This window comes from Lissotriton vulgaris, chromosome 1_1 (genome assembly GCF_964263255.1).
Source record: "Lissotriton vulgaris chromosome 1_1, aLisVul1.2, whole genome shotgun sequence".
Classification (NCBI taxonomy): domain Eukaryota; kingdom Metazoa; phylum Chordata; class Amphibia; order Caudata; family Salamandridae; genus Lissotriton; species Lissotriton vulgaris.
Window position 1 is genome coordinate 1122982186 of NC_141685.1, and position 288358 is coordinate 1123270543.

Here is a 288358-nt window from a genome sequence, read left to right on the forward strand (position 1 = left end):
TCTATACGCCCCTCTTCTGCCCATTGCCTCTCATTCGGGGATCTCGGCTGCTCGGGAGCCCGCTGTATTAAAGGAACTTGCGGCGGCGGGTATTGTCAGGATGGGGGATCTGTACAAGGAGGGCTGTTTCAAAACCCTTGGAGAAGTCCAAAGCGGAGTGAATAGCAATTTTATGTTCCACTTCACGTATGTCAGGGTCCGGCAGGCCGTTCGGGATGCATATTCAGACTTCCCTGAGGAGCCTACAGCTCTTCAGGCGCTGCAGGCGCTGCTGGCAGGGGAGACCCGCAAGGGGCTTATCACTAGGCTTTATTACGCTTCCCAACGAGAGCGTGAGTTTGAGGATCACCCGTCGTGCCAGCGCTGGCAGGTCGCAATAGGCAGTCAAATCTCGATGGAGGTATGGACGGCATGCTATCAACTCACGGGCCGACTTACAGCCAACTGCAACCTTAGGATCATTCACTTCAAATTTGTACACCAAGTATATTATTCACCTTTTTAACTTCATAAGTATGGCCTGAGAGACACGGCGAGCTGTGTGCGGTGTGGTGCTGGCGATGCAGATTTTTATCATGTTGCATGGCTGTGTGGGATGGTGTTTGCTTTCTGGACTGAAGTGACTCGTATATTGTCGGAAGTGGTGTTGGAGCCTGTGGCCTGCATGTCTGAGTTATGCCTTCTGGGGTATGTGAAACACCTGAAGTCAGCTAATAGAAGCCTTGTGGCAGTCTCCACTTTGCTTGCAAAACGTGCGGTGGCCCAGAGATGGGGATCGAGGTCTGCGCCTACAATAAAATTGTGGCTCAAGGAGCTGGTCTATTGTAGGGACCAGCTACAAGTGTATGAGGAAGAGTTGCCGGAATCCTCCAGCCCTAAAGATTTTTGGAGCCCCATTACAGCGTATCTGATGGCTCATCCTGATTTATTCTGAAGTGTTATGTTCCATGAGTTGTACTACTGTGTAAATTCCTAATACACTTTACATGGTCGGGGAATACTCAATTATTGGACTTAGAGTTGGGATACCCTATTTTTTGTTGTGCTGATGCTTTCTGACTGTAGCGGACCATTAAGCAGTGCATGCTCATATTGAGTCGCCTCGGTGAGGTGTTAAGAAGTACTCTTGTCGCCTGGTTGAGGGTTGGGGTGAGGTGGGTAGGGTTGGGGGGAAGTTCTTGGAGGATCTTTCGTTTTTTCTTTTGCTTCACTATGCACAGAGATGCTTTCCAACTGTAATTGTACTTATTGGCTTCAACGTATGTACACTGTGACTGTTGCATATGGTAGCAGTGGAAGTAAGTTGTCTTTTGGTTCTATCAAAAATCTAATAAAACGTTTTTTTTTTAAAGGTTAAAAAAAAAAGATGTACCTTTATTTAAAAAGGCAGCATATTTTACAATTCCATTTTTAACCTTATTTAGCATTTGTGTAGAATGAAAAGCTTAACAAAATTTTGACAATATTAAAAAAGAGCCAGTATAAAAAGCCACTTTAATTCTTCTTCTAAGTTGTTAAGCAACATGAAATGTCAACTTGCTCATTCCAATTACAGGGCCTGAAAAGAGCCCTGTGTTGTTATTTTTCGTAACTACCTCCCCGAGTCGGGAGTGGGTAATTTGCGTGTCTGCTGCCTTCCTTGGATGTGGTAGACGTTTCTCAGGCTCCCTCTCCGGACTCGAACCCTGATTCCCCGTTACCCGTGGTCACCATGGTAGGCACAGAAAGTAGCATCGAAATTTGATAGTGGAGACAACTGAACGTATCGTCGTCTTCAGGGGGACGTACGATCATCCCGTGGTTATCTAGAGTATGTATTTTGTATGTATTTTGTATGTATTTTGTACTTATGCCTTCAACGTCGAACGTCGAGCTGACGACGGCGGGGGACTTCTACTCCTCAATGCAGGTCGACCACTACGTCCCATGTTTGACACATCTGTGTAATGGCCTGAAAATCCAAACATCCTACAGGAAACAGACTTTATTTCTTGTTCCAAGTTGTCAACTTGCTCAAATCTTCTTTCATATTTCCATTTTAACACGCACACACACACACATACATTTAAATAAATGTAACTTTATTTAAAAAGGCAGCATACTTTACAATTCCTTTTTACCTTATTTAGCTTTTGTGTAGAATGAAAAGCTTAACAAAATGTTAACAATATTAAAAAAGAGCCAGTATAAAAAGCCACTTTAATTCTTCTTTCAAGTTGTTAAGCGACATGAAATGTCAACTTGCTCATTCCAATTACAGGCCCTCGAAAGAGCCCTGTATTGTTATTTTTCATCACTACCTCCCCGAGTCGGGAGTGGGTAATTTGCGTGCCTGCTGCCTTCCTTGGGTTGGTAGTTGTTTCTCAGGCTCCCTCTCGGGAATCCAACCCTGATTCCCCGTTACCCGTGGTCACCATGGTAGGCACAGAAAGTAGCATCGCAAGTTGATTTTGGGACATCTGAACGTATATTCATCTTCAGGGGGACGGGCTATCGTCCCGAGGTTATCTAGAGTATGTATTTTGTATGTATGCCTTCAACGCCAAACGTCGAGCTGACGACGGCGGGGGACTTCTACTCCTCAACGCCGATCGACCAGTACGTCCCATGTTTGACACAGCTGTGTAATGGCCTGGAAATCCAAACATCCTACAGGAAACAGAGAAGGCTCTTCCTCCTTGACGCTGATCGTTGTCGCCGCGACGACGGCGGAGGGCTACTGATCCTCAACGCCGATCGCCGCCGAGTTGATGACGGCAGAGGACTTCTGCTCCTCGACGCCAATCGTCGCCATCAAAAGCGCATTCCCCCTTGTCCCTGGACGGTGGAAGCTGGATGCGAAGGCGTGGCATTTTTTGTTTTTGTCGTCTGTGAAGAAGTCTATTGACGGACGACCCCACTGCAGGAAAATATCTGCCACCACCTCGTCGAGTAGCACCCAGTCTGGCTGATCATCGAAGTGTCGACTGAGAGCTTCTGCTCTTACGTTCTGCTCTCCCGGACGGTGCACCACCACTATGGAGAGGTTCCGAGCCAGAAGCCAGTGCCCGATCGTTTGAGCCTCTAGGGAGAGAGGTCGAGAGCGCGTACCACCCTGTATGTTTACATAATACATGGTGGTTGTATTGTATGTTTGGATTAGGATTGAGTCGGATGTGATCGACTTCCAAAAAGCTTTCAGAGCAAGATGGACTGCACGCAACTCCAACATGTTTATGTGGTAGGACTGCTTTTTCTAGCAGGAGAGGATACTTATTTCCATTCTAACACAGACACAGAGACACACACATATATAACACAGAGACACACACACATATATACCTCATCATAGTCTATGTCATCCTGATGCCAGCTACGTTTGTTATTCAGTGAATCATAAACAATTTTTGTCTTTTATATGTTGTTTTCAGATATTAAAACCTTTTGCAAAGGAATTAGATTTGTGGGATTGAGAGTTAAAATGTGATTCTACAGATGTCTGCTCTTGATACATTCCAAAACCAAATCATATAAAAAATGAGATTTAAAAAAACATTTAGGCACTTCAAAGTCTTACACCCAGTCATATTTTTTTTAAATAACTTTCAAAACTGACTGATTAATATTGAAAAATCTTTAACATTCCAAAAGTATCCAATGGACGCCAGTATTTGTTGGACAAAGAACAGTTTCCATTTTCTAAAAATGTGCCTGTAGAGTATAAAATGTGATCATGTAAAGAAGAATCATCACTTAAAAAATAGGTACCTTTGAAAAGATTACCTTTCACGCTCGACTTATAAGGCCTCAACATGTCGAACTTATAAGTTCTACGCAATGGGAGGTTGCTAGCATGCTTCCCTTGCATATGCTCCAAAATGACTCATTTTCTCGTTGTTCGCATGCAATTTGTCTGCTTCTACAACTCTTCTTTTCAAATTTTCTTGTCTGCGATAATGACATATTTGGCCAATAAAATCGGGAGATATAATTATTTACCCGAAAAGCAGATGAACGATAATTTCCCAGGAATATACAGGATGACACTGTTGCAGAAACTGCTAAACACTAAGTTTAAAATAAAAGGGTTTTATTACACACATTGATAAAGATTTATTATTTATGGTTAGGTCTGTATATGTTATTGATGAAAATGTACGTACATTTGGTCTTGACATACATATTTTTGAAAGGTACGCATTGATTACATATAAAATATCAAAACACAGTATAGTATGTCTAATGGCGTAGGATGTACATGTTGGTTCATCTAGTAAAGCTCATGAGTTTACATGTTATAGAAACCAACCTGATCAACTATGCATTGGTGCATTTCGAGTGAACAAAAAGAAGAATCATATAATTTTATGCTCGACACTATTGCTTCCAAATGTCCTTTCACTGGTTGCTTCCTCACAGCCATAAGTTTTTTCATGGGTTTCAATGCATAATCGTTCAGGTCTGTAGATCCATAAGTGAAACACATTTTAAAACAAGCAAACTTTCACTGGTTTTATTTTCTCTCTGACTCATATGGCAGGCCGTAACAAAACTCTGATGCTGTTCGGTGATGCAGCCACACCAAATACTCTGAAGTGCATTATAACCTTGCAGTTCATGCTAAGTGAAGTTTGGCTGCATGTAGTGTTTACTGTCAAACACTTTATAATGCTACCCCCCCCCCCCCACCAGTCCTAGCGGCAGAGGTAGAATTCCACCCTTGTACAGAAAATATAAATGGATACCACTAAGTACCAAGAGCTTCTGGATTATGTACGCCTTAATGTGTATCCTGAAGGTTCCAGTAAAGTCCAGAAGCATGGATTGCGTAGACTGTCTGAATAATTTTCCAAACTATTGTTAGTGTATGCTGTCCCTGTGCATACCCCACTTCAAACCGGTTGCAGGTGCACTCAGCCCCTGCTCTTGCACAAAACTGTTTTCAAAATCTTGCTTCTCGACCGTACATAAGTTGGAAAGGGAAATCTTTTGTTGTGGTATGTGGCTTTGATCATAGCAAACAATGCATGGATAATAATAATTGAACATTATTAAAATACAAATCCAATTTTGTCCCATTACTTAAAAAAGGTACCCTTCAATAGATTACCTTTGACGCTCAACTTATAAGGCCTCAACATATCGAGACATGTCGAGCACTAACTCTCCTTCTCTGAGGGTGGCCCGGCTTAAATTTATTTAAAAGTCTATTTTTTACTTTCTGTTTTTCCTGGGCAACCTCAATATTCTGCTTTGTCTGCTTCTGCAACTCTGCTTCGATCTTAAAGCGAAAAATGCATGGTCCAAATATAAATCCCAGTTGTTCCGATGCTCATTCACGTACTTGGACAACGTGCTCAAGTTGAACAGGCTTCACTTTTAAATCTATTTGCACAATAGTGCAGTTGTTCTCTGTTCTTCAATCGCTGGTGAGTTGTTTTAGGCATGGGCTTCTAAGAATGGATTAAACCTTTTAGGAAAAGTAAAATTATCAAGTTATTGTTAGTTTTGGTGCATCTCAAATAGGCAATCTTCCTGCCAGAAAGCAAGTCACCATGTTGGCAACACATCACTGGCCTCTTCATACCTTAAAATACTTTGTAAAACCACCACCAGCTTTTTGTCTTGGGCTTGTACTGAAATACCCATTTCTTGATCTACTCTGCAACAGATTATTTTTCTAAATGGGTTGTGGCATTTCCTCTGAAATCAAAAACTGCAGCCGATGTTGCTTCCAGACTGTTGCAAATGTACATACGCCATCAAAGACCAAAAAAGTGTTCTTTCAGGTCAAGGCCGGGAGTTTGTGAATGTGACCAATGTCGGCCTAACATTTTGATAATGCAAGGATGATATTTTCTATTTTCCTTGCCAAATATATAGATATTCATGTTTAAAAAAAAATTATGGAAGTATCATTACCAGCATGCAAAAAACACCACAATTGTAGCTGTCCTGTTGCTTTTGGTTATGTGGTGTTTGTTGAGGGGTCAAGAGGGTCATTATGGTGTGACAGCAGAAGATGGGAGGACGGCAGGAAGTTGATGGGGTGGTAACAATTAGGCTGAGGTACATTAAGGGATGATTACTAAGTCTATAAGGGAACCCCATTGAGAACAAGTGGGATGGGTGAGATGCTGTTTGTATGACATTAAGTCAGGCAGCTCCCTGCTGCGCCCCTCGCAATATTGTTGTCCTTGGCTTGTCCCAACTCGCCCATGCACAAGGCATGGGCTGTATAGTAAGCAAGTTTCCCTGTTGCATTTACTAGTATATATATATATATATATATATATATATATATATATATATATAATATAAACATAGGTAGAAGTATATTCTACTCTTAATAACTTCATTCTGTTGATCTGTCTCCAAAAATACTAACAATAGAGTTGATTCCCAAGCACAATATCATCGAAACGCGGAGACAACCTTACCACGTGACTAAATGGACTTCTTCAAAGAAAAACAACTTGCAAACATCCCAACACAATACGAGATGGCAGGACTATGGAAACCATGTGATTCTACAGCACTACATGCCAAAAAGAAATGCTTACTGTGTAAGTGACATTTTCCATCTGTAAAATGTAAGATCTGTCAGTAGTAAAGAAACATGTTCTCAGTGAAGTGAAATGAGTTATTCTGATACATTGAAACTATTTTCACAACTTGTTTACTGTTCTATCAGTGTTTGTGGTCCTCACGTTTCATATTTTGAGCTACACTGCAACTATTTCTACAATGTCTTTACTGTAATATCGACGTGTGTGATGCTCACATAAAATATTTTGTGATACATTGAAACTATTTTAAAAACTTCTTTACTGTAATATAAGTGTTTGAGGTGCTCACATAAAATATTTTGTGATACATTGTAACTATTTTAAAAACTTCTTTACTGTAATATCAGTGTTGAGGTGCTCACAGAAAATAATTGTGATACATTGAAAATATTTTAACAACTTTGTTACTGTAATATCGGCGTATGTGGTGCTTCCTATCAAATGTATTTAATATTTATTTTGGAAATGAAGGAACAAAGTTTGAACTTGAGTGTAAATTATTTTGAAAACATTCAATAAATAAATACAATAAATAAATACAGTGTCACTATACATTGTGTCAAGTGCTTTATTTAAGATATACAAGAATATGGTCCCTTTCATTGTCATGACACACAAAGCCAGACAGGAATGAACAGTGCACTCAAGCGCATTACAGAATGGTACGAAGCATGTAATTTGATGATTGGATATTAGGATGGCAGACAGAGCTCACATGTAAAGTGATTTCCGAACCTCCTTACTTTTTCTCTGGAAGGGTTGGTAAGGTCTTTCCAAGAGGATTTGAACATTTAAAAGGGGAAAGTAGGAGGTGAAGAGCAGAGGTTGGAGGTTACATCTCAGGATGCAAGAATAGATGAAAAGGGTGGTGCAAGGTCTGCATGTACAATGACCAGTGGAGGCGTTTTGAGGGCGGGTACGCTCAAGGTGTTGTATAATGTGCAATATCTGGTGGCAGTACCAAAACACACAGAGTGGGCAAGGGCAGATGAAATGATAGATTGTATGTGCTTGGACTATGATGAGAATACACTGGAGGAGGACCAAGTCAAGTGCAGAGATTTAATAGATAAGGCATAGCAAAGGAGGTGGCAACAAGGGGCAGGAGGGTCCATGAGTGGTGGAGGCTGGGTTTCTTAATCTCTGTCCTACCTACTGTGATGCAAGCTTAGGACAGTGATGGCCAGAGCCCCTTACTTTGTCTCCCCCCATTATGTTGTCAATTAGGGTGGAGGGAGGGAATGAAAAGGAGTAAACTACATGTCTACAGATATACTGGTATGTTCAGGACACTGGATCAAGCACTGAAGAACCAAGGTCAGATATAAAAGAAGATACACAAAAGAAGGCTGCACAAAAGAAGATACACAAAAGAAGGCTGCACAAATAGGACGGCGGATCGTGTACACAAACTGGTAAGTCAGCAAAAGAACAACAAGGCTAAGAACAATGGAACGAACAGACGCTATGCTGTGGAACTGATTGCGATTAGAGGTAGAAAGATACTGTAAAAAAGCGGAGTTCAAATAAAGAAAAGGTGAAAAAGATATCATACATGATGACAAAGACACTGGGGTAACACTCTGTTGTCCAACACAGAAAAGATCGTGCAGAAATGATATGTTAGAATGTTTAAGGAGCTGCAAAGGGGGTACACAAACACCATCACCTTAGACAATGCACACTGCCAACCTAGAATAGGCCTGTATAAGCTCCCTTCTGACTTAGGGGGTACAAAAAACTATGGGGAGCAAAAATACTATCTGCTCCCCATCAACGCCAGCCAAACCCTAGTCCACGCACACTGCCAACCTAGAATAGCCCTGTATAAGCTCCCTTCTGACATAGGGGGTACACAAAACTACGGGGAGCAGAAATACTATCTGCTCCCCATCACCGCCAGCCGAACCCTAGTCCACGCACACTGCCAACCTAGAATAGGCCTGTATAAGCTACCTTCTGACTTATGGGGTACACAAAACTACGGGGAGCAGAAATGCTATCTGCTCCCCATCACCGCCAGCCGAACCCTAGTCAACGCACACTGGCAACCTAGAATAGGCCTGTATAAGCTCCCTTCTGACTTAGGAGGTACAAAAAACTACGGGGAGCAGAAATACTATCTGCTCCCCATCACAGCCAGCCGAACCCTAGTCAACGAACATTGCCAACCTAGAATAGGCCTGTATAAGCTCCCTTCTGACTTTGGGGGTACACAAAACAACGGGGAGCAGAAATACTATCTGCTCCCCATCAACGCCAGCCAAACCTAGTCAACGCACACTGCCAACCTAGAATAAGCCTGTATAAGCTCCCTTCTGACTTAGGGGGTACACAAAACTACGGGGAGTAGAAATACTATCTGCTCCCCATCACAGCCAGCCGAACCCTAGTCAACGAACATTGCCAACCTAGAATAAGCCTGTATAAGCTCCCTTCTGACTTTGGGGGTACACAAAACAACGGGGAGCAGAAATACTATCTGCTCCCCATCAACGCCAGCCGACCCCTAGTCAACGCACACTGGCAACCTAGAATAGGCCTGTATAAGCGCCCTTTTTTTTTTTTTTTTTTTTTTTTTTGAAAGTTTTATATAGCGCGAACAAGATCTTTGCAGATATCAGAGCGCTTTACAGTAATAGCATGTAGCAGTTGAGGTAGTTAGGTACAATATGCATAATTACATAGGTAGGTCAAAGAACAACTGGAGGTAGATCATAGGTGAGGTAGTGTCAGTACACGGTACATAGTCAAACCGTTGCGCCAATAATATAAAAGTACAAAAGTATGCATATACTTATTTAAACGTGCTGCAAGTGTTTTTGGAGATAACATAAAGGTGGGCATAGTTGAGGTAGGTGCGTGCAGGATGTACAGTCACACAGGTGCATCAGTAGTACAAAAGTAGGGATGGTTGAGGTGGTGTAGGTACAGTGTGCAAGTCAGACAGGTGCGTCAATAGTACATCAAAATACAAAGAGGGAACAAATACAATCAAATAAGTCATAATACCAGTGGTACAAGTAGTACAGAGAGGGAACATATACACTCAAGTAAGTCATAATACAAATAGTACTAGTAGACCAAGGGGTCAGGCCGGTATTATGGAGCGGATTCATGAGAGATACAGGTTAATAGATCATGTGTATTTAGCCATGAGGATCGCTTTTACTTCTTTCTTAAACAGTTTGTTGGAGGAGATGAGCCTGGTTTCAGGAGGAAGTGAGTTCCAGATCCTGGGCGCCATACCTGAAAAGGAGCGTTTATAGGTTTTTTCCTTTCTGAATCTTCGAGGTTTCAGCAGAAGATTGTTTGTGCTTCTAGTAGTTCTAGAGCCACCCGAGATTGTCAGCTTTTGAGTGAGGTAGCTGGGCGAGTTATGGTGTACAGCCCTGTGAGTCATGCAGGTGATTTTCAGATGTATTCTGGCTTCAAAAGGCAGCCAGTTCAGGGATTTAAAGTCAGGGGAAATATGTGAGTGTTTTTTTGAGCCAGTGATGAGTCTCGCTGCAGCGTTAAGGGACGCTCTAAGGGGTGCCGTAGTTGTTAGTGGGAGCCCGCAGAGGGCGGTGCTTCCGTATTCTATGTGCGGGATGACTATAGATTGTACTGCAGTTTGGAAGTCTTTGGCTGGAAGGAAGGCTTTAAGTTTCCTCAAGGTATTGATTTGGAAGTTCGCTCCTTTGGTTGCCTTGCTGATGTGCTGCTGCATGTTGAGATTGGCATCAAGTGTTATGCCTAAGGATTTTGCTGAGTCTACGACGGTAGGTTGTACATTTAAAGCTGTTAACTGCTTAAGCCATGATTGAGCCGTGGAGATTTTTGCGGGAGGAGAGATCAGGAGGAATTCAGTCTTCAGGGCATTGAGTTTGAGGTGATTCTCTGCAAGCCAGGACTGGGTGTTTCTGATCGTGGTGTTCAGGAGCATGATGTCCTTGGGGGATTGTATTTTGAGATAGAGTTGGGTGTCATCGGCATACATGTGGAAGTGAACATTGGATGTCTGTAGCAAAGTAGTGAGAGGTTCCATAACTAGGTTGAACAGAGTAGGGGAGAGGGAGGATCCTTGTGGGACGCCTAGTGATACAGGTACCGGAGAGGACATCAGGTTGTTGCTTTTGAATCTTTGTGAGCGGTTGTGTAGAAAGGAGGTGAACCACTTGAGAACAGTCCCTGAGATGCCCATTCTTGTGTTTAACAGTTCGAGTAAATTCTCATGTTTAACTGTGTCGAATGCTGAGGAGAGATCCAGAAGGATGAGGAGGCAGGTATCGTTTTGGTCTAGGATTTGGAGGGCGTCGTCCACTATGTGCGTCATGGCTGTTTCGGTACTGTGCCCTGCACGGAAGCCTGACTGATGAGCGTTGAGGAGATCAAACTTGTCTATGTGTTTAGTCAGTTGTAGCTGTACGCATTTTTCCAACAGTTTGGCGAGGGTGGGAATATTTGTAATAGGGCGGTAGTTGTTTAGATCAGTGGGGTCTGCTGTTGTTTTTTTTAATAGAGGTGTGACTTGTCCGACTTTAAGGGCATCAGGGATGGATCCTTGTTGAAGAGAGCTATTGATGATTTTAGTCCAGAGTGGGAGGAGCAAAGGGGTAAAGTCTTTTACAGCGTTGGCAGGAAGAGGGTCAGCAAGGTGATTGGATGGTTTCAGCGTGCTGAGCAGTCTGCCAATTTCTTCTTCGGAGTAGGTGCTAAAGGATGACCATGTAGCGTTGTTCTTTGGTGCAGGCGCTGCTGTGAGTTGGGGGTTGGAGTAAAGGATTGCGTCATTGAGGAGATCGCTTCTTATGTTGTCGCTTTTTTGGTTAAAGAAAGCAGAGAATTCTTCGCAGGAAGGTGTAATGCCCATGGTGCTGATTGTCTGGGGTTGTTCTTTGGATTGTGTTCTGATTAACTCAAACAATTTCCTTGGGCGGTTTTTCGCTTGGGCGAGCTGGAGGCTGAAGAAGTCTCTTTTTGAGCGTTTTATTTTCCTGAAGTAAGCATTTCTCTGCTTCTTCAGGCTTTCTAGGTGCAGTGTAGAGGGGTCTGACCTCCAAGTGCGCTCTGCCATTCGCATGGCCCGTCTATCCTCATTGAGGCTCCCGTCATACCAAGGGTTGGAGATCTTGGACGAGACTCTTTTCAGTTGCATGGGTGCAGCATCATTGATTATTGTGGACATAGCATTTAGATAGTGGTCAGTCAGGAGTTGGACGTCCGTAGCGCCGGACGGGGGTAGTAGTAGATTGCAGCTGTTAGGCGGTAATGAGTTTGGGTTGAGTTTTTTCATGTCCCTTTTCCAGACTTTGGGCTTAGAGGGTTGCAGTGGGTTAAATTTAATTTTTTCATTGATAAGGAAGGAGACAATATGATGATCTGACCAGTCACAAGGTTGAATTGACTCCAGTTGAATAGCGTTCTCTTTGGCGATGATAAGGTCGAGGATAGCACCTTTCACATGAGTCGGGCTATTGCAAATTTGGGTGAAATCAAGGGCGTTGAGGAATCTTTTGAGGCTATTAACCACTGTGTCACTGCTGTCGTTCCAATGTAGATTGTAGTCGCCAAGGAAAACTTGGGTATTTTGTCGTCCTGAATTGGTTGTTATTGTGTCCATGAGTTGTTGGCAGAAGGAGAGCTTGTCTCCAGGTGGGTGGTATATGATGTGAAGTGAGCAGACCGGTTTGCTTTCGCTTATGACATCAAGGCAGAGGTATTCACAGGAAGTAAGAGAAGGGGCGGACGCTTTAGTAACAGAGAGATTGCTTCTGTATATACAGGCAATTCCACCGCCTGTCTTTATGGGCCTGTCAAGTCTAATTATACAGTAGTTGGGGGGGACTAGTATATCCAAGATAGGTGTAGAGGTATCTGACAACCATGTTTCAGTCAGAATGGCCAGATCTGGTTCCTGAGACATGATGAGCTCGGCGACCCCCGCTGAGTGTTTTTGGGCCGATCTGCAGTTGAGAAGTATGCATTTGAGGCTAGGGGCGCAGAGGGTGGAGGCAGGTTCTGTAGTGATGGGCACATTAGTGAGGTTGTTAGGGACGGCGCCTCTGTTATCCTTTTGGTGCCTGAGGGGGTTAGAGATGATCGTTGGGATTGGCAGGTGGTTGGTGGCTAAGCGAATTTGGGGAGCCGGGACGTAAGATTGGAGAAGGACGTGTGTCTCATGGTCTGTTAACGTATTGGCAGCGCGTCTAGGGCGGTTGGTGGTATTGCGAGAGGGGATAGAGGTCCAGTGTGGGGGGAGTTGTGTGATAGGGCGAGTAGGCGGTGAGGAGGAAGTGTTGTTAGGTGTAAAGGGAGTATTGCGATTGGTGGTAATGCGATTGTGATTGGTATTGTGATTGTTGGAGTTGCGAGAGGGGATAGAAGTCCGGTGTGGGGCGTGTTGTGTGGTAAGGCGTGTAGGAGGCGCGGGGAGAGTGTTATTAGGTGTAGAGGTGGTGGTGGTAGAAGGGTGTCTGAAGTGTGTGATGTTGTGTACCCCTTCTGACTTAGGGGGTACACAAACCTACGGGGAGCAGAAATACTATCTGCTCCCCATCACCGCCAGCCGAACCCTAGTCCAAGCACACTGCCAACTTAGAATAGGCCTGTATAAGCTCCCTTCTGACTTAGGGGGTACACAAAACTACGGGGAGCAGTAATACTATCTGCTCCCCATCAATGCCAGCTGAACCCTACTCAACGCACACTGCCAACCTAGAATAGGCCTGTATAAGCTCCCTTCTGACTTAGGTGGTACACAAAACTACGGGAGCAGAAATACTATCTGCTCCCCATCTCAGCCAGCCGAACCCTAGTCCACGCACACTGCCAACCTAGAATAGGCCAGTATAAGCTCCCTTCTGACTTAGGGGGTACACAAAACTACGGGGAGCAGAAATACTATCTGCTCCCCATCACAGCCAGCCGAATGCTAGTCAATGCACACTGCCAACCTAGAATAGGCCTGTATAAGTTTCCTTCTGACTTAGGGGGTGCACAAAACTACGGGGAGCAGAAATACTATCTGCTCCCCATCACTGCCAGCCGAACCCTAGTCAACACACACTGTCAACCTAGAATAGACCTGTATAAGCTCCCTTCTGACTTAGGGGGTACACAAAACTACGGGGCGCAGAAATACTATCTGCTCCCCATCACAGCCAGCCGAAATCTAGTCAACACACACTGGCAACCTAGAATAGGCCTGTATAAGCTCCCTTCTGACTTAGGGGGTACACAAAACTACGGGGAGCAGAAATACTATCTGCTCCCTATCACCGCCAGCCGAACCTTAGTCCACGCACACTGCCAACCTAGAATAGGCCTGTATAAGCTCCCTTCTGATTTAGGGGGTACACAAAACTACGGGGAGCAGTAATACTATCTGCTCCCCATCAACGCCAGCTGAACCCTAGTCAACGCACACTGCCAACCTAGAATAGGCCTGTATAAGCTCCCTTCTGACTTAGGGGGTACACAAAACTACGGGGAGCAGAAATACTATCTGCTCCCCAGCTCAGCCAGCCGAACCCTAGTCCACGCACACTGCCAACCTAGAATAGGCCTGTATAAGCTTCCTTCTGACTTAGGGGCTACACAAAACTAAGGGGAGCAGAAACACTATCTGCTCCCCATCACAGCCAGCCGAACGCTAGTCAATGCACACTGCCAACCTAGAATAGGCCTGTGTAAGCACCCTTCTGACTTAGGGTGTACACAAAACTACGGGGAGCAGAAATACTATCTTCTCCCCATCACAGCCAGCCGAACCCTAGTCAACGCAGACTGCCAACTTAGAATAGACATGTATAAGCTCCCTTCTGACTTAGGGGGTACACAAAACAACGGGGAGCAGAAATACTATCTGCTCCCCATCACAGCCAGCCAAAATCTAGTCAACGCACACTGGCAACCTAGAATAGACCTGTATAAGCTCCTTTCTGACTTAGGGGGTACACAAAACTACGGGGAGCAGAAATACTATCTGCTCCCCATCACAGCCAGCCGAAATCTAGTCAACGCACACTGGCAACCTAGAATAGGCCTGTATAAGCTCCCTTCTGACTTAGGGGGTACACAAAACTACGGGGAGCAGAAATACTATCTGCTCCTCATCAACGCCAGCCGAACCCTAGTCAACGCACACTGGCAACCTAGAATAGGCCTGTACAAGCTCCCTTCTGACTTAGGGAGTACACAAAACTATGGGGGGCAGAAATACTATCTGCTCCCCATTACAACCAGCCGAACCCTAGTCAACGCACACTGCCAACCTAGAATAGGCCTGTACAAGCAGCCTTCTGACTTAGGGTGTACACAAAACAACAGGGAGCAGAAATACTATCTGCTCCCCATCACAGCCAGCCGAAATCTAGTCAACGCACACTGACAACCTAGAATAGACCTGTATAAGCTCCTTTCTGACTTAGGGGGTACACAAAACTACAGGGAGCAGAAATACTATCTGCTCCCCATCACAGCCGGCCGAAATCTAGTCAACGCACACTGGCAACCTAGAATAGGCCTGTATAAGCTCCTTTCTGACTTAGGGGGTACACAAAACTACGGGGAGCAGCAATACTATCTGCTCCCCATCACAGCCAGCCGAAATCTAGTCAACGCACACTGGCAACCTAGAATAGGCCTGTATAAGCTCCCTTCTGACTTAGGGGGTACACAAAACAACGGGGAGCAGACAAACTATCTGCTCCCCATCAACGCCAGCCGAACCCTAGTCCAAGCACACTGCCAACCTAGAATAGGCCTGTACAAGCTCCCTTCTGACTTAGGGGGTATACTAAACTATGGGGAGCAGAAATACTATCTGCTCCCCATTACAACCAGCCGAACCCTAGTCATCGCACACTGCCAACCTAGAATAGGCCTGTACAAGCAGCCTTCTGACTTAGGGGGTACACAAAACTACGGGGAGCAGAATAGTATCTGCTCCCCATCACAGCCAGCCGAACCATAGTCAACGCACACTGCCAACCTAGAATAGGCCTGTATAAGCTCCCTTTTGACTTAGGGGGTACACAAAACTACGGGAAGCAGAAATACTATCTGCTATCCATCGCCACCAGCCAATCCCTAGTCCACGCACACTGCCAACCTAGAATAGGCCTTTATAAGCTCCCGTCTGACATAGCCTGTATTAACTCCTCTCTGACGAAATAGGAACACAGACCAACACGGGACAGGAAAAAGCTAGAACACCTGTATTTTAATATCATTTTATATCATATTAGATATATATTTATATATATATATATGAACGCTCCTTGAAGCACCAAATGACGAGTCACTCAAGCAGCGGGTGCCGTTTTTCGCGGTGGTGCTCCGCGATGTTCAATGTTTGCTCAGCTTTCCCAAGAATAATCCCAGCCGGGTTTGGAAAAAGATACAGCACTCTCGGGGTTCCTGTTACTCAGCAGCAAGGACTTATTATTCCAAACAGACGCGTTTCGGGAGAAACTCCCTTCGTCAGTGTTTACATGAAAACGCGCGAAGCGGCAACATTATATCACATTTTTTCATTGGTGACAGACATAAACATAAACATAGGACTGACGTAAGTATTTTTGTCAGCGCCATCTTGTAATGTGTAATGTCCTATATACCGGTGTGGATGTTAAATTACATCAGCCTGCATTTACCTTGATGGAAAATGTTCGCAATTGTTTTGTGAACATGGATATGGTGCATCTGGTACTCCACAATTTTATATGCGAAATTCCTTTATTTTAAATCACAAGAGATTGTGCATATCAACTTGAAGACCAAGCGGTCTACTCGTCGTGATCTTGCAGTGGATCGGCGATTGCAGCCAGTAAGGCTGCTAGTTACCAGGAAATACATCATATCCATGAACCTTCACATAATCACATTGTTAAGGCTAGCTCCAAACACCCATCCAGAGAATTTCAAATCCCCTCATCCAATACATTACTTCTCCAGATTCAGTTAAATAAAATTCAAATTAGCCAGAATAGCCAAAACCAAAAATACAAGGGTCATGCAAGTACCAATGAAAAAATGTGATATAATGTTGCCGCTTTGCGCGTTTTCATGTAAACCTCCCGAAACGCTTCTGTTTGGACTAATAAATCCTTGCTGCTGAGTAACAGGAACCCCGAGAGTGCTGTATCTTTTTCCAAACCCGGCTGGGATTATTCTTGGGAAAGCTGAGCAAACATATGTATATATATATATATATATATATATATATATATATATATAGATATATATACCTCGACACGCGTAGGGGTTGGTTTTCTGCCAAATAAATCTTTAAGCACTTTGAAATCTATTTGGGCTTTGACTCTGGTTTTTTCCAAAAGGATTGCGGTACCAGGAATCTGACATATGTATATATATATATATATATATATATATATATATATATATATATATATATATATATATATATATATATATATATATATATATATTTATATATATATATATATATATATATATATATATATATATATATTTATATATTTTCATATAAATCTATTTATTAACACATATGTGTGTATATTTATAAAACAATGATATATTATAAATTAAAAACAAAAAAACTTGTTTTGACAACATTTAAATATTTAAACACAAAGAGTTTTTGTAAATATGTAACAAAAAAAACAATAATTTCCTTTCAAATATGCATATGCCATGTTACCAAAATTAATTCAATTTATTGAAAATAATCACTTCTTATACATGTTGACCAATACACTATTGTGTCAAGTTCTTTAACAACACTTTTGTATTCATTAGTCCTTGCATTTCTTATATAATTGCTGGATATACAATTTATGACTATACGCATGCGATGGGAAACACCTAAAAATTCCCCCTCTGCGTATTTCAATGGCTCCCTCACCATCTCAATCTATAACAACGGTACTGTCATAATCCAAGGCAAAGACACCTGTCTCTCTTTCTTTGACCACCTCTTCCCCTCCCTACTCCCCTCCTCTGCGACCGGGTTTTCCCCTGACTCTCCATCTAGCTCTACCCATTACTCCCTTTCTCCTCCCCTGACCCCCCTACACTCCAATAGGCTGCACCCTCGGGAGGCACAGGTCGGCCATCTTCCCTCCCCCTCCCCTGTGCACTCCTCTCCCTTTCCTCCCACTTCACAGTATGCCCCCCCTTCATCACTTCAGCCTTGCCACTAGCTAATACGCTCCTCGTCCAATCTGCCCCGTCCCGGTACTCCAATCTCATCTCCTCCCCCCTATTCCTACCTGCTTCTCCCTTTCTTAGTCCACCTCTCTTCCAACCTTCTCCCCCAGTTAACTTTCCTTATGCTCCCCTCGTTCCTCCCTCTCCCCTCTTCTCTACCCCCTCCTCCCCTCGCTTCTTACCCCGATTTCTCCACAATCCCATTGCATCTCTCTCCTTCCCCCCCACTCCTCCAGCAATGCTGTGCTACCCCCTTTCCCTCCTTGGCAACCCTTTCCATCTCCCTCCATCGGGCCCAGCAGAAACATTTCCTTTCTTCAACTTCCCCTTCTCCCAACCCCCTCACTCTGCCAGATGCCCGTTCCCTCACAGCCACCTCTTCTAGTCAACAGGATCTCTCCGACCACCTCCCATCTTTTCGTCCCAAACCTCCTACATTCCTGTGACACCTCACAGTCCTCCCCTCTCCTTCTACCCCACCGCCTTGATCCACACCCATCTCCCCCTAAGTATGTCCTTGATTCCTTTCCTTCGTGCAACGCCAACAAAGACCACTCTCCCTTCACCTCTGATACACCAACCCCCGCTCTCAACCTCCACCTTTCCCCACCTATGAACCTTATACCCCAACTCTCCTCCTGTCCACCCACCTCTCCCTGCCTTCCACCACCAATTTCACCCCCTCCTGTTGCCATCGAGACACCCAACCTTCCGTGCTCTGCTCTACTCTCTCTTGAAAATAAGTTAGGCTCTCTTATCACCTTCATCTCCCAGCTTGTAGCTACCTTTTCACTTTTAAGCTCCAAGATTTCCACTTTCCTATTCACCTCAACTCTTTTAGAAAACTCTCACCTTCCCTCGAGATGCACCTCGCCCCCTCACCCCATCATAGCCAAGCATAACATGTTGTCTGCAAACATTGTTTACTCACACAAGCCCTTGAATGCCACCCTTCTTCAACTTGCATCTCCGAGTAACCCAACTATCTACACTATTCCGACAATCTCTTCTGTCAGAACCAAGCATCCACCTAAACCCTCCCGTGCACCCCCGTATAAGTACAATATCCCTATCACCCTTCTTAGCCTAAGTGCCCCCGTCACCAAAACAGTCTCAACAGAGCTGCGCTGTCTGCTCCACAACTGCAGATCTGCAATAAAACACAAACTCGAAATCTCCGATACCATCACCCTTCACAATATTGACATGCTCTTCCTAACGGAGACCTGGTTCAACGATACCTCTCACTCTATGTTTGATCTCCTATTACCCACAGGCTATTCTATTTTTAGGAATGACAGAACTGTCAAAGTTGGGGGAGGTGTTGCAGTCATCTTTAGAAACTCCCTTCAACTTAAGGCTTCTCCTATCAGCGCCTTCCGCACTTTTGAATGCCTATCTCTTGAGCTTCAACTACACCACCGCTCACCCCTCAGATTCCATGCCATCAATCGCCCACCTGGCAGTGGCCCTTCGTTTATGGAGGAACTCACTGACTTCATCAGCGACCAATACTCGCAAAGTGACAATCAGACCTTCGTGGGTGACTTCAATCTCCACTGGGGCTCTCTGCAAGACTCCTCCGCAAATTTGCTGGCCACCTTTCTCTCTACAAACGATCTTATCCAACACTGCACAGAATCAACACACTCTAAGGGCTCAATCCTGGACCTTGTTATTTCTAAAGCAGCATGCTTTCTATCGCTACCCCTATTCACGTAGACTGGTCTGACCACCTCCTCATCCCATTCTCTCTTCACCTAGCACACTCTATAACTCTTGGCCAAACTAAGTGGGCTACCTCCTGGTTCCGTGACACTAAAAATATTGACCCCGTTTCCCTCTGTGAATCAGCTTTGCTGTCACTTCCAAGGCTAGACCCTAACCTAGATGTTGACGATCTCACCTCCCAATGCCTCTCAGTCCTTGCAGTCGAAATCAATAACGTCGCTCCTCTCCAAAGAAAAAACAAAAGGCCCATTCCCTCAGCACCTTGGTTCAACAAATCCCTCTATGAAGAAAGGAAGCACCTAAGACTCCTGGAGAAACAATGGAGGCAAGCGCCCTCCACTGATAATTTGGCCACGCTTCGTTCAGCAAGATCCAAGTACCACAAGCACATCTTCCTTGGGAAAGCATCACACTTCAGAACCCTCCTTGACTCTGCCAAAAATAGACCCAAAAAACTATTTGATCTCATCAAGAATACTAACTGCTCTCCCCCAACCTCCAAGTTGGAAGATTCTACAAAGAAAGCAGCGGATTTTGCTGTATTCTTTGATGAAAAAGTGAAATCACTTGTGGAACAGGTCGCTCATCCTACCCCTCCAGAGGAGCGCAAATCACTAGCCATTTGGCAGAACTTCGACCCATCTCTGAAGATGTCCTCCTCAAGTGCATCCTCGAAACAAAGCCCTCCAACCATTCTCTTGACCCCCATCCCTAGTGCCATTGCCATTGACTTCTATACCCATTGTCTTCCCTATTGGACCACTGTGGTCAACCTCTCCCTCTGTCAAGGCTCCCTTCCTGTCCCTTCAAAACTGGGCAGGTCACCCCTCTGCTTAAAAAAACCCATTGCTGATGCGAATGACCTCAACAACTTCCGCCCCATCACTAACCTACCCTTTCTTGCGAAGATCACAGAAAGATGTGTTGCGAAACAACTCTCTCGTCATATCAAGGACAATGATCTTCTTGACAATTTTCAGTCCGCTTCATCCAAAACTGCAGCACTGAAACAGCCCTGCTGCAAGTGATTGATGACGCGCTGCGGATACTCGATTCGGGGGGGTCTAGTCTTCTAATTCTCCTTGACCTTTCTGCAGCCTTTGACACTGTCAATCACAACACCCTCCTCAACAATCTTCAACGGAAAATGGGCATGGAGGGCACTGTGCTTAAATGGTTTGCTTCCTTTCTCTCTGATAGATCCCAAATGATCAAAATAGCGGACAGTCTTTCAACTCCTTTGGCGGTGGGTCAAGGTGTTCCTCAAGGCTCTATACTTGCACGCACAATGTTCAATCTCTATTTTGAACCACTGGGAAATCTCCTAAGTAAATCCGGGGTCCACTATCATCTCTACGTAGACGACACTCAAATCAACCTCAAGGTTGCCTCCACTCACGATCTCTCCGTCCTAAACTCTACTCTGGATTCCATTCAAAACTGGATGTCAACACATCAACTAATTCTGAATCCCTCCAAAACTGAATTCCTCCTCCTCTCCTCCTCACTTTCTCCTCCCCCGGTTCAAACATGGATGGACCAGATGAATCAACTGAACAATAAACCTTGTCGACAGAGCAAAATCCCTTGGTGTCATACTCGACACAAAACTCAATCTACTCTCCCACATTAATTCAATTGCAAAGTCTGCTCCATACCAACTGCGCCTTCTTTGGGGGATTCGTCGCTTCTTCCCGGAGCATGACCTTAAAACCCTGGTCCAATCGCTGGTCCTCTCCAGACTGGACTACTGCAATTCTCTTCTTACTGGCCTCCCCAAATCCCACCTGTCCCCCCTTAAGTCTGTTCTCCATTCAGCAGCTCGTTTCATTTATGGGGCCAAAAGAAAGACCACATCACACCCATGTTATCCACTCTCCGCTGGCTTCCCATCGAGACAAGATCTATCTACAAGACTGCCTGCATCACCCACAAAGCCTTGCACTCCTCCTCTCCTCGCTACCTGGTGAATAAACTGAAACTCTCTGGAGGCTCTAGACCATCATGAAATGCGGAAAATCTACTGCTTGAACCTTCCACTTTCATGAAGGAAAGATCGATGGCCCAATCCTTTTCAGGCAACTCGGTGAGAATCTGGAACTCACTTCCGCCTCAGCTCCGGACCACCTCCTCCTCCCAGGCCTTCAAAACTGACCTCAAAGTTCTCCTCCTTCAAAGACATTTCCAAATGTAATTCATGCCCTCTCTATTATCTGAAGGAAGACCTTTTATTGTAGAAAATTTCTATTCGCCATGACTATGGAAGTGCCTTCCCAGTGTGTTTTTGTGGTTTGAGAGTCTGCCATTTATTGCAGTATTACCCTTTTACCTGTGTTTGGTACTCTTTTGTAACATGCACTCGTCACTTTTCTCTTGAAACACACTATTTGCTACCTCTTACATTTTGTTTTGCTTTCGAAACTTGCACAAGTACCTCCATTGCCTACGTAACGTTTGTTCTTATGTTTGAGTGTCTGCCATGTATTGCAGTATTGTAATGATGGGAAGTCCACACGTAGAGTAGTATTTAATGATGCTTTATTCCAAGATGTAAAGGGAGACCCCACCAGGAGAATCCAACATGATGCTCAGCCCAGCTAACTGTAATCTGTCAGGCAGATCACCAACATTCTGTTAGATGCATCACATTAACATTCTAATGGAGGTAGAGAGGGAAAACAAAGGGAGACCCCACCAGGAGCATCCAACATGGTGCTCAGCCCAGCCAACTGTAATCTGTCAGGCAGATCACCAACATTCTGTTAGATGCATCACATTAACATTCTAATGGAAGTAGAGAGGGAAAACATAGGGAATGACAAGATACTACAAGTATTTTACCTCTACTTGTACTTTGTACGCTTTTGTAACCTGCACACGTCACTTTTTCTCATGTAATGCACCGTTTGCTACCTCTTGTATTTGTTTGCTCACGATTGTCACTTTTGCCTCATGTAACTTGTTTGCTTTTGTAATTTGTTCACTTGTAATGTTCTCATGTATCTGTTCGGTTCCTATTGTGAAGCGCTCTGACACCTTTGGGTAAAGTCCGCGCTATATAAAAATGCATAAAATAAATAAATAATAAATAAATAAACATCATTTCACTGTGAGGTGCAGTGAGACAGCGCTGACGTGTGTATGGGGAGCACAGACAGATAGGGGAGCAGCAGCAGACAGACCGAACCTGTCTATATCTGCTCCCCCGTGACGTAGGGGGTACACAGATCGACGGGGGTCCGCACATGGATAGAACACGGCTCCCGTGCAGTCTGTTTACGTTGTGTTGAAACGTCACCATTCTGTAGTGTGCTTTTGATCGGTGTTTACAAAGAGGAGGGAGGGGGCTGTTTGGGCACTGCTGGCGTGTCCCTAGCGGGGGGCGGAGGGTGTTGGCGTGACAGTAACAGTACCTGCGGCCGGGGGCTGTGGGCGTGCTCAGGCTGTGGGCGGGCCCCTGTGTCTCGGTGGGCCCTGCCTCTGGGCGGGCCCTAGCGGTGGGCGTGTCCCTTACACCGTGGCATGGCCGCGGTTGGAGGAGTATTCCTTCCCCTCCCACTCCCAGACAGACCTTCCCTCTTGTACCTCCTCCCCGGTGGGCAGTTTACTCCTCGCCGGCCTCGGTGTCTCTCTCTTTCTGCCCTCACGCGCCACCATGGCTCACCTCCTGCCTCTCGCCCCTCGGGGGCTCCTCCTGCTGCTGCTCCTGTGCGCGCCGCAGGCCCGAGCACAGAGCGAGGGGGACACTCAGGCCCAACTTCTCATCGAGACCCAGGTGAGTGAGGGGGAACAGAAAGACCCTTCTCCACACATGGAGCGCTGCACCTGCCCCCTCCGACTCACAGCAGGGGCGCTGGGACAGCGCCAGATACGCGGCCCTACTACTGCCCCATCTACAAATGCAGCACTGTCCCACCCACACTTGCAAAAGTTCATCCTTCCTGCTGACAGCTGTTTCCCGCCTGGGATCCTCGAGCCACAACAGCTTGATGCACGCCTGTTGTACTTCCCCATCCAAGCCTGTAGCATTGTCACACATTTACACCTATAACACTGACCACCCTAACTGTAGCAATTACTACTACTAAGCTTGTGCCCCCGACCTAACCTACAAACGTGGCACTGCACCCCCCTTGATTGCCAGCTGTTTTCCTCTATGGCTGGGGTAATTAGCTGTACAACTGCAGCCCCAAACCTATGCCAGCAGCACTTCCATGCATCTTCACCTGCAGCCTTGCCCACCATGTTCACCCGGAGCACTGACCTGCACTTGTAGCACTGCCAGCCATACACACCTGTGGATCTGCCCTCTGATCTGCACCCTCAGCACTGCTCCCTCCACCCATGTGGTACAGCCCACCACAAATACTGCCCAAATATACACTTTAGGCTCTGCCCACCAAGCACACTTCGAAAAATGTCTACTGATCTGCACATTTACTACAGGACTACATGTGTAGGACGAAACAAGCAACTCACGTGGCATGGCCCACATCCATACACACCTGTGGCACCACCACTCTATCTGCACGTGCAGGACTGACACACGGACCCACACATCTAGCACTGATTCTCTAGCCTATATCCGTGGTACGGGTCCCTCCAATCCTGCAGCATGGGACCCATCTACACGTGTATCAAAAACCCCGCCTTACCAGTGGCAGTGACTTCCCTTTCACATCTGCAGCACGGCCCTCACTTACACTTGTAGCACTGCCCATCATATACACCTGTAACACTGCTCACCATGGTCTCCTGTGGCTCTGGCATTGAAGAGCCTCCCTGTCCCAACCACACACACATCGTGCCCGCTCACCCTCAGTCCCCCCAAATCCAGCTGCCACTTTCTGAACTAATAGCACCTCCCTTACCCACGCCTACAGCACTGCACCCGCTCACTGAGGCACCAAAAATTCAAACCTGTACCCCTGCTCCCAACCCACACTTGTCCCATTGCCTCGTCTACCCTATTACCATTGGCCCTACATCCACACACGAGCACTTCAACCTGTTCACATGCCCTGAAACACACCTGCAGCACTACCTTCCCCGTGCCTGGTCCAGTCCCCCCGCTGTCACTGCTCCCCTCTAATGTCTCACCTCTTTCCCTCACAGGTGAAACCAGACTCCTGCTCTGAGACCGCAACCTGGGGGGACACGCTGCACATACATTATACGGTGAGATGTTTTGTGATGTGTGAAATTGCACCTGCTTGGCTGCTCCTGCCAAGGAGAAGCTCTCTGTTGATTTAAGGTGGAGAGGCAGCTCCAAGTCTGGCAAGCGGTTGCAGTTTTGTCTTGTGTGCTCAAGCGCCTGGATCCTGCAAGCTTACGTGCAAAAGCCCCACGGCCTTGTAAGCTCTGGCATGGGCTGTCCGGCCTTTGAGAGCTATGATGAGGTGACATGTCTGCTCTGTGAGCTTAGCTGTAGAGGTCCCTGACTAACCTGGGGTGAGTAACACCTCCCCTCCGCGGTATGTGCGCTTTTGAGGTGAGACTACCTCTGTGGATTTGGTGGAGGCCTTTGAAGGCACCAGTGTTTGCGTCTAGGAAGCAGCTGCTTGGATAACTGGAGTACGAATGTGCCACATATGTCAGTGTGTTTGGTATAACACAGTGGTACAGACCAACTATCACTTGTAATTACTACAGATTAAACACTACCACAGTCCTTGTTATTAGGTTCTGCTTCTCATCAAAAAGCTCGATAAGTAGCTTTGCCTCTCTAGATCTCAGACAGCTGAGTTTGAGTGCAAAATCTGATGCGTATCGCATTTCTGACGTCAACATCAGCTCAGACGCAAACACTGCAGTTTTCATGGGCTTCCAACAACCATGATCAGTACAGATGAAGTTCCACATTATAGCTCATAGATAATGGGGCACACCTCCCCAGTCAGCAGCCTGAGCCAAACTCACTCAGACCTGAGCCCTTACCTTACACCGACTTTAACAGTAATCCGTAACTATAGTCTAGTCATTAGCTTTACCCAAAGACTAACCTTAGCTCAAACCCTACTGTAACCCTTACCTGACACCTCAACCATATTCCATAAACCAGATCATTGACATAATATTGGAACCAACAACATTGTGACCAGAAATATTGTGTCAAAAATATCAGTTTCCTATACTTCTAATGGTAAGTACAGAAATATCCCCCAAAATATTGTTTTTCACTAACATCGGTAAGAGCTATACAAAGATATCATTTTTGAAATATATATGTTATTTAAAACAGTAGGATAGGGAAAGCGTTGGCCTGTGGAGGGAATACATTTACTATTCCCACTCCAGCCTGTGCATCAGTAGGGAAAGCGTTCGACTTCGGAGGGCTACAATTTGCTATTCATCCACCAGTCTGTGCAACAGTAGGGAAAGTGTTAGACTTTGGAGAGATTAAACTTACTATTCCCACTCCTGTCTGTGCAACAATAGGGAAAGCGTTGGACTTCAGAGGGATTACATTTACTGTTCCCACTCGAATCTGTACAACAGTACCCAAAGCGTTGGACATTGGAGGGGTTACATTTACTATTCAGACTCCAGTCTATGTAACAGTATGGAAAGTACTTCACTTTAAACACAAAACATATCTAAATTACTCTATTAATTTACAACAAATATAACATTCTTAATGGAAAAATTATTAATACCCCAAAAATAACATATAAAAATAAAAACAATGAAACATTTCACATGATTATTAAACAATTTAATAACAATAAAAAAGATGTATTACTTAATTAGCTTCTCACACTATACGCCCACAATCTTAGCACCCACACTTAAAATATGACTGAACTACATAAGTATAAGACAATTAACAATCAATTAAAAATAATTATTAATACATTAATATATATTATTAAATATTACTTTAATACCTTCCCACCCTCTGCGATATAGAACCGAACCGCCCACATCTAATGTATACCTTCGGAAATATATTTATGCATAATTCACCTAATTAATCAATTACATAATTATTATGAATTACTAATTATTAATTCATTATTACTTCATTGACTTCCCATCTTATACCTCTACAAAGCCAACAAACAGCACCTAATATATAACAAAAACTATAATTATTACACAATTTGCATACTTAACAATCAATTAAATAATTACAAATCATTAATTAATGGTGAATTAATTATTACTTAATTAACTCCCCACCCGATACCCCCACAAACTCAGCAACCCACACCTAGTGTATAAGTTGAAAATATAAATATTACACAATTTACATAATTATTAATCAATTAGATAATAATAAATTAAAAATTAATTGTTGAGTAACTATACTTATTTAACTTCCCACCCTATGCCCCTGTAAACCTAGCAACCCGCTACAACACTATAAATTACTATTAGCAATTAAATAAAAAAATTATAAATCACTTAAAATTACAAACTATATTTAAAAATATTAACAATTATACAAACAATAACAAAATTAATATGTGAACTAAAACACATAAAGATAATTGAAAAACAATTGTTTGACAAATATATGAACAAAGATATTCTTGATAGCAATATTACTTACCTAAAAAAATCAATATTCTTGATAACCATATTTCTGCAACACAATTTATTTTGCAGATATTTCAAAACCTCGATAATTCAAACTCAATATTGTTTCAAATACTTTCGAAACCTGATCCAAACTCTAACTCTGAACATCACTCTTCAACTTTCCTTATTCATAACTCTCACGTAACCCTAAACCTAACCATAACTAAACTCTTTACCATACCTTAACAACAGCAACAATATCCAATTCTCTCCTATGCAGACAAAAATAATATGTTGTAATGACTTGCATGTACTTTTCTTTTTGGTGAATTGTCATTGTGGCAGGAGTTCCTGTTTGTAGTTGTTGTTCTAACAGAATTTGCTAGATTCATAACTTGATATCAACAAGATATGCTCTCTAGTAAATTAGGCTGCATATCACAGCAAGCTTAAAACGTGGCGAGCACCCCTTTTACAGAGTGTTGACTTGGCCAGAGCTGCATCTAATAGCAGAGACCATGGATATGCGGGCGGTACTTGTAGGAGGGCCAGTCAATTACTTTCTATACTACCCACCAGCACAGCCCTTCTTCCTGATTTAAGATGGAGATCAAAAGGCGGAAGTGTGTGTTCTCCATGGTGGCTGCAACAAACTGCTGATGTTTTCTTGGTTTGATCAATAAGGATCAAAGAGTGACTGACATCAGGGCAGATTCTCAGTAAGTAATCCCCCTGAAAAAGATGAAATCTTAACTGGGTGGCTAAAATTGCATTCCCAGGATCATTCAAATCTTCTCAAACATCAAATTTGTATTTCCAAACTGATTAACAGGTGCATGGTCACAAACCTGTGCAAGGCTCTCACATATAGTTGAGAGGATGATCTGATTGACAAGCTTACAGACAGAGAACGGGTGGTCTCTCTTACAAACGTCTGGAGTTTTGGTGGTTCCAGCTTCAAACTTTGTTTGATCCATGTTCAAAGGTACCGGTCTGATTCTTTCAATATTCAAGTTACACTGAAGTTGGTAAAGCATGTTTGGTTGATGCTTCACACAAGATTGTTGCGCAGCAGTCACAATGTCATATCCCATAGCAGCTGGGACCAAGAGCTTTGGAAAGACTATCCTATTAAAACATAGCAAGAATTAGTTGGTCCCCTTTTTGAGCCTGACCCGTCATTGCGCAAGGCAAAAGTTGTCCACAGTATTACATGAGTGATGCGGAGGTCACTTGGAGCATGCTCATCTTCTGAACAATAGACTTTGGGCTTGGTTTTTTCAAGTATAAGCAATTTTGTCAACTTGTAAAACCTCTCAGAGAGGCTCTTCAGTACTCCAAAAACCAGCCTCAGCAAAAAAAGCCTTCAAGGTGTTATCAGTATTTATTTATTATTTATTAATTGAATTTATTAAGCGCGACAGCTACCCCTGAGGGTTTCCCGGCGCTAAGAGACAGATCGACAACATAAGGCAGAAGATTTAGAGATCGAAGAGCCAGGTCTTCACCGCTCTGCGAAATCGCATGTGACAGTTTTCCATCCGTAGGGCCAGCGGAAGTGAATTCCACAGTCTGGGTCCTAAGTTCGCAAAGGAACTACCGCCCATTCTGGTAAGTTTGAACTTAGGTACATTAAAGAGATGATGGGATGAAGAATGGAGAGCACGAGTAGGAAGGTAGGGGCTGACAAGGGCCTGAAGGTAGAGGGGTGCTGATCCGATTTTGATCTTATGCATAAAGCTCAAAGCTTTAAATTTTATCCGGTTTTCAACACAAAGCCAATGCAGCTCTCTCAGGCGTTCTGTAATGTGGTCACGTTTATGACAGCCACAGAGAAGCCGAGCTGCAGCATTTTGTACCAGCTGAAGGCGCCGTGTGACGGCCTTTGAGGACCCCAGATAGAGGACGTTGCCGTAATCCAATCTGGAGGTCACCAAGGCATTCACAACAGATCTCTGGGTGTTTTTGGGGAGCATCCAGAATATTTTACGCAGCCATCGTAGAATGGTGAAACAGGTGTCGGTATATAAGTTGGGATTCAGCAAAAACTGCATACCACTCTAGAGTGTGACCATAGCAGGCACAGTAACTGCAGCAGGTGAGGAGGAATCTCACTGCATGGTGATGTGTCCTTGGAGAGCCCAGCCACATGTACCCCGTAACCTAGAAATAAATTCAACGATGAGCTTTCAAATATCAGAGCATGCCTCAAGACTCTGAGTATCACTCTGCCTTCTTTGCCGTCAAGGTTCTACCTTGGAAGTACTGTACAGAGAAGCTGAAACAACATTACGGTCCATTTGAGTCCACAAGCCCTCCCCATCTCAACCACCATGACGTATTCACACATGCTTTTACAACGCATGCCTTTACAACGCGGGCAATACAACAAACGTGTCTTTACCACGCATTGCATTTCAACTCCAGTTGTTACAACGACTTGCATTGGGGAAGCGCTGGACTTTGGAATAGTATATTTTACTATTCCAACTCCAGTCATTGCAACATTAGGGAAGGTGCTGGATTTAAAATCCAACAATACGTTCCCCGAAGCAAGTCGTTGTAACAACCTGCATTGTAATGGAACGCGTGGTAACGATGCATTCATTGTAGTGTCTGTATTGTATTGGCACTGCGTAGTTCTATCTGCGTTGTAAACGCTGTTTCCTTGACCACCATTTGCGAAGCTCAAGCCAAGACATTGCTCTAGTTCTAAAGGACAACAGACACCACTGTTAGGGTGCACCACCAACTTGGGCACGCACAGTGCATGGGTCTTCGCACCCTTCAATCACTCTCAAGTGTATAAGCGTATTTATAAAGCACAGACCTAATTACAAACTAAAAGAGTCATGTACAAGAGTGTGGGATATAAAGAAAGAATTGGGGTAGGGTCTGGTCAGTTTCAGAGCACTGTCTGGTTAGATAGCCGCTCCTAATGAATGTAGTGTCATTTGTACACCTGACTGTGTCCTAATGCTGTGGCTGGTGACACTTGGACAACAAGAATATGGCAGTTGTGAAGGTACTTGCCCGTCTGGGACTCAGTGCCTGCCCATTTCAAGCGCTGCGCGGAACAGGCCCAGGTGCTCCAAAGCGCTTTACCTCTCATGGCTGGGTTGTGGCACATCTTGTACCTGAAGGGCTGCTTCTCTGATACTTTCCAGTGAACCCTGCCCCATTGACCAGTATTAACAGTATAGTACCAGGGGAACTTTGTATGCATACATGGGTCCCTGGTCTGTTATGCAAAATTTTACCAGATGAGACATGCTGAAGTGTTTTCTAAACCGTACAAAACCCATGCCCTGGTTTTCTGAACACTTCAAAAACCCAGGCCCAGGGGAGAATGTTCTGGTTGTTCATAACTGGTAAACTGGTAGGTGAAATTTCATGGAGAGTCTCAAAGAACTGCCATCAGGATTCCTGCTTGCAACCAAGCACCCCTGCCCTCTTGGGCTTCTAGAAAGCTGCTGGAGAAGTGGGGACTGTCTCAAATGAATGTTAACAGATTCACAATGAACCCTGCCCCGCACCTCATTAAATGTTTGTCAGAACGTAGATTTCGATTTATTTTCCGATCTGTCTGTTTTTGTTGTTACACATTTTTTGTACAGTACAAACATCACCAGTTCCTTATCCATTTGGTGCTTTGTGTTCTCTTGGGCAGACACATGTCTGTGATTGTGGAATTACCCAAAGGAGGGTCTCCGGTGCCTGGCGCCCTTTGAGCAATCTATGGGGATGAAATTACGAGGCCCCTTTCCTTATTTACAAATTGATGGTGTGCCCATGGGGTAAGGCGACCAAGGAAAATAATTACTGTGTGACAGTGTATTTTGTGTTTTGATATTGATATGAGGCATGATGGTGACCTTTTGTTTGTGTTCTGTGCATGAAGTAATAAATGCTTAAAACATTTTCCCACTGTTTCTGCGCACTTCAAATGTGTTGTCCTCACACACTTTACTGTCGCAGTGCGTTGAATTTGATTATTTCTGTCTCTAAGCTAACCCGCCCTTCTCTTCCTGCCACCCAGTCATGCATTTCCTGTTACCTGCTATCCGTGGTCATATCCTTCTGGGCTGGGATTCCTCTACTCCAAAGCTCACTTTGAGCCAATAGGCCTATGGCTGGGAAATTGGTTGACTTGACCCTCCCTCTGAGACTACTCTCCTCCCAGAGCGGCTACCGCAAGCCGCTAACTAAAGGGTGAAGGGGTTAAGGGTGTCTTCCTGTGGCATCATCCCTGTTAGGGACAGATAGGGCCTAGGTCCAGAACCCTGCTTCTTGACCTTATCTTCCCATAAGCCCTTTCTCTCATTCCATTCATTAACCTTTTAGTTATATCCCTTCCACAGTATTACCTGACTACCATCACTATTAGATCTGGGAGCGCCAGTTGAGCGCTATGTTGGTTCCAACAGGTCACTTGTGGGTGGAGGGGAAACATCATTTACAACGAAGGCAATACTACGCGTGACGTTTACTACGAGGCACTTACCACGTAAACGTCTTTTCCACGCGTATGCCTTCCACGACCGTCTTTACCACGCAAGTGGTGTTCCTTCCAGTCGTCCAGCGTGTACGATCTGCTTGGGCTTGGGGGGCTGGAGGGGGGGGTCTCCCCCCCCCCCCCAAAAAAAAATCATTCCAGTCGACCAACGTGTGTGGGTATGGGGGGGGGCTGGGGGGGGTCTCCCCCCCCCCAAAAAAAAACGAGCGGGTTAATAACATTAAAAAAAAAGGAATTCAGTGCCTCTGACGTTAAAGGAAAGAGCCTCCCAAAAGACGTCTTAATAGAAGTCCTTCTTTAATTTTGGTAGACGTGTTTTGAGGCTTGTTTCAGTGGTGGATAGAAGTAAGGGCTGCTGGTGAAAGGCGTGCAGGTAAGAACATAATCTATATTAAAAAGTATATATATTTAAGCGCACATTAAAGAAACTGAATTTAAAAAGCACAGGTAATTTGTTGTTTTAAAAATCGATGTATTGGGTTATGCAGTTAGACATATTTTATTTAGCCTATCACTATCATTATGTAGATTTCAATGACGGGACGTTAGATGTTTCATAACGTTTTTTTTCTCGAAGTAAAATCCTACGTTCTAAAAAGCAGCGTGGTAAAGCCACTTGCGAAGTAAAATTCGCGTGGTATTGTCATGCGTGGTACTTGTTTTCGTGGAATAATCATATATTCGCATTTATACCCTGACTGCCTGTAGCGAGGGCATTTCTGGAGGCTCCCCTCTCACTCCTGGATTGACTCTGTAGAGCATTTACCATGGTGGCCTGTAACCAATGGATCTCTGTGCGCTGCTCTGCTGTCACAGCTGATGGACTACAGAGAGCATATATCCTGTATACCCTGACCGCCTGCATCAGCGCATATTTGAGGGTTGTTGCTATGACGCTTCCGGGTGAACTCTATAAAGCATTAAACCTGGTGAGCAAATCATGAATTCTACCTGGCACTGCTAATTGTAGGGGGTATAAGGCTGAATGTGCCTCATAGTAGCTGGATGTTAGGCCCCAGTTTCCTCCATTTGTGATTTGATGCATGTGCGGGTAGTCTGGGTGTCCTTTGTTTGTGGGCCTGCACAGCTGTTCTTGATGCATGCTTGTGGGTGGCTTCTGTGGCACTCCGGGTGGGCTCTGCAGATAACCAGTGCTCCCTTGGTTTGCTTCTCTCCTTCTCCCGCGTGACCTCTGTGCAACGTTTTACCCTTCTTGCCTGCAACCAATGCTTGCTTTTGTGGATTGCTCCTGCCACCCGCCCCTCAGCGGACCCCTTTACACCATCCATCTTTACCTCCCTTAACAAGTGCACTCCAGTAGGTTGTTGCTCTGCCCCTTGGAACCACTCAAGAAGGGGATCCCTTTACCTGTCCAGACCTCATGCAGCTCTTTCTCTCAGCCTGCTCCATTTCACTTCAGGCATAAACACAGTCCATGAACACGAGGAGCCTATTTCAGTATTCTGGCATGAAACCAAAGACACTTCCCATGTAGGCGAAACTCATAGTTTGTGCCGTTAACAGAACACGACAGTAACATAATGTAACGCTCAAGGGTTCTGACCTTCACTTCTATTCCTTAATTATAAGATTAGGTCCAGGCACCACTGTCAGGACAAGAGCACCACTCTTGTCATCATGCTCAACGCAGAAACACACACATAGCCGCAGAGCAAGTCAGATCTTACAGCTAAGCTAATCCCTGTCCTGAGTTCTGGTGCTGCTGCACTCCAGCACGTGACATTGGGGGGCTATATAAATGTAAATGTAATACAAACAACGAGGGTCTGTAAAGTGAGGGCTTTCCTAACAGTCGTGTAGTATTGTAATTGATATATGCTTACCACCACTATGTAGGGTGCTGAAGTGTTTGCCCACATGGGTTCCATGCTACACCATGTTAGTTGTATGGTTGGAAGGGTGTGTTCTTTGTTTTGATTCTTGTGACGGGCTAATCTTGCCCCTTCAGACCTCCCTTAGTGTGAGATGTATGCCTCGGGTTTTCACCGGGTAGTGAGCACTCTGTAGGGGAGGTCTTGGCACTTTGGTCATATGTCGCTCCACGTAACCCGTGTCAGCTAGGGCAGTTTAACCAGAGGCCTTAGGAAAGCTTAACATAGTGCTTAGCACTTTTTTTGCGCCTGAGAGTCAAACCACCCCACAAACCGATATTTTTTAAGCTGATTTTCCTGATGGTATTATGTGCTGTATTCAGTAATTCAGGTAATTACAAAGTCCTGTGTATTTGGGACGAGGTTGCCTCTTTAATGTCCATATTTACTTAAGCGCTGTGCAGGTGCAAAGCGGAGTAAAGCCTTGCATGGTATTTACTATCCAGTGCAAAAAGGTTCCCTTTTCCCAGCCCCAAAACTGCTTTGTGCAGATTTGCATCAAGGGGTCGTTACTGGGGCATATCAGTGAAACCAGCCATAGGATTCAGGAGGGCGACTCGCGATTTATGAAGCCCAAAATTGCTTTATTTTAGCTGTCTCTACCTGACATTGCCTCTGCTTCAATTTGTGAATGGTTAAAATACATCACCCCGATTTTTTTTCTCCAAAATCCTACAGTTTTAAAATGTTGGCAAGTTAGGGCCTTCCTGTGGGAAGCGGGATTGGCTCTGAAATCTGGGCGAGAGGTCTGTGAACTGGAGAGAGGTCTGTGGGAGCTGGTGAGTGAGCGGGGATATTTTGAGATGGGAGTATATGTAAACTAAAGTGGATTATTGAGAGTAGAGTGCTAGTGTTTTTTGGGCTCTGTATACTTGCATTGCGTGGCGCTACGCTGGGCACTCTGAGCCCAAGAGGCACGTAGCTGCGGTTTCTGAGCGCTAGATTGAGAGGTTTTGTGAATGGTGAATTCTTCGAGCACGGGTCTGAGTGGGGAGTTCTGCTGTTTCTGTTATATAGAGCGAGCGACGGAGCTCTGCAATCTAGAGACGGAATCTGGAGGGGCTGCGGGTGGCTGTGGGGGTGATACCGGAAATGTATAAGAAAAAGCGGGGGTTTGCCCGGGTGCTGCTGAAGGGGCCCCAGGGAACCGGTCAGATGGTGATGCCTTGAAGAGATTGTTCAGGGTTAAAACTACAGTTTGGGAATAACACGTCAGCACTGAACAGAAGAAGGAGGGAGAGACGCACACTAGGAAAGAGAGTGGGAGGGATAAACTAATGGGATACCAGCAGAGGGTGAGGGAGTTGTGGTAGTTAATATATGCTCTCCTTTATTTTTTGTTTTTAAAGTTTGGCAATACTTGTCTGAAGTACGTGCCCACAAAGTGCTCTGGATTATTATAACGTACAGAGCAGTGGGAGAGAAAGAGAAGAGACTAGGTGCCGGTGGCAAAGAGGACGCTAGGGGGCGGTGAAGGGGCGGAGAGAATGGCGGAAGAGGAAAGAGTGTGGGCGGGAAGATGAGAGAGGGCGTTTACAAGGCAGAAAGAGGTGGGAAGAAGTGGGGCCTGAGGTTAGAGCAGCGGTCGAAGTTCATTTACTACAGCATCTCAACTGTGATACTGTGCGCAAAGGGGGCGGGGTGAGTGAGCGTGGAGGCGGGGTCAAAGACTTGGCTAAAAACAAAAACACCTTTTTTTTTTTTTAGGTTTTTCACCATAAAAGATAACGCACAGCTTAAATAAATATAAATGCAAGTTAAGTTAATCTGTGGGATATGCACTATTGTACTTTATGAAATGTCTGTTAGTTAATGTATTGCAGAGGTCTGTGTCTGTTATCAGAGCCAAAGCATTGAACCCTGATTGGTGCAGTGGAGAATATTGACTTGTGTATTTTTAGTTCTAAGAGGTCTAGCTCTGTGACAGAAAGCACAGCGAATATTTAAGTCATTATTTTAAACTTGCATTACACACAGTATAAGATAGGATCGTACAAAATGCGCAAAAAGGTTTAAGATAAAAAAGTGCTTCCAAAATGTAGATTTTAATAATACCAAGACTGTACATATTGCAGATTTTTTTTATAACTCAATTCACAGCTCAGCTGGTAACTCATTTGCAGTACTACTGTAAAAGAATAAATCTATGTCATCAGGGCGCTTCAAGTGATTCCATCAACTAAAGCCAATACCGACATCTGGGCAGCCTTTACATTTGCAGATTAACCAGTTGTGCACATTTAAATTTTTTTTCAGGCAACTGGCCTCCACTTGCAGGAAGGTTTATTTAGCTGTCTGCCCCTCCCTCCATTCCACAGCACACCTCCTGCCTTACTCTGCAGCTGAAGGATTTCAGCTGTCATAATTAACCGCCCCACAATGGTTATCTTTTCACAACAAATAGGGAAACTATATTTCTTAAATTTAAAAAGTATGGGCACAACGATCCTGCCCACTTTGACTACTGGGTTAGAGAAAGAGGAGGGGGATCAGACAGCAGGGAGAAGACAACTTGAGAAGCTAGTGCCTTAAAGCAGCTCCTTTGTGATTCAGAAGCCTGTGAGAACTAAACATCTGGTGCCGCAAGCAGCCTGACATCATAATATCTTCTGTTGAACGCAGTACAAAGTACTTTATTGGTATTACAGGTCCTACAGTAACTAATATTCTAATCCCAGTGTTGGCCGTTTCAGTTGCCAGGACTTTTTTAGGTCTATATTTTATTCTTAGTGTTTTTATAGCCACATGAATAGACCCGTCTGCTGTGCTGCTTTTGGTAGGCTCCTTAGGTGGATGCAGTTTTTCTGATTATTTATTTAGCAATTGCATATGATGCATAACCAATGCTTTAAATGGAAACATAAAAGTGCAGGTACTCACTATTTAGAGTACCTGATTGCTCATGAGAAGTGCTGATACTCTTCAAAGTCATAGAAATGCAGCCTCCAAATCATAGGAGTTCTACTGGAAATGTAAACATGTACAGTCTGTCAAGCATAGGGCAGTTGAGTGAGGACCAACACGCTTCAGTATCGGCTGCTAGGCTCCAGACTACCGCGGGCATTAAATTAGAGAATTAAGGAGCTTTGACTATCAGAACAACATAGGAAAAGACTTTTGAACCATGTCTCCAGACCTTACATATTCTTCCTCGGTGACATGTGGAGGGGGTGAACAAAGTGTAGACATCTGCGGAACCAGTGGCGTAACGCAAAGTGATGGGGCCCACTGCAGAATGTAAGGATAGGGGCCCTGACTCCCATATTTCACAGAAATTCATAGACCTTGGGCTGAATGAGGTATCCTTATAGGGTTGTCCCTCACCCCGTTCCGTAAAGGCCGCAAGAGCCGGTGTTAATGACCTCTTTGGAACATAACACCAGAAATTATTCAGAAACAAAGTGAGGGGTTAAAGAGGGAGCAAGACGGTGCCCATAAAATAGGATTTGTGTTAGCTAATTTTTTTAGGTATGGCTTTAGGCAAGACCTTTTGATTTAAAAAAAAATATTTATAAAGGGCTTCCAGCCCTCTTCATCCACTGATCTGTTGCTGTGTCATTCACGTGTTTCTCCCATGCACTAAGGCATACAGCATGGGGAACTGGATCAGCTTACTTCAGCCATTGAATATGCTGACTGTGAGTGACAGCACTCTGCTCTTTCACAAGGAGCACATCCACACACAAAGTAGTCCCCTTTAGTGTTAGGGACTACTGTGGCAATATGCGCCCTTTGAAACCGAAATATCTTTTGCTGTCCCCATCATGTTTTTTATTTATTAGTGAGGTCCAGCTGCTTCCACAGCCATGTTTTACAAAATCAAGGGTAAAACAGACAAGCATTGTTAAAGCCAAAAGGCAGGCAGCCAACGCTGGACCTGTTGGCTTTGTCCATCCTTGAGTTGACAGTGGGACCAGTATGGACAGTGGGAGGAATGGAGTTCCACACGTGAGGTGCCCAGCTGGAGAATGTCAGATTCATTTTGGATTTTTCATTGAAGACAGGGATCTCAGGGAGAAGTGTGTCAGAACTACGTAGAAGGCGAGATCCTCTTGATCCCTTCTGTTTCTTAGCCAAGCAAGGTAGAGTGAAATGAATGGTCTGAATGAGCACATTTATGGACTATACAAGCTGGTTTGTAGATGCATCTGCCCTCTAAAAGCAGGTGTTAGTAAATCATCGTAGAGCTGCGCCGTGCTGTGAATGCCCAAGAGTGCTCTAGAGCTATGCCAGATTTTCAGGATATATAAGCGCAGGATAAACTTCCATACAGTGAGTTCAAATGGACATTGGTTATGAAGACAGCGCTGATCCTGCGACATGGATCCTGTCATCATGTACCTAGGTTGGACACCTCTGATACAGTAATAGTTTGTGTTTTCATATAGTGCTTTATACCGAACGTATACCATTTTAAAGTGCTGTAAATAGCAGGTGTTAGCAACACTCAATTTAATGCTACTCAATGTACCTACCCCGGAAGGATGGACGACTGAGTCTGCTTTGCTTGGACTCAAACTCTTGATCTGCAGCAGCACTTCACTATATTTGTCCTGCAGCAATCTATGACTTCAATATGCCTTAGATGTTCCTTTGTATTGTATATATTCTGTTCTGTAACATGCCAAGATATATTATAGGACTCTTTTCTAGTTGAGCGGAGTATTATGTTTTGTCGTTATTAGAGTATGTTATGTTTTGTTGCATGTTGTTAGGATACATTTTCTGCCTCTCCGTAAGGAAGTGGGGCATGGAAGGGACGTCTGCTATAGCCCCGGCCTAATCTAAAATTCTGGGTCGGATTAGTCCAGCGTGAGGAATACTAGCTGATGAAAGTCACCAAGCCCCTCTATATCTTGTAGCAGGACGGTGCTAAGAATTCTAAGAGAGCACAGGTCCATGCAGTAGAGTTTGTTAGTCAAATATACACAATGTAGAACCAGACTTCGTTATTAAAAGCAAAAAGTAAGAAATAAATAGGCTGCATGTCCCTGTTAAATGGAGTTAATGGAAGAAACAAGGAATGGATAGATTACAATGCAGGGATGAAAGGAAATGTCTACGAGCCGAGGAAAAACCTGGTTTGGAGGCATAAATGGAAAGGTCCTTTCCTTGGAAGCCAAAGAAACTCTTGGGCTGAAGAGTGCCACCAAGGCCTGGTACGGCCTGCCATGCAGTAATATCCTTGCTTTGGAAAACCCAGGCTGAGCCCTTGCCCTTCGTAAAAATATCCCTTATTGGTGGATTTCCTGTTGTGAAGGACCATAGTTGATCCTGCACATATCACACACCAGGGCAGACGCGTTGCAATGTCATATGCAAATACCACAACACCCTGATCACATGACAGGTGCTTTCAGGCTCCAGCCTGCAATGAAAATTTGGCCTGGCATGGACAGCACCCCATGCAACCGACTGCAGTGCAAGTCTAGCCCAGTGAAAGACTGAAGGCCATAAAAATGGCAATAACGTTATTTATCCAGCAGTTAGTGTGCTTGGTGTAGGTACATAGCCCGCAGTGAACTTCCACGATGGCAGCCAACGTTTACCTGTACCCGAATCAGAGCATTGGTAGTTGGGGGTGGCAGAGCATAACTTAATATGTAGGTTTTCCAAAACTGGGTCCAAATCAAATTTTAATTGAAGCAAGAAATATTGCATCTTTGTCCTGCTTCCAGTGCAAAATGTGTGTCATTTTATAGAGTAAAAGACTGCCAGAACTGGTGCATTCCGTAGGACAAATTCACTGTCCTTTTTGTGCCTGAATTTATATGATTTCTCCCATATCTACGGAGCGGCAAGACTTCTGGTTTGTGCTCTGGCAAATGGTTGGATGCATCCTGGACTATCAGAAGTCTATACTACAAAAGTCGACCAAGCCTACAGTGAGAGAGGGACAGCACTCGCAGATCCAGCCACTTGATAGTTTGGCGACATTGGCAACACAACTTGAAACAACAGACACCACCGAGCAGCTTCCACGAGAATCCGCATTTTTAAAATAACCCACTAATTTTGCTTAGCTAGTTTGCTTTTTATTACTTCTGCCCACGATCATTCTCTTGTGTTATCTGCCCCTTTTGTGCATAACTTGTTTCTTTCTCAAATACTTTCAATTTGGTTTAGGATGTTATTTGGAAAGATGCAGGTTCGCTTTATTGGACACAGGGTACGAATTTAGCTCTTGAAGCACAACTGTGTTTGAAACATTTCTTTCGTGTAAAACTGGAGACCGGAAGTAATAACTTCTGTGACTGAGTTGGGACTGGGAAACCTGAGCTGAAATCCCAGCTTCCTTATTTGAGCAAATTATGGGGCCCTGGGCATATCACTTTACCTCCCTGTGCTTCATTTTCTTTAAAAGACACATTTGGAAGAATTTAGGAGTGATTCAGTGTGTGCCATAACCTAAAAACCTCAATCATATTTATATGGTTTAATAGATTATACTCTTGCCATAACTATAAACTGTAGACTATAAATAAGAAAAAAGCCTTTTCTGTTTAAGCACCAGGCTTTGGTGCTTGATCCGGCGCATGTCAGGCTCGCACCTTCACTCCCCTATTTCAGGAAAGAACATAAAACTCACGTCTTCAAGGAACATATCATCCGCGAACACCACACCAGAAAGCTAGGTTTGTATTACATAGATAACCGCACCAAAGGTTAAAAAAAAGTCTGCATGAGAGTGACTGATAAGGCTCTTGGAGGGAATACATTCATCTAGTGGCCTCCATTTTGTTTTTGAACATCAGGTAATGGGGACACCTGGTTTTGAGAAAGGTCATGGGATGCATGTGTGATTTAAAGCAACACCATATGTGGTAAGGGAGCTCCTTCCTATTGCAATCTCACTCAAACAGGGCTAAAGACTTGACATGTTCTCTTGCTTGCAGGGTAAGCTAGAAGATGGACGGGTCATCGACAGTTCGCTCTCCCGGGACCCTCTTGTTGTGGAGCTCGGCAAGAAGCAGGTTATCCCAGGTAGGTGTGGTGAGGGGGGCAGAGAGAGGCCCTGAATGAGAATGCTCATTGGCAACTAAGACTTGAATCACAGACTGCAGATCGTCCATAGTATATGTGCAGGTGCTTCCCCAGACCTGTGTGCAGGAGCCCCCCAGGACTGTGGTAAAGGTTTCCCAGGTCTCTTATGTGCTGGGAGCACTTGGGTGTCTGTTTGAAGAGAATGTCCAGGTGTCTTTGTGCAGGATACACTCAGGCAGATGTAAACCTGGAAGCAAGGATGTTCAGCTTGGTGGAGACCCACTGCACGCTTGCGTAAAGAACAATACTACGTTCTTGAGCCTTCATGCAGAGCATCAAAAAGGTAGCACATTTAGCGTAAAACAATTGGGAAACCCCTCTCCCCCTGATTAGAGATTTGGGCACAGGACAGTCTTCTCTCACATTAGTGGTGTGTAGTGAAAAGGTGCACTCAAGGGAAAGAAAACCTGTGCCTTTTCAAAGCTGTGGAAACTGAAGGAGGCAGTGAGCACTTCCCAGTAGTTATTATTTGCTGGTGCTTAGGAGTTTACTGGTTTTGGCTGATGTGCTCGCCTGAAACATGCTGGACACCCTGATTCTCTGTTCAGCCATCCCAGGCAAGTAACAAAGGAATTGGCGGGACACAGCAGTCTTTTTACCTTTAAGTAGTTGCCACCACTTGTTTCCTGTAGGCCACCCTCTCTTCACTGGCAATGGCAGTCTGCACACTAAGTATTGTATTGTATATTGGATTTATATAGCGCTTATCACCCAGGGGTCTCTTAGCGCTTGCCTTGGGAACCCGTCCTGGCTTTTCCCTGTGAGATAGCCCCTACAGGGCATCCCCAAGGTGAAAGCCAGGCATCCCGCCGCGGGGGGCCGTTGTGGAGATTAAGCAAGCTTAATGCCCAGAGTTGCAGAGTGTGAACCCATGATTAGGTCAGGCACCGAAGCGAGAATTATCGAGTCCGTGGACATTTGAGCTCAAGACCCTGCCGCGTCGGGAATTGAACCCTGGTCCCGGGTCTGACCTCTGCTTCAGGGTCTGCCTGCTCTAACCAGTGAGCCACACTTCTCCACAATACAATACAATACAATACAATACACTAAGTGTTCCAATAGTGCAGACACGGCTGGACATCAGAGTCCCTTTCATAAATGTACCTTTTGGTTGATGAGCTCCAGGTCTGTGGCCTTCAGCGGGTGGCTCTTGATAACTGTCAGTTCACACTCTATGACATACTAACATCTCTGAAGCATCTTTACTTAAGCTGAGGGACACACACAGCACCGAGGAAGGCCCCACTGAAGACTCTTCTTCAAATAGGGTTTACTAATCAGTAGGCTGGTTGCAAACACATAGGCAGTTGCTAATGTGGAAGACACCCATTCATGAGCTATGATGTTACCAGCTTAGTCCCTAGGGCTTCAGTGAGCGGACCCACTCACTACAGCAGAATACTCGGACTTCAAGACTGCCCCCGTACCTAGCGCTCACCTACCCACTGCGAAAGGATCCATGATTTATGAACAAGCACTGATCCCGCTCTGTGTGTCTCTCTCTTTTTCAGGCATGGAGCAGGGTTTGCTGGACGCATGTGTTGGGTGAGTTACAGAGATATAACCCTGACCCACAAGTAGTATCCGTCCTACCTCAACTATGGCATAAGGGCCCTATTACAAGCGAAGCGTTGATTATCTTGGGGTCAGTAACAGGATTATTGATCTGATTGGAATTGAGTCATGGAGCAACAACAAAGTTGGGGCTATTTCACTCGGAGTTTTCACCTCCTGCAAACAGGCAAATCCCCTAGCCAAACACCAGGAAACACATGTAAGAATGAGCAAAGTAGGTCTGATTCCGTCTTGTTATTTCCTAAAACCTCATAATACCCAATACTCTGCCACTGCCTCCGCTCCCCCTTGAAATACTGCCCCCACCCCGTGACAAATTTTTAAGGGGGGCCAAAGAAGGAAGTATTACCTGGTGTTTCACCAGCCATTCGTAATAAGGGCCAACATGTTGTATCCCCGCATGCCTGTAACAATGCCCTGTATTCAATTGTGTTTGTAAGAGACCATATCCTGTCCCTCCCCATATCTGTAAAAGTGCCCCGAATTCTTCAAACCTGTAACAAACCGTCTATCTCCACATACTTGTACAGTGGCCTGTACTCCTCATGCATGTAGCTATGCTTTACATCTATTGAGCCTTGTAAGGATGCCCCTGTCCCCCCAGTCAGTGTCCTGCAGCTTCCCATGTTTGTAACAATGTCCTTGATCTGGTCAGATGGGTAACAGAGGCTTGCATGGCCTCTTGATGGGGACAGTGGCCTCCATCGCCTCATGCGTGTAATAGTCCTCTTTCTTTTCAAGACCTCCATTGTGGGGCTCCTCATGCTTATAAAAAGGCCCTTTATGCTGTTACATCCATGACGCAGCCCTGCGTCTCTTATGTAGACAGTACCCTGTACATTATGAAGAGCGCAACCAGTTACTTATCTGTATTAACAGTTTCGCAGCTTGAAAGTCGTCTGTAATCACATGATGCTCTTTATTCCAGCATCCAATGTTTGGGTCTGGTAGTGGTCTGCAAGAGTTCCGAAACTGTAAATTCGTTGGATGTACCTATCTGCTGAGGAAAGTGGCTTGAATGTTTTCTTGTCTTTATACATAATGTATATATTTGGAGGTATTCGGCTCTAACCAGTGACCTTTCGCTTTCAAGGGTGTGCTCCTCGCTTGTAATGCAACTTTCATAATGACAGCACTTGTGTAGAAAAGTGCCCCTTTTTGCATGGTTACCCCTCACTTTTTGCCTGACATGTGATGCACTTTGTGTGCCCTGGGTCCCTGCCAATCAGGTTCCTAGGGCCTGTGTTCTTCCCCAAAACTGTCCCTTTGTACCCACAGTACACATCTCTGGCCACAGGTAAGCCTCTTGTAAAAGGTACCATGGGTACCAAGGGCACTGCGACCAGGGAAGGCATCCAAGGACTGCAGCACCTATTCTGCTTCCCTTAGAGGCCATGTACCATAAAACCCACACACTGACATTGCAGGCTGCGTGTTTTGGTGCAGAGAAAAGTGAAGAGCTGACATGGCACACCTCCCTGTGTGTCAAGCCTGCAACCCACTGCTTGGGGCCTAGGTTAGTCACCACTCTAGCACTGTGCACTAGCCCTCAGTGAGGGTACAGTGGTATGAGCCCTGTACCCCTACTCTGTATAAGTCATTCTTAGACATTGCAGGTGTAGTAAAGCCATAAAGAGTATATGGTCTAGGAGTTGGTCATTACAAACTCCACAGCTCCCTAGTGGCTTTACATAAACCTGGGAAGAAAACTTCTCAGCACTTTAAACCCACACTGCCAGTGTGGAATTTAATGTAAAATGCACTCAGAGGGCATCGTAGAGATGCCCCCTGAAAAACAACGAGCCCTGGTGTGGTTCCTGAATGACTGCCCGCCATGTGCCACCACCTGCCATGGTTCTGGACCCCCTGGGTAGAGGGCCTCCGCTCTCTGGGTCCAGAAACTAAGCCCACCCTGGGCAGAGTTGTCATGCCTCCTCCCCAGGATGGGCTGGGTCCACGAAGGGGAAGCTTCAAAGGCCTGCCCCCTTTGCAAGCGGTGCCCCCCTTTTGCTGCTCCCACCAACTGGCTTCCACCGGTTCTGACCCCAACTTTTGGTGGGAGAATCTGCGGGGAAACCAAGTTAGGAGAAGAGGCGTGTCCACCTTTGCCAACCCCACCCTTCAAGTGGGGAGGTGAGGTGAAGCACATATCTCAGTCCCCTCCATCTTGAAGATGAGGGGACCCAGCGAATTAGGAAGAGGCTCATGCCCCCTCCCACTGGAGGGTGGCATAATAGGGGGTGTACTCACCTCAAGGAAGTTACCCATCGGTCCTGACCTGCACACCCCCTGTAAAGGTCCCTAAATTTAGTATTTAGGGGCGACCCTGATCCTTGCCTCCTCACCTCTTCAAATTCGAGGGAGAAGGACCGAAGTGCTATGCTGACCCAGGAAGAAGAGAACAACAACTACTTTGGCCCCAGCCCTACCAACCTGTCCAGACTCCGACCTGACTACAGCGGAAACTCCAGCATGTCCAGCAGCCGCCCGGAGTACCTGTCTTGCACTCAACTTAGACTCTGTTTCCCGTGAGCAGCGGATTTTCTCAACAAAGACACCAAGACCAGAACCCGGATTCAGGTGGCTCTGCGGTTCTGCACCAGACGCCCACAGTCCAAATTTGAGTGGCCCAACAACACAAGGAGGTCTTCCCAGCGATCTTCACCTGGGATCTGGTGATTCTCAACTTCCCTCAAGCTTCAATCCAACGCCTGTAGCCTAACCTGAAGGAGCCCCCGACTGTGACGGGAGCTGGTAAGAAGAACCAGACGCCAAAAGACACCACTGCATCAGATGCCCCACAGCTTTGGGTTGTACAGCCGACAGTCCAGGCATCCTCGAAGAACCCAAGAACCCAACTTACCTCTCCAGCCTGGGGTCGCCTTCCTGAAGCCTCACTGACCGAGCCTGCAACATCTTTTCTGAACCGGAGATCTTCACTGAAACCCACAGGGTCCCGATGTCTCCTTGGCACTCTGCACCTGGCCGTCCCAGTGCCACTGATGGTGCAACTCCTGTGCTGATTGTTGGCCCCTGCAGTGCTGATCCTAACCCCAGGAGCGTTGCTCTCACAACCGAGTGGCCTGCTTGTAAACAGCCTCTGACCGAAGGCCCCCTTAGCCCCATTGGCTAACATTGGGCCCCTGCACTCTACACCAGTCCGCCCAGTGCTGCTAGTGTTGCAACTTGAGTGCCCAACTGGACCTTGGGGAACCTTGGTCCTAACCTCCAAAACTCCCTCTTGTAATTCCTTTACTTACCTGAGAACGGTGAATCCTTTTTCCCCCATAGGAACCAATGGTTAGAGTTTTGTTCCTAAAAATGTTGAGCTGAACTTGTGTTGGAAAGAAAAGTAACTATATTGCAATCTGACTAAATCTTTCTTACATTGTATTGTAGGATCACCGGTGTGGTATCTAAGCATACCACCCGAGCAGTCGATGTTATCCAAAAGTAACGCAAAAGTAATCAAAAGTAATTTCTATGTAATTTAAACTATTTTTAAAGCATAGGCAAGCCTGTAATGATTATAAATCCATTCCCAATTGCATTACCTTGTAAAGTTTTACAATTGCAAATACATTTTACCTAACTGTACCAAGTCCTGCTTGGTTCTAGAAATAAAACATAATTATACCTTTTTATACTTCCCTATTTGGTCTGGCTTCTGTCTCTGAGTGTATGTAATCAGTCCTTGAATGAGTGATGGCAATAAATGCTTAACACACCTTCTGGATAGGCCAAACTGCTTGCCCACACTACCACAAAGAGGGCTGTTAATACTTATCTAATTTAGCCTCTACCAGGGGTGTGGAATTTAATCAAATATCTACTTGTCCATGTGGAAGGTTGCTTCATAAATTTACTTGTCCTGTAACAAAATGTACTTGTCCCTTTTGTGCCTTGTAATGCAGCAACACATTATGGCAGCAATCTCATTATATATAAGAGCTCTGAAATATCCTCTCTGATTATGTCAGGGCTCCTTCCATAGTAGGGTTTAAATACTAGCAATTCCCTTATGTTGCCACGTTTCCACAGATCTACATACTGGTGCTGAAGGTAGTGGTAAGCAACAGTTCCAGGGTTGAATACCCTTTTGAGTCTGTGCAAACCTACTAACTTGCATGTTTTAAGGGTTTTCACTAACTCTTCTCTAATCTTTTCCCATACTGAGAAAGATTGGACATTTACTTTTGACAATAGCAGACATAAAACTTCTTCCAGGGATGGGAAAAAATGTAGTCAGAGGGAAAGTGAACTTGCAAACACTCAACTTTTTGCGTGAGCAAATATACACCTATTTGCTCTTGCTGAAATGTAGTTCACAAATATTTTCTAGGAGTACTATTTCTTGGCCTACTTGTGCAAAGTCTTGTAAATTCACAAACGTAGTACCTCTGCACTTAATGCAAGGCAATGGGTGCACTTTTGAGACTTTATTTAATAATTGAGCCCCTAATTAGGTCTGGCGTTTTGTGTTTATTAAAATTCTCTCTCTTGTCTATCTCTCTCTCTCTATCAGCTCGCTTCACTGTGAGTGACAGCATTCTGTTCTGTTATTTCACAAGGAGCATATCAACACACAGTCATTTTGTTCAGTGCTAGAAACTACTGTGGCAATGTGTGCTTTTCGATACCAAAACAATTTTTGCTTTTGCCAATCTTTGTTATAATGGTAAGGGGCCCGGCAGCTCCCACACCAATAATATTTTACAAAAACCATGCCAAAACAAGTCAGGCATTGACAAAACCAAAAGGATGACCAACTATTTCAGACCTACTGGCTTTATCAATGCTTGTTTGTTTTTATGTTTCCCATAATCTTATTAAAAATGTTTACACTGATTTTCCATGACAAAGTTTTGGGGGAAATACTAGCATACATCAACACATTTTACTAAATGATGTTGCAAAGAAATGGTGCCTAACATTTTACAGTAGTTTAGCGAAATGTTTTTGCATTTTTTTGTGAACATTATATTTTGTAAGCAAAGAATCATTAATTTTGCGTATAAGCTTCTGCAAATATTAGCATCTAATCAGAGAGCATTCTGGGAGCAGTATAAATAGCCTCATATTGAAAACTGAAAACGTGGGTACACACTTTTATCCTGGAGCAACTGTTGGTAGTGCTATCTGAGCTTACAACATTTACTTGGAGCGCTCACCCTAATACGGCTTTGCATTAATAACCATAAATACAAGTTTGAACAGCATTAACACATGGACACAAATATTACCTTAACTGCAGTCAATGCCTGTCCCTGATCTATAATGTGGTATTGTAAACTGTAGCCAAAGGGTTTGTGCTGTAGGGGGTTGGGCCTACTTGTCCTAAGTACAAAATACACATAAAAACATATTGCCCTTGACTCCAAACAATATGTCCCGGGCGTCGGGCTATAGGAATTCCACATCTCTGCTGTACTATCCAGGGGACTCCCTGTACTTTGTGCCCACTATACCTTACTTTGGTATAGTATTGAAAGAGCCAGCTTCCTACTACTTGTGATTGGTGTATTTTACAGTTTGCCCTTTAACATGTTTCTATTGTTCTACCACTGTGAGTCCTTTCATACATTTCCTTTTACAACCACTACATCTTTCTATTCACCTTCACTTGAGACCACTGACTGTTCGACCATTCTTGATTTGGTCTTGTGAAGTCTTTCATTTGGAATCGGATGAATTCATGATGCCATTATTCCCAGAAATGTAATTGCAGTTCCTACTGTCAGAGCCTTCTACAGTCCTGCAGTGCCAATGCTCTTCTTTTTGGGGCATACCACTATCAATTCTAGTTTTAGAGGTGTCCCATGACATTCTTTGCAGCGTTCCGAAGGATTCCTTCATGTTGTCTGTGAAATACAGTTGTTAAAGTAGGTTTACAGTGATTTCTACATTGTTTATATTGTTGTAGAAAACTCACCATATCCAGTTGTCCAAGCATGATTAGTCATGAATACCTGCCCTCCAGAGTTGTGCTGCCACTACCCCTAGTGTCTTTGGTAAGACTCCTGGAAGGCATTATCCCCACAAATAAAATCTTGCATTTGTAGGTAGTCCCTATCCATGTGTCTGTGATGGACTGCCACATTTGTAGATAGTCAATATCCATATGTCTGTGATGGACTGCCACATTTGTAGGTAGTCCATATCCATGTGTATGTGATGGACTGCCACATTTGTAAGTAGTCCTTGATTCTGTCACCTGCTGGTGTTAAATGTGTTGAGGGTGGCACTAAAAAGTCAATTGTTCAAAGGCGTATCTCCTGTATTGGTGGGTCTTCTTTCCTTGCCTTTGATGAGAAAAGGATTTTTGCCCTGGTTCTGATACCATTGGCTCTGACCTTAGAAGGTAGATAGACTAGACTGGTTCGAAGGCATTGTACTGTAGGGTAATCTACCCTGTCATCTTCTTGTCTATTAATTACCTCTGCAAAAACAGCCCCTTATTTGTAAAGCATCCCCCCCCCCATTGCACTGCAGTTTCCATCGCTTCTTTAATCTGTATAGACTTTGATCTACCATGGACCAAATAAATGCCATCCTGTAACTGGTTTCAAGTTTATTTAAGAATACAGAACTCCGAAGAGGTCCACTGAAACACGAAACCCTCAAAACAATAAAAAAGATTTTGTTTTGAAGATAAAATTGACACAGAAAAATATTAATCCCCAACAAGAGATCAGAGACTCCTAAAAGAAATCCAGCAATAGAAGAGTTTTCAAATTAAAAACATACAACATATTGTACAGTACAAAGTATTAAAGTGTCCTTCACGCCATTAGTGTTAGAAGATAAATAACATATGATAGTATATATAGCATGAAATACCATCACAAGATAACTAAAATCGCCCCTACAAAATAAATGTTAGCAGCTACTCCCTACATATCTAATGTATCTTAATATATATTAAAAAAACACCTACAAAAGTTAAACATTCTATGACAGAACATTTAGTTAGTGGGGGGGTCATAAAGAGATTCCATTACTTTTGAGGCCGAAAGAATAGATAGCTGTTGACATATTGGTCTTGTCGATTTTCGTCTGCACAATAACAAAGGTGAGCAAATAACTAATACATGAGTAACATCTTGGAGGCGGTTATTGCACAGATTACAGATCTGTGATGAACCATACCATTTCGCCAGTAAAGGATTTAAAGGGAGCATACCCTGCCTCAATAGTAACCAAAGCGACGCACTTCGTGCAGCAAGTTCCAAGAAATATAAGCCTTTATTTATCAAGCTGGAGTCAATAGTCTTTGGGTTACCCATCTTTAAAATACAAGCTTTTCTATCCCTTGAGAAACTTGAATCCCAAGTGGCCTGTTTCAGGATGGCCTTTAATTGATAAGGCGATAAATTAGAGATCAAGCACTGGTCTAATTGCAGCGAACCAATCGCAGACATTACATTTCTAAAAATTAATGACTGTTCTTTTAAACCTTCTAAAAAAGAATCGAAGCCAAAACCTAAGTGTACCATAATCACTCTTTGCCAAACCTAAGGCCCAGCGCACTACCCCAGCGAGACCCTGTGTCCAGATACTTCTCTATTCAAATTCTATCCTGAGTGCAGCCGCGGAACATGCTGAATTAACTGAGGCTAGACTTCTTAGAATTCGGCCTTCCGTTGCATTTAAAAAGCCCCATTTCCCTACATCGATCAATTCTGTACCATACTGCAATGAGGCAGGGATTTTTGCACGAAAGACTACCAATAAACGTGTAAAATGTATTTTTCTGGTATACCTATAAAGGGAGCCTAAACTTTTACCCTGAGAGTTAGCTTTAGAGATATTATGTTCTATATGGGCTTTATAGTTTAGGTTGCCACACACTATTTTTCCTAAGAAGGTATAGGATTTTACAAGTTCCAATTTTTGGCCGCCTTCAGACCATACAACATTTCCATACTTTGGCATCTTTCTCCCATGCATGCACATAATTTTACTTTTTGATATATTGATCTTTAGGTGGTGAGCTTCTGAGAATCTTTGGAGAGCCTGTAGACGACTATTTAAACCCTTAGGGGTTCAATCAAAGATTATTATGTTGTCTGCATTGAGTAGACACACAATCTATTTTCTCCCAATTGCCGGGGCGATGCCCTCACTTTGGGCCAGATAATCAGGGAGATTTAAAATAGAGAAAAAAGCAGGGGGCAGTAGCATCCTTGTTTTAATCCATTTGCGGTAGGGATAGCTTGAGAAGTACCTCTATTCCCTCCAATTAAAACCCAACACCAGGTATCCGTGTGGAGGGCATATACTAGCTCCAAAAGGGTGCCCGGCATACCCAAGTTTAAACGCTTACTCCACAGCAAATGACGATCTACTTTGTCAAAGCTGTGGAGAAGTCAATAAAAGTCATATTTTCCATTCCTCCTCAAATTTAACATATTTTTCATTTATTACCTGGAGGGCGGTCAAATTATCAATCGTTCCTTGTTTCGCCCTAAACCCAGTTTGCTCCATAGGTAAAATGTTATTGGCATCTGCCCAATCGCTAATTTGGGACATTTAGCGAAGATTTTACCCACTGTGTCAAGAAGCGTAATCTGACGATAGTTTTGAGGAAGGTTACGGTCTCCTTTCTTGAATAGTGGAACTATGATACTTCCCTTCCAGGTAGGTGGAACCAATTTTCTTTCATAACAATGCTCAAAAACCGGGCACAGGATTTTACTCCATGGTGTACTATTTTTGTTTTATGACAGTGGTTGGTATTTCATCTGGGCCCTTTGCTCCTGAAGTACGTATTCCCCTAATCATAAGTTTGATTTCTTTTTCCTGTAACTAGTGTGTCAATCATGTTTTCCTGAACCTCCATCTTGAAGACTTATAAATGCAACCAGGAATGTCTACAGAATACTCTTCTTGTTGCCTGCTTGCTGTAGCTGCTATGTTTAATACAGGCTCTAAGGACATATTTGCTAAGATTCAAATGTTTCCTTTCGCTTTTTCAGTAATTGGTTTGGCAGGTGTTGGAATATGACCTCTATCTCTTCTTGCTGCTCACATGCATATCTTTTGCGCAAGACATTTGAGTTGTCTGTGCGCCATTATGCAGCCATCGCTGTTTCCACTTTCCTGGCTGCTGCTGCCAAACACTTACTACTAGATGCCGGTGGGACCTGTGTGGCTGGAGCTTGTGTTATTTTCTGCGCTGTACTGATAATGAGCCATTCGAGTTCATACATGCCTTAATATATTGTGGATTTTGAAAAGATGGCTTATATTTCTTCTCTGTTGAGGGAGACTCTGGTCCATAAGTAGCTGTGTTTTGGCAAACTTCCCAACCTTGTTATAAAACTCCTGGGATTATGAGTAGATAATGGCTCTTTGTAGACACTGGGCTTAGTCTTGCCAATAGGAAGCATGATTCTACCTGTTTGACTTCCATCGGCACCCCAGAAGCACTTGATGATCTTTTGCCTATACTCTGCTACATTCACCTTTCTCCTTTGGTGAATTTTCCTCAGTATTCAACTATTTATATTACTTTTCTTTTAAAATTGTACATCAGATTTTCCTTCTCTGCATCAGGGGTTTGGGGATAACTTTCTTCTAGATGCTGAGTTTGTGTAGCATTCTGTTGATCCTCATCTTCCTCTGCACAAGGAGGTGTCATCCTTTCCCTTTGATTTAATCTTTCTGAATCGTCTCTCGGTCTTTTTATGTCTAATGGTTTGGGTATTATACAATATGCAATTGCTTCTTCAAAATAAGGTTTTTTTAATGAAGAAGAAAAGTTTTGGTCTTGATGTCTAGAGCTTTTCTCTTCTTTTTAACTTCCTGTGTCCTTAAGTGTGTCTCTCTCGTCTTCTTTATCATTAAAAGTCAGCATCTTCAAATTACCCATATCTTGTTGAGCGTTTGATGACTGCGTTTTTTTTTCTTAAATGGGTGATTCACATGGTGTATCTGGTCTGTCTTTTGATGTGCTAAAGTATAGAAAAACAAGTGACGGATGGAATTCTTGAATCAATCTCAGCCACTGGTAATAACTCGGGCAGCATCCCAATCCACCGTTATTTTTCTCACCATGCCACCTCAATTTGGACCCAGCTATATGCAAATCATTCTTGGTCCTGTTCCACCTGGAACAGTCCATTTGGAACTGCCAAGCCAGGTCCTCCCTGAACACAAATATAAGTAACATAGGACGGGTTTCGCCCTACTTATGGGCTCGTCAGCTGGGTACAGTTTGGTTCCAGTGACACAGTGTGCACTAGACCCAAGTCTTGGCACACCCGTCCCACTTAGGGGAACAAACTAAAGTATACAAAACAGCGATGGATGGAATGCTTGAATTAGGATTACATCCAGACTCAACCATTAGATGGCTGAATATTTCACAGTATGTTAATCTATGAGGATTCACACTGCAAACCCTTTATCCCATCTTTAATGCTTTATCTACTGCTTACTTTATTTAGGGACTGTAGGAAAGTGCCCCTTTTTGCATGGTTACCCCCCAACGTTTCGCAGATAACTGATGCTAACTTGAATGAGAGTGCCCTGGGTCCCTGCCAATCAGGTTCCCAGGGCCTTTGTTTTTTTCCCAGAACTGTACCTTTGTTTCCACAATTGACACATCTCTGGGCCATATGAAAGTCCCTTTTAAAATGTACCCCTGGAACCGAAGGGCCCTGTGACCAGAGAAGGCGTCTGATGGATGCAGCATGTATTATGCCACCATCAGAGACCTCTCACCTTAACACCCACACACTGCCATAGCAGGCTGCATATTTTGCTGCAGACCAAGTGGAAGAGTCGACATGGCACACATCCCTGTTTGCCATGCCCACCAGCACTGCCTGTGGCTTGGGTAAGTCACCCCTCTAGCAGGCCTCACTGCCCTAAGGCAGGGTGCACCATACCACAGGTGAGGGCATAGTTGCATGAGCAGTATGCCGATACAGTGTCTGCCATTCACAGACATTGTAAGTGCAGTGAAGCCATCTTGAGTACATGGGCTCGGAGTATGTCAACACAAACTCCACAGCTCCATGATGGCTTTACTGAAGACAGAGAAGTCAGACCCTGGCCCAGTGTTGACCCAAACCCCCGGAGACTGAACTCGAGAACCGCTTACTTAGCTGTAATACTCACCTTTATTTTTCCCATAGGATTGCAGTGGTCTCTCCCTGTATTGCTTGAAGTGTGATCCAAAATACAAAGTATCTCTTTTTGTACTGAAAAGCATTTCTTGCACATGTAAAGTATTGTTGAATGCTATACAAACCTATTGCCAGTAATTTGAAAATATTGCAATTTAAAAGTACTTACTTTTAACTGAGTACAACTTGGTTCCTCGAAATAAAAATCACTAAAGTCGTATGTTCTACAAACACAGGCCTGGAGTCAGTCATTGAGTGTGTGTTCCGGCCTTGTATGAGTATGGTCACCAAGTGCATTCACACTACCCTCTGATAAGCCTCACTGCTCAGCCCAGCTACCTCTAAATTGAGAGTTAGGTACTTTAACCCCTGCCATACCTATGGGTACTCACTGGACTCTGTGCACACTATAGCTCTTTTTGGTAAAGTATATACAGAGCCAGCTTCCTAAATTGGTGGCAGTGGTGGGTCTACGACTTTGAATTAGTTGGACTACTCAGCCAACACCTGAACACACGACAAGACTCCTAAATTGTCTTTAGATTCTGATTTTGTTTAATTGACAATTTTTTCTACATTTTCAAAAGTCAGTTAGGGTTTTGGTTAAGTCTCTTTGTCATTTTAAAAATAGCAACTTACTATAGTTAGGTGTAAAAGTATTTGAGAAGATTTTGACCTCTGGTAAAAAGATCCCCACTATTAGTGAAACAATGACTCATACACAGGACAAGGTTTTGGAGCTCGACCTCACCCCCTACCTTCATCTAGAGCTGAGTGAATTAAGGTCCCTGCGCAGAATAGTAAATATTTCCATGGGGTCTTATGCCTCCAAGTTCAAGCTCCAGGAGCTCTTGGGAGGATATACAAGGGACCAACCTTCTAAGGGGGGAGATCCCAACTCTGGAGATGCTGATGTTAGTGATTTGGAGGACCACCCCCAACTTCCCACACTAAAATAGGGAGGACAGGGTCTCTGTGCTCCTGACTCCAAGGGTAGTACTCACAGCACCTAGATCCCACACGGGTGGGTCAGGTTTTGATGAGATCATTGAGAAAAGCCTCTATAAAGAGTACATAATTCTAACAAGGTTGAACAGAAGACTAGACCTTGAGTCCAGACTCCAGGCTATAGAAAAAGACAGAGCAGAGATGGGCTTACCCCCCATCAGTAGTGGCAGCAACGTAAAACCTAGGGAAATGGAAATTTCATATGACCCTAAAATCCCCAAAGGGATTGCCCCAAAATGTGAGGATGGTAATCACCTCACCAAATAGTTCACAACCTTTGAGAGGGCTGTGGAAGTAGGCAAACAAAGAAGTCACATTGGAGAGCCTTACTTAGGGAACTGTTGGCTGGTAACTGCAGACAGACTTCTGACCCTTACTGGGGCAGATGATGAGTACTATGTCCTCATGAAGGTATCGTAGAGATGCCCCCTGAAAAATGACTGACCTCGAATGGATTGGCTGACTGGTCCCCAAAAGCTAGTCACCACCAGAGAGGTTTCTGACCTCATGGGGTGAGAACCTTTGTGACCTCGGAGGTCAGAAACAAAACCTGCTCTGTTTGGAGATTCTTCACACCTCCCCTGGAAGGAACAGCAACACTTGGCCGTGAGCCTCAAAGGCTCTCACCTGGTTTGGGCAGCTCCAACTAATAGAGATGCCAACCCCCCTGTCCAGGGACCACTTTTGGCAGCAGGACTAGCAGGAAAATTAGTAAATAGAGTAAGAATTTCCACCGTAGCCTGGCACACCCCTAGGGTCGCCAGGAGCTGAGGTGAACCCCTCTCTTAGAAATTCTCCATCGTGAACTGGAAAATTAGGCCCAATAGGAACAGGGATGTGCCCCTCTCTCTAAAAGGAGGGGGCACCCAAATGGTGTAGTCACCCTTCGACGACCTACGAAGGACTGAAGATCCGCGCAGCAGTGGAGAAGACGACAATGACTGACTTGGCCCCCCGCCCTACTGCCCTGTCACCTCCTCCAGCGACCCTGCTCCAAGGAACCGGCATGGCCCACAGCCAGCAACCTCAAGAACCCTGGAGGAGATAGCTGCTCTAGCTGTTTTGCACGAAACTATGCTTTGCCATGCCCGAGACTTGGGCGGAAGAATGGACGCCATCGCGGTTTCGCCGTCCTTGGCGGCCACGCCCCGACTCCACGGGACTGCCGGTGAATTTGCTGCTGACCCACTGGAGGACACTTCGGCTTCACGTAGGCACTGGGGACCGCCTGAGGTCTGTGCTCCTGTGCGGGCCGACTTGATTGCTTATTTGGATGTCACCTTGGGACATTTGCCTGGCCGGCGGCTGGAGATGGAGTGCTGTTTCTCTTTTTGGAATGGAATGGTCGTGTCGCAGCGATGGCTGGATTGTGTGACTCTCTTCTCCTGGTGGGCGTTGTCGCCTGTGAGCTTTGGGAATCTTCCGGGACCGATGTTGATATCATTTGTTCTTGACGGTTTACACTTTGATGGATTTGGATTATTGAACTCTTCCATGGTTGCGTCCCAGGCGAACCCACTTATACTGTACGGACCTTTGAGATTGTGCTCCAAATTGATTAACGAGAGGACTTCTGGCTGTGTTACTGCTAGACAGTGTCAGGGATGATGTGGGTCATGTCTATTGGTGCTAATATTGTTGGACGGTGCAGTGGGTATGTTCAATTGATATTGTATCGTGTTTATACTAGTGGTAGGTTATTCTCCAGTATAGTATTGCCTCTATTCTGGGCTTTCTGTGGTGTAGGGGTGAAGGGCGGGGCAGGGCGACACGATGAGAGCCCTCCTCCGCTTATTTTCTTTGCTTTTCTCCTTTTCTTTCTATATTTCGGGTTTCCATTAGGGCGACAGGCACGCGGCTGGGGGGGTAGGCCATGACCTTCTGCGGTTGTGCAGGTTGGGGGTAGTGGGATGGGTGTTCGTTTGTTCTTTGTTTCTATGGCCCTTTAGTCTTTCTTTCTCTTTTTAGTGTCGTCGTCGCGCATGCTCTTTGCGATATGTTTGGTGTTGAGGGGCGGGGGTTAGGTTTGTTACCTGATGGGGCTGCGCCCACCTTTCTCCTGCTTTGTATATCCTGCCCCCCCGATGACTCCTTCGTATTGTTGCTGTTTGCCGATATCCTGATTTGCACATTGTTGCGGGACTGTGTACGATTGTACGACACCTTCTTAGTTTCTTATTTGAAAAATGAACCTCTCGAATCCTGATTTTCAGCTGTTGTGTATGAATACAAGCTACGTACTGTTAACCTTTCCCCTGGGGGCCACACTGCTTTAACCACGCATAATGCTTGCTTTACTCCTGTGTAGCGGCCGACCGGGATGGTTGTAGGCCCATACCTGTAACTACATGCAACGTAAATAAAGGTTCAAAAAAAAAAAAAAAAAAAACCCTGGAGGACCTGTGCTGTCTTCAATAAAGACTCTTGTCTCCCGTGGTACCGGATTTGTCCAGCAAAGAAACCAACTCCAAGCTTCCAGATCCAGACAGATCCATGACACTTGCATAACTCTGCATCCGATGCCCACAGCCCGAGTCCAGGCCGCCCACTGACCCAGTGAGGTTTCCCCGGCGATCCGGACATGGGATCTAGCATTGGGGACGTCTCCTGTCCTCCCCCTCAACGCCTGCAGCCTCAACCTGAAGGGTCCCCTGACCGCAACCCTTTCTGGTGAGCAAACTGATGCCAAAAGACACCTCTGCACCCACCGCCCCCCGGCATTGTGGTGCCCAACCAATGGTGTCCCGTCATACACCCCTCCGACACTATCCAACTTACCTTTCCAGTCGTGGGATTCCTTCAGCCAACCTTTGGAAGCAAGCCTGCCGCACATTGCCTGATCTAGGATCTCCATTGGTTTCAACAATAATCCCAATGCCTCCTTTGCACTCTGCACCTGGCTGCCCCTGTGCCTTTTGTGAGGCAGTCTCAGTGTTCTTGGGTGGCAACTCCAGTGCTGATCTTAACATCCAGGGCCTGTGTACCTGACCCGCAGGAACTTACCTATAACCGGTACCTATTTGAGGTGCCCCCAGCCTCCTAAGGATAACACTGGGCCCAGTGACCTCTGCACCCGGCCGCCCCAGTGCCGCTGGTGGTGCAGTACCTATCTTGGTCAGACCCTGGCCCAGTGTTGACTCAACCCCCGGAGACTGAACTCGAGAACCGCTTACTTACCTGTATGTTTTTCACCTGTATTTTGTCCCATAGGATTGCATTGGTCTCTCACTGTATTGCTCGAAGTGTGATCAAATACAAAGTATCTCTTTTTGTACTGAAAAGCATTTCTTGCACATGTAAAGTATTGTTGAATGCTTTACAAACCAATTGCCAGTAATTTGAAAGTATTGCAATTGAAAAGTACTTACATTTATGAAAGTAATAGTTCTCTACAAACATTGGCCTGGAGTCAGTCATACCCTCTGATGAGTCTAACTGCTTAACTCAGCTACCACTAAATTGAGAGTAATGTATTATCTACTTTAACTTGAGCCATACTTTTGGAGACTCACTGGACTCTGTCACCCTATACCTGTTTTTGATATAGTATATACAGAGCCAGCTTCCTACGTTGCCAACTTCCTAAAGGGACAGCTGGAGTTTCTCTTAACTGTGCCATGAAAGTTATCTGTTTGGACGAGAAAATAGCATTAAAAAAACTGTGCCTTGCAAGTGGCATCTAGATTGCTGTGAACAGCCTCTGGCTCTCACATGAGCTATGCTCTGCAGATTAATGGGAACATTAATCAACAAGAGCTATGCTAGTTGAGTTGTGCGAAATGTGGACCCAGTATTTTGCCCTTTGAATCCAGAGACTTTGTGTATATTCATCCTGTGCCCTCATCATTACTGCCGTCTGTACAGAGAAGTTTCAGATAAACTCAAAGAGGAGCTATGTCACACTCTCTCAAGACGTCTTATAAGTAAAAGTATCTTTATAGTAACTGGTTAAGAGACCCTGGGCCTCATAACCTCTTTTAAGGCTATTTATACATTTTATGAGTGTTGCTGACTTGTGTCAGGACTGAGCTCCGAGAGGGTGATGCTGGACTCCAAAAGTGAGAATGATCTCTAAGAGGGCAGACGGGGGGTGAGAAAGAGCTTTGTCTGTGAAGATGCCATGCTGTGGCAAGAATGATCCTGAGACCTGACAGGAATAGAGCTAGTCTCAGTGGAAGTAAGACTGGGATCTGAGCCGCGCAAACGCTGAAGCTCAAAAGTGAGTGACAACATTTATATGAGTGAGTCCCAACTCTGAGGGCGTCAGGGTCTGGACTCTGAGAAAGTGACGTGTAGCTTTGAAGTTTGGCACTAGCCTCTGGCTGGGTCTCTGGACGTTGGCTGTGGACCCTACTGGTGGGTTGATGTGGGCTCCGTTAGGTGGTTCTGGGCTCAGGCAGGGATGTTGCTGAGCTCGATTTTTGTGAGATGACAATAGATGTGTGTAAAGTTCTTTTCTATCAGCAAGATTTTGCAACATTCACGAATTTCGCTTTTCGCCATGGTTGCGAAAACTCTTGGCTTATCTTTTACAAAGCAAATTAAGTTTGGGTATTTCAAGATCATTTATACTTAGGCTGTCCGGATTTCGGTTAAAACCGAGTGTGCACGAAAATACCCTACTGAATGAAAATCAGCTGAGCTGGTTTAAACCGAGTCTCACCGATTTTCATTGTTGTTGCGCCTCTTGACCACTTGATGGTGCCAAAGCAATGCAAATAATTGCCTGCCTGTGATGTCTGGCACGGAGGTGTCAGGGGAAAGCTCTCCTTCTTCAAATGGGCAGACGAGGTGTGAATGGCCCAAGGGTGCGAGTAACACCAGGCCCCCTGCCTGGCTCACGTGGGGGGAGAGGAGCTGTTCAGTTGTGGTTTGCTGTCTTACTGAGGCCGGGTGCACTGGAGTACTTAACAGGTCTTTCAAAAGACCATTTACTTAACAAGGCTTTGTCAATAAAGTAATGGTGGGGGACGGGCGCCGGAGAAAGAGGTTGTGCGCTCGTTTCTGGATTGTTAGTTCTCGCCTAGCACAGCCCTCCACTGCCGTCCTTGATGGCGTTGAACCCTGACGTGTGTGGCCCTCTCTGCACAGTTTAGTCTATGCTTGCAAGAGTGCTCAAGTGTGGTCTGATAGCTTTTAAATCGGCTCTAAAGAATGCTGTTGAAATACAAGCCACCCTTCCCGATTCAGGCGGGAGACTACCGATTTGATGGCTAGTCTCCCGCCTCCCGATTTATGCATCTAGAAACCCGATGCCAGCACGTAATTGAATAATGTGCCTCTCTTCTTTAATGCGAGGAAGTGGCAACCTGAACCTGCAGCAGCAAACTGGAAAGAGTGGCTGATGGCACTGTGTGTCTCTAAACGGAAGTTACGACTAGCCTGTTAGAGCAGCAGGGGAGCCCTCGTTTTGCGTTATCTTTATTGAAGTGAAAGCCGGTTCGTAGAAGCTGGAAACAATAGAGATAAGGGGTATTTTCCTTCGCACCCAGCAGTGGGCCGTTTATACGCCTGCAAAAGATAATTTATTTTGCAAGCGTATAAACGGCCCACTGCTGGGTGCGAAGGAAAATACTCAACCCTTATCTCTATTGTTTCCAGCTTCTACGAACCGGCTTTCACTTCAATAAAGATAACGCAAAACGAGGGCTCCCCTGCTGCTCTCAGAGTTGACATAGAATGCTGGGGTGGTCATAGCTGCCGAGGTTGCAGATTCCTTATGTGTGGCATTTTTATAATCTTGGTGTTTTTAGGAGTGATATTTAATGACTATGAATGACACTTTCCAGTTATCAAAATAAAGCAATGTAGAGAAGGAGAACGTGTAAATATCCGAAATTACTCCCATTTGCTCAACAAGAAATTCTAAGATCGTAAAAATGCATTAAAGCACCAGAAATGGAAAGGCACTGTAGGACCCAACTGCACCAAACGGGGTTGTTTCATTGCTGAATTGTACACAATTTTTACGTGGCAGCAGTTGAGTGCAGCTGTGAGCTTGAGGTGGAAGAAGATCGGTACCCCTTCTATGTGAAAACAATGAGCATGCAGAACTTGATATTTATATTTTATTGAAAAGTTTTTAAGGTGATAAAAAACACTACCCTTTTTAAAATGTGCATTCATCTCTTCCAAAAACAAAACGCATATTTTCAGGTGGCCGTAAGCAGCAGCAGCTTACCTCAACATGTAAATTCAGGCATCCGCTTTATGCAGAGGGTCTGTCTGCAGCATTTCGTATTGTTACAATGTTTTGGGGGCATAGCTTTCACTGTCAGACTCTGACTCACGTTACTGCACCTCCTATGTGCTGACGCTCCTCGACCCCCAGTGTATGGGATCTCAGAGTATTTCTTCTGCCTCCAGCCTGACTGTACTGGTCCCCATCAACTATTCCCCTAGAGTGAGTGGAAGCGAAGGCGGCCTCGGAGTCCCTGGTCGGTGCCAAGCTCTCTCGCCTCACTCTGCCGCCAGGGGCATTTTAGCGCATAGACACAAGAACTGTACAACAGGCAGAATAAACAATCATATGGGCTGTTATCAACCCCGCTTTATTTAACGCCACATCCAGGAGCAGCACTAGCAGTCCTGTGACCTCACCAAGGAAGGCCCACATCTAACCCCATGAAACACTGCGTCGCCCCTGTATGAGTCACCTTGACGGACCTTGCAGCACAATCTGCGCATAACACACAGATTAGCACAGCAGTGACTGACAGGACCACAGGGTGGCTGTGCAGTGCAGCGTGGGTCGTCTGAACGTATAGTGTCAGGCAGAGGGAGGCTAGAAGCACCCTTGCGAGACCATGGTGCTGACCGAAACAGAGCAATTTAAAGGCAGCAGGAAGAGCAGCTTTCGGAGCCGACTTCGGTGCCCTGCTCAATTCAGACACACATGGTCCTGTCCCAGAGCCGCCCTGCAAATCGCATAGGAACCCTGATTAATTTAGAACTTGAACGCAGAGCTGCTGTATTGCAGTGTGACTGCAGTCACTACCTGCTTCACCCGGGCTTAATCCCGAAGGTGGTCAAGGCACTAAAAATGCGTGACTAATGCATTTTAATGCAGTGATGCGGATCACCACATTAAAATGCGTTAGTGTAATGCCTGATGTGTGGTACTTGGCAGTGATGTGTGTTCAAGCCCCTGCGACGGGCAGGGCGTGTCTACCGAGATTCCCACCTGAATTGGATTCCTGAACAAACAGGACAGACCAGGTTAGGGAAGAGACCGGGAACACAAGTTAGCTTAATGGCATTATCTGTTTTAACAAACAAAACTTCTGTTAATGCTTGCTCATTCTAGAGTCAGAAATTAGCTGTACAAGCCCTGATTCCGTCAAGCATGGATTATCGTTATAGTCTCTATCTTGGCATTTCAAATGCTGGGCTGTCCAAAATTCAGGTAGTACAGAATTCAGTCATCCAGTTAATACTTGGTTTGAGGAGACAGGAGCATGTGTCTGTTTTCACTCATAGATTACATTGGCTCCCTACTGAGAAGGATTTCATTTGAGTCTGCCATGTTTCTTATTCAATACATGGAAGAGAGCCCCTTTCCCAACAAACTTTCACCTGTAGCAACCCAATTGCCGACCCCGCTCATAACCTTGTGCTCCTTAAGGTGAGACCTATTGCCTATGCCAATGCTTGTTTTTTAAATGTGCGCGATTCCCCGTCTTCATTGAACTGCAAGTTCAAACTATGCAACTGATGTTGACCAAGTCCTTATCAGAGTTGGTAGGCTACCAGAAACATGCTTAAAAAGCAGACACTGCACTAGTCAGGTGACCATGTCTTTCGTGGAGTGCAACACTCTCTGAGCAGAAGAGGGGTAGTGACTCTGGAACACAGACTGTAACTTCCAACTTGCTGAGTGTTTAATTCAGGCTCTCATTTGAAACAAGCATTTGCAATGCATTAGGTCTGGCATTTACGCGAGTTTGAGCTATTGACATTGCAAATAACAATGCCTTTTATTTTCGTTTTTAAAACATTAATAAAAGGCTTTGTCATTTACAATGCCAATATCTTAAACTTGCATAAATGCGAAACCTATTGCATTGCAAATGCTTGTTAAATCTGAGCTGCAGAATCAAAGGACAATGGAAAGTATTTCATGACTGTATTAAGCTTCTGAAATGTAGAACAGTATACAATTTCTGACGAAAAATGGGAAAAGCAATAATAAAAGCGAAGCGTTCCAAAAACACAGGTAAAACACTGTTTCAATTGTTTTTTTATGGCGCGAAAACGAGTAACCACTGAAAAGCACTGTTTTTATGAGGTATTGAAATCACTGGAAAACACTGAGAAAACACCACCAGAATTTCCCAAAAATAGAAACTGAAAACAGGAAAGCCTATTTATACTGTATAACAAGATTTTGTCACTTTTATCGAACCCAGACAAGTAGAGAAATGTATGTAGAATATTTTTTAGCAAAGTTCCTTTCTGAAAGCTTTCGTATGCACTCACAGTGGCAAATGTTTCTGAATCGTTTCTCTGCAGGTTCACATTTTTACGATTTTTCTATGCAAAATGGCTTTGTACAGTGAAAGAATACTTATTGTTTTCTGTTAAGTATTTTTTAGACAGAATATTTCTGTTACTGTTAAATAAGGAGATATGTAAAATTAATGCTTCTCATGCAAGTTTAACCAAGTTGCAAAGTTTTCCATAGACCTGTCACAGTCAGGTCAGATTGCTGACAATGGGCTCTCTTGAGTCATTCCTGAACAATGCTTATCTTTTATCACTGCAGGGAGAAGCGTCAGGTGACGATCCCACCACACCTAGCCTATGGCAAGAGAGGATTCCCACCGGCCATTCCAGGTAATAATATCAGACATGAGTAACATGTGCTGTAGCTTTTCCTCTTATTCCAAAGCCCTCAAACTCAGAACCATTAAAGTCACAAGCTCTGGCCCATCAGATCAACAGGATCCAAAGCATTGAACCCTGAGCCTCAAAACCACTAGCCAGAGACTCGGAACCACCACAACTAAAGAGTTTGAACTACCACATTGACCCACCATGGCCAATGCCTTCAAGTTACCACAACCAGTTTCTGAACCACCACAGTGTTGGATTTACTGCACCAAGACGCTCTGAGCCACCACGCTTACAGCCTGAGAACTGCTGCACACTGCAGAACCTCCACACAAAGAGTATCCAAACCCACAGTTTGAGAACTATCAAGCCTAGTGCTTCTGATCATATACTCCCTTAAAAAGCTCATACAATCCTCCAAACCACACTAACCTTTCTCAGCGAACCACCACTTCTGTTACTGCCAAACCCCACATCCCCAGCCTTCAATCAGACTACTTGCTACTTCCAAAGGAACTTTCAACCCCATCCATGCTTCAAACCTTTAGTCTCTGTGCCATCTTATTTTGAGACTTAAATGCCTATAGTTTCCGAATCCCCCTGCAGTTGAGCATCCAGTGTATAAACCTTGGAATCATCATATTCAATGCTTCCACTCTACACTTTAACTCTCTACTCCACACTCTACAACCTCCACCATCGTGAGACCCCAAACACCTTCTTACCCACTTAAAACAATCTGTAAATCTATTTTCACAGGATTTCTACTTTGCATGGGTGACGATTTAAGTACTGGATTTAACAAAGGTTCCCAAGAGTACACCATGAAAGCTGTGACTTGCAAGCACAGATAGCTTTGTGATTCGGTTTGCAGCCTGCGAATCACTGCACCTCCAACTAGTGAACTCCAGACGTTGTCCAGCACGTTGACAACCCAGCCTCACCAGAGCCTCAATACCCCCACTTTCTTCCACCCACATCCGCCAAATGCTCAGCGCCCAAACCCTGGCCAAATTTACAATCCATGAGTTTCTGAATAGGCCACCAAGCTTACCAACATCTCAACCTCTTTACTACTTATTTAGAAACAACCATAAGAAGAATATCTCAGTGCCCTCAGCACATATCAACTTTGCCCCTCAGGCTACCTCGACAAGGGCATCAACAACTTCAACAACTGGAGCAAGAACTGCACAGACTCCCAAGCACACATTAAACTTCACAAACATAGTACATCATAGAAGTAGACCAGTTAATACATAGAAGACCTCCGAGACACCAAACAACACTGTAAACGGCTAGAAAGAAAATAGAAAGCCAGCCACAACACCACCAACAGAACTACCTACAAGGCTGCACACAGACGCTATCACCATCAAATAAGAGACACCAAGAGAAAGGCTCTAGTGGACTGCATCGAAGGAAATTCCAGCAGCAGCTTCTCGATCGTTAAGGATTTCACCTTGCCCTCAGCCACTGCCACCAACATTGCTGCCTCCCAGCAACTCTGCGACAACATGTCCAACTTCTCCTACATGCAAAATGGCAGATATCTACAGCAACTTCGCACACCAACCCAACCCCAGAGAACTCAAAGCTAGCATACCCACCACCAACCATTATGACCCCCTGACTGAATTGACAACCCTCTCCAGAAATGACACAGCGGCAATCATGCAGACCATCTGCTCAGGGGACGCAACGGGCCCTTGCCCCCACCACTTCTACAACATGGGGACATCGCCAATCATCTCTACTCGGATCCACATCATCAACACCTCCATCACGTCTGCCAATTTCCTGGATGAATGGAAGCTTGCAGAAATCTATTTCCTCCTCAATAAGACCACAACCGATCCGAATTAACTGAGCAACTTCTGACCCATCTCCATGCCCAGCCCAAAAAATTGGGAAGGGACCATCAAGCAACTCGCAACCCACTACGAATGACACAATTTCTAGATAACACTCTTATCAGGATTCAGAAAGAACCTCAGCACCAAAACAGCACTCATTGTGCCACCAATGACATTCAAATCATCCTGGGGTGAGGAGAAACAGCAGCCTTGACCCTGCTCGACCGCTCTGTGGCTTTTGACGCCATCTCTGATAACACCCTCATCAGTAGACTCCCCAAGATTGGCATACAAGGACCCACTCTCAAATGGATCTGTTCCCAAAGGGTCAGGCTGCCACCCTTCACACCAGAGACCAGGAAATTGATATGCAGACTCTCACAGAGATCATCCCTCGCCTCCCCCCTTTCAACATATACATGACACCGCTCACCAATATCATCCGATCACAATACATCACTGTTATCTCCTACGCCGATAACACCCAACTCATCCTCTCCATGACGGACAAAACAACCCATTCCAGAACCAAGTTTCACCAACTGCATGACCATGGTAGCAGACTGGATGCAAACCAACTGTCTGCAACTCAACTTCGACTAGACGGAAGTACTGGACTTCAGCAACCGGAACTCTACCTGGTGGCTGTCAGAGCTAGGACCAACACCCTCACCTACAGACCACGCAAGAAATCTAGGGATCATCCTAGAGGACAAGCTCAGCATGACGGCTTAAGGTAACAAAGTTTGCACCTCCCGTTTCCTCATCCTATGCATGCTATGAAAAATCTTCAAATGGTTACCTCAGAACACCAGATGGACAGTCACGTAAGCACTCATCACTGTGAGAAATTAGCCTGGCATATGATGTCCACTAGTTTTAGTGGTCACCTTGCACCAGTCTAATCTACCCTTATTGATGGTGGTTGTAAAGTCAACCTTATAGAAAGCTATCCATGGGGTAGCAGTGACAAGCAGTCTTCAGGCTAAGACTTCAGAGAGCGAATTAAGCGAGTTGTTTTACCAATTATAATCCCTTGAGTACCAAATGAAAGGACACCACACAAGGTATATATCAAATATATATGTATTTATTCTAAACACAACCCCTCTGCGCTCTTTATGAGGTCAGAGGTAAAAGTACAATACAAATTACTTAATAAGCATACGATAAGTTGCACAGTAAACGTTTTGCCCTAGGGGCCTCAAAAACCATATACTAAAGTAGTGGTAGCAGGCCTGGGGCCTGTGGAATCGCTGGGGCTACTCTAAACAACCAAAGGTTAGGAAGTAGGAGGCCCACGGGAGACACATGCAGTGTCTAAACGTAGTCGCGGGTTACCATTGGCTTTCTATGGGAAACAAACAAGTTACAAATTTACAATTTAAGGACACTTCCCTATGGACTATGACGGAACCCTTTTAAACTAGGACACTTCGAGAGTCAAGACCCCCGGGAGCACCTGAGTACTCGTGTTACCTCACCCAGGGAAGCCGGGTGCATAGGTGTCTTTTCGTGTCTGATTTCGTTGTCATTTTCAATGGAGAGCTGCAAGGAAGTGCTGCAAGTGACCAGAGGAAAAGTGTCCGGGTGGATCCAAGGGCGGATCGAAGAGCTGAAGAACCTGAAAGCAGAGGGGACAGAGTCTGGGCCACTAGCCAGCGACCAGGGCGGCTATAGAAAGATGTCACCAGATGTCGGGTGCTTGCAGGTGAAAAGGTACAGCTTGTCTCTTCAGCCACGAGGACCAGGAGGCGTTGACGACGACCAGGAGCTGGATTCGAGCTGTCCCACGAAGGATCTAGTTGACTGCGGTGTTGTTATCCGGATTGGACACAACAAGCCATGAAAAACGCAACCCATGCAGGATGTCGAGATTGGCTTCGGTGCAGAACAGCAAGGTCTGAGGAACTTCTCCTTTGCAGGGAAGTTGGAGCAAGCCTGGAGCAACCAGGAAAGCAAGTTAGATTCAAAGAAAAGTCTTCGGGGGCTCACTAGCCAACGTGCAAGGAACCCCGAAGACGCGTCGAGATGAAATGCAAAAGCGGGGCCCACGGGTCACTCGTGGAGTGGGAGCCTCTGAGCTTCGGTGCAAATGGTACTCGGGTCTGGGGCTTCAAGCACCCCAATGCACAACTTCGAGATACCTTGTGACGTAGGTGCAGCTTGCAAAATGCAGGATGTCCAGGAGTTCCGGTCCCACGTCTCTTGTGTCCGCCACAGGTCTCAGCTTTGCTGTGAGCGAAAGTCGGGGTCAGAGATGGCTGGAAGTCCGTGTCCTGTGCTGCAGATTCTTTGGGATCCGGTTGGAGCCTCGAAAATGCAGACCGGCAAAGTTGCTGTTGGTGCCTGTTTGAACAGGGTGGTCACTCCTGAACACAAGGGAGATGTCGTCCATCTTCCAGTCCAAATGGAATGTCGAAGGTCCAGGATATATGTTTCAGAGTTTCGTCCAGGGTAATCTAAAGACCTAGGGACTGGGTTCCTATACTTATACTAAGTTTAGGGGCTGGACTACCTTTAAGGTCCCTCCTATGGGTGGACCTGGGAAGGAGGGGGGTTACACCCCTACCCATTTGTCCAGTTTCGTGCCAGAGCTGGGGCAGAGTGCCCCAGCAACCGGTTTGAACTGGGAAATGCATGGAGCACCTAGTGTGCCCCAGGCAGTGTCTGGAAAGCATTCACTTAATGCAGCCCTCCCTGCCCCAATACACCAATGCGTGTCTGGGGAGGTGCTGGCACCTCCCTGGACAGGAACACTATTGTCCAGGCATCCCCTGCCAGAGTTTTGTCCAGCAGCAGGAGGGCAGACTCGTGTCTGTGGCAGCAGCATCCATTTTGTGATGCTGAGGCTATGTTTAACTTTAACCGGGTAAACGAGTAACTACATCTCTTCTCCCTCTACAAGGGTGGAATGCCACCCCCGCCGCCAGAACTAGCGGGCGGGGGGTAGTATTCCAAAGTATTTGACACCTTACACAACATATTTTGATAAAGCCAAACCAAAGTTAGAATTAACCGCGAGGATTATAATGTACTTAAGAGTATATGGTATGGCTATATCATAGAACCGCTATAAGGAGATGGTTCCGAAAGCTGCAGAGGGGCTCAGCTCATGCTAGGGCACCCTCTCACTTAAAACCAAGCACTCTGCCTCCAGGATTGTTAAGGCCTGCCATAGGAGTGGTTTATAGGTGTATATGTGTCTATATGTATATATATAGATAAAGGTATACTATATCTAAGTAAGGGGTGATTACACCACCTTACCCAGGCTGTGTGAACAGACCTGTGGTGTCAGTTTGGAAGGCAAACCAGGGGTGGTACAATACATGCTGCAGCCCCTGGTAGGCCTAGGGTGCACCTATGCCCGGGTACCTAGGGTACACTATACAGGGGCTCACAAGGGTGACCCAGTAACCAATCTGGTATGTACCTAAAGTAGATTGTATCAATTTAGAGAAAGAACAGCTAGGCTGTGGGCCTGATTAGCAGGGCCACAGCCAGACTAAAGTCGAAAAAACAGAGAATCACAGAAAAAAGTGGGGGTGACCATAGAAAGCAGACCCTACTCTCCTACAATCACCAGCAGGCTGGACGACAGTATCATTCTCTATGTGGGAATCTCCAAAAAACTCCTACACAGACTCCAGACCATACAGAACACCACTAAAAGACTCATTCTCTGCCTCCCATATCACTGTGCACCTCAGGAAGGATCACTGGCTCCCCATTCACAAGCTCAGCCAATTCAAACTTCTCATGCACACATACAGAGCCTTACACAACATAGGACCAGAATGTCTGAACGGCCGCTTACACTTTCACCAACCCACCAGACACCTACGCTCTGCCTCACTCATACTCTGACACATTCCCTGCATCCGCTAAAGTAAAAATGGAGGACGCTCATTCTCTTACATCGCACCCAAGACATGGAACGACCTCCATCAACACAGCAGAGCCACCTCCTCAGTGCTTGAGTCCTGCAAGAAGCTGAAGACCTGGCTCTTGGCATAAGCAGCTTGGGGACCACACACCTGCCCAAGCGCCTGGATACCCCCTTGGTGATTAGTGCGCCATACAAATCAATATAGCATCTTCATTCCCATCAAATCCTTAACGGTATACACCTGTTACAACGCAACTTTTACAACTACCTACTGTTACAACGCAACTTTTACAACGCATACCATTACAACGCATTGCGCTGGGGGGCGCTCTAGGATAGGGAATGAGTATAATTTACTATCCAACACCTTCCCTAGGGTCCACGGGGACTGGAGTTAGAATAGTAAATTATACTTACCACTATCCAGCACCTCAAAGCGCTATGCGTTGTAATGGTATGCGTTGTAATGGTCGCGTTGTAACAGTAGGTAGTTGTAATGGTATGCGTTGTAACATGGTACATCCATCCTTAACTAGCAAAGCATCTGACACTTCCGCTTATCCCAACCTCTTATCTTTAAACCCTATTTGTTCTCTGTATTCTTAGTGTCCCTCCTCATTATCCCAACCTCTTATCTTTAAACCCTATTTGTTCTCTGTATGCTTAGTGTTCCTGTTCATTATCCCAACCTCTTATCTTAAAACCCTATTTGTTCTCTGCATTCTTAGTGTCCCTCCCCATGAGAGACCCTCACTCTTTTGTTATTCCGTTCCTCACTCGTTATTGCTTTTACAAGTTTGATTCAAGTGAGTGCCCCCCTTCAATGATAGTTCCTCATGTGAGAGTCGGTACTCTGCTTCAGTAAGGTTCCCAACGTATTCAAGTCTAACCAGTGGTAAACATGAAGCATGTACTGACAAACACCTACATTAGCATATGTGCATCCCCAGTACTTCAGATCCATGACTGCATACCATTATGTTGATCTGTACCATGATTTAAACTCCATTACTTCTACCAACATTGTTCAACTCCCATCATTTCGATCTCTACAATTGGTTCAACTACAATACTTCTGCTTACTGTTCCATCAGCTGCGGGACTTCAGACACACCAATATTTTGACTCTGTTAGTTCAGCATGTCATTACTTCTGCATCATAATATCTTCATTGATATTCAGAAACAGTAGTCCAGTCCATATGTGGGAACCTGGATAACCTTTAATTATATGTAAAACCCATACATTTATATAGACAACTAAGCATTTAGAAATACAGATAAAAACCAAAACCGCTTGCAGGCAAAAGATTAGTTATATATGTTTTTATAAATGTCTTATTAAATCCTACACTTCTAGTAAGTAATAACATTGCTGCACATGCCCTAACGTTGCTCCCTAAATGTAAAGGAACACAAATCTCACCAAAATGTATCCTGCTAAAATTTTATCACACGGACCTGGGGTAACCATTGACATCAACGCATCTATACCAAGCATTGGTAATGCATTGGTTTTGCCTATATAATAAAGAGCTGTTTTCATCAGTCATCGTCCGGGAGAAGGAAGAGCTACCTGACAGATAACATGGGAGTGAAGAGGATGTGGGGCAGCGACCAGAGCTGCTGACTCGAGAGCTGGGAATCCCGCTTCCAATCTCTGTGACGCCGAGCAACATCCTGTGATTCAATGAAAATCACTAATTATCGCCGGGTGATAAATTGTTCACTAAATATTCTGTAAAAGGCAAAGCTTTATGGAAATATAGTTCCACCAAAGTAGATGTTAACAGTATTTTAGCATCGAGAAAATGATAAGAGAAGCAGACAAGGAACAAGCACTGGTAAATGCAGGAAAATATACTACAGCCCATAGAAATAGAGAAAAGGCAAGTGGCACACTCAGGAACCAATGAGAAGCCAGAAAAGAGAGGAGGCGGTATGTGACTCCCTTTTAAGTTTATATTAAAAACAATAGATTTCTCAAGCACAGTGCAAGCTCTGTGCAGGTGAAACCTAAAAATGTCCCTTGGACATGAAATAAATTCATAAATGAGTTAAACAATCCTGCTTATCTTTCCTCAAAGAAGAATTAGAATCAGAGGAGAGCAGGACACGAAGAAACTTTTTTATTTTAGATATGAAAAAGACAATCCCAAAATAATTCAAGAAAAAACCCTTATGTGCCCCCATGAGGAAAGTCGCAATAACCTCATCACACTTCCCTTTTAAAAAAAATAAATAAATGCAGTACACAACACAATTTAAAATTAAATAAGTAAAGAAAGCTTGTGGGCATGAGGGTGAAAAAGAGGAGAGAGAAACACTCTCCTTCCGTTTGTCTCTCCTCATTCATTATGTAATGTCAACTCTGGCCAATGAGGTGATGTGATAAAGATCTCTTCCATTCTCCTGAGACTCCAACTGTCACAGCTCGTATTTTGCTAAGAATCTAAATAAGCCTCAAATCTAGGGGAGATGGATGGGTTGCATGTGAATCAGTAAAAGATACCAGTGTTGGAGAACTGTAGGTGGAGGTAGTTAACTTTTTCTTCTCCAGCGTTGACGCAATCATAGATTCACATTATTTCATACAGACTGCAACTCAAAAGTCCCTGCTCTGCAAATATCTTCATGTCCGCAAATTGTGTGACTCTGGCTGCTGCCGCTGTCATAGAATAAGCCCAGATCTTGCCTGGAAATTGCAATTCTGCTCTTACATGATACAATCCTTTTGTTAATACTGCACTTTGGAAAGGATTTACATTTGTCAGATTGCCCCAAAGCTACAAAAAGCTGTTTAGATATCCATAGACTTTTCAATTTAATTAAGCCCAACTCAAGGCATCGCTTGACCTCTAATGAGTGCAGAATTCTCTCTACTGCCGTTGTCATAGAAAGCTCCTGAATTGCACTCACCCTTCTGGCTGAGATTATCACTAACAGAAATGCAGTTTTCCAGGATAAATGCTGAATTGTCGACTTGTAAATAGGTTCGAAAGGATTTTTCATTTGAACTGGCAAAACATTACCCAAAGCTGGGCTGGACTTTTGGGCAGTTGGAAAGTTCAGAGCAGACCCTTCATAAACTCCTTAATGATTCTGGTTGAGAATAAAGAAGCTGTTGCTGGCTTTCTCAAGTCTCTCGAAAAAGCAGAGGCATGTATTTTGATGGATTTATATTTAAGGCCCAATTAAACTAACAGCAACAACTAAGCAACAATTAAGGAAGGGATTGATGTGGTGCCATCTTTCAACGATTTGGGGCCTAGTTTTGAGTTTGATGGACAGATATATTATTGTTACTTTAGTGGAATATTTTACTCCTGCCATGGCGAGGGTACTACGTCCAACAAATTAAAAGATATCCGCCGGCCTAGCGGACATCTCTTGCATTTACACCACTGTCACAGCAGTTCTGGTAAATGCATTTTGGCAAACGGCCCCATCAACATGATTTACAGAACATATATCAATACTTTTCAAAACATGTCCTTGAAGGACAATGTCTAGATTCTAGTGTCTGGCATTCCTGCTGATAAAGTTGAATATGCTTTGTCCTTCTTGCTGTCTTGTCATGAGTGGATATTTTAGTATGGTTTATAACCTTGCAGAGCTAGTCTGGAATTGTGAAAACTAGAGCTTCCATGGTAGTAGCCAATAGACAGAGTAATGTCTATAGCCAATGTCTATAGCACACACTATATCTGAAGTAAAGTCGAATTAAAAATTGAAAAATCACCAAAAATGTCAAATATTGGAGTAGAGCACCAGAGGATTCCCCCACACAGATGTCTGGTAGATAATGTGTTACTTAGAGCTTTAGGCCCAGAGTTCACGTCACATAATGAGGTGGGCAAGAGTGTATTTAGTTTATGCAGTAGAAAGCCTGCTATTTAACATTATTGTACTGAGCTTTCCCAGGCCGACTCCTGGGAGTTTTCAAGACTGTGCATCTATAAGAGATCTATTGCTGGAGAAGTTTTCCTTTATTTTATTTACTTTCCCCCACCCCATTATCTCACCATTACTTTGAAATGGACCTTAATACCAACGCCATTACTTCAGCATGACCCATTTCTTCAAATCCCTTTTAATTTACTTACCATTACCTTAACATCATTACTTCGACCTATACCGTTACTTTGACTTTATTACTTCAGCCTACACAGGCTGCTCAACTCTCAGCCTGTCCCACTACCTTAATTAATGAATCTGGGCGTCAGCTTAAGAGACCAGCAAAGAAGTAGTTTATTATATAATTTTAAAAAACAATACCATTGAAGAACTGGGCCATCACAATATAATTAATGAATATAAAAGAAGTGCACATGGGTTAAGCCTTGACTTCTAACTTATTTTAAATTAAATAAAACTAAATGAAATGATATTTTGCTAAAATAATTACAAGACTGATCATTTAAGAGTAATTTCATTTAATTCAATTTAAACAAAATACTTTACAAATAAATAAGACTGACATAAAATACAACAACTGCATGGTGTTAGGTTTCCAGTTGGCAGCAATTTCCTCTTTAACTTAAACAGAACTTAATTAAATTAAAGTGAACAAAACGAATGTAATTATTAAAAAGATTGCTCAGACAAGAGTAAGGCTTTTTGTAAGTTTTAGTTATTGAGGTAGCGTTTCGATAAAGGTTTTTTTGCAGGTCACTCACTGGTTTAAATCTCGGCAAAGTCAACTGAACCTTCCATCTTTCTATGGTTGTTAAATTGAGTAACATTACACTGGGTGATAGGAATACCTGTTAGTCACAGCACGGAAAAGTAGCAGAAGCTTTGGCATATAACAGTGAATGAAAAAAACAAATGACTATTAACTTTAGTAAGGGGACCAGGTTTGTGGTAACATAATGTCAGGGAAAGACTCAAGGTAGATATTGAAATAGAGTAATACTGTAAGAGGTCACAATAGTGAAGCTGAGGGCGATTCCCATTATAATGATATGGGAAGGGAGTATTAGTGATATTGTATCCCATTTGGAGTAATGGCAGTGGAAGGAGTTTTGTTACTCCCCTAGCACAATCCCTCCTTGGATCTCTGGCATTAGTCCTTCCAGAGGGTTGCGCTAAAAGAGCAAAGGGATCAGCTAGATAATTAACACATATGTATGGCTTCTACAAAGAAATGTACTCTATTTCAAAACCCACAAATATTACGAAACAGCAAAAGCTGAACAGAAATTATTGCAAAATCAAATCAGAAAATGGGACAGTATTCCAGAGAAAGACCCTCTTTGGATATTCAACAAAGTGAAAACGCCAGCCAGCAAACCCAAAGTTATCTGGCAAAATTCCCAGCTGGTGTGGTGTGAGACAGTATGCACTAAAAAACCCTTTCACCTTACAGGGGCAGGTTTTAGTCAGATTCTTCTTTCCTTCGCATCCAAAGCCCACACAGCCAACTATGTGAGTTAACAAGTTACAACTCCATGGTGTCCCAGAGGTGAAGAGGGAAAGTATGGAAGTGTGAGTGGGGCTCAGGGTGTTAATGCTTACCTCTCTCCAAGATATAATGGAGCCTCACCAACCAAAGTGGGCATCGTTATAGAGAACCACTTAGCTCCTGTGAGCAAGACCGGAATCTTTGGCTCTATCATTCATGATGTTCCCCCATTGGAAGGATAGTCAGAGAAGAAGGTCCATGACCCAAAATGGCACCCAGGTTTGAGAAAAATTGAGAAATAGAAGGCAAAGATGGAGGATTGTCTGTTAATTGAAATAAGGTAGGAAAATGTACAGCTTTCCTAGTAAGGATTCCTATATAAGTGAAAGAAGGCAGCAGTGTGCACCTAAAGGGGTGTATGCATCAGTTTGGCCCGAATAATCCCAGAAACACCCTGCCACTCATGAACTTAATAGCACACACTGTTAGCTCGGAAATTGTAGGGTTCCGCCAAGCATAACAGCACAAAGCATACCAAATGTTCCCAGCACCCCACCACTCTCGGTTATCCCATCCAGCTCTTTGCCACAGTACTGCTTCTCACCTGATCACATCTACTTACATGCGGTCTTGAGAATCTGTACTCTGTATAGAACTGTAGAACATGAAAGACTGGTGCAAAAGCCCTCTATCAGAGTGGGTGCAGGGAAAAGACTGTAGACAGACCATCCACCAACACAGCTTTTAGTTGCAGATCCCTAACCCAACTCACTCCCCGTCAGGTGCTGTCCTTTCTTTCCATGCATCTACCACGTCAGTGGGTGTTCTACACTCCAAATGCACAATGTTCTTACCTGAATCCCTCATCTCCCTGCAGCGGATACCGTGCTTCAATTTGATATTGAAGTTCTGCAGCTTCTGAAGCCCACCTACTGGCAGAAGATCATGAACGACGTGCTGCCTTTGATCTGCATAGGGCTGGTTCCCACCCTCCTCTTCCTCATCGGCTACTACCTCTACTCCAAGGCCAAGGCCAAGGCCCGTGTCTCCAAGAAGAAACTCAAGGAGGAGAAGAAGAATAAGCACAAGAAAAATAAAGATTCCTGACTTCTCACTTAGATTCTGTTTGTTGGGTTTCTTACTGAAGTTCAGTTTCTGTGTGCTAACCTGGGGCCTTCCTCTCCACCTAACCTGTTTGATTTTCAACACTTCACCTGTCAGTTCACCGTCTTATCCAGGCTCTTCTCTGCCTGTCTAACTAACTAAACGCCTGCCTAATCTCGGCTGTCTCTCTGAGCTGTAAAACCATTGAACTCTGGCTTTGTTTCTCTGTCCAAATACTGACACAAGCTTATTCTGTTCTAGACTCTGCCCATCCGAGTTCTGCCTCAGGCACTTTCTTGCATGTTTCTTCCATGTACAGTCTGTCAGAGTTCTGGTCCAAGCTGTTGTCTGTCCTGTTTTAGGATGTGCATTTTGTCTATCTAAAGTCTGAACAGGGCTCTTTTTAGTGGTCCAATTTCCAAGCATCCTCTTTCAAGATCTGCTACAGGGTGTTTTCTTGAATTTTGTGTAGCACACTGGGGAATATTATTTTTTCCCACATGGCTTTTGGGAAATAAATTATGTTTATATTAATGCCCCCTTTATGTTTTATTTATTAATCGAGCAGTAGTGCAGATAGTGGCTTTCTCCTTCCTTTCCAGGTCTCAAATAAATGTACACCTCAGGAGGCTAGAAAGCCTTCTGGACTAACAAAGTAAACCCAATTATGTTATGTTAAAGCATATTTATAAAGCGCACGTTTACCAAAAAGGTTTCAAGGCGCTGAAAACACAGTGGCATGGGATACTCAGATAAATAAAGAGATGTTTTTGTTTCACATCCAATGCCTCCTAAAGAAGTTGAAGAATTGGTTGCTCCGAATAGTCTTCGACGCCAATGGCTTGAATGCTAATGGAAATCTCAGATCCAATGGTGTCTTTGACAGCTTGGGCACTAAAGGTGTTTTTAGATCCGAAAGTGGTTTGGACGCCAATTAACTTTTCTTTGCGGATGTCAGCTCTGAAGCATAGACTGGCTTCAGCAACTGCATCGAGAGGATCTCAGCCTCAGAAGGTTTCCTAACCTCGATAGGGCAGCGTCCACGGATGGGAGAGGCAACAGCTCCAAGATTTTGGTCGATGCCTACTAGTGGCCAAAAGCAGTGGGGCCCGAGAGGTCCGAATTTTTGTTGGAAGGGCTGGAAGCCCATCTCCCCTTGAGGATGGTGCTCTGCCTCGACTCTGGACAATTTGGGAGGCCTGGGGCCATATTGCACATATTGCGTATTTTCCTTGATTGTGCCAGGTGCACCTTTTAAAAGGTGCGCCCAGAACAATCAAGGAAAATACGCCATATTAGGGTGAATGCAATGTACCGAGGGCAGACGCAAACTCGCGCTGCCCTGGGGGCAGTGCATTCACGTGAAAAATTAAGAGGCTGCTTTGAAGCCGCTCCGTGTTTTCAAAGTGCAGGTTGCAACCCGCCTGCACTTTCAAGGGAATGTCTGGGGGATCCATGGATCCCCCTTTTCCCCCCACTAGAGGGCTACAATCAGGGGGTGCACTTAAAGTGCACCTCCTGAGAGCTTCTTTGCCTCTGCACTTGCAATATGGTGCGGGTGCAGAGGCGAAGGGATTTCCTCATTTGTATGAGGCCACATCCCCATGCAAATGAGGGAATGCCCTTTTGCGGAAGCACTGGCGCTGTGTGTACACCAGCGCTTTTGGTATTACAGAAGAGGTCGCACAAGTCTGTAGCCCCCTCTGCAATACCAGAGTACTCCGGGGGCGTGCAAAGCAGGTGCAAGCGCCGTTGTGTCCCCAGGGATCTTCTATAATACGGCCTCTGGTGTGTAATACATTTTCTACCATACTCGCGCTCTATGCCAAGGTCTTCGTTGGGATTCCCGAAGGTGTCGCGTTATCAGGAGACTAGGGGGTCTTCTGGCTCAGAGACAATCTGGAGGAGAAGTTGGCTTCTAGACTGGGTGATGGCTGGTGGAGCGGAAGAACCGAGGGCCTGGCCTCTTCGCTTTTCTCCACACCTAGGGAAGGCTGTTTCGTGAAGATGTTGGAGTGTCATCAGAAGCCAGTCTCTAACTTGTTGTGTGCCTACTTTCTCTCCTGCTGATATCAAATCCCCAACTTCATTTGGAAGGTCAGGCAGGCCTCGCACGCAGTATTGTCTTGGTCGGGAAACAGATAAAGGTTACACTATTGATGGTGATGGTGATGGTGGTTGGTCCAAAGGAACTTCGCACGGCACTGAGGACAGTTCTGAAATGGTGCCCGTCCCATCACCTAGCATACATTCTCCAAAGGAGACGGGATTGGTGAGGCGCGTTGCACCACATCAGACTAAGTGAGTTGGTCCCCGGGAAGGCAATGGATGGAAAAGAGGACACCGCCTGTTATTTTCCGGATATCGGAGTCAAGAAATATACCGGCTGGTCCCAAATAGAAGCAAAGAAACTTGTTGAATCTGATCCCTGGCCACACAAGTCCAAAACTGATAGCAGGAAAAAATAATGTTACATGAAGTCTGTGCCCATGTAGATTGCCAGGTAAGGGAAGAGTCCCTTTATTCCCCTTGACTCGAAAAATGTCTTTGATGAAAAACAACTTGCAAGTGCCCGAGTCCAACACTAGAGTGGAGGAGTAAGCAGATCATGTGTATCTACAGCAACACATACCATGAACAAAGCAATGCAGTAACTGGAACCCCACAACGTCCTGTCATTACTAAAATTAAACATTACAGAAGCTGAACTTAGCACTCACCCCCAAGAAATACACACATACATTTTTCATGTACAAATGTAAACTTTTAACTTTTATCATTGGAAGTTTGTTCCCAGCTATGATTACATTGCCTCTATGCTATACAGGTTAGGGTCAAAGGCACAACTCAGTTTAACTGCCATATCTGAGTACAGATTTATTTTCTAACAAAAACCTTAAGTTCAGACCGGCCATGAGAGACTAAGGCCCAGGTTTATCAATATTTAATGCAGCGCAACAAATGCAGAATGCAACACACTTAGCAAGAGGAAACGACCAGGAGAAATAAAGATCTTTCTCCTTATTGCACCTCTGTCGAAAAGTCTAACAATTTTGATGCCATCCCAGGTTTACTTGTCTTGGTAAATATGAGACTTGGCCAAAATACATGGGTGGATGCGTGGGAACACCCACTCTCCACCACTGTAATGCCTTCTCTGCACAGAGTAGCGCAAGGCAGCAACTCATGCTGCCTTGCGTTACTCCAGCTTTACGAACCCAAGCAAAGCGATGCAAGATGGCCTTACGTAGCTTGGTAAATCTGACTTAAGGATTACGTTGCCCTTGCATCTCCTGGTGTGACTGAAGGGCAACACAATGCTTTGATAAATCCTGGCCTAGTTGTCCAACCAGCTCTGAGAACTCTGTTGAAGGTGCAGGTAAAGTAGTTCTGATCGCCACAGTAATACATTTGGACTTCAGTGGACTCAACGTTTTCTACACTATCTCTGCAGTTCAATTTCAAAGCGATAGTAAGCGATCTAGGGACAGATGTACAAATATTAGGAATACAGATTTCCTCATTGCGATTGTATTCGAATCACAGTTGGGAAATCTGTATTCCTAATGTATGAAACTCATTGAGTTTTTTAAAAGTTTTTTTTGTGCAAATCTGTTTTTATTTTCTATAAAAGGAACAAAGGGAGGGTCGAGAGTTTTATTTAGGGATTCCTTATGGGTCGCAAATCGACATACATCACGAACATTACTGACGTATGTCGCAGTTTGCGACCCATTTAGAATGACAGCCATTACAGGGATGATGGCCTGTGGAGGTAAACAGACCAACATATCTGGGATTGCTTTTTAATAAAGCAATCTTTTTTCCTTTTGTTTAATGCAATCCTTATTCCTTAAAGGAACACTGGATGCGTTTATAAAGAAGAAAATGAAACCTTGATATTTCATTTTTTACGAGTAGGCCGTGGTCCGTTAGACCATTGCCCACTCTTAAATATTTTTTTTTACAATCTCAAAGGGGAAGGGGTCTCTTTGGGACCCCCTTCCCCTTTGCAAATGGGTTACTATCAGCTTTAAACTAGTGGTGTAAAGTATTACTGTTTTGCGACTGGAATTCGGTTGCAAAACAGCAATACATACCATACCGATTCAGTCTTTGGAAGGGACGCCCTAAACACGCCCCTTCCAAATACCGAATCGTAAATGCTAAATGCAATTCAGTAAGAATTTACCAATTAGTATTTGTCATTTTGTACATCTGAAAAGGCATTTTTCTAGTCGCAAAAGGCCCGATTGTATGAATCAGGCCTCTTGCTGCCGTAAATTTGCTTTATACATCTGGCCCTATGTCTTGTGCTACTGGACGGCTTCTTTATTGCTGTTTCACTGAGCGTGTTGCCTACTCAGAAGTAATAGTCTTTCTCTTTTGACTGGCACCTGACCTTGGTCCTTTTTTTGCCCTATTGAAAATTGTACTGTAACTCCGCATTCAGTAGAAACTCATGTGACTACAAGATGCATTCAAAGCCTTTCCAACTCAGCCAAGGAAAAATAAAGGGTGACGTTTCGTCCTGAGCAGCTTTCCCAGTTCCACACGGTTGTTACTATTACCCGTAACCATGCCCACCTAAGTTTTGCTAGTTGCTCCTTTAGGTTGCTACACCTTATTTGGAATCACACTTGAAGTTCTGAGACAAGGCCAGTTAGGATTGCTGCACTTATTGTATGATATCTGCAGCAAGCTCTCTTTGTACTATGCCTGTGGCATGGCGCTGGGCTGGGAAAGCGTCTCCTTTGACTCCCCTCTCTATAATGTCCTTTCCCTTGGACTCTCACTTCTGCTTTCCAAACTCACATCCTTAATTGCTCAAGACTACGCTCATACATGCAGGTTTCAGGCAAAGCTAGAATTTGTTTTCCGCTTTTATTGACAAAAACACATTGACGTTTTAATTGGAGCATACCAATCGTTTGTGAGTCCTCAATTGTATTTTGGCCCAGATCCTTGAGGTAGGGTTTTGAACCACATAGAGGGGCGCAAACACCAGGGGTCGTCCATCTCTTTGGTGTTTGTGTTTCTATTCACAGTGTGCATCATACCATGAGTTCTGGTGCTATTATGCGTCGTATATTTCAGAGCCATATCAAGAATGGGCTCGCCTCAGTTGTTGCCCCTCGTGACAAGCATGTGAGGGACATCTCACCATGTGTGAAAGGTTTCCCGGGCAGAAACAAGGAACCAATATTTACAAGGTGTGGCTAACCACATGAGCAGCCTCAATGACGTTGTACACAGGCCGCTGCACCCGGCTGTCCGTGACAGGCACCCGGGGCAGGATGTTGCTTTGGTTGTTGATGATCAGTAGTGGGTTGCGTGTGGACAGGACCTCATCGCTCACAGAGATGCCATCAAGGTACTGTTTGAGCAGGAGCCGCAGCTTCTGATTATCCTGGCACAGAATGGATTTCTCGCGCTCCAAGGCCCACTGATCCAACAACGCCTTGTTGTAGCGCTTCCAGAATAGATCCAGGGCCACGTAGTCCTGCATGAGCTGTGGAGGAAGGAAAGAGACCAGGCAAGGTAAAGTCCAGAGCTGAGCAACACCAAGGACCCCACCCAAAAAACGGATCCTTGTTTGACATCCATCCATCCATCAGCAGCTAATCAGAATCTTCAAATCTAACGTGTGTGTTGGCCTGTTGTTACTACTCAATCATCAGCATCACCAAAGCATCTCAGACGGCACTGTTTCCAGGACAAAAACAATCTTACACAATGAGCACCTGTGCACTTCTACTTGTAGGTCTTAACCTCAGTCTATGTGCTGTAGTTAAGATTACCCCATGGTATACCATGTGCTGCGTATCTACTCTCTCCAGTATCTTGTATTGGACATTAAGTTCCTCTAAAATCTAATATTGTGTAATCATTTATTCCAGTCTGTGCTAGTGAGCTTTAAACTCCTTCAATACCATGCGCAGGGGGTTACCTTTTTACTATGAAATGAGCATGAACGTCACATGGGTCATTAACTCTCCAGTATCTTGTATTGGACATTAAGTTCCTCTAAAATCTAATATTGTGTAATCATTTATTCCAGTCTGTGCTAGTGAGCTTTAAACTCCTTCAATACCATGCGCAGGGGGTTACCTTTTTACTATGAAATGAGCATGAACGTCACATGGGTCATTAACTCCCACTAGTATCGTGTTTCCAGCATTATCGTCATCTAAGACTCGACAGTAGGCAGTAACCCTTCTGATATTTAGTGCTGGGCACTGCCCTGCTGTAGTAACTCGGAGTTTTGTTTCTTGTGTCGCCTTCTGCTGTTGCCCCTTACCAACACCATCAACTTGCCCCTTTTCCATCATTTGCCGCCCTTCCCACAGCAGTGCTGCCTCACCTGCGCCAGATTCTCTGTCGGCTTCTCTGCGCTAGCTTGCTCTGCCTCCTGTTGCTCCTCAGCACTCAGGGTTGAGGGGTAGAATGGCAGGACCTTCTCCTCTTCTGTTTCCAGCTTGCGGCACATTTCAGCAAATCGTAAGACACGTTCTCCCTGCAGGGGATAAAAGAGGTGAGTGTGGGGGGGATTAGTACGAGGTCCGCGGAATAGAGCTGAGCAGCACTTATGGTGCAGGGCCTTTGACAAACATGCCTCTCACAAGGACTGGGGAGGCTCCCTCCCATCTGTAGCTCAGTGCACCTTCTTCTGGGATGTGCTAGCTACTTCTGCTCAGCAACTCTAGTCAAGTCAGTAAGCAGTGGTGCCTCTACACTGTGAGTTTCCATATATTTTGTCCCTTTTAGCACCCGGGTTTCATCTCAACTGTACACTTTTAGTTTTTGAGTTGGAAACAATCTAAATAAAATCCAGTGCTGCTCATCCCTTTATTTAAAGGAAGAGCTGCCTGCTAGAGTAATTTTTTTTATGTCTGTTAAGACAAACCACAGGATTCGTTCCCTCCCACATAGCACTTGGAGATTAGAAGTCTCGATGTCACGCTAGCATGTTAATAGTGAGTAGTACCCTATGTCAAACAAGCTGATCATTTCCTAACTTCTTGAACTGGCGGTCACACTGCAAATCTAGACCGTCCTAGAAAATAAGATCTTTTTCACCCATTTCAGATCGACAAGTTGTGCCCGCAAGAGGAACTCCCTCCAAGCAGGTCTCGAATTAAAAAAAAAACCAGAATGATGCCCAGCGGGTTGGTTTTAATTCCTGCAGCTCATTCTAGATACGTCAGAATGATTTGACGCAGACGATATTCATGTACTTTAAAAGAGTACACTACACAAAGCTAGTCTGAGATCTGGTATGGACATGGATGGTTCTATTCCATTTTTAGGGATTCCTTCACAATTTGGAGGTTATCTACTTCTTCCAAACTCTAAACGATGCTCTGTGTGTCTCTAGGGCAAGATTTGGCATAACTTAATCCAACACCTTTGTATAACGTAGCCTGGTTGTGTAAATTTTGCGCCTCAAAACATTAAACCTTCAGCCCAAAAAAGCATGTGGTATTTTTATGTTAGGTACACAATGTGCCTGACAGAAAACTACATGCCCTGAATGTGGAGCCGGCAAACCAGCACTGCATCTCGATTCTCCAAGCAAGCCAGAGCTTTTAAGAGGGATGTATGAGGCCAGAGTGCAGATTTCAATGTAAGAGCTGTGCAGCACCATAACATCTTGTTTCCCAGCCTCAAAGCCTCTGCGTTAAATACATGGTGGTAGAGGGTGCTGTTATTAGAGTTGCCTCCATCCTACTGCCATCTCAATTTAAAGTGCCGGGGGAGGGGGGGTTACACTAACAGCTCCCTTTCTCACACATAATCATTTGAGAGGCAGCTTGGGAGGGAGAATAGAGGGTGAGATCACTGGAGATCGGGTGATGCTGGGGCAATGGGTGTCCAGGCGATTGTGTGCTATTGAGGGGACGAGGGGTCAGAAAAGCTGGGGGAGGAGGATGCAGAAAAATCTACCACAGGTCAACGGGGCAGAAAAACTGATGACAAGGGGGAAAACGGTGCGGGGGCGAGTGCCATGGGTGGCACTGGAACAGGCACCACAGGGAAAAAGGAGAGGCAGGAGAACAAGTGCCACAGGTCGGTGGTGGTAGGGAAACGAGTGCCTTGAGGACAGATGGACTTGTGCTACCGGCAGGAGAATGAATATCAAAGGAAGCAGGGACACTTACTCACCGTCCGAGTCCTGGTGTCTGGTATTCTCCTGCCTGCTGTGGTGGCCTGCTTGGAGCTTCCTGGAGGTGGGACCCTCATTCACAAGATACTCGTAGAGGCATCACAGGCCATGCTGTACAAGAGAGAGGAAGAAAACATCCCTCTCCTGTCCACTTCTCTTTTACTGGCCCAACAGCAGCGCAGCATCAATAAAAGAATGATCAAACCAATGGTTTTTAGATTTTGCAGGGACTTTTGTAAAAATGTGTTTGCTAATTATTTTGCAAATCGTTAAATCATGGCGTGTCTGACGAGGATAGTGTCTGCTGTTGGTTACATGAATGGGACTGTTTTAACCCAGTGGCTGGCTTCACGAGGCCTCAGGTTCACTACGGTCCCAATGCCAGTGAAGTCCTCAATTTTCATGTCTTCGGTTCTACTAGTACAATATTTGATGGATTCAATGGTCAGTGTTGGCATTCAGAGACACAGTCTGCTAAGGGTTGACAGATAATCTTGTATAATTTACAGAGAACGAGATCACGGTCTTAGAGGCTTGCAGTGATTTGTAATGAAGCAGATGGATTCTGCGGGTGTGGTGGCAACTGGGGCAGAGATCAGTGCTCCACCAGAGTTTACTTGATTCTTTTCATCTCGGTCAGACTAAGGCCACAGGAGCCCAGAAACTCCTTTATCTCATGATCTTCTTTGGGACCATCAGGAACCAGACAGGTAGTTATCTAAAAAAACTAGTACCTTATGTATGTAAGTGAACTTGAGAGTGAACCCAGCTGTAGGGAAGAGTGCTGGATGAGTTTTTCTGATGCCTCTGGCACGCCTTGGGATTTAGGCACCACACAGTCAGGGTGTAATGAATCTCAAAACTTTGTGGCCTGGCACCTTGCAGTCAGAGCCACCAGGGAATCTTCTTTTTCATGTTTTATAATTGAGTGAAAAAGTAAGAAACGTCTTACATTAACATTCACGCCCACTTCACACCTAGAGTTTTTTTCCTAAATTGGATGGCGCTAACTGCGCAGTAACCCACTTTAGACTAGCACGGCAGCCTCAACCATCAATACAGGCACGCCAGGGTTTGCCAACACTGGATACAATACTCAGGTTTCCAGTTGCTGGACCTTGGTGCCAGGTAGGTTGCAGTGTAGAAGGAGCCCAAGGTGGCTCTAGAAACTCTTGGAGTGCAAGTGTGTATTTTATTCCCTCCCACCCCTGCTCAGCACCACACTGAGCACAGGAAGCGTACTGCCGTACCTCAAGGGTCCAAAAACACGTTGATAAAGGGGAGGTATTTACATCTTGTATGGTTTTTACTCTGGCTGCTCACCTGCACTTGTGGTTACCATTTTTACAACCAGATCAGGCCTCTGTCATGGCACGGTTGGGTGAGGTTACTTGGGATGGCACAGAGGTGTCAGGAGGCTGGTAGCCTGGCTCTAAGAGACCCTGTTTTCCTCCTCTGGGAGTACTTCTGATCCACAGACAAGCATTTTAGGCAGATAGTTACAAGTCCGGGTCCAAACAGGACTTCTTCTGTCTGGTCACAGCTGGCAGGAATAGGTAGCATTTACCGCCAACACTGTGGAAGCACTGTTCAGGTACGGTTGCGCTTTAGGGGTGTAATTCCTCCGAATACTTGGAGTTAAGGGCCTGTCATTTTTCAGTTAAATGGATCTGGACACTGGTCAGCAAAGAACTTCTTTTGAAAGTCATTTAGGGAATGGGGAGTGATTACTGACACCCTTTGCAGGCAAACAGGGAAATTGGCTTGGGGTCACTGGATGTGTATTTCACCTAAAAATCAGACATCTCAATGACAGTCTCTAGCTCATCACAGAAGATGAGGCGAAGAGGCTCAAGTCCTTAGGAGAAGCACATCTCCATTTTAAATATGTCCTATCTAATATTCTTCATGTGCATCTGGCTGAGACTTGCTGATACATTTTGTGTACTTGTTCTTCATACAACAAAGAACTTGAGTCCAGTGACTTCTACAGTAACTATGAATGGTTCTCACCCCCGATCTATTCCTGATATATGACTTGGAAATGTTAATAAACACTGTAGGCTCTCTATGACATGAACATTGGCATCCCTTCACCGACCTGCTTCAGAAAGTACTCTCTCACATTATCTATGTACTCCACTTAGTTATGTCCTGTTTTAACCCACCAAGTCTTATTCTTACTTCAGACAGCATTTTCTCACTGTATGCTTGCATTTATTGGCATTTCGTTTGGATTAATGTTACTCCATGATTATCTAGGAATTGTTTTTCAATTCCTTTATCATTTTTCTATATTTATGACATTCAGGACATCTTTTGGACATGCCTGTCCTACTCACATTGTGACTGATCCCTGCAGGATAATGTTACTTTTCGAATTGTTTCAGTCAGTCCTTTTACTCTTGTATGCCAGTGCGCTGTACGATGTGCTAAAACCCTAATGGGTGCCTTCCACACTTCAGAGAACAATGTATAAATAAAAACATGGAGTACAAGCATGCTTTGGTGTACACACAGCCCCAGTGTGCCCAGTAGAGCAGACCTCCCGAGTGCTCCCCATTACCTTTTCAATAACAGCCTGAAGCTTCTTGAGAGCAGCGTTACTCTCCAAGGTGAGCTGAGACAGACGGTTACGCTCGCCGCCACGGTTGCCCGTCATTTGGCTCTTCAGCTTCTGGAACTGTGTATGGACTACTTCCTTCTCCTCCCGTAGTCGGCGGTTCTTCTCTTCATTCTCCCGGGCATGTGCTGTGATTTTGTTCTTCACATGGTTGATGGACTCCTGCATTGAGTAATACAGTTTAAGCCAGGATGTGTTAGGAAGGGTCTAACTCTGACCCATCATAAAGACGAGAATTTGAGGTGGTGGGTGGGTGCACACTCTGGCCCATCACACAGGAGAGGTGAATAAGGGAAGGGTTGGGACTTCACTGACCCATCATGGAGGAGATGTGTGGAGCCGGCGGGAAGGGGCAGGAGCAAAGAGGTTGGAGAGAATTGGCACTCTCAGGGTAATCACAAACGATAGCCGCCTGGGTGGAGGGATGGGATTCTTTAGGGAAGGGGTAGACAATGGAGGAGTTGGGCTAATCAAAGAGAAGGGACTGTAGGGAAAGACTTCACCCAAGTCCATCGTACAGGATAGGAGTTGGACTGAAGAGGTGGTGTCCCATCTCTGCCAAAATTGAGGAGAGTGGCTTGAGTGAAGGGAGCTAGATGGTATCAGCTCACCCTGGACCAGGGGCTGGGGAAAGGGGTTCTCCTGATCCACAATAAAGGGACAGCTGTTGGAGAGAAATGTTTCTTCCTCTCCAATTATGAGGGAGCGAAAGCTTTGGAGGTAAGAGCAGAGCTTTCTTTGAGGTGGGAATAAGGGTATGTATCAGCTCCTGGCAAAGCGAGAGTAACAGAGGCCCCCTGGAGTCTAGGGATGCCCCTGAGGGGAGAATAGTGGTGCACTCACCTGTATATGTTGTAGCTTCTTCATCTGCATCTCTATCTCTATGGCACTCCTGTCATCTCGTAGCTTCAGTGTCTCAAAAGCAATCCTCCGGTCCTCTGTACTGTCTGTGTAGTTCTTTAGTGCCAGTTGGAACTGCTTCCAAAGCTGCTCCACCCTTCCTTCTAGAAGCACACGCAGAGCATGCTTCTCTTCCAAGCACTACAAAACAGGAAGTGACACACTCAGGCCCGGGCTGGTTGCCAAGCGAAGCTCGCTCAGATATCTATTTCACCTTCACCACATAATCTTGGTAAAAAATGCTTTATCTGGCACATACAGCAGCAAGAAGGGTGATGCCTCATGAGTGGTGGTGTTTGTTCATGCACATGGGTTTGTGGATGACTCAAAATTAAGGACAGGGATAGTAATATGCCTGGTCAATCCAGGCAAACTAGCAGGATTTAGTCACTTTGGAAGGAGTTATTCATTTGAGTGACCTAGGGTTGTCACCTGTGTCAAAGACATTCAATCGGGGGTGAGGGGTGGTACGGATTATGTCTCGGGCTGTTGATAGCCTTACAGAAAGCTAAGACATTTAGGTCACATTGGATTGGGACCCGATGGAGGCCGATAGCGGGACTGTTTGCCTTGATCCCAGTGCCATGTTCATTATCAATGGTTGGCTTCTTTTAGTGTGCCTGCCTGTGGGCTTGGTCTCTGGCCCTTATATGAGCACAGATCACTGTGCTTTCGGCTGAGCTGAACATGAACTCCTCAAAAACAACTCTGTAGATCCCCACCCTCCCCATTTTAGAACAGGAGAAAAGCAAAGCAAGAAAAAAGAAACAGAAAAGAAGGGGTTAAAGATAGAATCAGGATCAAAGATAGGGAAAGGCCTTAAGATAGTGTTAGAGTATGTGTTGACAGTGCAGCAGGGTATAAACACAAAAATACACACAAAAGAGTATATGGGGCTGACAACTAAATAAATGCAAGTATATATGAGACAATAAATATAGACAGAATCAAATCTATATTTGGAGTGACATGTCCAGCCGGACAGAGGTCTTTGAATTTACTCAATGAATAATTGATCCATACAGAGAGAATACCTTCAACAATTCACCAGTGTGGTACACAAGCCTGTGCCCAAACACTAACAGATCAAATACAGAAGGTAGATCAAGAACATAGAAGGGCTTTTTAAGGCAAAAGTAACGTTTTCTGTTCGAAATTCAAATGTACAGAAGCATCAAAAAAGCACCATTACATTACATAGAAATCAAGTTTTGTATAGGGTGCTAGACAGGTCAACGGCGTTTCGGTCCCCCTACTTAATCATGGGGACCATCATCAGGACATTCAATTAATGCCTTAACGTTATTAAGCCTCTAATTGCCTATGGAAGAAAATAGGGAGAAAGATATATACATTTTAGAAACGGAGACATAGAGTAATCTATATACTTAATCACGTGACTTAAGGAGAAAAGTGAGCCTATTTACATTATTTACAATTAAATCAGGACGCTATTTATTTACAAAATCAAGTGAAAGTTTTCAGTGATGGTGTCTCTATTGTGAAAGGCTTTGTAATCTGGGTGAGACCTAGATTGTGCCGATATTGTGGCTTGTGTACCACACTGGTGAATTGTTGAAGGTATTCTCCCTGTATGGATCAATTATTCATTGAGTAAATTCAAAGACCTCTGTCCGGCTGGACATGTCACTCCAAATATAGATTTGATTCCGTCTATATTTATTGTCTCATATATACTTGCATGCATGGGACCGCTGTTGTTCTAAAAAGTATGTTCCCCGAGGTCCCCTGCTGACTGAATTGGGGTCCCTTGTTGTTGTTAAGACTACTAAATAAAGGCATAAACAGGCTCTGCTGTTCAGGTTTCCTTGCCCACTATTCGAATAAGGAGATTTTTAGTTAAATCACAGCAAGTTGAGTGTGAACTGGCGCAAGAATTTATATAAAGTAAAAAACAAACGTAAAAGAATTCTTTCAATTGATATTCTACCCCTTCGAATTCTCTAAAAACTGTTCACAAATTTTCATGCACTGTCACAGTTCTTTCATTTAGGGAGTTACATGCTTGCTTTTTTCGGTTGGCAAAGGTGGAGCCTATAGTACATAAGACAGGTAATTGACCTTTGTTCAGTTATGGAAACAGGACACAGACTTAAATTCTAGTGATGCTAATAATTTTTTAGTCTATTTTAAATATTGGCAACCTAAATATGCATACCTCATCCATCTCCTTAATCAGACATTCAGAGTTGTTTTTAACTATTTTAGAAGTATTTATAAGCAACCTATCGAAGAAGCCCCAGTGGTGGTCATTAAGCCTTTGTGTGCCAGAACATCATTAGAAACATAATAAACATATTACAAATAATTATATTTGTTGCCAAAAATACAATGTCAAAGTCAACAGGGTCTTTGGATAAAACAAAACCTTTTTTTAAATTCTTTTAGTCTTAACCCTATGTGTAATGAGTTACCTCTCCACTGAGTGGCTCTCTCTGTTGGCTTCAATTATATTCTGGTGCGGCCACTCGAAATCATATTTCTCCCAGGTTTTGATATACCTCTTAGTTTAAACAATTCAATGAATTTCGACCTCTGTAAGTGAACAGAAAATTTAAGAGAGGCCTTCCTCAGAAGTAACAACAAGTACTTCTTTATGAGTGCCTGTTAGGTCTGACATCATTTGCGTGGGTTTCCCCTGTATTTGTTCCTTTGCCTCCTGTGTTTTTGCTGTGTGTTGGGCTTCGTTTTGCTGGTCTAGATGCTTTGGGCACTTTGCCACTTCTATTCAGTGCCAACGTGCAAGTGCTCCCTTTGTAAATTGTTGATATGGATTGGTATTTCCATAATTGGCTTATTTGATTTACTAGTCAGTCCCTAGTACAGTGCACTGTGTGTGCCCAGGGCCTGTAAATCAAATGCTGCTAGTGGGCCTGTAGCACTGATTATGCCACCCACATAAGCAGCCTGTACATGTAACACTGCCCTGCCATTGCAGTGCCTGTGGGCAGTCTAGTACTGCCAAGCCAACTTGGCAAGTGCACCTACTTGCCAGGCCCAAACCTTCCCTTTTCTTACATGTTAGTCACCTCTAAGGTAGGCCCAAGGTACCCCTGTGGGCAGGGTGCAGTGTATGTGAAAGGTAGGACATGCCCAGATGTGTGGTGGCAATCCTGATAGTGAAATACTGCCAATTTCGTTTTTTACGATTACAAGGCTATCTGTTACCGTTGGATAGAATGGGGAGTTTGCTTATAGCAACTTATAGGCATAACTACCCCTGGGAACAAGGTAGGAAAATAAGGTTTAGTATGCCTGAACTCAGAATGTTCAAATACATCTTTTAGTGGGGGTGATTTCTACATTCTGTGTTTGAAAATACCAAGTAGGTGTTTTCTTGCTTAGCCTTCCAGTGTGCCTCTGCTAGGATGTGTATTGACTGTCTGGCTATGGAGTGACAGGGGCTGGGGAGGTGCAGTGGCTCCAGAGAGTCTGGATGAGTCAGGGCCGGGCTGAATAGACCTGGGCTGCATTTAGAGTAGGGGGAGGAGATTTCCTGAATGGGCCTAGTCTGCCTTCCACAATGCTATCTCCACCTCCTGCCAGGAAACTGCACCAGCGATTACAGAACTGGTTTTGACTGAGTGCAGGGCTCCTCTGCCACCATAAAACAAAGGATTTTGTAGTATAACTATTGGGGCCCAGATCCCAGACTTCTGGTAATCAAGAGGAACCTTTGCCAAGGAGAAGCTGAGGAGGAATACTGCCTCTGTGCTGTTTTGCTGTCTGGGGTTGGCCTGCAGTGGCTACTTGCTGCAAAGGAAAGGAGAAAGGACTTTGCTGTTTGCTGTGTCCCCTGCTTGAGGAAGATCTCCAAGGGCTTGAATCGAGCTTGCCTCTTAAGTCTCAGGGACACAAAGACTTCAACCCCAGTCCCCCCTGAACGGCTTTGTTGGGAGTTCTGACCTACCGAGAGGTGCCTGCCAGAGTTGTGGACCTCTGGAGGTTGTTTTGGGACTGAACACTGCAAGAACTCTCGGGCATGGCTACGGCAGCGAACATGGCGGACGCAGCCTAAGCGAGCTCCGTCCCGCCGATCACTTATCCGGCGAAAATCCTGTGTCTCCCCGACCCGAAAACACCCTAACCAGACGATTTGGCAGTCTGAACTGGTAGCGGTGCCCTGACTGCAATTTGGAAGCTGGAGTCTACTGCTGGACGGAGATCCGAGCTCTGAGGTGGTGCGGCCTGCCGCTCGTGGAGAGCCGGGCCTTGAGTTTCGGGCCGCCGGGCGGAAGTGGGACGCGGCCGGCGTGGCAGAGGAGAAGAGAGCGGTCCGAGCCCTCCGGTGTTTGAGCCTGCGCTGTGTGCTTCAGGACGCGGCGGGAGAGAGTCACGGTGCCTGACAGCGCGGCTGAAATACCCCAACTTCCACTACAGGCGTGGTGTGGTGGTGACAGAGATCGCACGGGCCCCACTCGGCAGTCGGATCGCGGGGACGCTGCGGGCCGGAGGGCGCGGCGGGCGCCCCTCTCCCCCCCAATTCCTGTTGGACTTACTTCCTTGGTGCTGCATACCAGAGAACGATCGGCTGGGTCTGGCCGCGTCACCTGGACGGCTCCTTACTCACGGCGTTCTGCACGACGGGGAGATCGGCGTTGCCTCGGCGCCCACCATCGCGCGTCTGCCGGCCAGTGCGTTAAAGGAGGTGCAAGCACGACGCGGTGCCACCGGCGCAGGGCGGAGGTACGGCGCAGGCGGCCGAGCTCACAGGCCCATGAGCATACACCCACACTCCTGTCGGCTCCCCCGCGACGCCCTGGACTTGTTGCCCACGTCTACAGACCAGCATGACGAGGAGTAGCAACAGTGGGCACAATTCGAAGCAAGGCTCAATAGACAAATTCACTGGGCCGACCGGGAGTGCAGGAGCGGCCGGGAGCAGCTCAGCATTGGGCCCCGATAACGCCGCCCTCATGGCGGCGATAACTCAGTCTAGGGACATGCTAGACGCAAAAATTGAGGCGGTTGGAGCCGATGTTACGCTACTGCGCCAGGACTCACGCAATGCGGTGGCTCGCATTACAGAAGCGGAGACAAGAATCATGGGAGTGGAAGACGCTGTGGTGACCCTGAAAAAGAAGGTGGCCTGTATGGAGGGGATACAGAAGGGCCTAGCCATACGGGTCGAGGATGCTGAAGGAAGTGCACGCAGGAACAATCTACGCTTTGTGGGTTTTCCGGAGGGCTGTGAGAAGGGCGACATGGAGGCCTTCCTGACCCACTGGCTAGAGGGGTGGCTCCCTCCGGACTCCCTTTCGCGCTGTTTTGTTATAGAACGCGCGCACCGAGCGCTGATTCAAAAACCTCCGCCGGGAGCTCGTCCCAGACCAGTGATCGCCAAACTGCTTAACTATCACGACCGCGACACGATCCTGAGGCAAGCGCGCATGAAGGAGCCCCTGCTGTTTGACAATCATAAAATCCTTATATTCCTGGATTACACTAGGTTGGTACAGCAGCAGTGCTAATCCTTCACTGAAGCCAAGGCGCGATTGCGAGGCCTAAACATCCAATACGCTCTGCTGTACCCGACCCGCCTGCGGGTGGTCTTCCAATCCAAGACCCAATTCTTCATCACTCCGGAGGAAGTTTTTGCCTGGACCGACGAGACAGTACGGATCAGAGTGCATACTCCCCCAGGTCAGGACTCGGACACATCCTCCACAACGGGGCCTCCTCGGACCACCCGGCGGTCACGAAGCAGGAGCAATTGGAGGTCCCGCACAAAGAAGAATCCTCCCCCTGAAAACGACGCTGCAGACGCTGCTGAGACTGCGGGCTCCCAAAATCCGACATCATAGCCTCTAAGGGGTGTGCAAGACTTCGGATTCAGACCTGCTATGGGGACTACACCTCTCCTGAACATGGACAACTGCTGCAGATCACTACTTGAATCTCCAGTTGAACAAGTAACATTGTGGTTTGGGGGCGAGGGTTGGGGGACGACTTAGAGAGGGCGGTCATGAGCCCTTAGTTCGGAAGGGTAGTTAGTGGGGGGTAGTTGTAACTGAGTGGGTAGTGTTTTTCTTTTTGGGGATCCATTGGGATAGTGGTTCTTGGACCTCCCGTTGGGGGCCGGCGACAATCTAAACCGCAACAGGTACTTCAATGTTGCTGAGGTATGGGGTGGGGGGAGGGGGGTGTTTCGGGGACAGTTGGGAGTGGGGGTTGGGAGGGGGAGGGTGTTGCGGAGGCAGTTGGATGGGACGGGGGGAGGGTGAGGGGTATTGGGGCGGTTGGGGGGGATGCCTTTTTGATCACAGTGTCTGCGCGAGTTCGATTGCAATTATGTGTGTGTGTGGTGCTCCAGATGTCCAGGATCTTGCTTATCCCTCCTATCGATAATGGCTGACGTCCGGGGAACGGGCAGTCCACAGGCGTTGCTGAGAGTGGTGAGCTGGAATGTCCGGGGCATGTTGGATAAAATCAAACGTGGGGCGGTGTTGCAACTGGGGAAAAGGGAAAGGGCGGATGTCCTCCTCCTGCAGGAGACGCACCTCCAGGGCACTAAAAGCCTCCGTTTACAGAGATATGGCTACCAACAAGTGTTTCACGCGGGCTTTGTGAGGGGATCTCGAGGTGTAGCAGTCCTCGTGCATCGCAGACTCCCCTATGTACACGAGACTCAATGGATCGATGCCGATGGTAGATTTGTGTTCGTTAAGGGTATGGTTGGAGACGAGCCAATGGTGTTTGGTAGCGTGTATGCCCCGCTCCCGTTACAAGAGGCACTCATTGCAAAGCTGTTTGCGGTGTGGGCTGAAATCCCAAATGTACTGGCGATTGTGGGTGGCGACTGGAATGATGTGATGGATGGACGAATGGATCGCTACAAGCCCGGAGGGGGCCCCCAGCAGACACCCCCACGAAACTGAGCGGCATGGTGCAGGGAATGGGATGGATTGACTAGTGGAGATACCAGCATACCCTGGGTCGCGAATACTCCTACGTCTCCGCGGTGCACCGGTCCTTCTCTAGGTTGGACTACTTGTTCGTTCCCTCCCCCTGGATAGGGAGAGTAGCTTCCACGTCTATTCTTCCACGTGGTCTTTCCGATCATTCTCCTGTGACATTAGACTTAAGCCTTGATAAAAAGCGACAACCCTTTCGGTGGCGCCTGTCTGCGTGGCACTTACAACAAGACGACTATCAGTCGCACATTCGAGAGGCCATTTCTCACTACTGGGAGGACAATGATGGGCCCGACATGGACGCCGCCACCCTGTGAGAGGCTCTAAAACCCGTGATCCGGGGAGTCGACATTGCCTGGTGTGCGAGAGCCCGTAGAACCCTTAGAGGGGCTATAGAGGAGGCGGTGGGGCAAGTCCGAGAGTTGGAGGGGGAGAGTAACACTGGGGATACGACTGAGGCTGTAGGGCAGTTGCTATTAGCACAGCAATCCTATACATCCCTGTTGCTGGACGAGGCGCGCCAACTGTGGTTAGCCACGCAGAGTAGAATCTATCAGTGGGGGGATAAGTCTTGTTCCATGCTTTACAGACTCTCTGCCAGAATACCTTTCATGCGCAGCCCCTGCCGGGGCTCCGCGACGAGCGGGGGGGACCCAGTGACGGCCCAGGAGGATATTGCAGCCAGTTTCGCTCAGTATTATGCGGCCCTTTATGCCCCTCAGGACGTTCTCCCCGCGGAGGACGTTGACAAATTCTTGGCTGACCTTCTGCTACGTGCGCTCTCGGATGAGGGTCGCGATTGGCAGGAGCTCCCGTTATCACTGGAGGAGTTGGGTACGGCGCTTGGGGAGCTCAACACTGGAAAGGCCCCGGGACCTAACGGATTCCCATGTGAGTTCTTGAAAACCTTTCATCTCCAATTGGGGGTGCGTTATAGGAAAGCATTAGAGGCGGCCAGGGAGCGTGGTACCTTCCGGTGGACTGGCGACACGCCCAAATCGTGGTTTTCTGTAAACCCGGGAGGCCCACCGAACACCATTCCTCATATAGACAGATTTCGCTCCTAAATTTCGAAGCAAAACTCTTGGCGAAAGCCCTGGCCAATCGTCTTCTCCCCTACATAGCGGACCTAGTCCACCCTGATCAGGCAGGATTTATGCCCCACAGGGCGACGAGACACAACATTCGTCGTGCCCGGTGGTGGTAGAGGCGGCCCGGGCCGCCGGGATCCCGCAGGCGCTCTTGCTGGCCGACATATGTTATGTTATGTTATGTTATAAAAGTATTTCTAGAGCGCACTATCACCGATTGGTTGCTTGGCGCTATGATCAGTAATAACATGAACATAGAGGGAAGAGGATTATTGGAATGCTTGTCTGAACAGCCAGGTCTTCAAGGCTTTCCGGAAAGAGAGGAGATCCTGACAATTCCGGGTCTCCGACGGAAGAGAGTTCCACAAGCGGGGGGCAAGGGTGGCAAACCTGCGGCCTCCTGCGCGTTTTAAGTTGAAAGAAGGTGGCTGCAGGAGGTTCTGGTGGAGAGAGCGAAGGTTGCGGGATGGGGTGTATTTGGAAATCAGATTATTGATGAATAATGGGCTTTTGTGATATAAGGACTTGAAGATTATACAGCCAGTTTTGAAGGCACATCGCTGGGCCACAGGGAGCCAATGTAATTTCTTAAGGAGGGGAGTGGCTGCCTGGCGCCTAGGTTGATTCAAAATTAACCTTGCTGCATGATTCTGTGCCATCTGGAGTCGCTTCACTAGGTAGTTGGGAAGACCTAGGTAGATGGAGTTAGCGTAGTCCAGGTGGGACAATACAGTAGCGATCACCACTTGGGTGAGTGCCTCGGATGTAAGCAAGCGGCGTACCTTCCGAATTTTCTTCAGTTGGAAGAAACACTTGGAGACCACTTGACCAACTTGAGTTTTGAGGGATAAGTCTCGGTCCACAGTGACTCCTAGTGTTTTGGCTGACAAGGAGGGTGTAGGGGCTTGGCCTAGTTCGGGAGGCCAGTAATGCGGGCCCCAGAACTTGCTACTTTCGCCGGTCAGGACTAGTTCCGTTTTGCCCGGATTTAATTTAAGCTGGTTTTGGTCCATCCAGGTTTTAATGAAAATCATTGTGGACTGGAAGTGCCGTATAGAGTCTTCGGTGTTGTCGATGGTGAACAGCAGCTGTAAGTCGTCTGCGTAATTGAAGACTCTCACCTGATTATCTCTCAAGGTCTGGATCAGAGGGAGTATATACAGGTTGAATAGGTGAGGGGATAGGGAGGAGCCCTGTGGCACTCCGCAGGTGATATCCTGTTTGGTGCCCATTAAGTCACCAAGGCGTAGAGTTTGGTTACGGCCAGTCAAGAAGGATCTCAGCCAACCGGCTGCAAGATCCCTGACGCCGGCTTGTTCGACACGGTCGACCAAGATGTTGTGGTCGACCGTGTCGAAGGCGGCCGAGAGGTCTAGTAGCACCAGGGCTTGTGGAGAGCGTCTGTCCGCACAGTCGCGCAGGGTGTCCAGGACTGTCGTGACTACTGCTTCGGTTGAGTGGGCCGGTCGAAAGCCTGCCTGATGGGGGTTGAAGCAGGAGGATTCCTCGAGGAAATTGGACAAACATTTGGCCACATGTGCCTCAAGGACTTTTGCCAGGTAGGGCAACAGTGAGATCGGGCGAAAGTTGGCCTTGCAGGCTGGGTCAGCCCCCGGTTTTTTTAGAAGTGGAATGACTATGGCTTCTTTGAAGGCTGTCGGAACTAGGCCAAGAGTCAAGGACTTGTTCAAAATTGTAAGGGCAGGAGTTGGGTGGGCCAGGAAACACTCTTTTAAAATGTGGGGCGGGCAACTATCTGAAGGAGCGCCAGATTTTACTCTAGATAAAAGTTCTTGAAATTGGTCCTGGGTGATAGGTGGGAAACTGCTCAGGATATGGTGGCTAGGTTTAATTGACATGCCAGAGGTGAGAAGACACACTGGTCGAGGGATGCTGGCTTTAATGTCCTGTATTTTATCGATGAAATAGACGTTAAGTGAATCACATAGCGTCTGGGTCGGAGTGATCTTAGGACGGACTGTGTCGAGGTTTGTAAGATCATTAAGGATGGAAAAGATCTCTTTAGATTTATTTGTGGATTCCAGAATTTTCGTGGAAAAGTAGGACGCTTTCGCCGTCTGAATATCTGTCATGTATTCTTTCCTAGCTTTCGTAAAGGACTCTTTTAAGTCAGGGTCGTACTTCTTACGCCATTGGCGTTCAAGTTGACGTAGGGCCAATTTCTTTACTTTAAGGTCAGTGGAGAACCATTGTAGGAGAGTAGGGTCTGCAATCCTATGATCACCCAGATTTTTTGCTTTTGTTTCACTGGTTTACGACTTTCTCTGGCTGTGGGCCTGCCAATCAGACCCACAGCCTGGCTGTTCTCTTTCTAAATTACGAGATGTACCCTAGGTGCATTTATCAATTGGTACTGGGCCACCTTATCAGACCCCGTAACACAGGGCATAGGTGTACCCAGGGCCGCCAGGGGCTGCAGCATGTATTATGCCACCCCTGGCTGGCCTCCTAAATTTGACACAACTGGCTGCACGACAGCTGGGGCGAAGTCGTGTAAGCACCCTTCGCTTTAGGTATAGTAGTTCTATATCTAACCATACAATGGACACCCGAGTTCCTATCAGTCACTCCTATGGCAGGCCTTAACAATCCTGAAGGCAGAGTGCGTGGGCTCGTGTGAGCTAGGTTCAGGCCCGAGCCGAGCCCGGTTGCAGCTTGCGGAATCAAGACCCAATGGCTGTTCCATGATAACGCGTACCATATCGGTAACTTCGGTGTCGCGTTATCAAGGCATGTCGAGTAAGGTGTCATACGAATCGGGGTGCTGCCCTCTCACCAATTCTGGCGATGAGGTTAGCATTCCACCCTTCTAGAGGGACACGACATGTACGTAACTGTGAACCCCGGTTAAAGTTAACTAAAGCCTCAGCTCCACAAAATGGGTGCTGCCACCACAGACACGAGTCTGACCTCCTGCTGCTGGGAGTCCTTCCAGCGAGGAGAGCTTGGACAAAGGGTTTCCTGTCGAGGGCGGTGTTCGCACCGTCCCAGACAGGGTTTGTGTATTCTGGGTAGGTAGGGCTTTTGCGAGAAGGTGACTGCGGAGTGGCACCCCGGTGCTCACTACGCATCTGCCGGTTAGAACCAGTTCCAGGGGCGACAGCCCTGGCCTGGGGAAAGTCCGGCAGGGGAGAGGGGCGTAACTACCCCCCTTCCTGGTCCCACCCTTAGGGCAGGACCTAGTCATGTACCCACCCCTTTCTTTAGAATAAAGGCCGGAGCGGGGACCCTTCCAAATTAGATCATCTTTGAATCAAGAATACTTTCTACGAAAGGACTTCAAGACTCTTCTCAAGATTTCTCCCTTATGACTAAGGAGTAGTCACCCTGCATCAGCGGGCACCATCTAAGAACTCTGCGGTTTGCTGCAAGTCCTTCCTCAAGGATCCGACGGCCCAGCTCGACGAGAACCGGCTTCCCTGGCACCTCTGACCTCTACCCACGTCATCAGCACAGCTGTGATCTGTGGGTGCGACGAGACCTCGAGGGACCGGCCATCATCAGAACCTGCACGCTCTTAAACCAGCACGACCATCGAGGTAACTCTCTGGTGAGTGCTCTGGGGTCCGAGAAGCCCCAACCCTGAGCCGCTCCAGCACCGAAGTGCAGTCTCCCAGCATCTCCACGATCTGCGTGGGGCCCTTCTGCTCGCTGCTCAGCACGTTGTCTGGTCACTAGCCGCTGGCTTGTGCCCGTCCTTGACGACGACCGACAAACAAATCTGCTGGTCTGGTTGCTCCAGACTGGCCCTTGCTTCCATCTTTGCGAGAAGCACCCCGGACCCTCCTGGTCCACTCAAGACGCCATCTTAGGCCCACCACGTGGCCCTGAGATTTGCCAAGGCTTGTTGCCCCATCCTGGGCCCAGCGACGCCGACAGCATCATCCTTCGTGGGACAGCTCGCACCTCCACCGTGGTCGCCGACAACGCCTCCTGGTCCGTGAGACTGCAGAGCCTAGCGTCGCCCACTCACCTGGTCGAGGTGACGGCCAACCGGTGCCCTCCTGGTACCCTCTGACTACTGGCTAGTAGTACGAACTTGGTCCCCTCTGCTTTCAGGTGTCAACGATCTCTGATCCAGGCTTGGATCTCTACGAACTATTCATCACTGGTCGCCGGCCAGCAACTCCTTTTCTTCCGGCTCCTGGCTCGTCAGCGAAGACCCCGACGCCTGTAAGACTTGTGCAGCCGCAGCCCTCGTGGCTAGGTAACTCGGCATTTCGGTGCCTGCATAGCCTCTTTACTCTAGGGTCCCGAGTCCCTCGCTTCCGACTTGCCTTATCGGGTCCGCCCGAGACCTTAAACTTTCCGTGTCCTCGGACACTTGTTTTAATTGTGCACTTGAAGTATTTTCCTAAGAGATTTGGTTTGTGCTTAGTACCCTGTCCTCATAAAGAGTACAGGGCTGTTGTGATTCTTAATAAATATACTGTTTATTTTCATAACACTTGTGTGGTGTCCTTTCACTGGGTGTTCAAGGGGTACATGTGTGGTAAACAGCTGGCTTAACGCGCCCTCTCGAGTCTTTAGCCTTAGACTGCTCGTATCCACGCTACTAGGATAGCTGGTCTATAGGTTGACTTACAACCAAACACCATAAGGGTCGTTGGAACGATACATAGCGGTCGCTAGAATAGCGAACGTTGCATATCGGGCCAACTTCTCACATTGGTGAGCAGCGGTTGGGATTTGAGCTTGCTGTTGTTTTACCACACGTATCCTAAGAATATCTTGTTGAAAGATCGCACAAGTACTATTAGTACATATAACTAAAGCTTAGAATACTCTGAGTTCTACTGAACCAGCTGTTGTAGCTCCTCAAGGCTTAGCACACCTTGGCTACAACTCTTAGCAAGGGAACAGTAGGTAAACACGTAGTGTAGGTAGGTGCATCACTTACACCACACTAGAAGCAGTATGTCGGACAAAGGAGGAAACTCTGGGTCTCCCCTTGTGTCAGTTGACCCTCCACAGGTCATCCCTTCAGGATATACTGTGCTGAGCTTCAAGGAGTTACGACAGCTGTGTCACTCCAGGAAGATCAAGCAGGGGTCTAACCCCACAACGTCCTTTCTGATTGGTCTCTTGGAGACTTATGATGCCAGAAGGGCTGAGAAACTTCTTAGCTCTTCTAATCCAGAAGGAGACATGCCTCCCCTCGAGGGAACCAGAGACGATCCTGACCTCATCCACCTCGCAACTGAGAACGAAGATGTGGAGGATGATGAGGATGAGGATCCCTCTGGGGATGAGGCAGATAAGGGACAGGTAGAAATCGTTAGACTAAGCAGGTCCAACTTAAGCAAACATGATAGTGGTACTGGGGGACCCCCGGCGCTACTGTCAGGTCCGCTTAACATTGGGAATGGACGAGCCCGATCTCTGTCAAGAGACTCTGGCGGATCCCTTCGAACCAATGGCTCTCACAACTCTTCTCAGAGAGGGATGACGTCCCCTCAGAGGAGAGTGTACGAAGCTAAGGAAAGGGCAGCTAATCTGAGGATCGAAAGGGAAGAACTTGCCCTGGCCAAAGAAAGGCTTGCCTTTGCTAGAGAGCAACAGTTAAGTGGGGTAGTCCCCACTGGTGGCAGCAATGTACCTAGCAATAGGGAAAAGAGTTTCGATACGAAACACCTTGGTAAGATAGTGCCCCCCTTTAAACAAGGGGACGACATCCACAAATGGATTACTGCTTTGGAGAGGGCCTGCACGGTGCAAGGTGTTCCCCAGAGTCAGTGGGCAGCTATCTTGTGGCTCTCCTTTGAAGGTAAAGGAAGAGACAAGCTCCTCACCACAAGGGTGGAGGATGCGAACGATTACCAAGTCTTGAAAAATACACTCGTTGAAGGGTTCGGCCTAACCACTGAGCAGTACAGGGTGCTGTTCAGGGATACCCAGAAAACGCAGTCTCAAGATTGGTCTGACTTTGTCGATTGTGCCACTAAGGCTTTTGAGGGCTGGTTGCTGGGCAGTAAGGTTACTGATTACAAAGGATTGTATAATTTGATGATGAGAGAACAAATTTTAAACAATTGTCAGAACCAGTTGTTGCATCAGCATCTTGTCGACTCGGATCTGACCTCTCCCCAAGAATTGGGAAAGAAGGCAGACAGATGGGTTCGTACGAGAGTTAAACAGAACCAGGGCCAGAATCAAGGTGGTCAGAAGAAAGCAGACCAGAAGGGTAAAGATTCTAAGGGGGAACAAAATGACCAGAAGTCTTCGACAGGTCCCCAACAACCCAAAGAGGGTGGGGGTCAGGCTCCCCAAAAGAAGAAAGAAGGCCAATCCAAAAGATGGTGCCAGTACTGTAAAAGTAAATCTCACTGGTTTAGTGAGTGCACCAAGAAAGGAGGAGGGCAGACTCCTGCCACTGCAGCCCCTAAGGCACCTGTGCCCCCTAGTACAGTCAGCAGTGGTAGTGCGCCTCCCAAGGGTTTAGTAGGGTTAACCCTGGGTTCTGAGGGGCGTGACAACTTAGTTGGCACACTCACTCAGGCTGTCCTTGTCAGTACAGGGGACGCGTCCCCTGACGTAAGTCCCAATACTCTGGGCAAATACCGACAGACGCCTTTCATAAATGGAAAGATGGCTCAGGCCTATAGGGACACTTGTGCCAGCGTCACCATGGTGACGCCTAACTTTGTGGACCCTGGACAGATCATGCCAGGTACAGAATTCCTGGTGACCAATGCAAGCAATGTCACTACCAATCACAGTATGGCAATTGTAGCTTTCTCCTGGGGAGGGGTAACTGGCCAAAAGAAGGTTGTAGTTAGTCCAGACCTCCCAGTGGATTGTTTGTTGGGCAATGATTTGGAGTCATCACAATGGTCAGAAGTGGAGCACCGGACTCACATGGAAATGTTAGGTTTGCCAGCACATGTGTTCGCTGTGACCAGGTCACAGGTCAGGAAATGCCCCACTGAACAGGTGCTGGATCCTGGAACAACGGACCAGACACCTCCCAAGAAAAAGAGTGGTAGGGTTAAGGCTGCGCCTTCCCCCTTGCCCCAGGTCGTGGATCAAGTCTCAGAGGAGGCTGACCTACAGGAATTGAGGGAAACTGAGCCTAGGGAGTTCGAACTTGATCAAGTTGAATTCTTGGGTTCAGGGGGACCCTCAAGGGAGGACCTGGGGAAGGACCAGTTAGACTGCCCTTCTCTTGAACCCCTCAGACAGCAGGCTGCTGCTGAGGCTGCTGGGAACGCCACAGGTACCCACAAGGTATACTGGGAAGATGGACTCCTGTACACTGAGTCAAGAGACCCCAAGCCTGGCATGACCAGGAGGCTGGTTGTACCCTTGTCTCAGCGTGGTTTCCTACTTACCTTGGCCCACGAGATTCCCTTAGCAGGTCACTTAGGCCAGACGAAAACGTGGGACAGGCTTGTCTCACACTTTCACTGGCCCCACATGAACGAAGATACCAAGGAGTTTTGCCGCTCCTGTGTCACTTGCCAAGCCAGTGGTAAGTCAGGTGGCACGGCAAAGGCCCCCCTTATACCAATGCCTGTGGTGGGGGTGCCCTTTGAACGGGTGGGGATCGACATCGTCGGTCCCATGGAACCACCGACAGCCTCAGGGCACAAGTTTATACTGGTGGTAGTGGATCATGCCACCAGGTATCCTGAAGCTATTCCCCTTAGGACCACTACAGCACCTGTTGTGGCAAGAGCCCTAGTTGGAGTGTTCTCCAGAGTGGGCTTCCCTAAGGAGGTCGTCTCCGACAGAGGTGCAAACTTTATGTCGAGCTACTTAACTGCTATGTGGAAGGAATGTGGTGTCAACTACAAGTTCACTACACCCTATCACCCACAATGCAATGGGCTTGTTGAGAGGTTCAACAGGACCCTAAAAGGGATGATTCATGGACTACCGGAAAAGCTTCGGCGTAGATGGGACGTCCTGATCCCCTGCCTCTTGTTCGCCTACAGAGAAGTCCCACAGAAGGGGGTTGGCTACAGCCCTTTTGAACTTCTGTACGGGCATCCTGTAAGAGGACCCCTGTGTTTGGTGAAGGAAGGATGGGAGAGACCTCTCAAAAAGCCTGCAGCCAACATAGTGGACTATGTGCTTGGCCTCCGCTCGCGGATGGCTGAATACATGGAAAAGGCATCTGAAAACCTTAAGGCCAGCCAAGAACTCCAAAAAGCTTGGCATGACCAAAAGGCTGTCTTGACTGTTTACCAGCCCGGACAGAAGGTGTGGGTGTTGGAGCCAGTGGCCCCAGCAGCACTCAAGGACAAGTGGTCCGGGCCCTACACCATCCTGGAGAAAAAGGGAGAGGTCACCTACCTGGTCGACCTGGGAACTCCCCGGAGCCCCCACAGGGTGCTTCATGTCAACAGGCTAAAAGCATATGTCGACAGGAAGGACATGAGTTTGCTCATGGCCCTAGATGAGGGACAGGAAGAAGAGAGTGACCCTCTCCCCGACCTGCTCACTCAGAATCCTGACGATGGTTCGGTAGATGGTGTTGTCTTTTGTGGCAGCCTCTCCGAACATCAACAGAGCGACTGTAAACAGGTTCTTCAGTCGTTCAGACATATGTTTTCTCTAACACCCAGTCAGACCGATTGGTGCACCCATGAGGTTGACACTGGTGACAGCTTGCCCGTCAAGAGTAAAATCTACAGGCAGCCTGATCACGTTAGAGACTGCATCAAGAGTGAAGTGCAGAAAATGTTGGAGCTGGGAGTCATTGAACCCTCGGATAGCCCTTGGGCTAGTCCCGTAGTTCTAGTGCCGAAACCTCACACCCAGGGCGGTAAGAGAGAGATGAGGTTCTGCGTAGACTACAGGGGTCTCAATGCAGTCACTAAGACTGACGCCCACCCAATACCAAGGGCAGACGAGCTTATTGATAGGCTGGCTTCGGCCAACTACTTAAGTACGTTTGACCTGACAGCTGGGTATTGGCAAATCAGGTTAGCTGAGGACGCCAAGCCTAAAACCGCATTTTCAACCCCTGGTGGGCATTATCAGTTCGTGGTGATGCCCTTTGGTCTGAAAAATGCACCTGCCACCTTCCAAAGGTTGGTGAATCAAGTCCTTACTGGGCTGGATGACTTCTGTGCGGCGTATCTTGACGATATTGCTGTCTTTAGCTCCACCTGGGAGGATCACCTGGTCCACCTGCGGAAGACGTTAGAGGCGCTGCAGGCAGCAGGCCTCACTATCAAGGCCACCAAGTGCCAGATAGGGCAGACACAGGTTGTATACCTGGGCCACCTTGTAGGTGGAGGCCAGGTTCAGCCACTGGAGAGCAAGATACAGTCAATCAGGGACTGGGCTCCTCCAACCACCCAGACTCAGGTTCGAGCTTTCTTGGGCCTGACTGGATACTACCGGAAGTTTGTCAGGAACTATGGTTCCATCGTGACACCATTAAACGAACTGACAAGCAAGAAAATGCCAAAAAAGGTTCAGTGGACAGCGAGCTGTCAAAAAGCATTCGATGACCTAAAGCAGGCCATGTGCACGGCGCCTATCCTCAAGAGTCCGGACTACTCCAAACCATTCATTGTCCAAACAGATGCTTCTGAGTTGGGTGTGGGAGCTGTTCTTTCTCAACTGAATTTTGATGGTCAAGACCAGCCCATTGCTTTTATAAGCAGAAGGCTGACCCCTAGAGAGAAGAATTGGTCAGCTATTGAGAGGGAGGCCTTTGCTGTGGTTTGGGCCCTGAAGAAGCTGAGGCCATACTTGTTTGGCACTCACTTCAAGATTCAGACCGACCATAAGCCCCTCTTGTGGCTAAATCAGATGAAGGGTGAAAACCCCAAACTGCTTAGGTGGTCCATTTCCCTACAGGGGATGGACTTTACAGTGGAACATAGACCTGGTACTGATCATGGCAATGCCGATGGGCTCTCCAGATATTTCCACTTAGAACAAGAAGACTCACCTGGTCAAGGTTAGCTTATTGTTCCGACGTTTGGGGGGGGGTCATGTAGGAGAGTAGGGTCTGCAATCCTATGATCACCCAGATTTTTTGCTTTTGTTTCACTGGTTTACGACTTTCTCTGGCTGTGGGCCTGCCAATCAGACCCACAGCCTGGCTGTTCTCTTTCTAAATTACGAGATGTACCCTAGGTGCATTTACCAATTGGTACTGGGCCACCTTATCAGACCCCGTAACACAGGGCATAGGTGTACCCAGGGCCGCCAGGGGCTGCAGCATGTATTATGCCACCCCTGGCTGGCCTCCTAAATTTGACACAACTGGCTGCACGACAGCTGGGGTGAAGTCGTGTAAGCACCCTTCGCTTTAGGTATAGTAGTTCTATATCTAACCATACAATCGACACCCGAGTTCCTATCAGTCACTCCTATGGCAGGCCTTAACAATCCTGAAGGCAGAGTGCGTGGGCTCGTGTGAGCTAGGTTCAGGCCCGAGCCGAGCCCGGTTGCAGCTTGCGGAATCAAGACCCAATGGCTGTTCCATGATAACGCGTACCATATCGGTAACTTCGGTGTCGCGTTATCAAGGCATGTCGAGTAAGGTGTCATACGAATCGGGTTGCTGCCCTCTCACCAATTCTGGCGATGAGGTTAGCATTCCACCCTTCTAGAGGGACACGACATGTACGTAACTGTGAACCCCGGTTAAAGTTAACTAAAGCCTCAGCTCCACAAAATGGGTGCTGCCACCACAGACACGAGTCTGACCTCCTGCTGCTGGGAGTCCTTCCAGCGAGGAGAGCTTGGACAAAGGGTTTCCTGTCGAGGGCGGTGTTCGCACCGTCCCAGACAGGGTTTGTGTATTCTGGGTAGGTAGGGCTTTTGCGAGAAGGTGATTGCGGAGTGGCACCCCGGTGCTCACTACGCATCTGCCGGTTAGAACCAGTTCCAGGGGCGACAGCCCTGGCCTGGGGAAAGTCCGGTAGGGGAGAGGGGCGTAACTTCCCCCCTTCCTGGTCCCACCCTTAGGGCAGGACCTAGTCATGTACCCACCCCTTTCTTTAGAATAAAGGCCGGAGCGGGGACCCTTCCAAATTAGATCATCTTTGAATCAAGAATACTTTCTACGAAAGGACTTCAAGACTCTTCTCAAGATTTCTCCCTTGTGACTAAGGAGTAGTCACCCTGCATCAGCGGGCACCATCTAAGAACTCTGCGGTTTGCTGCAAGTCCTTCCTCAAGGATCCGACGGCCCAGCTCGACGAGAACCGGCTTCCCTGGCACCTCTGACCTCTACCCACGTCATCAGCACAGCTGTGATCTGTGGGTGCGACGAGACCTCGAGGGACCGGCCATCATCAGAACCTGCACGCTCTTAAACCAGCACGACCATCGAGGTAACTCTCTGGTGAGTGCTCTGGGGTCCGAGAAGCCCCAACCCTGAGCCGCTCCAGCACCGAAGTGCAGTCTCCCAGCATCTCCACGATCTGCGTGGGGCCCTTCTGCTCGCTGCTCAGCACGTTGTCTGGTCACTAGCCGCTGGCTTGTGCCCGTCCTTGACGACGACCGACAAACAACTCTGCTGGTCTGGTTGCTCCAGACTGGCCCTTGCTTCCATCTTTGCGAGAAGCACCCCGGACCCTCCTGGTCCACTCAAGACGCCATCTTAAGCCCACCACGTGGCCCTGAGATTTGCCATGGCTTGTTGCCCCATCCTGGGCCCAGCGACGCCGACAGCATCATCCTTCGTGGGACAGCTCGCACCTCCACCGTGGTCGCCGACAACGCCTCCTGGTCCGTGAGACTGCAGAGCCTAGCGTCGCCCACTCACCTGGTCGAGGTGACGGCCAACCGGTGCCCTCCTGGTACCCTCTGACTACTGGCTAGTAGTACGAACTTGGTCCCCTCTGCTTTCAGGTGTCAACGATCTCTGATCCAGGCTTGGATCTCTACGAACTATTCATCACTGGTCGCCGGCCAGCAACTCCTTTTCTTCCGGCTCCTGGCTCGTCAGCGAAGACCCCGACGCCTGTAAGACTTGTGCAGCCGCAGCCCTCGTGGCTAGGTAACTCGGCATTTCGGTGCCTGCATAGCCTCTTTACTCTAGGGTCCCGAGTCCCTCGCTTCCGACTTGCCTTATCGGGTCCGCCCGAGACCTTAAACTTTCCGTGTCCTCGGACACTTGTTTTAATTGTGCACTTGAAGTATTTTCCTAAGAGATTTGGTTTGTGCTTAGTACCCTGTCCTCATAAAGAGTACAGGGCTGTTGTGATTCTTAATAAATATACTGTTTATTTTCATAACACTTGTGTGGTGTCCTTTCACTGGGTGTTCAAGGGGTACATGTGTGGTAAACAGCTGGCTTAACGCGCCCTCTCGAGTCTTTAGCCTTAGACTGCTCGTATCCACGCTACTAGGATAGCTGGTCTATAGGTTGACTTACAACCAAACACCATAAGGGTCGTTGGAACGATACATAGCGGTCGCTAGAATAGCGAACGTTGCATATCGGGCCAACTTCTCACAACCATCGGTTGGCGTCAGCGAGTCTTGCCCGTTTGATTTTTTTGAGAGGGACATGAGAGTCCCTGGCTGTGTTGAGCCAGTTGGTAAGCGAGGAGACCGAGGGGTTGATCTCGTCTTGCGTAGGTGGAATGGTGTTGGCTAAGGACTCCAAAAAAGCAGATTTATTGGTTGGATTCCAATTCCTGGCTGACCCGCCTCCAACAGGAGTGGCGGTGGTCATAGGGGGGATGCAGAGGTTGAATTGCAGGAGGGCATGATCAGACCAAATGCATGGTGTTATAGTAGGAGCGGTGGTACAGGTGGTGTTGGACCATAGCTGGTCGAGGATGTGTCCCTTACAGTGAGTAGCAGAGGAGACTAGCTGGGTGAGATTAAGATTGGTGAGAAGGTCCGACAGTTCGGCTGAGTGGGGGCCCTCCAGGGGGTCTTTGTACCAGTAGTTTAGGTCTCCAATCAGAAACATTTTGGGGTGCTCGAGTGCTAGGTTAGCAAGTTGGTCGGCCAAGTTCATGGGAAAAGTAGGCATTGAAATCGGGGGCCTGTACAGTAAAACACATGTAATTGTCGAGTTCGAGGTGGTGATTTTCAGCACAAGATTGTCTGATCCCTCCAGCGAGAGGCCAGCGAGATGGGTGACGGAAAGGTTGGAGCGAATGATAGCCGCTACTCCACCCCCTTTCCCGCTGGTGCGGTCAGCGTGGATGATGTAATAGTTGGGAGGTAGTGCCGCAATAATATCAGGGGCAGAGTCAGGGTTTAGCCATGTCTCCGTGAGTAGGAGAATGTCCGGTTTCTCTATATCTAATAGGAGAAATATATCCAACTGGTGTCTGACCAGGGAGCGAGTGTTCAGGTAGAGGATGATGAGCGGTGGCGGGGGTGCGTCTCTCTGCGTATGCTGTAACGTCGGGGTGGTTAAATGACAGCCCTGGGACAGGATGCCATTGGAGCAGAGGCGGCTAAGGGTGTCTCTTGGTAGCAAACCCTGTCCTTTGTATCTATAGCTCAGAAGTGTTGACCTAGAGTAGGCGCTGGGACGGGCAGCATGGTCTGCCCCTGGTCCCGGCCGGTCGCGGACGGGCGCAGACGGGCTTGTCTTAGGAGAATATTCGACGCGCCGTCGACGCGCCCGCTGCGCTCGTCCGCTGCGCTTCCTGGGGAGATGGTTCATTAGTAGCCGTAAAGGTGGGAGGGGCCGAGCACAGTGCCGCTCGCCTGCTCCTCACCTGAAGGTAATTTCCACTAGGCTTCCCGGCAGCGTCTGACAACTGCGGTGGGACGGGAACAGGGAGTGAGGTGTAGCCCAACAAAGGCGTCAGTATCACAGTGAACAAAATAACACTTTTTAAAAAATAGTCTTTTTAAAAGCGAAGGAATTCGCAGGTTTTAAAACAGTTTTCCGCTAAAGCATCAAACTTTCATACTAGGTCCCGGCTTCCGCCTCAAGACCTCCACGTTCCATGCACACTATCAGTCGGTGCTTGCGCTGTGGCTGGGGTTTTTAAAGACTAAAGGTGGGAGGGGCCGAGCACAGTGCCGCTCGCCTGCTCCTCACCTGAAGGTAATTTCCGCTAGGCTTCCCGGCAGCGTCTGACAACTGCGGTGGGACGGGAACAGGGAGTGAGGTGTAGCCCAACAAAGGCGTCAGTATCACAGTGAACAAAATAACACTTTTTAAAAAATAGTCTTTTTAAAAGCGAAGGAATTCGCAGGTTTTAAAACAGTTTTCCGCTAAAGCATCACACTTTCATACTAGGTCCCGGCTTCCGCCTCAAGACCTCCACGTTCCATGCACACTATCAGTCGGTGCTTGCGCTGTGGCTGGGGTTTTTAAAGACTAAAGGTGGGAGGGGCCGAGCACAGTGCCGCTCGCCTGCTCCTCACCTGAAGGTAATTTCCGCTAGGCTTCCCGGCAGCGTCTGACAACTGCGGTGGGACGGGAACAGGGAGTGAGGTGTAGCCCAACAAAGGCGTCAGTATCACAGTGAACAAAATAACACTTTTTAAAAAATAGTCTTTTTAAAAGCGAAGGAATTCGCAGGTTTTAAAACAGTTTTCCGCTAAAGCATCAAACTTTCATACTAGGTCCCGGCTTCCGCCTCAAGACCTCCACGTTCCATGCACACTATCAGTCCTAGACAGAGCCTTTGACTCTCTAAGCTGGGTCTTTCTTCGAGCGCTTCTGTCCCGCATTTACTGTACTCAGACCTGACGGCGTCGGTGCGGGTGGCAGGGGTGGTGTCGGACCCTTTCTTCATCGGCAGGGGCACCAGGCAGGGTTGTCCCCTATCACCCTATTTATTTGCATTGGCTATGGAGCCGCTTGCGGCTTGGGTGCAGATGGACGCGCAGTTGCGAGGGCTCGAGTGGGAGTCGGGTCCGTCGGATCGCATCGCACTCTACGCTGACGACGTCCTCTTCTTTCTTACGGACATAGACAGGTCAGGGCCTAGAGTTCTTGAGATAATGCGTATTTTTGGGAAAGTATCAGGCTTACACTTGAATGTACGGAAATCTACGCTGTGAGTGCTGGGGGGACGTACAAAGAAGGGGCCCTGGGCGTCAGCGCTGCAGGAGGCGGCTGGCGGTATTAAGTATCTTGGCGTTTTCTTGACTGATGTACCGGGAGTGGCCTGGGCGCGCAACGTGGTTCCTGTTTGGGATCGCGTACGTTCGGATATTAAGACATGGTCTAGAATGCCCCTGAACATCTACGGTCGTTCGGCAATATTCAAGATGGTGGCCCTACCGCGCCTCCTGTATCAGCTGCAAAACCATCCATACCCCATAGCGCTGCAGTGGTTTCGTCAAGTGAACTCGGCGTTAAGCCAGTTTCTCTGGGCTGGAGGCGCTGCGAGGGTGGCCCTTCGTACTTGCTTTCTATCTACGTATTGTGGGGGTCTAGCCACCTCGGACAATCTGTCCTATTATCAAGCGTCTCACCTGCTGGTACTCAACGAATGGTGGTACGGGGACCGGGGCGACCCGGCCTATGCCCTCGAGCGCTATATAATGGACCCGAACTCGTTACATACTATCCTATATTCCGCACCCATCAGAAAGAGGCTTCCCGTGGTTACCCAGGTGGTCTTCCGAGTGTGGCGGTGAGCTCTACGCCGTATGGGGTGGTGGAACAAATTGACGAGAGAGACTTCGCTGTGGCAGAATGGACAACTACCGGCCCTGGCGTCCTTGGAGGGGTTTCGGGGCTGGGATGCCATCGGCATTTCCACATTGGGGCATGTTATGAAAGGCACGACACTTAAGTCGTTCCAGGCGTTGCGTGAGGAATATGCCATGCCCCGAACCCAATTTTTTAAGTACTTACAGCTACAACACGCCCTGTCCCCCTCCCTGGTAGGCCTGGACTCGTTGCCTGAATTTAGCCCTCTAGAGGCTAAGGTGTTTATGGGGGAACTAGAAGGAAAGAAAATATCCAACATATACCAGACTCTGGTCACTCATTGCTCCTCTCCACAATACAAATTGCGTTCCGTATGGGAGAGTGACATCGGGGAGTTCGAGGAGGAGGACTGGCGTGAGGCCCTGGAAGCCCCGAAAGGAACGGCAATAGCAGTGCGCTTACGTTTCATCCAATTCAAATATTTACACAGGGCTTACTACACCAGGGACCGGCTGTGGAGAGCTGGATTGATTGCCTCCCCTGAGTGCTTGAGGTGCGAGAGAGCGGTGGGCACGTTTATCCATACAGTATGGTCGTGCGAAAAATTGTCGAGATTTTGGATGGGAGTGTGGAATTGCTTGTCTGAGGTGCTGGGCTGGGCCTGTTGGATATCATGGAACAAGTTGGAGGAAACATATATAAGCGCCATCTACTGGTCCTGGGCCTCACTGTAGCCAAAAGGGACATTGCCCGGGCCTGGAAGGACCCCAGTGCCCCTTTGCTGGAAGTGTGGAAGAGGGGTTTGGATTTTTGCATGGGGTTGGAGCGTCCAGTGTTTAAGGCCAGGGGCTGCCCCCGGAAACATTTTAAGATATGGAAGCGATGGGCAGACTACAGAGGGCTATGGCTGGACCCGCCTGCGCAACAGGACGTTGATGCCGACCAATTATTAGTTGAGCCCGGGTGAATGGGAGTACACACTGTTAGTGACATGATCATCTCTGCTCTTGGACTCTGTAGACACTGTGAAGGGAGGGGGGTCGGACCTGGGGTGGAGGGTAGGGGGTGGGGGTTGGGGGGGCTGTTTTAATTTAAAAACGTTGATTGAACTGAAATGTATGCAATGCCTTATTATTTGCTCACTGGTCCTTCGGTGTTTTGAGTGACGGTGTCCTATATGCCAGTTGTCAACGAAATGAACAAGTTACTTACCTTCGGTAACGCTTTTTCTGGTAGATACTATATCTGCCTGTGGATTCCTCACCTTGTGAATATCCCCCTTGCGTCAGCAACATTCGGAAATTCTTTTCGTAGCCTCGCGCCGACGTGGATAGGACGTCACAGAGACACGGCTCCGCTCGCGACTCCGCTGACGTCACCGACGCCTATAATAGGCCCACGCCGGCGTGATGACATCAGTTCCGCCCTTTTTTCCGTGCCATCGAGGCACACGGACGGACCAATGACATAAGCAATATACACAGTATACACAATAAACAATTGCCAAGGAGAAAACACATAGTGTGGAGCAAATGCAAGAAAGCAAATAAAGCAACTCCTTAACAATCCAATATAATAACAATATAATACAATAACACTGGTAAAGAAGAGTGGACAACGGGGAGGCGGGTGGGTCAGTGAGGAATCCACAGGCAGATATAGTATCTACCAGAAAAAGCGTTACCGAAGGTAAGTAACTTGTTCTTTTGATAGATACATCTGCCGTGTGGATTCCTCACCTTGTGAATAGAGTCCCACAGCAGTCCCCACTCCCGGAGGAGGGTGTCCACTCTTCTAAACCAGGAAATCCTGAAGGACAGAGCGCGCAAAGTGACCGTCCCTCCTCACTTCGGTATCCAAGCAGTAATGCTTCGCGAAAGTGTGGAGGGAAGACCAGGTTGCCGCCCTACAAATGTCCTCCACAGGAACACCTCTAGCCAAAGCTGAGGTTGACGACTTAGCTCTAGTGGAATGAGCCCTAATACCCTCTGGAGGTTCCTTACCGGCCAAAAAATAGCAGATCTTTATACACAGAACGATCCATCTTGATAAAGTTCTTTTATGGACCGCTCTTCCCTTCTTGCAGCCAGCAAAGCCAATGAAGAGTTGATTATCCAAGCGACAGTCTTTAGTTCTGTCCAAATAAAAAGACACCGCCCTCTTAGGGTCCAGACGGTGTAACCTCTCCTCCTCCTTGGAAGGATGCGGGGGAGGATAAAAGGTAGGGAGGGTAATGGATTGACCAAGGTGGAAAGGAGTCACCACCTTAGGAAGAAAAGCAGCCCTGGTCCTTAGAACCATCCGATCAGCATGTATGGTCAGGAACGGGGGCTTGGAACTTAGAGCCTGAAGCTCACTCCCCCTCCTTGCCGAGGTTATTGCAACGAGGAAAACTGCCTTAAAGGTTAAAAGCCTCATAGGACATTTATGAAGAGGCTCAAAGGGAGAGCCCATCAGAAAAGTCAAGACAAGATTCAAGTCCCATTGAGGTACAATAAAAGGAGTAGGTGGGAACTTGTTTACAAGACCCTTCAAAAACCTTAAAACTTAAAAAGAGGGCTGGTCAGGCAAACAAATAAAAGCCGACAGAGCCGAAAGATAGCCCTTAACCGTGGCAACTGCAAGCCCTTGTTGTGCCAAAGAAAGAGCAAACCGGAGCACATCTGACAAACGGGCTCTCAAAGGGTCAATTTCATTCTCACCACACCAAGTGACAAATCTAGACCATCTACATGAATAGACAGTCTTAGTGGAGTCACGCCTGGCAGACAAGATGACATCCACCACGTCAGGCGTGAGAGAATAGGAAATCAGGTTGCCCCGTTCAATCTCCAGGCATGAAGGTGCAATGTCTGGAGGTGGAGGTGTAGAACCTGCCCCTCCATCTGAGAGAGGAGGTCTGCCCTGAGAGGGAGACGGAGCGGCGGGTGAGAGGAGAGGTGGAGTAGATCTGTATACCACACCCTTCTTGGCCAATCCGGGGCGACCAATATAACTTCGGCCCGGTCTTGGCGAATCTTCCTCAGAACCCGAGGAATCAAGGGTATGGGAGGAAACGCGTAAAGGAGTTGATTTCCCCAACTCAACTGAAACGCGTCCCCCAAGGCTCCTTGCATCGGATACTGGAGACTGCAGAAAGACGGGCAGTGAGCATTCTCGCGAGTGGCAAATAGGTCCACCCGAGGAGTCCCCCACGTCCGAAAGATGTGACGAACAACCTCCGGGTGAAGCCTCCACTCGTGGTCGGCAGAGAACTGCCGACTGAGACTGTCTGCACGCACGTTCAGAACTCCGGCCAGATGATTTGCCATCAGACAAATCCGGTGGTCCTGAACCCAGGACCAGAGACGCAGAGCCTCTCTGCAGAGACACTGCGACCCCACTCCTCCCTGCTTGTTGATGTACCACATCGCGGTCGTTGTGTCCGTCAGGACTTGGATCGACCGACCGCGAAGGGAAGGGAGGAAGGCCTTGAGCGCCAAACGTATCGCCCGCAACTCTAGAAGGTTGATGTGAAGCAACCTTTCCTCTGGAGACCAAAGACCCTTGACCTCCAGATCCCCCAGATGAGCACCCCACCCTAGAGTGGATGCATCCGCTATAACCGTGGCCGTGGAGAAGTGTGGCTCACCGGTTAGAGGAGGCAGACCCAGAAGCAGAGGTCGGCCCGGGACCAGGGTTCAATTCCCAACGCTGCAGGGTTTGGAGCCCAAATGTCCCCGGACCTGATAATTCTCGCTTCTGTGCCTACTTGAATCAGGGGTTCACGCTCTGCAACTCTGGGCAATAGCTTGCTCAATCTCCACTACGGCCCCCGCGGCGGGATGCCTGGCTTTCACCTTGGGGGTGCCCAGCTGGGCTATCCCACAGGGAAAAACCAGGACGGGTTCCCAAAGCAAGCGCCGAGATACCCTTTGTGGTGATACGTGCGCTATATAAGAAACTACATTACCATTACATTTTTACCATTACCGATGGAGGTAGATGGAAAAGCTTTCCTTGCGACAGATTGCCTTCCACTCTCCACCAAGACAGACCCGCTGCAGTTTCTCTGGAGATCTTCACTGACTCCCCGAGATCTCCTTTGTGCTGATACCACTGCCTGCGGAGACACCACTGGAGTGCCCTCATGTGCCAGCGTGCATGGTTGACCAACACAATGCAAGAAGCCATTAGACCGAGCAGGCGAAGGAACTTCAGGACTGGAACGACCGCTCCATTGTAAAATAAAGAAATCATTTCCTGAATGTCGCGAATCCTTTGAGGAGGAGAGAATGCACGACAAACAGTAGTGTCCAGTACGGCACCTATGAACAGGTTGCGCTGGGAGGGCACCAGGTGAGACTTGGGTACATTTATCGAAAAACCCAACCTGAACAACAACTGAGTTGTCTCTTGCAGATGATGGAGCACCTTCTCTGACGACTCCGCTTTGATCAGCCAGTCGTCCAAATAAGGGAACACAGGTATCCCGACCTCCTGAGATGAGCTGCCACCACCGCCATCACCTTGGTGAAGACTCGAGGCGCAGTAGTAAGACCAAACGGAAGGACCGCAAACTGGTAGTGCTGCGACCCAACCGTGAAACGGAGATACTTTCTGTGCGACTTCAGGATTGGTATGTGGAAATACGCATCCTGCAAGTCGAGCGACACCATCCAGTCTCCTTCCATCAGCGTTTGAAGAACCTGTACAAGGGTGAGCATCTTGAATTTCTCCTGCTTCAGATAGAGATTCAAGATCCTGAGATCCAGGATTGGACGAAGCCTGCCATCCTTTTTGGTGATCAGGAAATACCGGGAGTAGCATTCCTGACCCCTTTCCTGCTCTTGGACCACCTCTATCGCACCCTTTCGTAACAGAGTTAGAACCTCCTCCTGCAGAAGAGACAGATGTTCCGCGGTGCAAAAACCTTGACATGGAGGGTAAACAGGGGGGAATTCCCGAAAGGGAAGGGCATACCCATTTTCTACAAGATTGAGAACCCAAAGATCTGTCTTAACCGATTCCCAATCCTGTAGAAAATGGGTAAGCCGACCCCCAACCGGACCCACATGATCCTGAATAGCGGATCTAGGGCTGCTTTTCTGCAGCAGGGGGGTTGGAAGAGGTGGAGGAAGAGGAGGGCTGACGTCCACGAGGACGCGCTCTTTGCTTTCCCCTGTACGATCTGTACAATGAATTTTGCTGCTGCTGCTGTTGCTGCTGCTGCTGTTGGCCTTGCCGGAAATTCCGAAAGGAGCGACCAAAGCCCCTGAACCTCCTGTTGGAAGAAGTGCCTCTGATCTGGAGGCCCAAAGACTTAGCTGTTGCTCTGCAATCCTTGAATCTCTCAAGAGCGGCATCCGCCTTCTTCCCAAAGAGACCTGATCCATCAAAAGGAAGATCAAGCAAAGTCACCTGAACATCAGCCGAAAAGTCCGATGACTTCAACCAGGCTGACCTCCTAGTGGCGACAGCAGTGCCCATAATACGAGCCACAGAGTCGGCAGTGTCCAGACCACTTTGAATAACCTGGCGGGCTGCCGCCTGAGTATCAGAAATCACTTCCTCAAAATCCTTCCGGTTGGCATCAGGAATTTTTGGAGCCAGGATACGCAAAGAGTCCATCAGGGCATGCACATACCTTCCCATTAGACAAGTGGCATTAGTTGACTTCAACGCCATACTCGCCGATGAAAAGGTCTTTTTTGCAACCTGGTCCTGTTTCTTTGCTTCCTTTTCACAAGGAACCTGAGGAAAGGCACTAAGACTCTTTTTGGAACAGGCAACCTGAATGACCAGGCTCTCCGGCGAAGGATGAGAAGACAGAAAAGCCGGGTCCTCAGGAGCAGCCCTGTACCTCCTCGCAACACTCTTAGAAACCGCAGGAGCTGACAAAGGTTTCTTCCACACCTCCATAATAGGATCTGTCAGGGCATCATTGAATAGAAGTAAGGGCTCAACCACAGAATTCGGTGAATGCAAGACCTCAGTGAGGATATTAGACTTGAACTCCACTGTAGGCAGAGTCAATTGAAGAAGTTCAGCCGCCTTCCTCATAACTAGATGGTAAGGTTGGATATCCTTAGAAGGAGCACCCGAGCCTGAGGGCAACTCCCACTCTGGAGAGAAATCAAGAGTTCCTGAATCCGCCAACTCCTCAAAACAGCTCTCCTCCAATTCACCTTCTTCAACCTCAGATTGTGAATCCATGTACCTCTGCTCTTCCAAAAGGCGTTGAGCTTCCCTTCTGGATCTCTCCTTAACACGCCTCGCAGCCGGATCCACCTGCGGCTCCGACGGATTCGGGGCCGACGCCGGTATCGAATCCGACGGCACAGAAGAATGCCCTCGAGGACGATCTGGAGCAGGCGACGCTGGAATCGGCGTCGACGACTTCGGCGGAGCCGGATATTGCCAATGCGGCGTCGGAGCCGGCATGTAAGGCATAAATGGAGCAGGAGGATAGGAGTGAGGAACACCCAGGCTGAAAGCTAAAGGACCCATGGGACCCGAAGGTGCACCAGAGGGGTACCACGCCCTTGAGAAGACGCCATACATAGCGTTAAGAAACGCTGAAGGGTCCTGGCCTGGAGCAGGAAAGGGCGGCTGAAAACCATCAGGCCGGTCCTGAGGAGGGATCGGATTCGGCTCTTCAACAGGCGCAGAATCCACAACCTCCCGAGCCTCTTTCTCTTCACGGGCCGGGGACGGCGCCGGAGATGGATTCGGAGCCGGAGAGGGTACCGGAGCCGGAGTGGGAGAACGCCCATGCGACTCGGAAGGTGAGGCCTCACCTTCAGGCTCAGAGACTTCGAGAGTAACCACCTTCGAACGTACCTTCTTCGGTGACCTTGACCTCGAGCCCGACTCCTTACCAGACCGACGTCGGGACTCATGTCTCCTCTTCTTGTGTTTCTTCTTCGACTTCGAAACATGATCCGACGCCGACTTCGAAGACGACCTCTCTCGAGAACCAGATCTCGACCTCGCCCTGGACTTCGACCTCGCCCTTCGAGAACGAGACCTCGACGACTTCTCCTTTCCAGCTTTCACCTTAGCAACCAGAAGTTTGGCTTCTCTCTCCCTCAGGGCCTTCGGATTCATCTTCCGACATGAAGAACAATCCTCCACATCATGGTCGGAACTTAAACACCAGATGCAGTCTTCATGGGGGTCGGTAACGGACATCATTTTACCGCACTCCCTGCAGGGCTTGAAGCCAGTCTTCTTGGATGACATCGTCGAAGAGACAGGATACAGAGAAGCAGAAATATGCAACAAAATGGCAACAATGTACCAGTAGGCTACAGAGATTCCCGATAACCGTTAGCGTCGACGACGCGGAAAAAAGGGAACTGATGTCATCACGCCGGCGTGGGCCTATTATAGGCGTCGGTGACGTCAGCGGAGTCGCGAGCGGAGCCGTGTCTCTGTGACGTCCTATCCACGTCGGCGCGAGGCTACGAAAAGAATTTCCGAATGTTGCTGACGCAAGGGGGATATTCACAAGGTGAGGAATCCACATAGCAGATGTATCTATCAGAAAAAATTTGTTCTGAAAAAAAAAAACTGCAAGAACTCTGAAACTCGATGCACCCCCTGTTTCCGACACATCGCAGCGGTGCAAGAGAAAATTTCTGACACATCGCCGCCGCAGCAGAATCAATGCAGCGCCTGCTCGCGGCTATAGTGTCTGCCGCGCAACAAATTCTCTGCACTGATCTCCGGCGACCGAGATCACCTCACTGATTCTGACGCAGGCACGGTTGGAGAACAACCGACACATCGCACTGGCTTATCATGCATCGCATTGAATCGTCAAGTCTGTTGCATCGTTGGAGGACGCAGTAAGAAACTAATGCGTCACCTCCCCACTCAGTAAGAAACTGGTGCATCACCTTCTCTCCGGTAATTAAAAAACCCATCACATTCCCTGGGCAGTAGTAAGGAACCGACGCATCATCTTCCCTGGAGCAAGGAACCGACGCATCACCTTCCGTGAGTGTAAGGAACCGACGCATCACCTTCCCTGCAACCCTTTTTGCTTGCATTTTTCGACGCATCCTAGGTACTTTGTGTAAAAGTGTTGCATCTCACATTGTCTTGGAACTGAACTAATTCTACCTTTTGAAAGTCATATTTATTAATACTGTATTGTAGATTTTTGTTGTTTTGGTCTTGTTATGGTTTAGAAAAAGATTACTAATTTTTCTAAACTGGTGTGGTGTCCATTTGTAGTGTTTATACTGTATTTTTTATTTTTTTGTTGAAGAGTTTTATATAGCGCGAACTTGACCCGAATCAGGTATTCGAGCGCTTTACATAGCACCAGTTACGTTACATGAGGACACACATTCATTTTTTTTTAGGCACGAGGAGATTAAGTGACTTGCCCAGAATCACAGGATATTTTAGCGTCATTACCCAGACGCGAACCCAGTTCCCCAGGTCTAGGTCGAGCACCCTAGCCGTTAGGCCAACGCCTCTCCCTGGAGTTCACAAATGCTTTACACACTGCCTCTGAGATAAGCCTGTCTGCTTGTGCCAAGTTACCAGGCGAGTGAACAGGGGTTATTTTAGAAGTATATCCCCCTTACCCTAACTAGAAGCAAGGGCCCCTATTTGGACAAAGGCACCTACCTCTGCCAACTAGAGACCCCATTTCTAACAGTGTCCTTAATCAGTGTTAAAATAACAGCCGGGTTCCATTGTATGACCTATGGAAGTCAGCACATTTAAACTCAACACTTCCCTCCTTCGATCTGTGCTGCTGCCGGAGATAAACAACAAAAAATAATCTAGTTATCTAAAACACTTTAATAGCATTACAATGCCATGAGTGTGTCCCTGAAAGATCAAGTTCCGGCAACTGGCTAAAATAAAATTCAAAGTAGGGTTGGTAAAAGAAAAATGCCAGCCATGTGTTGTTTAAAGAGCCAGCAAGAACCTTGTCTTGACACTAAATATGGTTATAAATGTAAAAAAAGTAGATATTCATTTGTAAAGTGACTTCTCTGTCTGTTCCCTTTAATTATTAGTCATGGTTCATTCAGGCAGCCCTAGAACACAATTAAAAGTGCTTTATATTTATATTTGCTGTTCTAAGTACGCACAGATAAGTGCTGAAAATATGGCTTTAGGTGACTGTTTATTTTTGTACCATGTGGGACATCAAAATAACAAGCTACCTAATCATAAGACTGGAAGTTTGTTGACGGATCATAACATTATTTATTTCTTCACCCTCGATCCCTGATTAATGCCATAATAGCAGGTCTTTAGGTGGGCCGGTTCCTGCAGGTGCTCAGCACCAGCAGTTTGTAAAAGCAGGCGCCGAGACTCTCCATTATCACCCTCACACGCTGAAAAAAAATCTTAACTCTGCAGCAGTTCACTGTTTTGATGTAACTTTTATTTTTTTGCAGTTCTGTATTGTTAAACTTGAAGGGGCAGATTTACAAGCCCCTTGCGCCTCATTTACGCCGCCGTTGCATCACTTTTATGACGCAGCGGCGGCGCAAATCCTGCTCCATGTTGCGGGGGTACTTACAACGTGACGCATCTGGGAGATGCATCACGTTGTAAAGCCCTGCGCCACATGTAGGCGTTCCTGTGCAGGGGGGAGTGTTCCGGCGCAGGAACGCCTCCTAAAAGTGGCTGAGTGAAATCTACAAGATTTCACTCAGTCACTTTTAGACCCATGCTGCGTCAAAACCCTGCGCCTACTTGAAGCAGGTTTAAGGATTGACGCAGCATTAACTAGATAGGGCCCCCAGAGCATTGCTGGAGCTGCGTCGCACTTGTGACGCAACTCCAGCAATGCGTCACTTTTACAGCACAGATGCGTGACGCATCTGTGCCGTTGTTGCACCATGGTGCGCCGCATTGTAAATGCGGAGCATCCATGATGGCGGAGGCATGGCGCACAATAACTGGTGCATCCCTGCTGATTTGCAGGGATGCGCCAGTTATTGTAAATATGCCCCGAAGTGCTTTACATGAGCACCAACAAGGACATTTTCATTTATTTTTTGGTAGGCACGAACGATTAACTGATTTGCCCAGAAACACAGGATGTTGAGCCGACGCTGAGACTCAAACTCGCTTCCGCAGCTCCAAATTTGGCAGCTCTAGTCATTACGCCACAATCTCTTGCACAGGAACTAAAGCATTTTCAATGATATATACAACAAAGCCATAGTTGTATGTATGCATGTAGTATATTTATCTTATGCAACTAAGAACCTTTGACAAAGCCAATAGACCTGGCTTGTTGTAGGTGCAATATTACTTATGTGGAGACAATAACAGAAGCAGGGAAATACTAGTTGGGCTGCACATTATGCTGAGCACAGATGTTTTGCATATATGTTTTAAGCCCCGCCCTTAATTATATCGCCCTATTTGAGAGACCCCCCTGTAGGAAGCTGGCTCTGTATATACAATACCAAAATAAGGTATAGCTTGCACAGAATCAAGAGGAACCCCAAAGGTAGGCAGAGGTAAAAGTAGTGTGGGCGAGCTTAAGTAAGGCTTTATCAGAGGGTAGTGTTAAGCACTTATTGTACACACTCAGGCAAGAAATGATGTCACACAATCACACACTCAAAGACTGAAATCAGACTAATTTGTTTGTATAAAATATTATTTAGTTATTTTATTTCTAAAACCAAGCCAGACCTGGTGCAGGTAAGTTAAATAATACTTTGAAAAATCTTATGCAGTGATTTACAGTTAAATGCAAGTTCAAATGCAGTTGGTTGATTTACAGGTAAGTAAACAGTTCAAAATTACTTTTCAGTTACTTTACAGATTACTGTGCACGTCACTTTTTAGTTACTTTTGCTAATCAGTGTGATATGCCAAGATATTCAGTTTTTACACATATGCAGTTTTTCAATGTTTCATACAAACCATCTTCACACCGAACAGTTTTCAAGGAAAAACAATCCATGTATTCCTATGGAGAAAAATTAGGTTAACGATTTGCAGGTAAGTACTTATTTGTGGAAGTTGGTATTCTGGGGCTAGAACCAGGGTTCCTCCAGGGTCGAGGATGCACTCTCAGAACACCCTCAGCGGTACTAGGGTGGCCGGGTGCTGAGTGCTGAGACTCAATGTTATCCATTGGGGGATAGGGGGCCTCTGGTTGGTGGCTACTCACAAGCAGGCCACAAGGTTGTGGAAGCAAAGCCCTGGTGCTAGTCTCAGGGTAAAGGGGGGTCAGAGTTAGCAACAAGGTGCACCCACAGAGATACAGGAAGACTTCCGAGAGGAACTAACAGTTGGACAGTTAAGTTGGAGGGCTCGGGGACGTAGGTGCATTGCGGGTTTTCTTATCCAGGGCGCCGGGCGGCTGGATGCAAGGGTGTCTTTTGAGATCAGATTTCACCCTACTGTACCAAACGCGGTTGGCATGGGTCTCCATGCAGAGGCTGCAGGTGACGTCGGGGAGTCCTGGAGGGGTCAACCCACAGTGGACTCAGACTCTGGAGCGCTGAGGTACCTCGCTAGGGCTGGTGAGCCACCTAGATTCGGGCCTTAGGCATCAGGTGCAGAGGTGGTTCCAGTCTGGTGTCTTTGTCCTCAGCAGGCTCAGAGTCTGTCTTGGGAGTTTCTTTTGAACTGAGCTGCTTTTCACAGGAGATCCAGTCTTTGTGGAATGTAGTCAGTCCTCCCACAGGTTCTGAAGGTCACTGGCTGCAGGACAAGCCGACTTTTGGGGCAGGATTTCTAGAAACTGCAGACCAGCCTGAAGGCTGGGTCCAAGTCAGTTCTCCTCTGCAGTCTCCTCTACTGGGTGTCTTTTTTCATCCTTCTTCTTAGGTTGTGGGAATCTGTCTTCTTGGTTCAGAGCTGTCCCCTAAATACTAAATTTAGGGGAAGTTTTAGGGATCTCCAGGTCAGTAGCCAATTGGTTACTGACCTTAGGGTGACTACACCCTTGGTGTGTTCACCCTACATGGGAGAGAGGGCACAATCCCTAATCCTGACTGGAGAATGCCTGCCACCTGCAAGATGGCGAGCACTGAAGAGTGGGCTTCTCCTCACCTCCCTCACCTGAGGAGTGGGATTGGTAAAGGTAGGCACACCTTCTGTGCTGTGCTAATTTTTCCTGCCTGTCTTCCCGCCGAAAAGGAGGGGAGACAGGAAGGGGGCCTGCCCCTGATAGCAGGAGAGGCTGGGGGGTCGCGTTACAAAGGCAGCAAGGCCTTTGAAGCTCCCCTGCCACAGATGGCTCTTCCTGGCCTGGGGGAGGTGTAACCACCTCTGGACAGGAAAGGCTTCGTTTCTAAGCTCAGGGATTGAAGGTTCCCACACCAGGGGTCCAGAAACATGTCTCATGGTGGCAGGCTGATGTGTACCAGTCAGGCAACCCACCAGAGGCTGGTCGTTTTTCAGGGGGCATCTCTAAGATGCCCTCTGAGTGTATTGTATAATAAATCCCACACTGGCATCAGTGTGGGTTTATTATGCTGAGAAGTTTGCTACCAAGCTTCCCAGAATTCAGTAATGCCATTATGGTACCGTGAAGTTCGTAATGACAAACTCTCAGACCATATGCTCTTCATGGCTTTACTGCACTTACAATGTCTAAAAATGGACTTAGACACTGTAGGGGTACAGTGCTCATGCAACTGTACCATCATCAGTAGTATTGTACACCCAGCTAGAGAGGTGTCTTACCTATACCATAGGCAGTGGGTTGCAGGCATGGCACATAGGAATATGTGCCATGTCGACTCTTCACCTTTCTCTGCACCAAAACACGCCTGCAATGGCAGTGTGTGTGTGTTAAGGTACACAACCTCTATGGGTGACACAATTTGTGCTGCAGCCCTTAGAGGCCTTCCCTGGTCACAGTGAGCTTGGTACCATGATACCTTTTACAAGGGACTTCATTGTGGCCAGAGAGGTGCCAATTGGGGGTACAAAGGTACAATTTTGGGAAAGAAAACCGGCCCTGGAAACCTGATTGGCAGGGACCCAGGGTACTTCAAGTCAAAGAGCATTAGACATCTAGCAAAAAATGTGTGGGAGGGGTTACTGCAACAGAAACCCAGCTTCCTACACTCCCCAGTTTTTTCATCCTACTTAAAGCCCTCCATAATAGCAATAGTTTAACTTATATCTGAAACTCTATGCCACCGTTAATAGCATGCTGAGCTACTTCAAGTGTCTGGGAATGCAACCTGCATTCAGACAACTCACTCCTCATTCTCGCCCTTCACTTTCGCGCTCACCCTGCACTCACACCGATCACAATGCACTCATACTGATCACCTTGCACTGACACCATTCACCCGATCACCCTGCACTCACAGCAATCACTCTGCACTCACAATGCACTTACGTTCTTCACCCTGTACCTCACCCGGTAATCACACGAACACACTACTCACTCGCACTCATGTGACACTTCACCCACCTGTCCCCCTCACAGCTCAATCTGCAATCTCACTTAAACAAGCTCATCACTAACCATACATTTATTCATCCCACTGCACTTACATCCACACCATATGGTCACCTCACTCACCCTGCAGTCACTCTTACTCTACTCTCACACTGTTGCATCGCTCACCGTGCACTCACATGGGCACTCCTGCCACCCATACAGTGCAGAGGATTAATGTGCCTGCTACTAAGAACAACATGTACCATGCAGATCACAGAAACGAGTGTGTGTACACTATGAGTAGCGCTATAAAAAATTCATCGTTTGTCAGAAAGGTGCTATAGAGAGATGAGTGCATTGTTGGGGAGTGGTACTGAGGGAATTCATAGAAAAGGAGGAAATGGTGGAGGTGGCGTCCAAAAAAAGGCATCACTGTGTGCGACCTGTGCTAGTGCCAGCCCCGTCTTGGAGTGTTAGTCTTCCCCCCCCCCCCACTCACCCCCCCACCCCAAGACGGGTCTAGTTGCACCCCTGATGGCAAGCACTTTTTTTTATGGAAGCACACAACTTCTTCCCAATCAAAACATGTACTCCTGGCTACCAACATGTGGGCTGAGGCAATGCCCCTCTCTAGTAATGCTCACATAATTGTCTGGCAACAGCTGCATTGTCGAACCAGACCATAGCAACTAAAATGCCATTGCTCAATGATTGTGAAGTCAATTACAGTTATTAAGAAAACCATAAACATTAATTGGCATTTGCTGAGCTAAGCTGCAATCAGTAATACGCTAAGTTTACATTCACAACGTTTTACCGCAAGGGGGTACTTTGTTTTGCTTTTCAGCATTATATAGACCCACCCCTTCTGCTCATAAAAAGTTGTTGACCCCTTTAACTTTTTGACATCTTCAAATTCAACTACAGCACTCAATAGGCAATAGCAAATGGCAACCCGTGTACTGCACTTGGCTGAAAAACACAGCACTTGAGGAAGCCAACACAGTACATAAAACCTACAACGTCGTCACTGGAAATCAAGAAGTGCAAATAATAAAGAAACCTTCTCATAGACCTATCCCTACATGAACCTAGCGTACGGGTTCCTTACCCTGTCTCAGGTTCTAAGTCTTCCTACCCTTAACCTTTGCCTTATGGTTGGTTTCACAGTATCCCAGTGCCTAACTCCTACCCTTACCTAGCCCTAGCAAGTCTACTCTGCAAGCCTTCAATTCCTTACCGTGTAACTCTGCACAATGAACTACTCCTACACTAGCAATATCCTATGGTCTTTCCCTATCTTTAATACTGATTATCTCCGTAACCCCTTCTTTTCTGTTTCTTTTTTTCTTGCTTCGCTTCTCTCTTGTTTTTAACCTAAAATGGGGAGGGTGGGGACCCACAGAGTTGTTTTGGAAGAGTTCAGGTTCAGCTTTGCCGAAAGAAAATGTCAAGTTTACTGCCATTATTTTGAACATCTTGGGGCAGAAGGGCATTAACCACTCCTGTCACATGGTGATAAGTATAGCAATGCATGTGTTCAGCACCTGAAAAGACTATAGGGTTTACTTAGCACCTTGTGTGTGCCTCCTGCTGTCACAAGAAGGAGCTTATCCCTACCCCTTTGGAGGAGGTCACAGTGCCTCTTAATGACTGTGTGCCTCTTCTTGCCCATGTGCTTCTGAGTGTTTTTTTAGGGTCTAAGCATTTCTCAAAACCACTTATGTGGGAATTACTGAAGATTTTCTTGGCTCTGTGTGTTCATGCACCTGTGGTCGTCTTATGTCCCACCATGGTCTATATTTCTTTGGGGGTAAGTGTGCCTCCCAGGGTTGTGTTTGCCTCAGGGCATCTATATACCTATCATGTTAGCAAGAACTTTTGAACTGAACTATGCTACATGTGTCCTGTTAGGTCCCTCAGAGTGCAAGAGCAGGCTAATTACATGAAATTATGTTTTTTTGAGGTAGAGAATTCCATAAAGAGTTCAAAGGATTAAGAGCGTACCCATGCGCCCTGTGTAATAATTGCATCTTCAGTGTTTCTAAATCTTTCGTGGTCAAGCTCCTTATGCAAGAAAATATGGAGGTCATTTCAGTGTTGAGCAACCCACTCTCCAAGGGTTCAAATATCTGAGTCCACACGCTCCTCTCCCTATCTCACCTTGTTCTTGACGTCATCGCTGGTGCTTTGAAACTCATGCTTCGCTTCGTTATCACTCTCTGTGAAGTTGTGTTCCATGGCTAGCAACACATCTTGCAAGTACATCTCCTCCTTCTCCCTCTGCTCAATCAACATCTTCCTGGAAGGGCAAAACAATATAAGAGAAGGCAGACAGCAAGGAAGGATATCCTAGTGGCACAAGGATCCCTGAGAATCGTGAGGACCTTGTCCCATACCCAGTAGCCTAAGGGCGCTGGTCATGAGTGAAGATACAGATTACAGCTACAATGTAAGGAACTGCCAGGGCTCTACGGGGCTGACTGAACCATCTGAAAGTCTGTTGGGAGCTATCTAACAAGCTCTTCAGGTGCACAAATAGGGCCCCCCATGCACCTTGCACATTCTGGTGTCTGGAGACTAGATTACTAAACCATTTCTCACATGCAATTCCCCTTTCACAAGCAGTAAGGTTTTTTCATTTCAAAAGCCCTCGCATTCACTACAACAGGCTCTGCTTTTTTAGTTTAAAAAGGTGTTTGTTATCAGAGCAACTAGTCTATGCTATATATTTCACCAGGGGTCTCCAAACCGGTCCTGGAGGGCCGGATCCATGCCAGATTTTTAAAATTACTACATGTATCTCAATGGGGATATCCCAAAAATCTGGCATGGATCCTGCCCTCCAGAACCGGTTTGGAGACCCCTGGCATAGACAGTGAAGGCAATGGTGGCTGCCACAGCACTGAAGCTGGGGGCGGGACAGAGGAAAAATACATTTTTTAAACACATATCTAAGTACGCGGCGGCCGACTCGGTCTTTTTCTCCCACTTTCCACTAGTCCCAGCATGCAATGGGGCACAGGCTTCGTACCCAATCCTGGTGCTGCTCTCATGATATGAGAGCAGCGCCATGATTGGTCTGAGTGGCGTGGTTCGCAGCTTAGACTGTGAACTTTCTCCAACCAGACTGTGTTATACAGCTGTGTTAGAGAAACCTACCACTCCGCCCTGCCCCGCCCTACACTGCTGGCATCGACTGAGCCAGTCAGCGGTCATTTCCCAGACCGCCTACAGACTGAGCAGTGGAGCGATGCTCCTCCACCATTAGATAGGAGCCGCACCTGAGTAAAGGTCAGCTACGAAGTTATACAGATCTGTAGGCACCATTGTGAAAAACTGACCCTATAAACACTTTACGAGTTAGTTAAGTGTGCTCCATGGAATGCTGAGCTTCGTCTGCCCTATCAAAATACTTACACTTCTGGCACTAACCTCTAATGTTTCCATGGCAGCAGCACGAAGTTGGCAGAAACAATGGACATATTTAATTGCCCGACATTATGGTGGTGGCTGCTCATAGCCTTATTGCCCACATGCTTTCAGGCATTAACAGCTGTGTTTGCCCTCCCTCTCACCTTCTGCAAGGGTCCATACATTTTTGGAAAGGCGCTTAATAGTGGATAATGACATCATTAAGAACAGGACAATAACTCGATTATGTTTATTCAAGCGACACCAAGTGTTGGGAGGGGATTGTCCCCTACATTTAACTCAAACATGTTCCCCTGCAATGAGTGCCCGACTGCATGTCTATCGGAAAGCCTGGCTTTTATTTTGACACTAACATCCCAGCACTCTAGCGTGTGTGCAGAGGCCTTGACTAAGCGAGGGCAAGGGCCTGTAAATGTGTATGTGTATGACTGTTCATGTATGAGTATATGAACTGAATCTAATAGGATCCATTTTGTATGCCCTTTAGCATGGTACAATCAGAGAGGATAAGGACTGCTTCCCCAGACTGCATTCCTGGGGCGGGAGGATGAAGATCTAGACACTGAGGGGAGGATGATGGTGATAGGGTAACCTTTAGAAATTCCATGAAAACTTTGGGCCATATGTATTATTTACATGTCACAAAATACTGGCCTCAATTTGAGACCAGTAAAGATTTTTATGAACCAACATTTGTACTATGTAATATGTTCTTTCTCAAAAATCCAAATCGTAGTGGATCGGAATCCAACCTACCTCAAGTATATTAATGATCGTAGGTTGCAAATTACAACCCACTGTGATTCATTGCCATCAAAGAGATTGTGGCCTGCTGGGGTCAGCAGATCACCATGTCTGTGAATGCTTTTAAATAAAGCAATCTTTTTTTTTTATGCGGAACATTTTCCATTAAGGAGAAGAGGGCAGTCTATTGTCCTGTGAACCACTGCCTACTTCTAAACATGTTTTTGGGAGAATTCACTAAAGGGAAGGTGTCCTTTGGGAACCTCTTCTCATTTGCAAATGGGGTACCACTACCTTTCAGCAGTCGGTAAAATATTAAGGTTTTGCCACCGGATTGCAGGTACAAAACATTTATACATACCATTTATTTATTATTTATTTTATTTATTAATGCAATTTATAGAGCGCGAACAATTGCCCAAGGGCGTCTCGGCGCTATGGATGATGCAGAGAGAAAAGGGAGGGAGAGGTATTATTGGCAGAATAGCCACGTCTTTATTTTGCGTCTGAAGATCGTCAGAGTGGGAGCAGCCCTTACGTCTGCGTCAAGGGAGTTCCATAGTTTGGCCGTTGACACCGTTAAGCTGCGGTCGCACCATGTGACCGTCCTAGTGCATGGGACCGTCATAATGGAGGCATTCATGGATCAAAGTGATCGTTTTGGGACATGGAAGGCAAAGGATTTTGTAAGGAATCGTGGGCCTTGATTGTGTGTGGCTTTATATGCGATACAGAGGGCTTTGAACTTGATTCTGTTTTTCACAGCTAGCCAGTGATATTTTTTGATGATGTGAGCGATTGGTTGGAATTTTGGGGTACCTGAGAGTAGTCTGGCCGCAGCGTTTTCGATAGACTGCAGCCTTTTAATGATTTTGTGTTGGGCATTGACCAGGAGTCCGTTACAATAGTCCACTGAGGACATGACAAATGAGGTGATCAGTGTTTTGGAAGAATCTTTTTTATGGTTTTGAGTTTAAAGAAAGAAGATGATACGATGGAATTAACATGTGCCGCAAAGTTGAGTTTGTCGTCTATGATAATTCCCAAATTTGTAACCTTGGTTACTGGGATTGGTGGAGGACCTAAGCTAGAGGGCCACCAGGCGTTGGGCCAGGTGGGGGTGAGCTTGCCAAATGTCATGACCTCGGTTTTATTCGAGTTTAACTTGAGGCAGTTGACTGACATCCAGTTGCTGATAGCTATCATGCCCTGATGGAAATTGGCCGCTACTTTGTCACCGTTATCTTTGATGGTAAGAACCAGTTGGGTGTCGTCAGCATATGATGTTTGGCCCATCCCCCAGTCCTTAATGACCCTGGCTAAGTCAGTTACATAGATATTAAATAATGTTGGACTGAGGGATGAGCCCTGAGGGACACCACATGGTAGGGTCATTTGTGCTGAATGGAAAGTGCCCAACTGGACAGTCTGAGTACGGTGAGCAAGAAAAGAAGTCAGGAGGTCTTTAGCTTTGGCTTGGATACCTATGGCATTGACACGATCGATCAAGATGCTGTGATCGACCGTGTCAAATGCCGCTGTAGGGTCCAGTAAAATGAGCACCGCTGCTCCACCTTGGTCGAGAGCTGTTCTTATCTCATCGGTGGCTTTGATGAGTGCGGTCTCAGTACTGTCAGTAAGGAATCTGTATTTGGAAGGGAACCCTAAACATGCCCCTTTGGCAATACACATTCAGTATGGTTCCTAAGCCCATTTAGTAATTCTATAAGCTGTTACTAAACCACTTAAGGGATTCAGGACATTAGAAAAACATTTACTGCTCGCAAACCCTTTGATTTACCAGATTGCAGTTTGTGAACAGTAAATGTATTCGTACATCTGCCCCTTTTTTAGGTTTCGCCTGGGGCACAGAGCTTTAGCTCCGCCCCCAGAGAAATCTATTGTTTACTATAAGTGCTTCAGGAACGTCCCCCGGCTCCCATTGGCTAGCTCCATAAATGGAGGCTAGCCATTGGGAGCCGGATCTGTCCGTCAAGGCCGGACCAGATTCGGGGGCGTTCCCGCATTTTTTCCCTCTCCACCCACTTCTGTTCGTCATCACGGCGGTGGGTGTGTGTTATTTTTTTTTCCGAGTCGGCCTTTTTTCTTCCTTTTACAAGTGTCTGTTGTTGGAGTTGGCTGCAAGATTCGAGTTCCCACGAAGCGATCAGGTAAGGAGCATTTTGTTTATAAATGTGTTTTCACTTTGTTTTTATCCCGACCCCCCCCCCTCCCGCTGTCCGTTCCCGCCCCCCCTCCCGCTGTCCGTCTAACCGTTCCTGCCCCGACCCCCCCCCCCTCAACTCTCTTGGTGTCTACTCCAAATCGAGTAAGCCACACGCTTAACCACTCACTAATTCTCACAATGACTCACATATTTGCTTGCTGAATCCGCCCCCTCCTTAAGTCGGCGCCGGCTTTCAAGTGAGCACTGGAGGGCCGTGTGGGCCTGCCGCAGGAGGAGACTTGAGCTGAGAGCTGGGCAGAGCCGGAGCCTCTAGAGAGCTCCAGCAGTGGAAGCAGCAGCAAGCACTGAACGGAGCTCTCTCACTCACAGGACAGCACGGGCACCCCGCACCCCCTCTCAAGAGCAGGCACCGCGCGCCGGGGGAGACATGGAACATCAGCTGCTGTGCTGTGAGGTAGAAACCATCCGAAGGGCTTACCTGGATCAGCACCTCCTGAACGACAGGGTGCTGCACACCATGCCGAAGGCGGAGGAGAACTGCCCGCCGTCCGCTTCCTACTTTAAGTGCGTGCAGCGTGAAGTGCAACCCTACATGCGGAAGATCGTGGCCACCTGAATGCTGGAGGTTTGTGGACCAAGGAGTGCACGTGGCACATGACTGCCACCCAGGTCGAATCACCCCTGCCCCCCACAACCCAGCAGAGTAACATTATAAACACACACTTATGCTAGGGGCGCACCGAACTTGCATACATGTGGGGCAACCCCTATGCGCCGCTCTGTAGAGCCTGGCCCCCTTTATGAAGAGTGCCGGTCAAACCTGCTTTGGAAGCCGGGGCTACACCCAGTGCCCCGCAGTCTCAACCCCCAGTAACCGGATCTGGAAATACTATGAATGTAGTTTTTAATGTAATACCATGAAGCAGCAGCAAGCACTGAATGGAGCTCTCTCACTCACAGGACAGCACGGGCACCCCCCACCCCCTCTCAAGAGCAGGCACTGCGCGCCGGGGGAGACATGGAACATCAGCTGCTGTGCTGCGAGGTGGAAACCATCCGAAGGGCTTACCTGGATCAGCACCTCCTGAACGACAGGGTGCTCCACACCATGCTGAAGGCGGAGGAGAACTGCCCGCCGTCCACTTCCTACTTTAAGTGCGTGCAGCATGAAGTGCAACCCTACATGCGGAAGATCGTGGCCACCTGGATGCTGGAGGTTTGTGGAGCAAGGAGTGCACGTGCCACATGACTGCCACCCAGGTCGAATCACCCCTGCCCCCCACAACCCAGCAGAGTAACATTATAAACACACACTTATGCTAGGGGCGCACCGAACTTGCATACATGTGGGGCAACCCCTATGCGCCGCTCTGTAGAGCCTGGCCCCCTTTATGAAGAGTACCGGTCAAACCTGCTTTGGAAGCCGGGACTACACCCAGTGCCCCGCAGTCTCACCCCCCAGTAACCGGGTCTGGAAATACTATGAATGTAGTTTTTAATGTAATACCATGAAGCAGCAGCAAGCTCTGAACGGAGCTCTCTCACTCACAGGACAGCACGGGCACACCGCACCCCCTCTCAAGAGCAGGCACCGCGCGCCGGGGGAGACATGGAACATCAGCTGCTGTGCTGCGAGGTGGAAACCATCCGAAGGGCTTACCTGTATCAGCACCTCCTGAACGACAGGGTGCTGCACATCATGCTGAAGGCGGAGGAGAACTGCCCGCCATCCGCTTCCTACTTTAAGTGCGTGCAGCGTGAAGTGCAACCCTACATGCGGAAGATCATGGCCACCTGGATGCTGGAGGTTTGTGGAGCAAGGAGTGCACGTGCCACATGACTGCCATCCAGGTCTAATCACCCCTGCCCCCCATAACCCAGCAGAGTAACATTATAAACACACACTTATGCTACGGGCGCACCGAACTTGCATACATGTGGGGCAACCCCTATGCTCCGCTCTGTAGAGCCTGGCCCCCTTTATGAAGAGTGCCGGTCAAATCTGCTTTGGAAGCCGGGACTACACCCAGTGCCCCGCAGTCTCACCCCCCAGTAACCGGGTCTGGAAATACTATCAATGTAGTTTTTAATGTAATACCATGTACACGTATGCAGCGCTCCCCGTGCCAGTATTACACGCCATCTCTGATGACTTCTTGTTTCCAAGCAAAAGTTTGCTCCCAATCCTGTAAAAGTGGATAAATGTGGGTTTTTTTTGGGGGGGGGGTGGTTGCATTGGGGTGTGAGGGTCCTCCCTATGTGGCCCTAGGTTAGAACAGCCTGTGCCCCACTTCAAGGGGACTTTCCCTTGTTGAAGGCTGTGTTCTCAGTCCTTACAAGCAGAACATGCTTGTTTGGACTAAACTTGCAAGGTCGCAAGTCCAAAGAAGTTCCAAATGAGGAGCTCCTTTGAGGATCCGACTCAGTTTGAGCTCCACACTCAGGGGTATATTTTGATGGGTCGGATGTGACTATTTCTGACTTCTAAATATTTTTGATTAATTTTTGAAACTTCGGCGAGCTCCTTCCTTGCAAATGTCGCATGCTTTCGGCAGGGACCTGGGGGGCACCCAAGGGCCTTTCAGATCGGGGGGCCCCTTGCTCTGACCCCTTCTTAAACAGCACAGCTCGGTAGAGCATCGCCAGTAGTACATTTTCATGTGATTTTGGGGTTCTGAAATATTTTTTTTACATTTTTAAATATTTTTTGAAAAGATGACGTTGGAAAATGTGACTTGAGTAGAGCAGGATTAGACGCCACCTTTGTATAGAGTGCAGCGCACACTGCACCCAAACTGCATTGGAAAAAATAACCTTTAATAGTAGAGAGTGCATAGGGAGAGGAGAGTGCATAGGGAGTGGAGAGTGCATAGGGAGTGGAGAGTGCATAGGGAGTGGAGAGTGCATAGGGAGTGGAGATTGCATAGGGAGTGGAGATTGCATAGGGAGTGGAGAGTGCATAGGGAGTGGAGAGTGCATAGGGAGTGGAGAGTGCATAGGGAGTGCATAGGGAGTGGAGAGTGCATAGGGAGTGGAGAGTGCATAGGGAGTGGAGAGTGGAGAGTGCATAGGGAGTGGAGAGTGCATAGGGAGTGGAGAGTGCATAGGGAGTGGAGAGTGCATAGGGAGTGGAGAGTGCATAGGGAGTGGAGAGTGGAGAGTGCATAGGGAGTGGAGAGTGGAGAGTGCATAGAGAGTGGAGAGTGCATAGGGAGTGGAGAGTGCATAGGGAGTGGAGAGTGGAGAGTGCATAGGGAGTGGAGAGTGTATAGGGAGTGGAGAGTGCATAGGGAGTGCATATGGAGTGCATAGGGAGTGCATAGGGAGTGCATAGGGAGTGCATAGAGAGTACTTAGGGAGTGCATAGGGAGTGCATAGGGAATCAGAGTGCAGAGTGAGTAGAGCGTGCTAGAGAGTGCAGAGTGAGTAGGGAATGCTAGGGAGTGCTAGAGAGTGCAGAGTGAGTAGGGAATGCTAGGGAGTGCTAGAGAGTGCAGAGTGAGTAGGGAGTGCTAGGGAGTGCTAGAGAGTGCAGAGTGAGTAGGGAGTGCTAGGGAGTGCTAGAGAGTGCAGAGTGAGTAGGGAGTTCTAGAGAGTGCAGAGTGAGTAGGGAGTGCTAGGGAGTGCTAGAGAGTGCAGAGTGACTGCAGAGCTTAAGCTAATGGCAATGTAAATGACAATGCCATGTATTTATCTGTTTTCAAAACCAACACATAAATACAAATTTGTCATTTACAATGCCAATAACTCTAACTTTTCCAAAGGCGAAACCATTGCATTGTAAATGCTTGTTTAGTAAAGGGCTACTGATTAGTTCTTCCTGAGCTTTACGATTTGATGGATGGTATGAATAAAGGGGCGGATTACAAGGTGAGGTTGTTTCTGGGTCAGGCCTGCCATATTGTCTGCTTCAGAGGGGCTGATGTCGGCCAGGTGCAGAAACCTCACACTTTATTGTGCACATGTTGTGTGCGCTCAAGTTTAGGACACAGCCCCAGTGCTACCTACTATGAGAAGCTTCACTTTAAACGAAGGTGGTGTCTGGAGAGCAGCCTACGAAAAACACTGGAAAGAGGATCACCCTAAACTTAATTCCCCAGCATGAGACAGTGGATAAACAACCCCTTTCTAGAAAATGTGTATAAAGTGGGAATTAAACTACCCTATTTTGTTCCAGTTCCAAGTTCTTTGTTGGGAAGGAAAACTCCTCTGCATAGTGAGAGATGGGTATCCCAGCCCGGAGTACCCGACTGTATTGTTGTTTAGATCCATAACACTGTTTTTTTTGTCATATGCGTATACAGATGTGTGTGTGTCATGATATAGGCATGTTTGCGGTCTTGTTGGACTGGGGGGCTGCCCAAAGCACTACCCTCATGGTAATGGAAGGCTACTGCTTTCACCAGGAGTTAAACAGTGCAAGCGCAGCGATGGCAGCATACTGTTTAGTGACCAGTAGTAGTGAACAGGTCGTTTTTAGGTCTCGGCGTCAACGCGCGGAAGCGCGTCTCCGCCGAGATCTTTTGTCAGCGACTATCATTCCCAGGAGACAGTCCTGGCCACGCGCATCCTTCCAGGCGATTTGTAACTGGAACGCGCGCTGTGGCCAGGCGCTGTCTCCTGGGAAGCGCAAGCACCACACACGCATGCGCATACACACACACACGCGCCCATGCACGCACGCACATACATACATACAGAGACACCACCCCTGACTCATACACACACGCGCGCACACACACAAGTGCACCGAGGCCCCCCCTCCCCCTCCCCCGCCGTCACCGTCGCACACATACATACACACACACACACGAGCATACACACACACAAGTGCACCAATCGCGCTCCAGAACTTACCTTACCTCAGCACGCGGCGCCCAACCTCCTGCTGGCGCGGCCCCGGGGCTCTACACCGCTCACAGGAGCCCCGGGCCGCGAGACGCTACGACTCCGCCTGCCTCCTCTTCCGGTGTGAACGTGGCCCCGCCCCCGTCACAGGCGACCGTGCCTGACTTCCGGGGCGGCCGCGAGTTCAAAGCTGCGCTGCTGATGTCCGGTCCCAGGGGCCTGTAGCAGGTCCTTATTTCGTGCCACCACTCGCCATGCCCAACCCACTCGCGGTAGCTTGCCTCGCTTTATGGCTCTCTCCACACGCCTAGCGGCCGCCACTTCTCACCTCCTTTGCAGAGTAGGCCTCAGCTAGCTTCGTGCTCCATCTACCAGTTCGGGCCGAATTTGCAATCGGCACCCTGGGCAGTTCTTTCAGGGCTTGCGGGTAGGTCTCTGTGCCCCACGGGGGGGGGTGGGGGGGAGAAACACCAACCTCAGCGAGCAGCTCCGACTTCACCCGATGGGCACACCAGGCCGCAGGTTGCCTCGTGGCACGGCCTACACCTCCTCGGGCTCGCGTGATGTTCCCAGGCGGGCGCTCCAGTCAATCCTCCCCTCACCTCGCCACCAGACTCCGCTGCTCGTCGCTTCCCTCCGCTATCTTTGATCGGCGTCAATGTCGGGGGACAGATGCAGCCCAGTATCCTGCTTCGATCGGTGATGTCGGGGGTCCAAGTTTTGCTGCCGGGATGGGGTTTATGATGCGTGTTTCTCGGAGTACAGCGGGAGCCTCACTACAGTGCGGCCATCACCTAGCGCCCCTCACTTCACGGAAGGTTGAAAGATGACACTTAGTATCACCGGTTCGTGCAACAGAAAGAGAAAAGACCATAGAAATCACTTAATTCGGTAGGTGAAAGTGATACACACCATGCCGATTTATCAGCCAACAGTGTCTATAAGTTTACGCTGTGTGCTGTCTGAGAGGGAGTACAAACTTCCACAGAGACCAAGCAGAGTGGTGAGTGCAGAGTGGTGAGTGGTGCAGAGTGGTGAGTGGTGCAGAGTGGTGAGTGGTGCAGAGTGGTGAGTGCAGAGTGGTGAGTGCAGAGTGGTGAGTGCAGAGTGGTGAGTGCAGAGTGGTGAGTGCAGAGTGGTGAGTGCAGAGTGGTGAGGGCAGAGTGGTGAGGGCAGAGTGGTGGTGAGGGCAGAGTGGTGGTGAGTGCAGAGTGGTGGTGAGTGCAGAGTGGTGGTGAGTGCAGAGTGGTGGTGAGTGCAGAGTGGTGGTGAGTGCAGAGTGGTGGTGAGTGCAGAGTGGTGGTGAGTGCAGAGTGGTGAGTGGTGAGTGCAGAGTGGTGGTGAGTGCAGAGTGGTGGTGAGTGCAGAGTGGTGGTGAGTGCAGAGTGGTGGTGAGTGCAGAGTGGTGGTGAGGGCAGAGTGGTGAGTGCAGAGTGGTGAGTGCAGAGTGGTGGTGAGTGCAGAGTGGTGGTGAGTGCAGAGTGGTGGTGAGTGCAGAGTGGTGGTGAGTGCAGAGTGGTGGTGAGTGCAGAGTGGTGAGTGCAGAGTGGTGGTGAGTGCAGAGTGGTGGTGAGTGCAGAGTGGTGGTGAGTGCAGAGTGGTGGTGAGTGCAGAGTGGTGGTGAGTGCAGAGTGGTGGTGAGTGCAGAGTGGTGGTGAGTGCAGAGTGCAGAGTGGTGAGTGCAGAGTGCAGAGTGGTGAGTGCAGAGTGGTGAGTGGTGAGTGCAGAGTGGTGAGTGGTGGTGAGTGCAGAGTGGTGGTGAGTGCAGAGTGGTGGTGAGTGCAGAGTGGTGGTGAGTGCAGAGTGGTGGTGAGGGCAGAGTGGTGAGGGCAGAGTGGTGAGTGCAGAGTGGTGGTGAGTGCAGAGTGGTGAATGCAGAGTGGTGAGTGCAGAGTGGTGGTGAGTGCAGAGTGGTGGTGAGTGCAGAGTGGTGGTGAGTGCAGAGTGGTGGTGAGTGCAGAGTGGTGGTGAGTGCAGAGTGGTGGTGAGTGCAGAGTGGTAGTGAGTGCAGAGTGGTAGTGAGTGCAGAGTGGTGGTGAGGGCAGAGTGGTGGTGAGGGCAGAGTGGTGAGGGCAGAGTGCAGAGTGGTGAGGGCAGAGTGGTGAGTGCAGAGTGGTGAGTGCAGAGTGGTGAGTGCAGAGTGGTGGTGAGTGCAGAGTGGTGGTGAGTGCAGAGTGGTGGTGAGTGCAGAGTGGTGAGTGGTGAGTGCAGAGTGGTGAGTGGTGAGTGCAGAGTGGTGAGTGGTGAGTGCAGAGTGGTGAGTGGTGAGTGCAGAGTGGTGGTGAGTGCAGAGTGGTGAGTGCAGAGTGGTGAGTGCAGAGTTTTATTTTTGATTTAAAGAAAAAAAATGTCATGAGCAATGCCAATAGCTCTACCTTTAATGATGCCGAGACCATTGCATTGCAAATGCTTGTTACTCTGTGTCACTGAAGTGAGGCCTACAGGCTCACTCACCTTTTTAAAAGTTCCACCGCTGTATGTTTAACTCACCTCTGGCCTGCATCAGGTTGATGTGGAAGTGCGAGTGTGATGAAAACATGTGCTGGGGGCATGTATGCTTGCAAGGAATAAAGTACACCTAGGGTGAAGTGTAGTAAAGTGCACACATGGTAAACGCATGCGTGCTGGCAGAGAGTGCTTTTAAAATGCCACACTGATGCAGTACAGCAAGACTGCAGTACTGAACAGCGTGCGAAGACTGGTGTGTATGCTACATATGGAAATGCTGGTGGTAGCATAATACAGTGAGAGTGCTGTGAATTTACCCTGAGTGCAGAAGTGCCTTCAATAGTGCATTACATAGAGGACTTTGGGTTCCATTTTAGGAAGCCCAGGCATGCTTGGAAAATATGTGAAGAGTAGAGAAATCCCCTAGAGAGAATTGTGTATTGCTCCCCCTATGTATTTCAAAGGGTTCTTTGATTCAGTGACAGATCACAAGGAAAGATGCCTGGACACATCTCAAGGAGAAGGAGATGGGGATGATAAGACAATCATGAAGAGTTGGGAACGGTCGCTCCCTTCTGCCCTCGCTGACTCCTGCCGAAAGCTGCCTGGTATCGTCTGCATTGCGCTGCTGAGCTATCTTAACGCTTGAAGTTGCTTGTAGCACTGTAATATCACTATAGCCTGCATAGCGCTGCTGTCCTCATTAAGCGCTTGAACATGCCTGCCTGTTTGTGCACTCGACTGTACCTGCATTTGTTCATTGATTGTAATTAATTTTGGCAATAACCTCATCATTTTCCCCCAACCCGGTCTGCACTCGCGTTGTAGCCGCCATTTGCTGTGTTGTTGTTGTTTTGCCCTGAGCCCGCCCCCTCCACCACGCACCCGCCTCCCAGCTGCTCCTCCCTCCCACTAAGAGGCTAGGCTCACCCCTGTCCACCGAAGCGCTGTGACCGCCCTGACTTCGTTGGGAACGGTCGCTCCCTTCTGCCCTCGCTGACTCCTGCCGAAAGCTGCCTGGTATCGTCTGCATTGCGCTGCTGAGCTATCTTAACGCTTGAAGTTGCTTGTAGCACTGTAATATCACTATAGCCTGCATAGCGCTGCTGTCCTCATTAAGCGCTTGAACATGCCTGCCTGTTTGTGCACTCGACTGTACCTGCATTTGTTCATTGATTGTAATTAATTTTGGCAATAACCTCATCATTTTCCCCCAACCCGGTCTGCACTCGCGTTGTAGCCGCCATTTGCTGTGTTGTTGTTGTTTTGCCCTGAGCCCGCCCCCTCCACCACGCACCCGCCTCCCAGCTGCTCCTCCCTCGCCCTTCCCCCCTCCCCACCCACTTATGACAGATGCTGTCACGCGCAGCGTTCACGCGCAGCGATCGCGCCCCATCCGCGCCGAAGGTGCGCCAAAGGTAAGCCCGTCTACGCCCTTCCGCGCCTGGACCGCGCCCAGCGCCAGACCCCCTGGTCCACGCAATGCCCAGCCCTCCCACATTACATACGACGCCTCCACCCTCCTAGCCCTTAACCCCGGCCGACTCTCCAACTGCGACCAAGCCGCTCCTGGACACACCCATGGACCCTTCACATGTTACTCCTGCAAGTTCGACGGCACCAAGAAAAACTCCTCATCCACGAACACACAACAGATATCTGACTCCAACCACCCACCCGCTCAGTCCACAGACACGCCATCGACCTCTGGAACCTACTAGACACCATTTCTCCCGACATCGCCTTCCTAACAGAAACTTGGATGAACGCCTCATCAGCCCCAGACATCACCATTGCCATCCCGGAAGGATACAAGATCATCCGTAAGGACCGCACCGACCAAACAGGAGGAGGCATCGCTATCGTCCATAAGAACTCCATCCGCATCTCAACCAGCTCAGACGTCAACCTTGCCAGCGCCGAACACCTTCACTTCCAGATCCACACCGACCCCAAGACCACACTCAGAGGCACACTCCTCTACCGACCTCCAGGACCCCGTGCACAATTCAGCGACATTATCACTGACTTTATCACCCCACACGCCCTCCCCTCCGAGGAATACATTCTACTGGGAGACCTCAACTTTCACCTGGAAAAGAGCAATGACAGCAACGCCACCTCCCTTCTGGACAATCTCGCCAACCTCGGACTCAAACAACTTGTCACTACGCCCACCCACATCGCAGGTCACACACTCGACCCTATCTTCACCTCCAGCAAACATGTCTCCTTCAGTCACACCACTACTCTCCATTGGACGGACCACAGCTGCGTACACTTTATCTACAATAAGACCACAACTCACAACCATCCTCAGCCTACTCTGCGAAGAAACTGGAACAAAATCACCATCGACCAGATCTCCTCATCGCTTCTTCAAAACCCCCCTGCCCACTCCTCAAACCCCGACCAAGCAGCCACTAACCTCACCCAATGGCTATCCAACAGCGCCGACATCCTAGCACCGCTGAAAAAACGTCAAATCAAACTAGGCGGCAAAAACGCCTCCTGGTTCAACGATGATCTTAAGAAATCAAAGAAACTCTGTCGCTCCCTCGAGAAGACCTGGAAAAAAGACCCAAACACCAGCACCAGGGACGCCTTCAAAAACGCCACCCGCACACACCACCAGTAATCCGATCTGCCAAGAAAGCTGCATGCAAAGACCGACTAGATAACAACGCCCACAACAGCAAGGAATTATTCAACATCGTCAAAGAATTTACCAACCCCTCAGCCAACTCCAACGACATCACCCCCTCTCAAGCCCTCTGCGACTCCCTAGCTTTGTTCTTCCACAACAAAATCGCAGACATCCACAACAGCTTTGACAACCAACCCGGAGACCAACCCACCCAACCTTCTGCCGTACCCTCACCCCCCTTGAACATCCTTAATGACTGGAACCCTATCTCCACTGAGGACACCATCCGCCTGATGAACTCCATCCACTCAGGATCCCCCACAGACCCATGCCCTCACCACATCTTCAACAAAGCAGACTCCATCATAGCACCACACCTTCGAGACGTCATCAACTGCTCCCTCAACTCCGCCACCTTCCCGGAAAGCTGGAAACACGCAGAAATTAGCGCCCTTCTGAAAAAACCCACAGCGGACCCCACCAAACTCAAAAACTACCGCCCCATCTCGCTCCTTCCATTCCCGGCCAAAGTCATTGAGAAAGCCGTCAACAACCAGCTCGCCGCCTTCCTCGAAACCAACAAATCCCTCGACTCCTCACAGTCCGGCTTCCGAGCCAAACACAGCACGGAGACCGCCCTCATCGCAGCAACAGACGACATTCGAACTCTACTGGACAATGGAGACACAGTCGCCCTCATCCTCCTCAACCTCTCCGCAGCCTTCAACACAGTCTGCCATAGCACCCTTCTACAGCGCCTCAGAAACATCGGAATCCAAGGAAAAGCACTGGAATGGATCACCTCGTTCCTCACCGGAAGAACCCAGAGAGTCCGCCTCCCACCATTCCACTCAAAGGCCACTGAAGTCATCTGCGGCGTACCACAAGGGTCCTCACTCAGCCCCACCCTCTTCAACGTATACATGAGCCCCCTCGCGGCCATCGCACGCCAACACAACCTCAACATCATCTCCTACGCGGATGACACTCAACTGATCCTATCACTCACCAAAGACCCTAACACCGCCAAAACCAACCTACATGAAGGAATGAAAGAAGTAGCCGAGTGGATGAAGCACAGCCGTCTGAAACTGAACTCAGACAAAACAGAAGTCCTTATCTTAGGTACCTCCCCCTCCGCCTGGGATGACTCTTGGTGGCCAGAGGCCCTTGGAAAAGCACCCATTCCGACGGACCACGCACGGAACCTGGGCGTCATCCTGGACTCCTCACTCTCTATGAACAGACAAGTCAACGCCGTTTCATCATCTTGCTTCAACATTCTTCGCATGCTCAAAAAAACATTTTGCTGGATCCCCACAGAAACCAGAAAAACGGTCACCCATGCACTGGTTACAAGCCGCCTGGACTACGGAAACACCCTATACGCCGGTATCACCGCAAAACTCCAGAAAAAACTCCAACGCATCCAGAACGCATCAGCCAGACTCATACTAGACATCCCGCGTAAAGACCACATCTCTAGTCACCTGAAAAACCTCCACTGGCTCCCCGTCAATTAGAGGATTACTTTCCGCCTCCTAACCCACGCACACAAAGCACTTTACAAACTTGGACCCGAATGCCTCAACACACGACTTTCCTGCTACACCCCCTCCCGCCAACTAAGATCCTCCAACCAAGCGCTTGCTACCGTACCTCGCATCAATAAAACCATCATGGGAGGTAGATCCTTCTCCTACCTCGCAGCTAAAACCTGGAACTCACTCCCCACTCACCTTCGTCTCACTCAGAACCACCTACCATTCAGAAAGCAACTTAAAACTTGGATATTCGACAAGTAATTCCCCACCCTTCTTCAAGCGCCTTGAGACCCTCCGGGTATGTAGCGCGCTATATAAATCTTTTGACTTGACTTTGACTTGGACGAGGGCACTGGATTAACCTTTGATGCACATTTCACTGTGGCTGACATCCAGGTGTCAACTCTGGTCACTCCCATGAATCTTTTTGTGGGTTATCTAGCTTCAGAGTCCTGCCGGCTGTGGCAGAGATCCTTCAGGAGGAATGGTGTCCATTTTAAAGAAACAGAGCCGCAACATAAAACCTAAAATGTCCAGACTCTAAATGACATTTTGTGTCTGGGAAAGAACTATAAGTAGGGTAGTCTGAGACCTCAAACTTTGTCATCTGTTCATGTGTTGGACTTCATCGGCGATCCTGTATGTCAAGAGGGGCTGCCGTGAAATGAGTTAGAGGAGAAGAAACCTGCTCCCTACACAGATCAGAGCATTGCCCATGTGCCAAATTAGCTGGGCAACCCTGTATGCCTGGATGGGCTACCATTGAGTGTATTCATTCTTGTAGTGGGAGGAACCCAACCCGCACCAATCGGGCAAGGTTGCCCATGTGGTGAAGTGGATTGGCAACACTGAATGCCAGGAGGGGCTGCTGTGACTATCCACGTGAAGCTACAATGACCGTGGAGTGAAGGCTGGAATCCAGATCTTATTCTAACAGTGTTGCCTAAAGTGCTCACTTTGTGCATTCCTAAAGTGCTATTCAAAAGAGATTTGTGCAATTAAAACTACGTTCAAGATAATTCATTTGTTCATCCTATCTTTGCTGATTTCCAGGAAAGAGCTTGGCAGTAATTTTCATCATAAATGTGTGTGCAAATCTTTTTCTGCATTTAATCTTGCCAGTCAGTGTCTTTGAATTGATTTCTATTATGTATCTTGGTTCCAAAAACCTTAGTGCTTTCTCCCTGTCTCCACCTCTTCTATTTCTAGAAATCGCATCATGCCGAGAGGTCTGAATCATCGCTCAGAAAACTGTTGGGACCAATGTGGAACTCAACCGCATTTTGTGGATTACCCCCATGGAACCCCATTGGAGCAAGGGAACCAACCCCTCTGCCAAGGAAAAAAAGGACTTACTGAGTGACAGCTGGAGCCGGAGCACTTTGCCCATCTGACCACCAGAGGTAGCGTGGCTCGGGGAAGTGAACCCGTGCCTGCCAGGGGCTGCTGCGTGTGACTGAGGGCAAACCAACTCAGCCGATCCAGAACAGGACCGTGCTGTAAACCGCAGGGTGCTTTGCCATCGGAGCGAGTAAGCCGAGAGCTGGGCCTTTGGGCCCAGGGGAACATACTACAGGCCCAGATTTCCAGCAAATCAGCAAGGATATAACAACATAATACAGAAGCATATTAGCATAACTTGCATAGGAAAAAACAGAGGGAGTCCCAAAACACGTTTTCCTCATGCAATTTCCCATAGGGATTTTTGACACAACTACAGCCCAAAAATAGCTCTTGCTCCAGAAAAAGCCCTTTTTGTAATTTGGTGTAAATGTGTTCAGGAGCTTTGGAGTTATAAAAGACAAAAGAAATATAGATATCTGGGCGGTGCCTAAGCACAGATCTTATGGTGAGATCCAATTGGCTCAAAAGAACAAATGAGGAAGTGTAGAGGTAGTGGTGATAGAATCACCCTCCAAAACGATATGAAGAAACAATGAGATTCTATCAATGTGAGGTGAACGAATATCTTTTATGTTTATTTTCAACTTTCCAGTGAAGGGAAGTGGGACCGGCTCTTTCGCGATTGGTAGAATGAGAGCACTATGAGCTTTTAAAATACCCCTCACACACTAAGAATCCCTTAGTGTCATGCTTCATCATAGGGGTCTTCCCGTCCCTGTACGGGGCGGGGCGTGCTACGACCTACGAGCTACGCGGGAGCACTGATATTAATGACGATAGGCTATGTGTGGTGTAGGACAGTGATAAGTGATAAAAGTGTAGGGACCTAAGTACGTGGATGTAAAAAGTTAAAAATCCCCTGGCTAGTGGAAAAAAATAATTTAATGGCTTCCCTAGCTGGGAACAGTAAAAAAAGACTGTACTTTCTTTTTCCTTTTTCCTTTACAGGGACCACAACAGGTCAATACATTTTTTCGCTTCACTAAGGGCCCACTCAAGCCCAGAAGACTAATCGAGTAGCCGATTTTTGCTACTGGGTTTTAGGACTTTAGGCATACAGCATTTAGTAATTGAGTATTACTAGTAGGGACCATCAGAGGTCCTGATGAGTAAGCAGTAGGGGACTGCTTACGAAACATGCCATGTCGACTAGGTAGTGAACGTATCTTGTTCTACCTCTCAAACCCCCTTTTTTACTGTTCCAGGCTAGGGAAGCCATTAAATAAATTTTTTCCACTAGCCAGGGGATTTTTAACTTTTTACATCCACGTACTAAGGTCCCTACACTTTTATCACTTATCACTGTCCTACACCACACATAGCCTATCGTCATTAATATCAGTGCTCCCGCGTAGCTCGTAGCACGCCCCGCCCCGTAGAGGGACGGGAAGACCCCTATGATGAAGCATGACACTAAGGAATTATTAGTGTGTGAGGGGTATTTTAAAAGCACATAGTGCTCTCATTCTACCAATCGCGAAGAGAGCCGGTCCCACTTCCCTTCACTGCAAAGTTGAAAATACACATAAAAATTATTCGTTCACCTCACATTGATAGAATCTCATTGTTTCGAAATCCAATTGGCTGTCAACACTTCAACCAGGAAAGTGTCTGCAGCTATCTTGGGATTCAGGACTCAACACAAGTCCCAAGAAAAAACCCAGTGAGGAAATAGAAATCTCAAGATTTTTATGTCTGGCTCGCCCTCTTTGCTGGTCCTAAATGTACTGTAGAGAAACAGCCTGGGTAAAGAAAAGGCAGATTGGTATTAGAAGTAGCGTTGCAAATTGAAACAGGAGGTCGCTGCTTAAACTAGCTCTGATAGATCGCTCCATGATGAAGCAGCGTGACGAGAGGGAGTTCAGAAGAGAGCCGCATCAGCGTCAGCTTAACATCCCTGATTTTGGGCAAATCACTTAATCTCGTCATGCCTACAAAAATTAATGTGTTTGTGTGTAAAGTAACTGGTGCTATTATAAAGCTGTTCCAATACCTTTGGGTGGTGTTGGTTGTGAGAAGTTGGCCTGGTATATGATGTTCACTATTCTAGTGAGCAGCTTGCACCAGTCCAAACAACCCTTATGGTGATGGTTGTAAAGCCAACCTTATAGACCAGCTATCCTAGGGGTAGCATGGACAAAGCAGGCTAAACTCAAGAGGGCATGTGAAGCCAGCTGTTTTACCATATGAAATCCCTTTAATACCAAATGAAAGGACACCACACAGGATATATATTCAAAATATATGTATTTATTTCTAAACAAACCCCTGAACTCTTTATGAGCACAGAAGCACAAGCGCACAACAAGTAACTTAATAGAATAGACAAACGTTGCACAATTATGGATAGGGCCGGGTGGCCCGCTAAACCATATATTAAAAAAGTGGTATAAGTACCATGTCACGAACAATGGTAAGACCTAGGGCCTTGGGAATCGCTGGGGCTACACTGGACTAACAATGGTTAGGGAGCAGGAGGCCCACGGGATGCGTGTGCAGAGTCTAAAGGCACATGAGTGCACATATAGAAGTCAATGAGTGCGTAAAAGTTAAAGGTTTGGGAGTCTTCTGACTGGACTAGAACTTACTCACTTGAAACTAGGACACTAGGAGTGTAAACCTTTACAGGAGCACAGTAGTACTCGCGTTACCTAACCCACAGGAAGCGGGTGCATAGGTCCCAAAGTGTGTTGGGTTTCGTCGTGGAGATCTATGGATCCTTGGTGAAAAGATGCTGCAGGCGGCCAGAAGAGAAGAGTCCGGGTGGATCCAAGGGTGGATCGAAGATGTAGAGGACCTGAAAGCAGAGGGGACAGAGTCTGAGTCACTAGCCAGTGACCAGGATGGAACCAGGTGATGTCGCGTTGCAATTAGGTGCAGATGGGAAGCTTGTCTCTGCAGCCACGTGGACCAGGAGGCGTCGACGACGACCAGGAGGCAGGCACGGACTGTCCCACGAAGCCTCTCGCTGTCGGCTTCAAGATTGGAGTCAACTAGCCTTGGTAAAGGCAACCCACGCAGGAATCGGTGTAGGCTTCTTACTCAGACCAGCAAGGTCTGAGGGGCTGCTTCTTTTGAGGGAAGCAAGGGCCAGTCTGGAGCAACCAGACCAGCGGTGTAGTTTCAAAAAATCATCGCCAAGATGGCCACTAGCCAACGGGCAAGTGACCGGGCAGGCGCGTCGAGCAGGAAAATGCAAAAGGGCCCCACGCAGAACTCGTGGAGTGTGCAGGGCTGATCTTTGGTGTAGATGCTGCTCGGGGCTGGGGCTTCTCAATCCCCAATGCACAGCTTCGAGGAGGCCTCGGGGGCTGCACAGTTAGCAGGTCGCAGACTTTTCAAGATGGCCGGTCCACGTCTCTCGTCGCCTCCACGGGTTTCAGCTTTGCAGGGACTGTGGATCGGGCTGTTGGATGTCTGGGAATCCGGTTCTTGTCAGGCTCTGGGCTCGGGCTCCGGCCGGAGGCGGCGGCAACGCAAGTCGTCGATCGCTGGATGGTGCCTGCTTGTGCAGGGTGGTCACTCCTTGACCACAAGGGAGATTCTTCAGTCGTCTTCTTCCAAAGTAGAGTGATGAAGGTCCAAAGTTTCGTTTCAAAGTTTCAGTCAGAATAATCTAAAGTCCTGTGACTCAGCTCCTACCTATATACCAATCTTAGGGGCTGGATTACCTGCTAGGTCCCTCCTATGGGTGGGACCAGGGAAGGGGGCAGTTACACCCCTTTCCCTTTGTCCAGTTTCGCGCCAGAGCTGCGGCTGGAGTGCCCCAGCACTGGTTTGAACTGGCCTATGCATGGGACACCTTGTGTGCCCCAGGCAGTGTCTCAATCCTTTCGGCCCTCCCTGTCCCAATACACAAAGTCCTGTCTGGGGTGGTGCTAGCACCTCCCAAGGCAGGAAACCTATTGCCCAAGCCTCCCTCGCTGCAAGGTCTCCCAGCAGCAGGAGGTTAGACTTGTGTCTGTGGCAGCAGCATCCATTTTGTGATGCTGAGGCTCTGGTTAACTTTAACCGGGAATAGTGGAAACAACATGTCTTCACCCTATAGAAGGGTGGAATGATATCCCCGTCGCCAGGACTGGTGAGGGGGCAGTATTCCAAATCGTATGACACCTTACTCGACATGTTTTGATAAAGCCAAACCATAGTTAGCATTTAACCGGGAGGTTCATAATGCACTTAAGAGTATATGGTATGGCATTATCCTAGAACAGCTATAAGGACATGGTTCCGAAAGCTGCAGACAGGCTCAGCTCATGCTAGAGCACCATCTCACATAAAACCACACACTCTGCCTCCAGGATTGTTAAGGCCTGCCATAGGAGTGACGTATAGGTGTATATGTGTCCAGATATAAGGTTAGATATAGGTATACTATATCTAAAGCAAAGGGTGATTACACCACCTTGCCCCAGCTGAGTTATCAGCCAGTTGTGTCAATTTGGGTGGCCAGCCAGGGGTGGCATAATACATGCTGCAGCCCCTGGTGGGCCTTGGATGCATCTATCCCCTGGGTACCTATAGTACACTGTACAGGGGCTCATAAGGTGACCCAGTATCCAATAGGAGATGTACCTAGGGTACATGGAGTCCATTTTAAAGAGAGCATATAGCCTGGGGCCCTGATTAGCAGAATACCAGCTAAACACTAGGCAAAAAATCTGGGGTAACCAAAGTCAGGTATCCACCTTCCTACATTGGTGATATATAAAACTGCACAAAAAAGTAACTGATGCTCCTGTAAAGCGCCCCAATATCTTTGGGTGGTGTTGGCGCTACATAAAACTGCACAAACAAATGTGAAAGGCAGAGTTGGTGTAAGAGGGTATCTGTGCAATGGAGTTCAGCGGGGTAAGCAGTGACAGGCGGAAGGTGGACGGGCAACCAACAGCAAATTCGGGCAGCCACGGGGAGATTAAGTGACTTGCCCGTAATCACGAAATGTGGAAATGAGGCAGAGGGTACGGAGACGATGTGGCATCCTCTTGGAAAAGAATGTGGCGTAAGTGCCGGAGCTGTCGACTATGGAGTTGGGAAACTGGGTTTGAGTTTTGGTGGAAGCTTAATTTTCTTGATTCTGGGCAAATCACTTAATCTCACCGTGCCTACAAAAATGAATGTGCCCTTTTAAAGCAACTGGTTCTAATGTAAAGCGCTCCAATACCTTTGGGTGGTGTTTGGTGCTGTATAAAACTGCATACAAAAAAAAGTTACTGGTGCTCATGTAAAGCGATCAAATACTTTTGGTGTGGTGTTGAAAAGCAGAGTCGTGGAGGAGGGGATTTGGGGGAAGGGGGGATCTGTGCAACGGGAGTTAAGCATGGGTAAGCAGTGACTGGTGGGAGGTTGACGGAGAGATTAAGTGTTTTGCTTAAGTTTACGGTGTCCTTGTGAAAACTAACTTGTCAATGTAAAACGCTCCAATAAGGGGGAGATTAAGTGATTTGGCCATAATCACACAATGTGGAACTGAGGCAGAGGCTAGAAAGACAATGTGGTGTCCTCTTGGGAGATGATGTGGCATAAGGGCCACAGCTGTTGACTATGGAGCTGGAAACCTGGCTTTGAGTTTCGGCGTAAGCTTAACATCCTTGATTCTGGGCAAATCACGTAACCTCCCTGTACCTACAAAAATGACTATTTCCTTGTGTAAAGGAACTGGAGCTAATGTAAAGGGCTCCAATACCTTCGGGTGGTAGTGGCGCTATATAAAACTGCACAAAAAAAGCAACTGGTGCTAATATAAAGCGCTCCTCTACCTTCAGGTGGTGTTGGTGCTATATAAAACTGCACACAAAAACCAGAAAGAACCACAGTGTTAGGCTGGTTTACAGTAGTGAACATGAGGAAATACATTGCATCAGCAACCCCATTAAAAGAACTACTTTTGCCATGGTGTAAACATGCACACACACCTAGCACACTCACACGTGGAAAATAAACAGAAACTACATGTGTGCCAAGTAATAGTACGAATGTACGACGTTACCCCGCAGCCAAACACTCCGCATACCATTACAACGAATTTAACACAACGCAAAGGCCATGACCCCGCATCCTTTTATTACGAGTCAAACACCTCAAAAATGCAATGCAATGAATTAAAAGTACATTTAGCATGCTCTATTGTACTACGTATGCTATAACAACGAAAAATGAATGCCAAAATCTTTTTTTTAAATGTTATCACTTACCTACTGGCACAACATGCCAGGGAAAATGAGGGATTTAGTAAAATGCATCTATATTTTTATAATACGAATACACTGTTTTTCGTTCTTTTTTTCGTTACTCTTTACCTCTCTTTCTATCCTAATAAATAAAACGTTATAAAATCTGTTACCTTTAAACAGATCTCTCATGCATCCCTTCCTCTTAAAGTCGCTCTGTAAATTAAAACAAATTACGTTTTTTTGCTTTCGTCATATTCTTTCCTAAACATAAAAATGGGACTAAGTGACGCTGACCTCTTCCTCCGCATACCTTCAAGGGTGCATCTTGATTGGTTGAAATCTTCTTCAACTTCATGTCTGTATTTCCAAACTCTATGCCCTGCAAAAGCTACTCGACCTCCTTCATGCGAGCTGGTTCCTTCTGATAAACTCGTCCTCCTTCTAGCGAGATTCATTATTGCTACAAATATTCAGCATCTTCATTGCTTTTTTTTAAATACTCAATGCCCTGCCAAGGAAGTCGTCCTCCATCTTTCAAACTGGTTCCAGTAAGGTGAGTCACACATTTTTTCCGTTACATTGTGGGTCTTAGCCAAAATTTATATCTATTTCTGCCAAACCATTACCAGAAATATTCGTTGTAAAAGTATATTCGTTGTAATGGTTTGCGGGGTTAAAGTCTATGCGGGGTAAAACACTTCGTAATAATTAACACTGCATTATAATGGGATGCTGGGTGAAAGTGTTCGCAGTAAAGTATTCGTTGTAAAGAATATTTACCAATAGCAGCCATGCGCACATGCTCCAATCAGCATGTCAGCTATATACTAACAGGACTTTAAAAGGCAGAACACCACCACTCTCTAGAACGAAACAGACTACAATGGGGGTTTAAAACAGTGACTGGGTCGGCAGAGGGGGTGATTATAGACAGGGCAAGCCCCATGAGGTAAGAGGGAGCAGGCAGAGACAGGAGGGAGGAGATGGGGGAAATGGAAAGCAGCAACGAAGGGAATAGCAATGACGGAGGATGGGGTGATCTGTGGACGGGCATGAGGGCAGCAGGGAGGAGATGGAGATATAAAAAGCACAAGCACTCTGTAGAATGCTGAAAAAGATAGAAAAAATGTGGTTCTAAAATGGTCATAAAAACAGGAGCAGTGGCTGTTTGTAAGTACTTGGTCCATGCTATGGGGGGAGGGCTAAACACAAGAAGAGGCATGACCATCCATGCCAGGGACAAATGGTGACAAAGAATATGAGATTGAGCAAACAAATGGGAAGGCTGTGGGCGGGCTGAAGCCCACAGATTAAACACAACATGTCTCTCCGAGATAGAGCATGTGATGTCTTACCAAGACTTCAGAAACCCAAGAAATACACTAAGGTTACAGGGACGTTATAGAAATTTCAGATTTTACGCACAAAACCACAGAAATTCTGCAGTTATACATATCTGAAGAAACTATAACTCGTGACCAGCCATGCACTGCTAATAAACTCATATTTTACATCAGTCCGGACATCTTCTATGACATCATTCATATCACTGCAACATTTGCAATAAAATTATTAATGAGAAAACTGTGCATGTTGGGGGCGCAAGTTATAGTTACCTTAGGGCATGAGTTATAGTTTCTTTAGATAAGTATAACTATAACTGCTGAATTTCTATGTATTTGTGCTTGTAAAATCTGAACCTAACTATAACGTCCCTGTAACCTTTTTAGTGAATGTATATATTGAAAAATGTAGGAAGGTTCTGAGATATATATATATATATATAATGCAAAAAAGAAGGAGAGAACTCTGGATAGTTCCCAAGTTTAGGTGGAAGGCAGCTCCTGTATAGAGCACTCTCAACACCAGCAAAATTCTAAATTTGCTCACCTCAAATGTCTACTTTTCTATCAAAGTTTTTAAGCATAGGATTAGAACAGTGCTAACCACGCCAAGATAGAAATGGACAAAGTATTTTGCCATTTGTACAGCAAAGTCTTTAAGCATAGGGTTAGCACAGTGCTATCCACGCCGAGCTGTAAAATGACAAAAGCCATTTACCACTCCAAGCACAATATTACAGCTTTGGATTGGTAAAATACCATCCAAGCCAACCTGAAATTAATAAAAGCAACCCCTGACACGTGTTTCGCTGTCATCACAGCTCTTCAGAGAGGTTTAGCTTGTCCAGACACAAGGGAGCACCCAGTATGAATCAAAACAATTCCCTTGCAGGCACAGAGTGACGCATACATTATGCAAAAAAGAAGGAGAGAACTCTGGGTAGTTCCCAAGTTTAGGTGGAAGGCAGCTCCTGTATAGAGCACTCTCAACACCAGCGATACTCTAAATTTGCTCACCTCAAATGTCTGCTTTTCTATCAAAGTTTTTAAGTATAGGATTAGCACAGTGCTATCCACGCAGAGATAGAAATGGACAAAGTCTTATGCCATTTGTACAGCAAAGTCTTTAAGCATAGGATTAGCACAATGCTATCCACGCCGAGCTGTAAAATGAAAAAAAAGCCATTTACCACTCCAGGCACAATATTACAGCTTTGGATTGGTAAAATACATCCACAATCCATTTGAGAGAAAATATTGTATTGTGGAAAGGCGTGCTGACATGAGAAACCCAGAGGGTAGAGCCCTGCACTGTGCCTCTCGAATGCTTCAGGCACTTTGTTGGATCATTGAACACACGGCAGCCTGGCCATGGAGAGAGCACCATCGCCTGTTGGATTGTGAATGTTTGTCAGCAGGATGAGGCTCGGACTTCCAAACCGTTTCGAGGTATGGCGAGGGAAGGACTCTTTGTAAAAACACGTCGCGCTGGACCACAAACACAGCCTACTATAGGTTTTAAAAATAATGCATTACTGAACCAGAACTCTCAACTTTACTAAAAAGTTAATAATTTATGTGCGTCACAAGGACTTCAAGTCCCACAAAGCTGGGTATGATGGTGTACTTAACACACGCCTACCAGGGGGCTTGACTCAATAAAATGTCAGTAGAATATGGGATGCCTAATCAAGTTTTTTTGGAAGCAGCCCTTGAGGAAGGGGGAGGTCCCCTGAAACGCGTCGGGCACTGGAATGTCGGGCACTGGAAAATATTGTATTGTGGAAAGGCGTGCTGACATGAGAAACCCGGAGGGTAAAGCCCTGCAGTGTGCCTCTCGAATGCTTCAGGCACTTTGTTGGATCATATATATATATCTATATATATATATATATATCACTCGCACTCGTCCCACACGGACCAGCGTACCTCCGCAAAGTCGACCCAGGCTAAAGTGAAATTAATATTTATTCAAGTTCCAGAATCGCCACCAGCATTACGTTTCGGCCTTCATGGAGGCCTTGATCACATGACGTTAGGGGAGGGACACAGACTATTTAAAGTGCAAGTGCAAATAATAGTGCAACATGATTGGTGACCTGCAAAGGTACAGCGTAATAGACATAGTAAATAGATTTGCGTTTAAACTGTGAAAAGTATTTACAAGTAATGAAAAATACCAACATTGATTTTTTAAAAGAAATACAAGATTTCATATTTGTTAAAATCATTGAATAAATCCTTATAAAAATCACGGACTTATTGACAAGTCATTGTAATCAGAAACACATGATATTGCAAAATGTTACAGACTCTGGAATAGAATTTCAATATGTTTCCGCTAATGAAAGTCATGGTAACAACTATGTAGACATCATTTGAATAAAACCCAAGTGGGTAAAATCACAAATTCTTGTCTAATTTACACTCTGTACCTAACTAACAATCGTTCACGAATTCATCAAAATCAAGGGATTTGAATCCCCATAAGGCCACTCAATCATGTATAACAAACATTGTGCCTGGAGAAGAAGGTGTAAGTGTATAAAGTGCAAATGCAAACTCATACTGTGTTGACATATAACATCCCCTTGGTGGTCAACCATCGGGTATGATTTCATTTTTTTGGATTTTTACAAAAATAGGTTTGTGGTAAATTCAAAACAAACACAGGTCAAATGCAACAGAATGTCAGTTGGAATTTCAGTTACTTAAAGCTGCTACATTGAGCCAATGTGTTTGAACAGAAGCCTACAATGATCTCTATCCTGTCACGGAAGACACATGTTATAACAGTTGGAGGCAGAAAGAATGAATATAGGCCACTAGTACTTGGGACAATATTAAGGGGGGGAGGGGTTTCTAAGGGCCTAAGGTGTTAAAGATGTGTGTAAAAATCAACACTGGTGTTAAGGCCCATCGGAGTTCTAGTATCCAAATCAAGGATATATTTTGTTTCTAGGGCCCGCAGTTTTGCCTCCCTGTTACCACCTCTGCGTAGGGGTGGAATCGCGTCAATGGCAAAATATTTTATGAGGTGACTTTGTTTGCCATGATATTCCTTGAAATGACGCGCCACCGGATAAGATTGGTCCTCGGTGTTGATGGCCCTGATGTGCTGGAGTATCCTCTTTTGCACCTGCAACTTGGAGCTACCCACATATTGCAGGGTACAAGGACACTCCAGCACATAAACTGCATACTCCGTTCTGCACGTGAGTTGCTTAGAGATCAAACGGGGAATGTCAGAGAATGGAGTCAGGTATTGGGTTTTATTAACTCCATGTTGGCAGGCTTTGCAGGAGGAACACTTTTTGAAACCCTTGATTGCTTTGAACCAAGGGGTAACCGCCACCACCTCGGGGCTAGATTATATATCAAACCAAGATTCCGGTGAATTGCCGGTCCCGCTCACAAGTGGGTCGGAGTAGGGCTCCCGATCACCCACTATTTTCACCACAATCCTCCATTCAATCGAACAGACGTCTCCGACACTCGAAAGTTGCTGTGCACGTAATATTTTAATCAGCAGGAAAACGACGCGTTTCGCAATGTAGCTTGATCACGTTTACAACTTCCAACCAAACATGTGTCCTTTTACTCTTTCCCAAAACATAAACATAGAAAATGGACTATCACCCAAGTGTATCGGTACTGGTTGTGGCAGACATTTTGAACGAGTCAAAAGATACAATGTTTTGTAACAACAATAGTAACTTAAATAAATTACATTGATGACGTTAAGCCCACCAATTTATACTCATTTCAGTCAATATCTCTCTGGTAATGCCATCATATATTTCATTCTGATGTCACTTCATAACCTATTATTATCGGCAGAGGAATGAATTTCAAATGTTTAGTTACTGCCACTGCATCGTTCATTGTCCAGAGTATTCAATTCATTCAGCCCTTGGTTATACGTTGCAGACAAATTTAGCCCCAGTGGGCATTCATTTCTATATTGTAAGATATGTAACTCAATGCGATATCTGTACAGGGTCAGAAAATATCATTTTCTTACAAAGGTCCAAGCCCAAGTGGGCATAAGCTAATGTGGACTGCGGAAGTTCTACCAAGCTCCGCCCAAGTGGGCAATGATTCTCATTTATTAATCATAAAGCAAATCAATAGATCTTTCTTATCATTGTTTGTCGCAATGTCTTAGAAAATGCCAGTATTTCGCATTAGAGTCCAAGCCCAAGTGGGCACAATCCCTATATCTGCCTTAGACCAAAGAATTACATGGATAGATAATAACATCAAGACTGACTGTATATGGTAGGTAGCCAAATACTCTTTCAGCATTCAAATCTGATTGACTTCATATTCATGGTCACAGAAATTCATCACAGTACCTATAAAATAAAATAAAATGTTTTATAAAAAAGGACTTTAAAGATCCTCCTGCAGACAATTTATATAATTATATTCAACTTTCATTTTCATTATGCAAGATGTACTGCTAGCTCCTCGTTAATGTTTAACCCATTAGGATTCATACATTCGAAATCAATTATGTATCTTGACTCCATCTGTCGTAAAGCTAGTTTCTTGTTTCCTCTCCGAATACCCAGATTAACCTTATCAATGACAACCATCCTCAATAGATTTTCAGTTTGAAAATGATGATCAAAGAAATGGCGGGCCACTGGATATTGTTCGTTATGGTTTTTTATTGCCCTGCGATGCTGTAAAACTCTTTCTTTGGCTTTCAGAGTCGTGCTGCCAACGTACCACCTATCACACGAACAGATCAGTACATACACACAATACATTGTGTGACAGGAGAGGGATTTTTTTATTGTAAACACCCTCCCTGAAGTTGGCACAGTGAGTTCTTTACAGTTTGTGCTATTCATACACAAGACTGAAATCGAGTCCTAGACATTCAAGTAAAAATACAAGGAACTGCCATGACTACTAGCCTTTTCCGAAAGAAAACGGCAGGCAATAGCCTTTTAAATGCAAAAAGTGCACATCCGAAAAGCCTCGTGAACAGTATTCCCTATTGGGAACTGTTATGAGCCAAAAGAAACTGTAGCACAAAAGAGGCTTATGAATTAGAAAAGACCATCATGAGTGACCGTTTCAAGAAAAGGGGTTATAAGAACAAAACTATTGTAGAAGCATGCAAAAGAGTGGACACCACCACCAGAAATGAGCTACTTAACCCCAACAAAATCAGAGAAGAAGAGAGCAAGGTTAGGTTCATCACAACCTACTCAGGTCAGGCACATGAGATTAGGAGGATCTTTCAAAAACACTGGCATGTCCTTTTGACCGGCAATCATCTAACACTCCATCTGAACCCTAATCCCCAGATCACCTTCAGAAAATGCAGATCACTGAAAGATGATCTAAGTCCAAATGCTGTAATGAGTAAAATTGAACCTAAAGACAATCCAGGCTTCAAATGTGTGGGTCGTGCAAAGCCTGTCGGAATAGCACAAACTGTAAAGAACTCACTGTGGCAACTTCAGGGAGGGTGTTTGCAATCAAAAAATCCCTCTCCTGTCACACAATGTATTGTGTGGATGTACTGATCTGTCCGTGTGGTAGGTGGTACGTTGGCAGCACTACTCTGAAAGCCAAAGAAAGAGTTTTACAGCATCGCAGGGCCATAAAAAACCATAACGAACAATATCCAGTGGCCCGCCATTTCTTTGATCATCATTTTCAAAATGAAAATCTATTGAGGATGGTTGTCATTGATAAGGTTAATCTGGGTATTCGGGGAGGAAACAAGAAACTAGCTTTACGACAGATGGAGTCAAGATACATAATTGATTTCGAATGTATGAATCCTAATGGGTTAAACATTAACGAGGAGCTAGCAGTACATCTTGCATAATGAAAATGAAAAATGAAAGTTGAATATAATTATATAAATTGTCTGCAGTAGGATCTTTAAAGGTCTTTCTTTTAAAACATTTTATTTTATTTTATAGGTTCTGTGATGAATTTCTGTGACCATGAATATGAAGTCAAACAGATTTGAATGCTGAAAGAGTATTTGGCTACCTACCATATACAGTCAGTCTTGATGTTATGATCTATCCATGTAATTCCTTGGTCTAAGGCAGATATAGGGATTGTGCCCACTTGGGCTTGGACTCTAATGCGAAATACTGGCATTTTCTAAGACATTGCGACAAACAATTATAAGAAAGATCTATTGATTTGCTTTATGATTAATAAATGAGAATCATTGCCCACTTGGGCGGAGCTTGGTAGAACTTCCGCAGTCCACATTAGCTTATGCCCACTTGGGCTTGGACCTTTGTAAGAAAATGATATTTTCTGACCCTGTACAGATATCGCATTGAGTTACATATCTTACAATATAGAAATGAATGCCCACTGGGGCTAAATTTGTCTGCAACGTATAACCAAGGGCTGAATGAATTGAATACTCTGGACAATGAACGATGCAGTGGCAGTAACTAAACATTTAAAATTCATTCGTCTGCCGATAATAATAGGTTATGAAGTGACATCAGAATGAAATATATGATGGCATTACCAGAGAGATATTGACTGAAATGAGTATAAATTGGTGGGCTTAACGTCATCAATGTAGTTTATTTAAGTTACTATTGTTGTTACGAAACATTGTTATCTTTTGACTCGTTCAAAATGTCTGCCACAACCAGTACCGATAAACTTGGGTGATAGTCCATTTTCTATGTTTATGTTTTGGGAAAGAGTAAAAGGACACATGTTTGGTTGGAAGTTGTAAACGTGATCAAGCTACATTGCGAAACGCGTTGTTTTCCTGCTGATTAAAATATTACGTGCACAGCAACTTTCGAGTGTCGGAGACGTCTGTTCGATTGAATGGAGGATTGTGGTGAATATATATATATATATATATATATACATACACACACATCACACATATATATATATATATATATATATATATATATATATATATATATATATATATATATATATATATAAACAGACAGAACCTTTGTACATATTTCAACATACCCTGATATGAAACGTAAATTAGGGTTGGCATAGGAAGGTAGTCTTATAAATTGCCAGATGGCTCCCATTATACCGCAGCCCCCTTAAGCCGTTAAGCTCAGCTAGATCAATCACTAAGCACTTGTTCTGGGTGAGCTCTTTCTTTTGTTGGGCATTTACCAACCTGTAATACATGCATTGTAGATAAACTAAAAAGAGTCTGCTCGGGAGGGAACAAGAGCTACTGTAAAAAATCATACTGGGTTGCCCTCTTACCTTTGTCATATCAACCTCCCTACCAGATCAACCTGGCTCTAGGTCTTGCCTTCCCTTCTAGTTTTTTCTCAGCTAGAAGCATTTCATGGGAAGGTGTTGGATTGTTCTGAAGTGTTTAAACATAACAAAGGTCTCTTCCGTGGTAATCAAGGCCAAGAGGATGTTGCCTTTTCCAATGTATAGAAGCAGTCCCGTACATATTCACCAATCCCTCTTCATACAAGAGTTGTGTGACAGTATGTAGAAAGGTTTGTGAAGGTTTGTATGGATTATATATCTAAGAGTTCATGAGACCTATGGAAGGCAATCTATTGTACTGTTTGATGGTTTATGTGATATTTTACTGGGTGGGTCTGGTGGCTCGTTGGACTAATGCATCCACTGCAGGGGCCTGTGTTCGACCTCATGGTAACAGGTCAAATCCTGGCGGATCCACTGGGCCTCTCATCCTTTCTGAAGTCGAGAAAATGAGTACCATTGAGCTGAGTAACAATAAACATCTGTTATTCAGCGCCAAGATGCCCTTTTGGGGGTGAACGTGTACTTTACTAATACACATGGTATGTTATGGGGGTCATCGCAGAGTAAACAGAGGCATTGTAAGATGTAAAGATTGAATCTGGTCTTTTGGAAGCTTTCTGAGATTCTGCTGAAAAGGGATATTGGGAGCTGATGAATATCAGTTAGGGCTGTGTGAAGGACTATATGGAACTAACTGACACTTTGATGGAGCCTAGGGGGACAACATTTTGGGGATGTTGGATGTCTATTGGGAACCAAGCGATGGAACTGTCTAAAGGTCTATAGTCGGCTATGTGATTGTCTATTGGTGGCTGTGCGAGCAGCTGAGAACTGTATGATGATTACTGAGTTTCAATAAACTGCATGTGGTTGAGTGTTCTTGTTTTATGATGGTGCCCTCCTTCTTCCCATGCTGGGTCGCAAATTGACCTGCTCCTACCTTTCTGTTTCGAACTCGTTCTGCATAGCTTCCAGCTCTTCCTTGTACTCGTCCTCCAGCGTCTGTAGCCGCTCTCTCTGCAGGTGAATCAGATTGTCTATGTTCTGGAGGTGACTCCGCAGTGCGTGTGCATACTGCTCCTCAGCCTCGTGCAGATCCTTTGCGAGGGACTGATGGATACAGAAGAGGTTATACAGCATGTATGCACAGCCAGCTGATCACAATCATGCATAAGAGCGAGACCATTGAGATTACATAGGCTGTATTTCCCTGAGCAAGGGTCTTCACTCCAAGCTACTTACAACACAGTGAGCAGTGTCTGAGCCCAGGTCCCAGCAAGCAATGAATACATAGGGCCTGTGGCCAGACAGTCTAAACCAAGCCCTCACTAACTAAAGTGAACAGAGTTGGGAACAAGGTTGCTCTGAACTCAGCACAGAGCTCAGCACAGCCTCCCTCAGAGAGCACATATTCCGGGCCAAGCTCTCTCTGTCCAGAAAAAACTTGACTCCTGCTAACCCTCACAAAGTATATACTCCAAACCAACCTCTTCTGACTACAGTTAGCACGGAGCTTTGCTTAAACTCAATCTGACCTTCGAGAGCACAGAATCTGAACCAAGTGAGCTTGTATAACAGCAAACTCGAAGTCTAGATCATGCGTCCTCTGAGAACCGTATAATATGAAGCGCTTAGTTTGAGGATGACATTATCATGTGAGGCTTAACTTAGTTTAGTTGATGCTTGTGTGCAAATGTGAAAAGAAACTGCATTTGCTGCCAGTGTTTCAGATGTAGCTTTTACTAGCATAGCACTTGCCCAGGAGTTTGAAAACAAGAAATATATATTGCTGGAGTTACCTTTCCTCTATATATATAAATTTGTCAAGATTTCGATGGTAAACTTGTTATTATGAAGTTTTTAAAATTCAATAAAAAAGATTTTGCTGGGGACAAAACAACATTCCCTGATATGGACATTACATTTGCGCCACTGATAAAAAGGGAAACATGTCATAGGACCTTTTGAGCACTATATTTGGTTTCACAAGATGACAGGAGGATACATTGAACTGCAGTTTAGACATAATAAATGGGCATCGGATTAAAACTGTCATACAGCCAGATCACAGGAGCTTGAAGCCAATCAGAAAGATTTACACATTGGATCAATGAGAATGATTGCCAACAAATAAGCTATAAAGGATGGTGAGTTATAGCATTTACAACACTATGTACGTGAGCGTGATAGGGCATATTGCTGCGTTGGCCCAAACTGTTCATCCTTTGTCCCTCAGGCTGAGGAAGCCGGCAGGGGTCAAGTCTCAATGCAAAGGGGCTTAGGAGATTTCATCTTTGCTGTCTTCACTCACATGTTAATGATCGTTTAGTCTCTGAATTTATGTAACATCTGGAAATGTCCTATTATGGGATCTCACCAGTAGTCCCACTATTTCATTAAATTACTACTGCTACTTATTAAAGTAACATTATTATCCCATTGACTGGGTGTGTCTGTTGTTTCTCATTCAAAAAGGACGTTTGCTTTAGATGTTGACACCTGTCCAAAACAACGTAGTGAGCACCAAGCCCAGAAAAAGCTCCTTCTGACTGCAGCAAGCACAGTGTGTAGACTAGCTTCCTCTGACCTCGGAGAGCATGTTCCCTCTTTTCGCAGAGAGTCTGGCCTAAGCTTCCTCTGATAAGCGAGAGCACAAAGTTATGACCAAGCTTATATTGACAACAGCACACAGAGTCTGACCAAAGATCCCCTAAGCAGAGAGAGCGCAGAGTGCAAACCAAGATCCCCCTGACCACTGTAAGCACAGTGCCTGGTCCAAGCCTCTTCTAACCACTGCAAAGGTAGAGTTCAGTGCAAGTCCCCTTTGAGTAGTCAAGAGGAGCATCTAGATCAAGTGTCCCTCAGCCAGGATGGTGATATCATTAAGTTTGCACTGAGCACTAGCTGGAGAAATGGTGGCATTCACTCGCTGACATGTTACAAATCCCAGCTGTCCATGCCAACGAGAAGCTACACGTGACACCAACCCAGATGTGTATTGTAGATGTCAATGCTATTGAAGAGGTTCTGCATAGGCTTGTCAGAGGGCTATGCCTTTGGTATTGGCGAAGATGGGCCCGACACCTTACACCCTGCTGATAGGCCCTCCAAGGAGAAGGCCAGGACCAGTCAATGCCAAACCCCCATTCTGTCAAAAATAGGGCAAATTTAGCAATGAGCCAACATCCTGGTGCTTTTCACCAAAGAGCTCCAGAGATAGAAATCACGGGTTTAAAAGGAGTACTGTGGTAAAACCGCATCACTAGCGGGCATTTCAGCAAGTTAAAATATGTTTTTTGCAAACATAAATTTCTGTCATACCCCAGTGGTGTGGGTGGACACAGAAAAATCCAGATTTGGGCTGAATGCAGTACTGTAATCAGATGAAATGTACAGGAGGACAGTGTTACTAATATTGGTGGAGAAGGGTGCAAGACAAGGGGTTCATTAAACTCAAAGGAATTACTTCTTTCTCTGGGTGAGCGATAGGATGTGAACATCAGAGGCAGGTGCTTGTGTAGTGTACACCTAAAATCAGATTCTGCGAAGCAGGTGTTACTCTATATCAGGTGTTAACACCATCGCTGCTAATGGTTTTCCCCTCCTGTGCTGATTGATTGATAAATCCCATTGTTCATGACGAGCTCAGCTCGTCATCAGCACAGCTCAACCGTGCCTCATGACGAGCTGAGCTCATCATGCGCATCGAAGGGGTTAAAATGTATTCTGGTCTTATCAGGTTTTAGGTCGGGTTTCTCGACAGAGACAACCCTATTAGGAGTTACTGAAAATATCCGCTGTATGTTGGATAAAGGCAAAACGGTGGCACTTGTTCTTTTAAACCTAAGTGCCGCATTTGATACGGTATCACACACTGTATTAATGCCGACACTACATTTATTAGGCATCAGAGGCCCGCTCTAAATTGGCTTAAATCTCGGTTAAAGGAACAAACTTTTCAAGTCTTCTCTCGTTCAGCTTGTTCAGACATTCAGGTCTTCGAGCATGGAGTACCACAGGGCTCTATATTAAGTCTGTTATTATTTATCCTATATATGAGCCCACTAGCAAAGGTGGTGGAAGAATCCAGTTTACAAATGTACTCTTATGCTGATGATTCTCAGCTGCTGTTTTCACTCTCCTCAGAAAATAATGACAATCCCTCTATACTCAAACGTGGGCTCATGAAAATTGCAGGATGGATGCAAGAACATTTTCTCAAATTAAATGGAGAGAAAACCGAAGTGATGGTTCTAGGAAAAAACAAGGAGTTATGGGGCCCTCAACACTGGCCACAGGAAATGGGCCTGCTCCCGGTCCCAGTGATGCAAGCACGCTATCTGGGCATCATTATTGATGACTCCCTTAATATGCATCAGCAAGCAGTAAAAACGTCTGCTACATGCTTTGCCATTTTAAAATGGCCAAAGAAGATCTGCTGGATGCTGCTAGAATGGACCAAGAAAACTGTAATCAATGCTTTGATCACTTCGAGGCTTGATTACGGAAATGTACTGTATCTAGGGGCGAAGAAAGCCACGATTCGTAGGCTACAGACAGTTCAAAATTTGTAGGCTACAGACAGTTCAAAATGCAGCAATCAGACTGTTATGTAAAATCCCTAGCACTACTCCTACCTCTAAGCTTTGCTTTATGCATAAAATCGCTACAAAAAAGCCCCAAAATATCTCCAAACTTTGGTACGTCCATACTGCCCTTCACGTGCACTTCGGTCTGCCACGGCGAAGAACTTTGTGATCCCCAAAACCAAGCTGTGGCGCATGGGCGGCAAATCCTTCTCTTTCTTGGGACCCACGCTGTGGAATTCTATGCCAATGACAGTAAAAAATTAGACCAACTATATGAGCTTTAGGGAAGCCTTAAAGACCTGGCTCTTTAACATCTAAGCAGCTCTCTGACTGTAGCATCGTAGAATCATCTCATGAATGCACCGGGAAACCCTTTGTGGGTAGCTGTTTGCGCTCTAAAAATGAAATAAATAATAATAATAAATAATATTCTGTAGAAATAGTGTTCGTGGTTTGGAAATCATAGGTTGTGTTATTTTTGTTTATAGACGTCAGCATCCCAAATTTATTATTGTTCCCCAGTTTTATCCTTTTGGACTGAAGTTTGGAATATATGTATGAAAATGTTATCTCTTTCTTCACAGTTGTCTTTTATACACATATTTTTAGGTTCTTTAGCTGATGATATTGATATTAGTACACCTTCTTCTGCTAAGTTGTTAGACCTTTTTATTGCACTTGCATTTAAAGTTATTTTATCGTGCTGGAAAGACAATTCTAAACTCTCGGTCCACACATGGTGGAATTATATCTGTGATGAACATAGAATTTCTATTGCCTCTTCTACCTCTATCCCTTTGAAAATTAAATCTGACTTATTATGGCTTCCCTTTACTTCCTATCTCTCTTCTAATCCTTCTCCCTTACCGCGTGCTCCTTGTCCCTTATGATCCCTTCGTTTTACTTCCTTATCTTCCTCTTTCTCTCCTCTTCTCTTTCCCTGTCTTCTGCCTTCCTCCTTTTCTTTTCTCCTTTTCACTCCTTTCCTTTCTTCTTTCTCCTTTCTATCTTTACATGCCTTTATTTTCTCTATATAAATTTCTATAGATTGATGTCTTTCAATTATTATTACACTCATATGTACTTTTTCCTAATTTTTCATGACATGTTTCTTGTATCATTGTTTTAATGCTTAATAAAAATTTCTTAAACAAAAAAAAAAAAAAAATAGACGTCAGCATTCCTCAAGAGTGAATGTGATACAGAAAGACATGTCCAACTGAGTGTGAAATTGTTGGCCTTCTGTGGTGTCTAGAAAAGTTCATTTTAATACGAGAAATCAGTTCATGTATTGTCTGACCCAGAGAGCCCTAATTGACTAACTGGTAACTGATTTTATGAATGTTTCTTCGTTGGATCTCGATGAATCAAAGAACAAAAAGCACCTTCTTTTAGCACTGGGATGATTCTGCAGATGATTCTGCATCTTTAGTCAAACATAGCCTCCATGCTCCAGCACATTAAATAAACAGGAAGAGAAAGTGAAATAAAAACGTGCTTAATGATTGTTTAACCACATTAGGAACTCATATAGGGTGAACAGCTCGCTCCATGTCATCAGAGATAATATTTCCAATCCTAGAGCCAGATTTTAACCCAACCAAACATATTATCACGTGTATAAGTCCAATTAACTCAATGGAAGCAAACTTCAAGTGCAATGTCAAGAGCGCGATTGGATGCCACATCAAAATCTAGAACTGGAAACAGTACTGATGGGGGTTCTTGGTGCAGACAAAGTCCTCAACAGACGTCACAAAAAGATGCTTCTGGCTGAAGCCAGAGAAAATTGAAATCACAAACACTTCTTAATTATGCAGGGCAAATCAAAGGAGGCAGGATCTCAATCTGCAGACAGTCTTGGATCCAAAACATAATTGAGGCATTGCGAGTTGTTGTTTAATGATACTTCCTAGCTTGTAGAAGTTATGATGAGACTTAATGCAGGACTCTGTTCATTTTTTTATTTCTTTGATCTTTCTCCTAAAAACCACAACATGCACCCACTATCACCATCAGAATAGGTTTGATATTGTCTCTACTTATATTACTTATTAGTTGTACTCTTTATGGAATTTTATAAATTAATATTTTCCCAACAAGGTTGTCAAATCCTAGAGTCAGCACATAGCCTTATTGTCATGAAACCAATATTCACTAAAGTTTCATAGTGAACAGATTTGAGCCAAGCACTTTAAACAGCTTTATATTTCATATAAGTATTGCGAAATTATAAAACAATGGGTTCCCTGCAAAGATGTTTGCCATACAAGTATTTGCAGAGATCTCAATCTCAGTCCTCTGTAGTTGTAACATCTTGAATACCTCACTTACTTATGGCTGTGTTTTTCCAGCCTCTAGGAATGCTACAGTCACACCTTTGATATCACAATAGCTACAACCCGATCCACTTAACATATCTAAGTACAAGCCAATCTAAAATCTGCCCTCACGGGTAATTGAAGGAAGGAGTCTGTTAATGAGGCAGCAGAAAAAGTGATGGGTGGAATTCTGAATTAACCTGAATCACCAGCTTGTTTTTAGTTTATCTTTGCTATCGCGGACAGGGGTCAACAGTATACAAATCAGTTTTGGCTCTGCCCCAAAAGGATAAACAATGTTTACCCAGAAACTTTTACTGGCCAGGGAATCACAACGCAGTCGTTACAACGACCGCGTAGTGATTCCGCATACCATTACTGCGCAAGTCGAAACAACGACTTGCGGTGGGGGGGGGGGGTTGGTGTTGGATTTAAAATCCAACACCTTCCCTAGTGTCCGCACAGACTGGAGTTAGAATAGTAAATTATACCATTCCAACATCCAGCGCCCCCCTCTGCAAGTCGTTGTTCCAACTTGCGGAGTAAAGGTATGCGGAATCACTACGCGGTTGTTGTAACAATTGCGTTGTGATTTCCTGCCTTGTAAAAGCCAGCGGAATAACGTCACATATTCTCCCAAAAGGGATGGTCCAGCTCAAACTGCTAAGCCACATCCCCTTAAAACGTGAATACAAGAAACCCCAGACTGGCGTTGGCCATTTTGGCCCCATCAGTGAGGAGGAGCTTATTTCCACAGCAGACTGAGCAAGGGATGGAAGTGGTGGAATGCTAAAAGGCACAGATACTAATTATCAGTTTTATAAACATCTACTTAACACTTTCGCTGCGGCGGCTATTCCGCCACAGCGCTAACGGTCGCGGGGGTCGCGCGGCTCACCTGTGCGGCTGACAGAACCGTTCCGTCACGGCACGCGGGTGAGCTGTGCTTGTGACGGAACGGTTCCGTCACGGCCCCGCCCGCTTATTGAAACGTGCCGCGCAGGCGCGAAATCAGCACCGCGCAGGCGCGGCGAGCGGGCCGTGACGGAATCGTTCCGTCATGAGCAGAGCCCACCCGTGGGGCGTGACGGAACGGTTCCGTCAATAGCGTCTAAAGGGTTCATATATTTCATTTCAAATCAAGCTAATATTTATTTGGACTACGCGCCATCAACACATATATACTTTCAAGCAAAGTCCGATGCACACAACAAAGTATGTGTGATATGATTGATCACAACCTCGTAGCAAGGATGGAGTCGTACAAATGTGTTCTTATTGTGTCGTTTTATTGGAATACATATAGTTAGAACATGAGAGCTGGGCTCATGTTCTAACTATATGTATTCCAATAAAACGACACAATAAGAACACATTTGTACGACTCCATCCTTGCTACGAGGTTGTGATCAATCATATCACACATACTTTGTTGTGTGCATCGGACTTTGCTTACAATTAACCACAAGGCAGGAATTTCTCCACCCTTATTTTCAGAGTTTAGGGTTCTCTCTGAACCAGTTGCACCAACCACAATTAACATTTCTCTTGACTCAACCACTACCTGTTGTGCGCCAATTCTTTTCTGAATACTCACAAACCCCTCGCAGAACTCTACATATATACATTCAGTATAAATCTCTCCAGTTTACCTGAGGTAACACCCGCTTAACAATTAATGTCTTTTTATTGCATAGTCTGTTGAGAAGTTCAAAAAAATCTCTTAAGTTCTGTAGGCCACATATGATTATTAGGTATCCAGTTATTGCTAAAAAAGAATCATCTTCTATTGTGATACAAATACTCCTGGCAACGGAATACTATATCCTCATGAGCATCTCACGTTTGCAGTCCCACTCTTCTATTTGTGTGTCATGCAGCTATCATTTTCGGTGTACACGACACCAAGCTATTTAAACTAAAATGGCAGAAGTTGTACAACACATGACATGCCATCTTGCATCTTGCGTCCTAGAGTATGGACAAAAAGATTTTTTCCAGAAAAACCATCTGTTATAAACTGACAGAGAGCAAGAAGCGTACGCCTAGGAATACAGCTGGCACTAAGGTAGGACCCCGGGGATGGCAAAAAAAGTGAATGATGGCATGCATGAATTTATCTAAGCCACAGGTAATCACTCTGGGAGACAATGCAGTGCATCATTTTTACTGTGTCTGAGCCATCACAGACAGGGACTATCCATATACAAATCAATCTAGGTCCTACTCCAAAGGAAATGGTCCAGCCAGAACTTCTGGGTTACATCCCAACTGGATAGGAACCCAAGCATTCCCGGACCGGTTTCGACCTTGTGGGCCTCATTGGTGAGGATCCCATTGAATTCAATGGGACCAAGAGCATGGGACCCACATCAGGGCTCTCCCCGCGCATTAAGTGAGACTCACTTGCCACAAAAGTGAAGGATAATATGCTGGTAATCACTCTGGAAGGACTACTTATTAACCACAAAATCAGCCATGTACAGCAATAACTTCTGAACACTGGGGAGGCAGGTTTCCATTTGGCTCAGCCATCACAGCCATACCCCAAAGAGATACAGGCAGAAGCCATGTTGGAGCACTTCTTTTCTTAGGCTTTGATATCATCAACCATGCAGCCCCTGAAAAGGCTCAAGGAATCTGGGATTCCAAATCTGAACCCAAAGAGGTTCCAACAGTTTAAAATGCAGAACACAGGTTGTTATTCTACCTTTTCTCCAATCTCAATAAACGAGGATGACATGTGCCTTCATCAGGATCCATTCTGTTCGCCACCATTTTTAATATCCACATGGACCCTGTCATTAAACTATTGCAGTTCTTATTTAAATTCTTTCACATTTTCATGGAAATTAAGTCACATTTCCCATTGTTTCTCCTAACAACTGATATGGGTTGGAGAAATAGGTTTAGAAAATAATTGACTGAAGGAAAATGGAAATTGAGTTGCGTGTAGGTCCTGCCGTTTTCTAGGCCGTTGGAACTCTGGTCCAACGAAGGAGTCTTCAGGTTTTGATGTATCATGTGTTAAATTCAAGTTTCTAAATTAAAGTAACAATTCTGAATCATAGTATGACAAAATAGCAGGTGAAAAACTCAGAAATCATGATGGATTATGAGTATATGATGTTGGCGCTGCGTCTGGTAATAGCACAAAACATTTTAATTTAAATAATTACCAATAAGAGCATTTTTAAATATCTGCACTTCCTTCATCAATTGCTGTCCATGATAATGCTACTGTGTGAGTGCCACTGAATTATGTCAGTAGCTCCTAATTGAGATTTACTAAATACCTAATGCACAATTTTCAGCAGCTTCAAACTGCAGCCAACCGAGCCCTTCTAGGATTGAAATGGTGGGAATCACGTGGCCCCTGATTACCAAAAGTGTGGAGTTCAAATGCCTATGTACTGTATGTAAGGTGATCACCAAAAAGACCCCCTCTTTCTGCCAAAATTCTCACGCTTTAACCCGCTACTGCTCTTCACTCAGTTATTCATGTACTGTCATGCCAAAGGTTTGAAAAAGCAGAAGTAGAGGACATGCTGACTCAGTACTAACGGGCTAACTTTAGAACAAATCTCTCCTATATATTGAGCACATTCACAATCATTTAACTTTCAGCCACTGGGTTGAAACCCATTTTCTTGCCATCCATAATCTGAAGAGATAACAGGCCGAGGTTATACATGCTTGGGCTTCTGCCTCATTACCACCAAGAAGCCATTTATGGAATAAGTTGTGATGTAGCAACATAACAGTGGGGAACTGTCACTCACTGGAGCCTCCCATTCTGCATTCTGTTGAGAGCTAAAAGAAAGTCTGCAGTAGGTCTAAACTAGCAAGGCAGAGGCATGAAATTACTAAATATTGAGTCGGGCACAACCTAAGACACACTGATGATTCAGGCAAACTAGGCCGCAAAAACATTCAGATAGGAATAATAAACGTGGACGCATGTAGAAACAAAAAGGACTGATGAAACATGGATACAGCTACTGTCTGAATCCAGGTCCACGAAGGGTTAGTGAACCGATTCCATCTAAACCTTCTAAGATGTTTGCAAGTAAAATAAAAGAGAACATTAGGTTTATTTAGGCTGTGGCTGACAAGATACTCCCTCAATATATGCTGGATGCCCCATCCACCATATTTAAAGTGCCATTGACTAATGCCTTGTAATATGGCAAACTGTACATAAGCCTCATTTCTGAATGAGTACCCTTTCTGCCAAAATGAAAATAAGGGTCTAAAAGTTAACTGAGACTATCAACACGAGGCATAGGGTTGAGCTGAATAATATTTGCTAAGATCTGGAGCAAATGGTGGGACCATTTTGGGCTTTCTATTCTACTGTAAATGTCTGAATGTGTGCCTGTGTGGGCTACGTTAATGCTTATGTTAATGCTGAGTTCATGCTGTTGGATTTACGCTGAAACTCGCCTATTGTACTTATGGTGGTACTTCTGGTACATATTTCCTCACGTCTAACAGCGAAAAAGCCACCAGATTTTTAGAGTGGCTGAATGACCGGAACCCCTTCCTCAAATTCACCATGACTACTAATAATCCGGAAGTCTCTTTCTTGGATATAACGATCCAAGCCAAAGATGGGTTACGTTGTCTACAAGGCTCTATACTAAACCAAAAACGCCATTTTAAAAGTGCACACCTTCTAGCCCTGAGGGAGAAACTTCCAGAAGGTCAATTGCTCTGAGATCAACTAGTTCAACAGGGAAGCAGAGACCCTTACAAAGGAATTACTAGAGTGAGAATACCCTGGGCAGATTATTGTGTAGGAAAACAAAGAGCACAGAACAACCCAAGAGAAGTCTTATTGGAGAACAGCAGAAGAAATTAGAATAAATCCGTTATTTGTGTCAGTACACATAATGAGTCTACTAACAAAGTTGAGAAGATCATAAATTAAACACTGACGCATTCTCACCTATAACCAACTGTCCTTCAAAAAAAGCTTTTTTAAAAAAAAAAAAGAATAAGAGCATTAGGGAAACAGTTTACACCAGACCCACAAGAGACCACCTTAGACAAAATGCTCTCTGGAGTGTCTAAGGCCACTATCCCTGTGGCCAATGTATGGCATTTCCCCTCACTAGTCATGCCAAAACTTTGGTGTTAGACTTTCCCAGTCCTTGGGACCAACGTACACACACAAATTGCAATTTAGAAAATGTGGTCAGGCTAATTGAGTGACTGTGTAAACTACGGTCCATAGAGATGAAAACCAGAAACATTTATATATGTACGGCTGTAGCGAGCACCAACTAGACAAATTAAGATCAGAATTGGGGAACACAGCAGCACTATCCATTGTAGAAAAACTTCAACTAAATTTAGAGGACACTATATTGACAAAGAACACAAGGACTGGGCGATATACTGGACCATGATAGAAAGAGTGATATATATAGTGATGACATGACCAGGACACTGTTGGATAAAGAACTGTTGTACATTTACAGATTAAAAAAACTCATAAAGTAGGCCTCAATGAAGAAACCCTGTGGAATCACTGGACAGCTTCACACTAGACTATATATGATTATGTTCATACAGATTCTTTTAAAGAAATGAACATAGGAGGGCAGCGTCTCCTGGTCATTGAGTAACTAACCAGTGTATACCCTGATGCTATATAAGTCCTATACCATGTGTATAGGTTACCAATGTAACCAATTCTCAGAAATCATGGTCCACCAGACTTGGTTTATAACAAGATTATATATACATGTATACATTAGACTCTGGGGATTCCTCTTGTCTGCACCACTTCTTAAGGTTGCACTCATAGCAAAATTACCATCCAACCACAATCTGGACAGGGACGGGACTCCATTTCCAGGGAGTATCCTCTTGTTTATAGCCATTGTGACACAATAATAGCCAACCGATTCTTAAAGGTTGCACTCGTAGCAAAATATAATCCAACTACGATCCAGATGCAGACTGAACTCCATTTCCCATGAACCCGCTCTCCCCGATGGAAATCATTATGTCATCGGGTAGAGGGCGTGCCACATTGCACCATGCATACAGATGCCTTTATAGATCAGCCCTCCAAAATGCAGGCACGGCGAACCAGGGGAGAGTGGGCAATTGGAATAGGTTACGAGCAGCATGCTACCCCTGAGGAAGTATTGCATCCCCCGCCTTACGGTGTCTTTCATGCTAGAGTGGTAGCTTTGAACGATATTGTGTTCTGATTCCTGTCTCATTTCTCTTGTACCCTTCATAATACATGCCTCTTCAACACAGTTTCCCATTGTTGATGACAAACGCCTATATTGTGTAACTACAGGGGCGTGCTACACCCTCCTCCCATGTGGTTTGGAAGGATTCCTAAATAGGGTAAATCCATCAATTTGAGTGAGAATGCGTGGATGCTTTTCACAAAAAGCACCACCTCTACCGTTTGTGCATGGTATGCTGGCTGTTTTTAAGGCATAAATGAAGAAGCACAAATGGTGACACAATTAGTATTCACAAAAAGTAGTGTGTGTGGATTCAGCACAGTTGCATAATTGCATGTGTCAATCTCACCATAGCATTAGCACAGCATGAGATGTTTTGGGTCATTATCACCAATATTATCACCAATATTATCACCAATATTGAAGGAACATTAAAATATCTGATCCTTTGCTTTCGTCTTTGTTATCCCGTTGCTGACAAACAGTTGCTCTTTAAACTGTAGAAATGAAGTTTTCACACTATTGAAAGGCAAGTAAATACTCACCTTACATGCTAGGTAGCACTGCATGCATTCTCAGATGGAGTGAATATGTATCCAGGGCAGTGTATGATTGACGCCCTGACGAAAGCCTTGGACCCAAGTGGCCTTAGTGTAGGGGTTGAAACATGTCTATTTATTTGGGTCAGAGGACCATAATATCCTTATCCTCAATTGATATTTTTTAACTATGCCCCAACAACCACTATTAAAGGGAAACCGAGGTTGGTATGAGGTATTTTTATATATTTTAGAGGTACCTTGATCACAAAAATATTCTTAGTGCTCCCTGGAATATGGTCGAGCCCATCCTGGTTTTTAGGACCAGGATGAGACCGGAAGATGAAGCATGTCACTACTAGAATAGGTGAGGATCTACCAAAAGAAAAGGAATCTCTTCCTTGTCTGTGACATCCGACTGGGTACTTAGTTGAAAAGGAAACCCCTGTATTCAGACAGGGGATACCCTTTTGTTGTTCGTCCGGATTATAGTAGGAAGAGTGTATCCCTTGGCCCGGTGATTCAAGGTCTCCCCCTCCCTTCCTAGGAGTAGAGCCCCATCATGGTCCCGGCTTCAGGTTTATTGGTTTATGTTAACTTAGAATATCACCTTGTACGAGACCCTCCCACCTGTGAGCAAAGGGATCACCTTGCCAGGCTATGGAGTTCTGCATAGCTGTGTCTCACCTGGATGACGCTGTCCTTGCAGTCCACCACCCTCTCAAAAGTCTGGCTCAGGATTTCAATATCCTTGCGCAACTCCTTGGCTTTGGCCTCCCGCAAAACATTCCTCCATTGCACGTTCAATTTATTCAGATTGATAGCAGTGTTCTTCTCCTCCTTGGCCAGCTTGTCCTAGAGGAGGAGAAGATGATGATATAGCGTTGCAATTACTTAGCAATGCAGGACTAAGCTACGCAGCATGGAAATGCCAATTAAGAAGCAGACATATGCACATTTTTTAGCAGATGATGATATTAAATCAATATTATTCACCACATATTGTTGAATTAATAACCAGGTACTGAGACATTTTAAGCCACATCAATACAAAATTAAACTAAATGGAAAAAACTGTGTTTCAGACATTCATTAGTCCCTATCATCATCAAATTTGTTTATCTCGGATATTTCAAACATAAAATAATTAAGACAAAGAAATACATACAAAAAATCTCATACACTTCACTGTTTTAAATATAAAATATATAATAAACATGCGAAAAAAATAAAAGGAAAACCTTCATGCTGTTGTAAAAATGGACAGCGATTAATAGGTGGAATCAATCAGATATTAAGTCTGTATTAGATCAGTTAAAATCTATAATAAAGTGTTGTAGAACAAAACGATAAAATGCAAAAAAACATCCAGAAATATTACACACGAAGTGGCCGATTACGATGTCGGTGGGACCGATACAGACGTGCTGTCGGTGTCAGTACCAGGGACATCTATAACCGTGGTTCGACCGCCTCATTGCTATGTGGTCGGTTGCACTATATTGCCCCGGGGACCGACCGACAGCTTCTGACAGGCTCAAGGAGCCCATCAGGCGGTCGGTCAGATCGCTTTCATTACAATGGAGGCTGTCGCATCACGGGCACCGCAATGGGGATTACGATGCACCTTTCCGCCAACCATTTCACATCGCTTCTTCAGACGTGAAGAGGCTGGCGGAAAGGCTTTATTGGGGCCTTAGCAGGGTCCCTGTCCCCCATGGCCCTCCGCTATGGGCCCTGGGGGGCACCTATGGTGCCCCCTAAACTTACCTGCATCATGTGACAGGCACCGCATGGTGCCTGCCACAGGGTGCAGGGATGTTTACAAACATGCCTTTTGGCATTGGGGCTTATGCTGTGGCCCTTTTCTGGGGCGCAGAACAAGCCTCAATGCAAAGAGGCATGTTTACGACTGCCTCCATGGCAGTCTGACAGTAATTTTGTGGGCGGGACCCCTGACTACCTGTCGGCTGGTCCCGTTCCTGCAACGATGGCGGTTGGACTCTCATCCAACCACTATCGTAATCAGCCCAAAGAACCTGGTCTTCATTAGGTACAAAACATGATACATTCTGGTGTGATATACAACTGATAGAAGAAAAATTTCCCACATGCAATGGTCATTTATTGTTAAAATGGCTGCAGGCTATTTACTGCTTACTGAATAACTTGCAGCTCTTCAAATGAATCGTTTGCGTATAAGCCAAGCGGGATGTAAAAATTTGGCTACGCCAATGACAATCATCTCTCTAGTATCAGCGCTCAAGATTCTGAGTGCAATTTCATACTGTCTGCAGCTTAGCCACTGGCACACAGCTCTTATCCATTTTGTGTGAGATGCTAAATATGCCGTTCAAAAGAAAAGGAGAGGGTGCACAGTTTCAGGGTCTAGCATGCATGTGGGACATAAAGTGCATGCACAAACTGTACTTCCCCAATTCACAGTCAAAATAAGGGTTGGTAAGATTCCATATCTACATTTTAGATACAGCTGCTTGAGTAGAAGACCTGGAATAGAATCAAAGGATGGCTCAAGTTCAGGAATATTTTTATGATCTAAAAATCTATCAGTCCAGCTACACAACTTGCAGCTTGCTAGTTCCTCTATCAATAAGCCCTCCCTTAGCCTTTCTTTAATCACCTGCTTTGATATTGAACAGGCATCCTCTGGGGGGGACCCAAAGAGAATGCAGATCTAAATTATAAAGCATACTCTTAATATAGGCTAACCTTGTTTGTTTTTTTATAACATATTTGATTGGTTTTATGAATACAGTACAGGGTATTTGAACATGATGTGACCACACATCTTTAAAAGCAGACATCATATATCGAGATTATTTCTCTGTTCCCCATGTGCGTTCTGAGTCCAGGAAGTTCCCCCATACATTAGCTCTGATAAAAACATAACTCTAACTATGCCTAGAACCTGTACATATTTTTAATATAGGTCATGCAACTACTTGATATATCCATGAGTGACTCGATAGACTCTCTGTCCTCATATCTATGTTATCACCTCTGTAGCTAGTTGATCCTCTGCCTCGTTATGCGTTTTCAGGGGTATGGTTCTATAGGTGGTCCACCTTGCCCATATTTTGGTATGCTTTTGCGGGCACCCCAAAGCTATGAAAACAGGGAGTTCTAATTCCATAATAAAATCAATACCTGCTTTCCATAGCGCCACTCGGGGCGGGGTCTCTGCTTTCCAAAGTTAGGCAATGTCTAGCTTTGCTAGGGTGAGACCTAGGAACAACAAGTGTCTTTTGTACCCGTTTCCTCCTAAAGTGTCTGTACTGTGCAATAGTGTTAATTTTGGAGATCTCGGTATGTCCCAAGCTAGCACCTCTGTCAGGCAGTTTAATACCCCATACCAGAAACGATCTAGGACTGGACACAACCATATTGTGTGTATGAAGGTACCTTCTTCCACATGACATCGAAGACAAAGCGGAGCTGTAATCAGCCCGGCCCCAATGTCCGATGTCTGGTGTAATACACTCTGTGTAAATATTTGAACTGGATGAGGTGAAGTTGGGTCGAGACCGCGGCCTCGCGTGGGTATAGGAGCGCCTCCGCCCAGTCATCGTCATCAATTGGGCCGATAATATAATCCCATGTTGCTCTCAGGGACTCTAAAGTTGTAGGACTATTGGAACTAGGGTTTGGTAAATTTTGGAAATGTTATGATCCCATAGATCCCTCCATCAATAGTTTGCCCTCTAATGGGCTAAATTCTGGCATAGTAGTCAGGTCTTTACTAAATGGGTAAGGGGCATGCTGTAGTTGTAAGAACTTACAGAAGTGCAATAAAATATAATCAAAAGAAAAAGAATTGTTGATATACCACAAAAACTGTTATAAATTTAGTTTTTTATTAATTATGATGCACATTGTTTATTAATTAAATAACTATGATGCTGTCCTGGTACTTGCAGAAGATGTAATTAAGATACTTGTTGCTAACCTTTTTTCCCCTTATGTAGAATTGCAACTGGGGCATAAGAAAGCCTTTAGGGGCCCTCGAAAGATTTTAGAACAGTTCCCTTCATGACATCTCCGAGGGTAGAGATTCCAATTCAGTCCCAGTTTTTGAATCCCAGGAGGTCAGTGACCTGTGGAAGCAAACAATTCTGCCAAAGTGGAGTGGCTTTTGTTAGACGTCCCCACCAACCGATTCTACTGAGGGCCTGTTGCTCATCGCCGCGGGGGAGATCTTTGGGGTCAGTCTTACTATATAAGAATGAATGTATAGAGAGCTCCCCCATGAGCCACTGTTCGAGCCTGTACGCCGGGACCTCTTTGGACCCATACCACCATTCCTTCAGTATCTACAGGTGTGCAGCGGCGTGGTAGGACTGCATGTCTGCTGTGGCGATAATCCGCAATAAGTGGATTGTGTGCAAGTATGAAGGGCCACCCTGGCCGTAGCCCCCCCATCTTAACCATCTTAAAGATAGCCGATCTTCCATACAGCAACAGAGGAAGTGTCGACCAGTTTTTAATCTCGGTCTTTCCCTTTTCAGTTGTTGCCGCAAGGTTACGTTCACAGGACATGGTTTGATTATCTGATACGTAAAGTCCCAGATACGTAAAACCAATTGCAGACGTTGTAAGTTCATCTGACCGCCGACTGCTCACCATTGATTCTCTTAGCGGCCACAGCAATGATTTAGATACATTCACATATAAGCCTGAAGTTTCCCCGAAGACACGCATGATCGATTCAGAAAAGGGGGTGGTGATGGACAGAGTATCAGAATTAAGCAGAACACTCCTACCCAGTCAAGAGATCAGGGCTTGATCCATCACCGTTTTTTAGCTCACTGCACCATCCCAGCTCAGAACCTGGCTACATGCAAATTAGTCTGTCCCTGGCCCAGTGCATCATGGGAACAGGGCAGACCAAACTACCAAGCCAATTCTTTTACTGGAAAGGAAACAAGCTTCCAGGGACCGGTTTCTGGCATTACAGCCGTCTTCGGCCCGGCTTGCTTGAATCCTGATGGTGCAGTGAGCAAGGGACTCATGTCTGAGCATACCCTTCCACAATTATGGTGGACAAAACGATTCAGAAAAGGGGGTGGTGATGGACAGAGTATCAGAATTAAGCAGAACACTCCTACCCAGTAGAGAGATCAGGGCTTGATCCATCACCGTTTTTTAGCTCACTGCACCATCCCAGCTCAGAACCTGGCTACATGCAAATTAGTCTGTCCCTGGCCCAGTGCATCATGGTTACAGGGCAAACCAAACTACCAAGCCAATTCTTTTACTGGAAAGGAAACAAGCTTCCGGGGACACGCATGATCGGTCGTATTCTGGGACCAGTCCGATGTGGATCCGTCATGAAAAACAGGATGTCATCTGCACACACATGTCGACTGAAAGGGGTGGATATCTTGCCTAGGGGTCTATCTGACCATTCCCCAGTCCAACTACATATAGAGATGGGGCCAAGACAGCCAGTGCTCCGCTGGCTGCTATCGCCATGTCATCTGCATAACCCGAGCTATAGAGTGGGCCTACATAAATCCTTGTGGAATATCTTGCTATGAACGAGGGGACGGTGGGATCCGCTACTATATTGTGGGAGTCTATGAAACCAACCATCCGAGGATTCGACATAGGCCATTGTACAGTGGCTAAATGCCAGAAAAGAGAAGAGTTAGCACAAAAGTGAGAGGGGGTGGCGCTCACCGCCAAGAAGGAATCTTGCAGAGAAGATATCAATGCATCCAACTAGATGAGGCTAAAAATATATATGGCAGGCCACACAAGCCGGATCTACCAATGGGGGTAGAAGTCAGGAAAATGCTCCATACACTGTGCCAATAGTCCTGAAACCGACACAAATACCCATGATTAAATCAAGCACCGGCGCGATGATCATTGATCTCGCAAATGTGGCCGGTGCCTTCGCTGAATTCTACCATGCACTCTACACTAAACGGTTGGAGATCTCGGGAGGAGTGCACTCAAAACCCTGGTAGTCTGCATCCTCTCTCACCCAGATCGCCAGGGGCTCGATGGCCAGAGCAAAGAGCAAGGGGAAAGGGGGCACCCCTATCAGTTTCCGGGCTGAATCGGGAAGACATCGCCCCTGCAACCCGGATTGAAGCCGTAAGGGCTGTATATAATAGTCTGAATAATGCTATATATCTAGGCCTCATGTTTAAATGTCGCAATAACATAAACATGTAGGTCCAGCTGACTGAATCAAATGCCTTGTCCATATCCACTAGTTGTAAGGCTGCTAGTCTGTCTAATCTATCAAAGGCGGCTATTGCATCATAAGCTCTCCATATATTTTGGCATGTCGCACGCTGTGGCATGAAGCCAGCCTGGTCTGGATGGATCAAGACTGAAGGGTGTGGTATCAGCCTATCCGCCAATATCTTAGCGAGTATCTTGGCTTCAATATTTAATAAAGATATGGGCCGAAAGGATGCACATGATTCCGGTGGATGACCCTGTTTTGGAAGACCGCTATCTCCACATGTCTCTAGTCCGGAGGTAGACATTTGGCCGTAAGGGCCTCCTTTATGGTTGTGAGGTACTGCGAACCCATCATCGTTATATGCATCTTGAAGAATTCACTAGGGAATCCATTGGGTCCTGGTGATCTGCAGGAAGCTATTCCCATGAGCGCTGAAGGTATTTCCTCCAGTGTAATGGGGCTATCTAGGGCGGCTGTCAGTGGTCGGGTGATATATCCCTAAAGAAGTCTTCGATGTGGGATTCCAAGAAGACTTCACGTTTAGCGTAGAGTGCATGGTAGAATTCAGCAATAGCACCGGCCACATGTGCCGCTCCTCAACCACAAGCCGCACCGGACCCTAGCCAGGCAGGCTCCACAGTTGAGGCGCCCCCCTCACCTCTAATGGGCACTCCCGGAGTTCTCTACTTGCGTTGTTGCTGCCAGGGGGGACTTATCCAGGTGGCCTTAGTCCAGCGGTGTATAGTGTTTAAAAGTAGGCCGATGTCTTCACACCAGGGGGTTGGCTTCACAGTATTTGTCCCTTGGGTCTACTCAGTGTCGCCCTGATGTATCACTGCCAGGTGTGAGCAAGAGAGCCTTCCTGAGCACTCCTCTCTCCACTACTGTGACATTTGGGTATGATAACCACTTTCCCCCGTGGGTCCCAATAGCTCCTTATCCTGCCATTAATGCCATGTTCGATGGCTGAGGGTCGAATTATTAAGGACTTGAGTGTGGAGGTAAAACTGAGTGTTCTTTAAGATCAGGACAATCAGCAGAGTGGTTGATTCCCTCCAATCAAACCCGGTTGCGGCCTTGCCGAGGTAGACCCGGGGCGCCTGAAGTTCCCAGCCCCTCACCTGCCTCCGATGCAATGATGTCCTCGATGAGGTGGTGTCTCACGGGTGCGGATGCCTGGACTCACGCCGGGAGGGCTGATCTCCTTCTCCGGCTCTCCCTGCACCACCGGCCATAGTCTCAGGCCGCAGCACTCCAGGAATCCCACAAATCGCTCTGGCGGGCGCCGTCTTGGTCCGGTGTCTCTCTCCCAGAGTTCACTACGGGCCGGGAGGATGACCGTCACTCACCCAGGCCCAGGAGACAGACCAGGGGCCCAAGGCGTCCGTCCTCAGCTCCGCCACACCGGATCGCACAAATGGCAGGGCATGCTTCCACTGCGTCTCCTAGGTGTCACCGCCTCGGATCGTCCGATGCCGTTTCTTCACTCTCGTCGGGGGGTATGCAACGCGGAGACCGGCAGGATGTATTCCAGGGCCCTGAGCAGCTTCCTGGTGAGTAAGGCGGTTGAAAAATGACCGCTTACCGGCAGGATGATGAAGGATGTTAATTGGGCTTACAGAGCTAGGTTAAACTGCGTCCGCCACGTTGGACCGCTTCCCCACAGCCCCTAACCCTAACCATGGGATTTTTTTGTGTGTTCCCTGGATCCTAATAGCTCATTTAGTGGGCACTATATGCTTCTAGCTCCTCAGTGGTCCAAAGTCTCTGCCACTAAAACAACGGTCTTAGCCTCAGAGTGAAGAATATTGGGTACCTTCCATGATCCAGTACCAAAGGCAGGTGGGGAGGTGCAGGCTTGAGAGAGACTTTAAAAAAAAAATTCCACCATAATGAGCTCAGATTCTTTAATATAACCCACAATTCTGAGCCATAGAGTGCCTAACTTTAGGCTTTGATATTGTAGATTTCAATTGCAGGAGCTAGGTTTCTAAATGTAATCCTTTTTGATAGCTTAACTCCATGGCTGCTAAGGCAATTCCCCTCCTGTGCTGGGATTTGCTTTTTTATATTGTTTTATGACGAGCTGGGCTCGTCATCAGTGTATGAGAAGGCTACACCATGACGAGCCCAGCTCGTCATGAGTGTCGAAGGGGTTAAGGACAGCCCTGGTTGCCTGTTTTAATTGAAGTACAGATTTACTTATGTGTGGCATCCATCTAAATTTGTGAGGCACTCTCACTCCTAGATAAACAAAGCCCTCCATTTGCTCAAGCAGGGCGTTCTGCTCTGTAATGGAAATTTTTACTGCTTTATACGCATTGAGCATCATAAATTTGGTTTTGCTAACATTTAGCTCAAGTCCCCTTACTCAACAAAAAAACGATCCAGGTGGGCATGAAGTGCAGCAGGTGTTTGAGATTAAAAGAGTTACATCTGCAAATAGGAATGTGTGAATTTTAGTGGCACCTATTTTCGGAGCGTCATTGCCTGGTGTGAGGAGGTGCCTCTTTTGATATGGATAGCCCCCCACTTTTTGCCTGAAAAATGATGTGGAATCTATTGTAGTGCACAGGCTCCCTGCCATCCAGGTCCCCTGTGCCAGTGCTTCTTCCCTAAATCTGTTCCACAATTGGCCCTTCAGGCCCCCTGTAAGCCCTTAGTACATGGTACCTAGGGCATTGGGACTGAAGAGGGTCCCCTAGGGACTCCTCACCTAGGCCCTGCAAACTGCCACTGCAGCATGCATGCCCTCGTGCAGACAAAAACTACAAAGTCGACATGTCACAAAGCCTGTGTGCCATGCCAACCAAGTCCAAGTGTAAGTCGCCCCTCTAGTAGGCCTTACAAGCCCTAAGGCAGGATGCGCTATATCTCAGGTGTGGGCATATCTGCATGAGCAGATATGCCCCTACAATATTTAGATCTATTCCCATATATTGCAAGTACCAGGGAAGCCATAGAGAGTACATGGGTTGGAAACTCGACAACTCGATTTCCAAAGCACCATGATGGCTTCTTTGAACACAGGAGATTTTGGTACTAAACTAATTCTCTCAATAAATTCACACTGATGCCAGTGTGGGATTTATTGAAATATGCTTTAGGCAGCCTGCCGCCACCAGAAATGTTTCTGGACCCCTGGGCTGAGAGCCCCCACTCTCTAGGATCAGAAACAAAGCACATCCTGGGCAGAGGTGTCACATCTCCTCCCCAGGAAGTGCACAGTGCTCAAGAGGGGAGCTTCAAATGCCTGCCGCCATTGTCATGCGACCACCCAGCCTCTGCTGCTAGCAGCAGATGGCAGCCCCCGGTTCAAAACTCTCCTTTGCGTGGGAGAATCCGCTGGTAATCTTAGTCAGAATAGGAAGTGTGCCTACTTTACCAACTCCACCCCCAGATGGAGACAAAGTAAAACACATTTTTCATTGCCCACCATCATAAATATGGTGAGACGTATCCAATCAGAGCTAGGGCTATGCTCCCCGCCACAGGAGGGTGGCATAATAGTGTGTGTAGACACCCCAGGTAAGGAACCCATTGGTTCCTACCTGCTATTTCCTACAAGCCCCGTCTGCAGCTTCAAAGACCCTGTGAAGAGAACAACGCCTGTCCTGAAGCCAGTGACCTTCACAACCCGTGGAGGACTGCTTGCTTTTGGAAAAGACCAGAACTCCAGAGGACAGAAGCTCTGTACACAAGAAATCAACACAAAGGACTCTGGTGCCCTCCGGAATCGCAATCTCTGACCACTCTGCACTTGACGCCCCTGGCTGGTGTCCAGGTGGGCCACTGATCCAGAAAAAGTTCCCCAGCGATCCTGAGTCCAAGTCCAGTGCTGGCTGCCCTCTCCTGGACTCCACAATGACGCCTGCAGACTGAATTCAGAAGCTCCCCTGACGTCAAGGACACCCCTGCACCCGAATCCCCTGGGTCTTTGAGCAGCTCGACCGATTATGTCCCTATGACCTACAGCATCCCAGCTAACCTCTGCTGTCGCTGGTGTTATTCGTGCAGCCTCCGGTTAGCCTATTTTCAAGGCCAAATTACTCCATTCACTTGCATTGGGCGCCTGACACATCGTTTACACCCTGCACCAGGCTGCCACTGTGACACTGGGGATGTACGTTTGGTGCTGCCTTGTGGCACCCCCATGCTTGCCTAAACCTTCAAAGCATGAGCCCAGCAGCCACTTTTGCCTACCTGCAAGCAGCATGTCATCAGGCACCCCCGTCTCCACTGATTAACATTGGGCCCTAATTCCAGATATGACCTCTGCACCCGGCGCCCCTGTGCCTGCTGTTGATGCAGTGTTTGGGATTGATTGCCTGAACTTTCCCTCTGCTGATCTCAACCCCGAAGACTGGAACTGTAAGTTGTGTATTTACCTGCAAAACCGGATTATTGTTTGCCCCCCAAAGGTTAATATTACAAAGACTGAAAAAAGCACTGTTTCCACTTCTGAAACTGAAATGTATTTTTATTTTTAAACGTATTTACTTCTATAAAAGTTTGTGCTCTTATTAAATAAATATACCAAAGTACTAATTTTATAACTGGGTCTCAGATTTATTAATTGAGTGCCTGTCTCATTTATTGCCACTGTGTGTACAACAAATGCATTAACACAGCCCTCTCTCTGATAAGCTTTACTTCTTGCCCACACTACCACGAAATAGAGCATTAGTGTGATCTATTTAACCCGCCTCAGATCCACTGGACTCACTACACACTATACCTCTTTTTGGTATAGTATATGGTGAACACCACTACTTGCTAAACAGTTTTCACAAAAATGAATGAATGAACATCAGTCTTTGACTACACTTAGTCATCAAATTTTACTACACAAAATTATAAACACCGTTGTTGGTAAGAAATTCTCATATAAACATTCCAAAATCAATTTGAAAATATTTTCATAAACATTTATAACAAGCATTCAAAAATGATGAATCTTCTCTTGAGCCCAATGCATTTTGAGCTTTACAAGCTCTTCATCGGGGGCCTGAAACTGAATTAAACATAATGTCAACTGACTCGAATACAGGAAGACGTGACTTCAGACTATACATGGCAAAAAAAAATTCATAAATAGAAAAAAGACTCATGAAGAAGACGAATCTACTAAATGATAGGGTAATGAAGTGATAGAATAGAGCCATATCCCCCACGCAGTGCGTAGAAAATTCTCACTTACTCACTATTCCAAAACGATAACAAACATGGTCCTGAAAAACAGGTGTAAGTAATGAAAATCTGGAATTGGTTCGACAAGGTTGAAGGTATAATAATAAGAATCTCACCGCTGCAGTACCTGGGTAGCTACTACACGATGCAAATCACAAGAAGTCTTGTAACAAGCTGAATAAACCAATCGCTGCAACCGTGATCCACACCCTGTCAAACGGAAGGGCACCAGTTTTACAAACGCGCTCTTCAAACTAAAAAGCTCAAAACAAAGACTCATTGCTCAAAGTCTTACCTCCTTCTGAAGCGTCAAAGAGAGACTGCTACTATTCACCAACAGACCGTGTTCAAGTGATTCGATAAACCGCTACTCGCTACATTTCCTGTAGCGTCTCTATGAAGTCAAGGCTCTAAAGACTGAAAACGGACTAGTGCTCAACCTTTGGCAAAACTAAAAAAGAACACCGCTAACAATGGTGGACGTGGAAATGTAATGCAAACTAGCACCAAGAATCTAAACTTAGACTACAACATGAAGTCCAAAAAGGCTCACTATCATATACTTACAACGAACTCAGAAGTTCGACCTAATCTAAAACCGGGCGCCATCTTGGAACGGGGTGAAAACCAATTACTCATAAAGGTAAAGGGTGAAGTGAACAGAAGAAATAAGACAAGAAAATCAGATGAAATGGAACAGGAAAAAATAAAAAAAACAGAATAAGCCATGTAGAATAGAAAAATACACAGTATTGTATGGACAATTAAAACAAATGTTGGAAAATAGTGACATTTTATCAATTGCATGCAGCAGCCATGTGTACAGACTTAGAATGGAAAGGATCACAGAAAACATGATAGATCAATTTTTTCATTAAGACCTGCGGGTTCTTGTGTTTTTAGAAATTTTATCCAATGAATCTCTCTCTGGAGGAGGGATCTAGTTAGATCAACCCCCTCATGCATTTTTATGAGTTCCAGTATGGAAAACCTGACCTGGGAAATGTTGTGATTATTCTCGGTCTAATGTTTAGCAAGATTACTCTTAAGGTTTTTATTCCTAATCGTGCTCTTGTGCTCAGAAATTCTGGTTTTTAGTTTCCTTTCAGTTTTGCCTGTGTATAATTTACCACAGGGGCATTTTATATAGTAAATCAAATTCTTGGTGTTACAATCACCGTCATATTGTAAAGTGATTTCTCTTCCTGTTGAGGGATGATGTAGCTTGTTACCTTCAATCACATTCGAACAATGCACGCAGTTATGACATTTTTTCATTCCTCTATGATGAATCTCAGTATTTCTTATAGGTGTAGACAAAAGCTCCTTTATGTTTTTGGATCTTGTATACGCGAAGATTGGCTTGTTGGTGAAGATACCATTAAAATCAGGTTCATTCTGTAGTAGTTCCCAGTCCTTTTAACAATGTTCTTGATTTTCTGCGATGAAGTAGAAATTTTTGAAACAAAAACATGCTTTTCATTCAGTTTTTTAGGCTTCAACCTAAGGAGATTATCCCTGCTGGTCGTTTGAATCCTCAATTTAGCTTTATCCAAAACCTCATCTGGATACCCTCTTACTTAATATCTCTGATGCTGTAGTGCCAAGTTCATTTCAAGGTCTTCTTGTGTAGAGCAGATTCTCTTTATTCTCATATACTGAGACACAGGTAAGTTGTTCTTGAGATTCAACGGATGAAGCTGTTAAAGGATAATGCATTGTTGACATCCGTGTCTTTACGGTAAAGTGTCGTAGTCACTTTTTGGTCTTGAGTATTAATCATAACATCCAAGAATGAAATCTCTTTTTCACTGATGGTATGCGTGAATTCAATCTGTTCTAGACACTTGTTGAGTTTTTCAATTTCGTATTCAAGACTTTATTTTGTACCAGACCATAATACAAAGATATCGTCAATGAAGCGACGATAGATGATAGCATGTTTTTTCCAAGATTCATTGCCAAATACAAAATCTGCTTGAAATTTCGCCATGAAGGTATTTGCGTACGCGGGTGCTCCCGCAAATCCCATGGATGTTCCATTCTGTTGAAGAAAGAACTTTGTGGACCACTGAAAATAACTGTGATAGAGGCAAAAATGTAACAACTCGAGGTTAAAAACTTTGTCTGCATTGATAGATGGTTGTTGCAACTGTGCCCATTCCATGGCTTCCATGCCGGATTGGTGGGGTATAGATGTGTACAACGACTTAACGTCGATTGTGCACAAAACCAATTGGTCACTAATTTGTATTTCCTGCAGTTTTCTCAAAAAGTCATTAGTTTCTCTGATGTACGAAGGCCACTGTTGGACAAATGGCTGGAGAAATGTGTCAATGTACTGACCGAGTGGCTCAAAAATGGTGCCACATCCGGTCACAATTGGACGCATGGGAGGGTCTTGTAAGTTCTTATGCACCTTGGGGAGCATGTAGAGGAGTGGTCTCTTTGGGTACTGGACAGTTAGAAATGACTTGGTCGTGTTGGAAATGTGACCTGATTCAAGTGCTTGTGTCAAAATATCTTGAAGAGTGACTTTGAGTTCCTCTGTCGGATCCTTGTCTAGTTCATAATAAATAGATGTATCAGCCACGTGTTCGTCGACTTTCTGATTGTACATAATTGCATCCATTACAATGATCGCTCCTCCTTTATCAGCCTTCTGAATCTTAATTTCAGTGTTTTCTTGTAAACTCTTAAGTATATTCATGTCATAGACCAATAAGTTTTTCTTTTTGGACTTACTCAGATTCAAGCGATCAAAGTCATTCAATACCGCATTTTCAAAAGCATCCAAGATTTTGTGAGTGACCGGTGCTTGAAATTTAGATTTGGGTTTAAATTCCAAAAATTCTGGTTCCTCTTTATTAGGCTGTGGTGAAACTACATATGTAAAAAAATGTTTGAGTTTTAAAACTCGCATGAATCTAAAGAAAGCAATTTCACATTCCAGTTTATTGGTGTCATAAGTAGGCACAAATCCGAGTCCTTTGTTTAACACTTTAATCTCGTCCTGTGATAGTTGAGTTTTAGAGATGTTAAGAACTATGTTTGCCTCTTGCTTGTAAAACAGCTGGCTTCACATGCCCTCTTGAGTTTAGCCTAAGACTGCTTTTGTCCATGCTACCAATAGGATAGCTGGTCTATAAGGTTGACTTACAACCAATCACCATAAGGGTCGTTTGGACTGGTGCAAGGTGCTCACTAGAATAGTGAACATCACATACCAGGCCAACTTCTCACACTTATATATTATCAAGTGGTAATTTTGGATCTGAAACGAGTGGTGTTGCCATGTTTGGTATGTTTAGAATAGAGGTGCTAAAACCTGCTTACTGGTGTAGTTGTACTGGTGTAATTTTACATTACTATTTTAGAAATGCCACATATACAAAGTGGCCATTAATCTATGCCTATGGCTTTTTGTGGTTTGCAGTCTGACTCCAATCCACGCCTGTGCAGGGTGACAGCTACACTTGGTGTATGCTTTCCAGACAGCCACAAAACAGGAAGGGCTGGGTACGACAGGGGTTTCATCTGCATTCATCTGGATACTGGTTGTCTTCCTGGGCTGGGAGAGGAAAAGGTTGTTCATACTTTACATTTTTATAGGAGGAGTCGCCATTTGGACTACTTAGTTTCTTGTGTTGGCCTGCTACCTGCTGGGCTGCAGGAGGGACTGACACTTTGCATTTTTGCCTTGTGTGTTGGCCTGCTGTCTGCCTACTTGCTCTTTGTGCCCTCAGTGAAAAGGTTGATGCATGTGCCTGAAAGACTCTTAAAATGTTCAACCCATGCCTGTGATTGAATATGGTAGTCAACTGGTGTTATACTCTGCCTACTACCATGCGCTATTGTACCCCAGAAAGTCAAGGAGTCACCTTGTTTTGCTGCTACCACCAGAACATCCCATACCTCATTCTCCCTCTTAGATTTCGCAGAGCCAGCTCCTCTCTATACTTCTTCCTGGCCAAGCATCTTCTTGTCTATTGACGCTTATAGTTCTCACTAGAGCAATTTTTGCAGACCTACACTGTTCATTATACCAGGGGGGTTGGGCAGCCTTTTTTTTAGGGGGGGGGGGGGGGGGTTGCACTCTGGATAACAAGTCATGCAACGAACTGCTCGACTGGTTTATCGAATGTATGCGTGCCATTGTGATATGCCTTAAGTTTGCCAATACAAGCTCTGAGGCCCAAACCGTCCCTATTTAAACTCGTATTCTCGAACAATTCAAAATGTTGTCTTGAATTGAAGTACAGGACTACTATTTTAATAACACTGCCCTTTTTTCCACTCGGAGTAAAATATTTTGAGTAAAACAGGCAGAAAAGCATTCAGTAAAAATAAGTCAATATGGGCACACCTTTTTTATTCTGCACATCCCAGCTACATTTTATAAGTGTTTCTTACTTTTATGCTACTCTGCATTCACAAAAAAGGCCTTTCTGAAGCACATCTTTCCAACAAGAAACAGCCTTGCAAAACTATATTGTACATTCTGTATATATTACCAGTGTCCAAATTGGCAACATATTCAGAATGAAAACATCAGACCACCAAATTCATGCAAAATGATTTGTTTATTATAAACTCTAACTTCCTACTTCAAGTAACTGCTGCCTTGAAAACACTATGACACAAATCATTGTTGCCCTTTTTTAAATACATTGAAATAACGGGGTGGGGTGTGGGTAGTTTCTGGCTGCAGACAAAGGGCCTTATTTACAGTTTGGGGGGTGGGCTATTCTGTCACAAATGTCGGGGTTGTCCCTTCCACCATATTATAAGTTACTTATAGTCTACGGCACTTGTAGTATGGCAGATGGGATATTAGCCATATTTTTAATGGAGTTTCCCATTACATCCCATATTGTAGATTATGTTTTAAGTGAGGCACTTCTATTACTGTGATTAAAATACAGCTGCTAGGGGCGTTGACCAAGATGCTGCCTTGTAGGAGCACATCTGAGGAGCTCCTCCACACGTATGACCTAATCTGTGCCCGGGCCAGCCTGCAGCACCCTGAGCCCCAAGAGTCTGCGGGGGAAGGTATATAAAGTAGTTAGAGCCGGCGAGTGCATTCAGCACAGCCATGAAGAACAAGTTACTTACCTTCGGTAACGCTTTTTCTGGTAGATACAATATCTGCCTGTGGATTCCTCACCTTGTGAATATCCCCTTGCGTCAGCAACATTCGGAAATTCTTTTTGTAGCTTCGCGCCGACGTGGATCCGGACGTCACAGAGGCACAGCACCGCTCGCGACTCCGCTGACGTCACCGACGCCTATAACAGGCCCACGCCGGCGTGATGACATCAGTTCCGCCCTTTTTTCCGTGCCTTCGAGGCACACGGACGGACCGATGACAGTAGACATATACACAGTATACGCAGTATAGAAATCAAGGTAACACACACAGTGTGAAGCAAATGCAATAAAACATTTGAAATAAACAACTCCTTGACAATAAAATAATACATTAAAGAAACTCTGGCATAGAAGAGTGGACAACGGGGAGGCGGGTGGGTCAGTGAGGAATCCACAGGCAGATATTGTATCTACCAGAAAAAGCGTTACAGAAGGTAAGTAACTTGTTCTTCTGATAGATACATCTGCCGTGTGGATTCCTCACCTTGTGAATAGAGTCCCACAGCAGTCCCCACTCCCGGAGGAGGGTGTCCACTCTTCTAGACCAAGAAATCCTGAAGGACAGAGCGCGCAAAATGACCGTCCCTCCTCACTTCGGAATCCAAGCAGTAATGCTTCGCGAAAGTGTGGAGGGAAGACCAAGTTGCCGCTCTACAAATATCCTCTACAGGCACACCTCTAGCCAATGCAGAGGTCGAAGATTTAGCTCTAGTAGAATGAGCCCTTATACCCTCTGGTGGTTCCTTACCGGCCAAAGAGTAGCAGATCTTAATGCAGAGGACGATCCATCTCGACAAAGTCCTCTTATGGACCGCTCTTCCTTTCTTGCAGCCAGCAAAGCCAATAAAGAGCTGGTCATCCAAGCGACAGTCTTTAGTCCTGTCCAAGTAAAAAGACACCGCCCTCTTGAGGTCAAGACGGTGTAATCTCTCCTCCTCCTTGGAAGGGTGTGGGGGAGGATAAAAAGTAGGAAGGGTAATGGATTGACCAAGGTGGAAAGGAGTCACCACCTTTGGCAGAAAAGCAGCCCTGGTCCTTAGAACCATTCGATCAGCATGAATGGACGGGAATGGGGGCTTGGAACTAAGAGCTTGAAGCTCACTTACCCTCCTTGCCGAGGTTATTGCAACGAGGAAAACTGTTTTGAAAGTCAGGAGCCTCATAGGACATTTGTGAAGAGGCTCAAAAGGAGCACCCATAAAAAATGTCAAAACTAGATTCAAATCCCACTGAGGCACAATAAAAGGGATAGGAGGGAACTTATTAGTGAGGCCCTTCAAAAACCTCAAAACTATATGAGATTTAAACAGAGAAGGCTGGTCAGGAAAACAGATAAAATGCCGACAGCGCTGCAACAGCAAGCCCCTGCTGAGCCAGAGAAAGGGCAAACTGGAGAACATCAGATAAATGGGCCCTCAAAGGGTCTACGGACTTCTCCCTGCACCAAACAACAAACTTAGACCACCTATAAGAATAGACGGACTTAGTGGAGTCACGCCTGGCTGACAAAATGACATCCACCACATCGTGAGGGAGAGAAAAAGAAATCAGGTTGCCCCGTTCAATCTCCAGGCATGAAGGTGTAATGTCTGGAGGTGGGGGTGTAGAACCTGCCCCTCCATCTGAGAGAGGAGATCTGCCCTGTGAGGGAGACGGAGCGGCGGTGAGAGGAGAGGTGAAGAAGGTCTGAGTACCACCCCCTTCTTGGCCAATCCGGGGCAATCAATATGACTCGGGCCCGGTCTTGGCGAATTTTCCTCAGAACCCGAGGAATCAAAGGTATGGGAGGAAACGAGTAAAGGAGTTGCGAGCTCCAACTCAACTGAAACGCGTCCCCCAAGGCTCCTTGCATCGGATACTGGAGACTGCAAAATGTCAGGCAGTGAGCATTCTCGTGAGTGGCGAACAGTTCCACCCGAGAAGACCCCCACATCCGAAAGATGTCGTGAACTACCTCTGGATGGAGCCTCCACTCGTGATCGGCAGAGAACTGCAGACTGAGACTGTCTGCACGAACGTTCTGAACCCCGGCCAGATGATTTGCCATCAGACAAATCTGATGGTCCTGAACCCAGGACCAGAGACGCAGAGCCTCTCTGCAGAGACACTGTGACGCTACTCCTCCCTGCTTGTTGATGTACCACATCGCGGTCGTGTTGGCCGTCAGGACCTGAACAGACTGACCGCGAAGGGAAGGGAGGAAGGCCTTGAGCGCCAGACGTATCGCCCGCAACTCTAGAAGGTTGATATGAAGCAACCTTTCCTCTGGAGACCAAAGACCTTTGACCTCCAGGTCCCCCAGATGAGCACCCCACCCGAGAGTGGACGCATCCGATATTACTGTGGCAACCGATGGAGGAATCTGAAAAGGCTTCCCTTGAGACAGATTGCCTTCCTCGCTCCACCAAGACAGATCCGCTGCAGTTTCTCCGGAGATCTTCACCGACTCCCTGAGATCCCCATTGTGCTGATACCACTGCCTGCGGAGGCACCACTGGAGCGCCCTCATATGCCAGCGTGCATGGTTGACCAACAGAATGCATGAAGCCATCAGACCGAGCAGGCGAAGGACCTTCAGGACTGGAACGACCGCTCCATTGTAAAACAAAGGAATCATCTCCTGTATGTCGCGAATCCTTTGAGGGGGAGGGAATGCACAACACACAGTAGTGTCCAGTACCGCACCTATGAACAGGTTGCGCTGTGAGGGCACCAGGTGAGACTTGGGTACATTTATCGAAAAACCCAACCTGTGCAACAACAGAGTTGTCACTTGCAGATGATGGAGCACCTTCTCCGGCGACTCCGCTTTGATCAGCCAGTCGTCTAGATACGGAAACACATGTATCCCCGTTCTCCTGAGATGAGCTGCCACCACTGCCATCACCTTGGTGAAGACTCGAGGCGCAGTAGTAAGACCAAACGGAAGGACCACAAACTGGTAGTGTTGTGACCCAACCGTAAAACGGAGATACTTTCTGTGCGACTTCAAGATGGGAATATGAAAATACGGATCCTGCAAGTCGATCGACACCATCCAGTCTTCTTCCAGCAGCGCTTGAAGAACCTGTGCAAGAGTGAGCATCTTGAACTTTTCCTGTTTCAGGTAAAGGTTCAAGATCCTGAGATCCAGGATTGGCCGAAGCCTGCCATCTTTCTTGGGGATCAGGAAATACCGGGAGTAGCACCCCTGACCCCTTTCCTGCTCTGGAACCACCTCTATCGCACCTTTTCGGAACAGAGCCAGGACTTCTTCCTGCAGGAGAAGCAGGTGGTCCTCCGAACAATAACCCTGGCAAGGAGGGTAATTGGGAGGGAATTCCTGGAAAGGAAGTGCATACCCATTCTCTACAAGATTGAGAACCCAAAGATCCGATGTTATTAATTCCCAATCTTGTAGAAAATGAGTAAGCCGACCCCCCACTGGGCCCACATGATCCGGAATGGCGGATATAGGGCTGCTTTGCTGCGTTGGCCGGGGGTTGGGAAGGAGAGGAGGAGGAGGAGGAGGAGGAGGAGGAGGAAGTTTGACGACCTCTAGGGCGGGATCTTTGCCTACCCCTGTATGACTTGTACAGCGTATTCTGCTGCTGTTGAGGCTGCTGCTGGGATGGTCTATAAGAACGAAAGGAAGATCTTCCAAACCCCCTGAAGCGTCTACCAGTAGTACCTCTGGACTGAAGACCCGAAGATTTTGCAGTGGCCCTACTGTCCTTAAAACGTTCCAAGGCAGCATCAGCCTTCTTGCCAAACAATCCTGAGCCATCAAAAGGCAAGTCCATCAAAACAGACTGGACGTCTGCAGAAAACTCCGATGATTTAAGCCAGGCAGCCCTCCTAGTGGCCACGGAGGAGCCCATGACCCTTGCCACCGAATCAGCAGTGTCCAGACCACTCTGAATCACCTGTCTCGCAGCTGCTTGAGTGTCTGATATCACTTCCTGAAAATCCTTCCTGTCATCCTCAGGAATTTTCGGAATCAGCTGCTTGACAGAATCCATCAAGGCATGGATATACCTTCCCATCAGACACGTTGCGTTGGTGGACTTTAACGCCATACTGGCTGATGAGAAAACCTTCTTGGCACTCTGATCTTGCTTCCTGGATTCTTTATCCCCAGGAACCTGTGGAAAAGCACCAGCAGATTTCTTTGAGCAGGCAGCCTGCACCACCAAACTCTCAGGCAAGGGATGAGTTGATAAAAACGCAGGGTCCTCAGGTGCAACTCTGTATCTCCTCGCCACTGTTCTTGAAACTTCAGGAGCAGATAAAGGTTTCTTCCAAACCTCATAGATGGGCTCAGATAAGGCCTTGTTTAAGGGTAACATAGGTTCAATAACTGACGAGGGTGAATGAAGAACCTCAGTTAAAATATTAGGTTTTTAATCAGCAGTGGGCAGAGTAATATTCAATAAACTTGCTGCTTTTTTTATAACGGTGTGATAAGGCACCACATCCTTCGATGGTACATTTGACACTGAAGCCAATTCCCACTCAGGCGACAGTTCAAGCCCACTGGCCTCAAACAAGTCTTCAAAAGGATCCTCAGAATCCTGTAACTCCCCTTCTTCAGTATCTGAATATTGACATCTTTCCTCCTCCAGAAGTCTCTGGGCCTTTCTCCGAGACCTTTCCTTCACAGCAGAAGTCAACGGATTCGGAATCGACTCCGACGGGGTCGGTGCCGGCGTCGAACCCGAAGTCGGATGAGGTTTTTCAATACGAGGTCGGGCAGAACCCTGCCTCGGAGTCGTAGGCATCGGCGTCGATGAGACTGGCGTCGACGGAGTCGGCGTCGTGCGCTTCGGCGTCGACAACACCGGTGGTGTCGGAAAATGCCAATGCGGAGGTATAGCCGGCATAAAAGGCATGAAGGGCGCCGGGGCGTAAGCCTGGGGAATACCCAAGTTGAATGCCATAGGACCCGTGGGACCAACAGGTGCACCAGACGGGAACATTGCCCTAGAATAGACACCAAACATGGCGTTCAGGAACTGAGAAGGATCCTGACCTGGAGCTGGAAATTCAGGATATGGATCTCTGGGTCGTTCCTGAGGAGGTGGAGTCGAAACGACGTCGACCTCTTCACCGAGTCCAGGAACCGGGGTCGACGAACCCGCAGGCATCGGAACCTCGACTTCACCAACCCCCTGCTCCTCACCTTCATCCTCCTGACCAGAAGGATTGGATGGAACCGGAGAATGGACCTGCTTCTGAGATTCGGGTGAATCCGGATGTGAAGCCTCACCAACAGAGTTATGTTCCGACTCCGAAACCTCCACTTCCTTACTCAGATGTTTGACCTGGGACTTCGGTCTTGAACTAGAGTCCTTTCCGGAGTGATGACGTGACTCATGGCTCCTCTTCTTATGTTTCTTCCTCGAAGACTTCGAAGCGTGAGCCGAAGACGACTCCGAGTGTGACCTCGAACGAGACCTCGACCTCGATCTCGACCTCGACCGACGAGTTCGAGACTTCGAAGACTTTTTAACTTTCTTATTTTTAAGTTTTGCCACAAGGAGTTTCGTCTCTCTTTCTCTTAGCGCCTTCGGAGTCATCCTCTTGCAGCAAGGACAGTCCTCGACGTCATGGTCGGAACTTAAACACCAAACACAGCATTCATGAGGATCGGTGATAGACATAGTCTTGCCACATTCGCCGCAATCCTTAAATCCAGTTTTCTTCGACGACATTTCGAAGAATATAAAGATAGACACAATAATAGGATAATAGTAACAAAGTTACTGTAAAGCTACAGTACGATCCCTGAAAACCGTTAGCGTCGACGACGCGGAAAAAAGGGAACTGATGTCATCACGCCGGCGTGGGCCTGTTATAGGCGTCGGTGACGTCAGCGGAGTCGCGAGCGGTGCCGTGCCTCTGTGACGTCCGGATCCACGTCGGCGCGAAGCTACAAAAAGAATTTCCGAATGTTGCTGACGCAAGGGGATATTCACAAGGTGAGGAATCCACACGGCAGATGTATCTATCAGAACAACTATTTGGCCCTGCGGCCTGAGAGCAGACCCGCGAAGGCGCCTGCCTTAGGAGAAGCACAGCAGTCAGGCCCAATCAGACAAGGCACCTCTTTCACAGTCTGCAGTGTGATGCTCCACGGTGCAGGACTTGTGACAGGCGGAGCATCCTGACCTCAGAAAGCAGCAGAGAAACAAGCTTCACAAGCTGAGAAGGAGGAAGGGCACTCTCCTGTGAAGACAGAATTCTGCTAAGGCCAGGGAGGCCTGTGGGGCTGCAAGCTACACAGCAAGGGTGGGCGTATAACCTCCCAGGAACTAACAATTGGAGGTGGGTGAAGCGTCACCCTTGTTAGCGCCACCATTTTAGAGGAACGAGGGTGGTGGTCCTGTAGCGAGTCCTCCGCCCCATGGGGGCATAAACAAACAAATGTTGGGACTCTCATCCACCCCTTGTGGACTAGCAAATCCCAGAAGGAGTCAGATGTAAGGATTTAGAAAGGATTGCTCGGAGATCTGAATAGTAAGAGAGGTAGGAGATGATACAAGGAGGGTAGAGGAGGAAAGAGTCTAGAAAGGGTTATTTTGGGGGTCATAGTAGTGGTATGGGGTTTGAGATGAATGAGACAGTGGAGGTAGAGGATATATTGAGAGCGGTATAGAGTGATAAATAGGGTAGTGCATTGGAGAGAGTAGTAGAATGAGGTTTGAGATGAGTCAGAGTGGATGTGGAGGATATATTGCAAGATATATAGGGTAGTGCATTGGATATGCTGAATTAGAAGCAAAATATTAAATATAAAGATACATCCCCTAAGAGTGTTAATTTAAGCCCTTAAAGCTGCAAGACCATGGCAGCAAGCATTTCATAATGCAAAGTAAACTTGGATCACTCATTTGTCACTTTTAGCTTTCAAACAGACTAACCCTTTGTGAGGTCTAGAGAGATGTTACTGCTTTAATGGTAAAATTGGGTCTCAAGTACCCTGTGGTGCTCCTGCAGGTAAGGGAGGTTAATGTAGACCAGGAAAAAATTGTAACACCTTAATTCCCACCAAGCAAACCCAATGTACTTTCTGAGGGTTCAGAGATATAGGACAGGCAGATTTATTTACCAGAAAATAAATATTTCGCAGGTAGTTTTAAAGGGAATATAATCAAATACTGCCATACTTCCTTGTCTGGCATACTACCCAGGGGAAATATTTCTCTACAGCAGTAAAACATATACATGCTGGTTCCTAAGAGTTGAAGTCAGGGCAGAATGATGTGAAAACAGTGCAGGTTATGGGGATACCATGATGCTATTTAATTGCTGAGCACACAAAGATCTATGCAGTAGCTGCCTTAAACCCATAAGATACTATAATGTAGCCTCTATATGACCAATTAATTAAGCCAGAATAGATTTACTGCCACATTTGTTCTTGTTGCCAGTTTGTTTGTGCCAAAGTATTCAAAATATGAATATATTACTTGACCGTCAGACTCTGCTTTTCATGACTCCGCCCCTCATGATTCCACCCTCTTTCCGCTGCCACACCTTAACCCCCAATTTATGGAATCTCTGAGTGAATGTTTTCCAATTCTAGCACTGGCTGGAAACCAGCCTCCTATACACCTGCCAATCAGGAGGATTTCCAGGTGTCTCCTGCAGTCAATCCAGGTCTGGAATGTAAGACTAGAAGGACCTAGAAGCCATGTTCTATCCTTCTTCCTCCTCTCAATGTGTCTTAGTTTATTGGTATCTTTTCCCCCTGTAAACCTATTTCACTTCCTCCTCACGCTGTTGCAGTAAGTCCAACTCTACTATTTTACTGTCCTGTTCCACTCCTGTTTCTTTCCTTCACCTTCAACCACTTCTCTTAAAACCTTCCTCCCCCATGTTCACCTGTCGTACCTGCCTATTATACTCTGCTCTACGTCCCCCTCCTTTTTAGGTCTCGCCTGAGAAAGGGCATGGCTGTCGCATGCAAGACATTTTGTTTACCTACAGTGGGCCATTGCTTACCACTGGTTGACTTCATTTTCACTCTTATTTGCTTGCTCCTTTTTAGTCAGCTAGTGCCGGTTTCGCTAACTCTTCTTCTGTTTTGCTCTCCCTTGGGGAATGGCCCAAGTACTGATTCCTTGCCCAGTGTCCACAGCCTAACCAGAAACCTTTGGGCAGAGAAGAGCTCCGCAGGTCATTATGGGTCGCTCATGCGAGGGAGCATGAATATTAATAAGGCGGCTCAGGCCGCATTCCTTGATTGCCATGGGGCCACGAGCCACACAGCTTCTTTTGTTTTCCTTCTTTTCTTTTTTTGTTGGGGGGTGACCGGATGATAAACTAATACCATTTGAAACTACACTGAGGGAGGTCAAAGAGATGATCCGCCATTTTCTTCAGGCAAATGATACCCAGACCGCTCCAACTCCCTGCTGTGAGACACTTTGAAGATTGTTGTTGGAAGCATTCTAATAGCCATCTCTTCTAGACTTTACAAAAATAGAAATTATAAACGTGCCACACTAGAGAAACAAGTGAAAGTCCTGGAAGAGGCACATAAACAATCTAGTGAACATAAGGTGCAGAGACAACTGACACTAGCTAGGAAACAGTTTAAAGCTCTGGAGGTGGACAGGGCAAAATATGCCCTCCTCTGTAAGAGGCAGAAATATTATGAAGGAGGTAATAAAGTGGCGAGACCTATAGCATATAAACTAAGGGACCAAGTACACATGAGCAAAATTCAGGAAATTTACACACTAGCAGGGTGTAGTACGCACAATGAAAGAAAGATTGCACAAGCATTCAACCACTTCTATGCCAACATATACACTGTTGACGTAATAGACATCGCTGGTGTCTGACACCTACCTCATCTGCACATACTACAAGCCTGCCAGAGGTACTATCTCTGGAAGCGGACATTCACACAGACTAAGTCCTTGCAGCCATTTCTCGACTACAACCTGGGTAGACCCCAAGGTTGGATGGGTTAACCTCAAGCTTCTACAAAACCTTCAGCACCCAGCTGGCTTCCATCCATTATGGGATATGAGTGCTCTTAGTGACACTATGAGAGAGGCAGTGATCACAGTACTCTCTAAACCTGGGAAATATCCCATGAAATGCCCTTCTTACTGCTCCATACCCTTGCTCAACATTGACGCTGAACCCTCATAGGAATACTAGCTGCACGCCTCAACCCATATATGCAGTGTCTCATAGATCCGGACCAAGCCAGCTTTATACCGGAGACAGGCTGTAGTGACAACACTAAAAGTCTGATGCACCACATAGATAAAGCGACCCGCTTTTGAAGCCTAATCCAAAAACGGGTTTCCCTATCTAACCCAAAAAGCATCTGGGAAAAAACATACAAAAGCCAAACTATGATGCTGTGGGACCAATTCAATGAAAAATACTCAGACAGGTTTGTTAATTACCTATCTGGACCCATTTCTTATTCTGGAATAAATCCTTACGTTTTTAATGTGTCAGTTACCCACCATTACCTCAATAACTAATTGTATTCACCGGATACGTCTCCTTTTTCTTTTGAAGCACAGCGCTCCTTATATCGATCAACGCATTTGATCAAGAGCACTGGCTTTTCCTTCGGAAAGCACTCACCAAGATGGGTTTTGGTACCTGAATTCGGGAGTGGGTGGAGTACAGCTACACTAGGCCAGTGGGGTGAATGAGAGTCAAGGAACTAACCTTGCACGCATTACCCATAGCCAGGGGTCCACACCAGGGATGCTCCGTCTCCCCACTCCTAGTCTCCCTTTATATGGAACCACTAGCGCAAAGAATTCAAGCTAATGTGCAGAACACAGGCATCACTATAGGGCGCCAGGAATATAAAATAGCCGTCTATGCGGACAACGTAATGGTCGTGATCACGCAGCCCTTCACCTCTCTGCCAGCTCTGCTGCATGCCTTCAAGGAATTCAGCAGCATCTCTGGCTTTAAAGTAAACATCTAAAAATTGCAAGTCCTGAACCACATGGTTCCGCAGTACGATCGGCTCCAATTGCAGCGACAGTTTCCCTTTCCATGAGTGAGCCACTGGGTTCCATATCAGAGACTTGAAGTCTGTCCAACCCCAGAGAAGACAGCAGCTTGTAACTACACTGACCTCAGGGACACAGGCCACTCAGACCTACAGATATGGAAGGGAGGTAGACTCTGCTGGGTGGGTAGAATAGCGGCGGTGAAAATGTCCCTTTTCACCGAGATACTCTATGCTATGCAGACCCTTCCACAGCAACCACCTCCGCACCTCATTGCTGGAAAGCTTCAACAAATGAGAGAGTACTATATTTGGGGAGGGCAAGAAGAACCGCAAGGCTAGAAAGAGGGCTTACCTACCAGTGGGGAATGGGGGGGAGCCTAGGCATTCCACACCTCACCCACTACTATTGGTATCTCAACTTTTCCAAATACAGAACGGAATAGGCCATTAACAGAACAACACTGATGTTTCTCAGACCAGGTCATTGCTGACATTCATATCTGGAAAGTTCTGGGGGTTCTCGAAAAACACCATACCTCCGGGATCTATGTCTCTTCTATTACAAAGGCCACGATGGACGCATGGGACAGGGTCATGCTCTTGAAGGGTCTATCAACCCGCATTTCCCCCCTCACCTCAATTATTGGTAATCCAGCATTCCCACCCGCCATGACTGCTAAAGCATTTCCCATACGGCTATAATCTAACTGTAAAAGAATTGATGGCCTCTTCGACTACACAAGCCTTATGGAATTCCCCCAAATACAGAACAGATATTGCATCTCACCTGGGGAACGCTGGAGATACACCACCATTAAACACTGGGTCACCCACCCCTCGAACTGCCCCTCGGCCAGCAGAACACCTACAAATTTGAAAAATGGCTATTCACTAGAAGTAGCAATAAGGTCCTGCTTTCCAACTTATACATATTCCTAAATAGAGCTCCTGGTACCATTAAATCTCCATCCCAAATGAGATGGGAGGAGGAGATGGATTGTTTCTTCACTTCTAAAGAATAGACGGACATCCTTCATAGAGTTCGTATATCCTCTTTCAGTGCAGCAGGAAAAGAAGCAGGAAAAGAAGCGATTCTTAAAGTAACACATTAAATACCTGCACGGGTTGCAAAATGGAAAGTAAGCAGTTCCAAACTCTTCTGCGGGCTTAACTGTGGTCAAATGGGAACACTGAACCACCTCCTATGGCAATGCCCTAAACTTAAAGGATATTGGAAAGCAGTGATAAGGGCGTCAATGACCCAGATATTCCCAAGCGAAGCCCTTCTACAGCTACCAATGCATTAACATACCTACTGCACTCCCATATATGGAAAGCAACTGTGACAACACTCTGTACAAACTAGTTATTATGTCCAGATGGGGCACCAAATGCATTCCTGACTGGATACACAAACTGTGGGACATTGTAGGAACGAAGAATAGCACAGCGTATATAGATCTCAAACGGCCACAATTTGACAAAATGTGGGGTCCTTGCATTTGTTTCCGCTGTCGCCATTTCCATGAACTTTCTTGCCTGAAATATTTCCAAATCCTTCGACTCTTACAAGATGAGAACAGAAATGACCACCACACTACGGGATGGTAGACTTGAACCCTGTGCCCAGGGCAATCCACATCTGCAACTCGACAACTGAGAGGAAGAAGACACATTTGCGACAGAGCTCCCTCCCACCCCTTGGTTTGACTGCTTTAAGTTTATTGACCCTCCTCACCAAAATACCTCTCTTCCCCTCCCTTCCCCATCCCCATTTTGTCCCCTACTCCAAATGTACCTCTTCGTCTGTTGGTTGTAGGTGAATGGATGCATTATTAATTAAATGAATAAAAGGGACTTAAATCATAAAATACAGCTGCTGCATAATTCCAGAAGCCCTAGTTATACCCAGACTTGGTACATTCCATCCCACCTACCTTGAGGAACTGCATGAGCATGTCCTCCTTCTTTTTGCTCAGTTCCTCTTCAGCCAGCAGCTTCTGCTGCATATAGAGTAGCCGCTCCTCCTCGCTCATCTGAGCCAGCTTCCCTGACTTCTTCTTCCCCTTCTTGGGCATGACTGCGTCTGCAAGTATCAAAAGGGACAATGTCATAGAATGGGTTATAAAGTGAACTACACTTCTATGATTATTGTCTCCAAAGTCCAACCCTTCACAAAGCCAGCCACATGTCCCTCGCTGAAGCTTGCCTCACAACCTTAAGCTCTGACAGTTCAAGAAGAAAACAAGTTACTTACCTGTAACTTTGGTTCCCCAGTATTGGTAACTTTCATAGATTCCCATGCTTTGTATCATTCCCCGTCGTCGGAATGGGAGCCTCGGTAAATAGTAAAAAACTGTAGTAGTAAGCACAAAGTGAAAAAATAGGCCTAGGCCTCATCTCATTTTGTAGCTTATCCACCTCTTTGTGTAAAAGAGACCAAATTTCTGCAGCAGCCAATCAGAGCAGCCTCACCCCATAGAACCTTCCTGAGAGAAGCTCAGAGCCTCAGATTTTCGTAGCCGTTGTATATAGCTATCCACCAAGATCAGAAGAGTGAGCTTTCCCAGGGGAGGCGGGTGGGCGCATGGGAATCTATGAAAGTTACCAATACTGGGGAACCAAAGTTACAGGTAAGTAACTTGTTTTCTTGCCCCAGTATTGGAACTTTCATAGATTCCCATGCTTTGTATCAGAGTAACTAGCAGTAAAGAAAAACATATTTTGTCATACCTAAACCTGAAAATGTGACACATCCCTGTAAAAACAGCATAACACATAGGATCATGAAATATGACAATAATGCAGTATACAAAATATGCCAAGGAAGGCGGGATAGAAAGGAAAGCTCACCGACTTATTGGAAAAGGTTCCTCAGGACTGCTTGGCCCACTGCTGCATCCTCCCTCACAGAAGAATCCAGACAATAGTGGCGGGTGAAGGTGTGGACACTGCTCCACGTAGCCGCCCTGCAAATGTCCTTGATAGGGACTCCTGCGAATAACGCCGCAGATGAAGCCATGGATCTGGTAGAGTGAGCACGAACTGCTCGCTGCAGAGGTTTCCCAGCCGCCTGGTGACAAAATTGTATAGCACTTGAAATCCAACGGGAAATACAAGCCTTCGAAACAGCACAACCCTTGCGTGGAGCACTGAAGGAGACAAAGAGCTGCGAAGATTTCCTGAACTGCTTCGTTCGCTCCAGATAGAATTTCAGGCATCTGTGAATGTCCAGAGAGTGCAGAGTTCTTTCCGCCGGTGAAGAAGGTTTTGGAAAAAATGGTTTCAAGACCACGGGTTCATTTAGGTGGAATTCCGAAGGAACTTTCGGGATAAATTTAGGATTTGTTCGTAAAATCAGCACATTATTCTTAAACTGGAGAAAAGGTTCCTCAATCGTGAAAGCCTGTATCTCGCTTACTCTACGAGCCGATGTCAGGGCCAAGAGAAGAGCCACTTTCCAGGAAAGAAACTTAAGGTCAGACTTATGCACAGGTTCAAAAGGGGCTTTCATGAGGGATGACAGAACCAGATTCAAGTGCCAGGTTGGAGGAGGTGGCCGAACTGGAGGAAAAACCCTGAACAAACCTTTCAGGAACTGTTTGACAATCCTAGCCGACCATAGGGAAGGCCCTGAAGATGAACGTCTGAATCTAGAGATGGCTGCCAGATGGACTTTTATCGACGATGGAGCCAATCCCGATTTTGCCAGAGAAAGGAGGTAAGGCAAGAGCTTGTGTGGAGAAGAAGTATACGGGTGTAAACCTTCCTTCTGGCACCAAACACAGAATCTCTTCCATTTGGCTCGATAGGTTTTGTTGGTACTAGGGGCCCGAGCCTGAGCTAGAATGTCTCTACATTCACTAGGGAGATCTAATCCCTGGAACTCTCTGAACTCAGGAGCCACGCTGTCAATCGCAGGGACTTCAAGTCCGGATGTAGAACCTGACCGTGAGACATCGTTAGCAAAGTTGGAATAGGCTGTAGGAGAACTGGCTGGTCCTGGGAGAGGAGAAGAAGCTCCGAGTACCAAACTTGTCTGGGCCATGCTGGAGCGATCAAAATCATCCTGCACGGTTCCACCTTGAGTTTGCTGACCAACTTCGGAATCAGTGGAATAGGAGGAAAAGCGTAAACAAAGGCGCCTGACCAGGCAATCAAAAGCGCATTCCCCAAGGATTCCTGATGGTGAACCCTGCTTGCGAAGGACAGGCATTTGGCGTTCTGGGGAGTCGCAAATAGGTCGATTGATGGTGTCCCCCATCGAGCAAAGAGATCCTCCAGAACGGTCTGATCCAGCTCCCACTCGTGAGAGACTGTCCTCTGACGGCTCAAAGCGTCCGCCTTGACATTGAGCGTCCCCGCTAGATGTTCCGCTGAAAGGGCGACGTTGTTCTGTATCAACCAATTCCATATCGCTTGGGCTTCCTTGGAGAGGGTGGAGGATCTTGTGCCACCCTGTTTGTTTATGTAGTGCATGGCTGTAGTGTTGTCCGTACGAACCAGCACTGTCCTGTTTTGAATCCTCGGAAGAAAAGCTTGAAGAGCCAAGCGGATCGCGAGAAGTTCCAGGAGGTTGATATGGAACTTGCGTTGCACTGGACTCCAGTGACCGCTGACCTTCAGCTCCTGGAGGACCGCTCCCCATCCTTCCATGGAAGCGTCCGTTGTTACAATCAGGGGAGATGGAGGAATGAGGAACGATAATCCCTTGGAAAGATTGTCTTTTTCCAGCCACCAGCCGCCTGCTTTTCTCATTTCTTTGGTAACGACAACCTTGTCGTCGAAGGATCCTGTGACCTGCCGCCACTGTCTGTCCAGTTGCTCTTGTAGTGGACGCATCCTGAGCCTGCAGTGCGGAACTAAAGGAATGCAAGATGAAATCGATCCGAGAAGTGATTTGTACTTGCGAACTGTCAGTGTCTTTCGAGATTGGAGAAGACGAGCTGAACACATTAGTTTGGTCTGGCGCTCCTCCGATGGAAGGGCTAAGCAACTGTCCGTGTCCAGGATGGCACCCAGGAACCTTGTTGACCTGGATGGGTATAAAACCGATTTCTCCTTGTTGAGGCGAAGACCTAGCCGCTCGAACAGATCCTTGCACGTCCGGACTGCACTGGACGCTTCTTGAACAGATGGAGCTTTCAGCAGCCAATCGTCCAGGTATGGAAACACCTGAATAGCTTGTTTCCTGAGAAAAGCTGCCACCGGAGCTAGAACCTTTGTGAAGATCCGTGGGGCGGACCGGAGACCAAATGGCAGTACTTTGAATTGAAAGTGACTCTTGCCCACTGTAAAGCGCAGATATTGCCTGTGAGCTGGATGGATAGGAACGTGGAAGTAGGCGTCCTCCAAATCGAGGGTCGCCATATAATCCCCCGGATTGAGCAGACGAAGGATGTCCTGAAGAGTGACCATCCTGAAGGACAACTTCACGAGATAAGTGTTGAGCTGCCGTAGATCTAAAATCGGACGCCATTTGTTCTTTGTCTTCCGAACCAGGAAGAACCTGGAATAGAACCCCTTTCCCTTTTGCGAAAGGGGTACAGGCTCTACTGCCCCCTTGGTGAAAAGTTGGTGGGCTTCGAGATGAAGGAGCCTGAGATGTTTCGGAAGGAAGGCATCCGGCGCTCTTGTTGGAGGAAGGTCTTGAAACTCCAATGTGTGTCCTTCTCTGACAATCTGGAGGACCCACTGATCCGATGTAATAATTATCCAGTTGTGTAGGCAATGGGAAATCCTGCCCCCCACAGATGTGAATGAGGGAACAGGAACAGTGGAAAGAGCCACCTGGCCGCTATTGTTTCCTGGTGTTGTCTCTCCTTTGCTGCCCCTGGCGTCCTCTAGGCTGCTGGCGAGAGAAAGAGCCCCTTTGAGTGTATTGTGGTTTATACGACTGGCTGGACTGAGATCCAGAGGAGTAGCGATTTTGATTACCTCCACGGTAAGACGAAAAGCCTCTTCCTCTAGCTCCTCTGAAGGGCACCTTACGATACTGCAATGTACCCAAGGACTTAGCTGTATCCGTGTCCTTTTTGATTCCCTGCAGGGCCTCATCGACGTGCTTGCCAAATAGCATCTCACCGTCATATGGCAGATCCAAGATCTTATTCTGTACCTCCTGCCTGAACCATGTGGCCTTTAACCACCCCTGGCGTCGCAGAACCGCCGAGCCAGCTAGTGCACGGAATGCGGTGGTTGCAATATCCATTGCCACATCAATGACTTCCGAAGAGGTCCGCTCCCCTTCGAGCAAAATCTTCTTCACATCTTCCTTAGACGAATCCTGCAGTTCGTCAACAAATGGGGCCAGATCGCACCACATTTGTCGATCATAGCGTCCCAGAATCGCTAACGCATTGGCCGCCCTAACCAGGAGACTGGCCATAGCTGAAAACCTCTTGCCCACATTGTCTAGGCGCCTGCCCTCCTTATCTGGCGGCGTAGTCATTGGCGCAGAAGGATTCTTGGACTTGCTCTGGGCAGCCTGCGAAATGACCGAATCCGGTTTCGGTTGGCCAAGTAAACATGCTGGACTGCCATCCGGTGCCTTATACTTCTTTTCTAGTCTCGGAAGTACCGGGAGGACTGTAGCCGGATTATGCATAGCCTTCAAGCCCTCAGACCAGACATGCTCGATGATTGGAATGGACCTCACTGACTTCCTGAATGGTTCTTTAAAGTCATACAAAAAGCAATCCGATTGCACTGTGGTCACTGGGAGACCAAATCTTTTGGATGCCCTGTCCATTAAGTTGTGAAACCCTCCAACATCCGCTGGAGGCGAAGTAATATTATCCGGGTCGGTGTTGTCCGGATCCATAGGGTCAGCAGTATTCCATGGCGTCTGTTGATCCTGATCAGGATCCGCTTGCTGGTCTGCATCTGAAGACGCAGCATCATCATCGTCATCAGTGTCCTGCACCTGCACTACCTCTTGAGGGCGCACTTCCAGCGCAGCGGCACGCTCTCTTGAGGGTAAAGAATGGTCTGCCACAGGCCGCAATGTCTGAGGCGGAGGTGCCGTGGTGCGCACTTGTTGGCCTTCCGGAGGTGTCGGGAAACGTTGCTTGTAATCCCGCAACATAAGTTGTAAATCCGTCACTAAAGCGGATGGTATTGCCACCATACCCTCGGGTAACTGACGCATCGGTTGTTGTGGAGGCACCTGCCTGGAAGCAGTACATTCCTCCTCATAATAATGCTCTGGAGCATAGTGCTGTCGTTCCATCTGCTCCTCCTCAGAGCTAAACTCCTGCACCTTAACCTGGAGGTCAGAAGGGCTATAGGCCTGCCCAAATTCACTGAAAGTCTCTTCCTCAGAGTCATCCTCCAATAGTAGTGATGGTGGTAGCTTCTGAACCTGGCGAGGAGACGTCATCTCTGGCGTGATATGCTTCCTTTTCAACGAAAAAACATGTTTTCCCGCCAATTCCATCGTCGACGAGGTCGTCGTCGACGAGGCCCTCGTCGACGAGGCCGTCGTCGACGGGGAGGTCTTCTGTATCAGTGTCGACAGTGGAAGTGTAGACATAGAAACTGTCTTCGTCGACGAGGATAGTGTCGTCGACGAGGTGAAGCTCATCGTCGACGATGGTGGAATCGTCGACGGGACCGTCGACGAGCTCGTCGTCATCAACATGGCAACCGGCGTCGTCGACATCGTCGTCGTCGAAGTCGTCCTCGTCGACGACACCGCCGTCGACGGCAGCTTTGCAGATATTGTCGTCGACGTGGAGGTGGTCACCCTCGTCGACGACGAGCAGGATTCCGGAGCCTTGAAAGCAGTCGACGGTGTAGGCGTCGACGCAGCCATCGTCGACGAGCCCGTCGACGAGGCAACCTTGGTAGAGTTGTCCTTTTTAACACTCGTAGACGACGTACCTGGGAGTTTAGTCGTCGACGGTTTATGCTTCTTGTCTGAAGCCGCCTCTTGAATCGGGGTTGAAGGTTTTTTGACCCCACGATCCTTCTCTGAGGAAGGCGAAGAGACTGTAGAAGCCTTTCTCACCTTTTTTGATGTCAGAAGTTCCTCAGGCTTACCCTGCCTCTCCTTTTCACCTCGGTGAGGAGATTTTTGGGCAGCCGGCCTGTCAGACCTATCAGAGGTCCCTGGTAAGGCCTTGTGTCGGGACTCGTCTGAAGCAGAAAGGGGGGACCTACCCCTCTTTTGAGACCTTCTGGATGACACCATAGACGAGGAGCCCTCACTGTCCGACGAGATAATGTCCTTCCGGTCTTTCACCTTCTGAAGCCATGTGAGGAGACGTCCTTCTCTGTCCCTCTGGGTCTTGGCTGAGAAGGATCTGCAAATCGGACAGTCTAACGGTTTATGGTCCGGATACAAACAGTAGATACAATCCTCATGTTTGTCCTCGACAAACAACCTCTTCTTAGAGCAGGTGGCACAGGCTCTAAAAAGGGCTTTCCTCTCCGACATGTTGAGAAAAAATCCAAGTAGTTGAAGAAAAAACTGAAGAAAACTGAGCAGAGCTCAATGGAGACTCCCTTGCACAACGTGCGGTAGAAAATCTGAGGCTCTGAGCTTCTCTCAGGAAGGTTCTATGGGGTGAGGCTGCTCTGATTGGCTGCTGCAGAAATTTGGTCTCTTTTACACAAAGAGGTGGATAAGCTACAAAATGAGATGAGGCCTAGGCCTATTTTTTCACTTTGTGCTTACTACTACAGTTTTTTACTATTTACCGAGGCTCCCATTCCGACGACGGGGAATGATACAAAGCATGGGAATCTATGAAAGTTCCAATACTGGGGCAACTGGTCTCTCAGCTTTGCTTCTCAGGTCTGATGGCTGCATTTTGCCAGCCAATCACACAGCACTGAAATTATACCTCAATGGACCCAGCCATGTGCACTCCCATTGAACCTGCAGCCATGATACTTTCTTATCTGCAGTTCCTATCCAAGATCTGCCATTGAATGCGATCCTTGAATTCTGCCTCCCATGGTCCAGCACTGATCTCACACACACATACCCCCAAGGATCCAGCCCTGAGTACTGCAATACCACCCACCCCATGATCCCTCCCATTCAAGTGTTAAGCTATGAGCAGTGCCATCCAACTATAAGCAAAGTCATTAGCACTGCTGCTCAATCTAGTGTCCGAGCACTGAAATTATCCCCTCCCTTGCAAACATCCAACCTTCAGTGCTCATTGATATTTAGCAGCCAAGTTCTTTGATTTGACAACCCTAGCTCAGTCCTACCTTCTGCCACCCTTTAGCTCTAAGATATGACAGGAGGGAGTTCAGACCTGAAATGTGCAACCCAATGGCAATGTCAGGAGTTGTTCTATTTGCATTCAGTCCAAAGCTGTCCTACTGAATCCCCAACTCTGACTTCTGCAGTCCAGTGTCAGACTCTGAGCTCTTCCATACCGAACATGAGCTGTCTGAAGTATTCACTCTTTAGCAATGCTGTTCTAAGTCCAGCCCTGACATCAGTGAGTTAATACTTATACTTAAGCTCCATCATCCATTTCTGAACACTGTTAGTTAAAAGTGCAACTTTGGCTTCTGCCCCTCAACAGCTAGATCTGAATTCTACCACCAAATCTCCAGCCCTAAGCTCAGACACCCAACTTACAGGCCTGGGCTCTGCCATTGACTGTTACTGAATAATCCAAACTGAGCTTTTATAATAAGAGCATTTATAATATAAGAGCTTAGGGCTGGAGTGCCCTAAGCTCTGCCATGAAGCGGTTCCGCTCTTAGCGCTGCCTCTGAAAGACTCAGTCATCAACTGTGCTAACCAATGGTCAACCCTGAGCCCTAACACTCAAGAATCAGAGCAACACACTTACACTCAATAGCCCAACTCTGTGCACCGGCACCCAGTGACTAAGCCCATATGCCTGCCACGTCACAGCCAGCAATGTGCTATTCCACTTAATGGCCCTACGTTGAGCTCTGCCACTCAGTTTCCTACCCTGTATTATGAGGTCTGTCATTAAATGCCCAGCACCAAGGTCTGCCATACAAAGTCTAGTCTGTGCCCTGACGGTCAATATCTGGCCATTAAATCTGTCATTCAGCACACAGTGTTGACTTCTATCACCTAAATTCTCAGCAGTGACGTTTGAAATGAAAGAGCTAGCAAGCCTAGAGACTGTAATTCAACACCGGGTCTGAGGTTAATCATTGAATGCACAGCTCAAGACTTGTCATTTAACATTGCACCTCAGGTCTGCCATTTCACGCCCAGCCCCAAGTCTTGTGATTCAATGTCTAGTGTGAGGTGTACCATTCAATGGCAAATCTGAGGTCTGCCTTCAGTGCTCAGCACGAGGTATGCCATTCAGTGACCGGTCTGATGTTTGTCATTCAATGCCCGTCAATGCCCTGAAGTCTGCTTTTCAACGCCTACCCCGATGTCCACCATTTAATGCCCAGCCATGAGGTATATTTATCAAAGCCTTGCCTCGCGTCTATCATTTAATGCCCATCTCTAAGTCTGCAATTCAATTCCCAACTTGAGATCTGCTTTTCAACCCCATGCTCGGAGGTCTACCATTCAACTCCCAGCCTGATGTCTCCCTTCGGTAACCTCCCCTTGGCAGTAATCTGCCATTGAATGTCTAGTTCTGAGGTTTGCAATTCCTCGGCCAGTTTGCACTTTTGCCATTCAACGCCCATCCTGAGATCTGCCGTTTCACCTCTACTCCGAGGTCTGCAAGTCAATGCCCAGCCAGAGCCCTACCATTCAATATCCTTTCTTAAGGTCTACTCCTGAAATGGGCAGTCTTGAACTCTGTCTCAAAGCCAAGCCTGAGCTTTGACACCCAAAAGACACAACTCTGATCTCAGGGCAGAGGTACAGTAGGATTATTTAGAGGATTTATATAATTTTGTAATTAGAAGATGAATGGTCAGTCAGGGATAATGGAGGCATGCAAACACAACAGGTACAAAAGAGTGCATAACTTTATTGACACAACTGTACAGAGAATAGCTGTATAGGGAGAAGGAGAACTGCATGCATGCCACAGTAGGAAGAAAATAGTACACTTTTAGACACCTTGTGAATGGCTTTGAACGAGAGAGCGCACCAGGATGTGTGCAAGAAAAGGCAGTGACTTCTCACACAGAGAATGTTTTTTTAAATAGGGCTAACTAGGGTATTTTACAGCTTAATTTTCAGCAAATATGGCCAAGAAGTTACGCATTTTCCTGGCATTTTGTGAGGGCCAATCAGGAAATAATACAAAAAAGCAGGGTCTACTTACGATGACTGCCCTTCCCCGGGAGTTTTGAAGGTTTTCACCTGAGAAAAAAATGGGGCACAAAAATGTTTAGATCCTTTCAGTTGTTAACTCAATCTTTCAATCAACAAAAGACAATAAAATGAGTCCCGCTAGAGTAGAATATTGCTTGACACCCTATAACCTAAAAAAAAGGGTCCTTATTGGGGAAAATGCACTAGTAAACATATAAGAAAATTACTGAAATGTGTTTGATAAAAGTGACCGGCTAAGTATACAATATGTATCACTACACACCTGTCAGAAAATGAGATCATTTTCTAATAAAAAAAACTTGGGCAAACCAGGTAGGGTCAATCTCAACATTGTTATCAAGCACTCCAAGAACCAACATGAAGCTGTGATATCGATTGAATAAAAATACGTAGCAGGAGAGTAAAGCACTCCATTTACGTGTCAATTTCACTGGACTTTCCTGATATAGCACAGTGTACTATTTCTGAAGGTGGCTCGGCCCACATCTGATTAGAGGCAATAAAATATACTGAAAATAAATTATAAGATCATAGAACAAGGCCTGAAGGGAAGGTTGCTCGCAGGTTACACATTGGCAGTGTGAAGTTTATTTGGCTCCTGTTTCCTCCATAAATTTAAAAGGGCTTGCTCTGTATTGAATCTGAAGAACAAAGTCTAGGGAACAAAAAACATTCATTTTTGTGTATTCATAGCCATGTGTGAAGGTACAGACTTTCACAGCATTGTTTGCCAATTAAGTCAAGCCTATAATGCATTTATAAAGTGTATGTTCCCAATGTGTTTGGACAGACCAAGAAAATCTCTTGCTGTCGAGTCACATTCTGCCACACAGTTGAGTTGCAGAACTACAGAAGACCAGTATGAGTGAGACCTGCTGCACCCTCTACGACTGGGCCAGCTCAATCTGGTTTTGAAAGGTGGCCCGGTTTCATGCACACCACTGCTCTCTTTTAGAAGGTGAAAGACAACACATGTAGCTGCACTTCACCCTCCATAACCCGCCAACATAACGAGCTATGGAAGGCCCTTGGAGGGTCGAAGTCCTACACAGGCAGTCACCTAGTATGCATCATAGGCTTGTGGACTTCAACCCCCAGGAAGCAGCAGTTTTACTATACACAATGTGCAAACTGAGATGGTGCTGTCTGTAAAAAGTCTTGCCAAGCGCCATCTGGTTTACCTCTAGTTGCTCTGGACATGACCTCTGCCCCGTGGGCACCTCTAGGAGTTCCTACCCCTGGTCCAGATGATCGAGTACGTCAGTGCTACATGCTATCTTAAAAAGGCCTTTCACACTATATTCCTAAAACCCTGCATGAAAAACCGACCTTGACTTAAATCTTTAATTGTTTCCTCTTCCTTTTTCTTTCAAATGATCCTCTCCTTACTGTCAATCCTCGGAATGCCTCCCCCTCTCAGGTCATAGCCTACTCTAATTTGTATCCCAAACTACCTTATTCTCTTTTAATGTACTTCTACAATTAGACCACACCTCTTATCATAGATCACCACTGCTCGTCCTTTGAAACCATATCCATGCAACCCAACAATACATAATCTTTAGTCTGTCTAGTCCTCCCACTTACCTTTTGCATGGGCTTATATAGCTCCCACTAATGACCACATCTAACTCCTATCCATTAAATCCACCATCAACAACCTGGAGTACATGCATACATGTTTTCTTTGAAAGCACAAGACTAACGCCAATAAACAACCAGTGAGGTTGTGACCTCCCCTCTCCCCACTTTGGCAGCTTAAATAGGAGTAGTCATGAAACCTGATGGCCTGATAATCTGCCTCCAACTAAAAGTGGATTCCTTTTATAGTGGTCTCTTCAGCCTGCAGGGCTGCAAACAAAAGCTCATAAAATGGTCTGAGATAATGGTAGGTCAGTGCTGAGAGGTGGAGGTTAAAGAACCGAGTTTATTGTAGAGGACAGAAGAAATAATGAGGATAGAGAGACGCTAACAGCATTTGGGGAAAGGGAAGGTAAGAAAGAAAAATCATGTGAGAAAAAAATAATAGAAACTTGAAACGAAGAAGTGGAGAAGGAAGAAAGTGAAATAAAGAAAATGTAAAAGGAAGGATATGTAAGAGGAAAGAGTGAAAAGAACAAAGGCAGGAAGGGTATATGGATGGATCAATAGAAGGCGAAAGGATGGACAGATGGATGGAAAGTGGATTGTTGAAATAATTAAAGAACAAATGAATGATGGAAAGGGGACAGGACCGGTGAATTGGTGGGTGGATGAATGAGCCAATGGTTGTAAAGCTGAAGGGAAGTTTTCTAGGAAGGGCTGGGATTACTTGCTTTGCTCACTTGCTGTCATTAGAGGTTTGGTTCAGAGTGGGGGTATTTTAATTTTCTGGCTATTCTTTTGTGGCCAACTATAGCCACGGGCCTAATCACTCGCCTTGGGTTCCAGAGGAGCGTCTGCTCGTCGAAGATCACCTCAACGCCTGGTTAGAAGTAGTAAGCGTTATCTAAAGGAATTACGATACAATTGACATCAGGTTATAAAATGTAACTGCTGGAGAAATGTCTATGAATCCTTTATATTACATGCTCCAGCAAGACATCAGAGGCGTTAATCGTGTCCTCTAGACATGGAGCGATATGGCACCCCAATGTTCGCTAACACAAGAGCTACATTGCCATCTGTATCTATTCTAGGTGTAACAGGTTTGAATTTGAACTCCCTTGATAATTTTATGTAATTCTATTGAACGTGCCATATACATATATATATATATTTTTTTTAAGCGCCTCTTCATTATATATGAGGGATGTTTAAAAAAATCCGCTAGTTTTCCGGAAGAAGAAAGACAAAAAATCGGCTCTTCGGGTGACTTGTTCATTTTCGGAAAAGGGTCCGTTCTGTTTAGCTGTCTCCAATACTCGTGACCCCTTCCATTGCTCCCTTCCATATTCATATCTGTACCCTCCATCTGTTTCTTAAAGATAACACCGCGGACCCACGCCCCTCCACCCCTTTCTCCCTTACCTGTCTACTTCTTTTGCTCTTCCTGCGTCGTTTGCATGGTTTCCAAGCAACGTGACGACAGAGCCAAGTGACTGTCAATAACCAGATTGTGGCCCCGCCTTTTCCGGTCAGCACCCTCACAGAAGGCGGAGCTTTTGCTGTCAATCAACAAGTAGCTACTATTTCTGACGGAGGAAGTAGCATTTGCACTACGTTCTATATCCGGAAACCGCGTCATGTTTTGAGTTAAGTAGCTTGGCTAGGGTGATCATCTGTCTGTTATTTTACACGGACAGACTGTTGTCCGTGATTTATAATATAACGGATAGCATTTGCTGTGCTAGCGTGGCTGTGAGGCAGACATTTAAGTCAGCATTTTTTTTATATACCCTTTAAAGCTCTTTTGTGATCTTCGGACAAGTTCTGCATACACATGCAACACATACTTTGTGTGTTTTTGCAGCTTTCTATAGCACAAACTTGGCCCTACGGCATTAAAGCAGTTTACACGAGAAACAGAAGTTGTACACTTGAAGCATACTTTTTTTGGATTTTTTTATGTCACGAGGAGAATTAGTGATTTGCCCAGAATCAGAGGAAGTTGATTCGACACTGGGATTCGACCTCCCCATGCCAGTGTTTAATTCGTGCTGGCAGTCAACTCTGGCACGCATGGCAGTCTGCCATATGGTGGCGCTGTCTGTCTAGTTTAGAAATAAGCAATACAACAGTCGTTTATTAATTCAATATACATTAAAAAGGACTAATACCTGTCCCCCAAGCCATCCGGGTAGTGTTGTGTGCATGGAAAAGACTGAATTGTCACACTTGTAGGAGTGTGATGTTTATTAGTTATGTAGGAATTGTCACTTGCAGCACTGCAGGGGCAATGGGTGGTGCATGCTGCAGTGGTCCTGACGAGGGCCCCGGCACTTATTATTTCACAAATGAAGCACAACTTAATGCCTTAAAAACAAAAAAGTATGCTTTCATGTAGAAAATGTGCTTCTCATGTAAAGCGCTTTAATGTTGTTGGGTTAACTTTACAATATATAAAACTAGAAAACAAGTACCAAAAACACACTCCACATATGACTCAAACTTGCCCGAAGGGGATCAGGGGCTCTGACAGACAATAGTAGTGTATTCTAACACTGAATGGAGCTACAGCGTTACACTGCAACTGAAAGCGTGACAGTTTCAATGTTTGGCGCCTTTGCCGTTGACACGTCATCTCCACATTCCTGATTCACTGCCAATTAGAATGTAAGGCTGCAGGCAGCAGCAACCTAGCACCAGAATACGCTGACTATGGACAGTCAGAGAGGCTCATAGACACACTTCAATCGTCGAGCCTAGTTTTCAGCAGCACTTGAGGGCTACATGTACCTGCACTACAGTACTCATACCTCAGAGCCTGAGCCCAGTTGCCACTCAGAGTAGCGTTACTCTCCTAGCAGAAAGAGAAGTTCTGGTACTCAAGGAGGGAACACTGAGAATTGCCGCACTCAGTACTAGCCCATTTAAAGCAGCAGCAGCACCAGGCACACTTTTGTGAACAGGGTAGTCCCGTCTGGGTCTTAGCTTAATGGCCAGAGTCCCCGTCTGCCTGACCTGGGACACCAAGGTCTGGAGCTTTCATTTTAATCTATTGCACTCTGGGATTTGCAGTCTTGGTTGATATTAATTAAAAACACATTGGCCTGAGGTGCCATTTCCATCAATCAATCAATCAATCATGTAATTTTTAAAGCGCAGTACTTACCCGAGAGGGTCTCAAGGCGCTAGGGGGGTGGAGAGTGCTGCTACTGCTCGAAAAGCCAGGTCTTGAGGAGTCTTTTGAAGGTCCATGGTTTTAAAAGGGAACGCCAGGGGTGTGGAATGGTGATCCTGATGGCACAGAGTCATCTGGTATAATAACCCTGCAATAGTATTGCTAAGTGTTTTTCTAGTCATACCTCAATGTAGTAAATCTGTTTCCAGTTGGGGGCGGGGGGGGGGGGGCTCCTCTTTAAAACGCTTCTCATGAGTGTAGATGCCCTCACCCTATAACCCCCTAGGGCATTACCATTATGTCCATGGAGGGATAAGGCCTGGCTAGTCAGAACTTTTGTGACGCCCAGGACAAAAACTAATGATGTGGCTGTCGCCTGACTCAAACAACCAGGTTTCAATCCCAGCTGGTTTCCCAGATTGACCAAACTGCGAGACGTTGGACATTTGCTTTTCTTCCTTGTGTCTCCTTTTCTGTATTCATCACATTTGAGAGCACCTTGAAAAAATTCACTTCAGGATGTGCACTGTACGAACACCTCTCTTGTACATGGTTTAATTGACCATAATGTTGCTTTATCTGTTTTCCAGTGACAAAGTGAGCAATCTGTTATAACAAGAAAGGCTTTACTTAAAGGCATGAACCAATTGACTTGCCTCCTGAGTCACTAATTAAATATTCATCAGGGCAGAAGTTGGAAAGAATCCGATACCCATCCAGTGGCTCAAGTGAATATTGTGCAATCAGAAAACCTGGTTTTAATCCCAGCTTCCCAGCTTGACTAATCGGTGTGACCCTGAGCAGCTACCTTTTATCACTGTGCCTTCTTTTCTGTGATCATCATGTTTGAGAGAAACTTTCATTTATTACTATTTCAGTCCTGGATGTGCACTTTACAAAATCTCTCTTGCAAATAGTTTAATAGGCCACACTTTTTTTCACCATCTGTAACAAACAAGCATTAAAAATGCAATAGGTTTCGCCTTTCATTAAGTTAAAGCCATTTGCTTTGCTATACAATACCATTAGCAAAGCAAATGGCTTTAACTTAATCAAAGGCGAGACCTATTGCATTTTCAATGCTTGTTTGTAAATGTTTCGACGGGGAGGTCCCACCTAGTATATACATGTGAAACTACTGTTAAAGCCGTGTGCAGAGTGAGAAATGGAAAGGGTCACTCCCATATTTAATCGGGATGTGGTGGAAGTGGTTTCTCCAAAGGGAATTGGGAAAATACAGTTAAATGTTCAAACACACCTGGATGAAGGAGCGGCATCAAACAATTCCAGGGCCAAATGGGATACATTTTTAGCACAGATGAGGAGTGGGAAGAAAGTTGTAGAATGACTGGGAGTTTTGCAGTGAATGGCAATTTTAAACTTCCCCATTATAAATATCTTCACCAAATGTACTACACCCCTGCGCAACTACATAAATATAGTCTGAGGGACTCGCATTGTTGTAAGAGATGTGGTGGGGATAACGCCGATTTTTTCCATTTGGCCTGGGCCTGCCCAAAAGTTTATGCCTTCTGCGATGAAGTGACGGAGGTGCAAATCATAAAAGATGTAAGAGTGTGTTTATTGAGTGTGGTCTCTGGTCTGCCGGCTGGAGTTCGTAAACTGGTGGTGCTCTCTCTGCAGATGGCCAAGCACAGAGTCGCTTTATGTTGGGATGGTAGACTGGCACCCTTGCTGAAGCAAGGGTTGCGCGACCTTGCTTACTGCCGAGATCAGCTCACCTGTTAGGCTGAGGAGTTACCGAGGGCATCTAGACCCCGGGAAGTGTGGGGCCCGTATACCGCATATATGTTGGCATGCTCTGTGGATGGAGAAGTAAATATTGAAGGGCTGAATTGATGGGAGGAAACTGTATGGGACCCTTGATTGTTTCCGTATATGCCAATCTCTTTTGTGCTGCTCTATGCTTTATGACATGTTGAAACCTGATGTACTATGGGGACGATGATTGTATACACATTTGACAGCTGCACTGTATTTTTTTGTTTGTAAAATGAAAAAACAAACAAATAAAAAAAAAACCACACATGTGCAAACCAGAGGAGAACATTTGGGGAAGGAGGTGCCATTTGATCTTACTGTGTGCCAGAGGGTACCTTTACCACTCATCCACACTCTTAGACTGAATAAATTCCATTAGGAGTCCCATTGAACGTGCTAATGTGGCCGGGGTGTAGTGATGACTAAAGACCTGTTTCCAATGTATTACTAACTTTCAGTTGCCATTGGGATGCATGTTTCTTAGATCTTACTAGTCCTGGGCCAATTTGGTCTGTTTTTTGTTGGTTTGATGTTCCAGACAGAGCTTCTTGAAGGCGCCCGGGGCTATTCCATCTCACTTAGTGATAGAGCATTTAAACAGCCCAGGAGCCCCTTCTTAGGTGGCGCCTTGTTGCCCCACTGGAGTTTGGTAGACAGAGCCTACTGTTTAAAGTAAAGCAGACTGCCTGTCCTTTCTTCTTCCAAAGGCTTGTATCTTAGAAGCATGGCAATTAGGATATCATATATGTGCCCTCCAGAAGCTGGCAATGTTGTAAAGATGAGGGGAACAGCCATTACTTTGGGGTATGGTACTGGACTAACCATTCTGCCACTCTGGTGTTTCCTGGGAGACTGATAGACAGGGTGACTCCTTCTGAGCAGGGTGCCCTGTCGTGATCCAGTAATGAATGCCCATTCCACAGTCATGGGCTGTTTTGAACAGTTTTTGAATTTTTTTTTGCAGGCAGCCAACAGAGCTGCCTTTCCACGTCAACAGCACCAGGGCTTAATTGTAGATAGATTTTTCTAGGACGCCACCAGCACAGTCGAATGCCACAATACAAAATATCAAGGTTGCCTAATCTTGATCCCACCTCCTGCTGCCTCTTCCACCTCTCTCTTTCTATCTATCCCTTTTCATCTTTTTCATCTCTGTTTTCTCCTTCTGTCACAGTTTCTCTGAATCCTCCTTTCTACCTTTTCGTCATTTCTGTTGCTTGTACTCAGTCACATTTCAATTAGAAAATGAAGTCCGGCCCCCGACGAATGAGCGCAGACTCCCCGCACTGGCAGCACCCCGAGTGCGCGCTCACCTAGATTCTAGCAGATCACGGTGAGGCAGGCTTCCTTGTTTTACCATCAGGAATCCTTCATCTGAAAAGTGAAAAAGATGCTGCTAGCCAGCTCGTGCACTGACATATGTAAGGGAGGGGGAAGGCGGATAGGCTGAAGAAGTTCATTCGAGATGAATTCCAGGCAACAGCTGAGCAGATAGATAGCATGGAGAGTTAAAAAACAGGATGACATTTCCTTAAATACAGGCATATCTTAATGTATATTTGTAGTATAAAGCTAATATGTACCTGTGAATGTAGTGTGTTTTTTGAAACATGGCTACTTAATTTGCTTAATCATGACCAGCATCCATGGATGAGTGCACGTCCAAGAGTTAAATAAACGTGGAAATATACCCTTTTAAGGCACCATTTATTCTCAAAACACAAAATAAATAAGGATAAATACCAATAAGCTGTCCCAAAAATTATTATGGATAAATACAAAAGGAAATGTTATAAAAATAAACACCATAAAAACGGGAGCCGGAATTATAACACATACTTACACAGTGATCTCTCGATGTGGAGAGCGCTGAGCCAAGCAAGCACTGCAGCCCTGTTCATGCTATAGACTCTGGCATGCGTCATTGTCCTTCCTTGTTTCACTTACTCTGTTGAAGCAGCATATGGAAGCAATCTTATTTTCACAAATTATGCAAATATTTTATTTTAAGCTATATCAGCATTGACTTAATAACAAAAAGAAGCAATCTTTTAACAGTGAAACCCACTCTTGTTCTACACTTGAATTTCCAAAAGGCACCAGTGATGAGCAGTGGCGGCCAGCGGCAAAAAAAACAGGTGAGGTAACAGGCGAATATGTAACCCACTGATGAGCACTAATAAAAGCCATGAGGATTGCGCTGGCACTGTACAGTGCTAGTGTCACAAAGGGCACAGATTGTTTATTGCGGGTTATTACCAGCCAGTTTATGAACAATAAAGTTTTCAACAAATTCAATTTTCTGTTCTCAGAAGTATTTTATTCATACTTTTGTAGATGATTTCAACTTAAGAGTAAGTCAGTAATCATGCTTTTATATCCAACTTCTTTTTCAAAAATACATTCCATATATTCCAATGCATTCTGCCTACTGGCCTTCATCTGGGAAATCTGTGAAGCAAAGATTATATCTGTCACGAAATGTGGTATCATGTTAAATCTAAACTCAAGCAAATAAATAGCTCTATAACTCTATCCTGTAATTCAATGTCTAACATTGTTAACGTTATTCAATCAAGCTCAATTGCGCTGTCTGTGCAGGTTTAACAGTGGCTGTTTACACGGAGAGTTTACGCGCTGGAAAATACTCGCGTTTTTATAGTGAGACCGGAAAACATGCAATGACCGATGGTAGGAGCAACATTGTAACAAGTTCCCTTCGTGTTACATTCACAGCAACTAAGCCGATTAAATGACATCCTGAACGTAACGCGTTAACCAAACGGACTCGTGTGTATGTTTGAAATCTTAACATTCGCTACTTAAGTTGTGGCGTTCAAGCGCTGCCTTCAGGGAAATGTCTGCACAGTTAATTCTTACCGGGAATGCACTGTGATCTCGGTTCTATCCGCGCGGGTGGCTACTGCTCTCACCGCGATGAAAGTCGGCGTGTGACGTATGTGGGCTGCACTCTGCTTCTAGAAGTACGCGCGCAATTAATTAAAGGGCCAGGATCTTACTGACATATTGTATCTGTAACCCTGTGCTTAATGTCAAAGCTTAAAATTGAATACGTAGACGTTTTATCTACACATGACACAATAAACAATGGATTAACAGCACCATGAGAAAAAAACATTTGACATGCACTATAAATAACAGCTGAATTCTGTCCGTTCATTAATCCCCTGTGGGCGCAAAGTTTGCAAGTAGAATATCCAGTGATTTTCGCGTTTGAGCAAAACTTTTCTGTTATCTGTTTCTTCATTTTTTTCAACAATTTCCAATATACATGCCCTTATTTGATTGATTTGATGATTATGTTCAATGAAATGGGTGGTGACAGCTGATTTTAACGCTTTTGTCCTTATTGCTTTTGTGTTCGGTCAGCCTTGTTTTAAGTTTACGTTCTGTTTGTCCAACGTAGGCTTTGCCGCATGGGCATTTTAACATATATATGATGTTTTTCGTGTCGCACGTACCATTAACTTGTAACTTGATCTTGTTACCCCTCATGGGTGGGTAATGATATTACCTTCCATGATGTTATTGCAATTACTGCAGTTTTTGCATGGAATGGTGCCTTTAAATGTTGTTTGAAGTTTCATGGATGTGGGTTTTTTAATAATTTCTCCTAGGTTTTTGGCTCTGGTGAATGCGAACAATGGTTCATCCTGGAATATGTTATTGAAATCAAGTTCAGTTTTGAGCATGCACCAATGTCTTTTAATTATTTTCTTGAATTGGGGAGTAATTGTGGAGTATTTGCTCACACATGTGATTCTGTTGGTCTTTTTACATTTTTTGTGAAGAGAGTAAGGTCTTTCTATCCTTGGCTGTAGCTCTATTGAGAGCGTCTTGCAGCACAACGTTGGGATATCCTCTTTTTTTTAATTTATTTATCATGATTTGTGCTTGCGTCTTAGATTCTTCCGGGTCTGAAACTATTCTTTGCACTCAAAGTAGTTGGGAGTAAGGAAGATGTTGTTTGAGGGGAGTGGGATGGAAGCTCTGGTAAGCAAGTAGATTGTTGCGATCTGTGGTTTTGGTGTGAAGGGTAGTCGCAAAGTTGTTACCAATTTTTTTGATAGTTACATCCAAATAATTGATTTGACTGTCGTGCACTACATGAGTGAATTGTATCCTTTGATCAATGAGGTTGAGTTGTTGGATGTTGGTAATCAAGCGTTCTTCAGTATCTTTCCACAGAATGAAAATATCGTCAATATATCGTAGATATAGACGTAACCCTTGATGCCATTGTGCGTTTTGTAGAATATGTTTGTTCTCATACTGATGCATAAAGATATTCACGTATGACGGTGCTGCCGGATTTCCCATGGCAGTACCTGACTTTTGCAGAAACCATTTGTCCTCCCATTTGAAATAGCTGTGCATCAACGTAAAGTTGAGTAACTCTAACAAGAATATTTTCATGTTTTCTTCATATTCCATCTCGAGCAGTGCTGCTTCTACTGCCTCTAACCCCAGAGAATGCGGTATAGAGGTATACAATGCTTGTGCATCTATAGTACACATGAGTATTTTCTCGTTAGGTTCCAATGTTATGTTGTCTAGCCTATTCAAAAAATCTGTGGTATCTTTAATGAAAGAGTTCATGCTGATGACGTAGGGTTGGAGATATTTGTCAATCAGTTTACCAACTGGTTCTTGAATACTGCCACAGGTCGACACAATGGGGCGACAAGGTGGTTGTTGGAGATCTTTATGAATTTTAGGTGTTAGGTAAAATCTGGGTGTTTTAGGGTGATCCATGGTGAGATATTTCTTCATTTTGTCATCTACGCATCCTTTCATGATGCCTTCTGAAATGATGGTTTGGAGTACCACTTGTATTTCCTTAGTGGGATTTGTGTTAAGTTCCATATACGTGTTCTCATCTTGAAGGTGCACTAGGGCTTGTGAGTTGTAGTAGTCCTTATTCATAATGACCAGAGCTCCACCCTTGTCCGCTCTCTGACAAATGATGTTAGGATTGTCCGCTATGTTTTTAAGGATGGCGTGTTCTTTTTGAGTGAGATTCTTGAGTTTAGTCTTTTTTCGGTAGTTGATTTTGCTTAGATCCTGTTTTACTAGCTGTTCAAACAAATCCAGAGTCTTGTGGCTGATTGGAGCCATGTAAGTGCTAGTGGTGGTGAGACCTTTTAGAGAATCTTCTTTGCTATCATGTTGGTCCTGCTGATCCCCTATGATGTTAGAAAAGAAATGTCGCAATATGAGTTTCCTCATTAGTTTAAAAAAACTAATGTTAACCTCTAGGTGGTTGGTGTGGGCTGTGGGTACAAATGACGTTCCTTTTTGAAGAATTTTGATTTGTAGTTTGGTAAGGTTGACATCAGAAATGTTAATAACCAGATTATCTATTTGGTCTTCTTCTTGTCTCTCTTGGACTGTGTATTCCGTGTTTGTGGAGGTTCTTTCTCTTTCACTTGTTCTTGGTTTTCGTTTTGACCTCCTGGGTCGTCCCCTTCGTTGGGGCTTACTCCTAAAAAAGGCTGCGCAGAAGTGCTTGCTGTGACTGTGGGCGTTGGTCTGGAAGGTCTTTTTCCAGAAGCGTCTGATGTACCATCTGTGTCAGAAGAAGATGTGTCTGTTTGTTGTGAGTACGGGCGGTTTTGTCTTTTTTTGGCATATACTTCTGCCCAATTGTACACTTCGTTCAATTTGTAGTCAATGGTATCGCGACGGTATTTACGTAATTTTCTTTCATTGACTTCTTCCCCATGTTTTGCCAGTTGGGTCTCACTATAAAAACGCGAGTATTTTCCAGCGCGTAAACTCTCCGTGTAAACAGCCACTGTTAAACCTGCACAGACAGCGCAATTGAGCTTGATTGAATAACGTTAACAATGTTAGACATTGAATGACAGGATAGAGTTATAGAGCTATTTATTTGCTTGAGTTTAGATTTAACATGATACCACATTTCGTGACAGATATAATCTTTGCTTCACAGATTTCCCAGATGAAGGCCAGTAGGCCGAAATGCATTGGAATATATGGAATGTATTTTTGAAAAAGAAGTTGGATATAAAAGCATGATTACTGACTTACTCTTAAGTTGAAATCATCCACAAAAGTATGAATAAAATACTTCTGAGAACAGAAAATTGAATTTGTTGAAAACTTTATTGTTCATAAACTGGCTGGTAATAACCCGCAATCAACAATCTGTGCCCTTTGTGACACTAGCACTGTACAGTGCCAGTGCAATCCTCATTCATTGTATATACTCCTAAGCAGGGAGTATACAAAGGAGCACGATCTACGCATTTAACTTACAGATTACCTAAAAAGCTGTGCACGGCAACTATCTATCATTTGTTTGATTCAAGTCCTGCTCCGTAGCTGTAGCACGCGATTAAGCAACATGCAATACGATGAGATTACTAAACTCACGGAAACTAAAGCAGACACTTTTGCATACTCCAGCGAAGAGTCCGCCAAAATATATTCACTTATTCAGGAAGAAACCATCGAATACACAACAAAAAAATCAAAGGACCAACAAGTGAAACAACTTTTGTACCTGTCACGTAAAATTATCAACCAACGGCTACATGCAAGCACCATGATCAGATATCATAAAGCGTCTAGAATCCCAAGGGGACTGCGTATACTATTAAAACCATCCTTATGTAAAAATTCGAAAAAATTCACTGACAAATGGTAAGCAATTCTAAATAAGTGTTCTTTAGACCTTATCTTGTTGATCATCGAAGAATTGTCCCAAATACTTGAGGAATTGGAGAATGATATAACTGCAGTGAAAGAAGATTTAGGCAAAATGATGACACCTGAGGAACTAACTAAAATACTAGAGGATACCAAGACCCAACTGGCAAAACATGGGGAAGAAGTCAATGAAAGAAAATTACGTAAATACCGTCGCGATACCATCGACTACAAATTGAACGAAGTGTACAATTGGGCAGAAGTATATGCCAAAAAAAGACAAAACCGCCCGTACTCACAACAAACAGACACATCTTCTTCTGACACAGATGGTACATCAGACGCTTCTGGAAAAAGACCTTCCAGACCAACGCCCACAGTCACAGCAAGCACTTCTGCGCAGCCTTTTTTAGGAGTAAGCCCCAACGAAGGGGACGACCCAGGAGGTCAAAACGAAAACCAAGAACAAGTGAAAGAGAAAGAACCTCCACAAACACGGAATACACAGTCCAAGAGAGACAAGAAGAAGACCAAATAGATAATCTGGTTATTAACATTTCTGATGTCAACCTTACCAAACTACAAATCAAAATTCTTCAAAAAGGAACGTCATTTGTACCCACAGCCCACACCAACCACCTAGAGGTTAACATTAGTTTTTTTAAACTAATGAGGAAACTCATATTGCGACATTTCTTTTCTAACATCATAGGGGATCAGCAGGACCAACATGATAGCAAAGAAGATTCTCTAAAAGGTCTCACCACCACTAGCACTTACATGGCTCCAATCAGCCACAAGACTCTGGATTTGTTTGAACAGCTAGTAAAACAGGATCTAAGCAAAATCAACTACCGAAAAAAGACTAAACTCAAGAATCTCACTCAAAAAGAACACGCCATCCTTAAAAACATAGCGGACAATCCTAACATCATTTGTCAGAGAGCGGACAAGGGTGGAGCTCTGGTCATTATGAATAAGGACTACTACAACTCACAAGCCCTAGTGCACCTTCAAGATGAGAACACGTATATGGAACTTAACACAAATCCCACTAAGGAAATACAAGTGGTACTCCAAACCATCATTTCAGAAGGCATCATGAAAGGATGCGTAGATGACAAAATGAAGAAATATCTCACCATGGATCACCCTAAAACACCCAGATTTTACCTAACACCTAAAATTCATAAAGATCTCCAACAACCACCTTGTCGCCCCATTGTGTCGACCTGTGGCAGTATTCAAGAACCAGTTGGTAAACTGATTGACAAATATCTCCAACCCTACGTCATCAGCATGAACTCTTTCATTAAAGATACCACAGATTTTTTGAATAGGCTAGACAACATAACATTGGAACCTAACGAGAAAATACTCATGTGTACTATAGATGCACAAGCATTGTATACCTCTATACCGCATTCTCTGGGGTTAGAGGCAGTAGAAGCAGCACTGCTCGAGATGGAATATGAAGAAAACATGAAAATATTCTTGTTAGAGTTACTCAACTTTACGTTGATGCACAGCTATTTCAAATGGGAGGACAAATGGTTTCTGCAAAAGTCAGGTACTGCCATGGGAAATCCGGCAGCACCGTCATACGTGAATATCTTTATGCATCAGTATGAGAACAAACATATTCTACAAAACGCACAATGGCATCAAGGGTTACGTCTATATCTACGATATATTGACGATATTTTCATTCTGTGGAAAGATACTGAAGAACGCTTGATTACCAACATCCAACAACTCAACCTCATTGATCAAAGGATACAATTCACTCATGTAGTGCACGACAGTCAAATCAATTATTTGGATGTAACTATCAAAAAAATTGGTAACAACTTTGCGACTACCCTTCACACCAAAACCACAGATCGCAACAATCTACTTGCTTACCAGAGCTTCCATCCCACTCCCCTCAAACAACATCTTCCTTACTCCCAACTACTTCGAGTGCAAAGAATAGTTTCAGACCCGGAAGAATCTAAGACGCAAGCACAAATCATGATAAATAAATTCAAAAAAAGAGGATATCCCAACGTTGTGCTGCAAGACGCTCTCAATAGAGCTACAGCCAAGGATAGAAAGACCTTACTCTCTTCACAAAAATGTAAAAAGACCAACAGAATCACATGTGTGAGCAAATACTCCACAATTACTCCCCAATTCAAGAAAATAATTAAAAGACATTGGTGCATGCTCAAAACTGAACTTGATTTCAATAACATATTCCAGGATGAACCATTGTTCGCATTCACCAGAGCCAAAAACCTAGGAGAAATTATTAAAAAACCCACATCCATGAAACTTCAAACAACATTTAAAGGCACCATTCCATGCAAAAACTGCAGTAATTGCAATAACATCATGGAAGGTAATATCATTACCCACCCCATGAGGGGTAACAAGATCAAGTTACAAGTTAATGGTACGTGCGACACGAAAAACATCATATATATGTTAAAATGCCCATGCGGCAAAGCCTACGTTGGACAAACAGAACGTAAACTTAAAACAAGGTTGACCGAACACAAAAGCAATATAAGGACAAAAGCGTTAAAATCAGCTGTCGCCACCCATTTCATTGAACATAATCATCAAATCAATCAAATAAGGGCATGTATATTGGAAATTGTGGAAAAAAATGAAGAAACAGATAACAGAAAAGTTTTGCTCAAACGCGAAAATCACTGGATATTCTACTTGCAAACTTTGCGCCCACAGGGGATTAATGAACGGACAGAATTCAGCTGTTATTTATAGTGCATGTCAAATGTTTTTTTCTCATGGTGCTGTTAATCCATTGTTTAGTGTGTCATGTGTAGATAAAACGTCTACGTATTCAATTTTAAGCTTTGACATTAAGCACAGGGTTACAGATACAATATGTCAGTAAGATCCTGGCCCTTTAATTAATTGCGCGCGTACTTCTAGAAGCAGAGTGCAGCCCACATACGTCACACGCCGACTTTCATCGCGGTGAGAGCAGTAGCCACCCGCGCGGATAGAACCGAGATCACAGTGCATTCCCGGTAAGAATTAACTGTGCAGACATTTCCCTAAAGGCAGCGCTTGAACGCCACAACTTAAGTAGCGAATGTTAAGATTTCAAACATACACACGAGTCCGTTTGGTTAACGCGTTACGTTCAGGATGTCATTTAATCGGCTTAGTTGCTGTGAATGTAACACGAAGGGAACTTGTTACAATGTTGGTCCTACCATCGGTCATTGCATGTTTTCCGGTCTCACTATAAAAACGCGAGTATTTTCCAGCGCGTAAACTCTCCGTGTAAACAGCCACTGTTAAACCTGCACAGACAGCGCAATTGAGCTTGATTGAATAACGTTAACAATGTTAGACATTGAATGACAGGATAGAGTTATAGAGCTATTTATTTGCTTGAGTTTAGATTTAACATGATACCACATTTCGTGACAGATATAATCTTTGCTTCACAGATTTCCCAGATGAAGGCCAGTAGGCCGAATGCATTGGAATATATGGAATGTATTTTTGAAAAAGAAGTTGGATATAAAAGCATGATTACTGACTTACTCTTAAGTTGAAATCATCTACAAAAGTATGAATAAAATACTTCTGAGAACAGAAAATTGAATTTGTTGAAAACTTTATTGTTCATAAACTGGCTGGTAATAACCCGCAATCAACAATCTGTGCCCTTTGTGACACTAGCACTGTACAGTGCCAGCGCAATCCTCATTCATTGTATATACTCCTAAGCAGGGAGTATACAAAGGAGCACGATCTACGCATTTAACTTACAGATTACCTAAAAAGCTGTGCACGGCAACTATCTATCATTTGTTCACTAATAAAAGCCAACAGTGCCCTTAGGCTCAAAGCCAAAGCTCTCAATTGTGTTCCATTTTAAACAGTGTTTTTAATGGGCCATGATTGAGAGCTCTTCAGTTGAGACCGAAGGCACTGCGAGATTTACTTACCTAGTGCTTTGTGCTTGGTGCTCCTCTTCATCTCGGCAGCACAAGCTCCCAGAGCTCTAGTCAGCAACTCCCCTCTACCAATCCAGATGTTTCTCTCATGCTGTTCAGGCAGCAAGTGAGAAGCACCAGGATTGGCTGGAGCACACTGTTGCAACACTCCTTAAAGCACTGGTGGCCTGTGCTTGCTCTCCACCCAGCTGTCTAAGACAGCTTGGGTTGGAGTGTTTAAAGTGCGCATGTCAGGCTGGCCGAGATAAGACAGCCGACCAAAGTGACATGTGCACTTTAAACTGAAGTGCCCTCTATTCCTCCCTGCTGCTGCCCCACCCTTAGACTTGGCTACTGCCAGTACGAAAAATAAAATGGTAATACATCTGTTTTATTACCTTTTTATTTCTCATGTTTCCTGCTCTCCAGCGGAGGAGTGACACTCCACCACCATGGTGGAGGCATTGCCGCTGACTGAAACGCCTCCTATATAGCTACCTTGGGAATATTGACCGCAGCCCCTAGACTTGGATTAGAAGAAGCGTCGTACTCTGAAGCTTTCAAACCAGCCACCATCTGTGCCTTGTCCAGTGCCATGAAAGTGTTTACTGAGGAATCACTCAATAGTAAGCCTTCTACAACTGGAATTGGCTCTGCAAACGCCAAGTTTAGAGTTAAAACACATAGGAATTGAACGGCACATCTCAGCTGATGTGGCACAGTTTGGTCTGCTCACTTAACAAATGACCCACTGAGCCCATTCATGCCAGAATGTTGGGATCAATGACAGAGCCAGATTCTTTGACGTAAATGGCTAGTTTCAGAATTTTGGTCAGTGGCCTAGAAAAATCCAATAATTTGCCCTGACAGCCCAGCTAGGACCTGTCAATTCAGTGCATAGGTCTCCAGTAAATGTTTTAAGGAGTCTGATCATTTCAGATAAACATCCAGAGTGTCTGCCAATTTACCCTTAAGGGCCGGTCTTGGACATTCCGCCCAAAGGCGATTGCATACCTCTTTCGCAAACCCTTTCTGCTGGCAGGTTTATACATACTCAGCAGCAGCTGGAGGAGGACTCTAATCCATAGATATTAGAGGTAAAATGTTGTCAGCATTGAAAAACAACAAACTAGATTAACTCTTGAGACTAAAGGATGATAGGTCCATCTCCAAAGGCCTCTTGCATTTACCGGGGTCCGAAAGGAGTCGCCATTGAGAAGACTCTGAACGGTGAGAGTGATCAGACTCATTGTCAAACTTATCTGCAATCGCAAGGTGTAGGTGACATGGGCTCACCTTGAGGGGAATCCAAGATACTCTAATGATGGTCCACTAGCTAGGTCTTAGAAAGCTTCTCCAGACTCTTAGAGTCTGGCTATTTATTAGTCTTGTTCTTTGCTTTAGAAGGTTTTTCTTCAGAAAGCCTTTGAGGGGCTTAGGAGGAGGTCTTGGGTTTTTCTTCTCCTGGGTGCTGAACATAGTGTTTCATTTACCTGGTGAAGGGCTTGAAGGTTAGTGCCAGAGTTCGCTTCACAGATTGATGTACTAAATTATCAAGGGCTTCTATTAGACCCTCCTCTAAATAATAATCTGACATGTCTACTCCACATTACTATTCATCTTGCTCCAGATTAAGGGGTCTGAAGCCACCATGATTAAAATCAAGCACACTTGAATATATCAATATAGCTCAACCACAAAGGAGAATCAGTAGGGGGGAGTGTCCCACAATCAAAACTGAGCAAAGGCAAGCACCTATGACAGATCTGTCATAAGAATTGAATCCGCCACTGTATATTCTGCCACTCTGGGGCTTAAAGCTAGGAGAATAAAATGGGAAGCTCAAATGTAAAGCCAAAATTAAACTCCTAGTTGGCACGAGGATGAGCATGCTAAGAAGTTTGCAGTCGCAATCAAAGCAGCATGTCCTTTACGAGCATGCTTATAATCAGCGTGAGCCTACAGGGTGCGACAGCACATCTTCGGACATACACATAGAAACAAGACTACACATGTCTACAAAGGTGCCCTATGACTGTAATCCACTGGAGAATTCCTACTAAGCCAAACAAACCACATGGCATGGCGGTACCCCAGAAGCTGACAACACACTCCACGCTACTCCGAACACAACTCAATCACTGCGTCACAGCCAGCGATGCCTCACTGCATCCTCTTGATGACATTACAAGCAACACAGTATTATTACATTGAAATAAGAGCAACCAGCATTGTCTAGGTAGTTCCCTGATCGGATGGATAATACAGACTGATATGCTACCCCCATACTTTGACACCCTATGATTGTGCACAACCAGACTGCTTACCACAAAGACATCACTGCACCCAAGACATAAGCTTTTATGTTTGCGACTCGCAGGAGTGGGGGAGGGAGATAGTTGGGGTTATAGATCCAAAATTTGCTGGGACCCTGGTATCCTTATTTATGTAGTTATCTGTTGATATGGCGAATGCACCCATAATAAACAATGCGTGGTAAACTGTTGAATTGCTATGTTATCTCTAAAAAAGCCTCAATGAAATTGAAATAAGAGCAATAACAAATCAAATTGCAATTAAACTGTTAAAATAACATAGAAGAATAGGAATAAAAACCAAATGAGAGACACTTATATTGAATGCCTAGAAACAGACAGCACGATGGGGTCCGTTCTATTGGGTTTCCTGGAAACCTGACAACTGGTGGTTTAGGCTGTGATGTTTTCATGATGTTCTTGGGAGAGCTATTTTGTGTACATATTGATTCTGCTTGGCTACTATTTTTCCCAATATAAGGAAGAGAACCATGATCCCAGCCTCCGGTCCTGGCCATTAACGTCATTTGGGTTCACCAGGGGTCGCAACTGCGACCTCTGGCACTGCCCTTGCGACCACGGGTATTGCCATTGCGACCCCTGGCCTAAAAGGGGGCAAAGGTAACAACTAGGAACAGAGAAGCAATAGCATTTGTCTGCAGAATGCTCTAGAGGCTCTGTGGCAGCGTTCCTCAAGACTGTAACTGTTGCAACCTGCAACTGTTACAGTTCTGATTGAAACCGCTGAAGTGTCCTTTATCAGGCCCCAAAGGCCTGGAGGCTTTCTATACTACTGTGCTATCCTAGATTGAACATCACTGGAGAAGAAGCTGTCTCTAACTACAGGCCACCTTTGCTTTTCCAATATGCAACCTGTAGAAATGGCACACATTTTTGAAGAATTGCAATAAGTGCTTTTCATTTTAAGTTCTCGCGCCTAGCGTTGCACTGCGTAGCAGTGCTTCGCGCAGCGCGAGGCATGTTGTAATCGAAAAATGGGGTTTCAGCAGTCACTTTTGACTCTAAGACACTCGTGTGTGTGCTTTTTTCTTTAGTGTTACTTCATTTGCCTTTGCTTTCTTTCGATAATAAAAGACTGCAGACTATTGGCTTTTGGTGCGAGCATTGCTCCTCCCATGGCCTATTGGTGTCTATTACGCGCATGAAGCTCGTAACAGACACCAATAGGCCGTGGGAGGAGCAACACAGTGACGGGCATGCTAATGGAAATGACACGACTTGCTGTTGTGCGCGCGCGTGTGTTTACCAATTACTGGCTTTTTTTTCTGAACGGCGTGCTTTAAGCAACAGTAAAGGAATGCCATATCCCCCTCCAAATTCGGCTGTAGTTGCTTGTTTTCTTTGGATCCATTTCACAGGGAAGCAACCCGCAGGAGCCGGCTCCCGAGGCAGCCTTCAGCAAGGCGCAGAAATAGATTGAGGTGAGTGTCGGGATGAGCGGGCCTGCTCTGGTTCATTATGTCGGAATCCTAGTTCACATTTGGAGCTTTCTATTTTCAACTGGAGTCCTCTAAAATATCCATCTTGTGCGATGAAGTTTAATAAAGATCACGGCACCCATCTCACCAGACAACCCAGAAGGCACGTCTGTGAATACAGGAACACAAATATTGACAGCCTGTAAGCACAGATACCCAGACACATTCTGTGTAGAGTGACGCACAGGCTAGCACACAGAGACACTCACAGATGCACCGAGACGGCCGCGCGTGCACTCTTTTGTGCAAACTGTGTAGGCTAGCACAGAAAAACCAAGAAAGGCGGGTAGGACTATAATAACAGTCGGAAGAGTACACTCTCATCCGGGGACGCGGACGCTCTGTGCGACGCAGAGATAAAATATGGAGACGTCAACTATCCGGATGTAACCCTGAAAGTTGTAATTTGAGCGGATCGGGCCAGGTCCGTTCGGGACACCACTCCATTAGACCTACGCTGCTAACAGGGAAGACCTGCCCTGCTGAGCAGAGAGCTTAGTACAGCTGTGCTTGGTTCTAGCTTTAACAAAATGTCGTATTCGTGTGTGTGAAGCATCCAGTTGTCACAAGAGTCCCCCTTGGAGCATTAAACTACACAACAGAGAGAGCTGGGGAGCAATCGCCAGAAGCAAGCACGCAGGAGGCTTCCGGACAGTCTCGGCTGCCTGCTCCTTCCGGTGCTCTCCCAGGCAGGGCTTCCTGCACAGCACCGAGGAAGGAACAGTGTGTACTCCAGGGGCCTGCAGTCCGAGAGCGAAAGAGACACAGCCGTTAAATATAAAATGCACCCCTTCTCTAACTAGCCAGCTTAAACATTTAAAGATTCGGCTCTTTTGAAGAGTGGGCATTAAGAAATGCATTATCACTCAAATAAAAAGACGGCTTCAAACACAAGTGTAAAGCAGGCCCCTGTCATGCAGAAGCCCCCCCCCCACCTCTTCAAGGCGACTCCAATTTGAATAAAGCCTACAAATACCTGAGTTAACCATCCTCAGGGGAACACGAATAACCAGTGGCATAATGCAAAATGCTGCCCCCCTGCAGAATGTGTTGAGGGCCCCCTGATCTGTCAATGGCTCACAAATATTAATTGGCCTTGGGCTGAAAGACCCGCCCCTTAAGAGATGGGGACAAGGGGGGCCCCAATGCGGCGCAGGGGGCTGCATTATGCAACCTATCCTTACGGCTTTCAAAGAACAGTTCTAGCAGACAGCCTAGTGCGGACACCCAGAGCTCCTCACAACAAGGCAGGTAAACACTGGTTGGGAGGGGACCTGACCACACCATGCACAGACAGCAGCCACTTCACTAGCATAAAAATCTTGGAAATCCCCTTCTTCATATGCTCCTCCATTTGTAAGAAAAGATTAACAGTTAGAGGGCCCACCCTCTTAGACACAACACCGAAACTCTACTGCCTTCCAAGAAAATTTCAAATTGGCTTTTCCATAGAGAGTATGAAAAACTCCCTCTTCTGAGTGAGCTGCAGCTATCTTTGGCAAGCTTGCAATGGGTTTGTGTCTTGAAAATGTTCAAAGTAATTACAATTAAAAAACTCCAACTGCTTCTAGGTAGGGTTATCAATTCTGGCTGAAGGCAGGCATCGAGCTTTTAAAATGATTGGAAACTTCTTAGGAGGTTCAGAGGAGTTTGGAGATGGGTGTGATCTCTAGCAAATATGTAAAAAACTTTGATACCTATAACAGTTTTGTACTTTGTTAAACTTCTGACAAATTCTCGGTTGCCTGCACTCAAACTTTTTTTGTGGGCATTGGAATTTAGAAAATAGGAAAAACAGACCGATCACAGCACACTTCATATATCTGTTATATTCTATTTATCACTGCTGTGTCATTGGCTAGGATTCTGTACTGCACTACAGAAGGAGGACTATGGGCCAAAGGTTTCTGAGGACAGCGAAGAACAAACAATGTTTTAACACTAAGATAACATTACCCCATACATGCCATAGTTACACTAAATCTTACAGCCTTTCTACGCCCCATACATACCAGAGTCGCCCTAAATACTACAGCCTTAACACATAGCTCTTTCAGTGTGCATCTTGGCCCCAGAAGTTAGACTGTCCTTATATTAGTTTTGTGTATCCTGTTTTCTATCAAAGATGTAGCTCTGACCTGGAACCAGCGGTGGTTTCTGGGAGAGTGCGTCGGGGCTCCGCTCCCTTTACTTTCGTCTCCAAGTCAGAACTGGAGAATAAAACAAACGTGTCAATGCAAAAAATGCTAAAGTGCTTTTTAGAAATAAACACATTTTTAAAAAGGACCCACGCGCTCGATCTAGTCTTGCAGGCTACTGGCTAGAGGGCTGCTGCTGCACACTGCCATTCAACGCAGTCATGCTTGCTGTTTGGTGAATGACTTCCACATTCTCAAAACCTACCCAGAGTCTAGAGTATTTGCCATGCTGGCAATCTCACCGCCCGCGCTGTATTTAGTGTGATTCAGAAAAGGGGGTGGTGATGAACAGAGTGTCTGAATTAAGCAGACCACTCTTACCCAGTCCAAAGATCAGGGCTTGATCCATCGCCGTTTTTTAGCTCACTGCACCATCCCAGCTCAGAACCTGGCTACATGCAAATCAGTCTGATCCTGGCCCAGTGCATCACGGGAACAGGGCAGACTAAACTACCAAGCCAATTCTTATACTGGGAAGGAAACAAGCTTCCGGGGACCGGTTTCTGGCATTTCAGCCGTCTTCGGCCCGGCTTGCTTGAATCCTGATGGTGCAATGAGCAAGGGACTCACATCTGAGTATACCCTTCCACGCTTATGGTGGACAAAAACGATTCAGAAAAGGGGGTGGTGATGAACAGAGTGTCTGAATTAAGCAGACCACTCTTACCCAGTCCAAAGATCAGGGCTTGATCCATCACCGTTTTTTAGCTCACTGCACCATCCCAGCTCAGAACCTGGCTACATGCAAATCAGTCTGACCCTGGCCCAGTGCATCATGGGAACAGGGCAGCCCAACTACCAAGCCAATTCTTATACTGGGAAGGAAACAAGCTTCCGGGGACCGGTTTCTGGCATTTCAGCCGTCTTCGGCCCGGCTTGCTTGAATCCTGATGGTGCAATGAGCAAGGGATTCACATCTGAGTAAACCCTTCCACGCTTATGGTGGACAAAAACGATTCAGAAAAGGGGGTGGTGATGAACAGAGTGTCTGAATTAAGCAGACCACTCTTACCCAGTCCAAAGATCAGGGCTTGATCCATCACCGTTTTTTTAGCTCACTGCACCATCCCAGCTCAGAACCTGGCTACATGCAAATCAGTCTGACCCTGGCCCAGTGCATCATGGGAACAGGGCAGACTAAACTACCAAGCCAATTCTTATACTGGGAAGGAAACAAGCTTCGGGGACCGGTTTCTGGGATTTCAGTCGTCTTTGGCCCGGCTTGCTTGAATCCTGATGGTGCAATGAGCAAGGGACTCACATCTGAGTATACCCTTCCACGCTTATGGTGGACAAAAACGATTCAGAAAAGGGGGTGGTGATGAACAGAGTGTCTGAATTAAGCAAACCACTCTTACCCAGTCCAAAGATCAGGGCTTGTCCATCACCGTTTTTTAGCCCACTGCACCATCCCAGCTAAGAACCTGGCTACATGCAAATCAGTCTGACCCTGGCCCAGTGCATCATGGGAACAGGGCAGACTAAACTACCAAGCCAATTCTTATACTGGGAAGGAAACAAGCTTCCGAGGACCGGTTTCTGGCATTTCAGCCGTCTTCGGCCCGGCTTGCTTGAATCCTGATGGTGCAATGAGCAAGGGACTCACATCTGAGTATACCCTTCCACGCTTATGGTGGACAAAAACGATCCAGAAAAGGGAGTGGTGATGAACAGAGTGTCTGAATTAAGCAGACCACTCTTACCCAGTCCAAAGATCAGGGCTTGATCCATCACCGTTTTTTTAGCTCACTGCACCATCCCAGCTCAGAACCTGGCTACATGCAAATCAGTCTGACCCTGGCCCAGTGCATCATGGGAACAGGGCAGACTAAACTACCAAGCCAATTCTTATACTGGGAAGGAAACAAGCTTCCGGGGACCGGTTTCTGGGATTTCAGCCGTCTTCGGCCCGGCTTGCTTGAATCCTGATGGTGCAATGAGCAAGGGACTCACATCTGAGTAAACCCTTCCACGCTTATGTTGGACAAAAACGATTCAGAAAAGGGGGTGGTGATGAACAGAGTGTCTGAATTAAGCAGACCACTCTTACCCAGTCCAAAGATCAGGGCTTGATCCATCACCGTTTTTTAGCTCACACACCATCCCAGCTCAGAACCTGGCTACATGCAAATCAGTCTGACCCTGGCCCAGTGCATCATGGGAACAGGGCAGACTAAACTACCAAGCCAATTCTTATATTAGGAAGGAAACAAGCTTCCGGGGACCGTTTTCTGGCATTTCAGCCATCTTCGGCCCGGCTTGCTTGAATCCTGATGGTGCAATGAGCAAGGGACTCACATCTGAGTATACCCTTCCACGCTTATGGTGGACAAAAACGATTCAGAAAAGGGGGTGGTGAGGAACAGAGTGTCTGAATTAATCAGACCACTCTTACCCAGTCCAAAGATCAGGGCTTGATCCATCACCGTTTTTTAGCTCACTGCACCATCCCAGCTCAGAACCTGGCTACATGCAAATCAGTCTGACCCTGGCCCAGTGCATCATGGGAACAGGGCCGACTAAACTACCAAGCCAATTCTTATACTGGGAAGGAAACAAGCTTCCCCTTTTCTGAATCGTTTTTGGCCACTACAGGTGTGGCAGGGTATACTCAGACATGAGTCCCTTGCTCACTGCACCACCAGGATTCAAGCAAGCCGGGCCGACGACGGCTGAAATGCCAGAAACCGGTCCCCGGAAGCCTGTCTCCTTTCCGGTGAAGAATTGGCTTGGTAGTTTGGGCTGCCCTGTTCCCATGAGGCACTGGGTCAGACTAATTTGCATATAGCCAGGTTCTGAACTGGGGTGATACAGTGAGCTAAATAACGGTGATGGATTCAGCCCTGATCTCTGGACTGGGTAAGAGTGGTCTGCTTAATTCAGACACTCTGTTCATCACCACCCCCTTTTCTGAAGCGTATTTAGTGTGAGACGCCATCTTGCTCCTGCGTTCCAGTTCCACTGCCTGAAGACTTGTGCAACAACGTTGCCCACTGCAGGTTGCATGTGTGTTGGTCTAAATCAGAGGTCTTCAAACTGTGGGGCGCGACCCCCAGGGGGGTCCTGGAGTCCTAGGAAGGGGGTCGCAGTTTCCCAGCTTCACTTGTCCCTGTAAAAAGACAGCCATCTGCCATCTTGGGATGGCTAATTGAGATAGTTATCAGCTGTTAGCCTGAATGAAAGGAAATGCGCTGGTAATCTGCAAGTGGAAAGGATGCTTGGGAGCAGTTCTGGCTCTTTGTGAAGACAAAGATGTGTTAAGTGCAAAGAGTGAACTACTGGGCTGGGAAGGTCTTGCTTTTAATTTTAACTGCATTTACACAGCCCTCTGTGCCCCTAAAGAGGTGATGAAGGGACTGTTATGTAAAAAAAAAAAGAAAACTGCATTACATATGGTCTGGTATTATTAAAGCCTACATTTTAAAAGCACCTATTTATTGTAAAACTATTAACACGTTTTGCAGCATTATATCATACCCTGTGTCGGTAATGCAAGTGTAACAAATTGACTTGCATATTCACAGTGCTTTCTGTCAGAGGCTGTGACTTTGTAGCACTAAAAATACACATCACTATTCTCCACTTCTCCAATCAAGATTTAATTCTGTGCGTCTCTGGTTACGCACAGAACAATGCAGTGCATTAACTAATAGTTGTTTGTACTACAGTGCATTTCCCACTGAGCAATAACTTATTTTATTTATTTTTCATTTACACTGCCCATTATTTTATATGTAGATATCTGAAGGTGAAATACCTAAAAAACGTAAGAATATTTTAGGCTTATTTATGAGAGGCTGGCATCGCCAGAGCATCACTTTTTTTGATGCTCCAGTGGCGCAACCATCTCAACATACCTATGAGGCAGTGCAAAGATACCCTGCATGGCTTTGCATTGCCTCATATGGAGTAACCAGTAAGACATAGCAGCGCAAGTCACTGCGTTGCTTTACTCTGCGCCAAGGAGGTATTCCATGGGCTTTGCGTGGGAACCCCACGCAAAGCCCACAGATATTGATGCTGCCCCATATTTACAAAATCATGTAAACCTGGGGCAGCTACAAAAACGGACGCCTCCCCAGTGGAGGCATAATGAGGAGAAATGTTCTAATTTCTCCTCGTTTTTATCTCTTTCCTTGTGTGCTGCATTCTGCAGCTCTCATAGAAATAGGAAAACGCCCCTCAGGATTGTTTTGGTGAAGGAAGGTGCCTCTTCCCGTACAAAAACAGTTCTGCCTAGGTTAGTGCTAGGCAGCAATTTGTGAAGGGAAAAAAACTGGAATGCACCGTATTTCATAATTATAGTTCATTCCTGCCCTTTCACATTGGCATTGGGCAGTGCCGCAAGAAGACTTGCAGCGCGGTCCTTCGCCAATTCCTTATAAATAAGGCCTTTGTTTTTAGCTACACCTTTGGCTACACCCCTACGCTCAATGACATTTGGTTTAGATATGCTCATATAATGTTATAAGTAAACTCCTGTTCTATCCTATGGGACAGCTAGCCTTTCCATAGTGAAAAATGAAACCCACTGTAGTTCACTACCAGAACATGTCACACACACCAGTACATGTATTACCTATAACATACACAGCACCCTGCCACAGGGGTACCTTGGGCCTACCTTGGGTGACTTGCATGTAAGAAAAGTGAAGATTAGGGCTTGGCAAGTGGGTGCACTTGCCAGGTCGACATGGCATTTACAAACTTCACGCAGACACTGCAGTGGCAGGTCTGATAACCCTTTTAGGGCTGCTTGGGTGAGTGGCACAATCAGTACTGCAGGACCACCAGCACCATTTGATTTACAGGTTCTGGCACCCTCAGTGCACTTTACTAGAGACTTACCAGTAAGTCAAACATGCCAATCATGGAAATACCAATCCATAATACAATATATAATAGGAGCACTTGCTCTTTAATACTGAACAGCATTGAGGAAGTGCGCAGAGACACTGAACCAGCAAAAACAGAGTCAAAACCAGGTCAGAAAGGAAAAAAACAGGAGAAACATGTCAAAAGATGGCAGGTATAACAGGGGTATTTATAGTTATCGATATATGTTGATGACAAGAAGAACCAGTTTCTAGAAAATTTTGTCAGAAGGGGGTCCTTACGCCTAAAAAGGTTAGACAAGGGGGTCTCGACATCAAAAAGTTTGAAGACCACTGGTCTAAATGAACAAGCTAACTTCCCTCAATATCCTGCAGTGCCCTGCAGCCCCAGTCCTGGAGTGGGCCAGGTGAATTTTGAATAAATGTAGTCGCTGTTGTTCGAGTATTAACAGCATCACTACTGCTAACAGGTGACCTAGCTGAACAGTGCAATATGTGCCTTAAGCATTTTTTCTTTTCCATTTTCTCTTCGTAAATAATTTTTGCATCCCACACATTCCACTGATACGGATAGGACACCGCTGTCATCCTGCATGCAAGCGCCTAATGCAACATTGTATACATGCATGTATTGTATACCCTAAACCTAGGTGGTAAACAAGGGATTACTGAAGTGTGCACCGTAGAGGAGCGGCTTGACTCAGGATCGTGCACGAAGTGGAGGGAAGAGGAGGCGGTGTAGCTTTCATTATTCCACATCGCTGCTCATGGAATTCCCCTCCTGTGCTGGAACTCTTTGAATTCCATTGTTTCATGACGAGCTCAGCTCGTCATAAGCACACGACCAGTATACTGCATGACGAGCACCTGGGAGGCGGTGGGGGAACTCAATGCTCTTCATCTTTTGATAAAACTTCCAATGCACAACATTTAAAAGGCACCACATTGCAGCCGCAGGTCATTCATAAAAAGAGCTGCTCATTTTGGCACTGGGGATCCAGGTTCGTATCCCGGCCATCTCCCAGCATCTTATGATTCTAGGCACATCATTAAACTTCCCTGCGCTGGTAATATGACCTTGTGTAATGTAATTAGTGCTCATGTAAAGCACTCCAATACTATTCAGGTCGAGTTCGTGCATAGAAAACTGCCTGAAAAAACTGTGCAGAGAATCTGACAACATTTGATCGTGAACACGTTCCCTTACTGATTACTGACACAGGACTAAGTGGAGGCAGCTGCCGCCACTGCAGGTCAAGACACCTCTTATTTGCAGGCCCCAGCACACAGAATAAGTGCTTAAAAATGTCCACGTGCAAAGCATCAAGAAATTTGAATGGGCCTGCCATTTCCAATTTCCCCCGTCCCCATGGACCAGCCACCCACAATGTCAGAGCTGGAAAAGCAGAAACTACTCTCAATAGGTGAGCAGAGCTTCATCAGATGAGTGCAATGATATGGGAACGAGGTGGTGTACCTAAGGGCAATGCCCTGTGGGCAATGACCTGTGGGGGGCACACAGCAGGAGAAATGCTAGATTCGCCAGTCGAGTTGAAGAACAGGAAGAAGAGGGTATCAGCGCAGCCGTTGTACATAAGGGAGCAGGAAGAGAACACAAGTAGCCTGCGAACGTGAGGGCAACACGAGTTCTATTGGTAGGCTGGAGGTGCTGTATTTTCAGAGCCTTCAACCCTATGTGTTCTTGCAGGAGTGGGCCCTTGGATGAATTCACTGCTTTCCTAGCATGGCTGAATGCCTCCTCCGAAGCCACTTTCTACTGCTGTACTGCTGGGACACCCGTCCTCTCCCCCTCTCTGGATGCTCCTGCTGCAGGCCCTGTTCTGTGACCTTTTGTATTGCAGAGCCCATGTACCTAGTAGTCACAGATGCTGCACCGCAATTTTGGAGTGAAAGGCAGATAGGTGCATTTATTTCACGCTTGTCTTCACTTGGCCATGTCGATCTTCTTCGAGGTCGCTGCGCAAGCATCTGAGGGTGACTTTGGGCCACAGCTAGGCATCAGCATTTAAGCAGGCTATCAGTTTTGCCAAGGTGTAAATTTAATATGTAGTATAATGTAGAATAATGTTAGCTACTTCCAGGATGTTGATTCTGTACTTTTTCTTGTAGCACATTACTCTTGTACAGTGCATAGTTTGAACTGAGTTGCACCACTTTTATTTATTTTGCTAATGCTTTGTTTATTTTATAGATGCAGCATAAGTGTGTATTTTGTATTTCCCCATAATGCACTAATTATGACCTTTAATAGCAAAGTGATCTGCATGTCATTCGGTCCCATAAGTGTGTCAAGCATTTGTGCTGCATTATATGCAGAATCCGAATGGTGACTAACTTTTAGATAACCACTTGTGTTAAGCTTGGAAGTTTTTCTTTGTGTTGGTCTCAGTTAAGGTGAACTACAGCAAACCTTTGCCAGGACAAACCTCCTTCCTAAGGGTCACACAAGTCTCATGTCTATGGGTGAGAATGCTCACATCGCTGAAAGGCTGCTTCCAATGTGTCTCACATGGTCATGTGTTGACCTGCAAGAGCTCTCAGTTGGCCGACTATTGCATATCAAACCTCTTTCGCAGCACCCTGTCTAGCTAGCTGCTTGTAACATAATGCTCTCAATTTTAGTGGGCATATAATATTCAGGTAGTTCTTCCATATGCGCTCTTCCAATTGTCTCCTGCAGTGGTGTAATTGCATATATGTCAAATTATCACTCCACTGCAAACAATAAATATAATTAAAAAACAGTGTCATTTACAGTGCCAAAAGTTCCAACTTTTAATAATGCGAGACATATTGCATTGCAAATGCTTGTTTATTCATACGTTTTATTCATACCACAGTGCACGTTTAGTTTTACTGCAGTACTACTTTTTGAAAGTATTCTATTTCGGGCATTTTCTTTTGCTTTTTCATTCAAGTTCAAGTTTGTGTGAGAGAGAAAGTGAGTTTTCACAGCAGGACTTGCGTGGGGGCTGCACATCAAGTTGGATGTGTATGTATTGAGCAGTACGTATAGGAAACTACAGCAGCTCTGCCAAGTCTCATACATCTGGGGTTATAATTGGGTATTTCGGTACAAACCCTGCATCACAGCTCAATGTGGAGCTTGTCACACAATCAGCTGAGCAAATAAGTTGAGTTGTGTATTTCTCTCCTTCATGGTCAACTGGTGTGGATTCATTTCTCTTCACCTAAGCTCTAGCCAGAACAGTCACACTTGGGGGGGGCAGGGTTACTGCAGCCAATCACACACATGCATGGGCTCAGTTTTCACCCTTAATGAACTCTTCTGTGGTTGCCCAGGTAACTAAACTGGCCTCCATTGACTAACTTACTGCATCACTTGAGGTACATTGCTCAGCGCAACACACCCATGTCTGCCACAGGTTTGTCCATCTACTGTCAGGCGCATGTATTTTAAACTGGGTGCAGAGCCACTTGGAGCAAAGAAACCAAGGGTGACGGGAGGATGTTTGAAACCAGTAGTGACAGTCCTACTTCCATGAATCTCTGAAAGTGAGACACATTTCTGCTACCCCTGGTATTTTGGTAAAGCGACTCCCATGGTTCTGGCATAGAAATCAGTGATGGCACTTCCTGTATAGATAGAGGTGGTAATGTGGGTCATTTGACCAAACCAGTGTCTGCCAATATGCTTTGCATCATGGTAGACTTTGGCCCTCTTTACCAGTGGCACAATATTTCTGGGACACTCTGTAACAGAATCATAATTAAGGCTTCCAGTTTTTACTGATTTTTACAGATACATACAGTCAGAAAAAATGTGTTTCCTGTCTGTATTTATTTTTAAAACCGGAAAAATACTGAAAATATTTCTTCCTGTGAGAAACTCTCCAAACTGTCTTTCATGAATTTTAGGCAACAGTTGAGCAGGCAGACAGCATGGAGGGTCAAAATACAGGATGAGATTTCCTTAAATACAGGCATATGTTAACCTATATTTGTAATATGATGCTAACATGTACCTGTGACTGTAGTCTTTTGTTATACGTCGATGCTTAGTTTGCTAAAACGTGACAGGCATCCATTTTTGAGTGCACATCAAAGAGTTATTTAAACACAGAAATATACCATTTTACAGCTACATTTATTCTTGAAATGCAAATAAAATATGGATAAATACCAATAAGATGGCCAAAAAATAAATATGGATAAATACAGACAGGAATGTTAAAAAAATAAATACCATAAAACCGGTAGCCCTTATCATAATTAAGACTCCCTGTTTTCCTTTTTTACTGATTTTTACAGATAAATACAGACAGATTTTTTTTTTCTTGTCTGTATTTATTTTTAAATGTGGATAAAAACGGAAATTGGGTGCTTTTTGAGTAATTCTAGTTGATAGGTAAGGGAGTTAAAAAAAAAGGAATTTTAGAAAAGATGCTTAAACAGCAGTAGATATGCACAAGGCTTATGCTGAAATTAGCATATTTTCAAATAAGTTCATTGATTGTTCTTCTGCGAGTGTTCATATCATTGAAACATGGCAGACATTCAAGCATGACTGCATATTTATTGGTTAAATAAATATGGAAGTATACAAGTTTCAACTTAACTTTTTTCACAAAACCCATAATAAATATGGATAAATACAGATAAAGTTGACAAAAATAAATATGGATAAATACAGATGGGAATAACAAAGAAGAAATACCATAAAATCAGGAGCCCTAATCATAATCCTGTTGGAATTATAGATTTTGCTGGAATCCTTCAAATCCATGGTATTTTCACCTGGAGATTTGATTTTATGCAAGCAAGTGGGAGGTTCTAGATGGAATATCAGGAAAAAGATGTACAGTCTGGCAAAATGAATCCGATTTTCTCATATTAGTCCCCAAAAACTCATAATTGTCTTTATTTACCTGCCCCATATTTACCAGGACCCCCCTTATTGGTAATTCTGGTACGATGTGGGAGAGAAACACAGCCCAAGTGTGAAGACCTACCCGGTGCAGATTTCCCCGATATTACAGCCAATTACTGGCGTGGAAAGGACGGGGAAACTTCCAAAGAGTTAACCCTTTGACCTCCCCTGTACAAGTTAACACCTGGTCCGCCCCTCAGGAGAACCAATCAGCCACCCGGACGGCCTAGAAGAGGGAGGCCCTGGCCGCTGGCGTAGCAAAACTTGAGGGGGCCTCCCTGCAAGGCAGGTGGAGTGGCCCCCTTCGGGGTCATTCAGGAGCTCTGTTGCCAGAGTGCTGTGCTGAGGTGGGCCCCTGGAGCTTGGGGGCCTCGCGCACGGCTGGGGCTGTGGGTGCCTATGTTACGCCCCTGGCCCTGGCAAGGAGTGGCGGCAGCACCAGGAAGAAGGCGGCAGTTTCAGCAGAACCAAGAAGTCAGGCAGAACGTCGATGAACAACGCCAAGATGCCGGGAGCTGTGGAAGCAGCAGAAGCTCTATGGCGAATCCAGGCAGGAGGAGACGCGGAAGACGGCATAACAGAGTGCTGGTCGGAGGAGTGGTGGACCACTCAGGAGAGCCGGTGCAGTGCCGCCGCAACTCAGGAGAGTTGCGGCCAACGCAGTGAGTGACCGTGTAAGGAAGAGGGTGGGCAGCTGACAGACATTAGCCCTACCCCGGACACTCAACAAGATACGGGCTAAAACAAACAAGCACTAAACAACTCGAGAAAAGAGTTGCTGTTGCCTTTGGTTGTTTGTTTCCTTTTGCTTTTGTTCATTGCCATAAATGAACATCAAGAAAGAGGGGGAAGAGGAGGAGATCCTCTGCAATTGTGTACCTGCGTTGAGCATTTGTTTTTGCCTTTATATTGTTTTATTGGGAATTCCTACTACCAACTCAAACCGTAAATGAAAGAAAGCCATCCTATAGGAGAAGGGAGAAAGACCAAAAGAGAGAGAGGAGAAGTAAACAAGCACTGGCGTTGCCAATAGGTCTCGCAGTAGGAAAGTTGGAGCTATTGGTTTTGTAAATGACAAAGCCCTTTATGTTTTTAAAATGAAAACAAAAATAAAAGGCATTGTTATTTGCAATTGTAATAGCTCCAACTTTCCTACTGCGAGACCTATTGGCAACGCCAGTGCTTGTTTTTTTAGTCAAAGCAACACACGCTCTTGCGTACATGCAGGCACACCACCCAAGAGCATCTGACATCTCTGAGAAAATATGTAAGTACATTCATATTCTGTTCACAGTATGTTATGGTCAGGCATGTCTGAGGACATCTTAGGGCCAGGCATATGAAAGAACATGCATATGTTAAGGTCGTGCATACATCTGAGAGGGTTCAGAATAAAAGACAACCTGTCTTCACAATCTTGGGCCATCTACTGGGCACGTGACCTTCCTCATCGCCTCAACCCTCTGCATAGGGGCTAAATACAAACATCTAAGAATTAAGCAAGTTCATGTCATGTTCATATGGTGCATAAAAGGGATGTCACATGGAGTGGGGCTTTTAGGCTGTGAAGTAACTGCTCTCATAGAACCAACATGTGTGCACATATAATAATGGGCGTTTTCAGGGTGTGTCACAGAGGGGTCCCTCGAGGGCATGGTTCTAGGACCTCATACTTTCCACTATTTAATTTGAAAATGTAGGATCTCGAATTCACACGCACACAAATTGACACATTCCGCTTGCAGGGTGTTGAATTTGTGATAAATTAGGGATTGTGAGCGAATCCTGAGATGTATGACTTATGCTTGAAATAAGATTACACACTGTCCTATTTTCACACAATGGTAGGCACTGGTTTTGGTTTGCTTCACTTTGATGAATGCCGATCTGAATGCAGTGATACAGAGCGAGTTGCCCAGGAACACACAACTGAGGCAGTTCCTTAGAAGACTGCCGTGTCGTAGATCTTGTTGCAGTGACAAACAGAGCTCTACAGACACGTCCCTGTATATCTGGCGCAGCGCAGTGCTGTGAATTAGATTACACAAAACGGAGGGGTGTACGCGTGATTGGGACAGTAAAAAATAGAAGTGCTTTTAAATGAGATATTTACATGAAACATAAAATGAGTATCACTGCGGCGGGTAACAGTAAACCTCTGTTATTCAGCGCCAAGAAGCTCCAGAGGTGAACGTGCACTTAGCAAACATGCATATTACATTCACGTTTACATGCACGAGCAAATGAGACGATCTGCCCAAAATGTAAAGATTTTTGATGAACCTCGGTAGGCAGAAGTAAAACCTGCATCATCTCCCAGTCCCGCCACGTTCCTGCCCCTCAAGCAAACCTCTTGCTGTAGCAGTAGCGCCACTCCAAGAGACCTAAGAGCAATGCAGGCAGAATGAGAGAAGACTGCCACATATTGGAAATGTAAGATTATAAAGGGACCGCGGAGCCGAATGGGAGATTTGACATGGCGTGCAAGCCATCTATTTTACTAGACAGCAGTGTAAGCGCCTCTCTGTCATCTGCAAACACCCCGCCCCCCAACAATCCCCTTTACAATCAAAGAAACCTAACAGTCTCTGTGAAGTCTGAGAGTGAGTCTGGGACGCATCACAGCATCACGGGCCGTGAGAGACGGAACGCAGGGGTAAGATCTGCACGGAGCAGAGGTAGGGGAGAGGGGTGACAGGGCAGCATGTGACGGATGAGGGGCCCGCTAGCAGGGTAAGGCAGATGGAAAAGGAAGGAGAGAGGGGTGGAATAAAAAGGAAAAGAAACAAGGCTGTGTTGTGGGAGGAGTGCTGTTGCGGGGAGAGAGAGGGGAGGTGCTGGTGTGGGAGGGGAGAGGTGCTGGTGTGGGAGGAGTGCTGCTAGGGCAAGGCTGTGTTGTGGGAGGAGTGCTGTTGCGGGGAGAGAGAGGGGAGGTGCTGGTGTGGGAGGGGGAGGTGCTGGTGTGGGAGTGGTGTGGGAGGAGTGCTGCTAGGGGAGGAGAAGCCTGATGCCGGATGGGGGCGGGAGAGCCTGGGAATGCGAGAGGCTGGGCTTGCATGCGATGCGCGTGCATGTACACGGGAACTGCATGAAAACCGCGGGGCTGAAAGCCCTTTGGTTTCACGATGTTTTCGCCACTTGAATTCTCGCTCCGCTCGATGCGCTTGCGCACATCGATAGGTCGCGAGACCTAAAAAAGCCCTCAGTGTGCGCAACGTTCTTTTTTTTTTCTTTTTTCCTTTCTTTACTTTGTCACTTCCCTACCCTCCCTTACTCCATATAAAAAGTGTGTTTTATTTTTGACACGTACTCAGTGTGGTCCCTTACTCCATATAAAAAGTTTGTTTTATTTTTGACACGTACTCAGTGTGGTGAAGGCCTATCCTGAAACAAGTCAAAATATCCTCTGGGTACTCACCGCCTTCTCTCCTTTCTTCCGAGCCTCCTGGGGTGTGTCCATCTTCCGCATGAGAACCTGGGAAAGAAAAGAAAGAGAGAGAAGAAAAAAAATCAATGCATGAACAACAGAGCCAAGTTTCAAGACACAAAAGGAACCACAACAATTGAAAACGCCAAAGACCCATGAAGATACAGAAAGAAGCCAGGGAAGAAAAAGACAAGAACATTTAAGGAAATACTGCTTCACTCTGTCACAAAACCAATAAACTAGTCAACATTGAGCACCTCATTCGGCCTCCTAGATTTTGGTTCCGCACATCCCTCCGACGTACGGAAACATTGCAGGAATGATTAGAGGTCTTTCGTAATGAAGGCCTTTTTGCTTCACTGAACAAGACAGAGAAGAATAAATATTTATTACACAGAAAGCACTCACAGTTTTCGGCTGTTTAAAGCCATCGCTTTAGCACTGATCACTCCTGTTTGCCACTGCCCAAAGTATGAGGGCTAGTTTGCATAGCCCTGTGGTTCAGGCAGATGTGCTATAGACTAGTCTTCCTCAAAGACATATGCGTACCCATAAGTCTTCAGTAATTCACCCTCATCTGAGGAATCAATACAGGAGCATAGATGAACTGCCTGTCAGCTTTTCTTGTTCAGATCTTTGGCTCTGCAGTACAGATCAGCATTTGTTTTTGATTCTCTTGGTCGAAGAGTTAATTGACGCTGTCAATAATAATCACCTACCTAGGTTGTAATTGTGATGCATATATAGAAAGCACTCTGCTCCTGCTGAGTAATGAATGGCGCACTAACCAAAAACGGTCCACCGGCACACCCATCCTTACAATTAAGATGCTCCAAAGAGCTCACAAAACAAAACACAATTTATTTTTGCAGAAATTTACACAAAGCATTTCTAAAGTAAACTTTGAATTAACTCCCTACTAACCATACAAACTCAAGCACCAGCTAACAACATATACATGCAATTGAACACCTTCCCAGGTCTAAACAAGCATTGGCATAGCCAATAGGTCTTGCTTTTGGGACCTTATAAGTATTTAGTTAAGCAGCACAATATCATTGGTGCAACAACATCAACTGTTGCATGGCTAAACATTTATACGGTCCCCAAGGCGAGACCCATTGGCTATGCCAATGCTTGTTTCTATTACTTTACAAATATGTATTTAAACCGATTTGCAAATAACTTTCTGTCGAACCGAAGTTTGTTCATTAAAAACGGGACAGAAAAAGTACTAATTATTATACCATTTACTAGGGGAGTTCATGAATAGTTGACAGCGGATGCGACTAACGTTTGACGTGACACCGTGTAAACAGCCTGGTTCTGGAGCTACTGCGGTGTCTGGGTAGCTATATCACAGATTTGGAGACAACGCACCCTTATCCTGACAGCGCCAGGCACATGACAGCTTGTTGTGAAAATTAGTTAAAAAAAACACACAAGGAGTGCTTTGTTGATGCATAGGTGGTTAAAGCGGCGTTCACCACAAAAGAAATGTGTGGTATCAAAACAGCTTTATATTCATGACCAGTTTTAGATTTCACACATAAAAAATAGGTGAAGGGGTTGTACTTCAGAATTAGGTCAGGGCCAGTAAATGAGAAGGACACTAGGCAGCATCATCTCAGGTTCATTTTGTAGAAGTTACAATTCATTAACAAATCAATGGCCAAAAGACAGTAGGACAAAGCATCCTTGCCTTCAAGGACACAGCTTGACCATTGACTGCATCACTGGCATAGATACAAGGAGACGAGGTCAGTTTCCCAACAGGGCCAGATAGGCACTGAAAAATATAGCAGACATATCAGGCACATGCATCATTCGTTTTCGCATTCGCAAACGGTGCGATTCGCAGAAATCGGCCGTTTGCGAATGCAAAAATGAAGTTTGGGATGCATCAATGTGAAAGCCAAAATCGCAAATTTAGAAATCGCAATAGTGTTTGCGATTTTCTAAAATTTCTCGCAAAAATAAGGAATCGCAATTTAGGAGCAAAAAAGTGTATGCATGAAAAAGATTTCATTAGAAATCGCAAATTGCGATTCTTATTTTTAGAAGAGGTCTGAGCTGGTGGTATTTTATTTACTAACAGTGCATCAGGTGAATGTCATCAGAAAGGCATATAAGGGGAACACCAATGCATCTGACATCCCTTCACTATGGCTGCAGTCATTGTATTTGCACATAGGATGAGGATGAGAGCTGCTAGGAGGAGAAGGGTGATTAGTGAAAGAATTTTTAGATTGCGCATTACTTTATTAGGGCAGACTGAGTCAGAGATATATGATAAATATAGGCTTAATGCTGATTCTATTTTAGAGTTGATTGCAGATTTGGACCCAATTTTGCAGAGGCAGACAAGTAGGACCCAAGCCATTCCTACTCATGTTCAGGTTCTTTGTTCGCTCCACCTTCTGGCCTCTGGGTCTTTCCAGGGTGTCATTGCCATTGCTGGTGGGGTCTCCCAGAGTTCATTATCTAGGTTTTTTAATCATTTTCTAGATGCAATGTTGCTCAGGATATGGTATTACATTAGTTTCCCTACAACTTCGCAGGAATTGCTTCAGACCAAGTTAGACTTTTACAACTTGGCTCATTTCCCACATGTGATAGGCTGCATAGATGGCACACATATTCCTATTTGTCCTCCTTCTGACAATGAGTACATTTTTCACAATAGGAAATGTTACCATTCCCTCAATATTCAAGCTATATGTAACTCCAAAACTATCATCACAGATTTAGTTGCTAGCTTCCCTGGGAGTGCCCATTATTCCTTCATTTTCAGACACGGTGCTATACATGCTAGACTTTTGGCTGGAGAATTTGGTGATGGGTATTTGCTTGGTAAGTGTTTTTCTTGAGATACATTTTGTAATTAATGAAATAATACATAGCAATAACACTAACAGCTTGTATTCCACCTTTTCTTGTACTGTAGGTGATAGTGCTTATGGTGTCAGATCATATATACTTACACCCTATCTGACTCCTACTACTCGCAAAGAGCAACAATACAACCATGCCCATATTTCTACACACAATGTCATTGAAAGAACTTTTGGAGTAATGAAATCAAGATTTCGCATACTTCATAAAACTGGAGGTGCCTTACAATATCGCCCAGAAGTGTGCTGTAAGATTGTAGCAACATGTGCCATGCTGCACAACGTAGCAACTAAGAGAGGACTTGAATTGGATTTTGAGGATGTTCTGCAAAACAATGACAACCAACCCCAACAACCCCAAGCAGGAATACATGGTCCAGACGCTGCAGAGGGAAGGAGAAGGAGGGCAGAGATCACCCAACATTACTTTTAACACAGGTAAGACACTTGCACTGCAGATTTATTTGTGACATGTTCTATTTATTATTGTTTATTTGAAAAGCATTGAAAAGAAAACATGTAGACATCATAATGGCTCATTGTGAAAGTAAAGTTAAACATAATGACTTATTGAAAACTGTTCAAAAGCATAACTCTTATGATGTCAAATGTATCATGTCACTCTAGGAAACATGCTATTTCCTTCTACCTCTCACCCCTAAGGCTTTACTTGTGACATTGTCAGTGCCCTTGCCCAAGCTGGTTCCTTTGCCACTTTTCCTATTGCTGCATCGTTCAACACTTTGGCTACTACTCCCTTGCTCTGCTCCATCTGCCTCACCATGACTGACCGCCTGTTCAACAGGCATTTCAATATTTCTCACAACTGGCATGTTATTTGTTAAAGTCATGATTGAGGACATTCCTCTGGAAACATCATCACAGCACTTTGTCAGGCCCTTTTGCATGGCAACTGAATTCTTGATAAGCTGCGTTGTGGCCATGCACATCCTATGTATTGCCCTAGTGCAAGACTGCATTGTGTTGAAAGACCGGTGTAACCTTTTTGACTGTAACAAATATTGTGCCTGCATTGTTTTACACATGGAATCCACGGAACCAGCAATTCTGTCAAGTTTTTCTGAGGACACCATATGTGCATTTTCCATGAGGCAGACATTTTTGATAAACTTGTACTAATGTCATTGAAATCAACACTGATGTCATTGATTTTCCTTTTAATGACCCTAATGTCTTTACCTTGCAGACGCAGAATTTTTAAAAGCTTTAATTCCACTACACTGGCACTGGTGTCAACATCATTGTTAGATCTGCGCTGACCATGACGTGTCCTGCGCCTGAAAAATTGCTGTAATCTCTGATGTCTGGCAACCTTTCTTTCTGAAGGAGCAGGGTTTTGGGGATTATTTTGGACTTCAGCAACATCATTTTGTGGTACATCGCTGTCAGAATCCGGAAGTTGGCGTACTCTTTGACGTCGATTACTTCTCTGGACTGTTGGTGAGGATGGTTGTGAACGACTTTCTACAGAATTCAGCAAATCCTCAGTAAAAAAGACTCAGCAAAGTCTATGAAGTGTGTGCCCAGGTCTGCATCTGTGGTTTAAGAAGTGAAAAAAATTACTATGTTTGAAAAGTACTTTATGTTGCTTTAAATAAAGTACTCATTTTTCAAATCCACTACATGTTTACAGCCTACTTTCCTTGTCTATTACCATATGTAAGTCTTTATGTTTTCAGAAAAAAACAATTGTCAAACTTTAACAACATATGTGATGAAGTAAACTACAAGTACCATGATGCATTGCTGCTACTATGAAAATTGGTATTGCACACACATTCATAGGTGAAACATTGAAGCAGATGGTGAGACACACCAACATCACTTATGGTGTACTTTGACATGGCCAGTTAAGACAAACATTACATGGAAACACACAGAAAACAATTTTTACCTTGGGAAGTTCCTGGTGGCTCTGATGTGTCAATGTCTATTAATCCAATTACAGCTTCTGGGCAAAGGGTTCCTTCAACAAGGTCCTCAATGGGTGTATTTGGCTTGTCTTTGGGAGGTCCTCCACCAGTCCTTCTGGTAGTCTTGATGCGTGTCGCAATTTTTTCCTTTGCGCGACTGCGCAGATCATACCATCTTTTCTGCAAGTTGGTGATGTTCCTGTGTGCTATGCCTACAGCATTCACTTTGTTATGTTATGTTATGTTATGTTATAACAATTTATTATGCACACAGCGACTCCAGCGAAGGAGCATCCCGGCGCAGAGACACGGAGCAAACATAACACAACAAGGAGATAATGCCACAGAAAAGTGCTAGAACAGACTAAAACAGGGAGGCTAAAACAGGAAAGTCTTTATGGCTCTACGGAAAGACAGCAAGTCCTCAAGCAACCGAATTTCAACTGGGAGGGTGTTCCAGATTAACGCGGCTCTCACCCTAAAGGAGCGGCCCCCCATCCTGCTGAGCCTGAATCTGGGGACAACAGCAAGGGCCTGACCTTGAGATCGAAGATTGCGGGTAGGGACATAGAAAGAAATAGAGTTGGCCAGAATCTCAGGGCCTATGCCTCTTAGGATTTTGAAGGTCAGACACAAGACCTTGAAAAGAATACGCTTCCTAACAGGGAGCCAGTGCAGGGAGCGGAGGACATGAGACACCGGGCAGAACTTAGGTAGTCCAACAATGGCTCTCGCCGCGGCGTTCTGCACCCGCTGCAGACGGGTTAGCTCAGCCTGGTTAGCCCCAGCCAGCAAAGAGCTAGCGTAGTCCAGACGAGAGATGATGGTTGCCTGGACCACAAGCTGTCTGGTAGGGGCATCGAAGAACTTAAGCACCGGCCTTAAACCTCTTAAGAGACCAAAGCAACAGGCTGCGATTTTTTTGGCGTGCCCTATAAATGTGAGACCAGCGTCTAACCAGACCCCTAGGTTCTTCACCTCCGACACCGGGGTCGGAGTGGGGCCCAACTCCGAAGGCCACCACTGATCGCCCCAAAGCTCCACTCCCTTCCCGACAACCATAACCTCTGTTTTTGTGGCATTAAGCTGGAGACAGTTACCTGTCAACCAGCTGGCCACCGCCTTCAATCCAGACTGAAACCTGGGGGCATCCTGTTCCGCATCCCCGCTGAGAGTAACCGCCAGCTGTGTGTCGTCGGCGTATGAGACCATGGTTAGGCCCCACTGCCTTGCGACATCAGCCAGCGGTCTCACGTAGAGGTTGAACAACGTGGGACTCAGCGAGGACCCCTGCGGAACCCCCATGGCCAGGGGCTGGAACCTGGACTTGAAGGGAGGGATGGCAACACAGAAGGAGCGGTTGTCTAGGAAGGAGCGGAACCATTGCAGCGCCTGGCCACCGATACCAATCTCCTCGAGCCGCTGAAGGAGGATGCTGTGCGATACAGTATCGAAGGCGGCGCTGAGGTCTAACAAAATCAGCGCCGCCGTCTGACCAGCATCCAACCTTGCCCGGAGATGTTCCACCATCACAAGAAGGGCAGTCTCCGTGCTGTGGCCAGCACAGAAGCCATTCTGTGTGGGGTCGAGGGCATTGGACCGGGCTAAGTGTTCAGACAGGGCCAGATTGACATGGGCCTCTGTCAACTTAGCTGGCCAGGGTAGCAGCGAGATGGGACGATAGCTTTCCGGCTTAGACGGGTCAAGAGAGGGTTTTTTAATGATCGGAGACACCACCGCCTGCTTCCAGCTAGTGGGGACGACCCCCGTCTCTAGGGAGAGATTGACAAGGGAGCGTATAGCCACGCGTCCCACAAAGGTCTGGTCTCGAAAGAGGGCAGGCCTCACTGGATCGGATGGAGACCCAGATTTAACTTGCGTAGCAAGTTTGTCAAACCCTTCCAGGGTGAGAGGGGGAAATGAGAGCAGAGCGGGCTGGAGAGGTGTCTCCTTAGGACTACCCAGCACTTTACCAGTGCTCGGGAATGTCCGATATATAGCCTGGACTTTTCCCAAGAAATAGGAAGCGAGGGATTCACAGTGTGTGACAGAGCTCTCAGCCGTGGAGATAGACCGCTTAGACATAAGATCTTTCACCGCCTTGAAGATGGCCTTCGACGGGTTAGTGCTGTTCCGGAATTCCTTGGCATAAAATGCCGCTCGGGCACGACAAATGGCCCGGTGATAGAGCTTGACGGACGCGACATATGTAGCTTTTAACTCAGCCCCATATGTCTTCCGCCAGGCCCTCTCCGCCCGTCTACAGGCTCCCTTCAGAGCGTGCAAAGCGTCATCATACCAGGGGCTTGACACTCGAGGATTGATCTTCGTTGTTACAACAGGTATCAAGACGTCCAGAGCCCTAGTGAGCCAAGAGCAGAAGAGATCATACCCCTCTTCAACGTTGTTTAATGGGCCCAGAGGTTCCACTGACAGAAGATGGTAAAAGTCATCCAGCCTGAGTTTACTCCAGGGTCTCCTGGGTACCCGCTTGGCTGATGGAGTGGAAATGATGGTTATCATAGGGCAATAGATGGATACCAAAGAATGGTCAGACCACTCTACAGGAGCCACCGACGTGACTTTGGCCTCAGTCAAATTGGTAAAAAAAGGGTCAAGAATATGTCCCCCGGAATGAGTAGGCTGGGAGACCAGCTGAGAAAGTTGAAAGGCCTCTAAGTCCATAAGAATACTATGTGCTGTCAGACAGGATGGAGCATCGAAATGCAGATTTAAATCGCCCAGAATGGAAAAATTAGCACAGTCAGTGACCAAGGTGGCGACAGTGTCCGGGAAAGCATTCCTGAACGCCACATCACTGCCCGGCGGACGATACACCACCATTCCAGAGAGTTTAAATTCTGGGCTGACAGAGACTTTAAAAGAGGCACTTTCACAACCAGCGATCTTAAGAATGGTCCACACACAGGAAAAACTAGATCTCGCTATCAGGGCTATACCCCCGCCTCTAGATAGCCTATTCGCAATATACATAGAATAGCCGGGAGGGCAAACAAGATTGGGGATGGCAGTATCGGCTTCCTGAAGCCATGTTTCGGTTAAGGCAAAAATATCCGGGGCTTCATTTTCAATCAGGTTATCCACTTTGGCCTGGATAGCCAGCCAAAGCTTCCTTTTCACTCCTCCAGGCACCTTAAGGGACTGTTTGCCAAACAACTGCTCATTTCTTGCTGTGACCTCTTCTATTAAAATCTCCAACTCCTGGTCACTAAATGTAACCTTTCTTTTCCTTGCATGCTGCTCTTTAGACACATTTCCTTGCTCCATTGCTTTGAAAAATGAAACAGGCTCCTCCACTTCCAACAGGCACTGCTCCAACTGCTAGATGTCTCTCCTGCAGTTCAAATGCAGAATCAGGTGCATTTGATTGCTTCCCTAGCTTCCTGCCAGTAATTGCAATGAGATGCATCATGTGTGCGATCTCGCATTTTGCAAATTCGCAAAATGCGAATTCGCAAATAAGAATTCGCTTTTTCCTGCGTTTCCTTAAAAATTGCGATTTTTACTGAATCGCAACATTTTTGCGATAAATTTGATGCATTTCATTATGCGATTCCTTATTTGCGATTCCCTAAAAATTGCAAATAAGGAATCGCAAATTCTAACAATGATGCATGTGCCCGCATGTCTATACTTGTGCGAATAAGTAAAGATTGTCATTGGGTTATGGCGGCTACATAAATCACGTCTATTGAAAAAGACATAGTCCAGCAGACAGGCTGATCCCTAGCCCTTCACCTGCCACAAAATGAACAGACCCCTCACCCAGGAGCCTTCCCTATTCTTTATCCTCAGTGAGCTGAGGCAGATATTTTCACTTGCAAATGAGTTCCTCGACTTCAACCTATGTTCTTTAAAGTTGGGGATTACTCGAGCCTCTCCTTCTGATCTAAGTACTCATTCAATCCGGAACTGCACTCCCAAAAGGATTCATATCTTGTAACGTCATTTGCATATTCATAAAAGTGCTGAAATCTTTAGTGCTCAGTAAGTTATATCTTCTCAGTGGGGTTTCTGATGACATCGCTTATATGGAGAGGTAAAAGTGTTGAAGGCGACTGACGGATCCAGCGCTTTCAGGGGCCCAGTATTCATTCTTACTTACGGAGTATGCAAAGTGGTGAGTTACATTTACAAATGCCAGTGTTCACAGCAATGGATTACTTGAATTGGGTTATGTACATTGTACATAGAGATCACTGGTTGTGGGCTGCAAGCTTGACCTTGGTGCAAATAAGATACAAAATGCTTGAATTAAAAGGGCGATTTAAAAAAATAAACCTTTCACAGGACAGTACGCCTTCAATGGAGTTTAAATGCAGGGCAGAGAGGAAGACAAATGTAAGAAGGAAGAGAGGACAGAGAGGAGGTAACACAAAAAGTTTGGGAGGAATAGAGGAGGTCGCAGAGATTGCAGCAACGTTAGATGCCAAGAAATGGTTTACAGTGAATTTTAGAAAGAAGAGCGATGAAACCATGGGCAAGAAAAGCAAACAAGTTTTAGCGTTCCAAACATATAGCAGTTTTCATACTGGTGTGTGTATAAATCAGGAACAAGAACAGAACAATAACAAGAGAAAACCAGGGTGCACACTCAGGACAAAGGACCCGAGCCAGTCCCTAAGCTCCCGTACCTGCAGCTCCATGAACAATGCCCACCTAGCCGTTGAGACCCCACCATAAACCAACCACATTGCGCCCTTTATTAAATCAAGCACCACATTGAAACACTCGAAACAACTCGCCAACAGCCAACACGCAACATGCTGCATAATTTGTGATGCGTAGTGAACACGGCGGTCAAATCTAACATTATGCCGCACACAAATGAATAAAGCGAGCAGACCAGCACCCTTGTTCCCCCCCATGACGCCCGGCCGGTGTGCTCAGAAGGCTCACCCACGACTACCCCCTACATGAACCACATTGCACCTTTTATTAAAGTCTGGCACCACATTGAAAACCTGCCAACAGTGTGCATGCACTTGCTGCACAACTTGAGACGTACAGTGAACACGGAGGCCAAATTTAACATTAATCTGTACACAAACGAATGGTGTGAACACTCTTGTTCCCCCCCTCATGCCCAGCTGGCATGCTCACAAAAACCTGGAGGCCTCAACAGCGCCGCTAGGAGACAACGGCACAGAACTTCCCAGCAGTGCTGGAGGGAAGGGGTTGTGAGGGAGATGCACAATTGACCAAAATCACAGGGGTCTAATCGTCCTCTAATCCCACTAGTATCAACAAAGGAACCTTGCAAAAAGTTACAAAAAAGCACATGAAAACAGTACAGCACGTCTTCCATTATGCATTATTAAACTCGCTTGTGGGAAAGTTTGAGCCACAGAGGCACTTAATGCCCCGGTTACTTACCGGTAATCTTCATTACTCCGAGTCCATGTCTTCCTCGCCACAGTAATTACATATGAGCCTCCGGCTCCACACAGAACTCCAAGTTTAAAACATCGCTCTAGTCTCCCCTCCCTCCTCCAAGATGGCCCCCAGTGGCTTCAGCCAATCCCAGAAAGGGACACAGAGAAACCAACCCGACCTGAAAACCAAGCCGTAGACATGAAGCCACCACCAGGGCCGGGAGGGAAGGGAAACTACTGTGGCGAGGAAGACATGGACTCGGAGTAATGAAGATTACCGGTAAGTAACCGGGGCATTACCTCCTCGTCCTGTCTTCCTCGCCACAGTAATTACATATGAGCCGATACCAAAGCAATCAGCTTCATGTAAGGAAAACAGACCACACATCAGTGTAGCGAAAAACACATTTTAATACACAGAGGCATATCAACCAAAAGGATAACCTCTCAAGGTACCCCCGCAGACAAAACAGAAGAGGCAAACGAAACAGAACCCCCACCCCCAATCTGGAGGCGGTAATGGGACATGAAGGTAAGTGGTGAAGACCACGTAGCAGCCCTGCAAACATCTTCCATGGACACCCCTTTCAAAGAAGCCCAGGACACAGCAACAGATCTGGTGGAACGACCCTGAACAGGAAGGGAGCATATGCCAACGTAATGGCCTCCTTAATCCAACGACTGATCGTGGAGAGGGAGGGTTTCAGGCCCTGACGCGACAAACCAAAATTGACAAACAAGTTGTCCACCTTACAAAAGGAAGATGTGCGTGACAAATAAATCAATAAGGCACGACGAACATCCAAGAGGTGCAAAAGGGAATCCTCAGCCAAGGAAGAATCAGGACAAAGAACCGGAAGAACCACTTCAGCAGACCGGTGAAAATAAGAATCCACCTTAGGAACAAAGGTAGGATGAGGGCGCAAGACCACACGGTCCGACAAATCGGAGAAGTGCAGAAAAAAAGAACAGGTCGGGTTGGCTTCTCTGTGTCCCTTTATGGGATTGGCTGAAGCCACTGGGGGCCATCTTGGAGGAGGGAGGGGAGACTAGAGCAATGTTTTTAAACTTGGAGTTCTGTGTGGAGCCGGAGGCTCATATGTAATTACTGTGGCGAGGAAGACAGGACGGGGAGGTAATGAATCAGACATAGTGCCAATATCGCAACACTCCCCATCCCTCCCACAGCAATACTTCGGAGAAATAATCAGACGCAACACATTTTTAGTGGAGAAAATTGCTGCAGGTTTATTTGCATAACAAATATGCCAACATGATGGGTTATCTTACGGGCGATCCCAGGGCAGGCAGCCCCTCGCCGCCTGCCCACTTGATGAGCCAAAATACCCAGTGGACCTAGCCAACCGGTGTTTGTCGATTTGGGGGAGGGGATAGCCCCTCCCACCGGCGGACCGCCAGTCCACCCTCTTACTCACGCCTCTCCCACCTCAGGGGGGCAGAGCGTTGCAGGCAATCCCCGGTTGCTCAGGTCCACACCCAACCGTAGGACTAACAGGGCGCCAACGCTCCTCCAGGGTCCAACGTGAGGACCTCCCTGGGGATTTTTGGCTTTAGCACCCATACTGTGCTCCTGCATAAGGTACCCTTCTGTACCCTACAGCCTCTGGATCGCCTTGTAATTCCGCCTGCAACACAAAATAATAAGTTAGTGAAACACACCCCCCCTGCCTGTACGCCGGGTATGCGATGGGGAGGGAAACAGCGTCAGGGCAGCAAGAGAAAGAGGGTGATCAGTGAGCGGGAGAGGTATAAGTACCTCTACCCCCGCCCTCTCCTGCCCAGAAGTGACGCAGGGCTGGGGGACCCTCGAGGTTCCCCCCAACACTGGGATGCTAACAGTGTACCATCCTGTGACACTAAGGGGGGCCACCCTCTTAGGAGGACCCTCTTCGTGGGCCCGGGGCAGCCCTGCATAGTGCCAATATCGGCAACACTCCCCAGCCCGCCCACAGCAATACTTCGGAGAAATAATCAGACACAACACATTTTTAGTGGAGAAAATTGCTGCAGGTTTATTTGCATAACAAATGTGCCAAAATGGTGGCTTATCTTACGGGCGATCCCAGGCCCGGCAGCCCCTCGCCGCCTGCCCACCTGATGAGCCAAAATACCCAGTGTCCCTAGCCAACTTGTGTTTGTCGATTTAGGGGAGGGGATAGCCCCTCCCACCGGCCGACTGCCAGTCCACCCCCTTACTTACGCCCCTCCCACCTCAGGGGGGGGGGGGGAGCATTGCAGGCAACCCTGGTTGCTCAGGTCCACAACCGCCAGTAGGACTAACGGAGCGCTGTCGTTCCTCCAGGGTCCAACGTGAGGACCTCCCTGGGGATTTTTGGCTTTAGCACCTTAACTGTGCTCCTGCAGAAGGTACCCTTCTGTACCCTACAGCCTCTGGATCGACCTGTAACTCTGCCACAGCACTGGGTGTGGCCACCGTCACCCCAGGGCCCCCCACCAGGATAGACCTAGTTACCCACACCCTGCTGCTACCAAGGCCTCCCCCAGATCCAGACAGAATAAGTCCATTCCCACTTTGGACAGGTGTATCCCATCTGCATCAAAACACCCTGTGAACTTAGCGTGTAGTAACCCATGCCGGATAAAACCAAACCCCCTTTGATCTGTGAATTTACGCATGGCTCTGTTCATACTCCTGCGTGAGGTCTCCGTGCTGCAGAACAATACCTTTGACCAGCAACTCCTGATATGGTGTGCCAATGAGGCTAGAAGTAAGAGTAATCAAGCCTGCCTTACTTCCTCTCACCCAGTTATCTTTGTATATCGCTTGTTGGAGCATGTCCCTCGTGTTACGCCAGTCACTACCCTACGTGATGCCTAGCCCTCCCAAACATCTGCTAGTATACCAGGGAGCGGACAAGGCAGTGTGAACAGGAGGGGCACCATATGTAAATGTTACCTGCCCTTTATTGAATACTGGGAATGCCAAATATTCTTTAATACCTTGTAGCCCATTTGTTCTTTAACCCACAGTTTCCACAATCTTTGGACCGTGGCACACTCGTTGGATGACCACTTCCACAATCTGCATGGCTGCCAGCCAGCAAATAGGACGGGAACATTTACACCTGTTGATTGTTACTCAACTCGATGGTCCTCATTCTATCGACCTCAGGAGGATGGAATGCTGAGTGGACCTACCAGGATCTAAACCTGTGACCAAGAGGTCGAACACAAGCCCCTATTAGTTCTGCCGCTCGACAGGCCTGTGAACTTGTATCTCTGGTCCGACTTTTGGCCTCCTAACCCTTACTTGGACATGCCTGAGCTGTAACCCCACATCTAAAAGGCCTGCCAACCGACTGACAACCAAAATGCAGTCCCAATGTTAGCTGACAACTCCCAAGAAGACTTTGCTTAACTGAAGTGACTGGTAACATGCAATCCTTATTGATCAGGGGACATGGAGTAAACCTATGAGTAATGTCCCTGTACCCTCTCAACTAAGACTGCAAACTGTGCTCTGGTAGTTGTCCGTATTAGTGCTCCCTCCCCTCCATTTCAGCACTATCAAGGCAAACCGCACCCTCTTGGGAATGGCACACCCACGCCTCCGCTGACAGAAAGTACCTATTTGTGTGTAGCCCATAACCCTTGCATCATTTCCCGATGGTATACCAGGGTTATGCTGAAACTAAGCTTGCTTTACTGCTGAGTGTGCATTGCACAATCACAGATATGTCTTAGCCTATTCTGTTTCTGGCCGCCAAGTATAATGGCATTGCCAGCCCCAACCCCGGGCGAAATAAAAGGAAGCTTTACTGCTACCCATGTGCGCAGCTGCTGGTGCTAATGATGGCCCCATATAGCCCCGGTAAACTAGATGCTGTACTATGGCATTCGTGGGCCATTGCATCGCTTTATTAAAGTTTGTGGCTAACCTAGTCACAGATGGCAAAACGAGGGGCTGTAAATTAGAAGTCAACTGAGATAACCGTTAGATAGACCCAATACGGAGTGATCCTATGAAATAGGGTAGTGACCACCACACCCAGCATGTGATTCATCCCAGGTTTACTTTGCCATGACCCCTCCTAAGCCCTTTGAGATCACCATCAACCCCTGCAGTGGCCAGGCGGCAGGCACCCAGCGGTACCTGCCAGTCCTATTTCTCACCAACTCCTTGCCGCCTGGCGGCACTCCCTGCTGCAGGAGTCTTGTTGCAACCCCTACTCGCACCTCTTGACCCGTAATTATTGACACCGCTGAAGATGTGTGGTTACTTCTCACCGAGGTCGGTGGAACGTATAACATGTGTCCTAAATGTACAATATATGTGGTGTTGTGCCGGAGTAGAGGAATCAGAACTGAATAGTAACTGTGCATAGGGCATGTGTTAATATCCAAAACTGTGATATATTGATTATGCACGACATGCGCTAGTATTCAACTGTGACATATGGCTTATGCACGGTGCAGCACCAATTGGCCCATCACATCAACTTTACAAACCCAGGAAGCAAGCCTGTGCTGGTTACCCCCAGGTGCTTGCCGTGCACGCCTTAACCCACGGAGCTCTTACTAACGGAGCATTTGTCCAAACAGAACTGGTCCATCTGAATCCCCCTTCTAGATACCGATATGTGTGCTTCATGTTGCCAGCTGTACTGCAAAGTGTTTCAGATCTTGCACTGCTATATCCAACCAGTTATCTACTTTTTCTGACCGCAAGTGGTAGGATACTGCAATTACCAAAACCAATGTAAACCTAAAATGCAAGCAGAACTTGTCAAGAGACCTTCATCCTCTGTCCTTGACGTGCCGTAAACGTTGCAATCAATATTACGGAGCAGACAAGCCTCTATTTAACTTGAACTCGAAGTGTGCCAAATGAGGCAAACCAGACCCCCCTAAGGCTAAAAGGATGGCTTGGGCCAAAGGCAATCGTCAACCATGATCTTGACTTACTGTGTGCCTGTTGTAGTTGTCCTCCCTAAAAGCCAGACAGTGCCACCACATGGCAGACTGTCAGAGGCGCCGGTGGTGACAATAGTGACGGTGCTATGCACAAGAAACAACATTATAAATCCACCTAGTCAGATTTAGGACGGGAGAATTTGCTGCTGAATATATCAGTGGAGGGCCCTTGCTGCGCTTATAGAAGTCCAGCCTTGACTTTCTCACCATGTGGGTTTAAACAAGGTACAAAATTGACAATAGCGTTACCAGTGACTAACTGGACGGGCCCCTCCCCCTGCTGTGTGCAAAACCAATTGTGTGTCACATATACTGATCTGTAGATAACTTCAAGAAAAGTCACCTATGCACCCCACAATGAGGACCAGACAAGTCTTCTGACCTTCTACCCATGTGGTTACTCCTCCTGTCACCTGTGAGCTGTGGCCCGCCCAAACTATTGGCTTTGTCGCTGTTAGGTAGTGGCATAAGGTAATTAAGCAGCAACTTTGGCTGTCGTGTAAGAAGATCTAAAGCCGCCATTCTCAACTGACCAGACTGAGCCAAGGAAGTAGTACCTTCTGGTATTTGCAAATCTGCTACACTTATCTGTGCTTCTACTCTCCCCAACAAGAGGTCTAAACCGGGTTGTCTCCTTGTCCACAGTTTGGAGACAGTGCCCCTCCAAACTCAGCGGATATTTGATCACATTGGAATTGGCCTGCAACATACACTGCACCAGCTGGACTCCCTATTGTGCAGCCAACAATGTAAGCATAATTTGTGGAAGGCCAGCCAGCATCACCACACTGGCAAAAGGATCAACTGACTGGGTCGGAGGCGCATAAACAAGACCATCAAAGATGCTGACTAGTGCCTGGGCCTATCGTTTAACATCAAAGGTTTCCTCTCCAGGCAATTCGAGGAAATCGAAATAAAATAGAGCGGCTTGATTTGGGCTTTCATGAACCTATTCACTTAATCTGTCTGGGACCTGTGTAAAATGCTTACTACCTGTAAAAGCAAAGTAGATGCCCCTTGTTGTGCTTCTGGCAATTTTGTCTACCTCTCCGTTTCGACAAATTAGAAAACAGACAGTACTCTCATTAGAAGAGGGGTAATTGCCATCAGATTTCCAACACACCAGGAAGTCTATCTCTAAATCCTGAGCAGGAAAGATCACAACACTCCCAACTGTCCTGCCCTAGCTCCTGCCGTGTAGACAGTCCATACATAACGGCAGCACCACTGTTAACGTCAAAACAATGGAACTGCGGCTCCTTCGAACAGGGACTGCGCCTGCATGCGGCCGCGACCCAAGCCAACGGATCGCATGACGTGACTGCTGTGATTACATGTATCATCGAGGATCTGGTTCGAATATGGATGGCAGCGGTTATGGGATCAAAATACATAGAACCTAGCTGGCAGCTGATTGTATTGCTATGTGTGCCTGTTTCATAATTCCCATGTAGTGAATGCTGTTACACCAACTTAGAGTGACAATTTCTCCCGAGCATAAGACTGGTCAGTTCATGGCACACAAGAACCGGACTGCCTGCCTCTGTGCCCCGAATTTTAGACCCCCGAACCACCACCCGAAGACTGAGTCTGTCCACCATGCAGGTCAAAGTGGGGAAAAGTGTATTGTGTTGGAGGGGAACACTCCCAACCACGAGCCACACAAACTGTCCACACCGCCCCGGTCGCCTAATAGGAACACACCCGCGTGTGTTCCGTAGGCCCCCTTGGCCCCTTCGACAAAATGCGGACAGCGCGGAAGCCGCAACCAGAGGCCGACCCCACTTGTGGTGCTAGCTGCATAAGTGCACCGCGTGCGACACAGACATTCATGTCCAAAAGACCGAGTGATAATGGAACCCAGGTCCCCATAGCTCCCAACACGTGATCCTGATCACACCAGTGCGGCCTCGACGAGGTCAGGACGCCACACCCCACTCCCCGCGAGGCCTCCCCCATAGAACAAAAGTCGCAAATAAAATAGCCGCAATGCCCGCCAAGAGCCGTGAGGGAGTAGCAACCCCATAAGTTAGTAGAGAGCACCCTCACGCCACCCAATACCACACTCGGCCCACGGCTGCCCCCCCAGAACCACAAAGCGGGCCATGTCAGACCAGGCCGCGGTCCCTTGGTCCATGGTGCTCCTCCAGCAAAACACCAACCCCACCAGGCCAAAGGGCTCGGAACAACTCGGGCCCTGAAACCCCACCCCCAGCACAACCTATGCGACCAGGCTCCAACACGAGCACGGAGCCATAGACCGAAGGTGTAAGACCTGGGGGTACGGGAGCGACACTGCCAACACTCACGGAAAGTGAATATATATTCATAATAATAGCAAAATCAGGTCCAGCCCACGGTGGAAGGGAGCTCCTCCCAAAGCAGACAAAGAGTGTCCCTGTCCTGTTTAGGCCCGACAGATGTGGAAGCCAACAGGAAGATGGCCGCCTGCGTGTTGGCAAAACCATGCAGAGGCCAAAGCTTTCCGTGTATGCCTCTGTGGCCCCCCGTATGCGGTCCAACACTAGCTACCCTTTTGCCGTTATACAATCCCGCTAACTGAGTACCTGTCCTCGAGTCCTCAGTAGTCATAACGGTATATAAACAACAAAAGCTACCATAAATTTCAATACCTCCACCCTGTTGAGCGCAATTCCGGTAAATAAACACATGAATTGTTCCGCTACATGGGAGGTGCTCTGCTTAAAAGGCCTCACCACCCGCCGTCGATCGGAAGAGTGCCGAGGGCGGAGCTGCACTCCAACACGGCCGCCGTCTTTTTTTAATGGCATACTGCCCGGCCTGATACCCGTGGGAGAGTACAACCCCAGGCCTGGATAAGACAATGCTCACTTGCTGTCCATGTCCAACGCGGTGCCTCTGAAACCGGCCCCCAAAGACAGCAATCGTGCTGGCCAGCGAGGCTTCTATCCCCTACAGCATCGCCCCAGGGGGCCCACAGCGCAGATGTGGGAAAAGGGGGGCGTGCTGGATGCTAGGGAGAGGAGCGAACTCTCTCCTCATACTATGGCTGACCGTGCAGGCCTACGCGACAGAAGTTGGACCCCCTGCCCCGACCCCCGTTCCAAACCCTCGCCACACTTCACCGCAAGTACGGACCCCCATGGACCTCCAGCGGTGGGCCGGACCAAGACTTATAACTAGGCGGAGGTCCCACCCGGGCATGGCCTGCGTGGTGGGACCCAGGGTATGGGGGATAGGTGTCTCTTCCACTTTGACCAAATGCACAACCATGCTCCCAACTACATAGGCACGAATGCCCTGCACCACACAGGGACCTCCCAGCCTGGCACCAACACTCGGGCCCTTTGCACATACCCCGCCACTCCCCAAAATTCTTGCTCCCATCTGCCCACTTCCTGAGCCCCAGCAGGAGACCGTGCCCAACAAGGCTGCTCTCACCGCAAACCCGCACGCAGACGGGCTCGAGGACAACAAACACTCACCGGAATACCTGGGGTCACGAAAACCCGACGCGAGACCAGGACGATCTAAACGGCGTCAGGGCAGCAAGAGAAAGAGGGTGATCAGTGGGCGGGAGAGGTATAAGTACCTCTCCCCCGCCCTCTCCTGCCCGGAAGTGATGCAGGCCTGGGGGACCATCGAGGTTCCCTCCAACACTGGGAGGCTAACAGTGTGCCATCCTGTGGCACTAAGGGGGCCACCCTCATAGGAGGGCCCACTTCGTGGGCCCGGGGAAGCCCTGCAGTTACCCCACCTCAATGTGCGGCATCTTGCCTCCAAGAGAGGGGAGTGGAACCCAGGTGTACAAACATGGTCACCTTCTAAAGTACCGGAAGAATGTTTGACGTTGTGGAGGTATATCTATGGTGGGGGGGAGGGTGTCGGTCCTCTGCCTAAGAAGTGATTGCCGTTTTGGCTCCAACCCGTATGGTGAGAAGGTTGGGGGAGCAGCGTGTGTCATTTGATGGCGGTTCGAGACTGGTCTTTATGCCTAAGCCTTTCATCCTTCTGAGGTCGGTTGGGGTCCTTTGATCTACTTGGCAGATATGATGGTTTGAGTGGGAACCCAACAGGATGTTATGTGAGGGGGAGGGGGTTGTGCGGAGTAAGCACGATCGGGTGGTTTTGGAGTATGGTGTCAGGTAAAGGGGGATGGGGGGCTCAGGAAGGCAGACACATGCACACTGATTGGGGTTGGGGCAGAGACAGAGGTGGGCTGATAGAGAAGAGGCAGCGACATGTCTGGTTACAAGGTTTAATGGGGGGGAGGTCGTCCAAAGAAAAGAATGTTATAGATAAGGAGAACGGGGTGGGTGCTGGCTGTGATACATGGTGCGGTGCCTCACATCTGGTTGGTGGGGGGTATGTGAGGTTGTATGGGTGGTAAATGCAGAGGTGGGGTTCTGTATGGGCCTCTTCTGTCTGCGATTAGGCAGACCACAGCTTATAATTAACTCAAGCTTTTGCAATGCAATAGTCTCGCATTTGAAAGAGTTTGAGGTATTGGCATTGTAAATGATAATGGCTTTTATTTCTGTGTTTTGAAAACCAAATAAAAGCCACTGTCATTTACAATGCCAATACTTCAAACTTTGGCAAATGCGAGACATTTGTGCCATTGCTTAAAAAGTAAAGAAATAGAAAAAAATGTCTATTTGGTTACTTTTTAAGCAATCGCTGCACCCGCACTTTAGCTTACTAAGTTTGCAGCTTAAGTGCAACATTGCTGATTAATTTCCTGGAGAGAGGGCACCTAGTCGTTTTATGGGCACTTATGATGGAACTTTAAGTTCTGGCTTCTTTGCAACAACCTCAAAGAAAAATAAGTTTAAAATGATAGTTCGCACAAACCTTGGACCGCGAGAGATGTATTCACGGCACCTGGGAGACCAATAATAAACCGGCTTTCGTGAACCGTTTAAGGGAGGAAGCGTGACGCCAGGGCCCCTTCTTGGATGCCTGGAGCTGTGGGGGAGCACACTTGCCGTTTTTGGAGTCTTTGGCCGGGGTGGGGTGGGAAGGGGGGCAGCAGGATCTGAAGGCTGGGTTTCCAGAACGCAAAGGTCAGAAGACTAGTTTGTGGCTCGAAACACGATCCATAGCCATAGAGGACTGGAAAGCATTCTGTGGGTGGGGGAGGAGGCTAGAAATGTGCACAGGGGCGGTGTGTTTTTAGTGCTGCCTGGAAGTGGAGGAAAAGGGAGGGGGTGGCAGTTGTCGCTGCAGGCTCGTACCTGAGGAGGTGGAGCAAGGGAGAGTTTACCGAAGGCGAGCAGGGGCGCATGCATTCTCCAGGAGCCCTCGGCCACTAAAGTTTACCGAAGGGCTGGGACAGTAGCTACATGTTTTGGCAGGAACGTGTGAACAAAGGTCTAAGGTCAACAAGCCCGGGAGTTGTGTGCACGCTTAAAGAAATTTTTTTTAAAAACTGGTGAGAAGTTTTACTACCGAAAGCAATTTGGTTTTATGAAAACAAAATGCAGTAGGACATGCGCAGAGTCCCAACTCGCAACAAGGCAACCTTACTAACAAGCAGCTCTAATAAGGCACAGTGTTTCTGCCGCATTAGAAGCTGGAACGTGTGAAGCTTTTTTTCTGGTGGTTGAGCAACTGGAGGAGGCAAGTCGTAGAAAAGCTTGTTTTCTTTGTCTAATTGACAAGCCGAACATGTGAAACCGAAACATTATATCTGTGAGTCTCGCAGTCCAAAAGAGGCTGCAATAAAACCTTAGCATTTGTTGTGGAGGTAGGGAGTGCGCGCCACAATATCTCCTCCATTGTTCTGCTTTCCAGAGGCACGGACGCGCTGCATTGTAATTCATTAGAGAGTGGTGTGGCTGCGACACACACACACTGCTTGTTCTGGAGCGCCAGCAGCACAGTGTGATTAAAATCAGATTTAAATACCACACCCCCTTTAGCTGATCCACAGCGTAAAATTCCCCTAAACTTCACTTTAATTGATTTAGGTTTCCAAAATAAACAACCCAACAAGAAACTCTGCTCTATGTTTGAACCGCGTCATGCGAGCACTGAGATAAACTCGCTTATTTCACTGTTCATGCATTGCTGGAATAGCGGGACGTGGGCGGCGCTTGGAGCTACAAGCAGGAGCAGGGAACATGAGAAGGAAATTAACAAAAGAAGCAAAGGCAAAAGAAAAAGTAGAGCGCAACAGTTACTTATTAAGACCAACCGTGAACCAATGCAGACAAGAAGGGCAGTCTCCAGGGCATGATGAAACCAGCGGGAGTTGTGCACACGCGTGTGCGCTAAAAGAACAAGTGCACGGCAGCAGGGGAGGGGGCCTGTGCTATTCCCTTGCGGGAGCGTGCAACCATATGGCGCTGCGCGCTTCCGCAAGGAAATCGCCAGACATGCACGTGTTGCCATTGCAAGCAATGCAACGCGTGCACGTTTTTGCCCCCAAAGCTGTGCCAATGGCATTAGGTCTCTCTCCTATGCAGCGCATGCGCGCTATGTAGGCGAGACCTAAAAAAAAGCCAGAGCGAGAATGGTTGATGATGCCATAACCGTCGTAGTGTTTTGTGGCTGGTTAAACTGCCCTCTCTCTGCCTGGAAGTGGATCTTGCTTTAGCTCTCCTTCTGTTCATATATATACCTTGATGATACATATCTTCAAGGTCTTTAGATGTAGGATTAAAAATTGTAAATCTATGATTACCCTATATGCTTCCCTTGACAACATTTTAATAGTCAATTTTTGGGATACTGTATTTTTGCAAAATAAAATTAACATGCATGATATTCTGACATACATTGTTACAGTGCAGAATGCACTGGCAAATAATGCTGCTGTTTTTGAATGGGTTCAGGAACCCAGCAAGTAGTTTAATTGAGGTTATGCAGCAGCACAGCTGTATTAACTCACAGCATCGACCAACCTGCTCTGTAGGGAAATAGTAAGCCTCAACAAAGTTCACCCTTCCCCCAATCCCTTGTACATAATGTGCAACACTTTAGGAAATTCTGGGCCAAACGGGGACTACTCATCCCGAACCACATTTGTTTCCTTATTTGTGTTGTAGAAAAGCAACCTTTATTGACATTAAAGAGTAAGACATTCTCTGCATATGGGCTGCAGAGTTCAGCTAGAAAACAGTAGTGTTGAAAGAGTTAAAAAACAATAAGCATTTGCAGTATTAATAATTCTGGATTTAATGTGCTGCAAACTGCACTCTCTCAGGCACACGTCTCACCCTGCACTCACACAGGTGTACCCCCTTAAGTGGGCATACCTGTGACTCTACACTCACTCTGGTACACTACTGACCATGGACTCACACAGGAATACCACTTACCCTGCATTCATGCACACACCATACCCCCCTGCACTCACAAAGACCCACCACTGTCCTTGCACTCACAAGGGCACACAACTCACTATGTACTCACACAGACACACAGGTGGGGTTTATTGGGGTATTGGATGGGTTTTTTGAAAAAAAGTATTAATTAATGTTAATTGATTTGTGCTGTTGCAATACATGCTGAATTTCAATTCTAATTTTGATGCATTGCCCTGGGACCAGAGAGAGTATGACAGGTTGTTCTAAATTAGAACTGCCATGGAACTTTTGTCTGCCAAGCGTCCAGAGATTTATACTCCTGGAAAAAAGACAGCAGTCAACGAGTCCTGGATCTGGTATAAAGTGCGTCTGCTGTTCAGGCAGTACATACCAATCAAAAGATTTTGTTATGGTATCAAGATGTAGAAGTTGCTCAAGAGCTCTACATGTTATGTATGCAGCCTGAAAGTATATACAAGAAAGGACTCAGCAATAAATCTTGCAGGTTGCCCTTCTGCGTTAGGAGTTAGTGGGAAGATTGCATGGGAGCTTGCTCAGTCTTTCTTTCATAAAAGTTATAACTTTAAGTAGATACCCTTTATACAGGAGTCCAGCTGTTAAGTGAACTGTACAAAGCTTGCACGGTGGATTGCAGTTTAATTCAAAACTGCAACGGATTCCCTCAGGTACTTGTTAGTAAGAAGATCTAAAAAGTCTGGAGCAGTGTGTTGCGTTGCAACAAACTGCTTACTGTCAGAATCTCAAAAAGGCAGGAAGTATATGTGAGCAATATACTTCATGATGAGAGCATATTTTCGGTCATTGTTTGGGGTCAGTTGGCAGAAGTCCACAAGGCCACCTGTATACTTGATTATGCCAAGTACCTGGGTGAAGTAGATAAAAATGATCAGGTTCTTCAACCATATAATGGAAGTCTAAAAACCGAACATGATATATGAAGTTGACTACCTACCGGATTCAGTTGGCAACATAAAACTTGAATGTTGTCTACCGGAAGGACACCACAGGAAGACTGATGTCCTTCCTGTGTAACTTTCAGTGTGAACATTCACTTAGTCGCTGCTGCAACTGCTGTTCATTATTACACTATTGTTTGGGGGGTTTCTTTTTTGAGATTGTACACTGTATGCGTATTATTTTGTCACGCCACTGTATTCTCACTCTATTCTGCACTTACGCTGTGTTAGCTGTCATTTTATTTTGCATGATTGGCGTTTCCCAAGACTGCCAGAGAGTGCGCCGTGGCTTACGACATTGGTTTACTATCATGTATGCTTATGGTATAATGTTGACTGTATAGGTTTATATGACCCCTACCTTTGTGCTGTTCCTATGTGTGCCATTCTGTGGTATTCTATGCTGTGCAATTATTGAGTAAAAACAAGTTTAAAAAAAATTCTCAGTTGGCTGTTATTGAAAGCATTACTGCTGTAGAAGCAGCAGTCTCTACTTCATCTGTTGTGAAAGTCGTTGCAAGGCTGCAGGATCTGCACTTTAGTGACTACGTCCCTGCAACTGGGCAAAAGAGTTGCCAATATCACCAACAAAGAGTTTTTGCTCAGCAAGGAAAGAGGCAGAACAGTATATATTACTGTCTCCAGTGCCTACCTTAGGGCCTAATTTAGATCTTGGTCGAAGGGGAATACTCCATCACAAATGTGACGGAGATCCCATCCTCCGTATTACGATCCCATTATATCCTGTGGGGATCATAATATGGCAGACAGGATATCTGTCACGTTTGTGTGTATGATGAAATATTTGTTTTTTTAAAGATAGAAATTTGAAATTAATGACTTATTTATATGTGCTTTTATGACCTTTTAACATGATCGAATAAAGACGAATTGATTGAGCGATTGATTGATTGATTGATTGATTGACTGAGTATTCCATCTGCCGAGATCTAAATAAGGCCCTTAGTCTGGCCTTTGTTTTCCAACTTGCTTCACTCTATATCACACATAAGTGAAGCGCTGGAAAACTGCCAGAAGCAGAGCACACAGATCAAGAGTTCGTATTAACCCCATCAATATGCTCAGATACATACCTTCCATACCCAATAAATTGAGTAGCTGTGTAGATTTTTTAATTTCTTTCATCTAATTTGGAAAGAAGAACTGTAATTCCAGATGTGTTATTCCTAAATTAGATTTTTGCCACAGTATCTTTACTGACTCCAGTAAAGAGGTACACATTGGTCTGCTTTTGGCTGTTTGCCACTTCATCCTCCATAGAAACATGGCTGAAGTTCTACCTGCCATATTCCACTTGACTTACAGTAATGCACTGCACATAACGGTGGACAGGACATGTGCCATGTTTTGACAGAGTGCCCTGTCCACTAAACCCTATGGTCCTTAGACTTTTTGGACATACTCTTTAGGGAATTTAGTAGAGTCTGTCCAGCATGTTTACCCCAGCTTTCAAATGTTGATTTGCTCTCACTGTCTAAGGAGTGGGTCCCAAGTGCATCCCTAGACGCCCCAACTTACTTTTACACAGTGGATGGTGTTGCATTTAGCGCAGTTAGTGCTGAAGGTACATGAAATAAGTGTGTTCCTGAGCCTCAGCAGAATCCCTCGAGGTGATGCCACATGCTGCGGTATTAGTCAGAGAGGCTGGCATATGAAGATATACTGAGAGGTTAGCCTAGTGTTGTTTCCATAGGGAAATAGTCAAGGTAGGGGCGACATTTAGATGATGGTTCCAACCAATGCTGTAATTAACCTGTGGTTTGTGTGTACTGGCAGTATGTGTGGCTGTTGACTGGAAGTATGTGTGGCTGTTGGCTGGCAGTATGTGTGGTAGTTGGCTGGCAGTATGTGTGGTTGTTGGCTGGCAGTATGTGTGTGTGTTAATTGGCTGTATGTGTGGGTGTTAGCTGGCAGTATGTGTAGATGTTGTCTGGCAGTATATTTGGATGTTGGCTGGCTGGAGGTGGGTTTCTATGTGCATTGGCTGATGACTAGGTGAGTGGTGGTGTGATTGGTGTTTCAGTCTGAGGATGTATCAATATAATGCCACCTTGAATTGTTTTTTTTTTTTTTACATGAGTGTTGTGTTGTGCTGGATGCATGGCTGGCGTTGTGAGTGGCTTCGGTGTGTGAATGGACCGTAAAGTGGTTGGTATTTTGACATGGTTTACGGCTCACAACAAGCATGTCATGGGTTCAGTGTTCTTATACCTAAATTACCTTATTAACAGAGATTTCTCAGTTTTAGGGAAACCATTTATTGATATTATTTGGATTTTGTTCCACAGCTAGCCGGTAAGAGCCTGTACTTGTGTGCCCTTTCCATTGCAGAAAAAAAGACAGGACATATCCTTCGAACCTTATTTAACCTTTGCTGCCAGTGTGCACTGCATCTTGTAGGACAGGACAAATCAACAGCGAGAAATACATTTTAGGGGCCATCTTAAAATAAGTTACCATATCGAAGCCAGTCTGTGAACATTGTGCTGCAAGTAAACTCTTTTTAAACACTCACCACCAGTCACAGATTCGGGTTTAATCCATCTTTGTGGATGGGTCGAAAATTGGGTGGCATGGTGAGCATAAGAATTATGGATTTAATGCTGATCTGTGACTGAGGGTGAATGTTTGACAATGTTCAGCTTTCCGTCCACCATCTATTTGTATTGCTATAGTTACCCTAAGTGGGAAGGGTATGCCCAGATGTGGGTCCTGTGCTCACTATGCCACTGGATTCAAGCTAGCCTGGCTGATGAGTGGTGATACTCTGAAACAGGTCCCAGGATGCTCGTTTTCTGGTCCAGGGAGGACCTGTCTTAGCAGTTCGGGCTGGACTGTTCCCATGGGGAAAAGGGTCAAGACTGATTAGCATATGGCTGGGTACAAACTTGGGTGGCATGCTGAGCAAATAAACAATGGGTATAACCCCGATCTCACTGGGGATGAATGTTTGACAGTGTTCAGCATTCCGTCCATCCTCTTTTTTTGTGTTGCTATAGTTACCTTAAGTGGGAAGGGTATGCTCAGATGTGGGTTTCATGCTCACTATGTCACTGGATTCAAGCTAGCCTGTCTGATGAGTGGTGATACACTGAAACAGGTCCCAGGATGCTTAGTTTCCGGTCCAGGGAGGTCCTGGCTTGGCAGTTCAGGCTGGACTGTTCCCATGAGGAGAAGGATCAAGACTGATTTGCATTTGGCTGGGTTCAAACTGAGGTGGCAAGGTGAGCAAAAAAAACAATATATTTAACCCAGATCTGTGACAGGGGGTGAATGTTTGACAATGTTCAGCATTCCGTCCATCACCTAATCGTGTTGCTGTAATGTTGATGTATCCTCATTTTGTTTTGGGGCTTTTGTGTCACGGGCATTAGGCCGAGCAGCACAAGTGTGTTAGGGTTTTTTTATCCGGAGAAGTGTGGAAAGTGCAGAAATGAATTTTGTGGATCTCAAAAGATTTCAGAAAGTTCATCAAAGACATGTGAGGAAACTGCATGATTTTAGGCAAAGTTTGAGGTTTGCAGGACAGGTCTGTAATAAAATAGTTTGGGATCAATGTAAGAACACACTTTGGACTCCACTTGGGTTCTAGTTTTTAAAAATCTCAGGGTTTGGTAGGGTCACTTGGGTGACAATCGAACTTCGGCACAACTGCCTAGCACCATGACAAATACAGGCTATTTTTTTACAGTAAATGTCAATGTCTCCATGTTGCATTTTTGGGGCCTTTTGTGTTGTGGGTAATAAGCAGATCGGAAGAAGTGTGGCAACGCTTGGTGGTTGGAATGTTGTGCAGCCTCCAGATTCCAGAGGTTTCCATCACAGATATGTGAGGAAATGCATGATTTTAGGCAAAGTTTAAGGTCTGCAGGGCATGTGGGTAGTACAAACATTGTGGGATCCATGTAAAGCACATCACTCTTGACTTCCCTGGGTGTCTAGTTTTCAATTATGTCTGGGTTTGCAGGTATCCCTGGGTGGTGGGCCAGCCCATATACCACAGCCACCATCATCACAAGTCATTTTTTTAGACAAAATGGTGATGTCCCAACATTGCTGTGTGATGGTTAATAGGTCCAAACAAACAAGTGGGGAAGCAGTTTTATCAGAAAAAGTGTGGGAACCTAAAATAGTGTAACATTTGTAATTATGAACTGAATTTCGGGACTGTTTAAGGTAAGCTCACACAAGCTAAAGAACAATAAGCGAGAAAATGAGAGTGACAATAAAGCCAACCAATGGCACGTAATGGAAGGACTCTAAGCTCGCTGTAAGCTGACAATAGGTCTTTTCAGATAGTTAAATCTTGTGCTGTCTGGTAGCAGTGGTAAGCCATGGGCAGGCACAAAGCCCACTGTAAGGTTTTCTGTATGGCCCACAAAAGGTATTTCAACTGCTGAAAGATTAAAGCTTTCGTGAGATCTCAAAACACTAGTTTCTGAATGGCTAATGCTGACCTTGATTCCATTACAAGACCAGAGGCTACCATTATGCATATTTCTTTGGATGCAACTTCAAGCAACCACTTTGAAGTAATCTATACTACTATTATAAAGAGAGAACTGTGTCCTTTGAGCCAGGTAAACTCGAAAAGTACACCACCAATCCAAACACCCAAGACATCTTTGAAAACCTCAGGGCAAGCAGAAGGACATAGGCTATTAAAAATAAAAAATATACGTTGTTTAAAAAATTTAGAAATAAAAATAAAGTAGTCCCTTGCAAGTAGCGCCGGCCGCGACGTCTGCGTGATGACATCATTTGCGCTCCCTGGCAGCACTTCCTGAAACGGCGGTGAATCGTGCTGCCCGGGGTGTCCGAGGCTGTGCAGCTCTGTGGATCGTGCCCACGTGCGTGCTGACATCATTTGCGCTCCCTGGCATCACTTCCTAAAATGGCGGCGAATCGTGCTGCCCGGGGTGTCCGAGGCTGTGCGTCTCTGCAGATCGTGCCCATTGACGGAAGATCGCCGCAGCCCTGCTTGCTGCTGGGCGAAGTGGCGGCCTGTGTGGGTGGGGCGCCTGGAGCGGGACCGGACAATCCCTTAGAGCGTGGACGGGGGTGAGTCCTGGAGTGACTGGCGCTGCTTCATGCGCGGGGAGCGGGAGGTAGCAAATGGTGAATTACAGGAGGAAAAGCGCCTGGAGCGGGAATGGCGGCTGAGGTAAGGCTCAGGCTCTCCGGGACACGGGCGGGAGGGGGCCGGGCGGGAGGGGGAGGGGGGCGGGAGGTTGGCCCTGAACAACGGCGGCTGAGGTAAGGTTCAGGAGTGCACGCAAGCCTGAAATGCTGCCCCCAGCCCCCTTCTGCCCCGGGCAACGCTGGGGCGGGCTGCTAGTATATTATAAAGTAAAGATCTAGAATAGAATGCTCATGTATTACAATAGCCACAAGCCTAGTCTGATCTGCTTCTTTTAAATGCGGCTTGAAGCAGATAAGTACTACTCCAACATTACTCTTAACATTTCTGTTAAGAATGTTCACCTTATGTGTTTTTGACTGTTTCTTCATCTCTTAATTAAATCATTTCTGATTGCGGAGCGGCGTCGGATATGAGATCATACGAAAAGATATTGGTTCAAACAGAGGTTTTAAAATAAGTGCGAAGAACTAATACCGGACTTTAAATAGAAGACGTCTTTTTTCTGTACCAATACTATGTGAATATTTCATAAACCCTGAGAACAATCAACAGTACCAAAGAATTTTATCCTTGAACACACACAACGTGTTTAATGAGAAAAACTTTAACGTCCTTATGATAAGATAGGTCCCTTTGTGGTCCAGCTCTGCCCATTCCATTATGCATGATATCACGGCGGTTATGACACATTGATTCAGATAATTAAATGCCTATCTACAAGAGCTAAAATTACACAGATACTAAGCTCTGTTTTCAATCCTAATTCTAAAGGCACACATCATTTTTGTGCTACTTCTTACAAAGAGACAATCATTGCAAAGTCCTGATGAAGGTGGTGCTAAAGTTGTTTGCACACCGAAACGCGTCGACTCTTCTGGGGTGTTACATTCGAGGAATTATTGAGTCTAGGGATACTCTGTATGATATGACTACAATATAGATTCTATAGAATTAACGCTTTTTTGGTGATTTATAATATGTCACTTAGTGTTGTCTCTTGATGTTTTTAATGAATCTGTTATATGAAATGTTCTTATGAATTGTAGACTGTGCTTTTCTGTTCTTTTTTAAAAAAAAAATTGAACTATTGGCCGACATTTATGTACATTGAATAAAATTGTGGGATTTTTTTTACAAATTGGTGTATTTTTATAATTATATGTGGGGTTGTCAATAGTATATTATTTAGAAGGAATTTTGCATGGCAGATGGTTGAATGATTATCATAGTTGGTGAGTCAGTCCCAGGGAAATCGTTTCTTATTGTTTCAGAGTGTTCACACCATAGGCACAAGAAACAGGGAGGCAGTGTCTGCAAAGACAGCATGTGAAGATAATACCAGCAATTACAACCAGAATGATAAGAATCTCCCAACCCCAGGACGTGAATATACCCCAGAACTATCCAGAGAGGGTTCCAGGTACCATTTTCTTGGTGTATGTCGGATGAAAGCCTTTGCAGCTTCTGTATGGCAGCATATACATTGGGGGCGTGGTCTGGGATGTACACGCAGCAGCTACTGCCAATAATGCAACAGGCCTCTCCCAGATCAGCAAGAATGACGTCTAACACTACCCTGTTTTGTAAGGTGACAAGCCTTGTAGCCTGGAGCTCAGCAGTAATATTGGTCAGAATCCCTGCTGTATTAATAACCCTTTCTACAACTCCTGTGAGCCGACAAATATTAAGACTATTGGGCATGGGGCCCCAAATGGGGACAATTTCCTTCATGGCATCTTCAAACTGTTACAAAGTGGTATCTATCTATTTCTTCTGTGTTAATAACCCTTCTAACTCGGGGCAAGTGTAAACTCTGACCCTGCCGCCGATGGTTTTTGTGGTAATTTGATGGAGCTATATACACGGGGTAGGAGGAAAGAGGACAACACCTGCCCGACCATCCCTCGGGGAGCCAGACATAACCTTGGGATCCACAAACAAAATAGACATTAGGGGGCGGCATTAAGGAGGAACTATTAGTCGTTCACAACCTATATGTAGTGTTGCATCTGGTCTCCCCCACCTTTCTCTTCCAAGTCCCCTGGACACAGAAACTAGCTGTTGCGTTGACCACTGACAAGGGTATTGGCTTATCCTCAGTAACATTACAAGCCTGGAAAGACTGGAAATACTCTGACGTGTTGGACCCCAGAAAATCAGCTATTTCCATTCAAGACCACGTTCCATTTCTCACCCCCTTGAATGCATGCATACAGGAGCTATGCTGGAAATGTACATTCTGTATCAGGGTGCGAGAATCGGTATAGGTTCTATCTAAAGCATCGAATTGGGGATGGGGACGCATAATACTGAGAAATGCAAACCAACCCTAACAACAACTAATATAGAACAGTGGCATGGACAATAAGTTCTCATTTTTATGGGTCACAGAGGGAAGAAGTCCGCACACCCAACAATTAGTTGTGTTAGACACATTATGAGCCTGATGCAACATTTGTATAAACACATTATCCTTATAAGACTTTCATGCTCTCCTTTGTGAGGGGCTAAAGTGACAAACATGTTTTCGTGAGGAGTGGGTATTGTACCAACCAAGGAATGCACAGGATACTCCTCGTCTAGAAAATAGGATATCCCTAATACAATCATTAGTGCAATGACAACTATTGATGCAAAAACTATTTTACTTTTTGTGGACCAACCCCGCTCTGGGCGCAGAGGTGCAAATGGCTGTTCTACCTCAGAAAAGGGCGACTAGCTCAGCTGCCTGAGTAGACTGATAGGGAACTTGCGATATCTCGACTACCGTGTACAGCGTAGTAATTGCATATGCTGCATTGGTGGTGCCATCTGTTAATTTGAAACAAGAGTCATTGACATATAGTTCCCTTTGGGGATCAGATAAGGTAACATGATTAAAGTCTACCCATTCCTTCGTCTCTTCCTCCGTCCGAAAAATGCACTGGTGTATGTCAAGTTCCTTATTCTCAGAAGGGAGGGGTAGTAACATGGCTGGATTCAGAGTGGCAAAGCCTTTGATCGTGATATGCTTTTTGGAGAGCGTTAGCTTGTAACTAGTCAGACGTGCACTGGTGAGGTGCTGTGCCCTTGTCTAATTCAAAAGTGTATCCACAGCATGGGGTACCATAACTGTGAGGTCAGTATTAAGTACGAGTCCCGTCGATTGTCTTATTGAGATGCCATGGCCGCAACCACTCTTAGACCGCTCAGGAGGGCTCGGGCGACAGGGTCAAGTACAGCAGAGAAATGAGCACACAGCCGTTGCTTATCCCCAAATGTTTGTGTTCAAACAGAAAGCGCACAGCCAGTAGTCTTGTGTTCGTACAGCACGAACGGCTTGGTATATAGTTAGGAGTACTAAGCAATAGAGCCAAGCAAAGTACAGTTTTCAATTGCTCAAAAGACTGCTGACACTCTGGCTTCTAAGGCAGGGGTTCATGCACATCTTTAGTGGTTAGTGCCAGCAGAGGTTTTGTTAGGAGAGAATAGTTTGGGATCCATTGGCGACAATAAGAAGTAATGCCAATAAAAGCACACACATCTTTCTGGGTTCGCAGGACAGACATTTTCACAATGACACTGATGCTCTCAGGGGTCAATCGCCTACCCTCCTTCAACAGTAGGTGACCTAAATAGGTGACGACCTGTCGACAATACTGAAATTTGGAAAGGGATATCTTATGACCATGGTCAGCTAGATGAAGCAACCATTTGACTGTATGGCTCTGCAACCTCGTTCTGTGTCAGAAGCGATGAGCAGATCGTCAACATATTGGAGCAAAACATTGCCTGTGGGAAGTGACAAAGAATCCAACTGACCGTTCAATGTCTGACAATAGATACTCAAACTCTCTGTATACCCGTTAGGACCGCAACAGAATCTAAAACGTCTACCAGCTATGGTAAACCAGAACAAGTACCTGCTGTCAGGATGAATAGGAATGCTGAAAAGGGCCTTTTTCAAGTCAATGACATAAAAGAATTTAGCAGAAGGGATCATCGTCAATAGAGTCATAATGTCAGGGACCACCGGAAACTGGGGAATCACTATTTTGTTAACTTCACGCAAATCAATCACAAAGCGATACACATCTTCATGATACTCAGAGGGGCCTGAAGGTATCAGTTTGAGGATCGGAAGAATGGGGCTGTTTAAAACATTAGCAGTGATCTCCTCAACCACTCCTTTCTCAATCAAATCCTGCACAACTTTAATCAAAGCAACTTATACCGAGGAATGTGGGGTAAAATTGCACCTTCCTTGACACAAATCCAAACAGGCGATATCTGCAACAAACCCACAGCTGTGTTGCCTGTTGCCCACAGTGTGGGTGGCACATCTTCAAATTCAGCAGGAAGAGGCGCATCTTTCGACAGGCACTATATAGCACACACAACATTCGGGCCCACTGTCATGAAGACACCCTCCAGGGAGGAATAAATAGTGTCATGCAATTTCTTCAATAGATCCAAGCCCATCAAATTCTCTCCATAGTTGGACATCAGCAAGAACGGCGAATCCACAGTGAAAGGACCAAGAGTCAACACAAGAGGTTTGGAAATGGGGCTCACAACCGTACACCAGAAAATCCTACCAAAACATTATGGTCAGACAGAGCCGCCCCAGGGACCAGGGAACGAGAAATAGAACTGTTGGCGCACCTGTATCCCCCAAAAACTCCTTAGTCGAACCATGTACGTCCGCACTAAAATACAGACCTCTTTGGTCTACAGGTATCAAAACTGGTCCCTCACCCTGTCCTCGTCTGTCCTAACTGTAATACATCCCTGTTACCTCATCCGTATCATAATCATCGTGGTAGTACTGTTTACCACGAGGGTCGTCAAAGTAGTTTTGGTCTGTACAACGCTGGGATGTCTCAACTGACTAAACCCTGTCCTGGCCACCATCTCCACATCCCCGTCCTTGAGACCATTGTCCTCTTGTGACTGCCACCTTCTGCAAAAGCACAGGACACTCACCGCGCCAGTGCCCCTCCTCCTTACAGTACGCACACTGCTTTGGTCCCACCGGCGTAGTATTCCTGCCTGTTCGAGGAAGCTGTCGGGCCATACCACCACGTCCTCTACTATTCCCTCGAGAAGCCTGTTGCAACAACACCTTTGTCTTCAATTCTTTATGTCTTTTATCCACCTTTTCCTTCTCCTCATTTTCCCTATGCTCATAATATTGTACCATATTCAAGATAACAGACGGAGAAGATGTGGACCAGGTACTCTCGGAAGACTTTAATCACGTTGCAATCTCGGGGAGAAAATTCATAAACAAATCTACTAACAAACAATTGCACACTGCCTTCAATCGACAAGTCCTGTCCACTATAATCCAGAAACCCACTTTCAAACCGGGTGAAAAAATCAGACACACTCTCATCTTTCTTCTGGCGGCAAGCCGGTAACTTGTCCTAATCAATCGTTCGGGGTGAAATAAGTGAATATCTTTACGTGATAATTCGGCCAGGCAAAGCTAGTATCTCTGCTTTAGGCTTCTCACCAGGCTTCCTCTCCTGGTCCCATGCTTTAATCTGATCCCAGGTACCACCCAATTCCACAACGTGGTCCTGCGTGGGCCCCTGTTTCCAAATATCAACGGGAACCAATAAACTAAAGAACGTTTCAATATCCGCAAGTGTTATCGCTGTTGATGAAGCGCCCTCAGTCAATTTCTGGTAATATGATGTAGGTTTTTCCCAGGGTTGGGTAGCTGAGTCTCAAGGGACAAAACCTCACTCCTTTTCCATGGAGTATAAACCCATTGCTCTTGGAAACGGGCATCTACCCTTGGTCTAGTAACAACATCATGCTGATCCCGTATCTCCATATTTCAGGGTGATATATGGGGTGAACTTCCCTCATCGGTTACTGGGACACCATCTTCGGGCTCTTCTCAAGCAGCCTACTCCGATAAGCAACCAACGTCGCAACATTACCAAAAACCTGACCAGGCACCATATCAGCTACATAAACATGATCCTTAACCCTTTCGATGCTCATGACGAGCTCAGCTCGTCATGATGCACAGTTGAGCTGTGCTGATGACGAGCTGAGCTCGTCATGTATAATGGGAAAGCTCACAAATAAGCACAGGAGGGGGAAAACGCCTAGCAGCCAAGGTGTTAATATCATAGATAACTTTCGGTGCTGCCCCATTGAAACACTGCTCCCAAAGCCCAGTCAGAGTAGCTGCCATGTGTTTGAGGGCATGCTGCTGCACAAAAGGCCCATAATCTTTCATCACATTCCATACATCCTCTACGCCATAAATGGCATTCCGGATCCACTGCGCAGCCTGATTAGCTACTACCTGTTTTTCAGCCTCTCCCACGTCAGATCATAACAACGTTTGCCCTAATCAGTCCTTGAATCTAGTACAGTCTCTATCCTCAGGGCCACCTACTGGTGTCTCAGTATTCTACAATGTTGGGGAATGGAGGAAAACAGTGGGAGTAATAACAGAGGTAGTGGGAATTAACATCGCTGCTGGCTGGGTTATGCTTGTAAGAGCTGGTGAAAGAAATGCCTAAGCAATAGGTGTTACCGGAATGCTGACAGTCGTAGTTGCCACAGACGGCGAACACAAAGAAAAGTCAGAAGGTACCAAGGTCATGGTAGATGGAGCGACAGTAGCAGAGACAGGGACTGCAGAGACCGAAGAACTGGACCGCTGGGTCTGCTGGGGAAGTACGGGGTATACCCTTTGCAGGGCATATGGAGGCTGGTATCGAGCATCTAGCAAATCTTCAACAAAAGTGTAATTTTCCTCTCTGACTGCATAAGACTTATCACTATTCTGTCGGAACTTCCTATCTTCACGTTTAATTCCTATATCCTGCTTCTCTCTATTGTGCGCCTCAGCTTTCTGAGTCAATGTCTGCATCCTCCCCTTCCGGGCCTCTTTCTCTGCTTTCATTCGCCTCTGTTTAGCCTCCTTTTGCCATGTTCTGAGGGAATCAAACATTGACTGCCTACTCCTTTTTTGGCAAACAATTTCTCCTGAAGAAAATTAATTTTCTGTTCATTCAAAGTGCCCGTCAACAGCCACTGCAACTCAGCATTGTCCCTCGTATATTTGTGCCATAACGTATTTAACATAATAGGGCCAATGCCATGCTTTACGTACATTTCAGAAATTGGAGTGCCTTTCGGAGGCGCTGGTTGACTTTCTTCCAGTCGAGCATCAGCAGAAGAACAGCAACAAGAAACCAAGAAGCAACTTAGGCAGAGCATTTTGAAAAGTAGCCCAAATTCGTTATGTATCCTAATGAAGTGTTCAGAAACACCAAGTATCCGAAGCGGTCCTCAGACCGTACCAAAGGCAATTCAAAATTGGTCCTCAGACCATACCAAAGACAAACCAAAATGGTACCATATCCACAAAGAACCAAAGCAAACTCACCTGCTGCACACAGGTCAAACAAATTTATTCTCAACTGCCGAGTCTTCGTACCAAACGGTCAGATCCAAGGGTTTCACCGTTCAGGACCCTAGTCGGGATGACCACTGGGCGAGGCACGCTCGGTCAGACAAATGGGGCAGCTGTGAGTTCAGGACTCTCTCATGCAGAGATCCCTGGTCCGCCCGTCCGACCCAACGTGGCCCTGGCCTTCCCACCCATCCGGGTGCAAGGATGCGCCACCTGATGGAGTTCCTGTTCGCGCGCCAACTGAAGGAAGTGTCCCGATTAAGGTCACCCGGGTCACTTGTGACCACCTCTCAGCCTTCCACACAAATGAAGAGTCGGTCAGACAGTAGAGAATACAAACCAAGGGTGTTTTATTTCGGGTCCACTCGAGTGGAGTCCGGTCTGACCAGCCTCCTTAGATTGCTGCAGAGGAACTGACTTCAGCAAGCAGAGCAGCACATGAAATACAGTTCAGAACCGATAATGATACGCACTCACTGGAAATTTTCAGTTGGTAGCTAGTGAACAAAGGAGGTACAGAAGGATGGGTCTAGGTCCTGAGAGGGTACATGCTATCTCAACGCCAAGGTCACTCTGCCTGCACCTGCCGCTCTAAGGGTAGGAGCAGGCCTATCTACAGGGAAAGGAATGCATTAGCAAAGACAGTGTATTCATTAGCACAGCGAAGCTCAGCCTTGGAGAAACAAAAAAACGATTGCAGCAGCTTTCAACTGCAGCAGACATTGAGTGAGAGAGAAGTTAGTTTCAATCATGGTTCAAAATGGCAGCTGAATACAAAATGGTGCAGCAAACGCTAACTTAAGTAGAACAATGCATAGAGAATTCGGCTAAAAACATTTCTATTCCAACATTAAGGGCGATTAATGAAATCCCTTTTAGTATAATAAAAAAAAAGAAAAGCGGTCACTGCCATCACAGCGAGCCTCTAGATGGCAATGTGCGTTTCCTAGGATACCACCAGCTGATCGCTCACGCTTCCCTGCCTCGGAGAATACCGGCAAATGGGACGCGACCGATCAGCTGCTTTACTTAGGCAGGAAAACGCTTATCTAGTACCTTTGCCAGATTAACATATATTTATTTAAGGCTTTCCTAAGGTCTATTATTTAAACCTTTGCCTTTGATATAATAAGGAAATTAACCCTTTGGGAACCTATAAGGAAATTAACCCTTTGGGAACCTACTGTTTTGCCTTTAATATAATAAGGAATTTTGGGAATCCTCTTACTGAATATAATGTCTGACATTGAATCAGATGATTCCCAAGCTCCGACCCCATTCCCAACACTAATGAGGAGCTTATCAAAATATGAATCCAACAAGAAATGCACTCTTGCATGAGAGAAACCAACAGCCAAGTCGTTGCAGGCAAAAGAACCCTAACTGAGGAAAGCAAACCTCTGACCACTAAAGAGCGCGTAATGACGATTATACTAAAAGTGGAGGAAAAAGGTCAAGGAAAAGCAATAATGTAGAAAGGCTGAGCCCAATGAGCACACTGGGAGATCCAAGCACCTCAACCTAATGGGAGGCCTACGCACCTCACACTCTAAAGGAGGACTAAGCACCTCAAACTCTAAGGGAGGCCTATGCGCCCCAAAGACCACCACAGGTGTCCTTAATAGCATAAATTACCAGGATGCCCCAAGCAGCACACACTACCAAAGTGCTCCACCTGACCCCCAATTAATTGACCTAGAACAACAAGGAGCGTTTGAGTCTATGGACGAATATATCCTAGACCTAGACTCATGCGAGAACGACCCAGATTTTACTCTTTCAGAGGACGAACTTCCCTCTTCCTCTAAAGAAATAATAATCGACCCTCTAGGCGAGGAAATGTTTTCCCCTATAATATCCAACATCACAGGAGCTCTCAATGGTGGCCCCAGAACCACGTGGCCAAATTCATCAAAAGGTGGTTAAGAAACCCCCTTGAGAGAGACACAAGAAATATTTTAAAGGCTGAATGCCCAAGACCTATGGTCCAAGAAAACATTTGCCTTACCCCTAACCGAGACCCAGAACTTATTAAGTTCTTATTCAGAATGGTCAGGGACCTTATGAAGGGCATAGAGCTCTCCCTTAAGACATGCCAGGACTGTATGCTTGACATGCTAGGTCCCCTGTGTAGAATGATCAACCTAATTGAAGAAAGCCACAGTAATGGCTCTTCCCCAAACCTCGACTTACTGAGAGGATGGAGCCGTAGAACGCTAATCCTTCTTGGGAATGCCAACGCTGCAATTAACACTGAAAGGAGAAGAGTCGTCTTGAACAAAATAGACCCTAAACTTAGTGATATGGCCGAAAAGGAATGCTCTGTCAACCCCAATGGACTACTCTTTGGGGAAGACATGCTCAAGAGCCTAGGGAAGTATGTGGCAACCTTTACTGCGCTTGATAGGGTGGAAACTAACATGCGCAGAGTTTATAACCCTAGTGTTTTTGCCAGGGCCAGCAGAAGGGGTCGCTCTACCATCCATGTCTATCAAAGACCCTTCTTCAGACAACGGAGTTTTGGTTATCCCTACCAGACAAACCCCTCCTTCTCAACAGGGAAAGTGGGGAGTCAACTAAAACACTTCTTTCACACCTGGGAACAAATTACTCAGGACCCGTGGGTTCTAGAAATCATTCAGGGCTTCAACAAAGATTTCATAGAGAAACCAACACAACATACAACACCCAAAGTGTTAAACCTGACCAAGATTAACAGAGAATTGTGCCAGAGGAGGTGAATTCTATGTTGGAGAAAGGGGGAATTGTAGTGGTACCTTGGTAATGTATGAACTTCCTAAGCAATATATTTCTGGTGGAGAAGAAGGACAAAGGTTGGACACCTGTAATAAACCTCAGAGAACTGAACAAATCTCTCACCTACAAACATTTCAAGATGGAAGGTAGCCATCTCCTCAGAGACATGCTACTAGATAAAGACTGGTTAGGGAAACTAGACCTAAAAGCCACCTACTTTACAATTCCGATGGCGTTAGAATCCCAATCTTTTCTCCAATTTGCTTGGAACAATCACCTATACCAATTCCAAGCTCTTCCCTTCGGTGTATCCCCTGCCTCCTGGTGCTTCACCAAGGTAATGAGGGCTATTGCCTTGGTTTTGAGGGAAAGAGGAAACTTCCTTATAATTTACCTAGACGACATTCTCCCCATGTCTCGAGATCACTCTCAAATAGTGAAACACCTGAATATTACTGTATATCTAATAGAGAGTGCAGGTTTTATAATAAACAGAAAAAAATCCATTATGACCCCCTCGAGGTCTCTAGAATTCCTGGGATTCACAGTAGATATCATGAAGTCAATGTTATTACTCCCTCCAAAAAAGATAATCAAGATTCGAAAGGAGATATGACACGTCCTAAAACAGGATCTGTTAACCTTAAGAGAACTAGCCAGACTCCTGGGCCTCCTCTTATCCTCCATCCAAGCTATTTTCCTGGGTCCATTGAATTATCGGGCCCTCCAAAGTGTGAAGGGCAGAGCCCTTCGATCTAGCCTACGGAGACAAAATGTATCTAGACACGGAAGCCAAGAGAGACCTCACGTGGTGGTTAGAAAACCTGGACACTTGAAATGGGAAAGCCATTTTTAGCCACTTCCTGGAATTCATCCTGGAATGAGACGCAAGCCTTCATGGCAAGGGTGCTTGCTTTCAGAATCAGAACACGGGAGGCATATGGTCCTATATGGAGAGTATACACCACATAAATTATTTGGAATTATACACTGGGCTCTATGCCCTAATGAGTTTCAAGCAATCCCTTCAGGGCAGATCAGTTATTCTCAAGATGGACAACATGTCAGCCGTAGCCTACATAAACCGCCTAGGAGGCACCAAACCCCAAGACCTCTCCAACCTAGCAAAAAAACTATGGATATTCTGCCTGGAACATAAAATATTATTAAAAGCAGAATAACTTCCAGGAAAAAAACAATGTTTGTGTGGACTGGAATTCCAGAATCCTAGTAGACCAGACCAACTGGAAACTGAATGTGAATATTTTCAGAAGACTAAAACAGCTATGGGGAACCTTAGAAGTAGATTTCTTCGCAAGCAGACTGACATCTCAACTACAAAACTACTTCAGCTGGATGCCAGACCCGGGTGCTATGGCAGTGAACCTTGGAAACAGATTCGGGGATATGCCTTTCCCCCCTCTGCAATGAGCCAGCAGCTTCTACAGAAGTTGAGAAAGGAGCAGAGTTCAATAATCCTAATAACACTCTTCTGGCCCTCCCAACCATGGTTTCAGACAAACTTGAAATTAGCTTACGAAATTCCCTTTCTACTCCCAGCCTTTCAAGGCCCCCTAAGAGACATAGACGGTTTGTAACATCCGCTACTGCAGAGCGGGACTTTGAACCTTTTTGCCAGGAAAGTGTCAGGAGAGCCCATGAAATCACTAATCTTTCAGCACAGGCTTCAACTCTCCTCCAAGAATCTTGGGGCCCTGGTACACATTACAGATACAACGGCATCTGGAAAAGATGGGTTCATTGGTGCATGGTAAGGAACTTGGATTCCGTGGAGGCTCCTATCGTACATGTATCAAATTTCCTTGTAGAGCAATTCGAAAGAGGCAGTGCTTAGAGATCAATTAACTGCTATAGGTCAGTTATTTCAGCAGGTCATTCCCTTTTAATGGGAGAACTATAGTGAGAAACTCAATAATATGCAGTATTATGAAAAGCATGAGGCTAAAAAGACCTCCTAAACCTAAATACGAAACACTCTGGGACGTGAAATTACTACTTGACCTTTTCTGTAGCTGTCCCGATAGTCTCCTAGATGTTAAATAGCTCTCCATTAAACTAGCTTCTCTCCTATGCCTAATATCCTGTCAGAGAGTATCAGACGGTAAATCACTGGAAATAACTAATAGATCTTATGATGCCTTCGTGTCAGATTTGAAATTATCAAAAGGACTAAAACTATGTCAGACATGATCTTCTATCCAAGATTTGATGCTTGCAAAAAGCTGTGTGTGGTAGATTGTATGAAGGAGTATGATGCAAGAATGGGCAAACATTGCACTGCTGGCATCAACCAACTTCTTATTTCCTTTATTAAACCCTTCAAACCCATCTCCTCTACCTCTATTGCTGGATGGTTTAAATTAGCTATGCAATTGGCTGACATAGACCTCCAAAGATTTCAAGCAAAGTCATTAAGAGGGGCTATGGCTAGTCAATCCTTTTGGAAAGGGGGTAAGTTAGATGACATTCTTAAAGCAGCCAACTGGTCCAGTTCCTATACCTTTGCCAAACAATACTGTAAACCTGTTGAACACATTTCTGATATAGTTCTACTTGACTACCAACATGCATAATGGTAGCCTCCAGTCTTGAAATGAAATTGCGATACTCCTATTACTATGAAGAGAGAATCTGGATTTCATTAAAGACATGGAGGCTAATATTATCCCAACCCTTCCCTCCTTGAAGTGGACATTAAACTTACAATGTTGATTAGTTTATTTTTCAAACAATGTCTTAATTCTGATGCCAAGCAAAAAAATAAAAATAAACAAAACAGTTTTCTTTGTATAATGTATTTAATAATGCACTGTAAAACATCTCTCCCTTATACATAGGGCTTAAAAGTGCCAATTTTAATCTTTTGTCCTTTTCAGATACCTCCGCTTAGATGGCTCTTCCACAAGGATGCACCCATAGGAGCTTATCTATGGAGATTCCATACCTCCTTCTCTTCCCTCGAAGCAAGTTTTGGCGTCCAGATATAACCCTTCACTTGGAACTTACCAGTTACTTCAAGAAGGAAGTTTAATCTTTTCATGTTGGAAATGGGAATCTCTAGTTGGCAGTGGCTGGTGCCAATGTACAAATAGGGACCCTTCCTCCCAAGTCAGAGCAAGGGGACTGCACCCTTTGATAGCCCCTGTTCAACTATGTGGGAACGTAGATAGAGCAGACAGGCCTATCTCAGAGGTAGTGTGTGGAGCATTTTTGACCATATACAATAACACAGTGAAGACACTACAAAGGGACACCACACAAGTAGTTCTAGAAAAAGGAGTATCTTTATATAGGCTTAACAAAAGGCTCCAAAACGATCAAGAAGCCACAATGCACGTAAATATAGGTTCACTTAAAAAGTAATGAAAGCTCTCAAAAGCATGTGAAATTAACTTAGTTTGAGGCCGGTGTCTACACAACCCGACGATGCACAATGTACCTGAGATTTAAAGGGGCACGGCACGCAGCTTCGGGAGTAAACCGCGATGATGACAGGCAGACGTTCAGTGGCCACAGCCCTTAGCTGCAGCGGTCCTCACTGTGCACTCACGATGATCCTGAGACGATGATTACAGGCGGGCTCTCAGCTACAACAGCTCCTCTGCTGCAGCAGCCCACAATAGCGTTAGCGATGATTCCCGTAGCACAGGCAGATGCGGGCTCTCAGCGACAACAGCTCCTCAGCTACAGCGGCCCACAATAGCAATAGCGATGATTGTTGT

The 288358-nt window shown here is 46.0% G+C and overlaps 2 protein-coding genes across 2 annotated transcripts; one reads left to right on the forward strand and one right to left on the reverse strand.

Annotated features, from left to right (window-relative positions):
* The first annotated feature begins 22954 nt into the window (after positions 1-22954).
* On the forward strand, positions 22955-75775 carry FKBP11 (FKBP prolyl isomerase 11). Its single transcript, XM_086963725.1, has 6 exons — positions 22955-23232; positions 24573-24635; positions 40286-40373; positions 41945-41978; positions 62916-62986; positions 75015-75775. The coding sequence occupies exons 1-6, from the start codon at positions 23113-23115 to the stop codon at positions 75242-75244; spliced, it is 606 nt and encodes a 201-aa protein (XP_086819851.1). The 5' UTR covers positions 22955-23112; the 3' UTR covers positions 75245-75775.
* Positions 75776-77983: 2208 nt separating this feature from the next.
* DRC2 (dynein regulatory complex subunit 2) lies at positions 77984-212491 on the reverse strand. The gene is made up of 10 exons (XM_086963723.1): positions 212438-212491; positions 209418-209455; positions 200112-200260; positions 172319-172486; positions 158908-159077; positions 126082-126220; positions 86875-87072; positions 85975-86193; positions 81606-81758; positions 77984-80753 (listed from the first exon to the last, which is right to left on the reverse strand). The coding sequence occupies exons 3-10, from the start codon at positions 200250-200252 to the stop codon at positions 80448-80450; spliced, it is 1494 nt and encodes a 497-aa protein (XP_086819849.1). The 5' UTR covers positions 200253-200260; positions 209418-209455; positions 212438-212491; the 3' UTR covers positions 77984-80447.
* Between the last annotated feature and the right edge of the window lie 75867 nt (positions 212492-288358).

Bases quoted from the DNA above. Each gene is read 5' to 3' on its own strand.
- FKBP11 (XM_086963725.1), top strand. From the start codon at position 23,113: ATGGCTCACCTCCTGCCTCTCGCCCCTCGGGGGCTCCTCCTGCTGCTG. The intron at 24,636-40,285 runs GTGAGATGTTTT...TCTTGCTTGCAG, and splicing joins CGCTGCACATACATTATACG to GGTAAGCTAGAAGATGGACG. The intron at 62,987-75,014 runs GTAATAATATCA...ATCTCCCTGCAG, and splicing joins ATTCCCACCGGCCATTCCAG to CGGATACCGTGCTTCAATTT.
- DRC2 (XM_086963723.1), bottom strand. From the start codon at position 200,252: ATGCCCAAGAAGGGGAAGAAGAAGTCAGGGAAGCTGGCTCAGATGAGC. The intron at 159,078-172,318 runs GTGAGACACAGC...TGTATCCATCAG, and splicing joins GCAAGGACAGCGTCATCCAG to TCCCTCGCAAAGGATCTGCA. The intron at 86,194-86,874 runs GTGAGTGCACCA...TACTCAATGCAG, and splicing joins AGAAGCTACAACATATACAG to GAGTCCATCAACCATGTGAA.